The sequence below is a fragment of the Ptychodera flava genome, chromosome 13, assembly GCF_041260155.1.
Source record: "Ptychodera flava strain L36383 chromosome 13, AS_Pfla_20210202, whole genome shotgun sequence".
Taxonomy (NCBI): Eukaryota; Metazoa; Hemichordata; class Enteropneusta; family Ptychoderidae; genus Ptychodera; species Ptychodera flava.
Genome location: NC_091940.1, coordinates 40106878 through 40334327, shown reverse-complemented (window position 1 = coordinate 40334327; position 227450 = coordinate 40106878). Strand labels below are relative to the sequence as shown.

At 37.5% G+C, this 227450-nt stretch overlaps 2 protein-coding genes and 1 long non-coding RNA gene across 7 annotated transcripts; 2 read left to right on the top strand and 1 right to left on the bottom strand.

Annotated features, from left to right (window-relative positions):
* Window positions 1-16833: 16833 nt before the first annotated feature.
* LOC139148443 (uncharacterized) lies at window positions 16834-138829 on the top strand. 2 transcript variants are annotated; one of them, XR_011555937.1, is made up of 4 exons: window positions 16834-16926; window positions 52805-52937; window positions 102621-102725; window positions 137151-138829. It is a non-coding gene; the product is annotated as an uncharacterized lncRNA (long non-coding RNA). The 2 variants fall into 2 exon arrangements; XR_011555936.1 differs by lacking the exon at window positions 16834-16926 and having other exon boundaries at window positions 52614-52937.
* Window positions 138830-194763: 55934 nt separating this feature from the next.
* Window positions 194764-207143, bottom strand: LOC139148442 (uncharacterized). Of its 4 annotated transcripts, none has more exons than XM_070719902.1 (7): window positions 206964-207143; window positions 204914-204988; window positions 202620-204490; window positions 201563-201729; window positions 200632-200816; window positions 198061-198167; window positions 194764-196764 (listed from the first exon to the last, which is right to left on the bottom strand). In XM_070719902.1, the coding sequence occupies exons 3-6, from the start codon at window positions 203341-203343 to the stop codon at window positions 198152-198154; spliced, it is 1092 nt and encodes a 363-aa protein (XP_070576003.1). In that variant the 5' UTR covers window positions 203344-204490; window positions 204914-204988; window positions 206964-207143; the 3' UTR covers window positions 194764-196764; window positions 198061-198151. The 4 variants fall into 4 exon arrangements, with proteins under 4 accessions (XP_070576003.1, XP_070575999.1, XP_070576002.1 ...); XM_070719898.1 differs by having other exon boundaries at window positions 194764-196774; window positions 198065-198167; window positions 206964-207118; XM_070719901.1 differs by having other exon boundaries at window positions 194764-196774; window positions 198065-198167; window positions 206964-207114.
* Window positions 207144-219527: 12384 nt separating this feature from the next.
* On the top strand, window positions 219528-220274 carry LOC139148613 (protein lethal(2)essential for life-like). The gene has a single exon (XM_070720099.1). It carries the CDS (start codon window positions 219528-219530, stop codon window positions 220272-220274), a length of 747 nt encoding a protein of 248 aa, XP_070576200.1.
* Window positions 220275-227450: the final 7176 nt, after the last annotated feature.

Genomic DNA, 227450 nt, shown 5'->3' with positions numbered 1-227450 from the left:
AATCCCATGGAATTTTTCTCTGTTTGACGTCATCGTATACTCGTGTTTTTCGCGGAGCCGCACAACTTCTCACCTTCGGCTCGAAGTTTTACGGCTCCGCGAAAAACACTCGTATACGATGACGTCAAACAGAGAAAAATACCATGGGATTATATATTATACGAAAGTGCAGGTGAACGTTTAGATATCCGTAGACCCGTCTTACGTCATAGAGGTACACTAGGTTACCATATTACAACAAAGACTTATTTAACCATCGATTGAGAATTGAGAATTGAGCACAGGGAGCCCAGAAATCTGGTTGTTGTTGTTGTTGTTGTTGTTGTTGTTGTTGTTGTTGTTTGTATTTTAGTTTATGTTCATATTAGTTGTGTTGTTGTTCTCATTGACTAATAAAATCAGCGGACCTAACTGTTGTGTTTTTGTTGTTTCAACCCTAATGTAGATGTCCTAACAAACACTACAAGGACACTCTCATTATTTGACCCAATGCAACTCTCTCCCAACGAACACACTCTACCTAATAAGTATAGATAAGGAGTGTACGTTGGGGAGAGTTGCATAGGGTCAAATATTGAGAAACTTTTTAGAAATTGATGTGTGCAATCGTGCAGTCGGGTGCAATCTGAGAGGTGTTTTAATTTGTTTGTATTTTTACTAAGTAAAACTGTTAGAATACCCCAAAGGGGAGAGCACGAGAGGGGTGGGTCCCCCTCTAGCAGCGAAAGATTCGAGAAATTGATGTGTGCAATGGTGCAATCTGAGACATGTTTCCTTTTTTGTACCAAAATCTTTAGCAACCCCTTCTTTTTCTCTCCACATTTTGAGCAACCCCTTGTAGCTTTCAATTTTTGAGTGACACCCCTGAGATTCTTCCGACCCCAGGCCATAAATAATGACGGCTCCTTTAAATAGTCAGAGCGTAGAAATATGAGTTTCTTTCCGCTCACGCCTACATGCTCCATTTATGATTTGGTAACTTCCCTTTATTCATCAGAAATCTGCATCCATCCATCCGTAATATGCACCAAATCAATGATTTCCTGATCACTGCTTACAGCAATTACTTTTCTTTGATGTCATCTGAGAAGAAAACAATCTTAAACGCGATCAATGGATGTCTTTGAACAATTCATATAGCTTTCCAACACCGTTTCATAATTGTCTTCGACAAAACAAGATTCATGTTCTTTCTATGGTGATGCTTAAACTGGTGTTTTCTTTGATGTCAGTTGAACGATCGTAAACACGATCACTGTGTAACTAGTATGTGCCGTGTTCAGTTTTTGAAAATGTCCTGACTACTTATTTGTGGCGAGTATGTAAATGTCACGCGTAGCTTCCAGTGAACATTGATGAGAACGCAGTTAGACGAAATACGATAATTTATCATTTATACATTAATTATCAATGTTTTCTACTCGTTACCCGTTCTTCGTCACTACTTTCCACGAGTTGACAGAAGTCAGAAGTTGACATAATTGTTAGTTTAATTTGAAATAAACTGTACAAACTGTACAAAGAATTTTGCAGTTCACAATGTCATTTTAATACAGAGAAGCAATCAGATGTTAGTGTGAGATGTCAGACGTAACCGTGCACGTTCTGAATATCACTTGGGGTTCCAGTTCTTTTACCTGGTGAAGAGGATTTAATGCGAATATCCATCGTTAGGTATATCCTTAAAAGGAGTATGAAAATTCTGTTTGGTTTTCAAGACAAAATGTTTGAGTTGGTACATTTTTGGTAGTGTTTTTGTGGTGTAGAATTCAAATCGAAATGCTTCAATGGAAACGTTAATGTAAGTTTTTTGTAACAAAAATTATCGATAAAGCTCCAGATATATAACTATGAAGAAATATGTAATTACTCTTTTTAGTCCCCACGGACACCGTCCGGGGGGACTTATAGGTTTGGTCATGTCCGTGCGTGCGTCCGTGCGTGCGTGCGTGCGTCCGTCCGTTCACGCAGATATCTCAGAGATGCAAGGAGCGATTTCATTCAAACTTGGTACAAGGATTACTTCATATGTCATACAGATGCACGTCGATTTGTTTTGTGATACGATCCAATATGGCCGCCAGGCGGCCATTTTATTACGATTTTTTCATGTACAAAGCCATAACTCAGACATGTTTCAACCGATTTTATTCAAAGTTGGTACAAGGACATTGACCAATGTCATAGATATGCATGTCGATTTGTTTTGTGATACGATCCAATATGGCTGCCAGGCGGCCATTTTATTACGATTTTTTCATGTACAAAGCCATAACTCAGACATGTTTCAACTGAATTTATTCAAAGTTGGTACAAGGACATTGACCAATGTCATAGATATGCACGTCACTTTGTTTTGTGATACGATCCAATATGGCTGCCGTGCGGCCATTTTGTTACAATTTTTTCATGTACAGAGCCATAACTCAAACATATCTCAACCGATTTTATTCAAAGTTGGTACAAGGACATTGACCTATGTGATGCATATGCACGTCAATTTGTTTTGTGATACGATCCAATATGGCCGCTAGGCAGCCATTTTATTATGATTTTGTCATGTACAGAGCCATAACTCAGACATGTTTCAACCGATTTTTTTCAAAGTTGGTACAAGGATATTGACCAATGTCATAGATATGCATGTCAATTTGTTTTGTGATATGATCCAATATGGCTGCATGGCAGCCATTTTGTTACAATTTGTTCAAGTCCCTTGGACACGTACGATTTATTCACCAATTTTATTCAAACTTAGTGCAAGGACATTGACCTATGTCATACATATGCACATTGATTTGTTTTGTGATACAATCCAATATGGCCGCCGTGTGGCCATTTTTTCCCCGATTTTTTCATGTCCGGAACCATAACTCAGACATGTATCCAGCGAATTTATTCAAAGTTGGTACAAGGACATTGACTTATTTATACATATGTATGTCGATTGGTTTCACAAGGTGGTCAAATATGGCCACATGATGGCAATTTTGTTATGGTTGTTTCATGTCGAGAGCCATAACTCTGGCAAGTCTCAACTGATCCTATTCAAAGTTGGTACATGGACATTGACTTATGTAATACATATGCGGTACATGTTGATTTTTTAAACAGTAAGATCAAATATCGCTGCATGGCGGTGATTTTGTTACAATTTTCTAATGTACAGAGCCATAACTCAGACATATTTCCACCAGTATCATTCAAAGTTGGTACAAGGACATTGACCTATTTCATACATATGCTCGTCAATTTGTTTCACGTCATGTAGCAGTAACATGTCAGTTATTGAAGTTTCGTAAGTAGGCTGATATGTCAAGAAATACTGCACCAAATTTCATGAAACTTTGCACAGATGTTAAGCTCACATTGCTTTAACATTGAAAAAGACATTTATCAGTGTCATTTTAATTAATTTGTAAATCCATATGTAATGAACTTTCCTAATTAGAGTGATATAGCCACAAATTAATACAACGTCAAATTTGATGAAACTTGATACAGATGTTGATCTCATAGTTTGTTGTAAATACTGCATCAAACTTCATGAAATATGGTACCAGTGATAATCTATTAAGTATTAGGATTGTATGCAAAAATTTTTTGCAACACCCTGTTGATTAATTCCTAGTTGACTCATTTTATGAACTTTAGGATGGTGGCCTACATTGGTTTTATGTTTTCATCACCATGGAACTCATTCTTGGCCATTGAGTGCCATCTGTATCAAAGTATTTTTATCACAGACCTAATTAATGAAGAGGACTCTATCCTCTCTGAGGACTTGTAATCAAAGTACCCATTAACAAGTGGGGACTGTGTCATCAACGATGACTTGTTCTTTATATTTTGAATCACATGTAAACTCACTAAAACGAAAAAAACTGACAATTCTTATTTACTTTTTATAAAAATTGAAAACTCAAGTCTTGATATACTTTATGAAATCATTTCAGTTTTCCATTTTGCATCATGGAACAATCAGGGCCCTAGCCTGACTAAATTGCTATGGGGCAGAACGTCGGTTAGCTAGTTTCTGTAATTTATATGAATTGACATATTGAAAGGATAAACAATCCCGGGGCACCTGTCCCCTCTCCCGCGACCTACGGCCCTGACAAACATTAAAGCAGGTTGATTACCTGGGGCCACCAAAGGTCATCAACCTTTACAAACTTGCCACGGTGCACGGTTGGTTTACGTCAGGGATATTATGGCCGGCAAGGGATCTTGACTAATCCCACGTTCGCTATGCAGAGATGTTTCCTCGGGAAGAGAATGTCCCTCGGTTGGGAGACTATAAGTCGAAATATCAAACCGTGCGACCCGGATGATGTGTGAGCATTTAATATTCCAGTTATCTTACCCCAAAGGTGCACTCTACTTTTAAAAATGCTCAAGTCCATACAGCCATAAAGTAACTAAAATAAGAACTTGAGCGACCCTTCATTCCATTCCATTTCTCCTCATAGTAATGATGATGCATTTACGGTGGTACTGGAAGACAGCACAGATCGAACTATCTAAGCCTCTGATAGGTACCGACTCGAGCACTGGTGATTGCTTGCATCTTTGTTAGCCGACTACACTCCCTACGACAGATAATCAAGCTGTGCAGAACTAAATCAGAAACAAAACTGGTATAGAAGCAAAATGTGAAAAGCTGAAAACTAAATTTGACACATATTCTTCGTTTCTTGTCGAAGCATCCCACGACCAGTATACTAAACTACCAGACGCCACTGTTTGGCCCACCGGAGCTCTTTTGAGAAATTTTATCAATCAAAATCTAAATGACACTTTGCATTGCTTCCTACATTAAATCTGCCATTCACAGCTGTTCAAAGCTTTTGTGATGACCATGATATTATTGTCTTACAAGAACATTGGCTGTCTAAGAGGGAACTTCCTCTCTTGTCAAACATTAATGAGCAGTTCTATGCTTCCGGCACGACCGCTCTGAACGATGATATTGGAATAAGCATTGGCAGGCCATGTGGCGGTGTAGGTCTGATGTGGAAAAAAATCTCTGGCACAAATCGCTCGTCCAAAAGTGTGTTTGTATGACAACGACAGGATTATTGGCTTGTCTCTTCGTTACAACGATAAAAACTGTATAGATGTGTTTATATGACCACTGATTGTGCAGACAATTTCCATTTGTATGTGAACTACCTATCCAAAATTGACGACATTATTCAGTCCAGCGAGTGTAATAGCGTATTTGTAATTGGAGATTGGAACGCAGATCCTGAAAAACCGTTCGGCAGAGAGTTAATTTCTTTTTGCTCAGAAAATCAGTATGTCCTCTCAGACTGCGTTCTTCTCAACAACCAATTTACATTCATAAGTGATGCTCACAATTCGACGTCATGGCCAGACACCACTGTGTGTCAACCACAGCTCATGCCAGTATACAGTCAATTGAAGTTTTGTTAGACTATCTTGCTTCGGACCATTTTCCTTTGTCTCTGAATATTGCTGTAGACAATCTCCCTTCTTTGGACGGTTTAGCATCAGGGTCAGTTACAGCTAGCAAGTCATCGGGTAGTCGCATACAATGGGACCAAGTCAACGAAAATGATTGTGTAAAGGAAGCCCATGAACACTCCAGGTATGCTTTCAAGCTATGGCTCGAATACGGAAAACCAAAGCACGGTCCAGTTCATAATATTATGAGCAATGCTCGCGCACGATTTAAACATGCGCTTCGAATTTGTAGGCGAAACGAGAATGTGGCAAGGGCAAACAGCCTAGCATCGTCCTTGAGCAACAATGATTGTCATAGCTTTTGGAAGAAAGTTCGTACTGTCAACAATACCCCTCCCCGTTCATCAACGGTCGGTGGCTGCTCAGGTCAGGAAAATATTGCCAACATGTGGAAAGACCATTATGCGTCTCTGCTGTCTTCCGTGAAAAGTAATTCTCACAAGGAATCGGTTCGATCTTGGATTAGCGCGAATGACATTTCATCCAGTGATTTTACAATTAGCAGTGCGGATGTTTCAAGATATATTGATCGTCTTCCGAATGGTAAAGCTGCCGATGCTGATGACCTCTCTTGTGAACATTACAAGTATGCTAGCCAGAGACTTCATGTTATGCTAGCTCTTGCTCTTTCGGGTATGTCGTCGCATGGTTTTTTTGCCGGACAATTTATGAAAACTATCATTGTGCCACAACTTAAAGACAAAACCGACGATCTGACTAGCAAAGATAATTATCAACCTATCGCTCTAGCTACTGTATCATCGAACATTCTTGAATCCGTCATACTTGAACGTTTTAAGGCATATTTTACGACTGAAGACTTTCAATTCGGTTTCACATACGGTCACTCAACTGACCTTTGTATTTATCTGCTTAAAGAATTGATTAATTATTACCATAACTTAACAGCCCCGTCTATGTTTGCTTTTTAGATGCAACAAAAGCATTCGATCGAGTCATTCATTGGACACTTTTTCGGAAACTTATCGATCGGGGTCTCCCCAGGTATGTTGTTCGCATATTACTGGTTTGGTACCGTACGCAACGCTTTTTTGTTCAATGGGTGGGGCTTGCTCCTCACTTTTTTCTGTTTACAATTATGGTGTTCGCCAAGGTGGCATTTTATCCCCTATCTTTTTACGTGTATATGGACGATTTAAGTGTCCGTTTAAAGTCGTGCTTTAAAGGTTGTAGTATTGGTGGTAAAATAATCAACCACCTTATGTATGCTGACGATTTGGCACTTCTTTGTCCGTCAATTGCAGGTCTACGTTCACTCGTGTCAATTTGCGAGAGTTATGGTGTTGACCATGACATTGTGTGCCATCAAAAAATCGAAGTGTATTTACTGTATGCCACGTAAGTGTTCAATTAGAGTCGATCTTCTACCCCCTATTCGTTTGGGTGAGAGATCTCTAATATATCGTTCACGAACATTTATATTTGGGCTACATTTTCTCTGATTCCTTATGTGACGATAGTGCTATCAGACGTCAGACAAAGAGTTTTTGGTCAAGCAAACACTCTACTGCGGAAATTTTCACAGTGCTATATTGATGTCAAAGCAACTTTGTTTAGAACTTACTGTGTGAATATGTACTGTTCCCAGTTATGGAGTTCTTACACTAAAAAGTGGTTGAACGATCTTAGAGTTGCGTATAAAAACAACTACTTTATTCTTATGGGTTACTCAAGAGATTGTAGTGCAAGTCACATGTTCTTTCTTAACAGTATTCCATCCTTTGTAGACTTGGTTCAAGTCTGTGATTTGTGAATGTTTGAGTGGAGTGAACGCAATGATTTGTATTCTGCTTTCATGTGAAACGCGCGCGATGAGTAGGGTGAACGCGATGAGTGGAGTAAACGCTATACAGCGGAGTTTCACCCGGAATCACGGTGAATCCGGCAGAAACTAACTCACTACTGCGCAGACTCAAACTTGACGCATTCAATCGCTGGGAAAACCTGGCGTGAGCTGCCAAATTCCGGATAGGTTTGTACGAAATAGGAGAGACACAAGATAAACTATTATCAATGATTTTATTGTTTTAAAATTCACCGACTTGAACCAAGTCTACATCCTTTGGGGAGCTCAGGCGAAAGTTCATGTATAACTTTTTGAACGCTTGAAAACAAGTTGCAATGGTCTTATTTTAGCAACTTACTTAACTCAGACGCGTATTTTTTACTCGCCTGCGTTTAAAGTGTACAGCGATCTACTTTATATTTATAGTCCTTTTTCCATTGAGGATTATCTTTTTTGTGATGTGTGCATTCTCTGTCCGGTCTTTTATAATCTTGTTTTGTCCGTGTGTTTTTTCTTGTTTTTAACTGATATGGGATGATGTTTTTTATCCTGAAATAAAGCTAATAATAATAATAACAATAATTATGAAACAGAAGTTTAACCAATCAACCTCGGAAATTTCAAATAGCAAAAACAGGCACACTAAACAAAGGTTAATGACCAGGGATGACTCAAAGTCATCAACCTTTTTCATTTTTTTTTGTATTTCATGAGGTTTTTATTGGATTTTGACTAGAAATTATTAACCAGTGGGTAATTGTCGGAGTAAAAATTGAAAATGTTGTCAACATCAGCGGTACACATCTATTGAAAAATGTCCCTCTATTGAAAATGTTTGGAGTATTACTCTCGTTACCGCTATCCCGTACAGAAGTATCATCGTAAGCAAAGACTTAACTTGGTTTCTTTTCAGTTCAGGACCGTTTTCCGTGTATTTTGTAGACACGTTGAAGCTTTTTAACTCTCGTCTACCATCTCGGTATACGAGGCCCAATGGATGACCTTGAAGCTAAATCAAGTGTTGAAATGGGAGACCCATAATTTTATATTTTTGGAGCCAATGTTTTTTGGTTTACGACCTTAAATGACATAGACCAACCCTGTGTACCTTTAATAAAGACTCCATTGCATTTTTCACAGAAAACGGAAGTTATTTCCTTTCACATCGACCTATGTTTTTAGGTTTTTGTCGGGTAGAAACTCTACCAACATTTGAAGTTTTTATCTTTACTTAATGATAGATTTGATGAATACAAGGCCGGACTTTGTAGGTACATAGTATATGTGAGCTTGACATAAATCTCATCACGAATTCCTGACCAAAGAAAGTTCAAATGACATGTCGACTGGAAGAATAACCTAATGAACGTATGTGAGGTCAAGTGAATCAAAACTGATGAGTTTATCGTGTACCCGAGTGACGATGTTTTCTTCCGAAGTTTTAAGATCCTACACTGTAAATCTATGCGACGTGTGACGCGTTTAGAGATTAAACGCCAGCGTTTGAAAATTAAACACCTGTGTTTATTAAAGTGTCGATGTGTTTAGAAACTAAATGCCTGTGTTTATTAGCATATTCCAACTGTGAGTTCCATGATCACGGGGAACTCTGACATGTTTCCTATTTAAAGTTTACTCGACGAACTTGTGCGTATTATAACATTTTATCATTTAACATACTTATTGTAAATTAAATGTTAAAATATTAACTTTCAAAATATTACATCATTGCCGTTCGTGTAATTTTATTTAATATCGATTCGGTTACATAACATTCTCATTAATTGATTATTTCACATGGAAAAATACACTATATAATATTTTTGAGCTATATTTTTTATGCTAAACATATTTTTCTTAAACGTAATGTACATGGAGCTAATGAATATAAACGCCGGTGTTTAATACGTCCTCTGTTGTAAACACAACCGTAAACACCTTATGTGTTACTCTCCCATGTTGCACTGCGGCTTTGCAGGGGTAGCGCATGCGCGTAAGTCATAAACAGTGGCGCGTCCTACGAAGATGTCTGCTGCGTTTCGGACTCGCCGTTTTGACGTCCGTTTTCGACAGGAAGAGCATAATTCAGGTAATTATATTAATGTTTATCTGTAACACCCAAGCTTATAAAGCGTTTGAATGATTATCGTTTATTTTTGAAGATCTCTTTATGATAATGTTCACGCGCAGTTCTACGGTACAGTGTCAATACGATAGCAATGCAAATTGCCTATGTATACATCATAATATTGCCGTCACATTGAAGGTGTACGATGTAGATTCCGGACATTATTTGGGACATATGATGCATCTTCTTGACTGAAAACTATATTGTAATTCTTACCGACAATAAAAACAATGGGGTTCTGTCATAATATTGGATAATACTGCGCGTGACAAACTGGTATTTTTATCAGTCTATATGCAAATAAGGTAATCGATATGCAAATTTAATAAACAAGGTCTTTGAGGGTACTACTTAACACTATGAGAAATATTTTTGAAAAATGAGATTTGCTGATTTTCACAAATTTTGAAGCAAAATAAATGAAAATCAAAGGAAAACCACTCATTTTCTTGTTTTTTTTGGTGCAAAACTTTGAACTGTGCAGCCAACTCCACATTAATCGGCGTTTTTGATACATAAATATTTACAGTGTAGATTTGTTAACATCAGCTGCACAGTTAGATCTTGATTTTTCTCTCTTGCAAAATTGTGAACTATATGCTCGGTTGGCAATCATTTGTTATTTCCAATGAAAAAGGTCAAGAAAATGATGTTTGCTTGAAAAAGAAAGTATTTCATGCTAAAGTTGTAGTTTCTCTGGTAGAAAAATCAAGTGCTATTCAGACTACCAACTTGCATTGATTTGCTAGGAGAAATTTCTCTAAACTTGTCAGGGTACTAATTCTCTGCTCCAGCTTTACCAGGGGTACTAGTTTTCTGCTCCAGCAAGTTCCAGGGGTACTAATTCTCTGCTCCAGCTTTACCATGGGGTACTAATTCTCTGCCCAGCAAGTGTAGGGGTACTAATTTTCTGCTCAAGCAAGTTCCAGGGGTACTAATTCCCTGCTCCAGCAAGTGTCGGGCACTAATTCTCTGCTTCAACAGTTCCAGTGGTACTAATTCTCTGCCCCTGTAAGTTCCAGGGGTACTAATTCTTTGCTCCAGCAGTTGTAGGGGTACTATTTCTCTGCCCCTGTAAGTTTCAGGGGTACTAATTCTCTTCTCCAGCAAGTGTCGGACACGAAATCCCTGTCCCACTAATTAAGTTTCCAGGGGTACCAATTCTCTGCCTCACCAAGTGTTGGGGATCTAATTCTCTGTCAAACAGGTTCCAGGGGTGCTTATTCTCTGCCCCAGCAATTCAAGTCTACGTATAAATTCTCTCCTTGCAAGTGTACAAATTATCTATAAAAAAAATGGGTAACCTGTGTTCTTTTGCAAACTCTGATTTTCATCAGAGGAAAAGAAATCATTTAGGTTATTTTGGTAGCCTGGGAGATTTTTTAGAAATTATGAGAGGTAAAGATTGAAATTATTTTGACTACCTCTATTTCTTCTGTTTTGTATGGGAAAACATGAAAAATAAGCAAATCTCATTTTTCAAAAATATTTCTCATAGTGTTACTTGTAAATATCTCTTGAGTATAAGACGCTGCAGACCGTTTATATTCATTTTATTCCGACGATTCGGACTTAACTGATTGCTGTTTTCAACATTTTGCCGATTCTAATGTTGGGTACTATTTTTAACCCAATTAAAAACCACATTTCGCTGCAGTTTGTTTTAAATTTACCTATGGTATTTAACAACTTATTTTCTTGTGCAATAACAGTCCTAATAAGTGATAATATGCAAACTCTCATGAATGTGTGGTTGACCTCATTTAGATTTTTTTCAAATGGTGGTGAAATATGTATATTTGTATTTTTAAGGTGATGTTTGTTGTTTTTTGGTTAAAAATATCTCAATATCATCTTAAAATCTACTTGCCAGATAGCTTTGATATTTGAGATTAGGGTGTATTGGGTTTACCTATTTCAGATTTATCAAATTGTGCAGAAATATGCAATTTTGTACTTTTATGCCGAAGGCAAATTTTGTAATTTTGGTCAATGTTTTTTTTTTATAAAACCGCTTGTTTGATAGCTTTGATATTTTGTAAACAGGTTCAGAGTGATGATCGAAATACAATATATGAAATTATGATGAAATCTACTACTTTGTATTTTGGGGCAATTTTTCCCATTTTTGGACAAATAAATTTGTTTCTCAAGATGTAATCATCTGATAGCTTTGATAATTTGGTATGCAGGTTCTTAGGGATTAACGTTAATGTGATATATTAGAATTACAATGAAATTTGCAATTTTGTATTTTCGGAGGAATTTTTGCCAGATTTTTGTAAAACAATTGTTTCTCAAAAACTACTCATCTGATAGCTTTGGTATTTGGTATGCAGGTTCCAAGGGATTAACAGTATGTGATGTATTGATACTGTAATGAAATTTGCAAATTACTTTTTATTGGAGAAATTTTGCCATTTTTGGTCAAAATATTTTTTTCTAAAAAACTACTTGTCTGACAGCTTGGATATTTGGTATGTAGGTTTCTAGGGATAAACTATGTCTGATATATTGGAATTACGATGAAGTCTGTGATTTTGTATTATGGGGGGCTTTTTTGCCATTTTTTGTAAAAAAAATTCTTTCTCTGAAAGTGCACATCTGATAACTGGGACATTTGCTATGCAGGTTCCTCTAGGGATTACTTCAATGTGATATATTGACATTACAATGAAATCTGGAGTTTTGTATTTTTGGGGCAATTTTTGCCTTTTTTCTTTAAAAGCGTTTCTCAAAAGCAACTTGTCTGATTGCTTTAATATTGGGATGTCGGTTGCTCATGTGATAGTTTAATATTAGGTTTACAGGTTCCTAATGATTAACTAAATGTGATCTATTAAAACTATGATAAAATCTGCAAATTTGTTTGTTGGTGCAATTTTTGCCATTTTTGGTCAAAAAAGTTCTTGTCTGATAGCTTTCAAATTTGGTTTGCAGGTTCATAGGGATTATCTTAATGTCATAAATTGAAATTACAATGAAATCTTCATCGCGTATTTTGCAGCTATTTTTGTTATTTTTCGTAATCCCATCCTGAAATGAGCTATCAAACTTTGCCACCTTCATCAACACATGTGTCACAAATAGTTATTCTCTACATAACATAACATAGATCTTACGACCGTTAGGTCGCTTGTTTCACTAAATTCAAAAGGATGAATCAAACTGCCTAACACTTTTAGTGTTGAGGTATGGACTTGGAGACTATTTTTAAAGACGTAAAATCTATTGCGGTAATCTGATGCAACCATTGCGGAAGAATGAATGAAAGCCCATCATGTCTTCAAATTAAATCTTATGAGATACTGACTTTTTAGCTCTGCTATAAGTGACAAATCATTTAGAAATGTGTGTATTTGTATTCGGGGCAATATTTTGTGTTTATGATAAAAAAATCATCAATAAAACCGTTTGTCCAAAATTTGTTATACAGTTTGCTCTCGGTGATCTTAGTCAGTTTGGTTCAAAATTGTAGTAAAATTTGAAATGTACATTATTGGGCAATTTTTACTGATTTTGGTCAAAAAATCTTCTCTAACATCACTTGTTTGATTGCTTTGATACTTAGTGTTAAGGTTCCTTAGATTGTCCTCAGTAAATTTTGTTCAAATCATGCTGCAATTTGCCTATTCTTATTTTTTGACATTTTTTTCCGGTTTTCTGTAAAAAAATCTAAGGTTCCAAGACAAGAAATTTACTTTTTTAATCTAACAATTCTCTGGTGGTTAATAAGCTCAGAACTCCCATAAATTATAATTTTCTAACGGCGTTGATATAGGGAAATGTTTTGGTAACCACTGTATCACCATTGTTACATAACTACCATGTGACAGGTAATTAGGATAACCTTTAAAAAATTGGTTTTCCCAATGTTTTGTCCCAATAGCCTACTTCAAAATATCTGACTCAAACTTTCTGGAATGCAAGCTGTCACAACGCTCTTCTATCGTCCTTAGTTTTTTTTGGAGTACAATTTTAAAGAAATCAACTTGGGTTAAACTCACCACTCTAGAAGTATTTCTGGCATAAAAATTATTTTAGGAGGTTTAAAATTCTGAGACACACTTTGGAAGATCCTTAAGACAGCTTGAGCTCACACATATTTCAGCCACATATCTCAAAGCATTGAAACAAAACACTGGGGAAACCGATTTTTGAAAGCTTATGAAAATTACCTGTCACGTGATAGTTATGTAAACAATGGTAACTATGGTAACCAAAATGTTCTCATATATCTAGGCTTTCTGAAAATATAATTTACAGGGGGTGTGAGCTTATTAAATACTAGAGAATTGTTATCTTAAAAAGGTAAATTTCTTGTTTTGGAATCTTAAATTGCTCATCAGACTACTTTGAAATTTGATGTGAAGGTTGGTGTGGATGATCAATATCAGTTTTTGTACAAATTGTGAAAAATCTGCAAAACTGTATTTATCAAGTAATTTTTGCTGTTTTTGTTTTCAAAAAAATCCAAAAATCATCTAAGTTCTTAGAATCCAATTGTCCGATTGCTTTTGTGTACAGGTTTGTAGGGGTGACCTGATTCAGATTTGTTGAAATTATTTCAAATCTTGACACATATTTTTGAGTATTTTTGCTGGTTTTGGTCATTCAAATGATATGTTTGTCTGGGCAGTTGGCTATACATGCTACATTATTCTTGCACAGATTAGTGATCAATAGTACCACTATGCAATATTACATCCCATAATGTACAGGATAAACTGAATGCAACACATATCACAAGATGTATAAATTATGGCTCAATATCTGGTTTCATGTGCATAGAGTTCATCTGATTTCTTACATGTTTTTGTCTATCACAGCAGACAATTTATCCTGTACATTATGGGATGAAATATTGCATAGTGGTACTATTGATCATTAATCTGTGCAAGAATAATGTAGCATGTAACAATAGCTTGCTTTAGTCATACTTCTAATCACAAGTATATTAATCAATGCATTACACATTCTCTATTTCCAATAGGAGGTTCCAGATGCTGACATTGAAGTTTATTTCAAGAGCAGGGAACTTGAATCGCCGAATCTTGTCGTCTTTCTTGAAGATATGAAACTAAAACGCATTTTGTAAAGGCTGACAGTAAGGTTATTGACTGTTAATGTGAGAGTGTTGAATATGGTAGTTCACAGTGCCAGGTTTATGAACAATGGGACCTTTGATTATGTTTGCTTCTATACAACATGTTTCCTGTGCATTCCATTTTGCGCACTGTATCCAGTCTCTTATTTTGGAAACTACGTCCTATGACATGATTTTAAAGGTAATTGTTAGTGTGATAAACATTTTTGATAAACATGTTTATATGTTTTTTGAATAAACATGTTTAGGTCATAAACACTTGTATGTGTTTAAAAAGTGTAACAACCCAATAAACATGTAAGTCTGTTTAGTTGTTAAACGCGTTGACACGTTTATTAATAAAACACCAGTGTTTAAATCCTAAATATGTGTGTTTATTTATTAAACATTTCAAGTGTTTACTATATCCTAAACACCTTAACGTGTTTAAAAAGTGTAACAGATAAGTGTTTATTTATGTGTTTAGAAGTTAAACACTTGGATTTACAGTGTAGCGATACCTTCGAATTATTATCTCCCTTGAATTTTTCCAACACTTTTAATTTTTCTTCGACATAAGATCTACGTCTTCTTCTGACAGTGCATGTGATCTTGCCTGCAACGGTTTTCTTTGATGTCGTTGAAAGGAACACAGTCTTGAACAAGATCAGTGAGGGCAAATGTGTGGTGTTGAACTTTTGAAAGTGTGCACTCAGGTGTTAATTAATGAGGTGTTAATGAAGTGGTGATAAAAGGTCCAGGCTACTTATTTATGACGATTATGCAAATACATGCGTAGGTGAACGCAACAGAATACGAAAATTTCTTATTTGAACATTAACTATCAACATTTGCTGCTCATTCTCGACCCTTCCTTACTGTTTTCCTCGCACTGACAGAAGTAACATTTCGAGATGCACTTTATTGCGACATTTCATGACAGTTTAATTTGAAAAAATGTACAAAGAGTTTGCAGTTCACAATGTCATGTTAATACAGAGGAGCAATCCCAGTCATAGATTGAGATGTAACCAGGCACGTTCTAAATATCACTGGGGTTCCAGGTTCTTTCGTCTGGCGAAGAGGGTTTGATGCGAATATCCATGGTTAGGTATATACGAATATGATTTTCACAATTGTGTTGGCATTTTTAAGACAAAAAATTCGAGTTGGTTCTTTTTGGATTGTGTTTTCGTGGCACGAATTCAAATTAAAAATGTTCCAATAGAAATGTTCAATGTAGGTTTTTAACAAATATGCTGTAGATATATAATTATTAAAGAAATACGTAATTACTTTCTTATTCTTCAGATTTTGAACCACACATCGATAGCCCGGTGCATCAGAGGGAAGTAACTCAATTTTTCAACAAACTGAGTGAGAGAGCAATAAAGATTTTAAAAGCCTCGAACTCTAACATTCAATTTGTTTGTAGTTAATGGTTCATGGATAAAGGGTAATGTTATAGATATATTAAATGTCATAAATGAATGTTATAATCATGCGCTCATTCTATGAAAATTCAAAAATGTTGAGTTACGTCATCTTTCACTGGCATTTTGAGCAAAAGAATGTAACTCATCATCAGATACGTCCTTTATGCACTGGTCGATTTTCTGTTTCGATGTAATATTCATGAATAGCCTCATCATTCAAGATTTTTTATTTTTTGACGTTTTTACATTTTGCAAGCACAAAACAGACGTAACTATTAAGTTACGTCCTTGGTGCACTGACTTTTAAGTGCAAAAGGACCTTAACTAAAGTTACGTTCCAATTGAAATATCTGTTAAGCTATATTAACTATTTTACTGAACATTTTCACAAAAGATGCAATTCATATTACCGAAGAAAACTATATCAAAAACTCATTTTTGACCAAACATGAGTTACGTCACTCCTGCACTCTGCCATTGACATGTAAAGCTCAGTAAAGGAAAACAACTTTCACAAATCTTATTTACATTTTATATAAATTTGGAAACACAAGTATTGATATAATTTATGAAAACGTTTTAGTTTTTATTTTGTATCGGACAATCAGGGTCGCAGCCTGACCAAATTGCTAGGGGGCGGGGCAGAACGTAGGTTAACTAGTTGGGTAATTTACAAAAAATGACATCTTGATAGTGCGAAAAATTCCAGGGGTACCTGTCCCCTTCCCGCGACCGACGGCCCTGACAAACCTTACAAAAGGTTGATAACCTGGGGCCACCCAAGGTCATCAACCTTTACAAGCTTGTCACCATTAATTTACATCTAGCATATCCTGGCCGCCACGGCATCTTTACAAATTCCAACTAAGGCAGGGGTGTGGTGTTCCTCCGGGAGAGACCCTCCCTCGGTTGGCTAGGAGACACGCCTGGATGCTACATATACGTCCACTTAACCAAGCCATGCAGACCGGACGATCAGGTGTGAACATTCTATATTCCAGTTATCTTACCCTGAAAGCGCACTCTCCATATGGACCTAATACATAGCTGCCAAGTGGGGATTACCACCCGACATTCTGAAATGGAAAATCGTTAACTGTAAGCTATAATGGTAGCTTTTGCCAGGTGAAATTAATGACAGGCTTTGAATGTCGAATCAGCATACAATAGAAATTCCACTGTTCCTGACCTTCATTATCGAAGGAGATGTCTGATCTTTATCAAAATTTGAGTGTAAAATATTAAAATTTACAGGTTTCATGACCTGAAATAACTGATTAGAATGACAACTTGAGCGACTCTTCATTCAATTATGCAACAGAAGTTCAAATCCATCATCATTTGGCAATTCCAAACGGTAAAACAGGCACTGTAAACAGAGGTTGATGACCCTGGGTGAACCAAGGTCATCAGCCTTTTTCAGTTTTTTTTTTTCATTTCGTAAGTTTTTAAATTTGTTTTGACAAGAGATTACGGACTAGCGGATCATCGTCGTATTGGAAAATGTTTTCAACGTCAGCGGTACACATCCATTTGTAAATGTTTGTAGTATTACTCTCCCTTGGGTTTTAGGTTTACTATGATAGTGTGATGTTAGAGCAACTGTTTTAGGGGCCGTCGATAATAAAAGCTGACGCACAAGAAACGTAATTCCTTCGTTTTACTTGAAACCCCCTCCCTCCCCCTCAAAACGATGCGAAATCAATTTCGTATTATGATGCCGTTTCTAACAAACCCACACGCACCTCTCCGATCCACACGCCCATGAAGAAATACCGGAAAAGTGCACATTAATTGATAATCCTCCACTTTACGCGTTTCACTTCTTATGACACAGAACATTTTAATGTATTTCGCATGTAGGAAAATGTTTCACGTCACTTTGAAAAAGCATACAACTTTTTATTTCACATTTATGTCTTTTCGTTTCTTTTCTGTCTCCGTATTTTGTGGTCATTCTGTTCTCGATGAACGCGAAGGTAGTATTGCGTTCTCGCTGCAAAGTCGCACTTTGAAAACAATAGACGAAAATCCTTATGCGATTTTGACGCACACAAAACAAAATGAGCTTTTACCCCCTCCCCCTAAACAATATAATTACGTTTGTCGTGCGTCAGCTTTTATCATCGACGGCCCCTTATGCGATTTCGTACTTATTAACCCAAAAGTTTCTTGAGATTCGTTTACTGCTATACCGTACAGAAACATAATCGCTCGCGTTTAAGACATTTAAGTTGGTTTGTTGTCAGTTCAGGGCCGTTTCACATGTATTTTGTAGACATATATTTAAGATTTTAAATTCTGTTATACCATCCCGGTATACGAGCACCTACGGATGCCCTACTAAATCATGTGCTGAAATGGGGACCCATAATTGTGTTTTTGGCTCCTTGGAGCCAATGTCCGCGATCTTAAATGACCTAGACCAACCCTGTTTACTTTGTAAGACAGTTTTAAAAACTGTGAAAGTAATGTAGTCATATTTGATATCAATTTGTAGTTAAATTTGATGAAGAAATATCCGAGGCTAGTGGACCAACTTTAACAATTATTTCAATGAAGAAACCCAAAAAATTGATAACGGATTTGGATCGACAAGAATGCCAGATACCAAGATGCACCTACCGTGAATGAAAACTCGGAGAATAATACCTATTCGTTTTGGCACCCTCCTTTACACATTCTATTACAGCAGCACTTGTCAGTATAGTTGAACTTAGTCGAGTAATTCCACAGTACGTAGTTAAACTAAAGCAAACGCATCTGTACAATGTGCATGGACAAGAAAGTTCTAACGACTTGAAATAATTCGATCCCATGCAGGATTTATTGAACTAGTACGTTGTTGCGTTCAGAAGACTTATTGAACAAGTAATTTGTCTAACGGCTATATTCAGCCCCTCACACCTTTCGGGCACCCCTAAAAATAATGGTACAGTCTACTAGGTCCTCCAGTTAATAATAATAATAATAATAATAATAATAATAATAATAATAATAATAATAATCTTTATTTCAACTCGATAGCCTTGATAGGTATACGCCTCTTTTCACAAGGGTCGAGCACAAAGAAAGTTAAAATACAAAAACAAACAACAGCACAGCAAAGTTAAAATACATAAAACATACAGCAACACAACAAAATCGACAACAACATAAAATGATCAGAAGGTGACAGCATCAGTAAAACTTTGTAAATAAAATTTATAACAAGCACGTTTAAAAATTGAAAGGCTTGTACAGCCTCTTATTGATGTGGGCAACTCGTTATAAAACCTCGGAGCAGATACTCTAAAAGATTGTTTCAGCAATTCAGTTCTGGCAAATGGTACTTTTAAAGTTTCATTAAAAACAGATCTTAAAGATCTTTGTGCATCGTACAATGTTAACATGTCCCGGATATAAGATGGAGCCATGCCACAAAGAGCTTTGTAGACAGACACAACTAATTTATACTTGTAACGATAGGATAGTGGATACCATTTCAAACGAGTAAACATTTCCACAGAGGGAGTGCCAGAGTCACAATCCAAAATTAATCTCATTGCCCGTTTTAAAAGACCGTTTAAACGATCCATATCCTTCTGACTACAACAACCCCAAATACTAAGACAATAGTCAAAATAGGGTAAAATAAAACAATTGTAAAACTGGCGCCTCGCTGAGGTTGGTAGAAATGGCCTTATTCTGGCCAAGAGATATAGTTTACATTTGATTTTCTTCACAATATTATGGACATGAGATGCCCAAGACAAATCACTCTGAACAGTAACACCAAGAAGTTTCTCACAATCAACATTTTCAATATTATTGCTACCAAGTTTAACGTTTAGTACTGACTAGTCAAGTGTGACCGTTTTTGCCTAGTAGTGACCAACATGCATTTCGTTTTCTCAGTATTAGGACACATTTTGTTATTTAAACACAATTATTAATATGTTCAAGGTCACTATTTAAATTACATTCTAATTCATCAGTGGTCTTAGCCGACGTGTGCATTGTACTATCATCGGCAAACATCTCAACTTCACATTTAGTTGTATGTTGCAGCGTACTTGACAAGAACCGAGGACCCGAGTGCATTTCTCAAGAAAACGGGTTATTTCGTGAAACATCGACCTACGTTTTTAGGTTTTTGTCGGATAGAAACTCTACCAACATTTGAAGTTTTCATCTTTACTATAAATTTGATGAATGCAGGGGCGTACTTTTTAGGTATAGTATTTGTGAGCCTGACAAATCTCATCACTAATTCCTGACCAAAGACAGTTCAAATGATATGTCGAGTGAAAGAATTACCTAATGAACGTATGTCAGGTCAAGTGAATCAAAACTGATGAGTTTATCACGTACCCAGTGACGATGTTTTCTTCCGAAGTTTTAAGATCCTAGCGATACCTTCGAATTATTATCTCCCACGAATTTTTACAACACTTTTAATTTTTCTTCGACATAAGATCTACGTCTTCTTCTGACAGTGCATGTGATCTTGCCTGCAACGGTTTTCTTTGATGTCATTTGAAAGGAAGATGGTCTTGAACAAGATCAGTGAGTGCAAATGTGCCGTGTTGAACTTTTGAAAGTGTGCATTCAAGGTGTTAATCATGAGGTGTTAATAGTGGTGCGAAAAGGTCCAATGTACATATTTATGACGATTATGCAAATATATGCAAAGACCCAGTGAACATTGATGGTGAACGCACCAAAAGTTATACGAAAATTTCTTTTGAACGTAAATCATCAACGGTTTCTACTCGTTTTCCATTCTTCGTTACTATTTTCCAAGAATTGACAGAAGTAGCAGTACGAGATGCAATTAATTGTTACAATTCATGACAGTTGTGTGCAACAAAGACTTTTGCAGTTCACAATGTCATTTTAATACAGAGAAGCACTCGGATCATAGTGTGAGATGCCAGGCGAACCGGGCACGTTCTGAATATCACTGGGGTTCCAGATTTTTTCACCTGGTGAAGAGGGTTTGATGCGAAAATCCGCCGTAAAGTTTATACTGAAAAAAAGATTGTGTTGGCGTTTGCTAGACAAATTTGAGTTCATGACCTTTTTTCGAAATGTTTCGCGATTTCTATTTTTTTTAAAAAGCTCTAATTTTAAAGAAGATAAGTAATACCTAATTACTTTTTTCTTCATATTTTGAATCATACATGTAGAACTGAAATCGAAAACATTCACAATTCTGATTTACGTTTTACATAATGGAAAACTCAAGTCTTGATATAGTTGATGAAAACGTTTGCCTTTTTTATTTTGTCTGGGACAGATAGGGCCGTAACCTTACCAAATCGGCAAAACTTGGAGCAGAACTTGGCAGAAGAACTTCGGATGACCAGTTTGGGTAATTTAGAAAACAATGACAAAGTCCATAGGCAGCTGCACCCTTCCCTGGCAGATTATGGTCTTGACACTGAGAAGCAGAGATAATGGTAGTGGTCACGTGACCTCGGCCTTTCACTCGCAACTATTCCTTATAATGCAAACCTGCTAAGATACACGGAAGATCTAATCAAATGTAACAGCACAAAATTCCACGAGTTATACAAAAAATCAATATCTCCTATCTACCATTCAGCGTCTTTTGAATTCATGTTCTGCAGAATAACTTACCTCATTGCAACACCGGTCCCTTTTTAACAAAAAGGTTGTAACGCCATAGAAGTCTATAAACAGGTCAAGTTTCAATAATTTTGATATGGCGAGTAGATCTGAACAGATACCCAAGAGTGAGTTGATAATTTGGGAAAAAATCCCCTACAATAATTTGAAGGAGGATTATAAATGTGCTGTGGTGAGGAGAGTATCGCCTCAGAGGCTTGACCATAATCTCTGTTAACTTTGTTGAACTCCACGACTTAATAAGTCGTGGAGTTCAACAAAGTTTTTCAATCCTTTCAACTCTTGAAACTAAGTCATCGGCCAATCGTGAGATGCCCGATCGTTCCTCTGTAAGTTCAATAGTCAGAAATGCTGAATTTCTGACGACTGTAACTTTTAACATACAAACCATATAACAAAACCGCAGAAACACGACTTGATATTCCCGACAAAATTAACGTCATTATGATTTGAGCACTGCCAATTAGGCACATCTGGCGGGAGAAAAGTATTCGATAATCCATGTCTACTCTCCCCAAAACACTGATTTTCTTACGATTCAAACTGTATTTAGATACATGACACACTCAGAAAGCACGGACCCGAGATTGTTGCCGTCAATTGCGTTACTACATACAACTCAAAATTATTAGATTGACAACTCCAATTTGTTGTGTTTGGCAGGAAATCTACCATCAATGATACGCATTATCCAACAAAAATAGAGATTTTAATACCGCTTACGTTTAAATGAATCCATGGCATACTCAGCAAATGAAGGTTGGCGTTTTCCACCACTCAAGTAAGTTTTCTTTGGATGCATGGCATATTCAGAAAGCACGGACCCGAGATGGACGGCTAAAAGTTGCCTTACTTTGCACGCAGTTCAAAAATATCAGTTTCACGACTCCAATTTGTTGTGTTTCGCATGAAATCTACAAATCAATCAGATCCGCATTATCCAGCAACAATAGTGCTTAAAATGCCGTCATATAATTCATGATATATTCAGCGCGTGCAGATAGGCATTTGGTAATTAAAACTGCAGAACCACGACTCTATATCCCAATGAAATCAAGCTTCATTATAACCTTGGCACTGCCAAATAAACCACGCCCGCTGGAGAAAAGGATGCAATAATCCATGTCTACTATCCCCCAAACAGTGATTTCCTTACCACTCATACATGGCACACTCAGAAAGCACGGATTGGAGATTGATGGCTGTAACTTGCGTTACTTCACAAAGTTCAAAATTATTAGTTTGGCCACTCAAATGTGTTGCGTCCGGCAGGAAGTCTTCTGACAATGGCCCGTATTATCAAACAAAATAAGTGATTTTAATACCATCTCATTTTTAAAAAATTATGACATAATCTGCGCGTGCAGATAGGCATTTGGTAGCCGTAGACTGTGTTATGTCCAAGAGTTCAGCGAAGGTACAATTGCTATGACCATCCGCTATATGTAAAACATGAAACAACCATGCACTCTTTGCTCGCGCGTGTGAAAGGAGAAATTCAGCCGTGAGTATCGCCCACACTAGCAGCACCACGCGATTGAATAGGTAATTAGCAGTTAGTTACGAACATCAATTTTCGACGAAATTACAACATAAAATGGAGGACAAATGGCAACCAATAGTGTCGAACGTCTTTTCTCAATGCACCAACTACTGCATACGTTTGATCGGTAGTGAACGCTCGAATTTGAACATCATAACCCTTAGCGTAAGACTGAATCGAGCGGTCACGAAATCCTAAACTTAGTTCTCAGCAGAGCTCAATTGCAGTGGTCACGTGACTTCGGGCTTTCAATTCACTTGCCACTACTCTATTTAATGCAAACCTGCTACTGTACACTCTATATCTATCAAAATTAACAGCAGAAAATCCCGACTTATACAAGAAATGAATTTATCCTGTCATCCAGCCCTTTTTATTGTATTTTCTGCAGAATAATTTACCTCATTGCAACTCCGTGTCGTTTTTCGACGTAATCGTTGTCACACTAGTTGAAATTTGCAAAAATGTTGATATGGTGGATAGCTTTGAACAGAAACTCAAGGTGAGTAGACGAATTGATAAACAATCCCGTAAAATAATTAGGAGTAGGATCATACACTTTAGAAAACTATTCTGTGGTGCCTATAGAGTGTCGCTATAGTTGGCCATAGGGTCGGTGTTACGTCGTGGAGTTCTACAGTGTTCTCCAATGCTTTAAACTCTCGAAACTAAGACATCGGTCTATCTTCAAATCTCCGATCATTTCTCCATCCGTTCTACAGTGAAAAATGCAGAATTTCTATACACTGTAGGCTTAACTTTTAATAGACATTTTGATATCGTAGTGATGATGTTTTTCTTCCGAAGTTTTAAGATCCTAGCAATATATTCGAGTTATAATCTCTCTTGAATTTTTCCAACACTTTTAATTTTTTCTTCTCCATAAGATCTACGTCTTTTTTGACAGTGCAAGTGATCTTGCCTGCAACAGTCTTCTTTGATGTCATTTGAAAGGAAGACGGTCTTGAACAAGATCAGTGAGTGCAAATGTGCCGTGTTGAACTTTTGAAAGTGTGCATTCAAGGTGTTAATTAATGAGGTGTTAATAGTGGTGCGAAAAGGTCCAGTGTACTTATTTATGACGATTATGCAAATATATGCAAAGACCCAGTGAACATTGATGGTGAACGCAGCAGAAGTAATGCGAACACTTTTTATTTGAACGTAATCATCAACGGTTTCTACTCGTTTTCCATTCTTCGTAACTATTTTCCAAGAATTGACAGAAGTAGCAGTACGAGATGCAATTTATTGTGACAATTCATGACAGTTGGTTTAATTTGAAACAATCTGTATAAAGAGCTTTGCAGTTCACAGGTCAGTTTGTATACAGAGAAGCAATCAGATGTTAGTGTGAGATGTCAGACGTAACCGTGCACGTTCTGAATATCACTGGGGGTTCCAAGTTCTTTCACCTGGTGAACAGGGTTTAATGCGAAGATTCATCTTTAGGTACATACTGAAAAAGAATTGTGTTGGCGTTTGCTAGACAAAATTTGAGTTAATGACCCTTTTTTTCGAAACGTTTGGTTGGCCACATTTCTAACTTTTTTGAAAAAATCTGTAATTATCATGAAATGAGTAATACGTATTTACCTTTTTCCTTCATATTTCGAATCACACAATGTAGACCTTAATTAAATACAAAACATTCACAATTTTGATTTACGTTTAACAAAAATTTGAAAACTCAAGTCTTGATATACTTGATGAAAACGTTTGCATTTATAATTTTGTCTTGGACAGATAGGGCCGTAACCTGACCTAATTGCAGAACTTGGGGCAGAACTTAGGATGGCCAGTTTGAGTATTTAGAAAACAATGACAAAGTCCATAGGCAGCTGCACCCTTCCCTGGCAGATTATGGTCTTGACACTGAGAAGCAGAGATAATCTAGTGGTCACGTGACCTCGGCCTTTCACTCGCAACTATTCCTTATAATGCAAACCTGCTAAGATACACGGAAGATCTAATCAAATGTAACGGCATAAAATTGCACGAGTTATACAAGAAATCAATATCTCCTGCCTACCATTCAGCGTATTTTGAATTCATGTTCTGCAGAATAACTTACCTCATTGCAACACCGGGTCGTTTTTAACGTAAAGGTTGTAACGCCATAGAAGTCTATAATCAGGTCAAGTTTCAATAATTTTGATATGGCGAGTAGATCTGAACAGATACCCAAGAGTGAGTTGATAAATTGGGAAAAAATCCCGTACAATAATTTGAAGGTGGATTATACATGTGCTGTGGTGAGGAGAGTATCGACTCAGAGGCTTGACCATAATCTCTGTAACGTCGTGGAGTTCAACTCAACAAAGTTTTTCAATCCTTTCAACTCTTGAAACTAAGTCATCGGCAATCTCGAAATGCCCGATCTTTTCTCTGTAAGTTCAATAGTCAGAAATGCTTAATTTCTGACGACTATAATTTTTAACAGACAAACCATATGATAAAACCGCAAAAACACTACTTGATATTCCGACAAAATTAGTAAAAAGTAAATCACAATTGTTACATGGTATTTTGGGTAAAAAATTTCAAAATTGTCAAAAAAATACATTTTAAAGTCGTCCTATTCTATTTACACAAATGTATTTTGCTAAAGTTGGTATTCCTCAGAAAGAGCAATATCTGAGCTTTCCAAAAATATAAAGTGTGTGCTATTTCATGCTAGTTTACGCAATTTAGGGAAGGATATAGTACCCCCTACCCCTACCCATTTTTCGCCATTTTTTGCGGTACATACTACAAAAAAACCAGTGCAGACAGGTAGTGCATCCCAAAATATCCAATGTTAACATCTTTTTTCTAGTTCAGCAGATCCCAAAGAACCAAAAAATACCCATGTAGTACGTTTATTGGGGGGGGGGGGTGCACGGTGGGCCCATCCAGCCCATGGACTAATTTAGATACATGACATACTCAGAAAGCACGGACCCGAGATTGTTGCCGTCAATTGCGTTACTACATACAACTATAAATTATTAGATTGACAACTACAATTTGTTGTGTTTGGCAGGAAATCTACCATCAATGATACGCTTATCCAACAAAAATAGAGATTTTAATACCGCTTACATTTAAATGAATTCATGGCATATTCAGGAAGTGAAGGTTGGCGTTTTTCACCACTCAAGTAAGTTTTCTTTGGATGCATGGCATATTCAGAAAGCACGGACCCGAGATGGACGGCCAAAAGTTGCCTTACTTTGCACGCAGTTCAAAAATATCAGTTTCACGACTCCAATTTGTTATGTTTCGCATGAAATCTACAAATCAATCAGATCCGCATTATCCAGCAACAATAGTGCTTAAAATGCCGTCATATAATTCATGATATATTCAGCGCGTGCAGATAGGCATTTGGTAGTTAAAACTGCAGAATCACGACTCTATATCCCGATGAAATCAAGCTTCATTATAACCTTGGCACTGCCAAATAAGCATCGCCCGCTTCGTTTTTTGACATAATCGTTGTCACACTAGTTGAAATTTGCAAAAATGTTGATATGGTGGATAGATTTGAACAAAACTCAAGGTGAGTAGACGAATTGATAAACAATCCAGTAAAATAATTAGGATTAGGATCATACACTTTAGAAAACTATTCTGTGGTGCCTATAGAGTGTCGCTATAGTTGGCCATAGGGTCGGTGTTACGTCGTGGAGTTCTACAGTGTTCTCCAATGCTTTAAACTCTTGAAACTAAGACATCGGTCTATCTTCAAATCTCCGATCATTTCTCCATCCGTTCTACAGTGAAAAATGCAGAATTTCTGTACACTGTAGGCCTAATTTTTAATAGACGTTTCAATATTGTAGTGACGATGCTTTCTTCCGAAGTTTTAAGATCCTAGCAACACGTTCGAGTTATAATCTCCCTTGAATTTTTCCAACACTTTTAATTTGTTCTTCTACATGAGATCTACGTCTTTTCTGACAGTGCAAGTGATCTTGCCTGCAACAATTTTCTTTGATGTCATTTGACAGGAAGACGGTCTTGAACAAGATCAGTGAGTGCAAATGTGCCGTGTTGAACTTTTGAAAATGTGCATTCAAGGTGTTAATTAATGAGGTGTTAATAGTGGTGCGAAAAAGGTCCAGTGTACTTATTTATGACGATTATGCAAATATATGCAAAGACCAGTGAACACTGAGAGTGAACGCAGCAGAAGTTATACGAAAATTTCGTTTGAACGTAAATCATTAACGGTTTCTACTCGTTTTCCATTCTTCGTTACTATTTTCCAAGAATTGACAGAAGTAACAATACGATATGCAATTTATTGTGACAATTCATGACAGTTGGTTTAATTTGAAACAATCTGTATAAAGAACTTTGCAGTTCACATGGTCATTTTTTTATACAGAGAAGCAATCAGATGTTAGTGTGAGATGTCAGACGTAACTGTGCACGTTCTGAATATCACTGGGGTTCCAAGTTCTCGTAAGGTACTTACTGCAAAAATAATTGTGTTGGCGTTTGCTAGACAAAATTTGAGTTAATGGCCCTTTTTTTCGAAACGTTTGGTCGGCCACATTTCTAACTTTTTTGAAAAAATCTGTAATTATCAAGAAATGAGTAATACGTATTTACCATTTTTCCTTCATATTTCAAATCACACAATGTAAAACTCAATTAAATCGATAACATTCACAATTTTGATTTACGTTTAACAAAATTTGAAAACTCAAGTCTTGATATACTTGATGAAAACGTTTGCATATATAATTTTGTCTGGGACAAATAGGGCCGTAACCTGACCTTATTGGCAGAACTTGGGGCAGAACTTGGCAGCAGAACTTAGGATGGCCAGTTTGGGTTATTTAGAAAACAATGACAAAGTCAATAGGCAGCTGCACCCTTCTCTGGCAGATTATGGTCTTGACACTGAGAAGCAGAGATATTGGTAGTGGTCACGTGACCTCGGCCTTTCACTCGCAACTATTCCTTATAATGCAAACCTGCTAAGATACACGGAAGATCTAATCAAATATAACGGCACAAAATCCCACGAGTTATACAAGAAATCAATATCTCCTACCATTCAGCGTCTTTTGGATTTATGTTTTGCAGAATAACTTACCTCATTGCAACACCGGGTCCTTTATAACGTAAAGGTTGTAACGCCATAGAAGTCTATAATCAGGTCAATTTCAATAATTTTGATATCGCGAGTAGATCTGAAGAGATACCCAAGAGTTGAAGAAGGATTATACATGTGCTGTAGTGAGTAGGGTGTCGCTTTAATTGGTCTTAAACATCTCTGTTACGTCGCGGAGTTCTACAAAGTTTATCAATCCTTTCAACTCTTGAAACTAAGTCATCGGCCAATCTCGAAATCTCCGATCTTTTCTCTGTAAGTTCAATAGTCAGAAATGCTGAATTTCTGACGACTGTAACTTTTAACATACAACCATATAACAAAACCGCAAAAACACTACTTGATATTCCCGACAAAATTAACGTCATTATGATTTGAGCACTGCCAATTAGGCACATCTGGCGGGAGAAAAGTATGCGAAAATCCATGTCTACTCTCCCCAAAACACTGATTTTCTTACGATTCAAACTGTATTTAGATACGTGACACACTCAGAAAGCACGGACCCGAGATTGTTGCCGTCAATTGCGTTACTACATACAACTCAAAATTATTAGATTGACAACTCCAATTTGTTGTCTTTGGCAGGAAATCTACCATCAATTATTCGCATTATCCAACAAAAATAGAGATTTTAATACCGCTTACGTTTAAATGAATCCATGGCATACTCAGCAATGAAGGTTGGCGTTTTTCACCACTCAAGTAAGTTTCTTTTGGATGCATGGCATATTCAGAAAGCACGGACCCGAGATGGACGGCTAAAAGTTGCCTTACTTTGCACGCAGTTCAAAAAATATCAGTTTCACAACTCCAATTTGTTGTGTTTCGCAGGAAATCTACAAATCAATCAGATCCGCATTATCCAGCAACAATAGTGCTTAAAATGCCGTCATATAATTCATGATATATTCAGCGCGTGCAGATAGGCATTTGGTAATTAAAACTGCAGAACCACGACTCTATATCCCGATGAAATCAAGCTTCATTATAACCTTGGCACTGCCAATAAACCACGCCCGCTGGAGAAAAGGATGCAATAATCCATGTCTACTATCCCCCAAACAGTGATTTCCTTACCACTCATACATGGCACACTCAGAAAGCACGGATTGGAGATTGATGGCTGTAACTTGCGTTACTTCACAAAGTTCAAATTATTAGTTTGGCCACTCAAATGTGTTGCGTCCGGCAGGAAGTCTTCTGACAATGGCCCGTATTATCAAACAAAATTAGTGATTTTAATACCATCTCATTTTAAAAAATTATGACATAATCTGCGCGTGCAGATAGGCATTTGGTAGCCGTAGACTGTGTTATGTCCAAGAGTTCAGCGAAGGTACAATTGCTATGACCATCCGCTATATGTAAAACATGAAACAACCATGCACTCTTTGCTCGCGCGTGTGAAAGGAGAAATTCAGCCGTGAGTATCGCCCACACTAGCAGCACCACGCGATTTGAATAGGTAATTAGCAGTTAGTTACGAACATCAATTTTCGACGAAATTACAACATAAAATGGAGGACAAATGGCAACCAATAGTGTCGAACGTCTTTTCTCAATGCACCAACTACTGCATACGTTTGATCGGTAGTGAACGCTCGAATTTGAACATCATAACCCTTAGCGTAAGACTGAATCGAGCGGTCACGAAATCCTAAACTTAGTTCTCAGCAGAGCTCAATTGCAGTGGTCACGTGACTTCGGGCTTTCAATTCACTTGCCACTACTCTATTTAATGCAAACCTGCTACTGTACACTCTATATCTGATCAAAATTAACAGCAGAAAATCCCGACTTATACAAGAAATGAATTTATCCTGTCATCCAGCCCTTTTAGATTGTATTTTCTGCAGAATAATTTACCTCATTGCAACTCCGTGTCGTTTTTCGACGTAATCGTTGTCACACTAGTTGAAATTTGCAAAAATGTTGATATGGTGGATAGCTTTGAACAGAAACTCAAGGTGAGTAGACGAATTGATAAACATCCCGTAAAAAATTAGGAGTAGGATCATACACTTTAGAAAACTATTCTGTGGTGCCTATAGAGTGTCGCTATAGTTGGCCATAGGGTCGGTGTTACGTCGTGGAGTTCTACAGTGTTCTCCAATGCTTTAAACTCTTGAAACTAAGACATCGGTCTATCTCCAAATCTCCGATCATTTCTCCATCCGTTCTACAGTGAAAAATGCAGAATTTCTATACACTGTAGGCTTAACTTTTAATAGACGTTTTGATATCGTAGTGATGATGTTTTCTTCCGAAGTTTTAAGATCCTAGCAATATATTCGAGTTATAATCTCTCTTGAATTTTTCCAACATTTTTAATTTTTTCTTCTCCATAAGATCTACGTCTTTTTTTGACAGTGCAAGTGATCTTGCCTGCAACAGTCTTCTTTGATGTCATTTGAAAGGAAGACGGTCTTGAACAAGATCAGTGAGTGCAAATGTGGTGTGTTGAACTTTTGAAAGTGTGCATTCAAGGTATTAATCAATGAGGTGTTAATAGTGGTGCGAAAAGGTGCAGTGTACTTATTTATGACGATTATGCAAATATATGCAAAGATCCAGTGAACGTTGATGGTGAACGCACCAGAGTAATGCGAACACTTTTTATTTGAACGTAAATCATCAACGGTTTCTACTCGTTTTCCATTCTTCGTTACTATTTTCCAAGAATTGACAGAAGTAACAGTACGAGATACAATTTATTGTGACAATTCATGACAGTTGGTTTAATTTGAAACAATCTGTATAAAGAACTTTGCAGTTCACAAGGTCGTTTTTTATACAGAGAAGCAATCAGATGTTAGTGTGAGATGTCAGACGTAACCGTGCACGTTCTAAATATCACTGGGGGTTCCAAGTTCTTTCACCTGGTGAACAGGGTTTAATGCGAAGATTCATCTTTAGGTACATACTGAAAAAGAATTGTGTTGGCGTTTGCTAGACAAAATTTGATTTAATGGCCCTTTTTTCAAACGTTTCGCTGCCCAGATTTCTAACTTTTTGAAAAAATCTCTAATTATCAAGAAATAAGTAATACGTAATTACCTTTTTTCCTTCATATTTCGAATCACACAATGTAGAACTCTATTAAATCGAAAACATTCACAATTTTGATTTACGTTTAACAAAAATTTGAAAACTCAAGTCTTGATATACTTGATGAAAACGTTTGCATTTATAATTTTGTCTGGCACAGCTAGGGCCGTAACCTGACCTAATTGGCAGAACTTGGGGCAGAACTTCAGATAGCCAGTTTGGGGTAATTTAGAAAATAATGACAAAATCCGTAGGCAGCTACACCCCACCCTGGCAGATTATGGTCTTGACACTGAGAAGCAGAGATAATGGTAGTGGTCACGCGACCTCGGCCTTTCACTTGCATTTACTCTTTAGAATGGAAACCTGCTAAGATACACGTAAGATCTAATCAAATTTAACGGCATAAAATTCCACGAGTTATACAAGAAATCAATATCTCCTGCTTACTATTCAGCGTCTTTTGAATTCATGTTCTGCAGAATAACTAACCTCACTGCAACACCGGGTCGTTTTTCAGGTAAAGGTTGTAACGCCATAGAAGTCTATAAACAGGTCAAGTTTCAATAATTTTGATATGGCGAGTAGATCTGAACAGATACCCAAGAGTGAGTGGATAAATTGGGAAACAATCCCGTACAATAATTTGAAGGAGGATTATACATGTGCTGTGGTGAGGAGAGTATCGCCTCAGAGGCTTGACCATAATCTCTGTTACGTCGTGGAGTTCAACAAAGTTTTTCAATCCTTTCAACTCTTGAAACTAAGTCATCGGCTAATCTCGAAATGCCCGATCTTTTCTCTGTGAGTTCAATAGTCGGAAATGCTGAATTTCTGACGACTGTAATTTTTTAACAGACAAACCATAAATTAAAACCGCAGAAACACGACTTGATATTCCCGACAAAATCAAGCGTCATTATGATTTGAGTACTGCCAATTAGGCACATCTCTGTGGAGAAAAGTATGCAATAATCCATTGTCTTCTCTCCCCAAAACACTGATTTTCTTACGACTCAAATTGATTTTGGATATATGGCACACTCAGAAAGCACGACCCGAGATTGTTGCCGTCGAGTGCGTTACTACATACAACTGAAAATTATTAGATTGACAACTGTAATTTGTTGTGTTTGGCAGGAAATCTACCATCAATAATCCGCATTATCCAACAAAAAATAGAGATTTTAATACCGTCTTACGTTAAATGAATTCTTGGCATGCTCAGCAAGTGCAGGTTGACGTTTTATCACTACTCAAGTAAGTTTTCTTTGGATGCATGGCATATCAGAAAGCACGGACCCGAGATGGACGGCTAAAAGTTGCCTTACTTTGCACGCAGTTCAAAAAATATTAGTTTCACGACTCCAATCTGTTGTGTTTCGCAGGAAATCTACAAATCAATCAAATCCGCATTATCCAATCAAATAATCGCAATCATACCAATCCATAATCCAATAACACTAGGTCAAAATTTGTAAGACAATAGTTGTAAACATAGACACAAAACAGCACAGAACAGACAGTAAATAGACGGTACACAAACAAAGTCAAATTCATGAAAGAAAGATATATGGACCTCTGGCCAAAAGACCAAGAAGTGATGTCAGGTGTTTCGAAAATAGTAAGCGCATCCTGCCCCACATGTGGCACCCGCCATATATCAATCTGTAAGTCAGATAGGTAGTGGTCACTAACTAAGGCCCCATGTCTCCGATGCCATCAGTGATCATTTGTCGAAGAGAGATATCGTATTTATCAACCAGCTTGCGATACCTGCCAAAAAAACGTTTGAATGTAGAGACAAGTCTTGCTCTGGTGTAACCTTGATTTAACGATGCGACTCAGGTTCAAAGGTCAATTTTAGCAATTTTTTTTTTATTTCAAATTTCGAACCACTGACACGTGGTCTTTCTTTTGGGGAAAGGTGTTGGGTCACATCGTACCGGGAAATTCCTGAAATATTACTAAAATGGCAAACTATCAGCTACACCGCGTGCCATTATTTCCCTTTTGTCTTAACGGTCGCGGATTACCGACAACGATATCTTTGATAAACACGCAGAGATTATGTACAGGCTTTGCGGTATAGTGCGCATGCGCTAGCTTCAACGTTAGGCTCAGCGTTTTGAACTCCGCATATGTATCGGTACGGCAAACACGTCGAGCAGACCAAAGCCGGCGCTCGCGCTCCGTACCGTCGAAAAAGCAAGCGAGGTCCACAAAAGCGGACCTGAAAAGATGGCAACGTGCGCAAAGGTCGATTTAAATGTAAAACAGTCCGACTTTGGCTCATACTCCTGCAATAACGATCAAGAATGCAGTGAAGAGTCAGATTTGGCCGAGGACGCAGACGATAACGGAGACATGCTCAGTTCAACAACTATGAAAGTATTTGACACGCTGCTTTTCGAACATATTAGGCTATGCTGATTACATACCCGAGTCCAAAAATTAGCCTGAGCGAGATGAAACTTCTGTTAGTTGCGATAATTTTATTACTCTTGCTGTACATGCTTGGTGTTAGTATCGTGTTCTTTTATATTTTTAAACTCGAGTTTTCTATCGTGCAGTCTTTTCAACAACACTGTACCCGACATCACGCGACATTTATGTCAAGGAGTTTCCCAAGCCAGTGCAGGAGTTCATACACACATAATGTAGATTCACAAGAGCAAGTTCACCGATCTGCTAATTTTTCGAAACGAAATGCAAATATTTTTTTATTTCATGCCTTTTCTTTCTTTAAATATAACCCAAAAATTAAATTTCGTCAAACGTGAATTGCGAGGGTTCACAAATGATTCTTTCGTGCGTGTTGTCTAAACTTATCAATTACCCGCAGACTCCACAGCTGCTAGCTGGACCTCAACACTGAACGTAAAACAAACCCGGCTCAACTTCTAGAAGTGCTGAAACTAGCATTTTTGCTATATGAGGTCAGTCATCGAGAGTTTGACTAAAAGTAAAAATCTCCGAAATAATTATGTGTGCGCTGGTATTGACTCCACTGTAGACTAGTCGATACTCTGTCTCTCGGAACACGCTGTCGATGACAGCCTGCGCTGTTCTACGCTACGGCGTGATTATTATTAGTTTGATATTAAAAATCGGTACAAGAACACATATAAAGTTTGAAAAATAACACGAGTCAATCTCTCCCGTCGTAACGAAGGGCGAAAAGTTTGCAGTGCGGTGCAAAAGCTAAGAAATACGACAGACATTTTATGTTGTCAAGAGTTACGTGTGTTCGTCTCATCATGGTCTCATCTTGAGGTAGGAAAACTAGTAAGTGACGTCCCGTTCGCACAGTGTCGGCGCTACCATGAACTTGACAATCACTTTTCACAAAGAACATGCATAAATTGCCGATCGCGAGACAGGAAGTAGACAACTTGAGTCAAGAACAAGTGAATGTCCGACGCGATCGCGCGACGACAGCACAAAAATAAGTCTCGATCGGATCATGGAGGTAGTACCTCCATGATCGGATAGACTTTTTTACGCAAGTTTCGACGTCTTCGTCTTGACTGTGAACTCTGGTAACTAGATTGTAACCGTTGAGACAACAGTATACAGTTAATCTACTAGTTAAACGTTCCAAAAAATGGATTAAATCGCTAAGTACCCCTCTGTGTTTGTTGTGTAAATACCACCCACTGCTGGCACTAAGCATTTGCCAGTTCAGTGTATAATTTCTTTCTATTTTCACACGATCTGCAATCGTAAACATATTCAAATTTCCAAAACTGACTCTAAATATTCAACTTAGTCCTGGTGTAAGAAAATTCGCAGAAAATAGTGCGCGAGTCGGACTTTTTGGTCACAATGTGTGACGCATAGGTCGTTTACACAAATCGTCGATTTTCTCAGTTCCGTTTTTGGCAGTGCGTACATTATTCAAATAAGTATAAGTCGGCGGCGCCTGGACAGACTAGCCTGATTTTTCACCTGTGGACAGTGAATGAATATATCTGAAAGACCGTGTCTCAGATTTCCGATAAAGGGCCTGGAAGTGAAGATATCCTGACAAACGTGAACAAAGGCCGATAATTTATGCAAAAAACGTCAAGTTGACACTTTGAAGGTGCATTGTGCGAAAACAAAGCGAATTTCAAAAATCCGGGACACGGTTTTTTGCCCAGTATACCCAGCCGTCGATTGCCGTAAACAGATCACCAAGGCCGATTGGAGATTTGTACTTACACTTTTTTGAGTAAAAAAACTAAAAAACACGTGTTTTTGAGTAAAACAGCCGTATGCGCACTGTTTTTAAAAAACTAACAATTTTCTGAACTCTTCGGTGACCGAGCAGATAAAAAAAGTACCACATGTCGGGTGTGTGACCACGTCTTCTTTGTGAAAATGAGGATTGAAAATAAGTGACAATGAACCCGAGTCGCTACCTTAACAGTTTGAAAGAGAGATGGCCATGTCTCTCTACAAAATCACCATATGAACTGCATGCTCTTGCATCGAATAAGCTGGGAAATGTATATCCCATAAGCAGGTGAGAGTGGAATATTACTGATGAGGTGTGGAAAATTAATTATACTAAAGTTGAAATCATCTCTTTTGTCATATAGCCTCGTAGAAAGGTGACCATTAGAGTCAAATTCAAGTAAAATGCCCAGATATGAAGCAGAAGAGGCCGTTTCTGTAGTCTCTTTAATATCTAATTCTGGAGGATAAATCATAGCGAGATATTTACTGAATTCAGAGTTATTCAATGAAATAACATCGTCTATGTATCTAAATGTAAGGTTGAAAGTACGAGCTACAGAGACCTTTTTCTGCTTGATAAGGTTCTGGATAAATTCTGCCTCGTATGAGAACAGAAATAAGTCGGCAAGTAAGGGAGCACAGTTAGTGCCCATGGGAATTCCTATACACTGTTGGAAATGTGTCCTCCAAATTCAACAAATATGTTGTCAATGAGGAAATCAAGCATACTGATAATGTCTTTCTCGGTATAAAACACTTTAGCGTTTGTAATATTTTTAACAAAATGTGTAGAATTATACCCTAATACTACATATTTGTAACGGCGTGAACCGTTTTTGTAGAGAAATGCTTGGTTGATGATGTTTTTCAAGCGTTCTTTCAATTTATCATGTGGTATTGTGGTATACAATGTGGAAAAATCGAAAGTTTTAATAGATGTTATTTTTGAAACAGATCTTGATTTCAAATTTTCCAAGAGTTCCTTCGAATTTTTTAATATCCACATTTGATTTATACCACTCCGAGAAAAGACAACATCACAGTATGCTTGAAGTCCCCGTTTAACAGTACAAAGAACAGAAGTCAGTATCTTCGATAACTCTGTTGTTGAACATTTCGAAGATCCTGCGATAAACCTAGCTTTGTAAGGTGTTTTGTGGAGCTTGGTATCCAGTATAAGCTAGGCAACTTATTATGGTCATCCTTTGTTGTAATATTAAAATTATCCATGAATGACTTATGGTTTGCCAAAATTTCAGATTTGTTGAACATTGATTGTCTGTAAGTGGAGTTGGTGGAGGTCTTAGTTACACCAAGTTCGTCTATAAGACATTCAAAATAATACTTCTTACAGACAAATACAATGTTATTGGCAGCTTTATCAGCAGGGACGACAACATATTTGTCATGGATATCATTCAAACACTTAACGGCATCAGGATCTTTAAATACAGAATAGGGTCTTCTGCAAACATGTGATCTTAGTCGACCAATACGGCTACGCACTATTTTCCTCACAGATTTGACCCATTCTGACAGTGTGTCCAGCTCTACATCCTCCCTTTTAGCCCATTTTCTGGCATATTCTTCAACTGAGTCCATAATGATCTTAAAATTATGGTTCCAGTTGATCCTTCGAGGTTCTCTGAACTTGGGTCCACAAGATAATATCTTACGAAGGTGGTGATGTTCAACCAAGTTCAGATCACCAGTGATGACATGGCCAACTGGAGTATATTTGAAGGGAGATGTAGAGCAGTCACAGGATGCTGGTGTTTGAAGGAATTCATCAATTTTTAAGTGCCGCAATGCCTTATTGTAATTGAATATTTTATTGGAGATTGTCTTGGTGTATTGATATGACAGAATAGGTACAGACTGGTTCTTAAAGTATACAGGTATAGTTGATGTAACCTTTTTGTTGTGTAGTATATTGCTGATATTAATGGCATCAATTCCTTTGTTAGTAAATGGAAGATGTATGAAATGACGATGATCATCAGTCATAGGTTCAGCACGAACAGGCTTGTATAGTCTGTATAGTGCAATGTCAGCAATAATACTGACCAGTCTGTACGGTTGTTTGTTCGGATCTGTCAAAGACAATCCCAATAGTGCTTAAAATAAATTCATGATATAATCAGCGCGTGCAGATAGGCATTTGGTAGCCGTAGACTGTGTTATATCCAAGAGTTCAGCGAAGGTACCATTGCTATCACCATCCGCTATATGTACGACATGGAACAACCATGCACTCTTTGCACGCGCATGTGAAAGGTGAAATTCAGCCGTGAGTATCGCCCATGATAGTAGCACCATTAGGGAGCATTCGTTTTTTAGAGGGGGGGGGTCGATGGAACTTGAGCGACAAATGATATGTAAAAAGCGACCCCCCTCAAAATCAAATTTCTAAAATTCGACCCCCAAAATTCATCAATTCATCAATTGTAAAATGTGACCCCCCCCCCAGTGAGAAATATTCAGATTTGATTCATTAACCCTTCGCACCCTATGATCCTGGGCTGAAAAATTAGGCCCTTCAAAAGTGTTTGCAAGAAAAAGAGTGACCCATCCCAATTTTCATGCACAACAGCGATCCTCCCCAGATGTCACAGTCCGTATATGATATCTTAATTGACTAATAATTTTCAATTTGACCTTTGAACTTTACAAATAATCACTGGGTGAAATTCCAATATCATATTGGTTTTTCAGATCTTCTCTTTCAAATATGATATTCTCGTCACGTACATTTATATCAATTGTCAAACTTTTTTAAAACACAGATTTTAATAGCTAGTTTTGTATTGTAAAAAATATTTAAAGTTTCCTCATATACCACACTGTATAGACAATCAACATTTTTGGTGAAATTCTAAATCAAAATCATAAGTTTTCGATGAAATTACTACGTAAAATGGACGACAAATGGCAACCAATAGTGTCGAACGTCTTTCCTAAATGCACCAACTACTGCATAAGTTTGATCGGTAGTGAACGCTCGAATTTGAACATCATGACCCTTAGCGTAAGACTGAATCGAGCGATGGCGAAACCCTAAACTTAGTTCTGAGCAGCACAGCTTAATTGCAGTGGTCACATGACTTCGGGCTTTCCGTTCACTTGCCACTACTCCACATAATGCCAAACTGCTACGATACACATAATATTTGATCAAAATTAACAGCAGAAAATCCAGACTTATACAAGAAATGAATTTATCCTGTCATCCAGCCCTTTTTAGATTGTATTTTCTGCAGAATAATTTACCTCATTGCAACTCCGTGTCGTTTTTCGACGTAATCGTTGTCACACTAGTTGAAATTGCAATAATTTTGATATGGTGGGTAGATTTGAACAGAAACTCAAGGTGAGTAGAAGAATTGATAAACAATCCAGTAAAATAATTAGGAGTCGTAGGATCATACACGTTAGAAAACTATTCTGTGGTGCCTAGAGTGTCGCTATAGTTGGCCATAGGGTCGGTGTTATGTCGTGGAGTTCTACAGTGTTCTCCAATGCTTTAAACTCTTGAAACTAAGACATCGGTCTATCTCAAATCTCCGATCATTTCTCCATCCGTTCTACAGTGAGAAATGCAGAATTTCTATACACTGTAGGCCTAATTTTTAATAGACGTTTTAATATCGTAGTGAAGATGTTTTCTTTCGAAGTTTTAAGATCCTAGCAATATATTCGAGTTATAATCTCTCTTGAATTTTTCCAACACTTTTAATTTTTTCTTCTACATAAGATCTACGTCTTTTTTTGACAGTGCAAGTGATCTTGCCTGCAACAGTCTTCTTTGATGTCATTTGAAAGGAAGACGGTCTTGAACAAGATCAGTGAGTGCAAATGTGGTGTGTTGAACTTTTGAAAGTGTGCATTCAAGGTGTTAATCAATGAGGTGTTAATAGTGGTGCGAAAAGGTGCAGTGTACTTATTTATGACGATTATGCAAATATATGCAAAGACCCAGTGAACGTTGATGGTGAACGCACCAGAAGTAATGCGAACACTTTTATTTGAACGTAAATCATCAACGGTTTCTACTCGTTTTCCATTCTTCGTTACTATTTTCCAAGAATTGACAGAAGTAACAGTACGAGATGCAATTTATTGTGACAATTCATGACAGTCGGTTTAATTGAAACAATCTGAATAAGAACTTTGCAGTTCACAAGGTCATTTTTTATACTGAGAAGCAATCATATGTTAGTGTGAGATGTCAGGCGTAACCGGGTACGTTCCGAATGTCACTGGGGGTTCCAGGTTCTTTCACCTGGTGAAAAGGGTTTAATGCGAAGTTTCATTGTAAGGTACATACTGAAAAAGGAATTGTCTTGGCGTTTGCTAGACAAAATTTGATTTAATGGCCCTTTTTTCAAACGTTTCGCGGGCCAGATTTCTAATTTTTCTGAAAAAATCTCTAATTATCAAGAAATAAGTAATACGTAATTAACTTTTCCTTCATATTTCGAATCACACAATGTAGAACTCAATTAAATCGAAAACATTCACAATTCGAAAACTAAAGTCTTGATATATTTGATGAAAACGTTTGCATTTATAATTTTGTCTGGGACTGATAGGGCCGTAATCTGACCTAATTGGCAGAACTTGGGGCAGAACTTGGCAGCAGAACTTAGGATGGCCAGTTTGGGTAATTTAGAAAACAATGACAAAGTCCATAGGCAGCTGCACCCCTCCCTGGCAGATTATGGTCTTGACTCTGAGAAGCAGAGATAATGGCAGTGGTCACGCGACCTCGGCCTTTCACTTGCATTTACCCTTTATAATGGAAACCTGCTAAGATGCACGTAAGATCTAATCAAATTTAACGGCACAAATTCCAGGAGTTATACAAGAAATCAATATCTCCTGCCTACCATTCAGCGTCTTTTGAATTCATGTTCTGCAGAATAACTTACCTCATTGCATCACCGGGTCGTTTTTAACAAAAAGGTTGTAACGCCATAGAAGTCTATAATCAGGTCAAATTTCAATAATTTTGATATGGCGAGTAGATCTGAACAGATACCAAGAGTGAGTCGATAAATTGGGAAAGAATCCCGTACAATAATTTGAAGGAGGATTATACATGTGCGGTGGTGAGGAGAGTATCGCCTCAGAGGCTTGACCATAATCTCTGTTACGTCGTGGAGTTCAACAAAGTTTTTCAATCCTTTCAACTCTTGAAACTAAGTCATCGGCTAATCTCGAAATGCCCGATCTTTTCTCTGTGAGTTCAATAGTCAGAAATGCTGAATTTCTGACGACTGTAATTTTTTAACAGAAAACCGTAAATTAAAACCGCAGAAACACGACTTGATATTCCCGACAAAATTAAACGTCACTAGGATTTTAGCACTGCCAATTAGGCACATATCGCTGGATAAAAGTATGCAATAATCCATGTCTACTCTCCCCAAAACACTGATTTTCTTACGACTCAAATTGATTTTGGATATATGGCACACTCAGAAAGCACGGACCCGAGATAGTTGCCGTCAAGTGCGTTACTACATACACTCAAAATTATTAGATTGACAACTCCAATTTGTTGTGTTTTAGCAGGAAATCTATCATCAATAATCCGCATTATCCAACAAAAATAGAGATTTTAATATCGCTTACGTTTAAATGAATTCATGGCATACTCAGCAAGTGCAGGTTGGCGTTTTTCACCACTCAAGTAAGTTTTCTTTGGATGCATGGCATATTCAGAAAGACGGACCAGAGATGGACGGCCGAAAGTTGCATTACTTTCACGCAGTTCAAAAATATTAGTTTCATGACTCCAATTTGTTGTGTTTCGCAGGAAATCCATAAATCAATCAAATCCGCATTATCCAACAAAAATAGTGCTTAAAATAAATTCATGATATAATCAGCGCGTGCAGATAGGGATTTAGTAGCCGTAGACTGTGTTATGTCCAAGAGTTCAGCGAAGGTACCATTGCTATGACCATCCGCCATACGTACAACATGGAACAACCGTGTACTTTTTGCACACGCGCATGTGAAAGGAGAAATTCAGCAGTGAGTATCGCCCATGATAGTACCACCATTAGGTAGCATTCTTTTTTGTTTTTTTTTTTTTTTCTTGAGGGGGGGGGGGGGGGATGGAACTTGAGCGACAAATGAAATGGTGAAATTCTAAATCAAAATCATAAGTTTTCGACGAAACTACTATGTAAAATGGACGACAAATGGCAATCAATAGTGTCGAACGTCTTTTCTAAATGCACCAACTACTGCATACGTTTGATCGGTAGTGAACGCTCGAATTTGAATATCATAACCCCTTAGCGTAAGACTGAATCGAGCGGTGGCGAAACCCTAAACTTTGTTCTGAGCAGCACAGCTTAATTGCAGTGGTCACGTGACTTCGGGCTTTCCATTCACTTGCCACTACTCCATATAATGCCAAACTGCTACGATACACATAATATTTGATCAAAATTAACAGCAGAAAATCCCGACTTACACAAGAAATGAATTTCTCCTGTCATTCGGGGAGACTGAACGCATTTTTAAGGCCAAATTCGGTGAACACAGACGCCCCAGCTTGTCGAGGAGTTCGGAAGTGGCACACCACATTCATAAGACTAGTCCGGATCATTCCATTGACATAAAACATGTTAAGATCCTGGACACAGATCCACGTTGGTTTGAACGAGGTGTCAAGGAGGCTATCTTCATTCGGGCCCTGCAACCGTCCGTTAATAAAGATGGGTCGCTATCATTTACCTTAGATCTATACCAAGATCGTCAGAGCGCACGTCATCCAGCATTAGTCCAGCTGATGAAGGACACAGTGGTTGTTCGAAATTTTCTGGAGGTATAATTTTCCCCTTCAGTGTTGTGAACTAAAGTTTAAGTTTACTTAACTGGTATCTTAGGATATCATATGAATTATCATCGTCTACTAATAATAAATGTAGTTTTCGAACATCTTTTTATATCTTTTCTTCTACAAAACAGATTCGTATTTTCATATACTTGGCGCGCGAAATAAAAGTAGGTATGATACCCGACTTTTAAACCAAAAACGCCACTTTTAGTTTGAGCTCAAAAGTTGAACATTTCAAGTTGAAAAAAATCACTCCCTGCTTCAAATGATAATAAGTCTGAGGAAAGAAACGATCTCGCCGAAATAGATAGCCGTCTAGGGTGCGGCAGCTTTAGCTCTCAAAACTCGAATATCAACGGATATCGACTGAAGTAGGCTATGATGTAAATCGAAAATGTTTGTTATTTGAGTTCTAACTGAGCAATCAGGGCGGGTGTACGTAGGTATCGAAACTCGAAATCAGAACTACTTTTCTGTCGCACTATCTTCTTCAATTTCAAGCGATTTTCATCTCAGAAAGGTTTCTGTTTGTGATGTATGTGTGCGAATAAAGCTGCTGCCTAAAATTGCGAATGGCTTGGCGCTGGCGGGGACGGGGATGGATACTCCAGAGGTTTTCACAGGGTTGAGTTGGGGATTTCTGGTCAAAATCATATACGAAATCCACAGTCGCCTATTTTCTGAAATTCTGCTCTGCGCCAAGGCGCGCCATAGACGTATGTATATACGCGTTTGTCAGACGACAGTGAAGAAATCTTACGAAGTCAGAAAGTCCAAAAGGTTGATGACCTTGGGACGTGTTACTTCGTTAAGTTCAACTGAGTCGAAACTTGAGTTAATGAACTCCTACTTATTACTTAGTTACCTACGCTTTACTAAAACGATTCAATTTTCATGGACTATAAGCGAAATTCTCCATCCACATCAGCCTGGATATAACGAAATGGTGATAGCTCATTTCTCAAGTGGGCGATGACTTAATTTGAGGTCTTCATACCAATAGTTACCTCGTTGAACTCTATAATGTAACATGTCTGCTGCCATCAAACGCCCACCTGCAACTCTCTAGTTTCCCGTCGTCAAAACCATTACAAAACATTCAATCTTTGGCAAATAGAACGGTATGGCTGATTTTCTGACCACTCTCAGGCTATATGATTAATGACCAGATACACTATATACTCAAATTTCAGTGGTGCGAGTTTTGCTGCTATACAGTGTGTTACATCATGGATTTGAAACTTTGGTTAAAATGACTTAAACTTTATAATCTAAACTAATGAATTCTGCGATCATACATCGTAAATGTCTATTAACAATGCTGATTTCCCGACAAACTATATCACCCATCGGATAATACATATCATACCTGAGTGCACGGCCCCGTGATTGACGGCTGTAAGGGACTGGACACAATTACAGGGGGGGGGGGGCCGGTGTTTTTTGGGGGTGGGTCGCCATTTTTCGCGCAAGCATTTTGAAGGGTCATAAAATTTTGTGCAAGCCTATGGGGGAGGGTCACCTTTTTTCATGCATCAAAGCTGAAATTGCATGTGCACGTTATGGAATACTGAAAAAAGAAAAAATACCTCCTGGCACTTTCATTTTCTGCCATTACCATTTTCGGCGCGCCCTTCGGGCGCAAATTTCAGGTATAATAAACAATGTATTGATGATCCAAGCAGCCACATTGATTTAAGTTGTCAGGATTTCTACTTATTCAACACTATTGTGCATAACTGTCCCCTATAATTACTCTTTCAATAACAATTTGGGAGATACCTTATTTGACATCATTCTCCCATTGACAATACATTGGGTATAGGTCGGTGTCAAACGTTCATGTCGCTGTATGTACATTTTTTAATTTTTTGAGGACATTGACAGAATACAAACTGTTCAGAATAGTGCATAGTGTCATCAATAACTACTGGAAGCTTCAGGTCGAACAACTTTTGAATAACAATTTAGGATCAGATAACCTATGAGTTATTTGTAGTTTCCTCATAGCCTACAATGTATAGTGAATCAACATTTTGGTGAAATTCCAAAATCAAATTTCTTGCACAACCATTGACTTGAAACCACTCTAGTCTAATCATGAATATTAATACTAATAATTAGGTGTACATAAATGCACAGGTTTACCAAGTTTTGTATTGGAAAAAATTATTCATAGTTTCATCATAGACTGCCATGTATAGTAAATGGACATTTCAGTGAAATTCCAAAATCAAATTTCTTGCACACCCATTGACTTGAAACTACTCTAGTCTAATCATGAACATTAATACCAATAATCAAGTGTACATAAATGCACAGATTTTCCTATTTTTGTATTGGAAAAAAATTATTCATAGTTTCATCATAGACTGCCATGTATAGTGAATCAACATTTCGGTGAAATTCAAAATCAAATTTCTTGCACACACATGGACTTGTAACCACTCTAGTCTAATCAAGAACATAAATATCAATAATCAAGCATACATAAATACACAGATTTGCCAAGTTTTGTATTTAAAAAAAATTATTCATAGTTTCTTCATAGACTACAATGTATAATGGATCCACATTTCATGCGAAATTCCAAAAACAAAGTTATTGTACACAGATGCACATGTTACCACCCTCTTCTAATCAAGCACAATTATGTCAATTATTCAGGGTCATATATACACAAATAGTGCATATTTTTAATTCTGAAAATTTTTTTTACAGTTTTGTCATAGACTCCCATGTATAGTGGATCAACATTTTATGCGAAATTCCAAAAACAACGTTATTGTACACAGATGCACATTTTACCACCCTCTTCTAATCAAGCACAATTATGTCAATTATTCAGGGTCCATATATGCACAAATAGTGCAAATTTTTAATTCTGAAAATTTTTTGACAGTTTTGTCATAGACTCCCATGTATAGTTTTGTCATAGACTCCCATGTATAGTGGATCAACATTTTGAGAGAAATTCCAAAATCAAATATCTTGTTCATAGGTGCACTTGTAAACAACCCATGCTAATCAAGTATATCTATATCAGTAATTAAACATCTATAGATGAACAGATATTGCTAGTTTTATACTGGAAAATACACGTTCATAGTTTTCTTATAGTCGACTATATGTATAGTGAATCAACATTATCGATAAAATCTAAAAATTACATTTTTTGTACAGGCATGCACTTTTTACCTGCCACTTCAAGCAAAGTACATTTACATGAATTATCACACACATATGATTTGATATTTTTTGGACAACGCGTTGTATCGGCCACATTTTGCCTTCCTTTCGGGAGGGCGACTTAAAAAGTATAGCAAGTCAGAAGGGGGTCTTTAACACATTGCGGGTTTTTTTGGGGGGTATTGAGTAACAGGGGAGGGTCACTTATTTTCATGCACGGATAAGGGGGAGGGTCACTAATTTTTGTGCATGAACTTTTGAAGGGTCACTATTTTTTACGCAGCGGTTTTTCGAAAAACACCGGCCCACCCCCCCCTGTAATTTATGTCCAGTCCCTAAATTGCGTTATTTCACAGAGTTTATTTTGCCAATGCATAATAGATCCGTATTATTCATTAAAATATTGATTTAATTAACGTTATAATTGTAAGCGATTTCACTGTATACCATACAAATGTGTAGGTGGGCGTCAAATTTCTTTTCTGACTTAAAAAACTGTTGTGTGTGTTTCGTCGGTTGAGGCCTCTCCAAGTTAAGCGTTCTTAACTTGACTGTAATACTCTATCGACCTGGGGTAAAACCGAAGACGAAGTTGTGCACAGCGGAAATATATTGCGGTGGTCACGTGACCTCGAGCTTTTCATTCCGTCAGTCCACACTACTCGACGCATGACAAAACTACTAAGACAAACGCAATATCTAAACAAAATCAAGACCACATAATACCGAGTTTGATTTACAAGTCTTTTGCCTGTCATTTGGCGCCTGTCAAATCTATTTTCTGCAAATTGTTCCACCGGTACACTTTTAACTAAGCGGGTCTTCACAACAGGAAATCTGTATTCAATTCATATTTTGATAATTTTCATATTTCGGATAAACTTAAACAGAGATCTGAAATCTTTAGGTTAATTCAAAAACCCTCTTGTACAATAATTTTCAATAGGATGATACATCCATAGAAATCTACAATGAGGTGCGTACAGAGGCGCATGAGATTGCTGTGTTACCAAGTTTTCCGAATCTTTCAATTCTTCAAATATTGTCATCGGCCGATCTCAAAAGCCTGCAATGAATTATTCGTAATATCAGCCTTAAAACGATTTTCTGACCACTGTCTGTTTAACTGGCTAATCATATAGTCAGAGCGTAGTGATATGAGTTCATATCCGCCAACGACAACAAGCTACATTTATGATTTGACAACTTCCTTGTGGTCATCCCCTGTGGCTGAAATCTACACCCTCCATAATCATATCCACCAAAACGCTGATTTTCTGACCACTGCTATCTACTATTACTTTTTTCTTTGATGCCATTTGAAAAAAGATCTTAAACAAGATCAATGCATGTCTGAAAACAATTCTTGTAGCTTTGCTTTTAAACACCTTATATAACGTTTCTTCGAAATAAATAAATAAATAAATAAATAAATAAATAAATAAACATATAAATAAATAAAAAAATAATAAATATAAACACACAGATTCGTATATTCTTCCTGTCATGATCTTGCTAACAACAGTATGTCATTTGAAAAGAACGCGATCTTGAACGCAGTCTGAGTGCATATGCGCCACGTTGAACTTTTGAAAGTGTCCATATAAGGTGTAGTGGTGCGAAACGTTCCTGACTACTTATTTTACTTATTTGACAATGACCCATTGTAGGGGTTAATTTGACAACAATTTGACCATTGTAGGGGTTAATTTGACAACAATTTGACAATGACCCGTTGTAGGGGTTAATTTGATAAAATCAGATCCATAGCTGGGGACTTCTAATACGAGCTGTGTAAAACAATCCTCATGGAAGTTTGATTACCTAAGTTCACCTAAGGTCATCAACCTTTACAAGCTTACCACACTTGATTTGTGTCAGGGATTTCATGGAATAGCAAGGGATATTGATAAATTCTGGATATTTCTTTAACTTTTCAACCGTTATTGCATATAAAGCAAGGTGGTACTATTCTCTCGACTGCGCGAATGCGCAAATTTCGCATTTCGAGCCATTTTCTGCCCTTTAAAGTTACTAACAGCGTAAAAATCACGCAAAAAATACAGCAAGCAAATACGCCATATGATGGTGACCCAAGCGCATAGAGCAGTGACCTGTGAATTTGCTGTTATTTCTGCTACCAAAATGTCAAGTCCGCCCTCTAACTTTGATAAATGGGGCAGAAATTGCCGATTCAGTGAACGTGCAGAAAAACACTGCTTAAATTAAGGTTTTCCTGAAGAATGGAAACGCTTTCTTATAGACCTGTATGCGGGTAGAAACTATCAATATTTAGGGTTGTTATTGTTATCTAATAAGTTTCATGACATGCAGGGGCGAACTCTCTCAGTAAGCCGAATTATAATTTGAGCCGGACGTAATTTACATCACCAATTTTTTTGTGTCCGAAGAAAGTTTAATCAATGAGTCGACCGGAAGGTTAAACATACGATCAGTGTGGTCACCTAAATGGAAAATAAATATGTATTATCGGGTAAAGATGTTGTTTTCTTCTTCAAAGCCAGTTTAACACATGAATGATCATCGTCTCATATTATTAAATGTCCATTTTTGATGACCTTTTCATAATTCAGACTACGTAGAGAGAACGGCTCCCCAAGAGTTCTTCGAAATATACAGTCATCGAGGCCTTTTTCAAGAAACCCCTCTTAAAGTCACTTCGTGAAACCAGCAATTGCAACACACCGTCTCAGCTCTTTCATGAACTCACAAACTGTAAAGGTCTGCATATTGGATACTGAAATATCCAACTTATTACAAACAAAATTGACGAGTTTTGCTTTTTATTAGCTTATTCAAACAGCCTTTTTGATATACTTATTTTTAGTGAAACTTTTCTAGGTGAACTGCACCAAGACTCCGATTACGCAATTTCTGATTATGAACTTTGTAGGAAAGACCTTAGTACTGGACAAGGCGGTCTTCTGGCCTATATAAAGTCAAGCATCTCTTTCACTCGCAGATTTAATCTCGAATCAACAACCGTAGAGATTATTATTTTTGAATTGATAATGAAGAATGCTAGTCCAATATTGATAGCTGGTGTCTATAGACTACCAAATTCCAATGCTGCAGTTGATAGAGAGTTTGAATCTATACTTGAATCTGTGTATCTTGAAAATAAGGAAACAATTGTAATGGGTGACTTCAATATTTATATTCTTTCTGGGAGTAGTGAAAATCATTACTTATGTAAATGTATGAATTCTCTGAATTTTAAGCAGCTTGTCACCACTCCGACCCGTCCTTCTTCTGATACACTTTTGGATCACATTTACGTCAATCATTCTTGTTTGCTTCAAAAGTCTGTGTCCCCAACATTGCCTTGTCAAATCACTACCCTGTATGTATAGTTAGGCGTTATCATGGAAAAGATGTTGGGACTGGCGAGCATATTTATGTCAAAAGTAGAAACTTCCGTAATTTTGTTTCTGAAAGATTTGTCATGGTTTAAACTCTGTATCCTGGCCCAATATAGCTCATGTAACTGATGTAAATGTTATTTGTAAGGAGTGGATTAATTCTTTCAATTTTGTTTGCGATACACATGCTCCCTATTGTACCAGGAGAGTCAAACGGTTACGACAGCCACCATGGTTTTCATCTCATATCTTAGATCTTATGCATATTAGGGACAATCACTTTGCTAAGGCATCACGTTCAAAGTTGCCTAGTGATTGGCTTCTATATAGAAATAGAATCATCTATACTATTGCAACAGAAAAACGTCGCCACTACAGAAATACCTTTATGGAAAATTCTCGCAATTCTTCTATCGTGTGGCTGACTGTAAATGATTTACTGTCTCAAGGTAACTCTCATTTCATATGTCTCTCATATTGTCAACAAGTATCGCCATAGTCTTCATATTGAGCCGATCTTTAGCAAATTTGAAGCATGGTTTGCCACGCAAATGGGCCCATCACCAGTCTGTTACCTCTAGTTTCTTTTTGAAACAGCTTTCTTTATCAGATATTGCTAAATCAGCGGGCTTTGATAATGTCTCCCAAAGCTCCTTAAAACAGGTATAACCAGTGTTGCTGATTCTGTTGCAAGTATTTTCAACTTGTCAATTGTAAATGGCTCCTTTCCCGATTGTTTTAAGTGAACTAGGGTTGTACCGGGTACCTATTTACAGACTAATATCCATTTACCTGCTCTTTCCAAGATTTTCGAAAAGCATGTTTACAATAGTTTTTATCTTCAAATGAGTAATATTTTGATTCGTCCTTATACAGGTTTCAGTAAACTGCATTCATGCCATACAGCTTTGATTAAGCTTATCGATAAACTTTTACAAAACGTTGATCAAGGTCTTTACAGCGGTCTGATGTTTTTAGCTTTGTGTAAAGCTTTGGGTCTCGTTGATCATAATGTTCTTATTAGACAGCTGTCTATTTATGGTGTACAGGGTTCATCACAGACTTGGTTCCGTTCATATGTAGCAAATAGATTTTAATTATCGAGTTATCTTAGGGTAAATTCACATATTTTACCAATTGTACGTGGTGTTCCACAGGGGTCGATCTTAGGCCTCTTAAAATTATTTCTAGTTTTGATAAATTAACTTCCCTTGTGTCTCAATATTGGTAACTTAGATATGTTTGCTGATGATCAAACGTGTTTCTGGGGTTAATACGGATGATGTTGATAAGAAAATTCAAAATGAGGTCATGCCCATTTCTTCTTGGGTCACAAATAATGCAATGTCCCTCAACACAACTAAAACCAAATGCGTGGTCACTTCGCGTCCAAAGATTTATTGTTTGAAGAATTCTAACGTTATTTTAAATGTGCGTATTAATGATTCTGACATTTGTAATGTTTTATCGCATACTCTTCTTGGTGTTGAGATTGACAGTACACTAAGTTGGGACACTCATATTGACACCTTATGTAAGAAATTGTCATCTAGAATTGGCGTCTTGCGAAAGCTGCGTGCTTTGACTCCACTTCACGTTCTTCTTATGGTTTATAACGCCACTTTTCTGTCTGTATTTGATTATTGTTGTACTGTATGGGGCAACACAACAAAGACCAATCTTCTAAGAATTTATAAGCTTCAAAAAGAGCTTTGAATCCGCTTTGAATCCTACGGTATGGCCCTAAGATGTAGGCCTATGCGCCTCAATGAAAGACTTACACTTTTACTCAAACTCTCCTCATGGAATCTCTTAACCATTCTCTTTCAAAATCAAGAATAAAAATCAGGGGTCACCGTACAAATTTTGGTACGAGAGCAAAAAAGTACTCCAAGATTTACCGATATTTGAAATGCAAAATGGCCGCCATCCCTGTATTAACTCTATGGAGAGAAGTAATCTTTCGATTTTCTAAAAACTAAGACCGGGAATTTTTTTTTACATCAAGGATTTCAAAATGAACCCCCACAATTGGTAGATCAGAAAAGAATTATAACAGTTTGAGAGTCCAAATAATTGCAAATTTCTATAGTGGAATATGATTAATTAGCAGTCGTTATATAATGATGAATCTTGATGTTGTTTGAAGATATAAACTCGTATTTCTACGCTTTTACTGTAGCCTATAGTGTGTCTGTTGAAAAATACAGTGGTCAGAATATTCATCATTTTTAGCTGATGAACTTCAAGAGCAATGATCGGATATGTGAGATTGGAGGATGACTTACTTTGAAGAGTTAAAAGCGTTGAAAATTTGTTGAAGTCAACAGGCCCAAGGGCAAACTAAAGCGCATCTGTACGTACCACATCAAACAACTCTAAGGGTATAATCCGAATCCAAATTTCTGTACGTAATTTTTTCTAAAATTAATCTGTCTTGGATTTCATAAAATAAGATAATTGCAATGTTACGCTCTAAGAGCTTCAGAATAAGCCCACGAATGTGATAGATCAGAAAAGTATTGTAAACAGATGTGTCCGGACATCTAGATACCCGAAGCGCATTCTTCTTGTACTTTATAGGAAAGGGTGTCGTCGGGACTGCGCATGTGCGGCTTTCTCGTTTATATACGATGCATTCCATATACAATATCTTGATGCATCAGATCAACAAGCTTTGTCATTTAATTTTTACGACGTACATTGTAACAAAACATGTTTAAACTGTCATTAATCGCCATTTACCTTGGATACAGAGTTTACATTGCAATCCAATGACGAGGACTACAACAACAACAATACAGGTGGTACGGTGTTGTATTTCGAATCGGATAAAGTTTATATAAAAGTAAAGAAATATCATGATCAAAATTTGTTGGACACCGTTTGCTATTGTCGACGCTGTGGTCACGACTGTGAACTATATAGATTGCCCAGTAGCGAGGACGGTGTCACTTAAGATAGTATGCGCCTCGAAATCACCGTGCAAATTTTGGTCTAGAGAAACAACTGATTTACTGATACTTGAAATTCTTTTAACTGTATGGGGAAAAGTAAGATTTTTGATTTTCATAAAAATAAAACGGTGAAAGTTTTCCTTACTCTAGGGTTTCAAAATAAATCTCTACAAGTGGTAGGTCAGAAAAAAATGGAAAAGTTTGAGAGTCCAATATCTGCGCATTCTACCTTAATTAAAAAATTCTACCCTGTGTTTCTTTAGTGCACAAAATATTCTCTGAAATAGAGGTGATGTTGAGGCCTAAGTTCTGATAGTTTATAAGTTCATAGGCACCGCGCCTTCAAATATTGCAAATCCATAAGCTGTCTTGTCATCAGTTGTATCAGCAAAATGAAAACGACGTTTGCCTGGCTCAGGTGGAAATAAACAGGCTGCTTGTGGAAGGTAGATGTTAAATGATGGCCAGGCAATTGTTCTGAAGTGTTGCTATATAAATATCATGCCAAATGTAAACATGGGAATAAAATGAAACTGTATTTAGTCGGTTCCTATTGTCAGTGAATATTAAATTGAAAAGCAGCAAAGAAGGAATATGTGGATATAGACCAAAATTACTCTTTCTTGTTTCATCTTTGCCACCCTCTGGTGTTCTCTAAACAGCATAGGATTTTTGTGTATAGTTTACCGTAGAGGGCGCATTTCATTGACTCAGATCATTCAAGATCAAGGACTAAAACGAGGCTCCGAGACGGACGGTGAACACAAACACGAAAAGTTTTAGTTTCGTCTTAGTTTTACCCACGGAAGTATTTATTTATCCGTGGTGTGTTGTTACCGTGTCTTATCGCATTGAATGATGCACACAGCATTTTAAAATGCATCATAACGTGAACTGCATGTTTGAACAGCCCACAGATGACCTTGGCTGAACCCGGCAAGTCAGAGGAGGCTGAGCAGTGTCGATTTGTTATCAAGGATACGCTCGACGGAATCAGTGACCTTGGAAGGCCCGCCTCCCTCTGAGGAACTGCAAAGGACAAGGTAGGAACCATTAGGTTGCAGTAATAATGATATGTTTCAGGGTATCCTAGCTCTGCATGGCAGGGCTGTGTTAGCGGCGTTATACGGCCTATATATTGCCGGTACACACAGCCCTGCAATGCAGTGCTGGTAAGGATATCCCATCTTGTATGAAAGGGGGAGGGGAAGGGGAAGGGGAGGCGAAGGGGGAAGGGTCATGACATGTCTAAGATTACGTATCATTATTTTCCAAACATATCAGGCAGGTTTGACCTTTGATCAAATCATTAAATTATGTCAGACCAAATTTTTAAATTATTTCATTTTGTCCCTGCCATGATATGATACATACAAGCACATGCATTCGACTCAATACAAGCAAGCCGTCACTCAGATGCAACCTTATATTCTCAGTTACTGGTTGCATCACGGCCGGTTTGCTTGCATTTTCGACTCCTTCCGGTTCCCAGACACTTTGCACCAAAACCAGTTCGCACCACGCCACCTTGTCCCATACCATTTCGCACCAAAACCACCTCGCACCAAAACCACCTTGTACCAAAACCATTTCGTCCCAAGAGTCACTTCGCCCAAAAACCACTTCGCCACCAAAATCACTTCATCCCCATACCATTTCGCCCCAATTACAATCCACTGCTTTCCTTACGCTACTGCAGCGCATCAACCTGTAGAGCTGTATAAATATAGCCGACTAATGCTCACGACTATTTCCCCAATAATTGAGCCAGCGGCCACATTTGAGAAACCTACGTTGTGGCTTCTGGATCTGTTGTGCATTGTGTTGATATCCGAGCCTAGCAAACAAGGTGTCCAGCGAACACACACTAAGAGGACACACAGCCTCTTCTCAGGCATACGTTTCTTACCATTTCCGCAAAATATAGCAATTAAAGATGTGGATAAATGCACCTCAATGCTGTGACCCGTGGTGCACGTGTTCAATGTCCAGCCGTATAGCCACTAGCTGAAGTCAATATTGCGTCGTAAACCTGGCATCACATCTGATTGAGGTATGTACCGTATACATTCACAGCTCGGGCAACAGACTATCGTACAGTTGACATTTCAGCACTTTAATATAACTTAATTTAAACTTTGGATACTGTGCAATAAGTAAATATAAATAACACTCATGGCGTTTGAAAATATTTGTCAATATATTTCAATATGTGCTGCCCTTCGGAGTAGGTTTTTTCAGCAATGTCTTCTGAACCTCAGGCACCACTGTAGTTAATAGCGCTTTTAGTGTTCTTTCTACCACACTACAAACGCTATCAACTACCGGTACGTTGGTAACTGTGTTCTGAACTCGGAGGGGGGGGGGTATAATGAGCGTCACCAAGCTCTGAGATGTCTCTATTACTTTATCCACCTAAATTTAGTGAAAGTCAAGCATATTTTCTTCCACCATTTTTTACCCTATCAATTTCTTCCAGGGCTGGTTTGTAAAATAATAGTTCTGTCAACAGAATCACACTCTATTTTACTGGGGTCATACTATGGGGAAGTGCAGTAAGGTACATTCTCCATGGGTACAATAAACTCTTACAAATAAGTGACATTTTGAACGTGTAACATTTCAAAATTTTTGACCTTACAAGGCAAATGGAGGGCTTTTTATACAAAATGAAATGGATGCAATTAGATTAAGTGTGGACGAAGGTCAAATGTGAAGTATAGAGTCTATAGGTTTATTATTTTCCGGTTTCTTAATTGGGTTTGTTTTGATATATGGACTGAAGGTCATTGTATGGACAAGTTTTGTTGTTACACCATACCTCTTATCTTTGTCGATGGTTGGGTGGCTGGTATTGCAAATTTGTGTCATTCATATATAACAATCTGCTGTACAGCACAAAATTGGTATGTTTTTGTTGTTTAAGTGTGTATACGGTGTTTGATACAGCCACAACAATGTATTTTGGAATAACTGGGAAAGGTCTATTAGTGCTTTATGATTTTGTCAATCTTCATTGCTATCTCTTCACTGTTTTCAGCAATTGCATTACTGGTAACTTAATTCAAATTAAGGATTCTCAATTCATTCCTTGTTTACAGGAAATTGATAATTTCCAATACTTCCTTCTCACTTTGTAAAATGTAAGTTGGTGAGTACTATGATTCTTATTGATTTAAACACGGTCCCTCCCCTGTAAAACACAAATTATTTTGGAATATCTTCATTCTTGACACTAATAAATTCATCTATGAAATTACAGATTTTTATTGTCTTGGTTGTATGCTTACATGGATGTGTGTATACCTTGTGTGTCAGTGTGGTGCTCAAACATCCTGAGGCTTTGATGTTATTTAGAATTATATGTATGGATGTCCATCAAGTCACGTGTCGGTTAGGGACCGTGATTATAAGTAGGGTGGCCAAGACATTTTTTTCTCTTGTTTATACACACAGTTTAAATGGATTTTTAGCAAGAATGGGATAAAAGAAGAAAAATAAAAAAAAAATTATGCAAATAGCTGTATCCAATCAAAAGTTATGAATTTTTAAAGCAATAAAAATGCCATTTTTTCGCGGACAATTTTCGGCAAATTTTAAAATTATTTCAATGAATGCCGATTCCTTCAAGTTTGGCAACCCATAATTTTTTATTTACTTCACATGGAATTATTAAACTATGTGTCTTGTGCACAGATTTACCCAATATTACGGAAAAATCAAGATTTGACTGATGCACAGTCTTTGATTTTGAAACTGTGAGTGTTGAAAATTGAAAATATTTTGTCTGACTTAGTCAAAATTGCGGCGGCACCGTACCATCGAAAAATGGATGGATTTTTATGTTTTTATGAATTTTGAATTCACATAACTTAAAAACTAGAGCTCACAATACAATGAAATTTTGTCACAATGTTATTCAATAACACTCAATTCTAACAAATCAATTTAAACTGCCAATTGTCTTTTAATGCAGTTCATTTTCAGCCATGAAATTGTAAGAAATAGCTGTCCCTAACTTCAGCCTCAGGCAGGCTGTCAATGGTGTGTCAGTGTGACTGCCTTCCGCCGCCATCTTGAGTAACACTGTACTGAGGTCTATGAATGAACACGATTTTGTTTTTATGATTCGTACTTGTGCTCGTGGACAGATTTTCGTCATATTTCACAGAAATGTTGGAATGATGTTTAAAAAGAGCATGCTACAAGTTTTATGGCAAAAATATGTATCTAAATGGGAAAAATCTACACCGAATTTACCGTACTCAGTTTACCTCGTGTTTGCTGGCTAAAATTCCCAGAATTTAACAAAAACTCACCACTACATGTAAATGGGATGGTCTGCCACTTCCTGGCCAAGTTTCACAGTTCTATGACAGCGTGCACAGGGCCCGAAAGCAGTTCCGTTGCGAAATAGGTATTGACTGGATTCAGAAATGCGTGCTATGAGCGGCGACCGCTCGAGCGCTGTGGCCGGTCAGTACAAAGTGGCATTTTTGGAGAGGAAAAACATTATTTTTCTATCGTTTTTTCTTCAGTTTTTTAATGAAACCTGCCTCATACATCGATTTTAATTGGAAATATCCATTTTTTCAGTAACTGAGCTACTTATTTTCAGAAAAAAATGGCGTTTAAAATTTCACGAAAATCAAATTTCACTTTCAGTGTGCGTGAGTTGCGTATAATGTCGCAACATTTTAGCTTAACTTTGGCCACCCTATTTAAAGTGTCTATGCACGGTCCCTCCACAAAGAGGGACCGTGGTCTATGACATGCCCCAAACAACATTCTTGAAAAACTTTCCTCCAGGGGGTATTTTGTACCATTACGCATTGTATCGACGTGAAATGTGAAATGTTTCTGCAGAACACCTGTAGGCACCTGGCGAGAGTGTGCCAGCACAACGATGATGTGATCGTGACAAAACTGAGCGACTCGAGGACAAGATTGTGTTGAAAATTTGCAATATTGGTGATGCTGATAACTTAAAACTCCTGTGCTCAAAACTCTATAGCGTGCCTACCAAATGGTCATAGTACGACAAAGGTGCGTTTCAACAGCAGATTTCCTTTTTCGTATTCATGCAGACTGGAACCGTTACTCGGTTGATCTCCGGCATTGTTTCGCTCTGGTTGATTACCTATATGGGCAGTACTACTGCTAATACTTGTCGCTCAGTCATGATGCCGCTAAAATGGACGTTTAGTTTCCATCAGATGCTTGTAAATCAAGCATCTGTTAATGCTGGCGGCATTGTCACTTCAGAAGATACATTTTTTACATGTATATAAATTCATAAAAGGTGAAACAGCTCTGACAAACGTTGGCCTAATTTAATAAGTAGCCATCCAATCACCATGCTGTGCCCAATGTAAATCTCATTCACACCTCTACCTTCGCAATAGCATTGCCGTCGTGTCAATCACTCAAGCAAAGCAAGCTTTGAAAGTGTGAACATCGACTGTAGCCTATACTCATCAATGCAATGCTATGTTACATTGTTTAGTTCAAAAGACGCTGATTTTACGAATAAAGAAACAATGGCCGACGTGAAAAATTCAAGTTGAATGGAGGTACAGTTTCATAAGATATCGGATAGGTTATCGGGCTGGTTTGATACGATATCGGCAAAAATAAAGTATTCTGAAATCCTCTGGGGCCGGAGAACACTAACTGGTATTGTGTCTCAGGAACAAAATAAAGTTGCAGTTGACTAGATAGATGTCAATATCAGTTTCAGCAAATTTCAAAAACTACTTGAAATTGTGCAAGCTTAGCTGGTCACAAACATCTCTACATTTAATGTCCAATCGCCCTTTTTATTCCCATATTTCCCGCATTCATTTGGCAAAATTGTAAATCTACAGATTCTTCACAAGTTGTTGCATCTGGTGATTGGAACTAAAAGCTGGGGACTGGTCAAATGTTTATGAGGTGACAAACTAAAACTTGACAGTGGAAAAATAGTACCGAGTGAGGTAGTTCAGGGTATGGTACAGAATCCCTCGCAATTCACAGTTATTTTCAGGAGAGCTTTAGAGCTTTAGAGGTGTGAAATACTTAGATATAAACCTTCCTGTGAACTTCAGAAAGGCGAAAAAAGTCGAAGGACTTGGCTTTGGGACACACCCACCTACAACTTTTACTTGCTCAGGGAAAGACACTTATTTTTTTATCCAATAGCCCTTCGGGCAAGTGGGGGGTTAAGTTCACTTGCCCGAATGGGAAACCACTTGCCCAGTAAAATTATGTGGTTCGAAAAGCAAAATCATTGATTTTTATTTCACACACTTTATTTGCAATCTTTATCATGTTATTCATCAAACTTCATGATGACTAGTGAAAAATGTCAGTCACTCTCTCACTATTCTCTCCAGACTTCCAAGAGTGCTGGACAGCTCATTAATATTCATCTTCATTAATATTCATGAAAAAAAATATATTTAAATGCTTGTATGTTTACTTTCTTAGGGCTATAATAATGTACAAATAATAACAGCCACTTCCACTGTACCTTCAAGGTATTTTTTCAGTATTTTTATGAGGTGACAAACTAAAACTTGACAGTGGAAAATAGTACCGAGTGAGGTAGTTCAGGGTATGGTACAGAATCCCTCGCAATTCACAGTTATTTTCAAGGAGAGCTTTAGAGCTTTAGAGGTGTGAAATACTTAGATATAAACCTTCCTGTGAACTTCAGAAAGGCGAAAAAGTCGAAGGACTTGGCTTTGGGGACACACCCACCTACAACTTTTACTTGCTCAGGGAAGACACTTATTTTTTTATCCAATAGCCCTTCGGGCAAGTGGGGGGTTAAGTTCACTTGCCCGAATGGGAAAACCACTTGCCCAGTAAAATTATGTGGTTCGAAAAGCAAAATCATTGATTTTTATTTCACACACTTTATTTGCAACCTTTATCATGTTATTCATCAAACTTCATGATGACTAGTGAAAAATGTCAGTCACTCTCTCACTATTCTCTCCAGACTTCCAAGAGTGCTGGACAGCTCATTAATATTCATCTTCATTAATATTCATGAAAAAAAAATATATTTAAATGCTTGTATGTTTACTTTCTTAGGGCTATAATAATGTACAAATAATAACAGCCACTTCCACTGTACCTTCAAGGTATTTTTTCAGTTTTAACTGAACTATACAGAAAGAAAAAATCTTTAGAAGTTATAAAGCCTGTTTTGAAGCTTCTGAAAAATAATGTACTTCTTTGTCATGTTTTTACACTACCTATATCATCCCTCACCAGCATGGCACCATGAAGTTTTCATTACATTGCACTATACATGTTTTTCTGATGACCTAGGTCATTTTTCTAATGCTCATATGCAGATTAAGTAAACTTTTAATCAACAACTTAGGGTGTCAGCGAGTTTACGATGTGATGCATGCTGAATTTCTCGATGTGAAATTCGGTCCGATTGCTTCTTGACAGTCATTTTAGAATGGGAAAATTCACAAATAGAGAGGTTGGTTGCCACGGACAAGTAACTTTTGGCATATTGACCTGAGAAATACGTCAGTGTCCATTGAAAATTCAAAGATTGGACCCGTTGACACCAAGCTTGCTGCTTGTGACCATGCATGCTGTCATCTTTGCATGCAGTCTTTCCACAATGACCCCAGGAATGCCAGTCACTGAACTGAACATTGCACTGTAGAGTATGTTTTAGTAAAAGTACTATTTTTGTGGTAATTTTCGCTACCTAATTTTATTTTTAGCTCCTCAGTTTTATATACTGAGGAGCTATTAGAATTGAAAACTAGAAATGGCGGCGTCAACTTTTACTTCCTTCTGTCAAGACTTCCTTCTGTCAAGATTTGGCCAACTAGCTTCCTAGATCTGCGATTTTTACAACATTAACACAGCAGGGCTTGATGTGGTCATGTTTACATCTTTAATCAGCTACATGCTCTCAGTTACACAACACACCAGGGCCACTCCATGAATGTCAGACAGAGAAACATAAACAAATCACCACACTTTGCAATGTCATGTATCTTTCATTTTTAGCTCACATTTGGTTTTACCAATGTGAGTTAATCGTATAGGCTGAAGTCGATGGCGTCTGTATGTATGTGTGTATGTATGTATGTATGTATGTATGTACAGTATGTCCGTCAACATCAAAAACACGCAAACCGCTGCACGTTTCAGCTTGGTATTTGGTGTGTGGATGCATCCTGGGCTATAGATGGGATTTTGTTCAAATGAAGTCTGCATTGCCAAAATTATGCAAATGAGCTTACAAAATGTGAAAATGGTTAAGAATTAATAACTCAAGAACCGCTTTTTTGATTGCTTTGAAAATTTGCGTGCAAGTACCTTAGATGAACCTTATACAGTTTTATGAATATTGTGAAGATATCCGCAATTTTGTATTTTTGCTGAATTTTTTTGTGATTTTTCTCATTTTCAGTAAAAATTCTTCTTCTCTGAAACCGCCAGCCCAATCGCTCTCAAATTTGGGTTGTCTCTTTGCAAGGGTATTACTCTTCTAATTTGTTGAAATTATGACAAAATTGGGAAAATTACTATTTTTAAGCAATTTTGTCATTTTTGGTCAAAAAATCTTAGACAGTATTTCCTTTTTAAAACCCTTGGACAGACAGCTGTCATATCTGGTACACAGACGTACAGAGATGACAATAGTTGGATATGTGGAAATTGTCTTGAAATATAAAAAATTGTATTTTTAAGACAATATTGTCATTTTTGGTCAAGAAAACTTTATCTCAAAATTACTTGTTTGATAGCTTTGTAATTTGGTATAAAGTCCCTTGTTTGATAGCTTTGTAATTTGGTATAAAGTCCAAAAGATTTTATTAGATAAATTTCTGCTCAAAGTATTGGGAAACCCAAAATTTGTATATTTAGGTACTTTTCTCAGTTTGTGACCTTAAATGACCTACACCAACCCAGGATATGTTGTGAGACAATTTTGAAGGCTGTGAACATAATTTTGTCATATTTGGTACCAATTTGTAGGAAAATTTGATCCAGAAAACAAAGCTGAGGTGATTTTTTTCATTTTGGACCAATTTTTGCAACTTTTCTATGTAAGACATACAAGAACTGATGAGAAATTTGGATCCAGGATAATTCCAGATGTTGTAATCACCGCCCACAGTGGAAGGCATTTCACTATCTGTAACTAACTTAAGTGCTGTTTATATTAGAATGATAACACTCATGGCATTAATTAAAAATCTCCAAGGTTGTAAATGTACTTCCTGTCATTTGGTCTTATGTAATACCAAGGGGTGGAACATTTGATATTCAGGAGGGGTAGGGTCTAGAAGATCAATGATGCAGCATTACTTTTTTACCAGATCCCTTGTGCATTTTTGCCCACTCCCACCTTTTCTTTTTTTATCAAGCCTTCTCTGTTTTTTGTTGTTGACATTTGCGTATTTATTTACGATCTGCTTCTCCCATTGCTATAGAAGTTGATATGCATGTTCCTAAAGATGACCTCCAGTACCTAAGTTGGAGACCTTATTTGCTTTTGTCATTCTTGTTTTTTCTGGTTTAAATATTTCTTGAATGGACCAATTCAAACCGAATGTGAGCACATAGTGTCCTTGACGGTATTTTTATTTGTGATGAACAAGTGAGCGTGAAAGTTCAGGTGGCTTTGGGAATTGAGAGGCTAGACCAGCATCATATAAACTTACATGTTCAAAATACATTTGTAAATGTATTCGTGGAGTTCCTGATTGGACTCAATGGTGCACTGCAAGAATCTTTTCAACATAACGATTCTAATAAAACGTAAAAAAAGACAGTTTGTTACAAGGTATCCTTTACACTGAAACACTTGCAAACACGATTATGATGTGTTCTATTACTTGTAGCTCATTTCATTTATACCATTTAGACAAATTTTTCACTATTATTTGTATTTAAGCTTTAAGGTATTTTTAAAGTTGTAACAGCTCTAGTACTTTCTCTTTCGTTCTGTTTTTAGCTACTGTAGACTATAGTCTATAGAAGCTATTGGGATGGGTATCCGTCTGGCGTCCGTCGTCAGCCTGTATGTATGTATGTATGTATGTATGTATGTCCGTTTGTGAGGCGTCCGTCCACTCAAATATCTTATTTGACTTACATTGTATGTAATTCTTGTACTGTATAAACCCTATCAATTCACCCAGAAAAAAATAATTAATATGATTGTAAATATTGAATTAATTAGGAAATCATCAAAGCCAAAATAATTTTAGTGTAGAATTATCAGAAAGTTCAACTTTTTTGACAGTTCATAGTGAAATGCTTACCATCTTGGAGGATTAAAACATGTAAAGGCAACTTTCCTGAATCCCAACTTTGACATATTCTGAACCATCATTTATTGTGCCCTGTATGTTATGTAAAAGAAATTGCTTAAATAGTTTGTCATGACAGGGTGGTCAAATAAATAAAGTTCTAATTTCCATTTATGGTTGACATGGTAAGGATAAAGTAAAATTACTTTTTGAGGAAAAAAATAGAGTGGTCAATTAAAAGAGTGGTCAAAGTGATAGGGTTTTTATGGTAAAGCTGGGCTGTAAGATTCCTCATGTGCTATTTATAGCAATTATGCAATCTGTGTAAACAGTGCAATGAAAGTGTTACATGATGCTTTTGATGACCTTGAACTTCTTAAGTTTCAAACATTTGTCTCTTCAGTGTGCTTTCTCTGAGTACGTACAGTCTCAACTTATTCAACAGAACTTACTTACAATGTTAATTTGAAAGTTAAAATGTGCTTGGTTAATAGGATGAAAATACTGATAAAAAGATAACCAGCTTAAGATTCTTTATAACCTGACAGATATGCTGTTTTTTTATGATGAAAATCTTGATTTAAGCAAGTCTTGTTTACTTTAATTAGAATGTAATTAACTCTCGTTTATTAGCTACTATAGACTAATATAGTCTATAGAAGCTATTGGGATGGGTATCTGTCCGGCGTGCACTGTCAGTGTGTATGTATGTATATGTATGTATGTACTGGTATGTCTGTTTGTGGGGGTCCGTCCACTCAAATACTTACTGATTTGATATTTGTTGTGTGGATAAAATATATGATTTTAAGAAACTATTTTTATTAATTTTTTGATATTGTTGAAAATATGCAAATTAGTGCCAAAAAAGGCGTTTTTGGTAAAAAATCTTCTTCTTCATAACCACTGGTCAGACAGCTTTGTTATTTGGTATACAGGTCCCTAGGGATAACCCAACTTAGATTTGTTAAAATTGTGATGAAATATGCAAATCTGTATTTTTACGGAATTTTTTTTTCCATTTTTGGTCAGGCCATCCTGAAATGAGCTATCAAAGATATCCACCTTCTTCATCAATACATGTGTCACAAAAGGTTATTCTCTACATAACACAGCAGAGCTCTGTCAACTGTTGAGTCGCTTGTTTTTTCAAAACCGCTGGTCAGACAGCTTTAATATTTGGTTTACAGGTCCCTAGGATGACCTTAGTGAGATAATTTCATACAGTCAGGAAATACTTAATTTTGTATCCATGTCTATTGTAGCTTCAGGGACTTTGGCCCTATGTTTGAGGTATACTGTGATGAGAATGTTCCCTTACAGTATTTCATGATTCGATTCATCTGTAAGAACTAGGATTGCAATGATTAGACCGTTGTAACCAACAGATAACTTATCATTGTGTCCAATTTTCAGGAATTCCCAAAATTGTTTAATACGGATAGTTTTCAAACGGATTCGAACCCACAACATACGGCATCAGTCACCTAGCTGAGAGGCCACAGACAGAACCGCTCGGCTAAATCTCCACTCCCAAAAAACAGTGGTTCAATAGCCGGCTAAGTTGTTACATTTTTCTTACTGAGATATGTAGATTCACTGAGACTGGACAAGCGAAAATTTCAAAACCTTCCTGAACTTTCAAGCTCATTTGTTCATCACGAATAAAAAAGAAAGATACATGACATTGCAAAGTGTAGTGATTTGTTTATGTTTCTCTGTCTGGTGTACAGTGGAGTGGCCCTGGTGTGATGTGTAACTGAGAGGTGTAGCTGATTAAAGATATAAACAAGACCACATCAAGCCCAGCTGTTAATGTCGTAAAAATCGCTGATACACAATACCTTGGCTAATTAAGTTTTGCAGCTTGATCGGATTTCACTCTAACTGGCTGTCAACTTCAATGTGTTTTTGGTACATAGAGAAAACTATGGAGCAAAGTTTTTCGACAAAATGTCACATGACCAGCCACTTCCTGTGTTAATTATGCACATACCTAATTCTGGGCTTAATAATAGAGCTATAGTTCTGATTTTTGGTATGTAGGGATAACTATGGGATATAATTTTTTGACAAAATATCACGTGACCTTGATGACCTTTGAGCTCGATTTTACAAATACTACTGTTGCCTTTCATCTTTTGTGCAGATTTATTTCTCTATTGCGCCTGTGCAGACAGAAAGATGGTAAACATTTTGCAGAATTACTTAACCGTCTCAGAGTTGGCCAATATACACAAGAAGATATAAACCTACTTCAACAAAAGGCTGATGAATTTTCTGGTCAAGCAGATCAATGTGAAAATGCAATTCACTTGTATACTACAAATTTAAATGTTGAAAAACACAATGAAGCAATTTTCACTAGAGTGCTGACGGTGGCTTTCCTGCATTCCAATGCAGTAAATGGCGCTTACTCACTTTACTAGTCACAAGCAGGGCTCCCGATACCCGATCGCCAATTAGCCAAATGCTACAAAAAATCAAAAATGGCTACAAAAATTCCAGTTTGGCGAACGTAGTGGCGATTGATTTTATAGACAGTGCCCCCTCAACATCATCTTCGCTTGCCAAGGTCTCCGCTACGGGCAGCTGGACGCTTCCCGAAATCAGACCTTGGCCGATAGACCACCTAGATCGTGTTTTTTAAAGCGCCACCACATGACTGTATGTGACCAGTAAATAGCCAATCAGATAATCGGTTACTACGAATGTTTTAGTATAGGTCTTTTCCCACTTTTTTTTGGTGTTACATTTACAAGTATTCGTGGTCACTGTTTACATTTCATGCTACTGAAATCTACTGCTGAAATAACTGATGTGTTCAAAACGTCAAAACAAAGGCCCAGCCGCCAGCGCGTCTTACTGCAAGATATTCCCAGCTGTCGCTCAACTTGTAAGGTGAAAACATCAACCCGCCACACTCAAAAGATCGTGGCGCGAAATAGAAATGTTCTGCCCACCGAAGCAAATCTGTTAAACCACTCCTCCAATTTTGACCTCAAAATTCACGATAAACCATTACTCAGACGTTGTTCAGACATTGTGGTCCTGTCAACTGGCGCGACCGGCAGCTATTCTGTTGTTCATATTTTGGGAAAATTGTAAAAATTGTGAGACGATGAACAGGATTTACCCGAACAGAACATCGACACGCCGCGGAGAAACAAATAGAAGCATGGCTCGAAAACATGGACTAGGACTTTGTGAAATATGCAAGAACTGGAAATCAAAGAACTGGATTTTGTTTGGGTGTTGTTCAGAAAAAAAATCGCTTATTCATCACAGTAAGCAATATACTCATCGGTGAATTTCATAGACTACAAGCGTCAGTTTTTTCAAAGTCATCTTCTGCACTATCGCCATATTCGTCGATTTTTTTTCTTTGAGAGATATCTAACGTTTCACACGATACAAAGCGTTGCCATACATTTCGTAACCCACGATCACTGAAATGGAACTTTTCGCCACCTCTCTGAATGACGAGAAAATCGCCCGTAACTTTATCCCCACCACGCAGTAAGATTTCCATGCATGACAATTGTTACGTGCAGAGAAAACGAACAAAAGGGTGAACTCAGCAGTTAACGTTTAAACAAAATTTATTACGAAAAAAAAACTAATTGCTAAGTCAGGGATAGAGTACAAGCTTTAAAAGTGTACAGACTACTTATCTCAGCTGGGACGGCAAAGCTCCAGTCTCAGAGTTGTAACAGTCAGTTGAATGAATGAACAGTCCTTGCAGGCTTGCAGCTGCACAAAGTCCCAGTAACCACAGTATAAATCCAGCGTTGACAGTGAAGGTCTTGAAAAGTCTTGAGAATGACTACTGCTGGAGTTTATAGTAACACACAAGAGACACGATCCCAAAAGTCTGACTGGAAGCTGTGCACGTCCCTTTTATAAAGGCATATAAGAACAATCTAGAACTTTTATTGACATGCTAATTACTGTTCTAAAATTATCTCCCTTACACAACTAATCAACTTTCCAGAACATTCCAAACATGACTAATTGAATTCAAGGTTGTGAGGTCATCAAGGGCAGTGACCTTGAGAATGTTCTAGACTAATTGAACTCAGGTCATGATGAGTGTGGGGGAAATGACCTACATAACACACCCCCTCTTCAAAAAAGAAAATTTTTCAATGAAAAATCTTTCTTTTACAAATGTAATCTTGAAAAGGATTTAAGTACTCAAATTTTGTTTTACTCTAAAGTAAAATTTCTTGAAAGTGAACAACAATAAACTCTAAATACGAGAGAGACAGTCTGCAATTAAATTGTCTCTGCCTTTGATATGTCTAATGTCAAGATTAAACTCCTGTAACATTAAACTCCATCTTAGCAATCTCTGATTTTGCCTTTAAATTTCTGCAGAAAAACAAGAGGGTTGTGATCAATATAAACCACTATTGGCCGATTTGAAGAAGTAACATAAACTTCAAAATGCTGTAAAGCTAATATCAAAGATAAACACTCTTTTTCAATTGTAGAGTAGTTTCTCTGGGATTTGTTAAATTTGCGTGAAAAATAGCAAACAGGATGATCTACACCATGACTATCCTCTTGCAATAAAACAGCACCAGCAGCCGTATCACTAGCATCCACAGCTAATTTGAATGGCAAAGTGAAATCTGGTGCAGACAACACTGGGGCACTTTGCAGTATGGCTTTAAGTGTATCAAATGCCTGTTGGCATTGCTCTGACCAAACAAACTTTACTTTCTTTTTAAGTAAGTTAGTCAAAGGCTCAGTAATTGTGGAGAAATTTGGACAGAATTTTCTGTAGTAACCAGCCATACCGAGAAAGCGCATCAGTTGTTGTTTGCAGTTTGGTATGGGAAAACTTGAAATGGCACTGATTTTGGCATCAACAGGTTTTACCTCACCCTGTCCTACAGTATGTCCGAGGTAAGTTACCCTTGCCCAACCAAACTCAGATTTGGCAAGGTTGACAGTCAACATTGCTTTGCTCAGTCTCTCAAAGAACTTCCGCATGAGCTTGATGTGTTCCTCCCAGGTGTCACTATACAGGACGACGTCGTCAACGTAGGCTGCACACCCGTCTAGCCCGGATATGACGTCGTTGATCATCCGTTGGAACGTTGCCGGAGAGTTCTTCATTCCGAATGGCATCACCTTGTACTGGAACAATCCGTCTGGTGTAACAAAGGCGGATATTTCACGAGCACGATCCGTCAGAGGGACTTGCCAAAATCCCTTCAGTAGGTCAAATTTCGTCACATACTTGGCTTTTCCCACTCGGTCGATGCAGTCATCAATCCTCGGGATTGGGAAAGTGTCTGTCTTTGTTAAAGTGTTGACCTTCCTAAAGTCCGTGCACATACGATAACTGTGGTCTGATTTGGGAACAAGTATGCACGGCGAACTCCAGTTACTTTTACTGGGTTCAATAAAGTCATTGTCCAGCAGGTATTTGACTTCTTCCTGGAGATATTTTGCTTTTGTTGGATTCAGTCTGTATGGATGTTGTTTTACAGGCTTACTGTCCCCAACATCAACGTCGTGATAGATGACGTTTGTCCTCGTTGGAACATCTTGAAACAGGTGTTTATATTCGTGGAGCAGTTCTTTCACCTGTTGTTGTTGTTCTGGCTGGAGGTGTGCCAACTTTGTAGACTCCAGCTTCTCCAGGATTTCTGAGTTCTGAAGCTTGACCGAGCCAGCTTTGAGTTTAGAGTATTTTCACTCAAGTCAGTTTCAGTATCGCTATCTTCATAATGGCTTGAACTGACTGCACTGACAGGCTGAGTTATAGTAGGATTATCCCTATCCAAATATGGCTTAAGCATATTTATGTGACATAGCTGTTTTTGTTTTCGCCTGTCAGGTGTTGTTATGATGTAATTTAAATCACTCAATTTCTTATCAATTAGATATGGCCCAAAGTAACGAGCATGGAGTGGTTTGCCAGGAACCGGAAGTAGAACAAGAACTTTTTGACCTGGTTCAAACTTCCGTTTTGAGGTGTTTTTATCGTATTTGGTTTTCATTGACTGCTGAGATGACTCAAGATTTTCTCTGGCTAATTCACATGCTTTAGAGAGTTTTGTACGAAAATCTGACACATATTGCAAAATATTCAGACAATCATCATCGTCTGATAGGAATTTCTCTTTAACGAGCTTAAGTGGGCCACGGACTGTATGTCCAAATACAAGCTCAAATGGGCTAAAACGAAGAGACTCTTGAATTGACTCTCTAACAGCAAAGAGCAGAAAATGAATTCCTTCATCCCACTGCTTCTCTGTGTCAAAACAGTAGGTCCTAATCATGTTTTTCAAAGTTTGATGAAATCGCTCAAGAGCACCCTGACTTTCTGGATGATAGGCGGATGACCTATACTGTTTAATGCCTAGCTGATCCATTACTAGTTGAAAATACCAGACATAAAGTTGGAGCCTTGATCGGACTGGACACATTTAGGGAGGCCAAATAAAGTGAAAAAATTTGACTAAAGCTCTCACTATAGTCTTTGTCTTTATTTTTCTCAGTGGTATGGCTTCTGGGAACCGAGTTGATGTACACATAATTGTCAGCATGTACTCATTTCCTGATCTTGTTTTTGGTAGGGGCCCAACACAGTCTATTAGTATCCTACTAAATGGTTCTTGAAATGCAGGAATTGGCTGTAAAGGGGCCTTTGGAATGGTCTGATTTGGCTTTCCTACCATTTGACATGTGTGACAGGTTTTACAGAAATGTGCTACATCCTGCCTGAGATTAGGCCAATAAAAGTGACTGAGAATTTTATGATAAGTTTTCCTTACTCCCAAATGACCAGCCCAGGGGGTTTCATGGGCTAGGCGCAATATTTCAGCACGATAGGGCTTTGGAACAACAATTTGATGTTTTATAGCCCAATCGTCATCAACCAAGACATCTGGAGGTCTCCATTTACGCATGAGAATACCAGATTTTGTATAATAGGAAACAGAGCTATCTGAAGTTTTACCTTCATCATCTACCCTGTCAAACAAAGACAAAATATCTGGGTCTTTGTGTTGTTCTGCAATGAGATTTGATCTAGAAAATGTCTGACTTTGGTCAGCAGAAGTTTTACTGGAAGTTTCAAATCCACGAGGGATAACGGAATGATCCGTGTCAAACACCTGACTGAGAAAGGTGTCATTTAAGTCAACGTCTGTGACATTATTTTTGAGAGTATTTTGATTCTCAGAAGTTTTCTTTGACATGGCTCGAGTAATGGCACATGAAGGAAATAAATCGGGTATCTCTTGTTCAATTGGCTCTGGATCCTGATCTAAACTAGGATTATCAGTCACAAGTGGATTAGTAATGACCTTGTCCCCAGCAAGGTCGTTTCCAAGAAGAAGGTGAATCCCTTCAAAAGGCAAAAAAGGCCTAATACCTAAAGCCACAGGTCCAGAAACAAAGTCCGAAGACAAATAGACATTATGGAGAGGAACAGGAATGTAGTCATTACAATCTACCCCCTTAATAAGAACTTTAGAACCTGAAAATGACTTTTCAGAAAACGGCAGGGTATCTGCCAACAAAAGAGACTGGGAAGCCCCGGTATCTCTTAAAATTTTGACAGGGGTAGCGGAAGAGAAATCACTAGAAAGTGATATAAAACCATTATGAATAAATGGCTCGAAAATACCCATAATGCTATCTTGAGAAGAATTGACCTTGACCTCATTAATTGGGGATGAGAGGGTTTAACCTCAGAAAATGTGTTGCACACATTATTAGACTCTAATTGAGTTGATGAAGAAATAAAGCCGGTGGGCTTAGATCCACTTTGACCACTTTGACCTTCACGTTTTCTTTCAATTTGAAACAATCTGACATTAAATGGCCGTCTTTCTTACAATAATTACAAGAAAGTGTACCAAACTGTTTGTCAGAAGGAGATTGAGACTTGGGATCTGATGATGTGGGAGTGTTACTTGAACTCTGTGAACTGTTGTCATTTGATTTTCTACTGTCCTTTGAAAAATTCTTGGATGAAAAGGAGGAGTTAAATTTACCTGCATTGTTTCTGTATGAAAAGGACTGGGATGGTTTGCTGAGAAATGAAGATTTGTGGGTCAATGAATAATCATCGGCCAAACGTGCAGCAACCTCCAATGTATCTGCCTTTTGTTCATTGATAAACGTCTTGATGTCACTCCGGATGCACCTTTTAAATTCCTCAATCAAAACAAGCTGTCGTAATTTGTCATAATTCTGACTGACCTTTTCAGAAGAACACCAACGATCAAACAGTTGTTCTTTTGTTCGAGCAAATTCAACATAAGTTTGATCCTTCACCTTCTCACAATCCCTAAATTTCGACGGTAAGCTTCAGGCACCAACTCATAGCCCTTGAGAATTAATTCCTTCACAGAATCATAATTTGAAGCCTGCTCTACTGACAACTGAATGTAAATTTCTCTGGCTTTACCCACCAAAGCACTCTGCAAAAGCATAGACCAGGACTCCGTAGGCCAATTCAGGCTCTGAGCAATTTTCTCAAAATGGAGGAAATATTTATCAACATCCTTTTCTTGGAAAGGGGGAACTAACCTGAAATGCTTAGTGATGTCAAACTTGTCTGAAGGAAGAATTTTCCTGATTGTCCAAGCTCTAAACGTCTCATTTCTAACTGTAGTCGATGTTCTTCCAATTCTCTCTCCTTTTCTCTCTGTCTTTCTTCCATTTGTAATTCTTTGTCTTTCATTTGTAATTCTTTGTCTTTCATTTGTAATTTTTCCTGCCTTTCCCTTTCTTCCATTTGCAATTTTTCCTTTTCTAATTCCAATTTCTTAAGCTCCAAATCTGCCTGTATTTCTAATTCTAATTTTTTGAGTTCGAAGGAAGACTCAGGCTCATAATCTTTTAAGGCAGACTCCTCAAAATGGCCAGAATTAACTAAATGTTTTGCAATCTTGAACTGAATTTCTCGCTTGCGCATAGATCTTTTGACATCTACTTTAAGGAAATTTGCCAGTGCTATGAGGTTGTCTTTTCTGAGGGAATTAAATGTGTCCTGATCAAGGTCATCCATAAATTCGTCTGGCTTGAATTCCGCCATGATTGAATTTCGCTGAGTTCACAGTATACAGTAGTTTTGAAAAGGCTGTCAAAATGTTGTCAAACGGCTCAAAATATTCGTATCCCGGACAAGCCCCCAATTTGTTACGTGCAGAGAAAACGAACAAAAGGGTGAACTCAGCAGTTAACGTTTAAACAAAATTTATTACGAAAAAAAAACTAATTGCTAAGTCAGGGATAGAGTACAAGCTTTAAAAGTGTACAGACTACTTATCTCAGCTGGGACGGCAAAGCTCCAGTCTCAGAGTTGTAACAGTCAGTTGAATGAATGAACAGTCCTTGCAGGCTTGCAGCTGCACAAAGTCCACAGTATAAATCCAGCGTTGACAGTGAAGGTCTTGAAAAGTCTTGAGAATGACTACTGCTGGAGTTATAGTAACACACAAGAGACACGATCCCAAAAGTCTGACTGGAAGCTGTGCACGTCCCTTTTATAAAGGCATATAAGAACAATCTAGAACTTTTATTGACATGCTAATTACTGTTCTAAAATTATCTCCCTTACACAACTAATCAACTTTCCAGAACATTCCAAACATGACTAATTGAATTCAAGGTTGTGAGGTCATTAAGGGCAGTGACCTTGAGAATGTTCTAGACTAATTGAACTCAGGTCATGATGAGTGTGGGGGGAAATGACCTACATAACACAATCAAATCCTGTATTAAACTCAGGCAAGATGCCTTCCCACTCCTAAATCTCCGTTTGAGCCATTAGGGTGTCACAGGACGAAGGTAAACCAGAGACTGGGTTCAAGTCGGTGAATTTTCAAAAAAAAATGATTTGTAAAAGTTCCCTCTTGTAAAATTTGGTAGCGATTGAACGCGTTTTTATTTAGCCTGTGCAGCTATAGCAGAAGTGAGTTAGTTTGTGGCAGGTAAAACTTCCCTGTATCGCGTTCACCCCACTCAACGCGTTCACATAATCCTACTCACACATTTCACATGAAAACAGAACACAGATCATTGCATTCCAGACGTTCACCCAACTTACATGTTCACAATCACGCACTTGAACCAAGTCTAGTAAACCAGTAAGTAAATCGAGAGAAAAGCTGTGCACAAACAGTGCGGTGGTCGGCGTTTGGAAGGTAGGCGTGGTTTTATCTTTGAGTGTAACGCGTGCTCTGATTGGTCCGCCTGATTTTCTAATTCCATCAAACTCCTTAACGCAAAATAGTGGGGGTATCCCGCACGGCGTGGTTAGTGGAAGACTCCTGTCTGGCTAACGAGCCGTGCGAGCGGACGATGACTCAACATGCTCAACAGAAAACTACAGCTAACGATCAAAAGTTGTAAGATGTTGAAACAGTTTACCCTCCTTCCTAGAAAGTTGCAATGTATTGAAACAGTTTACTCTCCTTTCTACAAAGTTACAAATTCCCAGGTACATGAAGCATACATTGTTGCTGTTCGATACTAGCGGGTACAGTAGAGGCTTTGCTTTGGCTTGCTTTGTAACTGTACTGTGAGCCCCGGGCCCTGTTCATCCAGGAGTCTATCAAAAGTTTTACCCACTTTGCTTGAATCAACATTTGGCCCGAAACTACTCAGTTTGATAGTAAAAACCATAAATTCAAGGAAACTTTCACAAACGGAGTTATAATACAAAGGAAAAGGAGAAAAACTGAGGTTTTCTGAAAGGTCAAGTCTAAGTCATCTCATCATATGATGTATTGCATGAAGACCCCTTAAGTACACAATTATGGTTCACAAGAAACCACCTAGGGTGGTCCAATAGGTGAAAGGTAATTTCTGTTGCCTTTCAATTTAAATGGCATTCAGCTTGACTGTCGGTTTTCAATTAATTTTTATTAAGAGTCATGGCAAAGGGAAATTGTCAACAGTAATTGCAGTAAGCATATCCATTTTCAAATCATAAACTTTGTGAATTGCAATTTTGCATGTTAACATCAAAGCAACAATTCAAAAGTAGTTCTAACTATTACAATTGTCCATTCGGCCTATTTCAAACTGCTATAACTTATACAAGAAATTGTGTGATTCTGAATTATTTTAATATTTTTGCATATACCACCAGTTTAATGATGTAGAAGTAAACATCACCTGAGACATTTCTTTATCATTGTCACCGAAGCTTTTTAATATCTATATTGATCATTTGAGCTTTATGCTGTCTAATTCCAAAACAGGTTGTAACATTGGAGGACTTTTCGTCAATCATTTAATATATGCTGATGATATTTGTCTGATTAGTCCTTCTGTCAAGGGAACTCAGAAGTTAGTCAATATTTGTAGTGACTATGGTGATACTCATGATATTTTATTTAATAGCAACAAGACCAAATGTTTGTGTGTGAGATGCGATTCTTCTATGATTCGTCACATTCCTTCTGTGTATCTCAATGGAGTTAAATTAGTATTTGTCACAAAGAAGACACATTTGGGTTTTGTTCTCAACGATCACTTTCGTGATGATGACGATATCGAGCGACAGATGAGATGCTTTTATATATCAGCCAATATGCTTATGAGAAAATTTTCTCGATGTACCTTTGAAGTCAAGAGTGTTCTTTTCAAAACATATTGTTATCAATTGTATGGCGGTCCAATTTGGATGAAATATTCTGTTAATATTATGAGGAAATTGAAAGTTGCTTATAATAATGCTGCGTCTTTTATTGGGTTATGATAAACGTAGTAGTGCAAGCTCTATGTTTATATCTAACAGAATCAATAACTTTGATGCCTTGCTGCGAAGGCAAATTTATGGTTTAAAGCAAAGACTTCTAAGAAGCAGTAATGATATTGTACGATGTGTGTATGACTCATTATATTTAAACTCTGAAAGATAAGTTATGGAATAAGCTTCTTTTTGTATAACTTAACCAAGCTGTGTATATTTATCACCAGATTTTCTTTTGTTGTTATATGGACAATGAGTCCGAAATAAAGTTTATAATAATAATAATAATATCAAAATATCAAATGAAAATATATCTGAGCCAAAATTTTATCATAATCATTAAAACAATGAATATTCAAGATGCTAGTCAGCCTGCTTGTTCACAACTATGACATACTAGTAACACTGGGGCTGATCATATCTACTCTCTGCCAGTATGCTACTAAATGTTTTCTTCTGCACCTAATTTTTTTATTTGTGTTGCTCACACATTTTGATTATGGAAGACTGCATAAATTTGCCACATGAGACGCCTGTAGCTTATGAAAAGCTATCATACTGTGAACACTGACTGAATGCCGCAGAAATATTCTGTACCTTTTGTAATATAAACTTCAAATTGCTACCAGATTTTTTAGAATTGAATTGCTATCTAATCGTATTAAAAATTATTTCTATCCCTGAAAAAGCAAAGCATAGATTATTAATGCAATAAAAACTGAACAAATATTTATTTAATGTAAAAACTATCATGAACATCATAACAAAACATCTTGAACATTTTACATTTGTAAAATTAGGAACTCCTGAATGCCGAAAAAGCTGTTGCCACACTTGAGATCATAAACTGACTAAAAGTTGCTCAAAATGGCTAAGAGATTTTTGATTTGGCTAGTGACTTGGCTAATCATTTTGGTGACTTAGGGGGAGCCCTGAAGTCGCCTAATAATAAACCGCCACATACTCCATCAGGATAGATTGGTGTTAATGTATGCAACTTATTTTTATATTAATGCGCCAAATCATGCCGTATATACAATTAAAAATGTATCTAACACAAATCTTATGTATCCCGTATCCCAACCCCATGCCTCCAAGTCAATTACTGCTTACCAACAACCAACTACTTCAACTGGCCTCACACTTGAGGAGCTTCAGTGTCCTTGACGCTATTTTTATAGAGTTCTAAACATTCATCCAAAACAAAAAAAACTTTGTATGTCTTTTTGATCATACAGACATGTGACACCATAACCTTGTCTTGTGAGGGCAAGGAACTTTGTGGACATACGCTAAACCAGCATATGGTAATTAACCGATGGTATTGTTTATTGAAAATGATCATGCAATATTGTGAAAAACTTTATCCTAGTTCTCACAATGAAGTAAAATGATTATTATTTGTTGTTTAAGTCGATGTTCCCATATCAGAAAATCGATCTCATGGATTTGATTTCTAGGTAATTATTTTTTCACTTGTCCCTTCAGGCAAGTGGCATCGCTGTTTCACTTGCCCGAATGCAACTTTCACTTGCCCCAGGCAATCGGGCAACCCTTAGTGTCTTTCCCTGTTGCTAATATTCACTCCAAATATCAGACATTGGTAGAACTTATCTCCAAGGCACAGAGATTGATTTTAAAAGTTGCTGTTTTGGGCATATGGCATAGACACTTTAAATTATTTCCTTTGCAGTCATTCATGCAATCATGAGTGAACAGTCAACAATGCTAAATGCACTAAAACTTTGTTGAATGAAAGCTAACACCAAAATTATACTCTGCAATTTGTAAGTTGTCATACAATAGACACTAAATCCCAGCTTGAAAAGGGCCAGGATGGGGATTAACTGAGGTGTTAAGAAGATTATGAGGTGTTCCTGTCTTTTGTCTTCTTTCAAAATTGCAATCATTATATCAATATGTTGGTAGATTTTTGGATTAAGTCAGCACTGGGTTTAAGGTAGGGGATTGCCAATGGATAGCACAATCACCTTCTTACATTTGTTTGTTGCAATATTGTCATTTTCTTTGAGCTTTCACAAAAGACTTGTAATTTAAAAAATTAGATCTGAAGTGGTGTCACTCTGCTACATTTCAAGATAAAATGCCAGAGATTATGTCCTCTATCCAAAAAAAATCTGCAATCAGAAAAATGGCAATGTTCCCTGACAAATATTTTAAGAAATCATTAAAATATATCAAAAAAGACATACTTGATTATTTGACGAACATTTCTGAATGTGCTGCAGCTAGCGATGCACTCTGGTCATTAGCACACACTGAATATCAGTGCCAGTTGCAGCTACACATTCATAAAATGGCTTAGAATTTGATTCTGTATCCTCACAAGTCAAAAATTCTTTGAAAGGCTGAAATAAATCTACAATTGTGCTTCTCATGTGAGCATTGTTATTGGTTTATTAAACAGCCCATAATTTTTGTTATCCTGAGTTTGTCTCGTGATAACAAACTAGTCATAAAAGACACAAATATGAAATTAATTCATGTTTTTTCAACGAGAGGAATACCTCAGTCATAAATAGACAACTCAGTTTACAACTTCCTGTTATTAAACTAAGAAAAGTTGGAAAAAAGTAAACTATACCAAATGTCTTGAAGTACAACTTTCAATAATATTATATAGGCTCCAAGTTAACCTCAAAAGCCAAGCAACAAAATAACCAACAGTGTATGATTTTCGAATGTGAGGATTTTCTCTTGATCTATAAAGGGCGAAAAAATTACATTTCAAAAAATGATTCAATTGGAAAAAAAAAAACCAACATTTTAAAGGCTGAGCCTCCTTTAAAAAGGGCGTGAAGCTATGGCGTTGTTCATTGTGTGAGTGGACACCAAACAGGAAACGCATGGGCATACGCTCCAGAAAATGCCACTTTTTAGTTTTTTCCGGCTGCAAAGTGCAGTCAGACTGCCAAGTGGTCAGCGTGAAGGTGCTGCCAATCGAACTCTGTGGTTATATCCAAATTCTCATTTGGATATAACGATTTTTTAGGAAATTTGAGCGTTGGTGGTGGGGAATCCATGAGCGTTGGTGATTTGAACTGACTGTCAATCAAACGCTTGTATAAACTCTGTTTGCAGGATTAGCAAAATGTGCCAAAAGGTTGAGACCAGTTTGTGTAATTAATATAGAAATCAAACATCGTACTGGCCAAGTGTATGACTTGGAGGAGAATTCCACTAATGCGAGAACATGGGATTGAAAATTGCGGCTTTAAATTCTCAAATCTAAACTCACAAGGGGCATTTCATTTTTAGCAACCTGTCACCTACACTTGAAAAAGTTGAAATAAATTCAGGTTCCCCAGGCACAAATGGAATATACTTGCTGGGTAAATGTAAAAGGAAAAATGAGAAATATGACCTAGTAAAATTTATGTAATAATTGAATATTATGATATTAAACTCAAGTCTGAATCAAACCCCAAAAGTTGCATCACACATATTAAGTGAGTACCGGTAGTTGCTCTATTAAATATACACAGTAATGTGTTCATCCCCAAAAATGCTAAATTTAAACATATAATTTTACAAATATTTTATCAAAAGTGAAATAATTAATCTTTAGGATCAGGGCTCAAAACAAATTCTAGCCCACTAGCCTGAGGCTAGTAATTTTAAAGGACTAGTATACTGTCTTTGAAGCAAAGTCATGTGGACTAGTGCACTTTTTTCTGTACACTGTAGATGGTTAATGCTAGATTGGTTCAAGAAAGTATCATATATGACAGTAACAAAGCACACAAAGTACACTAAGCATCAACCGACATTGTCTGCACATGTATTTTGGTTTGCTGAAGTTCATAATTTCACCTGAAAACATGAGCAACTCAACAATTTTGTTGAAACACTTTATCCTTGCCTTTTAAAGAAGCATGTTTCCCAAGATTTCTTAAACAGGAACTTCATCTATAAAAGCAGGATTATCTTAAATCTATGCAAATGTGAAAATGTGTTTGGTCCCAGAATCCCTTAATTCTGCCATGTTTCAGGCGTTCATTGTCATTGAATCTTGCATATAATGTCTGTAAATGTATGGTGACTAAACCTGAGTCGAAAATAAACTGAAAAAATATTCCGTTTTTGCCGGAGAATGCATATGTTTCAAAATATGTTCTCTGTACCATTTGACCCCTCTTTGCAAATGTCAGGAAAGTGATTGTTCAAATTTATCTTGCAGTCAAAGCGATGCTACCAGAATTCAAAAACTCCATATGCGTCTTCAGTATTCCCCAATTGTGTGCCCATGGTCCTGTAACTTCCTGCTTTAAGGGCGAGTCCCAAACAATACCTCGAATCGTTCGCAGTAGACAGTTCTAAAATCAAATTCACGTTATCAAGTCATCCAAAATGTTTGGAAAATCCTGTTTCACCCATGCAAAAAACTCATAAAAGGCACAAGCACATGTTAGGTAAAAACTTTTTTATTGTTGAAAATAGTGTCAATGACACACTGCTCCCATACAATGTACAATGTAAGTCAAATTCAGTTAAAATATCATTTATCATAAAATATCAATTCTAGAATTGCATCATTCCTGTAAATAACACCTCAGCCTGGAACAGCACAATCATACATTTCTCATAACAAAGCCATTCACATATGCAGTACTTGAATTCAGATGAACGAGTACATTTCACATGTGTACATTGAAAGCATGGCAAAAAGTACCAAACAATATGCAAATTTCATTCACCAAGTCACATCATGTCACTCTAGGAACCCAATTGAAAGTAATGGCACAGTTTCGAAGAAGATTTTTTGACCAAAAATGGCAAAAATTGCCCACAAGATACAATATCCAAATTTCAGTTATTTTGATGAACCCTATTTTGGTAATCACAACAAAGCCACATATAAAATTTTAAAGCAATCAGACCATTGGTTTCAGAGACAAAGATTTTTTTACTAAAGTCACAAAACAATTGAGAAAAAATTCATTAAAAATAGACAGTACTTAAATTCAGATAAATGACGTACTACATTTTACATGTGTACATTGAAAGCATGGCAAAAAGTACCAAACAATATGCAAATTTCATTCACCAAGTCACTTCATGTCACTCTAGGAACCCAATTTGAAAGTAATGGCACACAGTTTCGAAGAAGATTTTTTGACCACAAATGGCATTAATTGCCCAAATTTCACCACAATTTTGATGAATCCTATTTTGGTAAACACAACAAAGCCGCATTTCAAATTTTAAAGCAATCGGACCGTTGGTTTCAGAGAAGAAGATTTTTTTACTAAAATGACAAAACGATTGAGAATAAATTCATTAAAAATAGACAGTAGTCAATATTGACATCAAAACAATATGGTTGGTGCCTAAAAAACCAAATATGACAATGATCAGAGAAGTATATCCCGAGTTCTTGATTTTTTTACCCTTTTTGCATACTTTTGAGAATGACAGGTTCATTTCGCACTTACTCTTGGAGTATCTGTGGTGCATTTCGGCAGTTATCCCCTGACTTCGAAACTGCTCCCACAAGGTAAACAGGCACCAATGAAGATTCTTGAACAGTCTCTTCTGGTGCTTTCTCAACTTCTTCTCTGAAACCAAGCAGGTTTGCAGCTGTACAAACATGGCTTTAGCCTTCACGGTGAAGAAGATTGATTTAATAGCATGTACAGGCCAAGGTTTCCTTTTATTCTACATTTATTCAGTCATGAATACCAACCCTCTACATCATTTTTCGTACGTATAGACTGATGGTACGTAGCATAACCATGTAGACGGCGGCATTATCATTGAGTCAGTCCATTGTTTTGGACGTAGTTGAACACCTGTTGAGGTAGAATGAATTAATGTCATTTGTCAATTGAAAAACTTAAATCACTCTGGCTACTCCAGGAAAAATCTCTGAACCAGTGTCCACTCATTTAAGTCTGCAAAAGAAGGTGTGAATATACATACCAGAACAACATAACGTGATTAATATCTTTTGAATTTATGTCATTGTGAGAAATCACACAATGATATTGACTCAATATTACAGTAAGAATTTCTTCTTAACTCCCCTTTTAAATTTAATATACTCCATTTAATTAACCCTTTGAGTCCCATAGCCGTCTTTATAAAATACACCCCAGAAAACTTTTTTCAGGTCCACATTTTTTTTTAGATTTTTCCTAAGATGTTGACCAAAAACTTATGAAAAACGCTGTCCGGCCGGTCCAAAATTTTGCAAAGAACTGCAGACAAATTGGTAAAAATCAGTAAAGCGTTGCACTAATATTTTGGTGGGAAAAATTACAGCAGTCAAAGGGCTAAGTTGTCATAAGTGTTGAAAGTGGCACATAAATTCAAATGTTTTACATCATTTAGAGTTTCCACCATTTTCAATAATAATCATATGACAGAAAATAAAGATTACAAGAACAAAATGTTGGCTATCGTGTGATGTGCATTCAAGTAAATGGCATCATGCTTGTTTCTTTTAAGATCATGATGTGTATGTACTTTCTTGTACTTTTCCATGGGGTGCCATTTCAAGATTGCAGCAACTGTTTATTAGTCCCCACGGACACCGTCCGGGGGGACTTATAGGTTTGGTCATGTCCGTGCGTCCGTGCGTCCGTTCACGCAGATATCTCAGAGACGCCTGAAGCGATTTCGTTCAAACTTGGTACAAGGATAGTACCCTACCTCATACAGATGCACGTCGATTTGTTTCACAATGCGATCAAATTTGGCCGTGTTAGAGGACTTTTAGTTTTCACCTCCATAGACTCCCATGTATAAGGCAGTCCATAGACTCCCATGTATAAGGCAGTCCATAGACTCCCATGTATAAGGCAGTCCATAGACTCCCATGTATAATGAAGTCCATAGACTCCATGTATAAGGCCAAGAAAAATAAAAATTTAGTTTCTCATCGTATTCATATTGCAAAAAGGATGCAGTGACACAGTTTTTATAGTCCCCACAGATAAAGTCCAGGGGGCTTGTAGATTGGGTCATGTCGTCCGTGAGTCCATCCATGAGTCCATCCGTTCACGCAGATATCTCAGACACTTTTACAAAACGTCACCTGTCCTCAATGACCTTTGACCTCAAATATACATATTTGTCCATAACTCAGTAACCACAAGTGCTACACCCTTCATATTTGGTATGATTGGACACCTTATGACGCCACATATTGTACCTCATTAACCCTTAAGACGCCATAGACTTTCATGCAATATAGCCTCCCATGCCAAGAACTTTTTGAACCAATAAGCTTGACATGTTACACTTCTTTTAGACAGGTACAGTGTGTTTCCTGTGATTGGAAGCCCAGCCAAACCACTATGAATTTCAAAGATCAGGAAATGGAGAAGCTTCGAGAAGTCTTTCCATGTTTGGTTTAGCAAATGGGGGTGGGAAAATGGGCTTAAAATGCACATTTTTGGTTCAAAATGTATTGAAAATGAATAAAAGACTCTAAAAATAGATCTTATAGTCCAAAAACCTGCAAACTTTTACACATTTTAAATGTCATGAAAAGACACATATTTTGGTGAAAATTTTCAGCAGCGGAACTTATCAAATGTAAATAATAAACAAACAAACAATTGTTGATATTTGTCAATAATACAAATACCACATACCCTTCAACATAGCTACACAAAAGCATATAACACAAGTGAAATATAGCTCAAGACACAATTTTAATCAGCACAATGATTGAATTTCGTAAACAACATCTTATATTCATTTGTCGTTTATTTGTTTGTTTGTTTGTTTGTTTGTTTGTGTATTTCTTTCTGCATCGAACGGTGAAAATGTAACCAGGAAAAATCTTTGTTTTTATTTTTTTATTTGGATTCTGATTGCTATCAGATATAATTCAATTGTTGTTGTTTGGAATGAATGTTGCCATTAAAGTTAGAGAGGATATGTTTGAAAGATTTTGGCATTGCAAGTAAACACAAACAACTAATTTGATTGATATCATGAACAAGCTGCCATCTTACAAGGCAATTCAAATCAAAGCCTGTATTCAGCTACGTTATTAACTACCCTGTGATTGGCAAACGATGAAAAATTTCACCACAAAAACGCACTACCTGAACTTCTGAGAAAATAAATTTGATTCAAGAACTAAATAAAATAAGTTTGAGGTACAATAAGAACGACATTCGCCTCTGAACGCTTTCGATAACCGCACTGCTACTGGCCCTGACGTTTGATCGCGACGTCTCCGTAAATCATGACAGTCAATGTGAACACATATGAAAGTTTGATCACGTATTTGACGAGCACGCAACATAATTCGCCAGTAAATGAACAGAAACCAATAGATATGATATAAATCATTACATATTGGGTATATTTCGACAAAAGAATATGTTATAGACGTAGGAATATGACGCGAGATCAACAGTTCGAAATGCCGTGTTGTACGTTTTGTACACACAAACCCGTGATCGGCAGCCATCTTGGCCGTCTCGATACACGGTGAAGAATGCCGCGATACCAAAGTTTACTTGACATAAACAGACCTGATCGCTCCAAAATCACATATTAAATTAAGATTTCGTGAAAATCCTTCAAATTTCTTCATCATTAGTGTTTTCGGCCTAGAAAACAACCGAACTGACATACTCAAACTTGAGCTTTCAGAGAGGTGGTCAATTCGATGCTCCGTGGTGACGCCATTCAAGCCGCTGTTCAACTTCAAAATCACGTTCGGCCGATCAAAAAAAGTCTTCATTTTCTCAGAGATTATCCTCAAAAAATACCAAAATATGTCATTTCTATAAAGAAATGGCCAATAACTTGTCACAAAACGATCGTCTTTAGGATGTACAGCAGGAAAAAGCGTTCAGAATGTCTCTCACTTTGGCGAAGTCAGCGACCAGATCTGATTAGATATTCACGGTAAAAATAGTTGACCCGATTTCCTCGAAAGGTCGCTCAAATTACTGGAAATTGCCGTAGCTACAACTGATGATGTCATTATTTTAGTCCTTATATGGACCTGAAGTGGGTTCAAAGGGTAAGGAATAGATTTATTTGTCAGGTGACCTGTTAAACGCGGGAAATCAAGTTCCAAACTTTGCCTGAGCGAACCTCAGGCCGTGTACGGATATATCCGTGCATGGCGCTGAGAGTGAGTTGGCGTGTACGGATATATACGGGCATGGCGTTTTAAGGGTTAATTATGCACATATCTAATTTTGAGCGAGCCAATAGAGCTAGAGGTCTGATTTTTGGTATATATGGATAACTTAACGCTTTAATTTTGATAGAATAATAGACCTTAAGATGTCACATCTTGTACCTCATTTAATATGCCCATATGTTTTTCTTGGCTGGCCAATACAGCTAGAGGTCTGATCTTTTTTCCTGATTTAGAATCATAACTTAGACATGCCTCTTGTTGCAAATTGGGAACAATGACATAGACCTATGTGTCCATAGATTTGAACATATACACTCCAGTGATACTTCTTAATGACCACATTTCCCTGCCCCATCAAGACTAATACTCCTATTACAAGTGGGGACTATGTCATTGTCAATGACTTGTATTTCAGTGTGTTAAAATGTGTATAGGCATGGTCCAAGTAAGCAAGCAGTGATACTCCGATACAATTCCTTCAGTTAGCACATTTACACGAACCAAAATCATGAAAATAATGCATAAAATTAGCAGCTATTGGGCTTTAAAGGCATATGGGAAAGAAGTCATCTCAGGATAATGATTCTTCAGCACATTCTGTATAAGTACACAATAGTTGTTGATATACATACCTCCTTGAGTTTATCTGTATCTGCTTTCCGCTTTAATTTCATGAATGTCTCTGCAATGCACTCCTTTGGAAAACACGGTAGGGCTATCAGCCTCCTGAGAAGTTTGAAAACTTCATCCTTCTGCATATAACTCCTTTGCAGGCCTGCATGTTGAATGTGTCTCCTTACACAGCCTGCTTCTAGTGGAAAGCACAGCCTTTGACAACCACTCTGAGGAAAACTTCCTTGAGTGCCAGCCATATTGCTGCCTCAAAGTCGACCATGGATTACACCATCTCTATGGTTGGAGGGAGGAGAGACAACACAGCTCTGAAAACCGCCCTGTAGTCTGCCTTGCTTTTGCCAGACATAATAGCAAAGCAAGGAGGAACCTGTTACAAGTCAGAGGATACAAATATGTTATGAGTATATTGATGACTATAGCTAGGCTATTTGTCTTAAGGAGGTCAGTTAACAAATGACGGTCAATGTATATATGTTTATTTAAAAGTACAAAGCATCTCAGGAACACTTTTTACAGTTATCTCTTCAGCTTACCACTTGTAGGGGCTCATTGGAGCTTTAGGGGAAAGCATGATTACAGCGCTGGTGACTGGAAATTGGACACAAAACCAGTAATCACCAAGCTGTCTTGCCAGTCATATAGTGAATTTACTTGGTAACTAGCGAACAACTTTGTTAACTTGTCAGCGATATCGTTTTAATACTTTTCAGTCTGCTGCAGACACTTCTGGGTTTGAGTAATTCATTATACTGGGGTGGCTGCTTCTTGCTTCAAGGGATTCAGAACTAACAAAGAAAATAGTATATGGCTGGCAATACAGCTGGGTTATTTTCTGATTAGGTGTCCAATTTCCAGTACCATTGCAGAAGGAGTAGGGTGCCTGAAGAGAAAATATTTCATCATCTCCCTCCCCAATAAAACTCGCAACATCTGTGCATTTATGTATCTTTGAAAACATCTTTGCATTTTACGTGTCGTTTAGAACTGATATGGATGTACTTCACTAGAATACAGCAAGCACAAAATGTGAATGAAACGTAGCACTTTCATTTGATAACCTAAGAAAACTTATGAAAGATTATATTTCTTCCCTGTTCTTTGTTATTTATTGGTATGATTTGCACTGAGTGATCATAATCCTCTGGAAATATGAACCCCCCTTTTGCCCATAGAAACACTGGTATGAGCAAAGTAAATTTTGCATGGTGACCTCTAATTGTCATCCATATTCTAGTACTACACTCACATCCATAAGTATCAAGTTTTAATTACCAAGTTATTTTTCCCCAGGTAGTTCCAATATTAATTAAATATACTTTTTAATGCAGACGTAGCTTACATGTACCTGTTTAGTTACACCATCCTTCTTCAGAAAACAGTGGATACTCAGTAGTTGAGTAAACGGTGCCCGAACAAGTTTAAATGAACCATCTATGTACCACCGTTTCCCTTTAGCAAGATATTGCTGTTGTTCACTTGTGGCAAAAATGAAATGTTTTTAGCCAGCTCGCTGTCTCTTTGCTTCTGTGTACAGAAATCCTGTCAAGAGAAATAAAATAGAAGCAAGTAGTACCTCCAGTTGTAACTAATTAGGGGCCCAAGCCGACCGGCTTGGCCCCTATGGTATTGCTCGAGTTCTACTATTTCCATTTCCACTTCTTCCTCTTCTTCTTCTGCCGTTTCTTTGTCCACCTAGATCTCTTAAACGGCTGAACGGAAACTTCTCAAACTTGCAGGGCTAAAGGGTGTCAGTTAGTACTCGTGCACCTGACCCTACAAATTTCGATTGGTCACGTGACCTGGCGGCCATATTGGATTTTCCAAAAACCTAAAAATGGCTTCTCTAGAATACCCAGGGGTCTAGTCGATTTGAAATTTTTTGTATAGCAAGCATGGCCTAAGGTCTTAAGAATTTGCAAATAAAATCGCATGCGGTCACGTGACCTTGGCCGCCATATTGGATTTTTGAAAAATACCAATTTAATCTTTAAAAATCTTCTTCTCCAGAACCAAAACACTGATTCGACTGAAATTTCACATGTAACATCTTAAGTGTGATCTCTTTCAAGTTTGCGAAAGGCGTTTTGATCGGTCACGTGGTTTGGCCGCCATATTGGATTTTGAGAAAATCGTGATTTAATCTTCAAAGATCTTCTTCTCCAGAACTAACACACCGATTCCACTGAAATTTGACATGTAACATCTTAAGTGTGATCTCGTTCAAGTTTGCCAGAGAGAACAATGTATTGAGAATTATGCATCTCGTAAAGACTGCAGTATTCAGTGCCGTTTCATCAACACACTGAGAGTAGATTGGCTGGTGTGGTTAGAGCAGGCATGCCACTTAATGTAATCCCAAAATCTAACAACATATTTACGATTGCAATTTCAAAGGAGAACAAAAGACAGAAACACCTCATAATCTTCTTTACACCATAGTTAATCCCAATCCCGCGCCTTTTCGAGCTGGGGTTTAAAGCACATTTAAAAATGATACTTTATCTTTATTCTGTTGCATACACAAGAAGTATTTTTAATGTTTGGCTCTGGTACCCCTGGCAACATAGGTCAGGTAAGACCATTTGTACAAAATCAATTTTAGTGATGCGGTGTAACCAATTTTACCATAACAATAATATTGAGCATACTGTTATAAAAGCATGAAATTTGGTATGAATGTAGATTATCATAGCATACAGTGTAAATCAATTTGGATATAGAGTCATCACAATTAATTCTTGAAGATTAACAATGATAATTAGATCGGCCAAATATTGGAGATATCTATAAGAAAAAAGTACTTGGGGAATGGCAAGCTAAATTTCTGCTTACTCAGGAACTGCAAGCTAAATTTCTGCTTACTTATGAAGTTTTCAAACTTTCATTTCATTTTAGCGGGTATAACACATGCCATGATTAAGTTAACAAAAAAATGCTCAGCAAAAATTGTAAATTAGATAATCAGATAAGAACTTTTTTAGGAACTGTGTTGATACCCAACAAGTCAGGTTATTTAACCCTTTGAGCGCCAAAGTCAATTTTTGTTGCCTTTACAAAATGTACCCTTAGTAAACTTCTTTCAGATTCTGCCAAAATTTTGATAAGAAACTGTAGCCAATGAAATTTTACATCCATTCGTCAAAAATGACAAAAATATTACAGAAATGTCATAAAAATTGGTAAAATGTAGCACTCAAATTTTGGTGGCAAAAAATTACAGCACTCAAAGGGTTAAAAAAAAAAGCTAGAAGATGATTTCAAACATGACTGTAATAGTTATTGCATCCCTATATTTTTTGTTAAAAAAAATTGCATTTTGTACTCTAGGGATCCAAAGGCTCCTAAAAATATGTTTGTTATCCTGGGGCTGCACGTAGACCCCCTCTAGCCCACGGCCAAATATTTCTTGACTGCTGACATAGTGTCATCCTTTGCTGGGATCTTATACTGTGCATGTTATGCATAAGAATTGTGTTTTTTTTCTGGATTCACCCGTTCAACAAGTCGGGTGGTGAAGAAAAATTTGAAAGACTTTATAATTACTGTTCTCATAGTTTCTAATTGAAAGTATCCTACCCAACCCTCTTGTATCGACTAACTTCATGCTACGCCTTACGGTTGAGCCTTCGATAATCTTGTACTGAATGTCGCTGTTGGTGGAGCTGGAATCCGAGCTTGTTGAGGTGACAGTTGCATCTTGCAAAGAGTCTTCCTGGACCTCTTCAACCTGCTTGATACTGCAGTCTCTGCTGACATCTTGTGACATGTGAACCTGTGAAGATATCTCAGCTCTGTTCTCTCTTGATGCCATGGATACATCATTTGATGGTTCAGAGGGTGGCTGATTTGACAATTGATAAGACTCGGCAATTGGAAACCCCTCCTGAAAATTATGATATGGCTTGTTTTAGTTTACAAATGTGATGTCCTATGACAGTGATATTATGCTATGATGAACATTCTGGGTATCATTATGAAAAGAATTACTGTAACTGGACCTAAAAAGAACAGGTTTTCTTTGTCATCCTTGCATATATTTATCTAAACTTAGTCTAGGTTCATCCTATTTTTGTCCTGTTTGCTTGAAAATAAAATATATGTATATTTGTGTCAAGTTCTATGTTTTTATGTGCCAGCAGAGACTGATATTGCATGCTTTAAAGGAATATTTTCTTATTTTGTGATCCAAGATGGTGACTGCATGGCAATCGCGGGCTTCGAAGGAAATCCATATACAATATTTATGGCATAAAAAGCACAATTAATTACTGTTGAATTGTTTTTTGTGTGAAATATTATGAGCCTGAGACTGTTCTTGAAGGTTTAAAAGGCATATTTTGTGAATTTATTCATCCAAAATGACAATTGTGTGGTGGCCCTTTTCCAATACGGCTTCTACAAGTAAATGCATATATTTTAAGGCATAAAATGCAAAATTCATTATCAATTTAAGTGAATTTTGTGTCAAATTGTATGTATATATTTATGTGCCTGAGACTGTTCTTGCAGGCTTTTATTAAAGGTACATGCATATTTTGTAATACTGTTCATCTCTAAATGGAAAATGTACAAAATTTAACTATGTAATTAGCACTCATAGAACCATAGCCTACTTTCAAAAAGTTATGTTATGTACTTTTACACACCAAATACTAACCTTTATTTTGCAAACATTAACATGATGTTACTACGGTAGTTTAGGTAAAATCAACTTCAAAAAGTACTGTGCACATCAGACCACAGCTATAACAAACACACCTACTAGCATATTCTCTATGACTGTCACATATTGTCAACTCTTGACAACTTTCAGCAATAGGAGATGCAGCTTTCCTATAGATGCGCCATTAGTCACCTTGTTATTTCATCCCCAGTCTCTTAGTGTCGGTCTATTTGGCAAATTTAACTGAATGACATGTATAGGAAAATCACTGCTTGTGTACCTTGGACCGTGCTACGCATTTTAACCGGCTGAAGAATAAGCGGTTGTGCTGCACTCAGGAAATGGCACCCTCACGGAAAAGTACAAAAAATGCAGTATTTCATGCTCATACACATTGTGATCATAAAGGAAACAAGCATGATGCCATGTACTTGAATGCACAAAACGATGGCAAACATTTTGTTGTTGTAACCTTTACTTTCTCTGTCTCATAATTAGTTTTTGAAATTGATGGAAAATCTAAAATAATGTCCAAACATTTGACTTTACATGCAACTTTCGACACTATGACAGTGTTATACACTTTTTCAAAAACTCTGGGAAGTTTTGAGATCGGTTCATTACACATTCACAGCTATTGGGGCTTTAAAGGCGGAGCCTCCCTTTAAAAGGACGCCAAGGTAAGGCGGCATTCATTGTGTAAGTGGACACCAAACAGGCAACAATGGGGCACCAGCTCCAGAAAATGCCACTTTTTAGTTTTCCCTGGCCGCAAAAAAACACAGACAGACTGCCAAGCGGTCAGCGCGAAGTTGCTGCCGATCGAACTCTGTGGTTATATTCAAAGTCTTACGCGACTGGAAGACAATTTTTAGGAAATTCGAGCGTTTGTGGTGGGGAATCAATGACCGTTGGCGATTTGAACCGACCGTCAATCAAAAGCTTGCATAAACTCTGTTTGCAGGATTAGCAAAAGGTGACAAAAGGTTGAGATCAGTTTGTGTAATTAATGTTATAGAAATCAAACATCGTACTGGCCAAGTGTTTGACTGGGAGGAGAACTCCACTAATGCGAGAACCTGGGATTGAAAAGTGCGGCGTTAAGCAGGAATTATTACATTATGATGAAATCTTTAATTATTTTTTTGCAGTTTGTTGCCATTTTTGTCAGGCCATCCTAAAGTGAGCGATCAAAGATTTCCACCTTCATCAACACATATGTCACAAATAGTTAGTCTCTACATAGCACAGCATAGCTCTGTCAGCTTGCTTGTTTATTTTCCAAGAAAATAATCTGAAGTTATTTCTTATAAAATTTTAGGGATGACAAAAAGTACTGCACACATGGTACCTATATGAAGCTTTCTCCGAAGACATCCCAGAGTAATATATTGATCTTATAGAAAACCTTCACATTTTATGGCTACCAAAATACATCTATCAGCTTAACATAATATAATGGTAATGTCTAAAAGATGGGCATCAATTTTTTTTTCTCGCTTTTATCATTCTCAGTGCACCTAGTTATCTTTGTGATTGACTCGTAAAGGACATGCACAACATTTCTTGTGAATTACTGTGTTCCAAAAAGTAATTCAAAAGTAGAATCAAGAAGTTACCCAACCAAGTAAATTAGTCACGCATTTAAAGTGTAAATACCGGTAAAATAAATTATAAAGGTACTACTATGAGTGTTGTCATTTGTGATGGAGAAGATAGGCTCATATAAGATAAATATGTTAAACAGCTTAGCTTTACTATTTTCCACTTCATTAAAACAGTAGCTGCTAAGAGCATGTTCACTGTTGAGAGTGTCAATTTTTAAATGTTGGTCATATCTTTGACATTAACATAAATGTAATTGAATCTGAAATGCTAAGTTTTATCATAACTACATGTATGGGTGTGGTCATGGTTGCTATGGTCACTTTTTACAAAAATCCGTTAGTGTAAGGCGACATATGGTTACTGAACAGTGGGTACAGATGTGAATTTCGAAATCATTTCCTTGTTGCTATGCACACAGTTTATTGTCACTAGGGATGATTGTATAATGTAATATTTTTGGCAAACATCGCTTCAGATAACTGGTCTTTTCACAAATTAAAAAGTTTACTACCTGATGCTCTGTCTAAAATTTTAAAGGATGGTGCACCGGTTTTAAAAGAAGACTTTTGGACCTTGTCAAGTATGGTGCCATGGCAGAAGCTACACCATGGACTGTACCATTATTTTTAGGGATGGCCAACAGGTGTGATGGGCAGAATAAGCGCATTAAAAGATAATTGACAAGGCCCAACTATGGGCATAAAAAAGTTACGTCCTTGGCTGAATAGGCCTGTTAAACTATACTTTACAAGGTTCTACTATGGGTGTAAAAATAGTTGTGTACATGCATGGTCCTACTTTTTAGTCTTGAGAAAATTTATGAAACTGCAACTGTTGATAATTTTTCAATATTTCTATGCAGTATATCAAATACAGCTTCTTGCTGTCTCTCAACAGTATGCTGGAACACACACTTTTCAGTTTGTCGACAAACGCCTGCATATTATCATTATAAATGGAATTATTTTAATTTTTCCAAATTTGTCATTATTACGCCAAAACTTTCAGAGATTAAAACGTTTATGTGATTGAACATTTGAATCTTCCAGTATTGCCAATCTAGTAAAACTTTGTAAAATTTTGTAAAACATCTACTGTGGCCAGGAATTCACTATTTGCATACTCTGTCTTGATCGTCATTTTGTGTGCTCTTCAGCAGTTGCGATTGGCCTGGCCTGATCAAGTTGCAAGGATTAACTTAAGTCGGCTTTGACTGATAAATAAAAAAAGTCCACTGATGTGTAAAAAAATGAATCAATTAATCAACTTGCCTAGGAATATGGCTATACAAACTGCTAATATTATAACGGGTAGTGTTGAACATCTGCAAGCAGAAATGCCCAATACATGTTTATTTTTTTTCTGTATGCATCCCTATAAACATGCGGCTATATGATAATGGTGGGGGGACTTGAAAATTTTGATTATATTGATAAGGGGCTTGAAAATTGTTTTGGGTATCTGGGGGGGGGGTGAAAAAATAATTTCAATCACTATTCCTCCACCCCCTCCCCACCGTTATTTTTGAAAGCAGCCTAAAGGCAGTAATTTGTACCAAATGCCGTCTGTATTATTTCACGATACCCCTTTTCAACAACTATCTCGTATGTCCATAATTTAAAGTCTTTCCCCTAGCATGTCTTGATTGTTGTACTGAGTAGTCCGCACGTAACGGAATTAAATGAATGTGAAGCCATGATGACGCAAAGTAATTTGAAAATCACAGCAAAATAGTTGGAAAAGATTTGCTGCTAAGCATATCGATATTGGGTTCCTCTGCTTTTTTCAATCCACTCAACCAAGAAGATACTCACTTTCGGACCACATGATTGCAAATCTGAATGGTGGTAACAATGGTAACAAAAACTATCTATGATCACATTTAATCCACGCTATCCCTTTGTTTCAGCGTGACCAAGTCCCTGAATCACTTTTGCTTAAAGTCTCTTCTCTTACTCAGTGATTGAGTGGGCAAACTGGTAATACCATGTTGTTTTGCATCAAGGCCATGCAAATGTAACTTGTTTTCACGTTGATATCCAATATTGCTTGAATGCAATGTGAAATTTTTCAAAAAACACGCCAAATTTTTAATCAGAAATTCCTCACGGCACAGTCAAGGCTGGCCACACAAATCAAAAACTATTCGTGCGAAATATGGTTGTACTGAAATCCCAATGCAATATCATAGTGACATCTTAGGAAGTAATTAATTTAGCTATGGATGCCTTAGAGAAATTCACTTCTGGTACAGAAGGCACTGCCTCCGGGCAGAAAGCTGCCGTCTCCGATGCTGAATTTCTTCTGGTGGTCACTCTGGTCACAACGCTTGGTATGCAAGTTGTACAAATGAATTCAAACTTTCCTCCTTGTCGAACGGCCTCTTGTAAAGTGCCTATTTGGGGTTAAGTGGTTTTGGGGGTGAAGTGATATTTGGGCAAAGTGGTTTTGGGACGAGGTGGTATATTTGGGGCAAAGTGGTTTTGGGACAAGTACGTGGTATTTGGGGCGAAGTGGTTTTGGTACGAGATTGGCATGAGGCGAACTGGTTTTGGTGCGAATTAGTGTCTGGACCCAGAGTCGAATGCCTGCAGTGCCTACAAGTGCAAGACAGACAGAGATTAAGTTTCACTGATAATGTGAAGGGCTAAAAGATATTCACAGTGTTATTATAGAGAACACGTTGATATAAATATAGACAAATGCAATTTTGTCCTCACACTTCAGGGAATTATATGTTATTGGCTGAAGGGGAAGGGCATTCACCGTCTACTATGAAGGATACCAAGCAAAAGACTGAAGTGGCAAATAAAAAGGCTTTGAGGGGGATGATGATATTCACAGTATTTATTATCACATTTACAAGCCAAGTTTGTCATCTCTGAACAGAAAAAAAAACATAATTTATACTCAGGCTAACGCTAAGTCACGACAATCTGCATCTATGTCAATTTTCAATTTTGGTGCATTAGAGCTTTTTGTGCGTCAGTGTGCGCATCAATGTTAACAAACAACATGGCAACCAGTATTTCTCCCACGATCAAAATTTGTCTGACGTGAAAATTGTTAAAATGTTTTTAGAGTCTGACAAAAGAGCAAATCCACTGAGCAAATTGTGAGTCCTTCTAGTTTTGTTACCAGTATGGGGGTTTGTATCCGTATAGACCCCACTGCAGCCTGAACTTTGGAAGCACAGCTAGAGTACATTATACATGTACTGTCAGGCGTGACGTTACACAGTGTTCGCACGGTTGAGATTCAATCGATTTTATCCTCAAAAATAGTGTAACTTTGTCCATGTTAAATTTCTAGTTCTATGATAATCTATGAAATAACTTCATGGAAGGTACGTATAATCTGGTGTTTCCTCTTTACACAAACATAAATCATAGACCTTAAAAACGGTCTTTAAGGTCTATGCATAAATGTCGTGTTCCTCACTCATGTGACCGACAACAGATGATTGACAATTAACTTGCCCACAGCGTATTGATATTATTCCAAAAGTAGTTCAGAAGTTTAAATGAGGAATTGTTGTGGAAAACTACTTTTATTTTGCAAAAATTAATGAATTCTTCAATTGCTTGTGCATGCCATAAGTATATTGTTCCCTAATATTTTTCTTCTTTCAGCGAAGGAAAATACTCATGACGATATGACCGTGTCACCACATATCCAAATTCCCTAATATTTTTCTTCGTTCAGCAAAGGAATGACATTATGATAATGACCATGTCACCATTCGTCTTCCTCTCATGGTTACACGGTCATTATGTAATGACTATTTTCTCACCAAACGAAGAACAATATTAGGAAATAATATCTAACTATTAGAGAACACTGTGATATAAAAATGTACAAGTGAGATATTGTTCTCACATTCAGGGAATTATGATATTGGCAGAATTTGGAGAATACAAAATGTATCTGTAAAATACAGAACATACAAGCACCACATTTAAGGCGGCCTATAACTTTATTGATGCCATGATGGGAGCATGATATTCACAGTATTGAAAGAGAACACTTTGAGTAAATATGGAAAAGTAAAATATCATTCTTACACTCAAGGGAATATTGATAGAAGGGGGCTTAGTCTGTCACTGTACAATGTATTATAAACAAGCAAAAGACTGAAGACTCCAATAACGAGATGTTGATGGCGCTGTTGATCGGCTACCCCTTTTATCTGCTCTCTGGTTTTCAGCGAATTTTGTTTTATATTTTGTCGTCCTGGTTTTATGCTAATTTGTTTCATCCTGTGGTTTTAAGTATCCTGTTACCGTTCTGTCCAGAAGAAGACGTATTTCATCGTTTCCAGAGACTATAAATTGTGATTTCTTACACCAGTTGCGACGCAGTTTCCCGGTTCAACATGGCAGCGAGCCGAGCTACACTATTACGTCATAGTCTTTGTTCATCACTACGCAATACTTTCTTACGTCCTTTCAAACCTCGGGGCCGAAAAGCTGGACTGAAACATCCGAAACCAGTACACAATATTCCTACCATCATAACGACTGAGCGAGCCCAACGATGCCTGAAGAAAACTTTTCGACCAAGTGCACTTCTCCAGGTAACTTCTCTTGGAATGCTCGCTCAGTAACTGGAAAAATTGGTGCCATTGCAACAACCCTGATTAACGATGATTTGGACATTTTCGTTCTCACCGAAACATGGCTCAAGAATCAAGCTGACCCTGCAATCGCTGAATTTAACTCGGCCATTAGCGAATATTCTATTCACCACCAGTTTCGCTCTAAACGTAGAGGAGGCGGCATCGCTGTAATTGCCCATTCTAATCTACGTGTTACAGAGAAACGAGCCGGTTCATACCAATCTTTTGAGTGTTTGGACGTCATGTTTAAATAATCTAGCCAGTCTTTACGTGTTATTACCATCTACTGCCCACCAAAATCGCAGAAGAATAATTCAACCGTCAACGAGTTTCTTGCTGAATTTTCCACTACTTGAGTCCGCTGTACCGTCGCCCGGCCATCTTGTCATCGCTTGCGATTTTAACATTCACCCTGATGAGCTGAACTCGTCTGACACAGTCAAGTTTATGAACCTGTTGCACTCGATGGGAGTACATCAACATATTCTCACACCGACGCATAACAAGGGCCATGTTCTAGATCTCCTGATTACACGTTTGACAGATGGGCTTACTTGTTCAATCGGTGGATGTCTCGAACTTTATGAACTCTGATCATAGTCTCATATGGTTTGATCTTAATCTTCGACGCCCTGCACCCAAAAAAGTGAGTATTTCGCGTCGCGATTTCCGAACTGTTAACATTGACGTCTTTCAAGATGAAATCTCTACCAAGTTGTCCACTTATCCACGAGATTTTGACGTTGAAGCCATATCTACACTTTATTGCGACACCGTCACAGAGATATTAGACACTGTGGCGCCCTGAAGAAGAAATTGGTGATTGAAAAGGTACGTGCTCCATGGTACTGCGAAGAGCTACTGATGTTAAGAAAGAATGTGAGAAGGCTGGAGTCAAATTTACTATCGCTCGACAAAGCTTGAGATTGATCGGCAGATTTTCTGATAAAGCGAATCGAATATTTTCGCCGCTGTGACGAATTAAAGGCTGACTACCATCGCGCTCGCATCCAAGAGGCAAATAACAAGAAGTTGTTTAAGATCGTCTCTGAGTTATCTGATACAAAGTAATCAACGCTAAAGCTCTACTCAGTGAGATTCCATTGAAGGAACTACCATCTAGATTCCTGAGCTATTTCAACTCCAAAGTTCGCCAAACTTCGTGAAGGCCTCATTAGTTACAGTACCGACACCGGCAACACCTTACCATCTCATAATTTACCAACTTTCAGTGAGGTGTCCGTGCATCAGGTATGTATCTTATTGAGCAGGCAGCTCCAAAATCATGCAATCTGGACATTCTCCCAACAAACTATATCAAGAAATTTGCCTATGTTCTCGCACGTTCATTATGCATCTTTTTAATGCATCACTAACATTTGGTGTCATTCCCAGTCATTTCAAATCTGCGATCATTCGACCATTGCAAACTCTTATGTGAGAACATGGAAGATGTCTTTTTTTATGTCCATGCTTTGATCAATCAGCAAAATTTGTAGCTTTGGCTGGCGACTGAAATTTCACATCAAAATGTGATGATTATTTATTAACGTCATAGGGATATGTTTCCTAATCTAAATAGATGCCATAGCACTGATTGTGCCAGTTCATTCTGCTTACTGTGAAAGGGGATTTAGTGTGCAAAACAACATAACTTATGACAGAAATCAACTTGGTGCTGAACACTCTAGCAACTATTATGGTTAGAGGGCCCCAAAATGGAAAAGTTCAACTTTATCAGTGCACTTTCACACTGGAAAGAACAAAAGTCCCATAGAACAAGTCATCGTTGATGACACAGTCCCCACTTGTTAATGGGTATTTTGATTACAGGTCCTCAGTAGAGTCCTCTTCATTAGGTCTGTGATAAAAATACTTTTGAATAAATTCGCTTGATACATGTCTGAGTTATGGTTCAGGACATGAAAAAAATCGTAACAAAATGGTCGCACAGTGGCCATATTGGATCGCATCACAAAACAAATTGATGTGCATAGCTATGACATTGGTCGATGTCCTTGTACCAACTTTGAATAAAATTGGTCGAAACATGCGGATATGCCTGAGAAATGGCTCTGTACATGAAAAAATCGTAATAAAATGGCCGTCTGGTGGCCATATTGGATCGTATCACAAAACAGATTGACGTGCATATGTATGACATAGGTCAATGTCCTTGTACCAACTTTGAATAAAATCGGTTGAGATATGCCTGAGTTATATGGCTCTGTACATGAAAAAATCGTAATAAAATGGCCACCTGGCGGCCATATTGGATCGTATCACAAAACAAATTGATGTGCATATCTATGACATTGGTCAATGTCCTTGTACCAACTCTGAATAAAATCGGTCGAAACATGCCTGAGTAATGGCTCTGTACATGAAAAAATCGTAATAAAATGGCCGTCTGGTGGCCATATTGGATCGTATCACAAAACAAATTGATGTGCATATCTATGACATTGGTCAATGTCCTTGTACCAACTTTGAATGAAATCGGTCGAAACATGCCTGAGTAATGGCTCTGTACATGAAAAAATCGTAATAAAATGGCCGCCTGGGTGGCCATATTGGATCGTATCACAAAACAAATTGATGTGCATATCTATGACATTGGTCAATGTCCTTGTACCAACTTTGAATAAAATCGGTCGAAACATGCCTGAGTAATGGCTCTGTACATGAAAAAATCGTAATAAAATGGCCGCCTGGTGGCCATATTGGATTGTATCACAAAACAAATTGATGTGCATATCTATGACATTGGTCAATGTCCTTGTACCAACTTTGAATAAAATTGGTTGAAACGTACCTGAGTAATGGCTCTGTACATGAAAAATCGTAATAAAATGGCCACCTGGCGTCCATATTGGATCGTATCACAAAACAAATTGACGTGCATATCTATGACATTGGTCAATGTCCTTGTACCAACTTTGAATAAAATCGGTTGAAACATGCCTGAGTAATGGCTCTGTACATGAAAAAATCGTAATAAAATGGCCGCCTGGTGGCCATATTGGATCGTATCACAAAACAAATTGATGTGCATATCTATGACATTGGTCAATGTCCTTGTACCAACTTTGAATAAAATTGGTTGAAACGTGCCTGAGTAATGGCTCTGTACATGAAAAAATCGTAATAAAATGGCCGCCTGGCGGCCATATTGGATCGTATCACAAAACAAATTGACGTGCATCTGTATGACATATGAAGTAATCCTTGTACCAAGTTTGAATGAAATCGCTCCAGGCATCTCTGAGATATCTGCGTGAACGGACGGACGCACGCACGCACGCACGGACGGACGCACGCACGCACGGACATGACCAAACCTATAAGTCCCCCCGGACGGTGTCCGTGGGGACTAATTAAAAGGCACTGATATTCAATATCTGTTGATGTGTTTACTGAGTGTTTATAAAAAGTTGTTAGGATTAATGATTCGTTGAGTCCTTTATTTTTTCCAAGCATAGAAAAGGTTCGTATTTGCGGTTTGACTGTTTAACATATTTATCTTGTCTCACAAAAATCATCTGTTGTCCCGCTGTTTTAGGTCAGTAGGACAAAATCTCCCACAATATTTTTTTCTGGTGAGAACACTGTTAGAGTAATAACATAAGGCTGCATTCGCAAATAATGGTGAGGGGGCCTGGAGGAATCACAATTGAAATCGCCTCATACCCATGAAATATTTCAAGTCTCTCGTCCATATGATCAAAATTTTTAAGTCCCCTTAGTTATAATATAGCCGCATAATTGTTAAGGATTATTTGCAAAATTGTGAAAAACTGAGCACAGTAACCGAGCAAAATTGTTTTTTAAAGTACAAGATATATGACTTAATAGATGATACTCAAAATGACAATACTTGAAGCTACGGTAGGTTAAAATATTCCATAAAATGAATGTTTTAATATATGGAATGTTTCGTGTAATAATGGCAAATTTGTTAAACAATGAATTTTTTCACTCCAAATCTCCACATTTTTGCATTTAAATTAGTTCTACTGTTCAAAGTTTTACTGTTGCATTATTTTACAATGAGAATGAAAATTTGAAAAGTTATCAGAATCATGTGACCCCATCTTTTTCTCTGCCAGAATTAAAAAATCTCTGATAACTTTCAAGTCTCTGTTACCCTGTTTTGACTTTGGTGATTTGGGGGGGGGGGGGGGGGGGGGGTTATTGTGTTTTTTGAATTTTGACATGGGTTCATTTTGCCTAAGATATGCCAGCCACGAATTTCATCATTCAACTGTGTTTTTGGCACACCCTTTTGGCGCATAACTTTAATAATCAGACATATTTTCAGTACACCCTTCGGGTGTGTGACTTTAATATATCAGACATTTTTCAGCATGCCCTGCGGTTGCATGACTTTTATATATCAGGCATACATCAGAGATATCTGGATGATTAATATTTTTTGGCGCACCTTTCAGGTGCGGTTACTTTATATGTCAGAGATATCTTGATGTTTGCAAATTGAAATTGAAAGTCTGTTTTGCAAAGTATAGTATTACTAATCATTATGAAATCTGCAGTTCATTAGAAAAGCATGACAAATTCCTGATACTTTTCTGTTTCTCTATCATCAGGCTATGAGAATTCAGTATAAGAAAGCAACATACACTAATACCGGTATATCACAATATATTTGATACAGTGAAATAGTTTACAAAGAGAAAAATGACAAGATATTTGTCATTCTGCATTGATGTAACTATTTTCCTTTGTGCCACAGGTTTACCATAAAAGGTGCTTTGTTCAAGACTAAAATAATAGTTAACAAAAGGCAGTTTTTGTCATCATTACCTGTTTACCTATTACATCAAGAAAGCTCCTCTCAGACACTGCCCTGCAACTTATAAAACAACTCCCTATGGCTTGGAGATGTAATTGGATGGCTGGCAAGTCTGAACACCCATCAGAGTTTTTGATTTACCGCTCTTCTCTCTTTGATATTAAACCCTTTGAGTGCTGAAATTTTTTCCCACCAAAATTCTAGTGCAACATTTCACAATTTTATGAATTCGTCTGTAAATTTTCGTGATAATTTTGGACCCAATAACCATCATATTTCATTTGCTACAGTTTCTTATCAAAATTGTGGCAAAAATCTGAAAAAAATTGACTTTGGTACATTTTATACAGGTGGCAAAAAATTGACTTTGGTGCTCAAAGGGTAACGATTGACATCAATTTATGTACAACAGTTCTGGACATCTGGTTTATAATATGCATAGAAAGTGTTCACAGCTCATTCAAATATTGACACTTTGAAATTCCTATCTTACAACTGACATGACATCAATTTCATTAAAACAAAGAATGTTTGAATGTTTAAAATTTGGAATAGGGGTTAATGTTTTCTAAAGTTGGAATAGGGAGGGTCAGCCATTTTTTTTTGATGTCGGCAAAATATTATCCACCCCCTGCAAAAAACGTGACAAGTCCCTAACTTTGATAATTTTTACAATATTTTTGTTCAGTTTATACAACTGTGTTCTTGTTCTACTCCCTAATCATGTTGAACTGTCCAGTATTCAGCTTTTCAACACAGTCTGTGTTATGTGTACTGTGCATTGCATCATTGACAAAATTGACTTTAGTCTTTACTCTAATTCAATTATCACTCATACAGGCTATACTGTTTTTTCAGCATGCTGTATTGAGACTACAAGAAATTGTAGTTGATACATTGCAAATGAATATGGAAAAAATTATCAACAGGTGCAGCTTCTGCCCCCGTTAGGGACCGTTCAGTTTTTACGGCCGGGGGAGGGGGGGGGGTCGGGGGCAAAATCCAGGAGGTGTCATTCTAATTTTGGAATCCGCAAAGGGGGGGGGGGGTCATCGCTTTTTCACTGGTAGGAAAAGGGGGGGTCACCACATTTTCAAAAACATAATACCTACAATAAAGTTCACTTTATGCCATGGCCATGATCAACCCTTTTTACTGGCCAGCCGTCTTCGGCGGCCCACTACAATAAATTGATTTTATGTAATGGCCATGACCCTCTTAACGGGTGGATATGCCTTTGGTGGCCCACTCCAATTAGGTTTACTTCATGCAATGGCCATGATCGACCCTCTTACCGGCGGGCCACCTTCGGCGGCCAACTACAATAAATAGGTTTACTTCATGCAATGGTCATGATCGACGTGTGACCCATGACTCTCTTTACCGACAGGCCCGGACTTTGCCAACCCACTACAATAAGCAGTGGGCTGCCTTCGGCGGCCAATTCATATAAATTAGTAGATGGTTAAGTGCCTATCTCATCTTTGAAAGACCATTTACATGCTCGCAACCCACAATGGTAGCACTGAGACAAAAAGGGGAATTTGCATAACAGTGTGATGGATATAAGTTGTCTATGGAAATGAAGTTAAACATTGCCTTACAGTTGTCCTAATTAACAGACGTTTGCATGGTTGTGGCTGAGAAGTTTGTGCACTGGCATCTCTGCTACATGGATAAAGTGCATAGCGTACCGGAGTTCAAATCCAAACCGTGCCAAACCAAATTTGACATGTGGGTTTTGGTTATTTTTCAGCAGGGGGGGGGGGGTGTCATCAAATTTTTTTGTCTGACAAAAGGAGGGGGGGTCGTCTTTTTTTCACGTTAAATGCAGGGGGGTCTATATTTTTTTGACACCGGCGACAAGATTTTGCCGCGCCCCCCCCCCCCCCAGGCCGTAACAACTGAACGGTCCTACTAATGCCCATTGTTTCTTTATGAAAAATCATACATATTTGGATTTTTTGAGATAAAGTCATGAAATGTGACAAAATGGTTCTAGATTTCTTTTCATTATTACTAACATAAAAACAATTTGATGACCTTTAAATGTTATTCAGTTTTCATTAAATTACCAAAGCTTGGAATTGGAAAATAAAAAAGTAAAAGGGAATTAAAAAATTTGTGGGTCCCCCTACATGTATAGGCAACGCAAAGCTTTCAAGTCCCCCTTCTACCGCCCCAAAACTTTCAAGTCCCCCTGAATTCCTCCAGCCCTCCCTCACCTTTTTAGTGAACATAGCCTAAGTCCCTGATGTGTTAGGACAATATTTCATTTTTGTATATTGTTATCTCAGTGTTCTCTACTTAAACTGTGAATATCATGCCCCTTCAGGTCATCGGTGAAAGTTATGTGTCCTTTCAATGACATGCTTGTATAATTGTACAGAAAGCTTAGTACTTGGACAAAGCTGTAATATTGTTTGTGGAGAGAGACACAGATTTTGTTCTTGATCAAGAAACTCTTAGTTCTCTTTGCTTGTCTTCTCTGTTTTACTCAGGATATATACTCAGGATTTATAGGTCTGTGTCATCCCTTGGCCATTTTGATTTCAACATGGCCCGAACACTCCGGCCATTTCATTTCATGGCCATACATTTTTGATTTCTACATGGCCGTAGACTGAGATCTGGCCATTTTGATTTCTACATGGCTGTAGACTCAGGCCTTTTGATTACATGGCCATGGACTCTGGACATGTTGATTTCTACATGGCCGTAGACTCTGGCCATTCGATTTCATGGCAGTAGACTCGGGCCATTTTGATTTCTACGTGCCATATAGACTCTGGCAATTCTCAGTAAAACAAAAATTCAAGACGCCTGGTCGCTAAGGGTACTGGTAGAATTTTTTTTTAATTCAGAGACTTACAAGAAGTGAGCCCAATTGCCAATTTAGAGAAAAAAACAATATTTAATATTCCATTCAGATTTTGAAATGATATTTATTGACACATCTTGAGAATCTTAATAAAGCTTATTCTCCTTCTTCATTTTAGCTCACGTGTTCACACAAGTGAGCTTATATGTCGCAGCGTCGATTATGATTTTCTGACTTTACAATCATAAATGTTCATGTTTCTTCAGACTTCCAATTAGCTACCACTATAATTGTTAATATCTTTTTTCAATTGAATATAAAATCTCTTATGATTTTCTGACTTTACAATCATAAATTTTCATGTTTCTTCAGACTTCTAATTAGCTACCACTATCATTGTTTTCACAGATGTCAAAAATGTTTTGTACAAGCACCACCAACTCAGTGTATTACTCAGGCTTCACCAACTTTGTAAACAGCTGTGACATCTTCCCATGATCCATTGGTTCTTTGGTATGTATACCTTTGACACATCACTGTGTTAATTTCTTTTGTTTCAATTGAGAAAGTTTATGTCTTGTCTGTAACCACTTTCTTATTTGTAAATAAGTGATATTGATGTATTTCACAACCTCATATTGTCTCATCAGGTTTGGCACAGTTTCTCATCTCCCTTGAGTAGTACTAGAGAAACCATCATTGGGGGAATTTGTATAGTATCCTCAGATAAGCATGTTTTTGATTAATATGGGTCTTGGTTTATTCCCATCCACTCCCAAGGAAATTGAAGACTACACAGCACACTAGAATATCTAATATCCACAATTTGGATCAGTCAACAATTACTATTCTTGCCAAACCACCATCAAATGTTTTAAATGCCATCCCTGATTTCTTGTACTCCCTAAGGCATATTGATGTACGGCAGTACTTAGCTTTTTCAGCTCAGCCTGTACATGTGCAAAACTGCCTTGTTTGACAAGTGAATTCTTGCCTGACTAAAATTCATATGTAGACAATAACAGTGCATTTCACTCATGTATGGCCGTTGACAAGCTACGGTATATAGTGAGTGTTGAAACAATCCTTGTGGAGTTGAACAAGAAATTATGGTTGACATTTAAAACAACCAGATGTGAACTGAATGTGCACACGTGGTTTACAACAGGTTCATGACAGGGGTAGTAGTATGCTAATGGGTAGAAAAAGTGAATCTTTGTAATTGTTAATTTTGTAGCAATTCTACAAGTGTTAAATATGAACTTATTAAGGATTGTTGGCATACATTGATTTGGACATTTTTTTTGATTTGTCACTCTGAAAGAGTGAATGATGGCGGTTATTTAAATGGTAGAGGAAAACACAGTTGATGATGCTGTGAGATGGAAATGTGTCTGTTTAGTTTACTTCAGCTATTAATTTGGCCAATGTACAACAAATGTTGATGATGATGAAGACTTACTTTTGCAACTTGTTGGAATTTGTGATGGTTAATAATAATAATAATAACAAGGCAGTATTGCTGAAGGCAATGAGTACTTGGCCGTGATAGAGTAATTTTGAGGACAATATATACTACTATTCAAATATGGTCTTGAATTTCCTCCTGTCAATTAGGCATTTGATTAACTGGTTATTAAACGAAGCAATGGCATGACAACGGCAAAATATGTCTAGCAACTTTTGTGGAGTTTGAGGCAGGGGTTCTTTATTTATAGTGGAAATTGCTTAAACTTCTTAAATATTCAAATTACAGCAAATTTCTTTTGTTCTCGATGGTAGATGTCTAACATTTAGATGGGCATATTTAGATTTCTACCTATAGTTATCCCTATATACCAAAAATCGGACATCCAGCTCTATTGGCATGCTCAGAATTAGATATGCGCATAATTAATGAGGTACACTATGTGGTGTCATAAGGTGTCCCATCATACCAAATATGAAGGGTGTAGCACTTGTGGTTACTGAGTTGTGGACAAATATATATATTTGAGGTCAAAGGTCATTGAGGTCACGTGACATTTTGTCAAAATAATTGTATTGCTAAGTTATTCCTATATACCAAAAATCAGACCTCTAGCTCTATTGGCTCGCTCAAAATTAGATATGCGCATAATTAATGAGGTACAATATGTGGTGTCATAAGGTGTCTTATCATACCAAATATGAAGGATGTAGCACTTGTGGTTACTGAGTTGTGGACAAATATGTATATTTGAGGTCAAAGGTCATTGAGGTCACGTGACGTTTTGTCAAACAAATTATATTGTTAACTTATCCCTATATACTAAAAATCAGACCTCTAGCTCTATTGGCTCGCTCAAAATTAGATATGCACATAATTAGTGGTAGAATATGTGGCGTCATAAGGTGTCCCATCATACCAAATATGAAAGGTTTAGCACTTGCGGTTACTGAGTTATGGACAAATATGTATATTTGAGGTCAAAGGTCACCAAGGTCACATGATATTTTGTCAAAATGTCTGAGATATCTGCGTGAACCTATGGACTCACTGATGGACTCACGGACAGATATGACCCAATCTGTAAGCCCCCTGGACTTTATCCGTGGGGACAAAAAACTGTGTCACTGCATCCTTTAGGCAACATGAATACGAATGAGAAACTAAATTTTTATTTTTCTTGGCCTTATACATGGGAGTCAATGGAGAACTGCCTTCTACATGGGAGTCTATGGATTGCCTATACATGGGAGTCTATGGATTGCCTTATACATGGGAGTCTATGGACTGCCTTATACATGGGAGTCGATGGAGGTGAAAACTAAAAGTCCTCTAACATGGCCAAATTTGGTCGCATTGTGAAACAAATCGATGTGCATCTGTATGGGGTTGGGTACTATTCTTGTGCAAAGTTTGAAAGAAATTGACCAGGGCATGTCTGAGATATCTGCGTGAACGGACGGACGGACGGACTGACATGACCAAACCTATAACTCCCCAGGACTTCGTCCGTGGGCACTAAAAACAACGCAACAGTTATTACAGCTACACCGCCGTAAGTTCATATCCAGAGCCCCGTACGGTCTGCCGCCGTCGCTTGAAAACAATCTCACACACCTGGCCATATGGGCAACTGTGTATGGGCAGCTGGATGCTTGACTTCCCAGAGAAGGCGAGCTGTCACGTTCAAGCTCAGGATTATTTGTCGATCAAATTTCAGTAAATTTACCTTACCTAGATGAAATTTTGTCTATAGGCTGAAATTTCGCCGAAGTTTGAACACAACGTGTTGAGAGGTCTCAGTCAGAAAAATTGTAACAACTTAGCCGGCTATTGAACCACTCTTTTTTGGGAGTGGAGATTTAGCCGACTGGTTCTGTCTAAGGTCTCTCAGCTAGGCGACTGATGCCGTATGTTGTGGGTTCGAATCCGATTGAAAACTATCCGTATTTGACAACATTGCATCGATTTTTCAGGTTCGTATCGACATTTTTGAGTTTTGAGTGCAGACAGAAATAAGTTTTGAGGCAACATGGCTGCGACCCATGTTGTCAATTGTTGACCCCTAGCCCTGCGTACGATGCTATGTGCTACAGCTAACACACAGCATCGTACGCAGGGCTAGCGAGAGAGTTGCCGACATTGACGGTTATTTACGAGAAGTGAATAAAAGACTGTCATTTTTGGAAGCGATCGAGTAGCTTAGGTAGGCTGGGATACGACTTGGGCCCAAGAACGCTGTATTTCGGCAGTAATTTGGCTTTTTACGTCAAGTCCCAAAATGGATTTGAAGTCACCGACCCTACGTACGGGTCTTTGCACTGCAGGGCTGTGGTGAGCGGGGCGATTAGCTGTAGCGGAACACACAGCATCGTACGCAGGGCTAGTTGACCCCAAGTGAAAATGTGTTCGCGATCAAATCTTCCTATATTTTTTCAGAATTTTCGACAAAATCATTGCTTCTTAAATCTTTGTAAAATACAAAATACTAAAATAAAAATGCGATGTGCCATGTCTCCAGATTTTTAAAATATCGTTCGTTGACCGTTCGACGGAATACTCATTTCGCAAACTTGTGACGCAGTTGAAATTCAATACTGACCGCCAAATAATCTTAATGAGACGAGATCATTCTAGACATCCTCCAAATTATCCAACCATTCGCGTTAGAGTTCAGCTCGCTTAGAGTATCATAACATTCTTCGGCCTTCGTTTAGAAATAAATACACAAGCTACCTTGACAAAACTTCGTGCACCATCCAGGACCAAACGTACAAATCTGTCTTGACGTCATCATCTCCTTATATGGTAATCGGCATACCGTATTTTTTAGCAAAGGAGACACAGAATACGTCGGAGTATTCAGTTTCAAAACGTATTACATTGTGTGATGTTGTCAAAAAAAGGTAATGTTACTGCAGTGGTATAAATTACAAAACACAAAAGTTCAAATCAGTTTATTTTGGACTGGCTTTACCCAACATTTCATATTGTTTCTTATGCCAGATTTGACCACGTGCTTACTGGCGACCCCTTTACATGCAAATTTTGTGTCAAATGGTGTGTTCTCCTGGAAAAACAAACGTACGATTTCTATATGAAGGAGGCGAAATTTGCTCTCAAAACTCGAAACCACCCCTTTATGGGGTGTACCTAGCTATTTTGAACGAGCTTCTCGAATCTGCAGCTCTATTTCGAAATGATGGTCTGGTTTTCTCAGCTCAAGGATAAGTGTTCTCCATCGCTGTGGGCATTACTATTCTCAACTGGGGGTAAAGTTTCCAGTCGTAATGTTTTTCATTGTGTCCGGGATATAAAACCTTTCCTGTTCACATTTTTACTTTGATTAACACTCGTCCACATCTTGTCAGCGATTAAACATGTTTCAAGTTTAAATGTTAAATTCTGGTCTCGAGCCCTCTTGTTCGACCAAACTGAAATTACCCCTCCCACTTTGGCTCGTCCAGTGGGTGTAGCAAGGGTCGTGCCATCGCCTAGGAAACGGAGGGTGCATTAATTGTTGCATTTCGATGCACATTTTGATTATATTCAGAAGATTTTGTGGCAAAAACTCAGATAGAGAAGCATTAATATTCACATCTCACTTATTCAAGACTGGCTGAGAGCAGCACTTCCATTCAGTTAACATCATTACGCCATTTATTATGCCAAGAAAGATGAGGCCAAGACATTTTGCCCTCCCTGGTCTCAGCCAGAAATGGTTATACCTTACAGAGTTTTTTCCCACGGAATGAAAACAAATGTACTTGGGCTGAGGCCCAAGTACAATAATAATATATTTATTGCTTGCTTGTAAATATAGGATTTACATCACATTTGTGGCAATAAAAGTGTGATACAAAAATAAGTTCAAATTTTTCTTCAATAAAGATAAAGTACCGGTAATACAGTACCGGTATAATAATAGTAGCTAATAATAAATATAACTAGGTATTTTCTGTGTTTATATAAAGTAAAAATATAATCTGCAAGTTGTTCATTAAAAGATAACTCTTTGTTTTGTTAGTAGAGAAATAAGCTGATTTTCAGTTGTATCGTTCGGGACGCAATTTTACTAAAAAAAGTTCTTTCTTTGGACTTTGTATTTTATTTTATTTTATTTTTTTATTTTATTAATAATGACTTCCACAGCCGAGGCCATTTATGGAAGACTGTTAGTAAAAATACAGATACGGAGTTAAAGCATGAAGACAAGACGAACAAACTTTAACAAATACTGAGAAAACAATGTTTTAAAACATTTTTAAAACCATTTAAATTTACAGAAAAAGGATCAATGTCATTGTATTCGTTTAAAAGCAAATTAAATTGTCTCGGAATTCTACTAAAAAGAGAGTCACGAACACAATTAACTCTACCAAATGGCACATGAAACAAAGTAGTACGCCGAGTTGAAAACCTTGGTACATGAAGACTAAAAAATGAAGCTAAAAGCATTAACATTAAACTTTGCATTTATGCATTTGTATAAAAATATATAATCAAATATAGTCCTCCTTGATTTTAATGACTGTAAATTGTAAATATTGCACAACGAGTCAATGTCATCACTGTAAAAACCAGTAATTCTTTTATGAAGAAATGTTAAAAATTTATGCTGTACTCTTTCAATTCTATCAGACTGGTGTTTACTAATACTGTTCCAAATAACAGAAGCATATTCAAGCTTAGACCTTACCAAGGTAAAGTACAATAATTTTAAAACGTGCACACTGTTAATACAATGGCTATTCCTCATAATAAAACCGAGAGCTTTCTAGCACCTTGAATCATGTTATTTACATGGTCACAAAAATTTAATCTTTGGTCAATAATAACACCGAGATCTCTCATGCTACTGACTCTACTCAATGCATGAGTGTCGAGTTTGTAAGGAAAATATGAACATTTCTTTTCAATGAAACAGTAAGAACTTTACATTTAGTAGGATTAAGATTCAATAACCAAGTGTCGGACCAGCTGACAATTCTATCGATATCAGATTGCAGCAATAAAGAGTCATTATCCGAATCAATGATACGATAAATCTTCATGTCATCGGCAAAAAGTAACGAACCGACACAAGATTATCAGAGATGTCATTAATGAAAAGAATAAATAAAAGTGGACCAAGGTGAGAACCCTGAGGAACGCCCGAAAGGACGGGAGTCCACTCAGAAAAAGCATTTTTTATAATCACTCTGTGTAGCCTGTTATCAAGATATGAATTAAACCATTTCAGATAAGTGCCCTGGACACCAAAGAAGTCAACTTATGAAGTAAAAGTTTATGATTTATACTATCGAATGCTTTAGCAAAATCGGTATAAATGATATCACATTGTGATTTGCTGTTAACTGCTAGAGGAGATCTTTCATAAGAATAGATAAATTGGTGATACAAGATCTACCTGAAACAAAGCCATGCTGATTAGTAGATATGGAATTGGAAACATGATGTAAGAGTTGTCTGTGAACTATCTTTTCAAAGATTTTAGACAGACTTGGTAAAATAGAAATTGGCCGGTAATGTTCAACTTTTGAACGACTTCCTAATTTGAAAATAGGGATAATGTTTGCACGTTTCCAGATATCAGGAAAAATCCCCTCTTTAATAGACTTATTGAATAAGATGGTAATTGGTATAGCAAGTTCATTTGCACATTCCCTCAAAAACATATTGGGAATGCCATCACTTCCTATAGCTTTGCTGGTGCTAATGCAAAGCAACTCTTTCCTGACACTATCGACATCAATATCAATAGAAAATTGGTCGTCAATTATAGTAGCAACATCGGGAATATCAGCAGCAATATTGTTATTGAAAACTGAATTGAAAAATTTACAAAACAAATTGGCCTTTTCAAAATCAGAGCTCGCCTTTAAATCATTATTGTACGTAAGAACAGATGGAAAACCTTTTATACGCTTACGTGACTGCAGCAATGTCCAAAAACGCTTAGGATTGGTTGGTATATCATCTGCAATTGAGTTAATGTAAAGAGCATAGTTGTCTTTGACCCTCTTTTAAAGGAGGACCTAATTTGATTATACCTTTCACGGTTGTGCAAGGATGGATTTTTCTTTAAAGATCTCCAATATGCTTCCTTTGTTTCAAAAGGTCAAAAACCTCGTCATCAAACCATGGTGGAACTGGTTTTTTCGCATGGATAAGAGGAACATGATCTTTTAAAGCAGAAAAACAAATGTCATAGAATATATCACACGCGCTATTTAGAGAGTCAGACAACAAAGAACTCCATGGAATGGCATGGAGGTCGGCTTTGATGTCATCCCAGTTAGCCCTCTTGAAATTATAGAATTTACGGTGTGTCGGAAAGCCAATGGTAGAATGGTTATACGTGGGAATACTCAATGTAAGAGAAGAATGATCAGAATCAAGCAAGTTCTCACCAATATAAATTGGAATGCACTCAAATGAAGACAAAACCAGGTCAAGGATATTGTTACCCCTTGTTGGTTCAGAAACATGTTGATTTAAAGAAAAATTATTAGAATACTGTCAATGAAATACACCTCAATGTTATTAGATGAAGTAGGTGCTGAAGGGAACGACCAGTTAATAGATGGCAAATTAAGTCACCCAACAGCATAATGTCCTTATCATCACTGTAGACCGAAGACAGCGAGTGTTCCAATTGGATAAGCGATGATACGTCATCACTAGGAGGGCGGTAGAAAACTCCAAGGTGAAGATACGTGTATTCATGTCGCTTTTCTGAATTTGAACCCACAGAACTTCACAGTCTGTTTCAAAATCAGGACGACGTCTTGACGAAATCGACGGTTTCACAGCAATGAGAACTCCTCCTCCTTTCCTGTCAACACGATCTCGACGGTAAACAGTGTGGTCAGGAAAAAGTTCTTGATTCTCAATATTGTGATGTAACCATGTTTCAGTGAGAACAATAATGTCGAATTTCAAGAGATGTGGAGCCAAACTATGAATATCCATAAATTTGTTCTTGATACTCCTGGCATTCTGGTAGTATACTGATAGATTACATTTGCTCTCAGGACCAGGGTTAGGCTGTATATCACCATCAATAAGCAGTGATCTGTATGTAGCCACATGATTACTATAATACAAAACAGGAGCACCAAGCTTTACCTTGAAATGACAGAACTTGAACTGAGGAAGATCAGCAGCTTTGTCAGCACTGTGTATCTTGTTGTTGTAAAGCAGTAAAAAGAAACACACCAAGACTGTGAATACCATGTTACTCAATACAACATCTGGCGAACACAGCTGTTACTCCTGAAGTTAATATTTGCATATGAATTGACCTTAGGAATTGGATGGTTCACAAGCAAAAACTGAGCTGTTCTTTGTAGATGCTAGTTGTTGAAAAAACAGCCATGAGTACAGCTTTAACGGAGGTGCTCGGTGCAAACAGTCAGCATTCACAGGATCCTTGAGTATTTAAAGATCCACGGAGAAGTTTTCATCAAAAAGTGCCACTTGAAAGCTGGTAAAAAGTCTTTAAAATCAGGAGCAGGTCCGCCTGTTACCACCATGCACTATACCAGGTGCATAACTCTAATGGAATGGTATTTCTGACAGACTAATAAAAAGTGTGTTTCATCTTCAATACTGTTGGTGTTACACTGATTGCAGTATCTTTCAGTAATTGGGGTTTTTGGAACAGTGTGTCTCCCTTTTTCAATCGCTAGATCATGATTGCTAATGTTAAGTTTGGTGAGTAATTTTCTTTTCTCACCTTGTAACTGTGTTAAGGTACGGTTCTAATCTAAAATTATGTTTTATTTTCGCTTACATTCTTCGTTTACCATTTTACATCAGTGATCAATTTTTTCCAAAAGACTTCATAATTGTTTGTTAAATTTGTTTTCATAAGTCCAGTTATAACTTTGTGGTGTTTAAGTGATGGAGCTTATCAAGGAGAAAGTCATTCCATTGTCTCTAATTAAAGCACTTAAACAGTTAAACCAGGATCTATTGTTAGTGTGTTTACCATTTGCTCCAGAAAAGCTTCTTCAGCAAGATTACAATGTGGAAGTTGTACAATATGAAGCCAGTATTGAACAATATTAAGTTTGATCTCAAGTAGAAGTGGGAATTGTCCTAGTTCACCCCTCAGAGTGGCATTACAAGGCTTTTCTGTTACACTGTACAATGTTCTTACAAAATTTGAGGTGAGTTTTTTCAATTGCTGATTCCTCCCACTTCTTGTAATCTATGAAATCTTGTCCCCAAAGCTCTGAGCCATACAGTAAACAGGTTTAATGAAAACATTGAATAAATTTACGGGAAATTTTATCTTTCTGTTGTGCAATAAAACCCTTTTTAAACTATACAAAGATTTTGCTACTTTATCAGCCAAATTTTAATTGTGTCACTGAAAGTACCATTTGATTTAATTGTCAGTCCGAAGTATGTATAGCTTTAACAGATTTGATGCATGTACTATCCTACTTAAATAAGTGTTTATCTATTTTTTAAAAGCCATGTGACCTCGCTGACCTTTGACCTTGATTATACAAATATATGCATAACTCAGTAACCACAAGTTCTATACCCTTCAATTTTGATAGGATATTGGACCTTAAGATGTCACATCTTGTACCTCATTTATTATGTGCATATGTATTTCTTGGCTGGCCAATACAGCTAGAGGTCTGATCTTTTTTCCAGATTTAGAACCATAACTTAGACATGCCTCATGTGTTTCAAATTGGGAACAACAACATAGACCTATGTGCCCATAGATCTCAACATATACACTCCAGTGATACTCTTAATGACCACATTTCCCTGCCCCATCAAGACTAATACTCCTGTTACAAGTGGGGACTATGTCATTGTCAATGACTTGTTAAACTTTCAGGCTGGACGAGACAAAATTATTTGTTTTGATGTGTATTTTGTGTTGTGTACATGTGTTTATAAGTCTGTATAATTTGCCATAAAATAACATTAAATGTTATTTTTGAGGAGTTTATGAAAAAGACCAACTCTCCATACCGAGTCGAAAGCCTTGGCAAAGTCAACAAAACAAACATAAATATTCTGCTTATTCAAGTTTTTGTTAATATATTTGTGTATTATTGTCTTCAGGGTAAATGTGTGATCTATTGTGTGTTTGTGAAATCCAGCTTGATTATAATAGTATGATTGTCATCTAAAAAACTATTTAGTCTTTCATTTGGAATGTAAGAAAGAACTTTTCCTACACAGTTCCGACAGAAATGCCCCAGTAATTTTCGAGTCATATTTATCTCCCTTTTTAAATAAGTGTGTCATATGCTTGTATTCCAGATGTCTGGAAAGTTGGATGTATCTAAACTGCATTAAATAATTTAGCTAAGGGTTTACAGAGAAAGGAGGAACCATGTTTTAACAACTCTATACAAAACCCATCAATCCTGCTGCTTTTTTACTTTTTAAATTTCTAATTGCTGATAACACTTCTTTAGTTGTTATTGACTTATCCAGCTGCTGATTAGCCTGATTCTTAGTTTCTTCAGATGTTAAACTATTGATGGTTTCTTCAGATGTTAAACTATCAATAATTTGCTGTTGAAAATCATTATACCTGTCATTTTCAAGTGAGCAAGAATTTTTGTAAAATTCCGTCGATGTTGCTGCTGAGATACAATCTCCAGTATTATTATCTTTATCATTATTTTTTAAGTACTGATCAATTTCCACATATCATGTGAATTGTTAGCATATAGACGGTTTAGTTTGTGTAAGTCGTTTGCTAGAATTTCAATTTCTTATTTCTTATTTTTAACAAGTTTTTTAAACTTCTTTTTAGTCCCCGTGGAGGAAGTCCGGCGGGGACTTATAGATTGGGTCCTGTCCTTCCGTCCGTCCGACCGTCCGGAGCCGTTTCTCAGACACTGATGAACCAATTTTGTTCAAACTTGGCACAAAGGCATAACACTATGACCTACAGATGCACATCGATTTATTTTGCGATACAATCCAATATGGCCGCAAGGTGGCCATATTTTTGCAATTTTTCATGTCTTTGAACCATAGCTCAAACATCCTTGAACCGATTCTGTTCAAACTTGGCACAAAAAGCATAACATTATGGCCTACATATGCTTGTCGAATTATATTGCGATACGATCCAATATGGGCTTGAGGCTGCCATTTTGTTTGCGATTTTTCGTGTCTTTGAACCATTGAACAGATTCTGTTCAAACTTGGCACAAAGGCATAACACTATAGCCTACACATATGCACAAATTATTTCACGATACGATCCAATATGGACGTGAGACAGCCATTTTGTTTGCGATTTTCTGTCTTGTCTTTGAACCATTAACTCAAACATCCTTGAACCAATTTAGTTCAAACATGGCACAAAGGCAAAGCACTATGGCATACATATGCATGTATCAATTAACCTTGCAGTAGGAACCAATATGGCTGCAGACCTGCCATTTTGTTGGAATTTTGCATGTCTTTGAAGCTTAATTCAAAGGTCATTACACCGATTTTGTCCAAACTTGGCACAAAGATCATGCACTATGGCATACATATACATGTCAATGTACTTCGTGACATGTTCCAATATGGTTGCCAGATTGTCGTTTTCCCCAATATCGCTGCCAGATGGTCATTTTTGGATTTCTTCATGTCTTTGAGGCTTAATCATATGCAAATATTCCTTATCCAATGTTGTTGAGACTTGGTACAAAGATAAAGTACTATGGCATACATATGCATGTCTAAATTTTGTGCTATGATCCATATGGTCAATAGACAGCCATTTGATTTCAATTTTGGTGTGATTTTTTTATGTCTTTGAAACATAAACATAGGTCACTGTCCTTCTATGGACTGATTTTGTTTAAACGTGATATGGCTGCATTCTTGTGCACATTAATTTGTTTCATTATATGATCTGAAATGGCTGATTACAACAACATACCTGTTCCATATCATTTCTAAAATTCCACCAAACCATGTGTATAGTATGTGCCATCATGACACTAGAGGCAGTGAGGGCATCGTTATGTGTGATGTAATCAAAAGTTCCTTCAGTGGTCATTACCGGCAGAGATGAGTCATTTATTGAACGTTCCTCAGATTACTTTATTATGCAAGTCACAGGCCTGATGCACACGTTGCATCAATGTCATTCCACAGCTACCTAGACCACAGCTACCTAGACACCAAAGATTATAACAAAATGGACAAGCGGGGACTGTGTCATCAACGATGACTTGTTCTTTGTGTAATAGATAATTTTTAACTGACTGTCATATAGAGCTTTATTTAATAGTTTAGCTGTTGCTATTAGGTCCCTTTTTGCTGCATCACAGCTTTTGTCGAACCATTTTGATTTCTTTCTCTTTAAATTTATTTTTCTCTGCAGGCTTTATCTAAGATGTCATTAAAATGCTTAGTGGCTGAGTTAATGTCAGATTGTTATTACCAATATTAGTATTCAAAAATTCTGCAAAATGTTTTGTAGCTCATCTGATGCTACTCTATCCATGTAATTGAAAACAGATAACTTATCCCATTTCCATTTTGGGGGCATTTGCAATAAATTCACAGTATCTTTAACACTGCTTGGATTAAAATTTGTTAGTTTGAGAAGAGTAGAAATTTGCAGTGATCTGAGAAAATTGTGAAATTGTGTATTTTAAAATACTCAAAGTTATCGATGATGTCTGTTGTTGCAAGACCATAATCTACTACACTGTTTCCATTCCAGTGGTAACATGTAAATTTCCACAAATATCTCCAGGTAGTCTGCCGTTCATAATTCTTGTATTGTTGGTTTTACATAAAGCTATAAGGTTTCTACCATACTTATTTTCAATCTTATCCATATTGCAGCGATTAAGATGTGTATCAACAGAATATCCTGGTGGAACTGGTATATGATTTGAGAAATCATTGTCAATAAAATCTGGCAGTAATCCTACTCTGGCGTTAAAATCCCCTAAAATCATGACAGATCCAGAACAGCTACATTTTGTGATCAACTGTTCTAAACATTCGAAAATGATTCAGACTTATATTTAGAAGTTTCTGGTGCATTGTAAACAAAGCAAATAAATATATCCTGTTGTAATCGGAAAAATGCTTTTGAAAGTTTGCACCACACCATATCTTCCCATCTGAATGAACCATTTTTACACCCGTCTTTATAGTAATTTTTATCAAAAGTGAAAGACCACCCCTCTGCTTTTTCTTTTTTCTGACAACAGAATAGTATCCAGGAATGTGAAAAGTATGTTTCAATTGCTCTGTGAGCCAAGTTTCTCCAATACCAATAATGTCATGTTGAGTAATATTATTTATAAAGTCACTGTCTTGAAACTTTCTCTTGGTAACCATGTATGTTCCAGTAGGATATTGACAGTGAACTTTGTATATTGCTGTTTTTCTGAAATGCAAAGTTACACATATCTATTGTTTGATATTATTTGCCTATGGCTTTGAGGTGTATTAACATATTTGGCAAAATGGGGTGATTTCTAGACCTATGAAATCCTTGTGTTGCATCCCCGTATTGCTGTACCACCTGATTAACAGGATGTTGAAAATACTGTCTTCTCCTGAAAAGGTTTTGGCTCACACCAAAGTTTGGAGCGAGCACATTCTTAATATTCCTCACCAACACAAGCTGTACCCTGGTCATTTCAATGAACATTGTCATGCAAATGTGTTGCTGCATTGATATTGTTGTGATTGATAAACACTAAATTATTACGCATATTGCACATTTTATGCAGTTGTGTGTTTAAAGCATGGAATAATGAATTATTTTGTCTTGGAATGACTGATGAGATAAAAACTGTTGACTTTGAGAATTTATCTAATGTTACCTGAACCAACTCGGAATATTTGTTTACACATTCCTCTACAGGGATACCACTATCAATATCATTAGTACCAGCATGAATGACAATATTATTTATGTTGGAAGCTGACACAGATTGAATATAACTTGTGATTTGAGGAATATTACTTCCTCTAAGAGTTCTCACATGAGTATTTCTGTACACCCTGGAAGGATTGATATCCTTCAGCATAGAGTCACCAACAATGAGTGTCTGAGTCTTTCTTACAAACTTTACCCTGGGTGTTTTCCATTGTTTTTCTTGAGATGATTCATCTTCCCTTGCAAACGAGTTCCCATGGACAGGCTCTTTGTATTCATGAGTGGTGCGAATGGGTTGGTTGATAGTTCCTGATATTACCCTTTGCTGTTCTGAGGCTTCTCCTCTTTTTCCTTTATCAGCACTTTCATTCTGGCTTCTGTTCATTTTGAGCCTTGAGCAGTGAGTCATTCATTTTTGCATCTCTACAATGGTGTCCTGGAAATGTCACTGTTGTTGCTGCTGGTTGATAGGATGGTATCCACCTTGGTTTGAGATTGTTGCATCATTTCCTGTAATCCTTGGAGAGACTTAATTTCTTATCCAGTTGCTTGATGTCATCTCTGCAGTCAGCACACTCACTTAATTGCTTTCTGTGATGATTGCATCTGTTTTATCTCTGTGTACATTTGGTGATGTTTTTCTGTCATCTTCAGAAGTTGTTGTATATGAGTGTTTTGCTGATTTAGATTTGATTCAAACGATCTTAACTTATTTGCAATGTCAGTGATGTTATGCCCATTTCTGATGAGTTCATAATACTTATGGTCAATTTGCTGGACAGTTTGAACATGCCTGATAAGGTAGTTGCCAGATCCTGAGTGCTTCTATTGTAGTTGGATCCTGATTTTACTGACGAGTATGTGTTTTCGTTATTTGTTTCCGCTTCGGAATCTTGGATGGTGTACTTTCTTTGTTCGACTTCTTTGGCGTAGAATTTTGCAGCTGTTTTGTTTTCTTCATTGCTGCTGTCTTGTAGGTTGAGGGCGCTGTTGATGGCACTGGGATCAATTGTTAGGTACATGTATGGTGCTGTGCCTGGTGTAGTGTCACTAATGATGATTAGATTTTTGTGTGTTTTTGTGGACAGGTAGTAGCTGGATGTGTATCATGGTTGTGTATTCCAGTGTGGATGATTTCTGGTAACCTTGGCACAATTAACAGTAAAACCTGATAAACAGAACCTTCAAGGGACTGAGAAAAATTGTTCATTTGGAGAGGTGTTGGTTTAAAGAGGTCCTTTTAAAATAGCTTGTATTGGCATGTATAGTGCGCCCTCGATGGGGAATGTGATCATATGTAAATACAACCTTTAGTTCCGTGACCTCAAGCCAATTCCTCTGGCCATGCCTACTGGCCATGCGTACAGACGTCGCTGTGTTTAGGGCAGGGCAGGAAGTAGGCATGGCTGGAGGTCACGGAACTAAAGGTCACATTTACGAGGACGCACTATACATGCCAATACAAGCTACACAAAAGACAGCTACACAAGTGTTGTGCTCTTCAGCTGGTTTATTTGTAACATTGAAAAAGAAAGAAATACGCTGTAATATTGACTTAAATAGCCACTTATGAGCCCCTGTGGTGAAATACAGGTTTGTCAATAGTCTAGGGTATGTGTAACTTTTTGGTATTTTCAAATTATTTTCAAATTTGTTCTTTTTATCAACTGAAATTTCGCGTTCAAAAACCTGAAGGAGAATTGGCTGTCCATGTACCGGGTATTTCGTTTCTACAGGTATATGGTATGTGAAAAATTGACAAAAATTTAGATGTGAATAGTATTAAACAATCGCTATAAACAATCTCAATTCATAGCACACATCCATACTGTTTATTATGAACAAGATATGAATCTCTGGGGTACTGAATGTGGATATGTAGTTACCTGCAGAGAACTAAATTATTGGGAAAAATGGCAAAAAAGTTACATGCACTGTTCGTTCAAGTTGATGAAGGTTAAAGCTCCATTGGCTGTGACTTTTGGCTTTTTTCAGTTTTTTTTTTCAATATTTTTTTATTATGATAGTGACACAAAAACGATACAACAGTCAACACAAAAAGACAAGACAAATTCAAGGTCAGTAAAAATCATATCGTACAATAACAGAAAAACGCCTGGTTACAACTCACAATGCAAAAGTATGGCCCATCTTATTTCATATTTGTTTATAGTTTTCCTGTATTTTGCAATTTTACCTTCAACAGAACGGACTTCTGCCATCTTATCTATAAATAAACAAAAGTTCAGAGGATGAGAATTAAATCTAGCTTTATAAATGAAGTATTTTCCCAATAAAGGTAAACGATTCAAAAGAAAAAGATCTTCTGAATTGCCCAAATCTGAGCCAAGGACTACTGTTTGACAATCCAAATGAAGTGTCTGTTTTGAATTGTTTGACCAAAATATCTCGAATTCCTTCCAAAATTTGTTCACTTTTGTACACTCCCAGAGTAAGTGCTCCAGCGTTTCAATATTCTTACATCAATCACACAGATCATCATATGAAATCATCGCGAAAATGAATTAATGGAGGAATTACTGTTGAAATAATTCTGTGCAAAATTTTATACTGAAAATTACGCAGTTTCTTTTCTATTGTTGTGGTATTAATCATACTCCCAATTACTTTCCAGTAAGGAGAAACCTTTTACAACCTTTCATTGTAAAGCTGACTTCTGGGAGGTACAAATTTGTTTCCTTCTAGCTTCTCATAAATTCGCTGAACAGATCCATCACCAAACGGACAAGTTTGGTCGTGCACAGACCCACGTTTGGTTCTATAGTAATTTTTACATGATTCTGGTATAGCATTGATGAGACTATGGTATTTAAGAAACTGACTCTTGTCAATGTCATATTTTGTCGCAAAGGTATCCCAAGTGAGATACTTTCCATCCTGAGAAAGTAGATCTGAAATGTACATAACACTTTTATCATACCAATTAAAAATACAGAATGTCCATCGATTAAAATATTCTGATGATTCCAAATAATTTCATTTTCATAACAGCTAATATCATAAACATATCGCTGTAATATTCAGGCATAGTGAAAGGGAAAAACGTCAATGTCATAATTACACTCTAACTTACCAGTAGTCTAACCTCCAATTTTCCCAAAGTACCGGTAGTATTTCAGAATCTATGTCCATTGACGATTACAATTTTCAAAGGTGAAAGCAATTGACAATTTTAATGCTTTATCAAGTAGCTCACATTCAACCATTCTCAATTAAGCCACCCCATCAGGCTTTCCAATCAAAATATTGCATTTTATCTTACGGGTTTTCTTTTCCAAATGAACTCAACCAAAAATATATTGGCTTGTAATAAAACAGAAACAGAAACTGCATCCATTATGTAAGTAAGCTTTGAGGCTGTTTGATATTTGCCAACAGAGCTTTCCTCTCAGAGTGAGGTTACAAGAATTCCAAACATTCAAATTGCTCTTCATTTTCCGAAGCTTTTGCAATTTGATGGAAGTTTAATTCTTCCAAATCGTTTTTGTTGTGGCATATAAAAGAGACCCATAAAAGTCTGATAGGAAAGCTTGTTGGCCTGACAACATAGCCCTGGAAAGAATCTGACTTATATTTTCCAGGTAACATCATTTCTGTCTTATCACGGTTCACACTCAAACATGAACAATTTTTAATTTATTTACTACCATAGTTGCACAGCGTTATCAAGTGAGTTTCTGTCATCTATAAAAGAGTGGTGTCATCTGCGAACTGTGAGATACGCTTTTCACTCCCGTCAGGGAGGATTAAACCAGAAATATTATTATCCTTACGTATTGCAGAAGCTAACAACTCAATAGCAATTATGAAAGGCCATTGACAAGGAGCGTCCCTGTCTTACTCCCAGTGAAACATTAAACAAACCAGTTGAATAACCATTGTTTAGTACACAGCTGTTTATATTGTTATAGGCAATTTTTACCCGTTTTTTCAAATCTGGTCCAAAATTGTACAGGTCGAGAGCTTTGTCAATCAGTGGCCATTCCAAAGAATCAAAAGCCCTCTCAAATGTGAGAAAAGAAATATACCCTTCCTATTAATCTCTAAAAATAGCCAAAGTCACACCAATCTTTAAAAAAGGCACAAAAGATGATCCAGGAAATTATAGACCTATATCAGTATTGCCCCTGTTAAGTAAGATTCTAGAAAAAATTGTCAATGCACGCTTAATTCAGTACATAGAAAAAAACAATATTTTATATGAGCATCAATATGGATTTCGTCATAAATACAGCACAAAACTTTCAATTGTAAATCTAATCAATTATCTTATCAAACAACTTGATAATGGCAAAGTAACACTGGTATTTTCCTTGACTTCTCTAAAGCTTTTGATACAATCAATCATGAAATTCTTCTTTCTAAGCTTTCTCACTATGGTATTCGAGGTCTTCCTTTACTTTGGTTCAGAAATTACTTACACAATAGATCCCAACTAGTCTCTGTCAATAATAATGCCTCATCATACCTTAATGTTACATGTGGAGTACCACAAGGATCTGTCCTTGGACCTACCCTATTCTTACTATTTATCAATGACATTGCCCGTTCCTCCACATACTTCAATTTTAGATTGTTTGCTGACGATACCAATCTATTTCATACGTTCCCTGCTAACCAAGTTAATATAAATTTAAATACTGTCGACATTCACCTCAATACTGTAGTGGACTGGTGCAGGGCTAACAAACTTACTGTAAACTACCTCAAAACAAATTACATTGTCTTCAGAAATCATAACAAACATATTTTCTTGAATGGTACTCTACACATCAATAATAGAGTTATCAATGAGGTTGAAGTGACATCATTTGTAGGTATTCACATGGACAGACATCTTAAATGGTCAAAGCACATTAAAATGATTAATTCTACTATCAGAAAAAAGGTTGGCATCCTTTTCAAATTGAGACAGTTTTTACCACGCAATATCCTTATTCTTCTATACAAAACTTTCATCCTACCACACATCACTTATGGTCTTGAAGTTTGGGGTTCAACATATCCCTCACATCTCAATAGTATCTTTCTTTCGCAAAAAATGGCAGTCAGAGCTATAACTTTCAGTGACTTCCACAGCAAACTCAGCTACTCTTTTCAAACAACTTAATATTCTCGATATATACAAATTACATAAATTACAGATCAGTACATTCATGTATGATCTTATAAATAATAACTTGCCACACAGTCTTACAACATACTGTCAGTTGCCTTCTCATTGCTACAGTACACGCCATAAAATGGTAACCTTTATGTCCCAAGTGTCAACACTTCCTTGGGTAAATTCTCGATATCATATACAGGCTGCATCTGTTGGAATACATTACCTAATCAAATTAAAACAAAAACCACTAGAAGTTCGTTCAGACACTCCCTTTCAAGTCTCCTCATACACGGTTAGTGTTTTACATGACGAAGAGTTATATTCAACTTTACAAATATGTAATTCATAATATATAAATATATATATTTCACTATACATTTTGTTTTTTGTTTTTGTTTTATTTTATTTTACATATTTTCTACTTACTCGTAATGTATTTATTTAGTTATATATTTATTTATTTATGTAGATGTTCTTATTCACTTAGTTTTTTTTTTGTTTTGTTTTTGTTTTTAAGTGATGAAGAGTTATATTCAACTTTACATATATGTATATCATATTTAAATATATATATATTTTATATACGTTTTTTTTTTTTTTTTCTCTTATCGTTTTCTTTTTTACGCATTTCTACTTACTCGTAACGTATCTATTTAGTTATATATTTATTTATGTAGTTGTTCTTCTATTCACTTAGTTACTTTGTTACAATTAGGTTACTTTGCAATCCCACTACTTTCATGTACACTACCCTCGATATACTTCAGTTTTCTTTTTTCTTCTTCGTTTTCTTGCTTTAACATCAAATGGCTTTGGGAACGGACTAGACTAGCATTTGCTATTTTCCGTTTCCATTTACCCTTTATCACAGCACAACTCAGATGTACATTCATTATTGAATTGTAATGTTATTATGATTAAGGGTAATAAAGATTATTATTATTATTATATTATTATTATTTTTGGCATTAAAATAATGAATATCGGAAATAAGATGTACTGTATGTTATTCTGTGATTTTGCAACCCTTGATGAAAGCTGTTTGATTTTTGTGAATTATAGAAGGTAAAACCTTTTCTAAGTGCTTACATTTGGCTGCTGCCTTGTAGTCCCAAAAAGCAATATAAAATTCCGATGAGAGTACATCACTACTAGGTGTTTTATTCTTAGGTGGCGACTTCAACACCTCAAGAACTTCATATTTTGTTAAAAGGTCTTCAAGAGAATCACACGTTTTATCAGACAATTTTTTGACATCCGAATTGTTGAAGAATGGGCCATTTCTGAATCAAAAGTGGAGTTAAGTGAAGTTTTAAGGTTTTCCTAGTAGCTCTTGATTTCTTTGAGTATTTCTTTGTCATCCATTATAGACACCTCATCATCAGTTTTTAAAATTGAAATTAATTTTTTATCATGGTTCCTCTTCTCTAAGTTCAAAATATACTTAGGACCTTTTTCGCTTTCAGATTACCATTTGATTCTTGATCTTACCATAACCCCTTTCGCTTTATTTTCCAACAATTGTTTTAATTTAGTTTTGACCCTTTCATATTCAAGGACGATTTCGCCAATCAAATCGTTGTCTATATATTTTCCCAAATCATAAAGTGACTTCCATAAGTTCTCTTCAAGTATTTTGTTCTTTCTCTGTTTTTCTTTTGAACTCTCTTTTATTTTGTATTTTAGATATTCCCGTATAGTTTGCACCGAAACTCCCCTGATGTATTGATATTACAATGGATAATTTCTTTGATCACTTGAATGTACTTTTCATCTTGTAATAGACTTAAATTCAGTTTCCAAAATCCTGGGGCCTTGTTCAGCATGTTGTTCATACTTGTATGTCAGAGTAACACAACTGTGGTCGGTATTCACTGAAGAGATTATTTTGCAGTCCTTAACATTTCTTTCCAAATTTCTGGAAACTAGAAAATAATCCAAGTGTGACGCAGAATTGCCACGTCTCCAGGTATATCTATATGTTAAGGACTACAAGGATGCAGTTTGCGATAAATATCAACAACAGCTAAATTTTTCATCAGTTGAAAACTTCAGCTGTCGCCAAATTATGGATGTCAGTGCCTGGAGCTCCCTTTTCTGTCAATGGAAGGATCAAACACAGCATTAGAATCATCTCCAATAATGGTTGGAAGGAAAGAAACTTATGCTGTAGGAGTTGTAAAATACTTTCAAAAAAGGCAATTTGCTCCATATCTTTGTTCGGTGCATAAATATTAACAAGAACTAAACGTTGACCATTGATATCAACTTCAGCCATTATATAAACGACCTTTACTGTCACCGTAGACACTCGAGAAAGTTAATTCTCGACTGTCTATGCTGTCACTGAGAACTTTGCATAACTTGTAGGATACAGTCTTTTGAATGAGAATTGCTGCTCCACAGCTGTGATGTGAGCCATGTGATAAAAGTACATTGCCACCCAATTTCTTGTTTCCAGATGAACTCATCATTTGCATGACTATATATACATGCACCGGTTTCTTGCAAACTGCAACATGCACTTTCTGGCGCCTTACATTACAATAACTGATTTTTCTTTCGTTCGGTTTCTGATACCCCGCACATTGAAAGAGACAAATTTCAACAACATGCGCAAATAGACAAACGAACAAGGAAAAATCAGAAAAAATTCCCTCAAGTGTATGGGAAAAAAGCATGTTCAGTTGACTTATTAAACAAAGCCATCCAAAAAGCTCTAATTAGTTCGTACGGGGGACTTATAGATTGGGTCATGTCCGTTCCGTGTGTCCGTGCATCAGTCCGTCCGTTCACGCAGATATCTCAGACATGCCCTGGACAATTTCTTTCAAACTTTGCACAAGGATTATTACCCTACACCATACAGATGCATCTTGATTTGTTTTACAATGCGATCAAATTTTTTTGCACAAGCATTAATAAGGGTCATGAAATTTTATGCTTGCAATTGATATAAATGAAAATTGATATAATTTTCATTGTGTAGTGTGGTTACAAGTACAAGTGCATATGTGTACAGAAATTTGATTTTGGAATTTCGCCAAAAATGTTGACTCACTAGACATTGGAGCCTATAAGAAAACCAGATATTAACTGAACATGCTCACGTGTTTCATTATATATTGCAGTTATGTATAAATTTTAACCTTTGCCACATGTTTGCAACTTCATTGAAAGTGTTATGATCAACATAATGAATAATATTCACCACAGATTGATTCTAAAGCCATGTGTATATCCCAAATCAGGAAAGTTCATTAAATATGCAAATTAGGAATTGGCTGAAGTAAAAAAGTTAATTACTTTCACTAGTGTTGTTTTATAGTATCTTCAATATATGTAGAAAGATTCATCAACCTCAGTCGAGTCAATTCAGATTTAGATCCCTAATTAGTGAAGTTCATTAAATATGTAAATAGGGTATGGCTGAAGTAAAACTGCTTAATGATTTTCAATAATGTTATATCACAATGTACATAGCAAGTTTCATCAACTTTGTTCTCAATTCAGATATATATATCTAATTAGGAAAGTTTATTAAATATGCAAATAAGTATTTGGCTGAAGTAAAAATGCTTAATGACTTTCAAAAATATTAGATCATAGTATCTTTAATGTACATAGCAAGTTTCATCAATTTGGTCAAGTCAATTCAAATAAATATCCCTAATTTCAAAAGTTCATTAAATATGCAAATTAGAGTTTGATGAAGTAAAAATGCGTAATGACTTTCAATAATGTTAAATCATAGTATCTTCAATATACATACCAAGTTTTGTCAATTTTGATCAAGTCAAATCAGATATATATCCCTAATGAGGAAAGTTCATTAAATATGCAAATTATCCATTATCTTTTATGTCACCCCTTCATACCTTTCACAGCTGATATATCTTGGTGTGATCAACATTTGTAGCGAGTCTCATCAAATTGTGTGCAGTCGTTGTCAATATATCTGTTTTTTTCTAAAATCATTAATTATGCAAATGAGCAAAAAGTAAGCAAGCCACACCCACCAAAAACTAATCAGTTCTTGCCATTTGCATACTGAATCTATGTACCAGATTTGATTCTGATCTGATGAGCCGTTTTTGAGATATTGAGTACACAGACAGACAGACACACAGACAGACAGACAGACAGACAGACAGACAGACAGACGGACAGACACACAGACACACAGACAGACAGACATCGCTGCGACATATGCTCACGTGTGTCAACACGTGAGCAAACTAGGAATAATTTTTTTTTACAATGCTAAACTAACTAAATCTGTGCTTTTATACGTGTTTAACAATTGATACAAATGTACTTGATTGAATAAGGGGGTTTGACAGTACAGAAGTGGAAAACATATAATATTAGAATTTCATGCAAAATTATCATCTCACTTCCTCATGGTAGTCTATAGTGAACATTTTCCCTGACAAAACTTATTATATCTGTAAGATGTAAGTATATAGCTTTCTTAAACATTGACTTTTAGGATGTAATAAGTTTCTTGATAAACAATAATAATGATCTCTGTACAAGCCAACTACAAATGAAGGTAAACAATATTACAGCTAATTGTCCCTTTTGCAATATCACATAAGAAATGTTTGAAAACAGGATGACTTTCCTCACCTTTCAGGAAAACTGGACTCAAGTAAGATATTTGTATAAAAGAGACATTAGGTGTACCTTTTGGCCAATCAAGTATGTTTTGTTCTGTGTATCGACTGCAGTTTCTTGTTCTACTCCCAACAGCATGCTAGAATAACAAAATTCTGTTTGGCAAATACTCTGTATATGCATGTGTAAAGACCGTAATCATTTTTATTGATGACAAATGAATTCTAGTCTGGACTTGAATTCAATTTTAAACGATAACAATGCTGACTGTACACATATGGCTGTGCTGGACTTTTCATCACGCTTCAGGGAGTAGAACAAGAAACTGCAGTGGATACACAAAACAAAACCATCCCAAAATTAGCCAAACGTTATAGCTTAAAATTGACAACTCAACAGATATTTCATATCAATCAGAGACAGTTTTGTTTTTAAGGCTCCAAATCCTTTTAAGTGCCCTGCCATAGTCCTTGATATTTTCAATCCCCCCCATGCCCACCAGTCAATTCTCCTGACCCCTCCCCCTTCAGTGGTGTTTGTGAATGCAGCCTAACTACAAATCTTCATTTACAAATTTTGTAAAATGTGCTTGAAACACCTGCATGCTTGTAGTTTCTCAAATTGAATTATGGAGTTTGAAAAAATAAAGTTTCTGTGTTGGTTTTTGAGTGAGTATTTGCATTAGTGAAAATAATAAAATGAATCTAAGATATGTTTATTAAATTTTCTGTGTTTTTGAACCGCTCTTACTTGCTCATCTAAAATTTTGATTGAATGTAAAAAAAATAATTGAACTACTCTGGCCACTTATAACTAGGGACACGTAAAGATTTTAAGTGCCTGTTCTCACAACCATCTTAAGATTTAAGCAAATAACAATATCAAAAATTGTGGATGAGGTGATGTGTATGAGTTTCTGACATGTTGTATTTGATTGATTTGTGCGTAATTTACATTTCCAGTATTTTACATTTAATACTGTAGGAAGTGTTAACAAACCACAAAATGGTTAAGAAACTAGTAAATATGATATGGAAATGTTCTTTGACTAGTTTCAAGTTTGCTTTAAAAAGAGATCAGTTTATGAATACTGCAAATTATATATTATCTCTAAGTTAAAAAGTTTTAATTCCACACAGCTGTGTCACGTCCTATGTAGGAGTTGAACCAAAGTTAATTTAAAGATTTTTCAGCTAAATGTTTAAACTAATAGTAGTGTTATGGATGTTAGATATAAGAGTATTGAGTTCATAAGCACTCATAAAAATGTTTACTGTTTCTGAACATTGTTCTTGTTATAGCATGAAGTGTTTCGCAAATTGCCAATCTTTCACTGACCCGTGAAATGTAGAAATGACTGGCAAATGCCAGAATTGCAGAAGAAAATAGTAATTGACTGTTAAAACCATCAACTTGATTGTGACAACCTTGTTGAGTAACATAGTTCATTGTAAATAAAAATAATTCTGTTTTTATCCAACATTGCAATGGTTTGGAATCAGTTGATGATTATCACACGTCCTATGTAGCAGTTTTGCATGCTATAAATAGACTGGCTGTAATTCAGTTATCTTTTCTCATATACAGAAATACACATTAGGTCTCCATCTTTACAACAAAGGAGGAAAATAAGATCAACCCAGAGATTTTATTTTTGGCCAATTTGACCCCAAAAGTTGTACCGTAATCTTGCTCGCGCTGCAGTGCAAAAGGAAGCTCTCCAACAAGTCAGAACTAACTTCAAATAAGTTCTTTACTGTTTTCTAATACTACTAATTTTTTGGACACCTTTTTCCGTCTATAAGTAAATATCCATTATTTTTAAAAAGTACTTTTTCCTTGTCTTCGTACGCTGCTTGCATCACAGGTTAGACTTTCGCTTATATGCAAGGTCGCGGCTTGGCTGAGATCTTAAGTGACAAAATCCCCGTTTTTCAAGGCTGTGCGTGCTTTCGAGAATATTATGTGTCTTTGTGGTCGACATAACAATTTTAAAAGGATATGGCGATGTTTTCCAGTCTTCTTCAGTCCTGTACAATGAGCATTCTCTAGTAAGGGGTTTCCTATTCCAAACAATTGTATCATGATGAATTTTTTATTTCATCACACTCTTCACCTTCCTGTTCTGCAATACCTCCAAATCGAACACTGAAAGACCTACTGTACCACTGCAGTTTTATATTTTCTTCTCTAAAGCTTGAAAGTGTGGCTGTGTTGCATTTTAGGATTTCTTGTAGTGCCTCTATTTTCTTTTTACTGCAGTTTACCTCTGATTTTACGTCTTCTACTTCACCATGGAGGAATTGGCTTGACCTTTCTAAATCTCCACATTTTTCTTCTGCACATTGCACACAGCCAAGAAGTGTTTGTTGGTCAATATACATGTTATCAATTTTTTTCTCCAGTCTAGAAGTTGCGCCTCACATGAATACTTGAAGTCAGTGGACGCATCAGTGTCTTCTGTAGTTTTATCAGTTTCGGTAGACTCTTCTCCATCAGATTGACTTTGAACAGACTCTTGCGTGTTATGTAACGTGCCATGCCTACTACTTTCTCACCTCTCCTGCCTTTGCCACTTGTTGATTTCTTTGACGATGTTTCTGTCCATTTTTTCATGAGTAATACGAATGAAAGTTCCACAGTGACTAGAAAATAACTTTTTGTCCAATAGCGGCAATTATAGTCACTGTTGGAGGTTTCCTTGTCGGCAAATTTCTTGAGTTTTTAATGTACAGATGCCCAGGGATGACAATAGTTGAATATGTGGAAATTGTCATGAAATATGCAAATTTGTATTTTCAAGACAATTTTGTCATTTTTGGTCGAGAAAACTTGTATTTGTAAGACAGTTTTGTCATTTTTGGTTAAGACAAATTGTTCTCAAAAGCTACTTGTCTGATAGCTGTGTAATTTGGTATATTAAAGTGATTAGGGCTAGTTAGGGGCCCAAGCCGACCGGCTGGGACCCTATTGTTATTGCTCAAGTTCTACTACTTCCTCTTTAGGGGCCCAAGCCGACCGGCTGGGACCCTATTGTTATTGCTCAAGTTCTACTACTTCCTCTTCTTCCTCTTTTTCTTCTTCTTCTTCTGCCGATTCTTTGTCGACCTAGATCTCTTAAACGGCTGAATGAAAACTTCTCAAATTTGCAGAGCTAGTAGGTGTTAATTAGTACTCGTGCACCTGACCCTTGAAATTTTGATTGGTCACGTGACCTGGCGACCATATTGGATTTTCCAAAAACCTAAAGATGGCTTCTCCAGAAGACCTAGGGGTCTAGTCGATTTGAATTTTTTTGTATAGCAAGCATGACCTAAGGTCTTCATAATTTGCACATAAAATCGCATGCGGTCACGTGACCTTGGCCGCCATATTGAATTTTCTAAAATACTCATTTAATCTTTAAAAATCTTCTTCTCCAGAACCAAAACACCGATTAAGCTCAAATTTTACTCATGTAATCCTTTGAACGATCTCTTTCAAGTTTGCAAAAATCATTTTGATCGGTCACGTGGTTTGGTCGCCATATTTGATTTTGTGAAATCACAATTTAATCTCTAAAAATCTTCTTCTCCAGAACAAATTCACCGATTCAACTAAAATTCCACATATATCATCTTAAGTGTGATCTCTTTCAAGTTTGCAAAAGGCGTTTGGATCGGTCACATGGTTTGGCCGCCATATTGGATTTTGCAAAAATCGTAATTTAATTTTAAAATCTTCTTCTCTAGAACCAAAACACCGATTAAGCTCAAATTTTACTCAAGTCATCCTTAGGGTGATCTCTTTCAAGTTTGCAAAAAACATTTCGATCGGTCACGTGGTTTGGCCGCCATATTGGATTTTGTGAAATCGTAATGCAATTCTTAAAAATCTTCTCCTCCAGAACAAATACACCAATTGAACTAAAATTTCACACTTATTTTCCTTAGTGGTAGTCCTTTTAAGTTTCAGAAAAACATTTTGATCAGTCACGTAATTTGGCCGCCATATTGGATTTTATGTACATCGCAGTTTAATCCTTAGCAATCTTCTTCTCCAGAACCAATGTACAGATTGAATTAAAATTTTACACTCATTATCCCTAGTGGCAGTTCTTTTACATTTTCGAAAGGCATTTGGATCGGTCATGTGCTTTGGCCGCTATATTGGATTTTGTGAAAAATTGCAATTTCATCTTTAAAACTATTCTTTCCAGAACCAACGCACCGATCCAACTGAAATTTTACTTCTGTCACCCTTAGTGTGAGCACTTTCAAGTTTGTGAAAGGCGTTGGGGTCAGTCAAGTGGTTTGTTTGCCATATTGGATATAGGCTAGCGACAATAGCAATTTCATCATTAAAACTCTTCTTCTCAAAAACCAACACACAGATTCACCTGAAATTTTACTCATATCTTTCTTAGTGCGAGCACTTTCAAGTTTGCGAAAGGCATTTGGATCGGTTAAGTCGCCACAATGTGCATAAGGCTGCAGTGTAAAACCTCGTCAGTCAGAAGATCGATCAGTGATGTATGTTATATTGTACACTTGAAAGTCAAAGACGGCACAACAGACTGCAATGCCCGCTGTCAAATTCAGCTAGCAGTCACACGAACCCTAATATCGGCGCCTTGTTTAAGGCAACTTTGGCGACCAGCTTTTGTACGCCGGGTGACTTTGTCGAGTATACTGCCACGGAAGTACTTAGAAGAGTGTGCCACTAGCTTTAAGGGGTGGCCGACTGCTGTGATTGACTGAATAAGAGACAAGGTCCCGCCAGGGCACAATTACTGGGGTCTACGCACAGCTGATATGTGAGTGTCAAGGATCATAAATGAAGCTATTTGGGTAATTTTATATGTAGGTGTCTCAATACACGCTCACTTGTTCATCACTAATAAAAAAGAAAGATACATGACATTGCAAGGTGTGGTGATTTGTTTATGTTTCTCTATCTGACATGCATGGAGTGGCCCTGGTGTGTTGTGTAACTGAGAGCATGTACCTGATTAAAAATGTAAACAAGACCACATCAAGCCCAGCTGTAAATGTCATAAAAATCGCTGATACACATCTATTAAAACAACACCTTGTTTAATGAAGTTCTGCAGCTTGATCTAACTTCACTGTAATTGCTGTGTGCCATTGCACGCCCGGTCTGTGACCGCCGAAATGTACCCTTTATTTATCAGCGATTCGGGGACTCTAATATCGATACTAGACAATAGTAGAATGACTTGCCCTATGCATCGGTACGCCAGATCTGTGAAATCGTCGATATATTTACTGCATGTTTATCGGGAATTTGGGGACTCTAATATAATAGCACACCATACTAGAATGACTTGCCCTGTGCCTCGGCACACAAGGTCTGTGAAATTGCCGATATTTACCAGATATTTATCAGCGATTTGGGGACTCCAATATTGATACTAGACGATACTAGATTGTGTCAAATCCCGGGTAAATATCCGATATATATTGAAGAATACACCACCTTGCAGTTCTGGTCAAACCCGACTTCCAAGGACTGACTGTAAATTCGATACTGAACGATACTGGATTCTGTCAAATCGAGGGTAAATATCCGATATCGGAGATTTCACTACCTTACAGTTTTGGTCAAACCCGACTTTCAATGACTGACTCTAGCTTCGACACTAGACTATATACTTTCTGTTAAATCGCGGGTAAATATCCGGTATATATCGGAGATTTCACCACATTACAGGTTTTGCCAAACCCGACTTCAAAGGACTGACTCTAGCTTCTATAATAGACGATACTAGATTTTCTCAAATCGCGGGTAAATGTCCGATATATATCGAAGAATACACCACCTTACATGCAGTTCTGGTCGAACCGACTTCCAAGGACTGACTCTAGCTTCGTTACTAGACGATACTAGATTTTCTCAAATCGCCAGTAAATGTTCGATATATATCGGAGATTTCACCACCTTACACTTCTTGTCAAACCCGACTTCCAAGGACTGACTCTAGCTTCGATACTTAACGATACCAGATTCTGTCATAACGCAGGTAAATATCCGATATGTATATCGGACATTTCACCACCTTACACTTCTTGTCAAACCCGACTTCCCAGGACTGACTCTAGCTTCCATACTAGACGATACCAGATTCTGTCAAATCGCGGGTAAATATCCGACATATATATCGGAGATTTCACCACCTTACAGGTTTTCACAAATCCGACTTCCAAGGACTGACTCTAACTTCGATACTAAGCGATACTAGATTCTGTCAAATCGCGGGTATATATATATATATATATATATATATATATATATATATATATATATATATATATATATATATATATATATATATATATATATATATATATATATATATATCGGACATTTCATCACCTTACCTTACAAACCCGACTGCGAAGGACCGACTGTAACTTCGATACCAGCGATACTAGATTCTGTCAAATCGAGGGTGAATATCCGATATAGATTGGAGATTTCACCATCTTATAGATCTAGTCGAGCCAATCTAACTTCGGTATTGTATAGTCTAATAGCCGTAAATATCGGATATCATATCAAAGTGCAATGTCGCAGTGTCCTCGGGATTCCGGGATATTATATGGCACTCACCCCGCCTATCGCGTTCACCACACTCAGGTGTCTCACATCGCCTTCACCCCACTAAAATATTCACAAATCACAGTCTACGATGCGGCTAGCAGGCGGCCGCAATTACCAACTACAAATAGTTTATTGATTGTTGTCAGTTGGGAAGGAAACTAGGTTTAAAATGGCTGCTGTTACTCACAGCCTGTCGGTAAAATTGCTATTCAAAGCTGGACGCTCTTGCCATAGTTCTGGGTCTAAATAGGTGTGACCATTTCAGTTGATGGTGTAGCTGTTCAGAAGAATTGTTTGCACAACTTATTACAGTGGGAACACTCAGTAAACATGTACTTCCTTAATTTGTGAAGTTTATTAGTGCAAAAGTAGCCCTGCGTTCAGGTGTGTTTGTTCCCGGCAACGGTCTGTGGTTAACTTGAGTCTCTGCGGCGAGATTCACAATGGCGATCTCCATGGGTAAATTTAAACGGCCAAAGCATACGGCTTTTTTAACAAGGTAGAGCACTCCTGAACGGCGAAAATGTTGATGGTGTATAGCTGCCAATAAGCAAATATCCTTACTGATGTTAGAAACTTGTGTGAATTGGCTTCCTTGAAGATGAATTCGCAAGATTTTTCAGCTATTGTGACGTTATATCGGAAACAGATTTTCAGAGAAGGCGCCCGCTCGTCCGCCGAGTACAGTCGACGTACTTCCGCATTCATATTGTGCAAATCCGCAAGTCTTGTCGCGATATTTGAGCATTTAACTGATCGTCAGTGAAACAAAAAGATGTTTCTCCATATCAAAAAATTATGTGTTTTATATTTTAGGGTTCTGTTTAAGTAATAGACATGAACATTTGGATTTATGATCCGTGATTTCGATCCGCGATCCGTGGCATGATTCAACCTGGCCGTGGATACGCACTGACTTTTTTGGTGATGACCCCTGACCCAAGTGTCATCGATACGCTGTGCGCTGTCCGAGCATCGCTTGCTAAATTCATGGAGCTACCAAAGCTCCATGCTAAATTCAAGCGTAAAGCAAATGTATCGAAAGTCTAACATGCACAAATTTGTCAAGTCTTTGAGTATTTTACTTTTGAACTGCTATGAAAATGGATATCTACATATAATTCGTTTGAAAAACTGGTATGCTGAAACAGGTTTCGTGCCGTTATAGTGCGATATGTACAGTACAGCAGTGATAGCGATTGCAGGTTTTTTACAAAGGCTGCGTTCACAAAAAAGGTGGGGGGGGGGGGGCTGGAGGTATTCATTCAGGAAGGGGAAATCGAAAATTTTGGGGGTAGAAGGGGGGGACTTGAAAATTTTGCTCTACCTGCAGGGGGCACTTGAAAATTTATAAGTTCCCTTTTATGTTTTACATTTTCCGATTCCAAGTTTTTTTGTAGGTAGGCCTAATCTAATGAAGTGAATACCATTTTTATGTCATTCAATGTTGTTATGTTAGTAATAATTTAATAGAATCTAGAACCATTTTGTCACATTCCATGACTTATATCTCGAAAAAATCTAAACATGTGTGATTGTCGTAAAAAAATCTAACTTGAGCCTAGTAACAGGGCAGAAGCTGCAACCGTTGATGATTTTTGCAATCTATCTAATATATCAACTATAGTTTCCCGCTGTCTCCCTACAGCATGCTCAAACACACAATGTTCAGTTTGTCGACAAAACCTGTATATATAAATATGTTAGGTGATAGTTTGATTAGAGTCCAGACTGACAGTCAGTTGTCAGCAATGATACGTGGTACACATACACAGGCTGTGCTAGCAAGCTGAATACTGGACAGTTCAACATGCTGTAGAGAGTAGAACAAGAACGCAGTTGTATGATAAACTGAACAAAAATAGTGTCAAAATTATCAAAGTTAATACAACTTCTTCCTATGGGCAACTGTCACTATCAGATACCGCCCTGCTACTGTAGTATATACGTGAGCAGTGACAGAGATAGTTCTGACTCCGATATACATTGTAGTTGAAGAAGAGTTTGTGTCTCATGACAGTAAAACATTACCTAAACAAGATCAGGCCAGAAAGCAACACAAGGAAGAACACATGAAAATTTTTGCATTCTAGCATATGAGAATAATCAAATATTAAAGAAAAAAGAGGGGATCACCGTGCTTGATTTTCTAAATTTTCACAGTTTTGTCAAAACATTATACAAAAGTCAAACTTTAAACAGTAAAGATGAAATGAAAAAATATATGACTAATTATTATTTTTTAACCAAATTTGCAATTATTACGCCAAAAATTTCAGAGATGAATACATTTATTTGATGGAATATTTTAACCTTCCCGTATTGTAAATTTTGAGTAGTATCTAAATCATATATGTCTTGTACTTTTGAAACAAATTTTTGGTAGGTCACCGTGCTCAGTTTAAGACGCCATATTTGATTTCTTGAAAATCGCAATTTATTTCTACAAATCTTCTCCTGAACCAAAACACTGATGGAAGTGAAATTCCACTTTTGTCATTCGTAGTGAGAGCTCTTTCAGGTTTGTGAAAGGCAATTAGATCGCTCACATGTTTTTGCCGCCATATTGTATTTTGCATGGAACAGATAATGTGAGATGATGTTCAAAATTCTTCTTTACAAGAACTTGACTGTTTTCAAGCTAAAATTTTGCACATAATATAACAGTGGAAGATTTGAAACCAGGTTAATCGCTTGGGCCCCGCCAACGCTGCTTGCAGCTTTAATTTTATACTTGTCGATGTCTGATGATGGAAAGGAACACAAAAAATAACTAACTTAATCAATCATTATAAAAAACTACGAATAAACCTCAATAGCAACAAAATTCCAAGCAAAACATTACACTATGGTTCAGAGTGTTAATTTACAAAGTTCACTCAAAATGTACTTTGAAAACGATAGTATTTTGACAGCCGTACCGGCAGCTACTCACTAACATACTGTAAAGTCTGTTGAAAAAGAGTCTAAATACGTTGTTTTTCAGGTTAAAAAGTGACTGAATCAAAAAAATGTGTCATGAAACGGTAAAACAACAACTGATAAATAAGTAATTTTTCTCAAGAGTGACTTGAAATGCCTCGCCTGAAAGAAAATTTCATCCCGTTTCACAGAACTGACTGTGTTTTCGAGCCCCGCAGCTATGAACAAGAGGTCTGGGGAATCCCTGCGAATATCACTCACACTCGTCCAAAACATTGATCGTTCGCTTTTGAGGTGCATGATTCAGCTTGTCAAAAATATTTTTATTTTGTAGATAATTAATTAAATTTGTTATTTTTTCTTTCTTTTGTTAATTCAAAGTCTTTTTAATGTTTTTAGATGCTTTAAAAAAATTCAAAACCTGCTAAAAAAGCGATTATTTGGCCAAAATTCAAACGAAAAACACGAAAATAAAGCTTGAATCATTGGGCTATTTATGTATGAATACTTTCAGTCTCTTTACGCTTATGCTCAAATGCGATAGAATGCTGTGTATACACAGGCTCAGTGGGCTAAAAATAGCGAGTTGAAAACATGGCGGCCACTCTCGCCAATGCATGATTTTTGCATCAAAATTTTTCACTCATTTTTGTTCGTATGACTCTGAAGCTCCAGGAAACGATTGAGAAGAAAGGGTTACCTTGAAGTATTGAGGTATTTGCTGATAATTTGCCAAATTAAATGAGAAAAAATGCTTCGAAAATTCCCAAATGCTTACACACTGAGCGCTTTCAGAAGCCGTAACATGTTCATGTGGTATACCTATTTAAGTAAACACTTGGTTAGTAGTGTTTGTAAGTGAGACAACTAAATCTGCTTCTTCATTTATATTTCTATGAGTTAGTTTTTGAACACAAAGTTGTTTATGTATTAGAGAGACATTCCAAATGTTGGTGATACGCTTGGTATCTTGGATATATCTGATTTTTCAACATTATTTTCTTTATTTGAAAGCAACATTCTTTATTCCCTAACTGGTTTTGATCATTGAATAATTTTGAATTTTAAAGGAATATTCATCAATTGTGGTTTAACTTTTCTCTTGATAAGTGTAAATGTCCAACACTTCAATGGTCATGTTTTGCTGATATATATTTCTTTTGATGTTTTTCCATAATTTTTCACTGTTGTACATTTATAGATGTAATGTTTATATGATGATTAGTGTAATTTTAAACTTTCGTTGTTGCATGCTTATTGATTTGTAAGCTTAATAAGTTTTTTCTTATTTCTCTACAGGATAGTGCGCAAACTACAAAGTTTGCTACATCAAAAGACCATGAATGGACCTTGTGCAATGAAACCAATGAAAATACAAGTATAATTGTGGCTCAACATATTACTCATAATATGACAAATAAAAATACAGTCAAGATAAGTAAACATAGTATCATGTAAATCAAAGTAACCTATGTCATGATTTAAATGTAACCAAAGAAAGTACACTTGAAAGTAACACCAGTAACAACCAACAAAGTAATAGTACCAACAAACATGCAACTGATGTAACCAACAAGGGTGACCAAGTAACTTGTACCATGTAAACCAAAAAGTAATTTGTGTCCAGATAAAAATGGAGACAACAGAAGTACGGTACATATGTTAGCAGTACTAAGTATATACAATAGCAAAGTATAGTTGATAGCAGCAACAAACATTTTAAAGTAATTCTGGTACCTGGTAGTACACATCAAGGAAGTACACAATTTAGTATAGAATCCAGAGGCAAACATTTGCTCATGCAATGCATTAATTTCCCTTTGTATGTCATTACAAAGGCACTTTATGACAAGAGCAGATTTAGATAAAACTCTGCACCTGGGAGATGAACTATATATTTCCATCATTACAGATTTTAAACTGAATGATAAATTTGTTATGACCTGCTCATGTTCGTTGACCTACCACTCACTGTCTTCATAAATCCATGGCATTATGGCATCAAAAGGGTGAAATATATACCTTTGTGATCATTCACCTCGTAAAAGCTATTTTGCCATTTATACTCACGCAAGTTTTTACAAAACCAATAAATAATACAGTAACTTCGATAGGGCTTCATGAACTCTATGTAATTGAATCATGGCAAAAAGCTCCAGGCTTGGAGCTTCCATCACATAATATGGAAGAGCCATCTTCCAATTGGTATGGCATTGTCCACTCACCCAGGCTGTGCATATTTACATAACTATTGTTGAGACTAAAGTATCCTTGTACAAACAATGAATCACTTATGATGAACTCTCCACTGTCAGATTTTGTGCTGCTGTTTACTACTAACAAGAGAGAAATTTGACAGTGGACATGTTATTACTCATGATTCATCGTTTATGCAAGGATACTTGGTATCAACAATAGTTATGTAAATACGCACAGCAACACACAGCCTGGTTTGAGCCTGGGTGACTGGACAATGCCATACACACCAGAAAATGGCCTTTTCCATATCACATGTTGCAAGCTCCAAGCTTAGAGTTTTTTCCATGATTCAAATTACATGGACTTGATGAATGAAATGAAACTTCCTGAACATATGTAAAATCATTCTTGGTGAACTTCCCCTTTCAATTTATCTATAGTTGGTAACTTTATTATCATTTGCATATCCTTACATTTGCCGCAAGTTTGCTTAGTGTGATAATGACCTTAGCCTCTTAGCCCTTAGATTACTCTACAATTTTTGTAATCATTTTCCATTACAATCAGAGTACATTTGCATTTTTGTTAGTATTTTATTTAGCTTGATATTTTCCTTACACTTGCTACCATACAGTATATTTTATTTACTCATTACATTACTCTTTGGATTTACTTCTTACATTTCTGCCATCAACAACCATTAACAATTTCTTGCCTGCTTGATTGTTTAATACTGTTCAGTGTTTATTTTTGAATAAAATTTGTTACAGTTAAAATCCATACTTGTCCCATGTCACTTTTTCCCCAGCTGTCAGCTACAAACACCAGGTGGCTATTCTTTAATACTTAGTCAAGGGTTTGCGCGCCTAGATGCTGTCTTACGCTTTGGCTTATAATGCTAAAACTGCAGCATTTACAATCGCTAAAACACACACGTGAATTGCTCTATTTAGAAAAGACGTTCGATATTATTACTTGTCATTTTGTGTCAATTTAGGGTATTCAATCCTTCCAAAGCTACGCTGCTAATTAGTTATTCACTCGCATTTTACTATAACGGTGCTACTATCGTCGTCGACAGTCGCAGCTGAAGTTCTCCATTCACACGCGCCTGGATGTAACGGAATGATATTGGCACTTTTGGCAGATGTTCGATTAATAAAATTGGAGTCGATATAGCAAGGCATATGACCTGGTTGACCTCTATGACGTAACACGCTCTGGTTCCGTCAAATACAAAGCTCTGCGTAAACCATGAATCCAATACAAATATAACGGTAATAAAAATCATGATTTTGCAGGACAATTGAATACGGATGGTATATAGTAGGGTTTTCTGCAAAACACAACAGCTTAGATTTCGGCAAGCTAAGTCTTTTATTGAGAATCATACTACCTTAAATTTACTTGCCTCTGAAGCTGCACTTTGAATCAATGACAATATCGGCAAATATTGGGCAATTTGTAATTTCTCTAGCAGAGAAATCAGCTCAGTGACCCCAATTTTATTCTTGATTTTCAAAGAGTAGAGTTGAGATATTGCTTCATAAAAGTTGAGCAAAAATTTAAGACTTTTAAGGCGCATACTACCTAAAACTTTACCTGCCACTGGAGCTGTAGTTTGAATAGCAAATATCGGCAAATCTTGAGCAATTTGTAATTTCTCTTGCCCAAAAATTTGCACGGTGACCCCCAATTTTTATTCTTGATTTTCAAAGAGTGGGGTGCAAATATTGCTGGAGAAATTTTTGAGCAAAAAAATTTGAGACTTTTATGAAGGCGCGTACTACCTAAAACATTACTTGCCTTGGAGCTGTAGTTTGAATAGCAAATATCGGCAAATCTTGGGCAATTTGTAAGTTCTCTACCACAAAATTTTGCACGGTGACCCCCAATTTTTAGGGGCCCAAGCCTACCGGCTGGGCCCTATTGGTTTTGTAGGAGTTCAACTTTCTTCTTCTTCTACTGCTTCTTCTTCCGCTCTTTTTTTGTCGACCTGGAACTTGAACACCGCTTACCGCAAACTTCTGAAACTTGCAGAGCTAATAGGTACCTATGAGATCTCGTGCACCTGGGTATACAAATTTCGATTGGTCACGTGACCTGGCGGCCATATTGGATTTTCCAAAAACCTAAAAATGGCTTCTCCAGAAGACCCAGGGGTCTAGTCGATTTGAAATTTTTTGTATAGCAAGCATGGCCTAAGGTCTTAAGAATGTGCCAATAAAATCGCATGCGGTCACGTGACCTTGGCCGCCATATTGGATTTTGCAAAAATCGTGATTTAATCTTTAAAAATCTTCTTCTCCAGAACCAAAACACCGATTTGACTGAAATTTCACATGTAACATCTTAAGTGTGATCTCTTTCAAGTTTGCGAAAGGCGTTTTGATCGGTCACGTGGTTTGGCCACCATATTGGATTTTGCAAAAATCGTGATTTAATCTTCAAAAATCTTCTTCTCCAGAACCAACACACCGATTCGACTGAAATTTGACATGTAGCATCTTAAGTGTGATCTCTTTCAAGTTTGCGAAAGGCGTTTTGATTGGTCACGTGGTCTGGCCGCCATATTGGATTTTGCAAAAATCGTGATTTAATCTTTAAAATCTTCTTCTCCAGAACCAACACACAGATTCGCCTGAAATTTGACATATAACATCTTAAGTGTGATCTCTTTCAAGTTTGCGAAAGGCGTTTTGATTGGTCACTTGGTCTGGCCGCCATGTTGGATTTTGCGAAAAATGTGATTTAATAATTGAAAATCTTCTTCTCCAGAACCAACACACCGATTCGACTGAAATTGACATGTAACATCTTAAGTGTGATCTCTTTCGAGTTTGCGAAATGCGTTTTGATCGGTCACATGGTTTGGCCGCCATATTGGATTTTGCAAAAATCTTGATTTAATCTTTAAAAATCTTCTTCTCCAGAACCAATACACAGATTCGATTGAAATTGGACATGTAACATCTTAAGTGTGATCTCTTTCAAGTTTGCGAAAGGCCTTTGGATCGGTCACGTGGTTTGGCTGCCATATTGGATTTTTCGAAAATCGTGATTTAATCTTTAAAATCTTCTTCTCCCGAACAAACATCGAATTGACTGAAATTTGCATATACCATCTTTAAAGTGATGTGTTTCAAGTTTGTGAAATAGGTTTTGATCGGCCTCGTGGTTTGGCCGCCATATTGGATTTTTTCCGTAAATATTAAATTCAAGTGAAACGTACAGTAACTATTAGATGATGTTCAAAATCCTACTTTTTCAACCTCGAATTTTGCACATAATATTATTAGTGCAAGATTTTTCAACCATGTTCACCGCTTGGGCCCCGCAAACGCTGCTTGCAGCTTTAATTACTCTTGATTTTCAAAGAGTGGGGTGCAAATATTGCTGGAGAAAAGCTTGAACGAAAGTCAGAGCCTTCATTGAGGCGCATACAACCTTAATGTTTACCTGCCTTTGGTGCTGTGCTTAGAATTGAAAATAACGCATAACGTGGGTAATGTCTGATTTCTACAGTAAAATAATTAGCACGGTGACCCCCAATTTTCATTCTCGATTTTCAAAGAGTATGGTTCAAATATTTCTGGGAAAGGCTTGAGCAAAAGTTGAAGTGTTTCTTTGAGACGCATGCTAACTTAAAGTTTAGCTGCCTCCGAAGGATTTTTACCCAATAATTGACCTGCTAGGTGGCTTTATGTTGAGAAAAGGTCAATTACATGCTTGAGTTACAGCTTGAACTTCAAAACGAGTTCATTTATGTGAATGTGAAGAGAGAAAACAGCAAAATTCGGCCGATTTTGGAAACTTTAGACCGCTAACGTAACGTATGGGAAACTGTTTATCTGAACCAAGTAATACGGATTCTACTACAGCAACTGCGACCACACAGTGCAGCCTGCACCACAGCATAAATTTCTCCGCTTGTATTATCGGACTCCAAATTCGTGTAAGGGATTGTTCCTTAATTAATCTTTACACCCTTTGGCATTTGCTCAAATCTATCCGTCATATGTACGTCACCACGACTTGAACTGATCGTACAAATTTGTGGTGTGACTCCAGTACGTTGAAGTTCAAAGTGACCCGCTATGACAGTGAGGTAAATCCGCAAGATATGAGTTAGAAAGGCGCTAAATGACAGGAGACAGTCTTGAAAAAAAACTATGGTATATTTTCTGCCGTTAAGATTGATTTTCATGTGATTTGCATCTCAGCAATTTTGCAATACATTGAGGAACGGTAAGTGAATGGAAAGCCCGAGGTCACGTGACCGCTGCAATTTATCCCTGCTCTTCATAACTTAGTCAAGGGTTTTGCGCGCCTAGATGCTGTCTTACGCTTTGGCTTATAATGCTAAAACTGCAGCATTTACGATCGCTAAAACACACACGTGAATTGCTCTATTTAGAAAAGACGTTCGATATTATTACTTGTCATTTTGTGTCAATTTTAGGGTATTCAATCCTTCCAAAGCTACGCTGCTAATTAGTTATTCACTCGCATTTTACTATAACGGTGCTACTATCGTCGTCGACAGTCGCAGCTGAAGTTCTCCATTCACACGCGCCTGGATGTAACGGAATGATATTGGCACTTTTGGCAGATGTTCGATTAATAAAATTGGAGTCGATATAGCAAGGCATATGACCTGGTTGACCTCTATGACGTAACACGCTCTGGTTCCGTCAAATACAAAGCTCTGCGTAAACCATGAATCCAATACAAATATAACGGTAATAAAAATCATGATATTTGCAGGACAATTGAATACGGATGGTATATAGTATAGGGTTTTCTGCAAAACACAACAGCTTAGATTTCGGCAAGCTAAGTCTTTTATTGAGAATCATACTACCTTAAATTTACTTGCCTCTGAAGCTGCACTTTGAATCAATGACAATATCGGCAAATATTGGGCAATTTGTAATTTCTCTAGCATAGAAATCAGCTCAGTGACCCCCAATTTTTATTCTTGATTTTCAAAGAGTAGAGTTGAGATATTGCTTCATAAAAGTTTGAGCAAAAATTTAAGACTTTTAAGGCGCATACTACCTAAAGTTTACCTGCCTCTGGAGCTGTAGTTTGAATAGCAAATATCGGCAAATCTTGAGCAATTTGTAATTTCTCTAGCCCAAAAATTTACACGGTGACCCCAAATTTTTATTCTTGATTTTCAAAGAGTGGGGTTGAAATATTGCTGGAGAAATGTTTGAGCAAAAGTTTAAGCCTTTTATGAAGGCGCATACTACCTTAAAGTTTACCTGCCTCTGGAGCTGTAGTTTGAATAGCAAATATCGGCAAATGTAGGGCAATTTGTCAGTTCTCTACCACAAAATTTTGCACGGTGACCCCCAATTTTACTCTTGATTTTCAAAGAGTGGGGTGCAAATATTGCTGGAGAAAAGCTTGAACGAAAGTCAGAGCCTTTCATTGAGGCGCATACAACCTTAATGTTTACCTGCCTTTGGTGCTGTGCTTAGAATTGAAAATAACGCATAACGTGGGTAATGTCTGATTTCTACAGTAAAATAATTAGCACGGTGACCCCCAATTTTCATTCTCGATTTTCAAAGAGTATGGTTCAATATTTCTGGGAAAGGCTTGAGCAAAAGTTGAAGTGTTTCTTTGAGACGCATGCTAACTTAAGTTTAGCTGCCTCCGAAGGATTTTTACCCAATAATTGACCTGCTGGGTGGCTTTATGTTGAGAAAAGGTCAATTACATGCTTGAGTTACAGCTTGAACTTCAAAACGAGTTCATTTATGTGAATGTGAAGAGAGGAAAACAGCAAAATTCGGCCGATTTTGGAAACTTTAGACCGCTAACGTAACGTATGGGAAACTGTTTATCTGAACCAAGTAATACGGATTCTACTACAGCAACTGCGACCACACAGTGCAGCCTGCACCACAGCATAAATTTCTCCGCTTGTATTATCGGACTCCAAATTCGTGTAAGGGATTGTTCCTTAATTAATCTTTACACCCTTTGGCATTTGCTCAAATCTATCCGTCATATGTACGTCACCACGACTTGAACTGATTGTACAAATTTGTGGTGTGACTCCAGTACGTTGAAGTTAAAAGTGACCCTCTATAACAATTGAGGTAAATTCGCAAGATATGAGTTAGAATGGCGATAAATGACAGGAGATAGTCTTGAAAAAAACTATGTATTTTCTGCCGTTAAGATTGATTTTGATGTGATTTGCATCTTAGCAATTTTGCAATACATTGAGGAGCGGTAAGTGAATGGAAAGCCCGAGGTCACGTGACCGCTGCAATTTATCCCTGCTCTTCATAACTTAGTCAAGGGTTTTGCGCGCCTAGATGCTGTCTTACGCTTTGGCTTATAATGCTAAAACTGCAGCATTTACGATCGCTAAAACACACACGTGAATTGCTCTATTTAGAAAAGACGTTCGATATTATTACTTGTCATTTTGTGTCAATTTTAGGGTATTCAATCCTTCCAAAGCTACGCTGCTAATTAGTTATTCACTCGCATTTTACTATAACGGTGCTACTATCGTCGTCGACAGTCGCAGCTGAAGTTCTCCATTCACACGCGCCTGGATGTAACGGAATGATATTGGCACTTTTGGCAGATGTTCGATTAATAAAATTGGAGTCGATATAGCAAGGCATATGACCTGGTTGACCTCTATGACGTAACACGCTCTGGTTCCGTCAAATACTCCGTCAAAAAGCTCTGCGTAAACCATGAATCCAATACAAATATAACGGTAATAAAAATCATGATTTTTGCAGGACAATTGAATACGGATGGTATATAGTAGGGTTTTCTGCAAAACACAACAGCTTAGATTTCGGCAAGCTAAGTCTTTTATTGAGAATCATACTACCTTAAATTTATTTGCCTCTGAAGCTGCAATTGAATCAATGACAATATCGGCAAATATTGGGCAATTTGTAATTTCACTAGCATAGAAATCAGCTCAGTGACCCCCAATTTTTATTCTTGATTTTCAAAGAGTAGAGTTGAGATATTGCTTCATAAAAGTTTGAGCACAAATTTAAGACTTTTAAGGCGCATACTACCTTAAAGTTTACCTGCCTCTGGAGCTGTAGTTTGAATAGCAAATATCGGCAAATCTTGAGCAATTTGTAATTTCTCTAGCACAAAAATTTGCACGGTGACCCCCAATTTTTATTCTTGATTTTCAAAGAGTGGGGTTGAAATATTGCTGGAGAAATGTTTGAGCAAAAAAATTTGAGACTTTTATGAAGGCGCGTACTACCTAAACATTACTTGCCTTCGGAGCTGTAGTTTGAATAGCAAATATCGGCAAATCTTGGGCAATTTGTAAGTTCTCTACCACAAAATTTTGCACGGTGACCCCCAATTTTTATTCTTGATTTTCAAAGAGTGGGGTATAAATATTGCTGGAGAAAAGCTTGAACGAAAGTCAGAGCCTTTCATTGAGGCGCATACAACCTTAATGTTTACCTGCCTTTGGTGCTGTGCTTAGAATTGAAAATAACGCATAACGTGGGTAATGTCTGATTTCTACAGTAAAATAATTAGCACGGTGACCCCCAATTTTCATTCTCGATTTTCAAAGAGTATGGTTCAAATATTTCTGGGAAAGGCTTGAGAAAAAGTTGAAGTGTTTCTTTGAGACGCATGCTAACTTAAAGTTTAGCTGCCTCCGAAGGATTTTTACCCAATAATTGACCTGCTGGGTGGCTTTATGTTGAGAAAAGGTCAATTACATGCTTGAGTTACAGCTTGAACTTCAAAACGAGTTCATTATGTGAATGTGAAGAGAGAAAAACAGCAAAATTCGGCCGATTTTGGAAACCTTATCCCGCTAACGTAACGTATGGGAAACTGTTTATCTGAACCAAGTAATACGGAGTCTACTACAGCAACTGCGACCACACAGTGCAGCCTGCACCACAGCATAAATTTCTCCTCTTGTATTATCGGACTCCAAATTCGTGTAAGGGATTGTTCCTTAATTAATCTTTACACCCTTTGGCATTTGCTCAAATCTATCCGTCATATGTACGTCACCACGACTTGAACTGATTGTACAAATTTGTGTGTGACTCCAGTACGTTGAAGTTAAAAGTGACCCGCTATGACAGTGAGGTAAATCCGCAAGATATGAGTTAGAAAGGCGCTAAATGACAGGAGATAGTCTTGAAAAAAAAACTATGGTATATTTCTGCCGTTAAGATTGATTTTCATGTGATTTGCATCTCAGCAATTTTGCAATACATTGAGGAACGGTAAGTGAATGGAAAGCCCGAGGTCACGTGACCGCTGCAATTTATCCCTGCTCTTCATAACTTAGTCAAGGGTTTTGCGCGCCTAGATGCTGTCTTACGCTTTGGCTTATAATGCTAAAACTGCAGCATTTACGATCGCTAAAACACACACGTGAATTGCTCTATTTAGAAAAGACGTTCGATATTATCACTTGTCATTTTGTGTCAATTTTAGGGTATTCAATCCTTCCAAAGCTATGCTGCTAATTAGTTATTCACTCGCATTTTACTATAACGGTGCTACTATCGTCGTCGACAGTCGCAGCTGAAGTTCTCCATTCACACGCGCCTGGATGTAACGGAATGATATTGGCACTTTTGGCAGATGTTCGATTAATAAAATTGGAGTCGATATAGCAAGGCATATGACCTGGTTGACCTCTATGACGTAACACGCTCTGGTTCCGTCAAATACAAAGCTCTGCGTAAACCATGAATCCAATACAAATATAACGGTAATAAAAATCATGATTTTTGCAGGACAATTGAATACGGATGGTATATAGTAGGGTTTTCTGCAAAACACAACAGCTTAGATTCGGCAAGCTAAGTCTTTTATTGAGAATCATACTACCTTAAATTTACTTGCCTCTGAAGCTGCACTTTGAATCAATGACAATATCGGCAAATATTGGGCAATTTGTAATTTCTCTAGCATAGAAATCAGCTCAGTGACCCCAATTTTTATTCTTGATTTTCAAAGAGTAGAGTTGAGATATTGCTTGAGAAAAGTTTGAGCAAAAATTTAAGACTTTTAAGGCGCATACTACCTAAAACTTTACCTGCCTCTGGAGCTGTAGTTTGAATAGCAAATATCGGCAAATCTTGAGCAATTTGTAATTTCTCTAGCCCAAAAATTTGCACGGTGACCCCCAATTTTTATTCTTGATTTTTAAAGAGTGGGGTGCAAATATTGCTGGAGAAATGTTTGAGCAAAAAAATTTGAGACTTTTATGAAGGCGCGTACTACCTTAAACATTACTTGCCTTCGCAGCTGTAGTTTGAATAGCAAATATCGGCAAATCTTGGGCAATTTGTAAGTTCTCTACCACAAAATTTTGCACGGTGACCCCCAATTTTACTCTTGATTTTCAAAGAGTGGGGTGCAAATATTGCTGGAGAAAAGCTTGAACGAAAGTCAGAGCCTTTCATTGAGGCGCATACAACCTTAATGTTTACCTGCCTTTGGTGCTGTGCTTAGAATTGAAAATAACGCATAACGTGGGTAATGTCTGATTTCTACAGTCAAATAATTAGCACGGTGACCCCCAATTTTCATTCTCGATTTTCAAAGAGTATGGTTCAAATATTTCTGGGAAAGGCTTGAGCAAAAGTTGAAGTGTTTCTTTGAGACGCATGCTAACTTAAAGTTTAGCTGCCTCCGAAGGATTTTTACCCAATAATTGACCTGCTGGGTGGCTTTATGTTGAGAAAAGGTCAATTACATGCTTGAGTTACAGCTTGAACTTCAAAACGAGTTCATTTATGTGAATGTGAAGAGAGAAAACAGCAAAATTCGGCCGATTTTGAAACCTTATCCCGCTAACGTAACGTATGGGAAACTGTTTATCTGAACCAAGTAATACGGAGTCTACTACAGCAACTGCGACCACACAGTGCAGCCTGCACCACAGCATAAATTTTTCCTCTTGTATTATCGGACTCCAAATTCGTGTAAGGGATTGTTCCTTAATTAATCTTTACACCCTTTGGCATTTGCTCAAATCTATCCGTCATATGTACGTCACCACGACTTGAACTGATTGTACAAATTTGTGGTGTGACTCCAGTACGTTGAAGTTAAAAGTGACCCGCTATGACAGTGAGGTAAATCCGCAAGATATGAGTTAGAAAGGCGCTAAATGACAGGAGATAGTCTTGAAAAAAAACTATGGTATATTTTCTGCCGTTAAGATTGATTTCATGTGATTTGCATCTCAGCAATTTTGCAATACATTGAGGAACGGTAAGTGAATGGAAAGCCCGAGGTCACGTGACCGCTGCAATTTATCCCTGCTCTTCATAACTTAGTCAAGGGTTTTGCGCGCCTAGATGCTGTCTTACGCTTTGGCTTATAATGCTAAAACTGCAGCATTTACGATCGCTAAAACACACACGTGAATTGCTCTATTTAGAAAAGACGTTCGATATTATTACTTGTCATTTTGTGTCAATTTTAGGGTATTCAATCCTTCCAAAGCTACGCTGCTAATTAGTTATTCACTCGCATTTTACTATAACGGTGCTACTATCGTCGTCGACAGTCGCAGCTGAAGTTCTCCATTCACACGCGCCTGGATGTAACGGAATGATATTGGCACTTTTGGCAGATGTTCGATTAATAAAATTGGAGTCGATATAGCAAGGCATATGACCTGGTTGACCTCTATGACGTAACACGCTCTGGTTCCGTCAAATACAAGCTCTGCGTAAACCATGAATCCAATACAAATATAACGGTAATAAAAATCATGATTTTTGCAGGACAATTGAATACGGATGGTATATAGTAGGTTTTCTGCAAAACACAACAGCTTAGATTTCGGCAAGCTAAGTCTTTTATTGAGAATCATACTACCTTAAATTTACTTGCCTCTGAAGCTGCACTTTGAATCAATGACAATATCGGCAAATATTGGGCAATTTGTAATTTCTCTAGCATAGAAATCAGCTCAGTGACCCCCAATTTTTATTCTTGATTTTCAAAGAGTAGAGTTGAGATATTGCTTCATAAAAGTTTGAGCAAAAATTTAAGACTTTTAAGGCGCATACTACCTAAAGCTTTACCTGCCACTGGAGCTGTAGTTTGAATAGCAAATATCGGCAAATCTTGAGCGATTTGTAATTTCTCTTGCCCAAAAAATTGAAAGGTGACCCCCAATTTTTATTCTTGATTTTCAAAGAGTGGGGTGCAAATATTGCTGGAGAAATGTTTGAGCAAAAAAATTTGAGACTTTTATGAAGGCGCGTACTACCTAAAACATTACTTGCCTTTGGAGCTGTAGTTTGAATAGCAAATATCGGCAAATCTTGGGCAATTTGTAAGTTCTCTACCACAAAATTTTGCACGGTGACCCCCAATTTTACTCTTGATTTTCAAAGAGTGGGGTGCAAATATTGCTGGAGAAATGTTTGAGCAAAAAAATTGAGACTTTTATGAAGGCGCATGCTACCTTAAACTTTACCTGCCTCTGGAGCTGTACTTTGAATAGCAAATATCGGCAAATCTTGGGCAATTTGTAATTTCTCTAGCACAAAAATTTGCACGGTGACCCCCAATTTTTACTCTTGATTTTTAAAGAGTGGGGTGCAAATATTGCTGGAGAAAAGCTTGAACGAAAGTCAGAGCCTTTCATTGAGGCGCATACAACCTTAATGTTTACCTGCCTTTGGTGCTGTGCTTAGAATTGAAAATAACGCATAACGTGGGTAATGTCTGATTTCTACAGTAAAATAATTAGCACGGTGACCCCAATTTTCATTCTCGATTTTCAAAGAGTATGGTTCAAATATTTCTGGGAAAGGCTTGAGCAAAAGTTGAAGTGTTTCTTTGAGACGCATGCTAACTTAAAGTTTAGCTGCCTCCGAAGGATTTTTACCCAATAATTGACCTGCTGGGTGGCTTTATGTTGAGAAAAGGTCAATTACATGCTTGAGTTACAGCTTGAACTCAAAACGAGTTCATTTATGTGAATGTGAAGAGAGAAAACAGCAAAATTCGGCCGATTTTGGAAACCTTATCCCGCTAACGTAACGTATGGGAAACTGTTTATCTGAACCAAGTAATACGGAGTCTACTACAGCAACTGCGACCACACAGTGCAGCCTGCACCACAGCATAAATTCTCCTCTTGTATTATCGGACTCCAAATTCGTGTAAGGGATTGTTCCTTAATTAATCTTTACACCCTTTGGCATTTGCTCAAATCTATCCGTCATATGTACGTCACCACGACTTGAACTGATTGTACAAATTGTAGTGTGACTCCAGTACGTTGAAGTTAAAAGTGACCCGCTATGACAGTGAGGTAAATCCGCAAGATATGAGTTAGAAAGGCGCTAAATGACAGGAGATAGTCTTGAAAAAAAACTATGGTATATTTTCTGCCGTTAAGATTGATTTTCATGTGATTTGCATCTCAGCAATTTTGCAATACATTGAGGAACGGTAAGTGAATGGAAAGCCCGAGGTCACGTGACCGCTGCAATTTATCCCTGCTCTTCATAACTTAGTCAAGGGTTTTGCGCGCCTAGATGCTGTCTTACGCTTTGGCTTATAAGGCTAAAACTGCAGCATTTCGATCGCTAAAACACACACGTGAATTGCTCTATTTAGAAAAGACGTTCGATATTATTACTTGTCATTTTGTGTCAATTTTAGGGTATTCAATCCTTCCAAAGCTACGCTGCTAATTAGTTATTCACTCGCATTTTACTATAACGGTGCTACTATCGTCGTCGACAGTCGCAGCTGAAGTTCTCCATTCACACGCGCCTGGATGTAACGGAATGATATTGGCACTTTTGGCAGATGTTCGATTAATAAAATTGGAGTCGATATAGCAAGGCATATGACCTGGTTGACCTCTATGACGTAACACGCTCTGGTTCCGTCAAATACAAAGCTCTGCGTAAACCATGAATCCAATACAAATATAACGGTAATAAAAATCATGATTTTTGCAGGACAATTGAATACGGATGGTATATAGTAGGGTTTTCTGCAAAACACAACAGCTTAGATTTCGGCAAGCTATGTCTTTTATTGAGAATCATACTACCTTAAATTTTCTTGCCTCTGAAGCTGCACTTTGAATCAATGACAATATCGGCAAATATTGGGCAATTTGTAATTTCTCTAGCATAGAAATCAGCTCAGTGACCCCCAATTTTTATTCTTGATTTTCAAAGAGAAGAGTTGAGATATTGCTTCATAAAAGTTTGAGCAAAAATTTAAGACTTTTAAGGCGCATACTACCTAAAGCTTTACCTGCCACTGGAGCTGTAGTTTGAAAAGCAAATATCGGCAAATCTTGAGCAATTTGTAATTTCTCTTGCCCAAAAATTTGCACGGTGACCCCCAATTTTATTCTTGATTTTCAAAGAGTGGGGTGCAAATATTGCTGGAGAAATGTTTGAGCAAAAAAATTGAGACTTTTGTAAAGGCGCGTACTACCTAAAACATTACTTGCCTTTGGAGCTGTAGTTTGAATAGCAAATATCGGCAAATCTTGGGCAATTTGTAAGTTCTCTACCACAAATTTTGCACGGTGACCCCCAATTTTTACTCTTGATTTTCAAAGAGTGGGGTGCAAATATTGCTGGAGAAATGTTTGAGCAAAAAAATTTGAGACTTTTATGAAGGCGCGTACTACCTAAAACATTACTTGCCTTTGGAGCTGTAGTTTGAATAGCAAATATCGGCAAATCTTGGGCAATTTGTAAGTTCTCTACCACAAAATTTTGCACGGTGACCCCCAATTTTTACTCTTGATTTTCAAAGAGTGGGGTGCAAATATTGCTGGAGAAAAGCTTGAACGAAAGTCAGAGCCTTTCATTGAGGCGCATACAACCTTAATGTTTACCTGCCTTTGGTGCTGTGCTTAGAATTGAAAATAACGCATAACGTGGGTAATGTCTGATTTCTACAGTGAAATAATTAGCACGGTGACCCCCAATTTTCATTCTCGATTTTCAAAGAGTATGGTTCAAATATTTCTGGGAAAGGCTTGAGAAAAAGTTGAAGTGTTCTTTGAGACGCATGCTAACTTAAAGTTTAGCTGCCTCCGAAGGATTTTACCCAATAATTGACCTGCTGGGTGGCTTTATGTTGAGAAAAGGTCAATTACATGCTTGAGTTACAGCTTGAACTTCAAAACGAGTTCATTTATGTGAATGTGAAGAGAGAAAAACAGCAAAATTCGGCCGATTTTGGAAACCTTATCCCGCTAACGTAACGTATGGGAAACTGTTTATCTGAACCAAGTAATACGGAGTCTACTACAGCAACTGCGACCACACAGTGCAGCCTGCACCACAGCATAAATTTCTCCTCTTGTATTATCGGACTCCAAATTCGTGTAAGGGATTGTTCCTTAATTAATCTTTACACCCTTTGGCATTTGCTCAAATCTATCCGTCATATGTACGTCACCACGACTTGAACTGATTGTACAAATTTGTAGTGTGACTCCAGTACGTTGAAGTTAAAAGTGACCCGCTATGACAGTGAGGTAAATCCGCAAGATATGAGTTAGAAAGGCGCTAAATGACAGGAGACAGTCTTGAAAAAAAACTATGGTATATTTTCTGCCGTTAAGATTGATTTTCATGTGATTTACATCTCAGCAATTTTGCAATACATTGAGGAACGGTAAGTGAATGGAAAGCCCGAGGTCACGTGACCGCTGCAATTTATCCCTGCTCTTCATAACTTAGTCAAGGGTTTTGCGCGCCTAGATGCTGTCTTACGCTTTGGCTTATAATGCTAAAACTGCAGCATTTACGATCGCTAAAACACACACGTGAATTGCTCTATTTAGAAAAGACGTTCGATATTATTACTTGTCATTTTGTGTCAATTTTAGGGTATTCAATCCTTCCAAAGCTACGCTGCTAATTAGTTATTCACTCGCATTTTACTATAACGGTGCTACTATCGTCGTCGACAGTCGCAGCTGAAGTTCTCCATTCACACGCGCCTGGATGTAACGGAATGATATTGGCACTTTTGGCAGATGTTCGATTAATAAAATTGGAGTCGATATAGCAAGGCATATGACCTGGTTGACCTCTATGACGTAACACGCTCTGGTTCCGTCAAATACAAAGCTCTGCGTAAACCATGAATCCAATACAAATATAACGGTAATAAAATCATGATTTTTGCAGGACAATTGAATACGGATGGTATATAGTAGGGTTTTCTGCAAAGCACAACAGCTTAGATTTCGGCAAGCTAAGTCTTTTATTGAGAATCATACTACCTTAAATTTACTTGCCTCTGAAGCTGCACTTTGAATCAATTAATGACAATATCGGCAAATATTGGGCAATTTGTAATTTCTCTAGCATAGAAATCAGCTCAGTGACCCCCAATTTTTATTCTGATTTTCAAAGAGTAGAGTTGAGATATTGCTTCATAAAAGTTTGAGCAAAAATTTAAGACTTTTAAGGCGCATACTACCTAAAACTTTACCTGCTACTGGAGCTGTAGTTTGAATATCGGCAAATCTTGAGCAAATTGCAATTTCCCTAGCACAAAAAGCATCACGGTGACCCCAAAATTTTATTCTTGATTTTCTAAGATTGGGGTTGAAATATTGCTGGAGAAATGTTTGAGCAAAAGTTGTCTTTCTTTGAGGCGCATGCTACCTTACAGTTTACCTGCCTCTGAAGCTGCACTTTGAATCGCAAATATTGACAAATCTTGGGCAATTTGTAATTTCTCTAGCACCAAAATCTGCACGATGACCCTCAATTTTAATTCTGGATATTGAAAGAGTGTGGTTGAAATTTCGCTGGAGAAAAGCTTGAACGAAAGTCAGAGCCTTTCATTGAGGCGCATACAACCTTAATGTTTACCTGCCTTTGGTGCTGTGCTTAGAATTGAAAATAACGCATAACGTGGGTAATGTCTGATTTCTACAGTAAAATAATTAGCACGGTGACCCCAATTTTCATTCTCGATTTTCAAAGAGTATGGTTCAAATATTTCTGGGAAAGGCTTGAGCAAAAGTTGAAGTGTTTCTTTGAGACGCATGCTAACTTAAAGTTTAGCTGCCTCCGAAGGATTTTTACCCAATAATTGACCTGCTGGGTGGCTTTATGTTGAGAAAAGGTCAATTACATGCTTGAGTTACAGCTTGAACTTCAAAACGAGTTCATTATGTGAATGTGAAGAGAGAAAACAGCAAAATTCGGCCGATTTTGGAAACCTTATCCCGCTAACGTAACGTATGGGAACTGTTTATCTGAACCAAGTAATACGGAGTCTACTACAGCAACTGCGACCACACAGTGCAGCCTGCATCACAGCATAAATTTTTCCTCTTGTATTATCGGACTCCAAATTCGTGTAAGGGATTGTTCCTTAATTAATCTTTACACCCTTTGGCATTTGCTCAAATCTATCCGTCATATGTACGTCACCACGACTTGAACTGATTGTACAAATTTGTGGTGTGACTCCAGTACGTTGAAGTTAAAAGTGACCCGCTATGACAGTGAGGTAAATCCGCAAGATATGAGTTAGAAAGGCGCTAAATGACAGGAGATAGTCTTGAAAAAAAACTATGGTATATTTTCTGCCGTTAAGATTGATTTTCATGTGATTTGCATCTCAGCAATTTTGCAATACATTGAGGAACGGTAAGTGAATGGAAAGCCCGAGGTCACGTGACCGCTGCAATTTATCCCTGCTCTTCATAACTTAGTCAAGGGTTTTGCGCGCCTAGATGCTGTCTTACGCTTTGGCTTATAATGCTAAAACTGCAGCATTTACGATCGCTAAAACACACACGTGAATTGCTCTATTTAGTAAAGACGTTTGATATTATTACTTGTCATTTTGTGTCAATTTTAGGGTATTCAATCCTTCCAAAGCTACGCTGCTAATTAGTTATTCACTCGCATTTTACTATAACGGTGCTACTATCGTCGTCGACAGTCGCAGCTGAAGTTCTCCATTCACACGCGCCTGGATGTAACGGAATGATATTGGCACTTTTGGCAGATGTTCGATTAATAAAATTGGAGTCGATATCGCAAGGCATATGACCTGGTTGACCTCTATGACGTAACACGCTCTGGTTCCGTCAAATACAAGCTCTGCGTAAACCATGAATCCAATACAAATATAACGGTAATAAAAATCATGATATTTGCAGGACAATTGAATACGGATGGTATATAGTATAGGGTTTTCTGCAAAACACAACAGCTTAGATTTCGGCAAGCTAAGTCTTTTATTGAGAATCATACTACCTTAAATTTACTTGCCTCTGAAGCTGCACTTTGAATCAATGACAATATCGGCAAATATTGGGCAATTTGTAATTTCTCTAGCATAGAAATCAGCTCAGTGACCCCAATTTTTATTCTTGATTTTCAAAGAGTAGAGTTGAGATATTGCTTCATAAAAGTTTGAGCAAAATTTTAAGACTTTTAAGGCGCATACTACCTAAAACTTTACCTGCCACTGGAGCTGTAGTTTGAATAGCAAATATCGGCAAATCTTGAGCAATTTGTAATTTCTCTTGCCCAAAAATTTGCACGGGTGACCCCCAATTTTTATTCTTGATTTTCAAAGAGTGGGGTGCAAATAATGCTGGAGAAATGTTTGAGCAAAAAAATTTGAGACTTTTATGAAGGCGCGTACTACCTAAAAACATTACTTGCCTTTGGAGCTGTAGTTTGAATAGCAAATATCGGCAAATCTTGGGCAATTTGTAAGTTCTCTACCACAAAATTTTGCACGGTGACCCCCAATTTTTACTCTTGATTTTCAAAGAGTGGGGTGCAAATATTGCTGGAGAAATGTTTGAGCAAAAAAATTTGAGACTTTTATGAAGGCGCGTACTACCTTAAACATTACATGCCTTTGGCTTTGGTGTATTTGTGCAAATATCGGCAAATCTTGGGCAATTTGTAAGTTCTCTACCACAAAATTTTGCACGGTGACCCCCAATTTTTACTCTTGATTTTTAAAGAGTGGGGTGCAAATATTGCTGGAGAAAAGCTTGAACGAAAGTCAGAGCCTTTCATTGAGGCGCATACAACCTTAATGTTTACCTGCCTTTGGTGCTGTGCTTAGAATTGAAAATAACGCATAACGTGGGTAATGTCTGATTTCTACAGTAAAATAATTAGCACGGTGACCCCCAATTTTCATTCTCGATTTTCAAAGAGTATGGTTCAAATATTTCTGGGAAAGGCTTGAGCAAAAGTTGAAGTGTTTCTTTGAGACGCATGCTAACTTAAAGTTTAGCTGCCTCCGAAGGATTTTTACCCAATAATTGACCTGCTGGGTGGCTTATGTTGAGAAAAGGTCAATTACATGCTTGAGTTACAGCTTGAACTTCAAAACGAGTTCATTTATGTGAATGTGAAGAGAGAAAACAGCAAAATTCGGCCGATTTTGGAAACCTTATCCCGCTAACGTAACGTATGGGAAACTGTTTATCTGAACCAAGTAATACGGAGTCTACTACAGCAACTGCGACCACACAGTGCAGCCTGCACCACAGCATAAATTTCTCCTCTTGTATTATCGGACTCCAAATTCGTGTAAGGGATTGTTCCTTAATTAATCTTTACACCCTTTGGCATTTGCTCAAATCTATCCGTCATATGTACGTCACCACGACTTGAACTGATTGTACAAATTTGTAGTGTGACTCCAGTACGTTGAAGTTAAAAGTGACCCGCTATGACAGTGAGGTAAATCCGCAAGATATGAGTTAGAAAGGCGCTAAATGACAGGAGATAGTCTTGAAAAAAAACTATGGTATATTTTCTGCCGTTAAGATTGATTTTCATGTGATTTGCATCTCAGCAATTTTGCAATACATTGAGGAACGGTAAGTGAATGGAAAGCCCGAGGTCACGTGACCGCTGCAATTTATCCCTGCTCTTCATAACTTAGTCAAGGGTTTTGCGCGCCTAGATGCTGTCTTACGCTTTGGCTTATAAGGCTAAAACTGCAGCATTTACGATCGCTAAAACACACACGTGAATTGCTCTATTTAGAAAAGACGTTCGATATTATTACTTGTCATTTTGTGTCAATTTTAGGGTATTCAATCCTTCCAAAGCTACGCTGCTAATTAGTTATTCACTCGCATTTTACTATAACGGTGCTACTATCGTCGTCGACAGTCGCAGCTGAAGTTCTCCATTCACACGCGCCTGGATGTAACGGAATGATATTGGCACTTTTGGCAGATGTTCGATTAATAAAATTGGGGTCGATATAGCAAGGCATATGACCTGGTTGACCTCTATGACGTAACACGCTCTGGTTCCGTCAAATACAAAGCTCTGCGTAAACCATGAATCCAATACAAATATAACGGTAATAAAAATCATGATTTTTGCAGGACAATTGAATACGGATGGTATATAGTAGGGTTTTCTGCAAAACACAACAGCTTAGATTTCGGCAAGCTATGTCTTTTATTGAGAATCATACTACCTTAAATTTTCTTGCCTCTGAAGCTGCACTTGAATCAATGACAATATCGGCAAATATTGGGCAATTTGTAATTTCTCTAGCATAGAAATCAGCTCAGTGACCCCCAATTTTTATTCTTGATTTTCAAAGAGAAGAGTTGAGATATTGCTTCATAAAAGTTTGAGCAAAAATTTAAGACTTTTAAGGCGCATACTACCTAAAGCTTTACCTGCCACTGGAGCTGTAGTTGAAAAGCAAATATCGGCAAATCTTGAGCAATTTGTAATTTCTCTTGCCCAAAAATTTGCACGGTGACCCCCAATTTTATTCTTGATTTTCAAAGAGTGGGGTGCAAATATTGCTGGAGAAATGTTTGAGCAAAAAAAATTGAGACTTTTGTAAAGGCGCGTACTACCTAAAACATTACTTGCCTTTGGAGCTGTAGTTTGAATAGCAAATATCGGCAAATCTTGGGCAATTTGTAAGTTCTCTACCACAAATTTTGCACGGTGACCCCCAATTTTTACTCTTGATTTTCAAAGAGTGGGGTGCAAATATTGCTGGAGAAATGTTTGAGCAAAAAAATTTGAGACTTTTATGAAGGCGCGTACTACCTAAAACATTACTTGCCTTTGGAGCTGTAGTTTGAATAGCAAATATCGGCAAATCTTGGGCAATTTGTAAGTTCTCTACCACAAAATTTTGCACGGTGACCCCCAATTTTTACTCTTGATTTTCAAAGAGTGGGGTGCAAATATTGCTGGAGAAAAGCTTGAACGAAAGTCAGAGCCTTTCATTGAGGCGCATACAACCTTAATGTTTACCTGCCTTTGGTGCTGTGCTTAGAATTGAAAATAACGCATAAGTGGGTAATGTCTGATTTCTACAGTGAAATAATTAGCACGGTGACCCCCAATTTTCATTCTCGATTTTCAAAGAGTATGGTTCAAATATTTCTGGGAAAGGCTTGAGAAAAAGTTGAAGTGTTTCTTTGAGACGCATGCTAACTTAAAGTTTAGCTGCCTCCGAAGGATTTTTACCCAATAATTGACCTGCTGGGTGGCTTTATGTTGAGAAAAGGTCAATTACATGCTTGAGTTACAGCTTGAACTTCAAAACGAGTTCATTTATGTGAATGTGAAGAGAGGAAAACAGCAAAATTCGGCCGATTTTGGAAACCTTATCCCGCTAACGTAACGTATGGGAAACTGTTTATCTGAACCAAGTAATACGGAGTCTACTACAGCAACTGCGACCACACAGTGCAGCCTGCACCACAGCATAAATTTCTCCTCTTGTATTATCGGACTCCAAATTCGTGTAAGGGATTGTTCCTTAATTAATCTTTACACCCTTTGGCATTTGCTCAAATCTATCCGTCATATGTACGTCACCACGACTTGAACTGATTGTACAAATTTGTAGTGTGACTCCAGTACGTTGAAGTTAAAAGTGACCGCTATGACAGTGAGGTAAATCCGCAAGATATGAGTTAGAAAGGCGCTAAATGACAGGAGATAGTCTTGAAAAAAAACTATGGTATATTTCTGCCGTTAAGATTGATTTTCATGTGATTTACATCTCAGCAATTTTGCAATACATTGAGGAACGGTAAGTGAATGGAAAGCCCGAGGTCACGTGACCGCTGCAATTTATCCCTGCTCTTCATAACTTAGTCAAGGGTTTTGCGCGCCTAGATGCTGTCTTACGCTTTGGCTTATAATGCTAAAACTGCAGCATTTACGATCGCTAAAACACACACGTGAATTGCTCTATTTAGAAAAGACGTTCGATATTATCACTTGTCATTTTGTGTCAATTTTAGGGTATTCAATCCTTCCAAAGCTATGCTGCTAATTAGTTATTCACTCGCATTTTACTATAACGGTGCTACTATCGTCGTCGACAGTCGCAGCTGAAGTTCTCCATTCACACGCGCCTGGATGTAACGGAATGATATTGGCACTTTTGGCAGATGTTCGATTAATAAAATTGGGGTCGATATAGCAAGGCATATGACCTGGTTGACCTCTATGACGTAAAACGGTCTGCTTCCGTCAAATACAAAGCTCTGCGTAAACCATGAATCCAATACAAATATAACGGTAATAAAAATCATGATTTTTGCAGGACAATTGAATACGGATGGTATATAGTAGGGTTTTCTGCAAAGCACAACAGCTTAGATTTCGGCAAGCTAAGTCTTTTATTGAGAATCATACTACCTTAAATTTACTTGCCTCTGAAGCTGCACTTTGAATCAATTAATGACAATATCGGCAAATATTGGGCAATTTGTAATTTCTCTAGCATAGAAATCAGCTCAGTGACCCCCAATTTTTATTCTGATTTTCAAAGAGTAGAGTTGAGATATTGCTTCATAAAAGTTTGAGCAAAAATTTAAGACTTTTAAGGCGCATACTACCTAAAACTTTACCTGCTACTGGAGCTGTAGTTTGAATATCGGCAAATCTTGAGCAATTTGTAATTTCTCTTGCCCAAAAATTTGCACGGTGACCCCAATTTTTATTCTTGATTTTCAAAGAGTGGGGTGCAAATATTGCTGGAGAAATGTTTGAGCAAAAAAATTTGAGACTTTTATGAAGGCGCGTACTACCTAAAACATTACTTGCCTTTGGAGCTGTAGTTTGAATAGCAAATATCGGCAAATCTTGGGCAATTTGTAAGTTCTCTACCACAAAATTTTGCACGGTGACCCTCAATTTGTACTCTTGATTTTCAAAGAGTGGGGTGCAAATATTGCTGGAGAAAAGCTTGAACGAAAGTCAGAGCCTTTCATTGAGGCGCATACAACCTTAATGTTTACCTGCCTTTGGTGCTGTGCTTAGAATTGAAAATAACGCATAACGTGGGTAATGTCTGATTTCTAGAGTAAAATGAATAGCACGGTGACCCCCAATTTTCATTCTCGATTTTCAAAGAGTATGGTTCAAATATTTCTGGGAAAGGCTTGAGCAAAAGTTGAAGTGTTTCTTTGAGACGCATGCTACCTTAAAGTTTACCTGCCTCCGAAGGATTTTTACCCAATAATTGACCTGCTGGGTGGCTCTATGTTGAGAAAAGGCCAATTACATGCTTGAGTTACAGCTTGAACTTCAAAACGAGTTCATTTATGTGAATGTGAAGAGAGAAAACAGCAAAATTCGGCCGATTTTGGAAACCTTATCCCGCTAACGTAACGTATGGGAAACTGTTTATCTGAACCAAGTAATACGGAGTCTACTACAGCAACTGCGACCACACAGTGCAGCCTGCATCACAGCATAAATTTTTCCTCTTGTATTATCGGACTCCAAATTCGTGTAAGGGATTGTTCCTTAATTAATCTTTACACCCTTTGGCATTTGCTCAAATCTATCCGTCATATGTACGTCACCACGACTTGAACTGATTGTACAAATTTGTGGTGTGACTCCAGTACGTTGAAGTTAAAAGTGACCGCTATGACAGTGAGGTAAATCCGCAAGATATGAGTTAGAAAGGCGCTAAATGACAGGAGATAGTCTTGAAAAAAAACTATGGTATATTTTCTGCCGTTAAGATTGATTTTCATGTGATTTGCATCTCAGCAATTTGCAATACATTGAGGAACGGTAAGTGAATGGAAAGCCCGAGGTCACGTGACCGCTGCAATTTATCCTGCTCTTCATAACTTAGTCAAGGGTTTTGCGCGCCTAGATGCTGTCTTACGCTTTGGCTTATAATGCTAAAACTGCAGCATTTACGATCGCTAAAAACACACACGTGAATTGCTCTATTTAGTAAAGACGTTTGATATTATTACTTGTCATTTTGTGTCAATTTTAGGGTATTCAATCCTTCCAAAGCTACGCTGCTAATTAGTTATTCACTCGCATTTTACTATAACGGTGCTACTATCGTCGTCGACAGTCGCAGCTGAAGTTCTCCATTCACACGCGCCTGGATGTAACGGAATGATATTGGCACTTTTGGCAGATGTTCGATTAATAAAATTGGAGTCGATATAGCAAGGCATATGACCTGGTTGACCTCTATGACGTAACACGCTCTGGTTCCGTCAAATACAAGCTCTGCGTAAACCATGAATCCAATACAAATATAACGGTAATAAAAATCATGATATTTGCAGGACAATTGAATACGGATGGTATATAGTATAGGGTTTTCTGCAAAACACAACAGCTTAGATTTCGGCAAGCTAAGTCTTTTATTGAGAATCATACTACCTTAAATTTACTTGCCTCTGAAGCTGCACTTTGAATCAATGACAATATCGGCAAATATTGGGCAATTTGTAATTTCTCTAGCATAGAAATCAGCTCAGTGACCCCCAATTTTATTCTTGATTTTCAAAGAGTAGAGTTGAGATATTGCTTCATAAAAGTTTGAGCAAAATTTTAAGACTTTTAAGGCGCATACTACCTTAAAGTTTACCTGCCTCTGGAGCTGTAGTTTGAATAGCAAATATCGGCAAATCTTGAGCAATTTGTAATTTCTCTAGCACAAAAATTTGCACGGTGACCCCCAATTTTTATTCTTGATTTTCAAAGAGTGGGGTGCAAAATGGCTGGAGAAAATGTTTGAGTAAAAAAATTTGAGACTTTTATGAAGGCGCGTACTACCTAAAACATTACTTGCCTTTGGAGCTGTAGTTTGAATAGCAAATATCGGCAAATCTTGGGCAATTTGTAAGTTCTCTACCACAAAATTTTGCACGGTGACCCCCAATTTTTACTCTTGATTTTCAAAGAGTGGGGTGCAAATATTGCTGGAGAAATGTTTGAGCAAAAAAATTTGAGACTTTTATGAAGGCGCGTACTACCTAAAACATTACTTGCCTTTGGAGCTGTAGTTTGAATAGCAAATATCGGCAAATCTTGGGCAATTTGTAAGTTCTCTACCACAAAATTTGCACGGTGACCCCCAATTTTACTCTTGATTTTTAAAGAGTGGGGTGCAAATATTGCTGGAGAAAAGCTTGAACGAAAGTCAGAGCCTTTCATTGAGGCGCATACAACCTTAATGTTTACCTGCCTTTGGTGCTGTGCTTAGAATTGAAAATAACGCATAACGTGGGTAATGTCTGATTTCTACAGTAAAATAATTAGCACGGTGACCCCCAATTTCATTCTCGATTTTCAAAGAGTATGGTTCAAATATTTCTGGGAAAGGCTTGAGCAAAAGTTGAAGTGTTTCTTTGAGACGCATGCTAACTTAAAGTTTAGCTGCCTCCGAAGGATTTTACCCAATAATTGACCTGCTGGGTGGCTTTATGTTGAGAAAAGGTCAATTACATGCTTGAGTTACAGCTTGAACTTCAAAACGAGTTCATTTATGTGAATGTGAAGAGAGAGAAAACAGCAAAATTCGGCCGATTTGGAAACTTTAGACCGCTAACGTAACGTATGGGAAAACTGTTTATCTGAACCAAGTAATACGGAGTCTACTACAGCAACTGCGACCACACAGTGCAGCCTGCACCACAGCATAAATTTCTCCTCTTGTATTATCGGACTCCAAAATCGTGTAAGGGATTGTTCCTTAATTAATCTTTACACCCGTTTGCATTTGCTCAAATCTATCCGTCATATGTACGACACCACGACTTGAACTGATTGTACAAATTTGTGGTGTGACTCCAGTACGTTGAAGTTAAAAGTGACCCGCTATGACAGTGAGGTAAATCCGCAAGATATGAGTTAGAAAGGCGTTAAATGACAGGAGATAGTCTTGAAAAAAACTATGGTATATTTTCTGCCGTTAAGATTGATTTTCATGTGATTTGCATCTCAGCAATTTTGCAATACATTGAGGAACGGTAAGTGAATGGAAAGCCCGAGGTCACGTGACCGCTGCAATTATCCCTGCTCTTCATAACTTAGTCAAGGGTTTTGCGCGCCTAGATGCTGTCTTACGCTTTGGCTTATAATGCTAAACTGCAGCATTTACGATCGCTAAAACACACACGTGAATTGCTCTATTTAGAAAAGACGTTCGATATTATTACTTGTCATTTTGTGTCAATTTTAGGGTATTCAATCCTTCCAAAGCTACGCTGCTAATTAGTTATTCCCTCGCATTTTACTATAACGGTGCTACTATCGACGTCGACAGTCGCAGCTGAAGTTCTCCATTCACACGCGCCTGGATGTAACGGAATGATATTGGCACTTTTGGCAGATGTTCGATTGATAAAATTGGAGTCGATATAGCAAGGCATATGACCTGGTTGACCTCTATGACGTAACACGCTCTGGTTGCGTCAAATACAAAGCTCTGCGTAAACCATGAATCCAATACAAATATAACGGTAATAAAAATCATGATTTTTGCAGGACAATTGAATACGGATGGTATATAGTAGGGTTTTCTGCAAAACACAACAGCTTAGATTTCGGCAAGCTATGTCTTTTATTGAGAATCATACTACCTTAAATTTACTTGCCTCTGAAGCTGCACTTTGAATCAATGACAATATCGGCAAATATTGGGCAATTTGTAATTTCTCTAGCATAGAAATCAGCTCAGTGACCCCCAATTTTTATTCTTGATTTTCAAAGAGTAGAGTTGAGATATTGCTTCATAAAAGTTTGAGCAAAAATTTAAGACTTTTAAGGCGCATACTACCTAAAGCTTTACCTGCCACTGGAGCTGTAGTTTGAATAGCAAATATCGGCAAATCTTAAGCAATTTGTAATTTCTCTTGCCCAAAACTTTGCACGGTGACCCCCGATTTTATTCTTGATTTTCAAAGAGTGGGGTGCAAATATTGCTGGAGAAATGTTTGAGCAAAAACATTTGAGACTTTTATGAAGGCGCGTACTAACTAAAACATTACTTGCCTTTGGAGCTGTAGTTTGAATAGCAAATATCGGCAAATCTTGGGCAATTTGTAAGTTCTCTACCACAAAATTTTGCACGGTGACCCCCATTTTTACTCTTGATTTTCAAAGAGTGGGGTGCAAATATTGCTGGAGAAAAGCTTGAACGAAAGTCAGAGCCTTTCATTGAGGCGCATACAACCTTAATGTTTACCTGCCTTTGGTGCTGTGCTTAGAATTGAAAATAACGCATAACGTGGGTAATGTCTGATTTCTACAGTAAAATAATTAGCACGGTGACCCCAATTTTCATTCTCGATTTTCAAAGAGTATGGTTCAAATATTTCTGGGAAAGGCTTGAGCAAAAGTTGAAGTGTTTCTTTGAGACGCATGCTAACTTAAAGTTTAGCTGCCTCCGAAGGATTTTACCCAATAATTGACCTGCTGGGTGGCTTTTTGTTGAGGAAAAGGTCAATTACATGCTTGAGTTACAGCTTGAACTTCAAAACGAGTTCATTTATGTGAATGTGAAGAGAGGAAAACAGCAAAATTCGGCCGATTTTGGAAACTTTAGACCGCTAACGTACGTATGGGAAACTGTTTATCTGAACCAAGTAATACGGAGTCTACTACAGCAACTGCGACCACACAGTGCAGCCTGCACCACAGCATAAATTTCTCCGCTTGTATTATCGGACTCCAAATTCGTGTAAGGGATTGTTCCTTAATTAATCTTTACACCCTTTGGCATTTGCTCAAACCTATCCGTCATATGTACGTCACCACGACTTGAACTGATTGTACAAATTTGTGGTGTGACTCCAGTACGTTGAAGTTAAAAGTGACCCGCTATGACAGTGAGGTAAATCCGCAAGATATGAGTTAGAAATGCGCTAAATGACAGGAGATAGTCTTGAAAAAACTATGATGTATTTTCTGCCGTTAAGATTGATTTTCATGTGATTTGCATCTTAGCAATTTTGCAATACATTGAGGAACGGTAAGTGAATGGAAAGCCCGAGGTCACGTGACCACTGCAATTTATCCCTGCTCTTCATAACTCAGTCAAGGGTTTTGCCGCGCCTAGATGCTGTCTTACGCTTTGGCTTATAATGCTAAAACTGCAGCATTACGATCGCTAAAACACACACGTGAATTGCTCTATTTAGAAAAGACGTTCGATATTATTACTTGTCATTTTGTGTCAATTTTAGGGTATTCAATCCTTCCAAAGCTATGCTGCTAATTAGTTATTCACTCGCATTTTACTATAACGGTGCTACTATCGTCGTCGACAGTCGCAGCTGAAGTTCTCCATTCACACGCGCCTGGATGTAACGGAATGATATTGGCACTTTTGGCAGATGTTCGATTGATAAAATTGGAGTCGATATAGCAAGGCATATGACCTGGTTGACCTCTATGACGTAACACGCTCTGGTTGCGTCAAATACAAAGCTCTGCGTAAACCATGAATCCAATACAAATATAACGGTAATAAAAATCATGATTTTTGCAGGACAATTGAATACGGATGGTATATAGTAGGGTTTTCTGCAAAACACAACAGCTTAGATTTCGGCAAGCTATGTCTTTTATTGAGAATCATACTACCTTAAATTTACTTGCCTCTGAAGCTGCACTTTGAATCAATGACAATATCGGCAAATATTGGGCAATTTGTAATTTCTCTAGCATAGAAATCAGCTCAGTGACCCCCAATTTTTATTCTTGATTTTCAAAGAGTAGAGTTGAGATATTGCTTGAGGAAAGTTTGAGCACAAATTTAAGACTTTAAAGGCGCATACTACCTTAAAGTTTACCTCCCTCTGGAGCTGTAGTTTGAATAGCAAATATCGGCAAATCTTAAGCAATTTGTAATTTCTCTTGCCCAAACTTTGCACGGTGACCCCCGATTTTTATTCTTGATTTTCAAAGAGTGGGGTGCAAATATTGCTGGAGAAATGTTTGAGCAAAAACATTTGAGACTTTTATGAAGGCGCGTACTAACTAAAACATTACTTGCCTTTGGAGCTGTAGTTTGAATAGCAAATATCGGCAAATCTTGGGCAATTTGTAAGTTCTCTACCACAAAATTTTGCACGGTGACCCCCAATTTTACTCTTGATTTTCAAAGAGTGGGGTATAAATATTGCTGGAGAAAAGCTGAAACTAAAGTCTGAGCCTTTCATTGAGGCGCATACAACCTTAATGTTTACCTGCCTTTGGAGCTGTGCTTAGAATTGAAAATAACGCATAACGTGGGTAATGTCTGATTTCTACAGTAAAATAAATAGCACGGTGACCCCCAATTTTCATTCTCGATTTTCAAAGAGTATGGTTCAAATATTTCTGGGAAAGGCTTGAGCAAAAGTTGAAGTGTTTCTTTGAGACGCATGCTAACTTAAAGTTTAGCTGCCTCCGAAGGATTTTTACCCAATAATTGACCTGCTGGGTGGCTTTTTGTTGAGAAAAGGTCAATTACATGCTTGAGTTACAGCTTGAACTTCAAAACGAGTTCATTTATGTGAATGTGAAGAGAGAAAACAGCAAAATTCGGCCGATTTTGGAAACTTTAGACCGCTAACGTAACGTATGGGAAACTGTTTATCTGAACCAAGTAATACGGATTCTACTACAGCAACTGCGACCACACAGTGCAGCCTGCACCACAGCATAAATTTCTCCTCTTGTATTATCGGACTCCAAATTCGTGTAAGGGATTGTTCCTTAATTAATCTTTACACCTTTGGCATTTGCTCAAATCTATCCGTCATATGTACGTCACCACGACTTGAACTGATTGTACAAATTTGTGGTGTGACTCCAGTACGTTGAAGTTAAAAGTGACCCGCTATGACAGTGAGGTAAATCCGCAAGATATGAGTTAGAAATGCGCTAAATGACAGGAGATAGTCTTGAAAAAAACTATGGTATATTTTCTGCCGTTAAGATTGATTTTCATGTGATTTGCATCTCAGCAATTTTGCAATACATTGAGGAACGGTAAGTGAATGGAAAGCCCGAGGTCACGTGACCGCTGCAATTTATCCCTGCTCTTCATAACTTAGTCAAGGTTTTGCGCGCCTAGATGCTGTCTTACGCTTTGGCTTATAATGCTAAAACTGCAGCATTTACGATCGCTAAAACACACACGTGAATTGCTCTATTTAGAAAAGACGTTCGATATTTTTACTTGTCATTTTGTGTCAATTTTAGGGTATTCAATCCTTCCAAGCTACGCTGCTAATTAGTTATTCACTCGCATTTTACTATAACGGTGCTACTATCGACGTCGACAGTCGCAGCTGAAGTTCTCCATTCACACGCGCCTGGATGTAACGGAATGATATTGGCACTTTTGGCAGATGTTCGATTAATAAAATTGGAGTCGATATAGCAAGGCATATGACCTGGTTGACCTCTATGACGTAACACGCTCTGGTTCCGTCAAATACAAAGCTCTGCGTAAACCATGAATCCAATACAAATATAACGGTAATAAAAATCATGATTTTTGCAGGACAATTGAATACGGATGGTATATAGTAGGGTTTTCTGCAAAACACAACAGCTTAGATTTCGGCAAGCTAAGTCTTTTATTGAGAATCATACTACCTTAAATTTACTTGCCTCTGAAGCTGCACTTTGAATCAATGACAATATCGGCAAATATTGGGCAATTTGTAATTTCTCTAGCATAGAAATCAGCTCAGTGATCCCCAATTTTTATTCTTGATTTTCAAAGAGTAGGGTTGAGATATTGCTTGAGAAAAGTTTGAGCAAAAAATTTAAGACTTTCATTGAGGCGCATACTACCTTAAAGTTTACCTGCCTCTGGAGCTGTAGTTTGAATAGCAAATATCGGCAAATCTTGAGCAATTTGTAATTTCTCTAGCCCAAAAATTTGCACGGTGACCCCCAATTTTTATTCTTGATTTTCAAAGAGTGGGGTTGAAATATTGCTTGAGAAATGTTTGAGCAAAAAAATTTGAGACTTTTATGAAGGCGCGTACTACCTAAAACATTACCTGCCTATGGAGCTGTAGCTTGAATGGCAAATATCGGCAAATCTTGGGCAATTTGTAATTTCTCTACCATAAATATTTGCACAGTGACCCCCATGGCCCCAATTTTCATTCTTGATTTTCAAAGAGTAGGGTTAAGATTTTGCTTGAGAAAAGTTTGAACGAAAGTATGAGCCTTTCATTGAGGCGCATACGACCTTAATGTTTCCCTGACCTTGGAGCTGTGCTATGAATTGAAAATAACGCATAACGTGGGTAATTTCTAATTTCTACAGTAAAATAAATAGCACGGTGACCCCCAATTTTTATTCTTGATTTTCAAAGACTTTGGTTCAAATATTTCTGGGAAAGGCTTGAGCAAAAGTTGAAGTGTTTCTTTGAGACGCATGCTAACTTAAAGTTTAGCTGCCTCCGAAGGATTTTTACCCAATAATTGACCTGCTGGGTGGCTTTTTGTTGAGAAAAGGTCAATTACATGCTTGAGTTACAGCTTGAACTTCAAAACGAGTTCATTTATGAATGTGAAGAGAGAGAAACAGCAAAATTCGGCCGATTTTGGAAACTTTAGACCGCTAACGTAACGTATGGGAAACTGTTTATCTGAACCAAGTAATACGGAGTCTACTACAGCAACTGCGACCACACAGTGCAGCCTGCACCACAGCATAAATTTCTCCTCTTGTATTATCGGACTCCAAATTCGTGTAAGGGATTGTTCCTTATTAATCTTTACACCCTTTGGCATTTGCTCAAATCTATCCGTCATATGTACGTCACCACGACTTGAACTGATTGTACAAATTTGTGTTGTGACTCCAGTACGTCGAAGTTAAAAGTGACCCGCTATGACAGTGAGGTAAATCCGCAAGATATGAGTTAGAAAGGCGCTAAATGACAGGAGATAGTCTTGAAAAAAACTATGGTATATTTTCTGCCGTTAAGATTGATTTTCATGTGATTTGCATCTCAGCAATTTTGCAATACATTGAGGAACGGTAAGTGAATGGAAAGCCCGAGGTCACGTGACCGCTGCAATTTATCCCTGCTCTTCATAACTTAGTCAAGGGTTTTGCGCGCCTAGATCTGTCTTACGCTTTGGCTTATAATGCTAAAACTGCAGCATTTACGATCGCTAAAACACACACGTGAATTGCTCTATTTAGAAAAGACGTTCGATATTATTACTTGTCATTTTGTGTCAATTTTAGGGTATTCAATCCTTCCAAAGCTACGCTGCTAATTAGTTATTCACTCGCATTTTACTATAACGGTGCTACTATCGTCGTCGACAGTCGCAGCTGAAGTTCTCCATTCACACGCGCCTGGATGTAACGGAATGATATTGGCACTTTTGGCAGATGTTCGATTAATAAAATTGGAGTCGATATAGCAAGGCATATGACCTGGTTGACCTCTATGACGTAACACGCTCTGGTTCCGTCAAATACAAAGCTCTGCGTAAACCATGAATCCAATACAAATATAACGGTAATAAAAATCATGATTTTTGCAGGACAATTGAATACGGATGGTATATAGTAGGGTTTTCTGCAAAACACAACAGCTTAGATTTCGGCAAGCTAAGTCTTTTATTGAGAATCATACTACCTTAAATTTACTTGCCTCTGAAGCTGCACTTTGAATCAATGACAATATCGGCAAATATTGGGCAATTTGTAATTTCTCTAGCATAGAAATCAGCTCAGTGACCCCCAATTTTTATTCTTGATTTTCAAAGAGTAGAGTTGAGATATTGCTTCATAAAAGCTTGAGCAAAAATTTAAGACTTTTAAGGCGCATACTACCTAAAGCTTTACCTGCCACTGGAGCTGTAGTTTGAATAGAAAATATCGGCAAATCTTGAGCAAATTGCAATTTCCCTAGCACAAAAAGCATCACGGTGACCCCAAAATTTTATTCTTGATTTTCTAAGATTGGGGTTGAAATATTGCTGGAGAAATGTTTGAGCAAAAAAATTTGAGACTTTTATGAAGGCGCGTACTACCTAAAAACATTACTTGCCTTTGGAGGTGTAGTTTGAATAGCAAATATCGGCAAATCTTGGGCAATTTGTAATTTCTCCACCACAAAATTTTGCACGGTGACCCCCAATTTTTATTCTTGATTTTCAAAGAGTGGGGTGCAAATATTGCTGGAGAAAAGCTTGAACGAAAGTCAGAGCCTTTCATTGAGGCGCATACAACCTTAATGTTTACCTGCCTTTGGTGCTGTGCTTAGAATTGAAAATAACGCATAACGTGGGTAATGTCTGATTTCTACAGTAAAATAAATAGCACGGTGACCCCCAATTTTCATTCTCGATTTTCAAAGAGTATGGTTCAAATATTTCTGGGAAAGGCTTGAGCAAAAGTTGAAGTGTTTCTTTGAGACGCATGCTAACTTAAAGTTTAGCTGCCTCCGAAGGATTTTTACCCAATAATTGACCTGCTGGGTGGCTTTTTGTTGAGAAAAGGTCAATTACATGCTTGAGTTACAGCTTGAACTTCAAAACGAGTTCATTTATGAATGTGAAGAGAGAAAACAGCAAAATTCGGCCGATTTTGGAAACTTTAGACCGCTAACGTAACGTATGGGAAACTGTTTATCTGAACCAAGTAATACGGAGTCTACTACAGCAACTGCGACCACACAGTGCAGCCTGCACCACAGCATAAATTTCTCCTCTTGTATTATCGGACTCCAAATTCGTGTAAGGGATTGTTCCTTAATTAATCTTTACACCCTTTGGCATTTGCTCAAATCTATCCGTCATATGTACGTCACCACGACTTGAACTGATTGTACAAATTTGTGTTGTGACTCCAGTACGTCGAAGTTAAAGTGACCCGCTATGACAGTGAGGTAAATCCGCAAGATATGAGTTAGAAAGGCGCTAAATGACAGGAGATAGTCTTGAAAAAAACTATGGTATATTTTCTGCCGTTAAGATTGATTTTCATGTGATTTGCATCTCAGCAATTTTGCAATACATTGAGGAACGGTAAGTGAATGGAAAGCCCGAGGTCACGTGACCGCTGCAATTTATCCCTGCTCTTCATAACTTAGTCAAGGGTTTTGCGCGCCTAGATGCTGTCTTACGCTTTGGCTTATAATGCTAAAACTGCAGCATTTACGATCGCTAAAACACACACGTGAATTGCTCTATTTAGAAAAGACGTTCGATATTATTACTTGTCATTTTGTGTCAATTTTAGGGTATTCAATCCTTCCAAAGCTACGCTGCTAATTAGTTATTCACTCGCATTTTACTATAACGGTGCTACTATCGTCGTCGACAGTCGCAGCTGAAGTTCTCCATTCACACGCGCCTGGATGTAACGGAATGATATTGGCACTTTTGGCAGATGTTCGATTAATAAAATTGGAGTCGATATAGCAAGGCATATGACCTGGTTGACCTCTATGACGTAAAACGGTCTGCTTCCGTCAAATACAAAGCTCTGCGTAAACCATGTATCTAATACAAATATAACGGTAATAAAAATCATGATTTTTGCAGGACAATTGAATACGGATGGTATATAGTAGGGTTTTCTGCAAAACACAACAGCTTAGATTTCGGCAAGCTAAGTCTTTTATTGAGAATCATACTACCTTAAATTTACTTGCCTCTGAAGCTGCACTTTGAATCAATGACAATATCGGCAAATATTGGGCAATTTGTAATTTCTCTAGCATAGAAATCAGCTCAGTGACCCCAATTTTTATTCTTGATTTTAAAGAGTAGGGTTGAGATATTGCTTCAGGAAAGTTTGAGCAAAAATTTAAGACTTTTAAGGCGCATACTACCTAAAACTTTACCTGCCTCTGGAGCTGTAGTTTGAATAGCAAATATCGGCAAATCTTGAGCAATTTGTAATTTCTCTTGCCCAAAAACTTGCACGGTGACCCCCGATTTTTATTCTTGATTTTCAAAGAGTGGGGTGCAAATATTGCTGGAGAAATGTTTGAGCAAAAAAATTTGAGACTTTTATGAAGGCGCGTACTACCTAAAACTTTACCTGCCTTTGGAGCTGTAGTTTGAATAGCAAATATCGACAAATCTTGGGCAATTTGTAAATTCTCTAGCACAAAACTTTGCACGGTGAGTCCCAATTTTTATTCTTGATTTTCAAATAGTGGGGTGGAAATATTGCTGAAGAAAAGCTTGAACGAAAGTCTGAGCCTTTCATTGAGGCGCATACAACTTTAATGTTTACCTGCCTTTGGAGCTGTGCTTTGAATTGAAAATAACGCAAAACGTGGGTAATTTCTAATTTCTACAGTAAAATAAATAGCACGGTGACCCCCAATTTTCATTCTCGATTTTCAAAGAGTATGGTTCAAATATTTCTGGGAAAGGCTTGAGCAAAAGTTGAAGTGTTTCTTTGAGACGCATGCTACCTTAAAGTTTACCTGCCTCCGAAGGATTTTTACCCAATAATTGACCTGCTGGGTGGCTCTATGTTGAGAAAAGGCCAATTACATGCTTGAGTTACAGCTTGAACTTCAAAACGAGTTCATTTATGTGAATGTGAAGAGAGAAAACAGCAAAATTCGGCCGATTTTGGAAACTTTAGACCGCTAACGTAACGTATGGGAAACTGTTTATCTGAACCAAGTAATACGGATTCTACTACAGCAACTGCGACCACACAGTGCAGCCTGCACCACAGCATAAATTTCTCCGCTTGTATTATCGGACTCCAAATTCGTGTAAGGGATTGTTCCTTAATTAATCTTTACACCCTTTGGCATTTGCTCAAACCTATCCGTCATATGTACGTCACCACGACTTGAACTGATTGTACAAATTTGTGGTGTGACTCCAGTACGTCGAAGTTAAAAGTCACCCGCTATGACAGTGAGGTAAATCCGCAAGATATGAGTTAGAAATGCGCTAAATGACAGGAGATAGTCTTGAAAAAACTATGATGTATTTTCTGCCGTTAAGATTGATTTTCATGTGATTTGCATCTTAGCAATTTTGCAATACATTGAGGAACGGTAAGTGAATGGAAAGCCCGAGGTCACGTGACCACTGCAATTTATCCCTGCTCTTCATAACTCAGTCAAGGGTTTTGCCGCGCCTAGATGCTGTCTTACGCTTTGGCTTATAATGCAAAAACTGGAGCATTTACGATCGCTAAAACACACACGTGAATTGCTCTATTTAGAAAAGACGTTCGATATTATCACTTGTCATTTTGTGTCAATTTTAGGGTATTCAATCCTTCCAAAGCTATGCTGCTAATTAGTTATTCACTCGCATTTTACTCTAATGGTGCTACTATCGTCGTCGACAGTCGCAGCTGAAGTTCTCCATTCACACGCGCCTGGATGTAACGGAATGATATTGGCACTTTGGCAGATGTTCGATTAATAAAATTGGAGTCGATATAGCAAGGCATATGACCTGGTTGACCTCTATGACGTAACACGCTCTGGTTCCGTCAAATACAAAGCTCTGCGTAAACCATGAATCCAATACAAATATAACGGTAATAAAAATCATGATTTTTGCAGGACAATTGAATACGGATGGTATATAGTAGGGTTTTCTGCAAAACACAACAGCTTAGATTTCGGCAAGCTAAGTCTTTTATTGAGAATCATACTACCTTAAATTTACTTGCCTCTGAAGCTGCACTTTGAATCAATGACAATCTCGGCAAATATTGGGCAATTTGTAATTTCTCTAGCATAGAAATCAGCTCAGTGACCCCCATTTTTATTCTTGATTTTCAAAGAGTAGAGTTGAGATATTGCTTCATAAAAGTTTGAGCAAAAATTTAAGACTTTTAAGGCGCATACTACCTAAAACTTTACCTGCCACTGGAGCTGTAGTTTGAATAGCAAATATCGGCAAATCTTGAGCAATTTGTAATTTCTCTTGCCCAAAAATTGCACGGTGACCCCCAATTTTTATTCTTGATTTTCAAAGAGTGGGGTGCAAATATTGCCGATTTGAGCAAATGCCAAAGGGTGTAAAGATTAATTAAGGAACAATCCCTTACACGAATTTGGAGTCCGATAATACAAGAGGAGAAATTTATGCTGTGGTGCAGGCTGCACTGTGTGGTCGCAGTTGCTGTAGTAGACTCCGTATTACTTGGTTCAGATAAACAGTTTCCCAAACGTTACGTTAGCGGTCTAAAGTTTCCAAAATCGGCCGAATTTTGCTGTTTTCTCTCTTCACATTCACATAAATGAACTCGTTTTGAAGTTCAAGCTGTAACTCAAGCATGTAATTGACCTTTTCTCAACATAGAGCCACCAGCAGGTCAATTATTGGGTAAAAATCCTTCGGAGGCAGCTAAACTTTAAGTTAGCATGCGTCTCAAAGAAACACTTCAACTTTTGCTCAAGCCTTACCCAGAAATATTCGAACCATACTCTTTGAAAATCGAGAATGAAAATTGGGGGTCACCGTGCTAATTATTTTACTGTAGAAATCAGACATTACCCACGTTATGCGTTATTTTCAATTCTAAGCACAGCACCAAAGGCAGGTAAACATTAAGGTTGTATGCGCCTCAATGAAAGGCTCTGACTTTCGTTCAAGCTTTTCTACAGCAATATTTGCACGCCACTCTTTGAAAATGAAGAGTAAAAATTGGGGGGTCACCGTGCAAAATTATGTGGTAGAGAACTTACAAATTGCCCAAGATTTGCCGATATTTGCTATTCAAACTACAGCTCCAAAGGCAAGTAATGTTTTAGGTAGTACGCGCCTTCATAAAAGTCTCAAATTTTTTTGCTCAAGCATTTCTCCAGCAATATTTGCACCCCACTCTTTGAAAATCAAGAATAAAAATTGGGGGTCACCGTGCAAATTTTTGGGCTAGAGAAATTACAAATTGCCCAAGATTTGCCGATATTTGCTATTCAAACTACAGCTCCAGAGGCAGGTAAAGTTTTAGGTAGTATGCGCCTTAAAAGTCTTAAATTTTTGCTCAAACTTTTCTGAAGCAATATCTCAACCCTACTCTTTGAAAATCAAGAATAAAAATTGGGGGTCACCGTGCATATTTTTGTGCTAGAAAAATTACAAATTACCCAAGATTTTCCGATATTGTCATTGATTCAAAGTGCAGCTTCAGAGGCAAGAAAATTTAAGGTAGTGTGCGCCTCAATAAAATACTAAGCTTGCTGAAATCTAAGCTGTTGTGTTTTGAAGAATCAGAAAACCCTACTATATACCATCCGTATTGTCCTGCAAAAATCATGATTTTTATTACCTTAATATTTGTATTAGATACATGGTTTACGCAGAGCTTTGTATTTGACGGAAGCAGACCGTTTTACGTCATAGAGGTCAACCAGGTCATATGCCTTGCTATATCGACCCCAATTTTATTAATCGAACATCTGCCAAAAGTGCCAATATCATTCCGTTACATCCAGGCGCGTGTGAATGGAGAACTTCAGCTGCGACTGTCGACGACGATAGTAGCACCGTTATAGTAAAATGCGAGTGAATAACTAATTAGCAGCATAGCTTTGGAAGGATTGAATACCCTAAAATTGACACAAAATGACAAGTAATAATATCGAACGTTCTTTCTAAATAGAGCAATTCACGTGTGTGTTTTAGCGATCGTAAATGCTGCAGTTTTAGCTTTATAAGCCAAAGCGTAAGACAGCATCTAGGCGCGGCAAAACCCTGACTAAGTTATGAAGAGCAGGGATAAATTGCAGCGGTCACGTGACCTCGGGCTTTCCATTCACTTACCGTTCCTCAATGTATTGCAAAATTGCTGAGATGCAAGTCACATGAAAATCCATCTTAACGGCAGAAAAATATACCATAGTTTTTTTCAAGACTATCTCCTGTCATTTAGCGCCTTTCTAAACTCATATCTTGCGGATTTACCTCACTGTCATAGCGGGTCACTTTGAACTTCAACGTACTGGAGTCACACCACAAATTTATACAATCAGTTCAAGTCGTGGTGACGTACATATGACGGATAGATTTGAGCAAATGCCAAAGGGTGTAAAGATTAATTAAGGAACAATCCCTTACACGAATTTGGAGTCCGATAATACAAGAGGAGAAATTTATGCTGTGGTGCAGGCTGCACTGTGTGGTCGCAGTTGCTGTTGTAGACTCCGTAATCGTCAACACGATTGGAACTAAATTGGGATAATTGGATTGGCAGAATTTCTCAAGAATTTTAGAAATTTCTCTAATTTTACACCATATTTGCTTACCATCTTTAAAATTTTATACACAATTTACGATGCTGTTGAAATCTTATGAGTAAGAATCAGTGCATGATAGTATCTAATGCAATATTGTTCAAAACATATGAACAATATTCACATTTGAATGAAAATATGAGAGTTTGTCTGTAGTTTCTTCATTACTGAAACATCAGTTTGTCATTTTTCCTCGACCAAAATGAAGCTTTTCGATTGATTTACAGTTAAGTCAGTCAGGGTCTTTTAAAATGTGCCCTGACTCAATTTTATGTTTATGAAGCCTTAAATTCATGAAAAAGTCAGGGGCATTTCAAAAGTGCTCTGACTCAAAATTCGTCAATTAGAGAAATTTTAAGCATTTTGTCTCGTTTCTTCAGTACATTTACACAAAAATGAACTTATTTTCATAAAAATGAATCCGATGAAAGAGGTATGCAATAATCATTGTGTTTTCGTTGTTTTGTCCGATGAGAACAATATTTCAAATTTTACACTATTCTATCATTTTGTAAAATTTCAGCTGTAAAGATTTCGATTTCGTTACATTTGCCTAATTATTACTCTCATCCAATTTTCCCAAATTAGTTCCAATCGTGTTCGTATTACTTGGTTCAGATAAACAGTTTCCCAAACGTTACGTTAGCGGTCTAAAGTTTCCAAAATCGGCCGAATTTTGCTGTTTTCTCTCTTCACATTCACATAAATGAACTCGTTTTGAAGTTCAAGCTGTAACTCAAGCATGTACTTCACCTTTTCTCAACATAGAGCCACCCAGCAGGTCAATTATTGGGTAAAAATCCTTCGGAGGCAGCTAAACTTTAAGTTAGCATGCGTCTCAAAGAAACACTTCAACTTTTGCTCAAGCCTTTCCCAGAAATATTTGAACCATACACTTTGAAAATCGAGAATGAAAATTGGGGGTCACCGTGCTAATTATTTGACTGTAGAAATCAGACATTACCCACGTTATGCGTTATTTTCAATTCTAAGCACAGCACCAAAGGCAGGTAAACATTAAGGTTGTATGCGCCTCAATGAAAGGCTCTGACTTTCGTTCAAGCTTTTCTCCAGCAATATTTGCACGCCACTCTTTGCAAATCAAGAGTAAAAATTGGGGGTCACTGTGCAAAATTTTGTGGTAGAGAACTTACAAATTGCCCAAGATTTGCCGATATTTGCTATTCAAACTACAGCTCCAAAGGCAAGTAATGGTTTAGGTAGTACGCGCCTTCATAAGGTCTCAAATTTTTTTGCTCAAGCTTTTCTCCAGCAATATTTCCACCCCACTCTTTGAAAATCAAGAATAAAAATTGGGGGTCACCGTGCAAAATTTTGGGCTAGAGAAATTACAAATTGCTCAAGATTTGCCGATATTTGCTATTCAAACTACAGCTCCAGAGGCAGGTAAAGTTTTAGGTAGTATGCGCCTTAAAAGTCTTAAATTTTTGCTCAAACTTTTTTGAAGCAATATCTCAACTCTACTCTTTGAAAATCAAGAATAAAAATTAGGGGGTCACTGAGCTGATTTCTATGCTAGAGAAATTACAGATTGCCCAATATTTGCCGATATTGTCATTGATTCAAAGTGCAGCTTCAGAGGCAAGTAAATTTAAGGTAGTATGATTCTCAATAAAAGACTTAGCTTGCCGAAATCTAAGCTGTTGTGTTTTGCAGAAAACCCTACTATATACCCTCCGTATTCAATTGTCCTGCAAATATCATGATTTTTATTACCGTTATATTTGTATTGGATTCATGGTTTACGCAGAGCTTTGTATTTGACGGAACCAGAGCGTGTTACGTCATAGAGGTCAACCAGGTCATATGCCTTGCTATATCGACTCCAATTTATTAATCGAACATCTGCCAAAAGTGCCAATATCATTCCGTTACATCCAGGCGCGTGTGAATGGAGAACTTCAGCTGCGACTGTCGACGACGATAGTAGCACCGTTATAGTAAAATGCGAGTGAATAACTAATTAGCAGCGTAGCTTTGAAGGATTGAATACCCTAAAATTGACACAAAATGACAAGTAATATTATCGAACGTCTTTTCTAAATAGAGCAATTCACGTGTGTGTTTTAGCGATCGTAAATGCTGCAGTTTTAGCATTATAAGCCAAAGCGTAAGACAGCATCTATAGGCGCGGCAAAACCCTTGACTAAGTTATGAAGAGCAGGAATAAATTGCAGAGGTCACGTGACCTCGGGCTTTCCATTCACTTACCGTTCCTCAATGTATTGCAACATTGCTGAGATGCAAATCACATGAAAATCCATCTTAACGGCAGAAAATATACCATAGTTTTTTTCAAGACTATCTCCTGTCATTTAGCGCATTTCTAACTCATATCTTGCGGATTTACCTCACTGTCATAGCGGGTCACTTTTAACTTCAACGTACTGGAGTCACACCACAAATTTGTACAATCAGTTCAAGTCGTGGTGACGTACATATGACGGATAGGTTTGAGCAAATGCCAAAGGGTGTAAAGATTAATTAAGGAACAATCCCTTACACGAATTTGGAGTCCGATAATACAAGCGGAGAAATTTATGCTGTGGTGCAGGCTGCACTGTGTGGTCGCAGTTGCTGTAGTAGAATCCGTATTACTTGGTTCAGATAAACAGTTTCCCATACGTTACGTTAGCGGTCTAAAGTTTCCAAAATCGGCCGAATTTTGCTGTTTTCTCTCTTAATATTCACATAAATGAACTCGTTTTGAAGTTCAAGCTGTAACTCAAGCATGTAATTGGCCTTTTCTCAACATAGAGCCACCCAGCAGGTCAATTATTGGGTAAAAATCCTTCGGAGGCAGCTAAACTTTAAGTTAGCATGCGTCTCAAAGAAACACTTCAACTTTTGCTCAAGCCTTACCCAGAATTTTCGAACCATACTCTTTGAAAATCGAGAATGAAAATTTGTGGTCACCGTGCTAATTATTTTACTGTAGAAATCAGACATTACCCACGTTATGCGTTATTTTCAATTCTAAGCACAGCACCAAAGGCAGGTAAACATTAAGGTTGTATGCGCCTCAATGAAAGGCTCTGACTTTCGTTCAAGCTTTTCTACAGCAATATTTGCACCATACTCTTTGAAAATCAAGAGTAAAAATTGGGGGTCACCGTGCAAAATTATGTGGTACAGAACTTACAAATTGCCCAAGATTTGCCGATATTTGCTATTCAAACTACAGCTCCAAAGCAAGTAATGTTTTAGGTAGTACGCGCCTTCATAAAAGTCTCAAATTTTTTTGCTCAAACATTTCTCCAGCAATATTTGCACCCCACTCTTTGAAAATCAACAATAAAAATTGGGGGTCACCGTGCAAGTTTTTGGGCAAGAGAAGTTACAGATTGCTCAAGATCTGCCGATATTTGCTATTCAAACTACAGCTCCAGTGGCAGGTAAACTGTAAGGTAGCATGCGCCTCAAAAGTCTTAAATTTTTGCTAAAACTTTTATGAAGCAATATCTCAACTCTACTCTTTGAAAATCAAGAATAAACATTGGGTGTCACTGAGCTGATTTCTATGCTAGAGAAATTACAAATTGCCCAATATTTGCCGATATTGTCATTGATTCAAAGTGCAGCTTCAGAGGCAAGTAAATTTAAGGTAGTATGATTCTCAATAAAAGACTTAGCTTGCCGAAATCTAAGCTGTTGTGTTTTGCAGAAAACCCTACTATATACCATCCGTATTCAATTGTCCTGCAAAAAACATGATTTTTATTACCGTTATATTTGTATTGGATTCATGGTTTCCGCAGAGCTTTGTCTTTAACGTAACCAGACCGTGTTACGTCATAGAGGTCAACCAGGTCATATGCCTTGCTATATCGACCCCAATTTTATTAATCGAACATCTGCCAAAAGTGCCAATATCATTCCGTTACATCCAGGCGCGTGTGAATGGAGAACTTCAGCTGCGACTGTCGACGACGATAGTAGCACCGTTATAGTAAAATGCGAGTGAATAACTAATTAGCAGCATAGCTTTGGAAGGATTGAATACCCTAAAATTGACACAAAATGACAAGTGATAATATCGAACGTCTTTTCTAAATAGAGCAATTCACGTGTGTGTTTTAGCGATCGTAAATGCTCCAGTTTTTGCATTATAAGCCAAAGCGTAAGACAGCATCTAGGCGCGGCAAAACCCTTGACTGAGTTATGAAGGGCAGGGATAAATTGCAGTGGTCACGTGACCTCGGGCTTTCCATTCGCTTTAATACCGTTCCTCAATGTTTTGCAAAATTGCTGAGATGCAAATCACATGAAAATCCATCTTAACGACAGAAAATATACCATAGTTTTTTTCAAGACTATCTCCTGTCATTTAGCGCATTTCTAACTCATATCTTGCGGATTTACCTCACTGTCATAGCGGGTCACTTTTAACTTCAACGTACTGGAGTCACACCACAAATTTGTACAATCAGTTCAAGTCGTGGTGACGTACATATGACGGATAGATTTGAGCAAATGCCAAAGGGTGTAAAGATTAATTAAGGAACAATCCCTTACACGAATTTGGAGTCCGATAATACAAGCGGAGAAATTTATGCTGTGGTGCAGGCTGCACTGTGTGGTCGCAGTTGCTGTAGTAGACTCCGTATTACTTGGTTCAGATAAATAGTTTCCCATACGTTAGTTAGCGGTCTAAAGTTTCCAAAATCGGCCGAATTTTGCTGTTTTCTCTCTTAATATTCACATAAATGAACTCGTTTTGAAGTTCAAGCTGTAACTCAAGCATGTAATTTACCTATTCTCAACATAGAGCCACCCAGCAGGTCAATTATTGGGTAAAAATCCTTCGGAGGCAGGTAAACTTTAAGGTAGCATGCGTCTCAAAGAAACACTTCAACTTTTGCTCAAGCCTTTCCCAGAAATATTTGAACCATACTCTTTGAAAACGAGAATGAAAATTGGCGGTCACCTTGCTATTTATTTTACTGTAGAAATCAGACATTATCCACGTTACGCGTTATATTTAATTCTGAGCACAGCACCAAAGGCAGGTAAACATTAAGGTTGTATGCGCCTCAATGAAAGGCTCTGACTTTCGTTCAAGCTTTTCTCCAGCAATATTTGCACCCCACTCTTTGAAAATCAAGAATAAAAATTGGGGGTCACCGTGCAAAATTTTGTGGTGGAGAAATTACAAATTGCCCAAGATTTGCCGATATTTGCTATTCAAACTACAGCTCCAAAGGCAGGTAAAGTTTTAAGTAGTACGCGCCTTAAAAGTCTCAAATTTTTGCTCAAACATTTCTCCAGCAATATTTCAACCCCACTCTTAGAAAATCAAGAATAAAAATTGGGGGTCAAAGTGCAAATTTTTGGGCAAGAGAAATTACAAATTGCTCAAGATTTGCCGATATTTGCTATTCAAACTACAGCTCCAGTGGCAGGTAAAGTTTTAGGTAGTATGCGCCTTAGAAGTCTTAAATTTTTGCTCAAACTTTTCTGAAACAATATCTCAACTCTACTCTTTGAAAATCAAGAATAAAAAGTGGGGGTCACGTTGCTGTTTATTTTACTGTAAAAATTAGAAAATACCCACGTTAATTATCCGTTGTTATCCATGTCAACCAGATTTGTAAAAAAGCCAGTCACAGCTTATACAACCTCCGACGTATTCGTCATTATTTGAATCAAGACACTACTGAAATTCTTGTTCACGCTTTCATTGGCTCCCACCTCGACTACGCCAATTCAATCTTATATGGCATGCCAAATCAGCATTTTAATAAATTACAGCGTGTCCAAAATGATGCAGCAAGAGTGGTAATGCATCTGAGAAAGTATGATGGTGTGACTGACTCACTGATCCAACTACACTGGCTTCCAGTAAAGGCCAGGGTTAATTTCAAAATTATCTTGCAGGTCTTTAAGGCTCTAAATGGTATGGCACCACAGTATATTTGTGACTTGGTAGAAAAAGTCAGCGTTAATAGGTATAATCTGCGGATAAATTCCGGTATGAATCTTGTAGTACCAAGATCTTTCAACAAGTATAATAATCGTGCATTTGCAGTCTGTGGTCCAAGGTTATGGAACTCACTCCCACTTGAATTAAAGTGCATAACAGAAATTCAACTTTTTAAATCAAAATTAAAAACTTTTCTTTTTAAACAATTTTATCAACTGCACTGATTAATTTTTAATATTATTATTATTATTGGACATTTTATGAGATTTTTGTTTAATTGTTGTTTTGTATTTTTATTGAATGCAATACTTTTTATTGTTTTACTTGATGTAAAGCGCTTTTGAATATTTTATTGTAGAAAAAGCGCTATAGAAATATATTAAACATTAAACATTAAACATTATATTCAATAATCAAAGTGCAGCTTAAAAGGCAGGAAAAGATTAATATTGTAAGCGCCTCAATGAAAGGCTCACAATTTCGTTCAAACATTTCTCAAGCAATATCTCAACCCTATTCTTGAAAATCAAGAATAAAAAGTGGGGGTCACCTTGCAAATGATTATGCTACAGAAATTACAAAATACGCAAGATTTGCCGACATTTTCAATTCAAAGTGCAGCTCCAGAGGCATGTAAACTTTAAGATTGTACTCGCCTCAATGAAAGGCTCACACTTTCGTTCAAACTTTTCTCAAGCAATATCTCAACCCTATTCTTGAAAATCAAGAATAAAAATTAGGGGTCACCGTGCAAATTTTTATGCCGAAATTACAAAATGTGCAAGATTTGCCGACATTTTCAATTCAAAGTGCAGCTCCAGAGGCATTTAAACTTTAAGGTTATATGGGCCTCATGAAAGACTTACACTTTCGTTCAAGCTTTTCTCCAGCAATATTTCAAGAAATACTCTTTGAATATAAGAATAAAAATTGGGGTCACCGTGCCAATTACTATGCTACAAGAATTACAAAATGCGCAAGATTTGCCGATCGGACATTTTCAATTCAAAGTGCAGCTCCAGATTCATGTAAACTTTAAGTTTGTATATACGCGCCTCAATGAAAGACTTAGACTTTTGTTCACGCTTTTCTCCAGCAATATTTCAAGAATTACTCTTTGAATATCAAGAATCAAAATTGGGGGTCACCGATCTAATTTCTATGCTAGAGAAATTACAAATTGCCCAATATTTGCCGATATTTTCAATTCAAAGTGCAGCTTCAGAGGCAAGTAAATTTAAGGTAGTATGCGCCTCAATAAAAGACTTAGCTTGGCGAAATCTAAGCTGTTGTGTTTTGCAGAAAACCCTACTATATACCATCCGTATTGTCCTGCAAAAATCATGATTTTTATTACCGTAATATTTGTATGAGATACATGGTTTACGCAGAGCTTTGTATTTGACGGAAGCAGACCGTTTTACGTCATAGAGGTCAACCAGGTCATATGCCTTGCTATATCGACCCCAATTTTATTAATCGAACATCTGCCAAAAGTGCCAATATCATTCCGTTACATCCAGGCGCGTGTGAATGGAGAACTTCAGCTGCGACTGTCGACGACGATAGTAGCACCGTTATAGTAAAATGCGAGTGAATAACTAATTAGCAGCATAGCTTTGGAAGGATTGAATACCTTAAAATTGACACAAAATGACAAGTAATAATATCGAACGTCTTTTCTAAATAGAGCAATTCACGTGTGTGTATTAGCGATCGTAAATGCTGCAGTTTTAGCATTATAAGCCAAAGCGTAGGACAGCATCTTGGCGCGGCAGAACCCTTGACTAAGTTATGAAGAGCAGGGATATATTGCAGTGGTCACGTGACCTCGGGCTTTCCATTCACTTACCGTTCCTCAATGTATTGCAAAATTGCTAAGATGCAAATCACATAAAAATCCATCTTAATGGCAGAAAATATACCATAGTTTTTTCAGGACTATCTCCTGTCATTTAGCCCCTTTCTAACTCTATATCTTGCGGATTTACCTCACTGTCATAGCGGGTCACTTTGAACTTCAACGTACTGGATTCACACCACAAATTTGTACAATCAGTTCAAGTCGTGGTGACGTACATATGACGGATAGATTTGAGCAAATGCCAAAGGGTGTAAAGATTAATTAAGGAACAATCCCTTACACGAATTTGGAGTCCGATAATACAAGAGGAGAAATTTATGCTGTGGTGCAGGCTGCACTGTGTGGTCGCAGTTGCTGTAGTAGACTCCGTATTACTTGGTTCAGATAAACAGTTTCCCATACGTTACGTTAGCGGTCTAAAGTTTCCAAAATCGGCCGAATTTTGCTGTTTTCTCTCTTAATATTCACATAAATGAACTCGTTTTGAAGTTCAAGCTGTAACTCAAGCATGTAATTGACCTATTCTCAACATAGAGCCACCCAGCAGGTCAATTATTGGGTAAAAGTCCTTCGGAGGCAGCTAAACTTTAAGTTAGCATGCGTCTCAAAGAAACACTTCAACTTTTGCTCAAGCCTTTCCCAGAAATATTGAACCATACTCTTTGGAAACCGAGAATGAAAATTGGCGGTCACCGTGCTATTTATTTTACTGTAGAAATCAGACATTACCCACGTTATGCGTTATTTTCAATTCTAAGCACAGCACCAAAGGCAGGTAAACATTAAGGTTGTATGCGCCTCAATGAAAGGCTCTGACTTTCGTGCAAGCTTTTCTCCAGCAATATTTGCACCCCATCTCTTTGAAAATCAAGAATAAAAATTGGGGGTCACCGTGCAAAATTTTGTGGTGGAGAAATTACAAATTGCCCAAGATTTGCCGATATTTGCTATTCAAACTACAGCTACAAAGGCAGGTAAAGTTTTAGGTAGTATGCGCCTTTATAAAAGTCTCAAATTTTTTGCTCAAACATTTCTCCAGCAATATTTGCACCCCATTCTTTGAAAATCAAGAATAAAAATTGGGGGTCACCGTGCAAATTTTTGGGCAAGAGAAACTACAAATTGCTCAAGATTTGCCGATATTTGCTAATTCAAACTACAGCTCCAGTGGCAGGTAAAGTTTTAGGTAGTATGCGCCTTAAAAGTCTTAAATTTTTGCTCAAACTTTTCTGAAGCAATATCTCAACTCTACTCTTTGAATATCAAGAATAAAAATTGGGGGTCACCGTGCTGTTTATTTTACTGTAGAAATTAGAAATTACCCACGTTCATTATGCGTTATTTTCAATTCAAAGTGCAGCTTAAAAGGCAGGAAAAGATTAAGATTGTAAGCGCCTCAATGAAAGGCTCACAATTTCGTTCAAACATTTCTCAAGCAATATCTCAACCCTATTCTTGAAAATCAAGAATAAAAAGTGGGGGTCACCTTGCAAATGATTATGCTACAGAAATTACAAAATACGCAAGATTTGCCGACATTTTCAATTCAAAGTGCAGCTCCAGAGGCATGTAAACTTTAAGATTGTACGCGCCTCAACGAAAGGCTCACAATTTCGTTCAAACGTATCTCAAGCAATATCTCAACCCTATTCTTGAAAATCAAGAATAAAAATTGAGGGGTTACCGTGCAAATTATTATTCTACAGAAATTACAAAATGCGCAAGATTTGCCGACATTTTCAATTCAAAGTGCAGCTCCAGAGGCATGTAAACTTTAAGGTTGTATGCGCCTCATGAAAGACTTACACTTTCGTTCAAGCTTTTCTCCAGCAATATTTCAAGAAATACTCTTTGAAAATCAAGAATCAAAATTGGGGGTCATCGTGCCAATTATTATGCTGCAGGAATTACAAAATGCGCAAGATTTGCCGACATTTTCAATTCAAAGTGCAGCTCCAGAGGCATGTAAACTTTAAGATTGTATGCGCCTCATGAAAGACTTACACTTTCGTTCAAGCTTTTCTCCAGCAATATTTCAAGAATTACTCTTTGAATATCAAGAATCAAAATTGGGGGTCATCGTGCTAATTTCTATGCTAGAGAAATTACAAATTGCCCAAGATTTGCCGATATTTTCAATTCAAAGTGCAGCTTCAGAGGCAAGTAAATTTAAGGTAGTATGCGCCTCAATAAAAGACTTAGCTTGCCGAAATCTAAGCTGTTGTGTTTTGCAGAAAACCCTACTATATACCATCCGTATTGTCCTGCAAAAATCATGATTTTTATTACCGTAATATTTGTATTAGATACATGGTTTACGCAGAGCTTTGTATTTGACGGAAGCAGACCGTTTTACGTCATAGAGGTCAACCAGGTCATATGCCTTGCTATATCGACCCCAATTGTATTAATCGAACATCTGCCAAAAGTGCCGATATCATTCCGTTACATCCAGGCGCGTGTGAATGGAGAACTTCAGCTGCGACTGTCGACGACGATAGTAGCACCGTTATGTAAAATGCGAGTGAATAACTAATTAGCAGCGTAGCTTTGGAAGGATTGAATACCCTTAAATTGACACAAAATGACAAGTAATAATATCGAACGTCTTTTCTAAATAGAGTAATTCACGTGTGTGTTTTAGCAGTCGTAAAGGCTGCAGTTTTTGCATTATAAGCCAAAGCGTAAGACAGCATCTAGGAGCGGCAAAACCCTTGACTAAGTTATGAAGAGCAGGGATAAATTGCAGTGGTCACGTGACCTCGGGCTTTCCATTCACTTACCGTTCCTCAATGTATTGCAAAATTGCTAGGATAAAAATCACATCAAAATCAATCTTAACGGCAAAAAATATACCATAGTTTTTTCAAGACTATCTCCTGTCATTGAGCGCCTCTCTAACTCATATCTTGCGGATTTACCTCACTGTCATAGCGGGCCACTTTTAACTTCAACGTACTGGAGTCACACCACAAATTTGTACAATCAGTTCAAGTCGTGGTGACGTACATATGACGGATAGATTTGAGCAAATGCCAAAGGGTGTAAAGATTAATTAAGGAACAATCCCTTACACGAATTTGGAGTCCGATAATACAAGCGGAGACATTTATGCTGTGGTGCAGGCTGCACTGTGTGGTCGCAGTTGCTGTAGTAGACTCCGTATTACTTGGTTCAGATAAACAGTTTCCCGTACGTTACGTTAGCGGTTAAGGTTTCCGAAATCGGCCGAACTTTGCTGTTTTCTCTCTTCACATTCACATAAATGAACTCGTTTTGAAGTTCAAGCTGTAACTCAAGCATGTAATTGACCTATTCTCAACATAGAGCATCCCAGCATGAATAAAGAGTCATGCTTTATCCAGCATGAATAAAGAGTCAGTACGGTGGTTCAAGTCATATCTGTCTGGTAGAACTCAGGCCGTGAACGTGAACGGTACTCTTTCTAATAATAACTCAGTTGATTGTGGAGTACCGCAAGGCTCTATACTGGGGCCTTTACTTTTTTCAATATATGTAAACGATATGCAATCAGCAGTGTCATGCAAACTGCTCTTATATGCTGATGATTCAGCTCTTCTTGTGTCTGGCAGAGATGTTGAACATATTCAAACAAAACTTAGTAAGGAATTGGGTTATCTCAATGAATGGCTAATTGATAATAAATTGTCTCTTCATGTCGGTAAAACAGAATCTGTTCTGTTTGGTTCTAGTCGAAAATTAAAACAGTGTACGGAAATGCAGGTTCTGTGTGGGGATGTCAACATTGCTGCAAAAACAGTGTGTGCAATATCTTGGTACTGACTTGGATCAATCCTTGTCTGGTGAAACAGTAGCATCAAAGGTTATTAAAAAGACATGCTCTCGTCTCAAATCTTTATATCGTAATAAGAAATTTTTAGATTTTCATACGAGAGAAAAACTGTTGGCTAACTGTTTGATACAATGCCATTTTGATTATGCAAGCTCTTACTGGTATAGTGCCTTGACCAAAATAAAGTTATACGGTTTGCCCTGGTATGTCAGCAAGAGCACACCTTGAATCTGTTCACTTCAAACAAATGGGATGGCTACCTGTTAGCCACAGAGTCGCATATATAAAACTCAATCATGTTCATAGAGTTACATTAGGATTAGCACCGAAATATTTGTCTGATAATTTTGTTTTTAACAGTCATGTCCATAGAACGAGATCCGGACCCTATTCTATTTTTATTCAAGGTGGGGCTCGGTTTTATCAGAATAGTTTTGTATATACAGCTAGTGTTGAATGGAACAAAGTTCCAAGAAATATACAGAGTATTGCTTCAAATTCTCTGTTAAAAGAAAGTTAAAGGAGTATTTTTATGAAGCAATGAATCAACGTGAGCAAAATGATTTTGTTTTTATTAGTTGTCGTCGTGTCGATTTGCTTGTGATTTTATTTTTCGTGGGACCACAGTGGAAATAAGTTTTTAACTTTTCTGTGTTATCCCAGCACTTCTGTCTTTGTCTTTTTTTATTGTTTGTACTGTATGGTTACTTCTTAAGTGCTAAATAAATCAAATCAAATTAAATCAAAGCAGGTCAATTATTGGGTAAAAATCCTTCGGAGGCAGATAAACGTAAGGTAGTATGCGTCTCAAAGAAAACACTTCAACTTTTGCTCAAGCCTTTCCCAGAAATATTTGAACCATACTTTTGAAAATCGAGAATGAAAATTAGGGGTCACCGTGCTATTAATTTGAATTTCGAGTGTGAAAAACAGGAGAATTCTGCAATTTGGGAACTTTATGTCCGCTTCGGTGGACTTTATTTTGTTGGAGTGCCCATAAACGCCCACACACGGCAGAGTACTCGCCTCTGTTCCCTTGAGAGGGACAACATTTTCTGAGGCTAACTCCTCACCTCATTTTACACATCCGTAGGAGTATAAAACGGTTTGATCACTTACCTTTCACGTAATTATTTTACGATTCAGGTTAAAGTGCTCAACTTGGAGCGTCCACGACCGATAAAACACACACAGTACTCGACAGTAATTCGACATTAAGCTTATCAAAACTGCTCTTGTTAAACGACTGCTGAAGAAACAATCTCTTGACCCAAATAAACTTAAAAACTACCGACCCGTCTCAAACCTCCCTTTTTGTCTAAAATACTTGAAAGAATTATTCTATCACAATTAAGTGTTCATCTTACTTCCCACAACCTTTTGAATCCTCTTCAGTCTGCATACAAACCACACCACAGTACTGAAACTGCTCTATTGAAAATAGTCAATGACATTCTGACCTCCTTTGATTCTGGTAAAATTACCATTCTCACTCTCTTAGATCTATCTGCTGCATTCGATACTGTCGATCATGCATGGCATCCTCCTCCACCGTCTTGAACATACTTTTGGCATCTCCGGAACTGCTCTATCCTGGTTTCAATCTTACCTCTCAGGCAGAACTCAAACTGTAACTATCAATGGCATACGATCAACAACATCATCTATCTCTTTTGGTGTCCCGCAAGGCTCAGTTCTTGGCCCCGTCCTATTTGTTTTGTACACTGACCCTCTTTTAGCCTCGTCAGAAAATACCCATTAAATCGCCACGCCTTTGCCTATGACAATCAATTATACAAGGAAACCACAATCGATCAAATGAAATCAACTGTTGATCTGTGCAAAGTTGTATCAATGCCATCAAGCAGTGGATGACATCGAATAAACTCCAGTTGAATGACAGTAAAACAGATGCAATACTTATATCTTCACCCAGACAAGCTGCCAAATCATCTCTTCTTCATCCATAATTCTTGGCGATTTTGATATAATTTTCGCCCCCAGTGTCAAAAACTTTGGAGTCACACTCGACTCTAACATGAATATGTGTGAACATGTGCAGAATATTTGCAAAGCTGCATACATTCAAATTAGACAAATAAGTTCTATTCGTCACTTTCTCACCTTACAGGCTACTCAAACGTTGGTCTCTGCACTTGTTCTGTCTCGTTTAGATTATTGCAATTGTCTCCTTTCTGGTTGCCCTAAACAGCCTATAGACAAGTTGCAAAGAGTGCAAAATGCTGCCGCTCGTCTCGTCTGTAATGCTAAAAAGTACGATCATGTCCAAACCCTTTTGCAAAAAATACACTGGCTGCCTATTAGTTCTCGTATCCACTACAAAGTTGTATCTACTTGCTTCAATTCAGTTACGGGTACAGGACTGCAATATCTCTCTGAGCTTCTACATCAATACACTCCAAAAAGACAACTCCGCTCTTCCTCAGATTCTCGACTTCTCAGTATTCCAAGAGTTTCCAAGAGTTTGGCGAGAGATCTTTCTCTTACATTGGCCCTGCATTATGGAACAAACTTCCTTTTGACCTTCGCCACTCCAACTCTACCCTTTCTTTCCGTCGTTCCCTCAAGACTTTTCCTTTAAACAGTAGTTTAACCTTTTTCGTTTTCCTAGTCTCCAGTCCGGTGGTTCATTCATTTCCCCTGTTATTTTTTATATTTGTTACTATTGCGCCTAGAGCTCTGTTCAGAGATTAGGCGCATTACTTTTAATGTACTTTATTATTATTATTATTATTATTATTATTGGTTGTCATTTTCTCAATTTTTCGGTTGTCAATCCGTTTAAAAGTGATCTTTGTGTTTTATCGAATGACCAAAATTTTTGGAATAATTGACATTTTCAACCTCTGCACGTTTTCCGTCACTTTCAATAGGTAACGTTGAATATAATTTCAAAATCAACACGCTCAGAAAATAATCTGAAGGTTCGTGATAGAAATATTATACAATAAATCATATGTGAAGGTATAAATTGCAAAGCAACTTTCATAGTTTCTGGCCAATCTCAATTATGGAACACTGAGGTTGTCATTTTTGTGGTCACCGAAATTTCATTGTATTGTCCAGAAAGCGGAAACACATAAGGGAGCGATCGGGACATGCCACTTGAAAATGAGCTGCACTTGAACAAAGGAGAGTTTCCAATCTGCGAACGAGATCATGGCGTTGCCATGCCAAACTGCAACCCGCCAGTGTCGAAACTGCGACTTGCATGTTTCCCAACTGCGTTATTTCACAGACTGCTCCGCATACTAAAACTATTTTGTGTTAGTAGGAATTCTCGGAAGTGTTCATTTCGGATTGAATCTTTGATGTCGTGTAATGTTGAACGTGTGTGGCAACATTTTGTCGGATGATCTGTCGAGACGCCTTGAAGCTGCAGTATGAGTTTGAGTTTCGTAACCTGACCAACACTTGCTTAATTTGAGCTTCAGGTGTGAAAGATTCGTGAGAAATAAATTTTAGTTCCAAATATACTTTCCAGTGTTGGTGGAAACTTCGTAGAGATCAGTTCACTGTCAAGTGGAGTGCTTTGGTTACCCACGAAGATAGTCTGCACAGAAACTATTACCTGAGTCTGAGTTTTCCGACATGTAGACATTCTTGTTTATTCAGAGATTAAAATGTGAACGATACGTGATAAAAACCGTTTTATACTCCTACGGAAAAAAGTGAGGTGACGTGTTAGCATTAAAGGGATGTTAGAAGTAGCATATTTGGATCTATTTCAATTTGTTTGATAATAAATACCTTGTATTCGATTCTAGCTATTTATTTATTTTCCACTTCTGTTTTGCGATTTCTGTTGTTTCATTGTGTTCATTTTGTGTTCATTCATATATCATTGGAATTATTGATTATCCTTCCTGATGTACGTCTTATAGTATATTTGTTCCTTGTAGGACAATTCTGAAACAACTTTTTCACTCTCTTGCTTGTTACAGAATTGTCATTTTATATGGTTTAATTTTTGTCTGACAGTTGATGTAGACTGATGAGTTAAAGATTGAAATGAATGGATAATACATTCAACAGCAGTGTGGATAAGAGAAGTGACTGGTGCTATTCGCTGATATAGTGCAGACAGATCTATTCGTCCCGTAGTGTTGTGGATAATGGATCGACTGGATTAATCCTAATCCTAAACGTAGTGTTTACTTCATTAATAACAAGCTTTTTAACATAGAAATATCCGACAGTATGGTAGCATGATCGTTTTAAGACATTTATGTCGGCTTGCTTCAATTCAGGGCCGTTGTCCGTGTATGTGTGTCTACAGTCATGTATATTTCTAAAAATACTCTAAATCTCACCTCTTATCTGAATTTTCTTTTGCTTCCTCGACCGTAAGAAATATTTGTCATGAAACTTGAGTAAACCAAAATGTTGATACCAGAACAAATATTTTAATATTTTTATGTCCGTTAATGGCGCGCATAAGCCTTAAGCAAGGCATAGAATGTAAAAACCATATACTTAGTCGTGAGATCTTGAAAACACCACACATCTCCACTTACACTACGGAGTGTTGCTATAATTTGAAAACTACAATGGGAAAATGATTACATTATGCAGATATATGCAGAGGTTCAAGGTTAATCTTGAACGCTGCAGAAGTAAGATAGACGGATATCTCATACCATCATTATCAACGTTTTCTGGACCTTCACCGTTTTTTCTTTTGTTTTAGATGTACATAGACTGAAGGGACATTGCAGTAAACAATTTCTTTCGACGTTTTATCAGAGTCTTTTCAGTTTGAATCAAACTCAACGGAGAATTTAGCTTTCCGCATAGAGAGGGGCTATGAAGCGTAGTTATGCGATAGTTAGGAGTAACCCAGGCACTATCAGAATATCACGCTAGGGATTCCAGGTCGTATGAATTCATATTTTTCCGTTTCACTAAAACACGAACCAGTTTTTTATTTTTCATTTTCAAAAACACCCACTTGGATTACTCTTCTTGATAGAGTTTTCGTGACCATTCAATTCTGAAAAATGTTTTAAAAAGCTTTTGGTTAGAGAAAGTATCATTTAAATGGTCTAAAATAGGATTCGCCTTTCTACTTGAGGATGTTTTGGGCAACAGTGAAGAATTGCTACAAGGCTGGCCAGAGAGATATGAGCAGTACAGTTCTCAATTAATTTTACATCAGGATAATTGTTCACCTGCTGTATTATTCTATACATTGTGGTACCCTATACCCACTTGTAAGATATAGGTTTCCAACATCATAACCATTCACTGAATACATTGTAGTACCTAATACCTACCTGTCACATATAGGATACTATAGTTGATAAATAATGTGGAGACCCTCGAACAATCTGTGAGGTCTATAAAGTAACACCACTCATACATTTTGGTACCCAATACGTACCAGTATGGGATATGTACATACCAACATTCATTACCATCCTATACACCATGGTACCCTACACCTACCTATGAGGCTATAGGGTCCTACCATTCATTCCATTGTCGTACCTTATACCTTTAAGGTATAGGGTACCACCATTCATTTTATACATTGTGGTACCCTATACCTATCCTGTGTGGTAGGGTACTACAATAGGTCAAACCCGGAATTCGGATTGACCACATAGAGTACAAACCAACCCATGTGTGCAAACACAGAATTACTGTATTTCCTTCCGCATTTGTGCACATAGGTTTGTTTATACCGCCATCACAAGGTCTTTGGGGAGTACAGAGTCTGGAGAACACATAGCGTCCTCTTTATTCAGGACTGGAACCATTAGTTGTGTTCATTGTGGTAACATATACCTACCTTGCAAAAGTTGTCTCAGGTCATCTCTAGGAATCAAAGTTATGTTTTTGAAAACTATCAGAGAAGTAATTATATAAGAAAATTTCATAATATTTGAACAAATCTGAAATTTTATACAGGAACCAACAAACCAAATTTAATAACTGGGATAGAAGGGGGGATTTCACAGAAGACTATTTTAATTTGTTTTTGGTTTTGACAAAAAAAAAAACCAAGTAAATTTATATTTGCAAGTTTTACGGCAAATTCAATAAGCCTGGATATATGTAAGAAATATTTTAGCAATTGCATCAGTACTTCCTGGTTTTGATTTTTGCCCATTTTCACATTCTCAGATTAATTTGCATATGCTAGGAGTAATGTCATTTGAACAAAGTCCAATCTTCAACCCATGACAAATCAATTATCATACTAAATATTTGAAGGTGATAATTCGTTTCTGTGGTCAGATGCACATATAATACATACGATATATACATAAACGCATGCACATACAAACACTGAGGCATACATACATACATACACACACACAGAGATATATATATATATATATATATATATATATATATATATATATATATATATATATATATATACACACACACACACACACACACATACACATACATACATACCGGTAGATACATACAATCCTAAGAGCTCCCCATGCACATACATACAGCAAATCTGAGCTGATAAGACAGTCTGTCCATCAGAGAACTAGGCCCATTGCAGGAATATTGGCTCAATGTGACATTTATTGTAAAATACAATGGAAAATATTAACAACATATAAATAGAATGTTAAGTATAAACTTGACTGGAATGTAAAACAATATGAAACATGAGAATGCAAAGGATATATTATAAAGGTTACAGACACTGTCAAGTAACATTGTAGGGAAAACTCAAGCCGATTAAAGGGCTGATATCAGTATCACATCACACTTGGAATGTTTGAAATGATGGTAAATTGGTAAACAATGGCACATTAACTCTCTGTCTTGCAATTCCTTGTAAGGATTTCACTGATACAAAACAATGGTTGGAAATTACTAATTTGTATTTAGATGTGTTATCTTCATGACAGGGGTTGTGACTGTTGGAGAGAAAATCTGTTGAGATAAGGGATCGTGGATAATTAAAACATGCGCACAGTAAACGCAAGTAATTGCATTCGGCCTCAACCCCCTGTTAACGAAAGTTCGAAAGTACGAAAAATCCAACCAAGTCTAACTCCAAACAGCATATCAGCATACCTACAATCCGTCAATATGAAATCACACATACGCTACCACCCCTTTAAAATCAATCTTTGTACCCCCTCTAAAATCAATCTATCAATCTTTGTTTAGCGCCAACTCTACAACGATGCAACTAATAGAACGAAATATAATGGATTGAAAAAGTATAAAAAATGATTGTTATGTTATTTTACATGTGCACTGAACCACATGTAAGTCTAAAGAATGCTGATGTAGCACTGGTGCCGCATGTCACTGGCTGGCCTGGCACATGCCAAACAACTTAGCGCAATATATTTTGCGATACATAAAAATGTGTGGCGAGATACTGTGATATAAAAACATGTAGTTTGATTTTTGGGCACAGTAATCGAAATACAGCCAAACCCCCTCCCTCCCTAGTGCAGATGTTGCATTTACAGTGCGTGTGTTTTAATGATCCATGGCCCCTAAGGCCAGAGCAAGTAAATCCTGTGTTTTGCATTCACTCAAAATTCCAAAAAAGGTAGGCGAGTAAGTGGTTGAACACACACAAACTTAACTCAAAAATCAATTTACCATTTTTGACATTTTCTCAAACAACATTCTCATTTGTGTCAACTTTATGCATCTGGAGGATACAATGTTTCATCACACTATGGTCTAATGATAGTCATAGGACTGCAGTGAGAAAGTATTTTGTCGTTATATAAAGTCACGGCTTTAATTTGTGATGGAATATCATTAACAATGGAACATTCTACCAGAAAAGTTTTTTTTTCTGGAAAACTCTGAAACCTCAGCAAGTACAGATGAAAACAAAGAATTTACTTACTCCAGCCAGAGTGGATTTTGTAGGCCTAGCACAACATGAAGTACTTTGCTAACACAACATGCCACAGAACTCATTGCTAGAGAATTTTATTGCAGTGGTATCTTTAAAACCTTTGTACGACCTATCTAACATGATGTACGGTAGTGACCTGGTTTCAGTGGACAGTTGCATATATCTTGACATAAAATACAGAGTCATATCTCATATACAGGCTCTTGGCAAGTTGTTAATGTTGGCTGCACAGAGAAAGGGAATCACGGCTTATGGTGTCTTAACAATGTTGCAATTATACACAATAATATATTATTTACATTGAAAAGTTGAGTACTGCTGTACACATTTCATTACATTGCATTAATTGGCCACTGATCATCTAGATGCACTTTCCCTGTCACAAACACTCACATTATCAGGTTATGTTAAAGTATGTAGATGTAAAAGTAAGTACTGCTAAACAAAGAACACTAAACGTTGGGTTGAAGATCTTGCCACTTTTCAAAGCTAAAATTCAAATTGTCCAAATATCCATTGCAGGTCAAGTGACAGTTATTTACTGAAGTGTTTTCCTCACGACTTCTGCACTCTCCATTCACTGATCAACTTCTGTCCAACACAGCATTTGATGAATATTCTATTGTCAACCCATTGGTAACATCAATTGAAAAACGTTGCAAATTAGAGTACTGGTAGTATCTAAATATGAAAGAAACAAACAAAAGCACATTATTATAGGCTTTGAAATCAAATTCACTACTTTATCAATGAGTTTTGCATTTTCTGATGAAGGCTTTAAGATTTCTATGAGTCATGTATTCATATCTTTTTTCATTTGTTCTCCTATTTATGAGTGTGTATGTATGTAAGTCTGTCTTTCTGCACACACACACACTCATACACAAAGCATGTGACATTTGTAATATCTGTTACATATATATATATATATATATATATATATATATATATATATATATATATATATATGATATATATGCCTATGTGTGTGTGTGTGTGTGTGTGTGTGTGTGAATTAAATTGTACATACATACATACATACATACATACATACATATATGGATATGTAATGCACAGGTCTGTACACAACTTATCATACGGTAATTTCTTTAATGCCTTCTCCTTGAAAGCATACAAACACATACAACAGAAATAAATTACAGTTTGCCAATTTGATATCTCTGATGTTTTAAAATTTCTTGATATTACAGACAGTTTACTGAAGATTGGTACTATTATCAGTGACTTCAAACTGGGCACAAACTGGGAGCCTCTATAAAAACAGTATATTCCTTCACAGCAATGCATTACTTTCTACACAGCCTTTCGAATCATAAGTACTTGAAGGAAATTAAAATTCGCTTAACATATTTCAAGGACTTTCAAGAACTTTTCAGCAATTTCAAAGGAGTTTTTCAAGGTCTAAAGACCATTTTCCAGGAGTAAATTTAAAAACATTTTATAAATTATTTATATGTCATTTTGATAATATTATGACAGATTATTTCATGATTTTTGAAAATCAAGGGTGGCCTGTTCAATTTATCAGGACTTTCTACGCCCAAATTTCATTCATTGTCAGCGACTTCTCAAGGACTTTCCCAATGGCTGTAAAATTCAATGACTTTCAAGGATATTCAAGAATCATAAGGACCCTGATTTAAATGACAGTGGGTAAGCTTTTACTTAACAGCTGTATGAGAGCAGATGTTGAATGTACACATGATTTGATGTTTTAAAATCTGATCCCTCAATATCTATGCACCAAAATGTGAGTTAAACAGTGTTATGGTGTCCATCAGTCTCAGCAAAGCTTGATGTCACTGATAATTCTTGTAATTTCATGCAAATTGCCACCAATTTCAGGTAACTTTGAATAGCTCTGGCTATCTGTATGGAGATCTGCTGTCATTAGTATTGCATTGAATTGAAAAGTGAAAATACAGTGAAAGAGCTTGAGAATTTACTTACCTGTAACCTTTATAATGAAGATCAAAATACTGCTTTTAACTTGATACATGTATGTACAAAGTCAGTCAAAAGATAACTAGGAAACTCCTATACTTCAGTAGCCCTTGAAACAAAAAATAAGAACAATAAATTACAAATGTGTGGGATGAAATATCACAGAACAACATAATAAGCTGTGGGTCTCTGCATGACTGTCTTTGTGTCTGAGGTAACAATTGATGTTTTACTGATTTTGATCTCTTCGCTGGCATTTTTGTATGTTGTGTATTCTGTTTGGAAGTGTGCACATGCGATAAATATGAGCAATTGTTATCAGTGATGTCATCATTATCTCTCTTAGTCTTGAGTACCGTAGACACACTTGTCTGGGTCATATCAGGTGCTTTACTTACATACCCCTGTACATGCAAACTATTCACCCTAATTCCCTGTAAAGAGATTCACACTTACAATTGATACCAATGGTTTTGGGCCAAACCAAGGTTATGAAAGGGTTAAGCAGCTTAAACATTAAAAAGAACAGAAAAAGTTGAGGCCTGAGCTAGCACCTCTAATTAAAATTATGCCGTTGAGGGCGCACTATGGGAATAAAATTCAGAGACAGATGGTGAGGGCATGTCATGTTCTGATGTCATTCCCCGGACAATAATAGTCCTATGTGATAGCACAAAATGGCAGGTCTTCAAATATGGGGCAAAAAAACATCAAGGTTTTTAGAAAGGGACAAATGAGTGGAAATTTAAGGTTTTCATCTCACTGTCAACAATACTATCAACACAATCACGTCACCAAATCGTTTTGATACTAGTGTGTGACACCCACTACACCGATGAAGAGGGTGTGAAAACTTACAACTTCAAAACTGTCAAGATTTCATGATGTACAACAGGGCAAGGTCATTTAGATATTTCGGATACAAAATGTACACAATATATTCCTTTTCCCATAAATTCATTATCAAAGTGGCCAGCACTGGAATTTTCTGGCAGACTTCAACAGTCATGTGAAGTGGTAAATTTACACCTGAAAATGTAACTTATACTTTAAAATCTCCTTCTGCCACCGGTTTAGGTTTAAGACTTGACCAAGAACTCAGCTGGTCCAACCATGTTGCCTTCTTCCATCGAGCATGTGGCTATTGTCTGACGAATTGGCCCGTGTCAGACGATGTATTCCAGAAAAGGTTCACAAGAATGTTATCTCAGCCACAGTTTCTCCCTTTAGACTACTGTGACACTGTCTCTTCCAACTGTAATATTACTCTCAAATTAAGCAATCTACATCGCATAATTAATTTTGCTGTTGGCATTCAGTGTGGACTCAAAAAGTCAGACCATGTTACATCTTACAGAAATTCACTCAACTGGCCAATTATCCAGGAAAGGCACGACCAACACTGGAAAAATCTAGTTCACAAATGTATCAACAATAAACTTGTCTGACCTTCTCACAAAAAATTCAACAATTCACCAGTATAACACCAGAAGTAAATATCATGTTTCTAAAGCCCACAGTCGCTCATTCAAATATCGTTCATCCACCATTGCCAATACTATAATTTAAACTACTTTACTGTGCCTGCTTATTCTTTTCTGAGCCATTCTTGACCGATCCGCATGTCAACTTCCTGCTTGTTTTAATTGAATATACGGTGCTCACCAACTTTTTATGCTTATCCTTTTGATGTGTAGTTTTAAAACTCTGTATTGAGTTATTTATTTATTTTTATTCTGTATATTTGCATGTATTTTATTCAATGCATTAAAATCCATTTATGGATGCACTGACTTGGAGTAATAAAATTACAAATTACAAATTACAAAAACCAATGGTCTGGTTGCTCAAACATAACGTACATCCTGGAGTAGAATTTCAAAGTCACTTTGAAATTGTTGGCTGTCATATTAAATGTGCCAAAATTCTTAAGTAGTGTGAACAGCATCACCATGAAAAAATACTGCCTTTTGAATCACTTGACTCTCTCAGAATGCTTGAAAAAAGCAGATGACAACACTTTTCATATTCCTAGCTATTTCAGATGTAGAACTTTACTGTTGTAGTTGTGTCTGTCTTCGTTATCATCACTGATTGTGATTTTAGGTTTGTTACTAAATATAGCATATCATGAATGACAATGGTTGCTGTCAATTATAGCATTACAGCAAATTTATCTCTTTGCACCTTTGTGTATCAATACAGTTTTTACTCAGGTTTGTAACAATATCATTTTGAGGTTTCAGTGATAATATCAGTAGTAATAGAGAGCCGCTTTCCCCTTTCCTGTTAATGAATTTCTTGAAGTTTTGTCAAAAATTTAAAATAATATTTGATTTTGCATAATAATTTCGGAGTGCTTATGTCATAAATAATAAGCCATCTCTGCTTTTCCTTACATGTAATCAGAAGATATCCCCCAGTCCCCCTGGAAAAACATTGTGTAATTCTGTTCAAAATTGGACATACTATTCTATGATCTTCCTATAGGTTTTATCAGAAGTAAGTTTACCAGTTAAGCTAAATGATAAAGTCTAGGTGATAGCATTATCATTCATTCTGAGATGGCTTACCTGATTAAATGGGTCACTGACACATGGTGTCTGAGACTGGACGTATCTTCACATGATACCTTACACTGTGGGCACCGAAAACCCCCATGATCCTCTGCATAATGATGCATTGTGGTCATTTCATCAATACACTGGTACTTGCAGTCAGGGCACTTGTACGGTGGTGTCAAGTCTGACAGAATGGTCTGAAAAAATGGAGTTAACAAGGGAGGCATTATTGTTAGGGTTTAGAAAGTCCTGGGCTATGAAGACAACTAATGTTATGAAAACACAGCATCAGAACAAGACCTATGATAAAGGCAAATCAAGTTCCAATCATATTAAAATAAGATGTATGAATGTCAACATGTCCACCTTTGCCATTCTTCACAGCCATTGGTTGTCTCTCTACTGGTATACTGAGAGAAAGAGGTTATGCCATGTGCACATCTTATTTGGTCAGATTGGTTTTGTCTATACTGACATGTTTTCACTGGGTAATGTGAGAAAACTTTGCTTCAAAGACACTGTATTTGCATGAGTTCAATTGTCTCTTTGTCTTGCTCTGCTGTAAAAGGTACACACGGGAACAGCGGCCTTTGTGACTGCTGCCTGAAAACTTGGATTCCTGCCAGAATGAAATTTTGGCTGCATTTAACAGTATTTTATTATATTCTGTCAGTGTCTTATGTACAAAGATGTGAACTGTGAGGACTCGGTTTTCACATGACGCTACAATATTTTCAAAATACAAACCATATAACTGAAAATCTCATATAGACTTCATCTCTGACTTTAGATTGGTAAAGGAATTCAGTTTGTAATGCTGAGTACGGTACTAGGCTTTATCTTTTTACTGCAAAGATACAATACTCTATTCATCCTTCCATGATAAAACTAAAACTCACAAAAATGACCGTGTTTTGTTTTATAAACTCTGCCTGTAACCTACTTTATGGACGTTTTTGATGTCTGGGTATTGTTGATACAGGAAGGGAAACAAAGTTTCACATCCCTTGCATCTAGGCTGGTCAACGATGACGGAGACTAAAGGGTCATCAACTTTCTCTGTACATGAAGTATCCGCTTTCAGCTCAGGAGACTGCCATGGGTTGCTACCTATGAAGAGAAATTAAATCACTATGCATTAATCTGTACTTCAACACAGAAACTGCAAGACTTATCACAAATATACTTAATGTGGTTTTATCCCACTTTGCATTTGAAAAATTGAGAACCATCACAATGATGTTTAAAAATTGCCATATTTGATAAAGAATGCATAATCTCTCAAAAAGAACATTTAAATCCCAACTGTGGCCATATTTGTTTACATAGAGCAGTAAAAATGTTAATATTAAGGTAGAATGCGCCTATTGGATAGATATTTGGACTAAAACTTTTACAATCCTTTTCTGATCTACCTCTCGAGGGGGCTCATTTTAAAGCTCTACGTGTAAGAAAACTTTTAATCAGCTTAGTTTTTCGAAATTTGAAATTCTTTTTTTTCTTCATAGAGTTAACACAGGTATGGTGGCAACTTTGAATTTTAAATATCGGTTAATCTTGGGTTATTTGTTTCTCTCATACCAAAATTTGCACGGTGACCCCCAATTTTCATTCTTGATTTTGAAAGAGAATGGTTGAAAGATTCCTCAAGGAAAGTTTGAGCAAATGTTTAAGTATTTCACTTTTGAGGCGCATGCTACCTTAATGTGATGACAAGTAATGTAAAAACTGAAAAAAGAACTTGTCATGATTGCATACCAAGGAACTCAACACACTGGAAGTGTAAATGAAAAGTTCAATTTCTGAGTTCAATTGCTGATCTATTCTGCATATTCCTGTTATCTGTCAGGTTGTGTTCAGTGAATTTCTCGCAACACATAAACAATTTGTGTGTTGCACTACAGACAATGCCTTAGCTTACCATAGCTATGTACCGGTATGTAAGTATAGAGTTTACCAACAGAAATAGTGTTAACACAAGGCATAATTTATGTATATACCTTGGCATGTTGTACCATTTTCCATTCCATTAGCTTTGACATTACCATCTATGTCTTTTAAAATGCCATTGGATGTCACTTCTTCATTGCTGCTCTGTAGATGACTTTTCTGAATCAAAGACTCATTCTGCTTTGTAGACATTGACACTGTATCTTCCTCCAATGGTAAGTCAGCAGCTGTGATGTTCAATTTCTGTTTAACACCGTCATTACTTTCTGTCTCAAGTTTCAGCTGTTTATTTGTGGTACAATCTGTGGTTTCACTATCTGCTTTTCTCTTCTTTGTTGATAAATCTTCAACAAGATTTTCAATCCTTACTAATTGATCTTCAAATGAAACATTGCCTGAGGATTTCCCATGTGGTGTTGGAATCTTCCCTGCTCCATCATGTTTCCCAGGGCTACTTGGAATGGTAGAATTAGCATGTTCTGGGGTCAGAGGTCGCTGGGGACTTGATGATGGGAATGTAGTGGTATTGTTGGAGGACTTTGACATGTTGATTGGATCTTCTACTCTTGCTTGTTGATTGTCAGCAACAGCTCCACAAGAATTACCAGATGCTGGCCTATGTTGTGAAGGTTGAACACTATGTGATTGGGTGTTTATAGCTAATTGACCCCCAGGTTTATATGATGTAAAAGCTGTTGGAATTGTCTGCCCGGTTGTAGTGACTTTGATGGTATTTGGCACAAATAGCAACTGTGGTGATGATGTTTGATTCATTTGGTTTTGTACAGAACTGGCAGCAAGGATGATGGTTTGGTTCCACTGGTCATCTGACTAGCAGCGACAGCCACACTACCATGGTGGCTTTTGGAAGGAACGCTGGCTGGTCTTGGAAGAGACTGTACAAATCCAGGTAACCTTACCAATGGTATTCCATGTTGAAGCATTCCAGGCACTGGATCTTGACACTTCACCATCATCATTCCTGGAGGCAAATGGAATGGAGATGCAACACCGGCAACTTTTTGGCTTGACAGTTCAGTCAGCCCTGTCTTTTCACTGTATTTCAGTATTGTAGACACCTTCTGAGGATGTTGAGGAATGGGCTGTGATGTGTCAATGCACCTCTGTACTTTTTGCTGAACTGGCAGCCTCATTTTATGAACGATGTCTGTCTGTTTTGGCTTAGCAATTATTTCCATGGTACCGTTGATTACAACAGTCAGTGATGTACAAGCATAGCAAGACTCTCCTTTCCCAGAATTTCTCCCATTTTTGATCATCTCCTTTAAACCTTTTTCCAGCATCACATACAAATGATGTAATTGTTCTATTGCATCCTGGATTGTTCTATCTTCTGCTGTTTTCTTGTCCTTGATCTTGACAGTCAGATTGTCCTTCAGGAGAGGGTTTAAAGCAGATGCCACATTCTTCAAGACCCCAATAATCCGTGTTGTTTCAGGGTTAGTTTCAGTCTTCCCACATGTTAAGTCTGTGATTGGTTGCAGGGCTGCAGCTACACCGTGCAGGGCTCCGACAATATCAAGATTTGCATCCAAGCCTGGCTTAATGATTGCATTTTCAATACTTTTATTTTCTATTGAGGTTGGTGGTTCAGCTGTTAGTCTTTTAGCTGTACTTGCCTTACTACTGTCTGAATCCGTCTGAGTTTGTATCTGTTTCAGTGTAGTGTTGATTGAGTCACTTTGCCTTGCATATGGTTTGGTCTTGCCAAGTGTTTCCGAAGGTACCAAGGTGGATTGTACTTTTGGAGTATTGCTGCTTGTGCTAAACCGATGCGGGCCATCTTTCTGACTCCTTGGCAAAATATTATGCCAGCATTGATAATGAACCTCCAGTTCTATCTTGGAGTTGATAGATTTGTCACAAAGGTCACAGTTTTGAGGATACTTTCCACAGGTACCTAAAGCAACAAAATAAAAATAACTAAATGAAGACTACAATAATATAGAAATAACATGAACTCTATTATTCATTAACCATTTCCTGTAGCCTTCAAAATGCACCATGCTTTACATAATCTTCTACAATATTCTTTAATCATGATTCTCAAGTTTAGATCAGATAGACACATTCTTTAATATGTAAGTGATTAAAATGACACTTTGAACCCAATGTTTTGTTTCAAAATCATACAAAATGTTTGCATCGGTAACCTCTTTAGGGACAATTATTATAGTTATTAAACAATTACTTGACAGTGCAAATAAAAGCATAAGATTTTTTTCAGTGCAATTAACTTTTTCGTGTCAAGTTGTCACATTTGTAAAATTACATAACATTGTACAATGCAGACAGAGATGGATTGGTCATCATGGGCACTTACATTTATGAAACAGGAATTCCCTCACGGTTTGGCAAGATCTCAGACAGGTTTTACATAACAAAAGATCAGCTGGCTCTAAAAGAGTAAAAACACAACAAAAATGTCAGATAAGTCAGAGATATATTTACTACTCCATGGGAGAGACAAACACAATTTTCAACTCAACATAAAATGCACTGCTGCACTTGCATAAGAAGAAAAACATTTTCAGCAAACTTGGATCCTATTCTGATTTCAAAACCACAGCGAACTTTGCCCAAAAGACCAAAAAACTGCATTTCTTCATTTCATTTGTGTTTTTTGCAGATTTTTCCCCTATGGACATATCTATCTACCATTATTTCATGCTATTGTGCAACAAGACCAACATAGATTACATATTTTAAACTTGGAGTTTGCAAAGAACTTTTTAGGGGTGACCTCTGTAATATATAGATGTTAAACATCATGCCCTATAATCTGATAAAAATCGCGAGAACTACTGAATAGAAAGTTAGTATTTTGTGATATATTTCTCAGAGTGAATTTTAACTCCTTCGCGTGATTAGAATAACAAACATTGGTTCCACCTTTATTTTGTGCTGGTAAAAGTCATGCGCGTCCATTTGGATTTCAATCTTTATTATACTCAACTCACACTAGCAGAGAGTGTGGTATGGTACATTAAAAAATTGGACAAAGCACAAATTTTTTAACTGAACACTTTCAAGAGGACAACAAAGTATCCAAGTTGTACAGTAGTACGCAACCTGTTTCACAGTGGGAAGGTAGCCCTGCGTACGATGCTGTGTGTTCCGCTACAGCTAAGCGGGGCGATTAGCTGTAGCGGAACACACAGCATCGTACGCAGGGCTAAGTGGGAAGGCTACTTAACTTTAACCTTGCGTTTAACTTCATCGTTCGTTAACGTAATGCAAAAAAAAATATGTTTGAGCTGAAAACTCAGTATGAAACACGTCACCACCTATGGGAAACTAATGCATTCGATAGTCTTTCCCACTACAGCCCGGTACGTGGCACTCTCAGGGAAAATGGGTATCTCTGCGTGTTCCTAATATCACGGAAAAGGGGAAATTTTTGTTCATCATCTAGGTCCATGAAAAAAACAAAAAGGCTGGGGTACTTTTTTGCCAAAGCTGCTGCGTGAAAGCACCCTCTGAAATCTGGTAAATAACGTTCTTAGATGTACAGCAATGTAAATGCCCAATTGAAAATGAATTTTTTTACAAAAGCGTCATCATGGTACATTCTTGTCATCATGTCGCCCCAGACTGACTTACTGGTAAATGGAGGTACGATGGTGCAGACAACAACACTAGACTACATTGATGCGTCAAGAGAATCTCAATGTTCTAGTCTACTAGGGCTGTTTTCTGGTTTATTTTTCTCGTGTATTTCTGAAGATCAAGGGTGGATTTTTGTTGAAAAATTCCAGGTATGGGATGTTCAGAAATTTTGACGATCAAGCATGCAGCATTGAACTGTAGAATTTATACACTTCGTCGATGTGGTTGTGATGGCTCAGGATTGCAAATGCTTCAGAATTTGTGTGCAGCTGATTTGATCGGTAAATTTGGGACATAATTTTGAAGGCAATAATAAACTAGCTCCATGAGTTAGTGTAGTGTTTTATAAACAGTTCTTCAAGGACCTCATGCCGTCATCCCAGGAGACGGGATGATGTGAGTCTGGCCACCCCTTTCACACTTTGGTTTCAACCAACGTCTTTGGTAACTGCGCGAATTTCAACATCTCCATGTTTTGCTGCGTGAAGACTGAAATAATTGAGAGGAAACGTATCCAATCAATGATATTAAAGGCTGTTTCACGCGAGGTGCTAGGTGCACGATGGTGTACAAGTAACAATTCTGCCCGCAAAAAATCGACTCATCAGTGAAAGCGAATGAACCAGCAGGCAACTTGCGACCCGGGCTGCAAGCTTGCGACACACGTGAATTTCGTCGGCAAGCGCGAGCGTGGCCAGGCCAGCTCCTGATCGCGAACGCTCATTCTTTGACAGCCCATCTTCTATAAAAGTATAAAAACTTACTCTTTTGGAGCTGTCCGGTTTCCATACCGATGGCGAGAAGGCATCGAGCATCGAATAAACACAGTAGAACAAGACGCTGCCCCAAAATTTACCTAATATTTCTAACGAAAAAAGAGAATCTCATGCGTGCATTGGGAATGGAAATTCGTGAGAGCTGAAACTGCATACTAATCAGATGGGCTGATGCAGTACTGTTATCTGATTGGCCAATCTTGTTCATGACGTATTTATCATGCGTTTATCACATGATAAAATTCCCAAGTCACTTGACCGGTACAACTTTGACCTCCAGTCACCTGAATTATTTATAACATTTGTAAACTTTGTAGGTCAGTTACGAGAAAAGCGCATGTAGTGAAAACAAACCTCTGAAAATACGAAAACAGGCAAAGTCCAAAAGCAAAGGATATTATTTCTTTTCTGTGGCGATTTGGACCATGGTTCCAGGGGTTTTATGGCAAAATGCTTCAAACATATGGCGGCGACCTGTTAAATGATAACTAAGGTGTATACATAGTGTACTCAGCGTTATCTCGTCCGTGATATATTAGGTTGGACTTTGTTCCAACTTTATCTTCGTCCGTATCTGACACCCCTCCTGTGATATAATGGATGTATGTCAGCTGATAAGTTAAAAATCAGGTGAGCAGTCACGTGACTCCGGTCACTTCGCCTATCTTCGTTTTTGATGTGCTGTGTGAAAAACACGATTCGAGGTGGGAACACGAGTGATTATCCAATCAATGGGCTATAGAAATGGATCTCGGGCACCTCGCTCGTCACTATACGAGGCCGACATGGATGCCCCGAGACGTTGCACACGCGATTATGTCTTCGAGCAGTAGTTTCTAGCATCTGGCGGGGATAGCTGCATTGCTTAGGCCAAGACAAATAAAAAGTTTGTTTCTCCTCCTAGACACACTGCAAAAATGATGTGGTGACGCGCTTTTTTTTCTCACAATTTTTTAATTCTTCAACCAACAAGAACGCGCAAAAACACGAAAACATCATAGGAATGAACGCTGAGATAAATGCTCAGCATCGTATTTTTGTATACACCTGAAGTAAAAAATTCTGTGGTTTGGCTTTAAGTGCAGCAATGCACAGTTTTGAGAGATTAGGCTAATATAACAGTGACATACATGTACAGTTCTGAATGGAATGTTAGTGTTAGTTATTTTGTTTACAGTTCTGTTTTATACAGCACTGTGTTATGCACTATCGTCGCACATTTTTGCGTTTATATTGTTTTTATTTTCTCATGAGCAGAAAAAAAGGTTGACGCGGCGGGTCTGAATTGACGCGCACGAGGATGAGAAACAATCTTTTTATTTTTCTTGGCCGTACCTTCGTATCGGAGCTGAGCTTTGGCCCCGCGAGCTTTAGAGTAGGCGCTCCATTGTGTAATTACTACAAAAACAGAGCCAGCGTAATACAGACTAGGCAAACAAAGTACAACCATCTTTTAGTAGCTCCAAGATAAAAACAGTAATACGTATATGAGACCGGGAAGGACTGAGTTATTTGAAAATCTGTATTTAAACTCCAAACACAGACTAGTCTAATTGGTAGCGGGAATTGTTACCGCACTACTGTAATCCCCGACCAGAGTAGAAGCTCATATCGTGGAGGTAGAAAGAGATATATCAACAACCAGATATGAACTGAAAATGCTGACGTCTTTCATTATATATTGCAGTTATGTGTAAACTTTAACCTTTGCCACATGTTTGCAACTTCATTGAAAGTGATATGATCGACATAATGAACAATATTTACTACATATCAATTCTAAAAGGTCATTAAGTACAAATATGCAATTAGCTGAAATAAAAATACTAAATTTCTTTGACTGATGTCATTGTATCTACACTTTATATAGCAAGTGTAATTTGCCTTTGCCTGGTCGACCTGTATATGCCAAACTGTGAAAGTTCATTAAATATACAAATTACAAATTATAAATTAGCTGACATGAAAATGCAATATCCTGCGTATTTCACGCATAATTACTTTGAAGTACGCAAAGTAAGTGGACGTCTGCCTAATCCGATACGCACTGAAAAAAACGCAGTCTCCGTAACAAAGACATGAGCAAAAGTGGCAACGTGCACTACTCTGTATGTTCCTTCGAGGAATATTTTAGTCGTCACAACGCTCCTGTCGACCATATGATTTGTGAAAAAGGATGAAGTAAACTCCTTGGCTTTTCGGCTGTTATGATTATTTGCTTAATATATCATCAACAATACAGTCGTAGGCGGATTTCCAACGAAGTAGAAATGTCGACCGTACCTAAGTGTGATTTTCTCAGTAAAATATATCCTTGTTAAGAATTAAATGCATCGAGTCTTTTGGTCTCGCCATTTTAAATCTAGTAACTCCACATCTTCAATTAGAATAACGAAGTGTTACTTTAAAGGGCGGTGGTCATGGAACGGCGCATGTGCAACTTTCTTGTTTACAAACATTGTATTTCATGCACTATATATTGATGTATCATGTCAAAATAGCTGCAACATTTTACAATGTATATATACATTAAGACAAACATGTTTTAACTTTCATCAATCGCCAACGTAGCTTGGATACAGTGTTTATATCTGTCGTAGGGGTCGCTACTAGAGCGACCTTTGAGCGCCGTTCCGACTACCACCGCCCTTTTAGTCAGGGTGGCAACAGTCTGAATTAAAGCGCTATTACTTTGATGGACTGGCGGATTAACAATGCGATTGGTAATTTCAACTTCGAAACACCTTAGACACGACCGTCGGATATCATTAAAATTATTATGTAGTGTGGAATGTACACTTTTCTTGATCAGAGTGGGCCCGGTAGGTTTTTTTTCTAATTGCTGTTTACGGTTTAGTCAGTACTTCCAAAGTATGTCAAAACGTAAGACCATCGACAGTTTCTTTTCACCATCAAAAGAAGTGGAAGTAGAAAAGATGCCAAGCAAGCAAACCATCGACGGTACCCAGCCATCGAGCAGCAGTGAGTTTCCATGTTTCCATCACGACAAATTGGCCATAATTCCAGCCGTGATTCCAGTCTCATCTATCCCACTTGAACGTGGGTTCAGTACCCAAACACAAATGGTTTTATGAACACAAAAATTCTTTATATGAACATAAATATAAAATTCACGAATTTTGCAACACTTGGCTTGCAATAGCCTGGATCATTCCGGTGCTTGCGTGAATACTAGTAGTATATCTTTTTTCATCTTCAAGATCGATCCAAAACTCATTCACATATTTACAAGAAATCAATCTTTATCGAAAAACATAGAAAATTTAGAAAGAAATTCAATAATTGGCTGAATTACTTCTACATCTGTTTATTAATTGTGTAGAAACTCCTACAGAAGAAGTCCACTAGTTGGTAATGTGATTCTCCAAACCTGTTTTCTGACATTGTCATTGTGCAGTGTCAGTCGATACAAACTTTAAAAGAAGCTAAGAGAAGCTCCCTCAACGGCAAAAAATGCAAAAGTATCTTCACCAACTGTACAGATCACCTTCGTCGTTTATAACTTTGAATTCTTGACTCAAAACATTGTGGTTTACCTGGATAATTTAGAAGGTCATCAACGACTTTATGCGGCCTCTATGGTACCTTTATGGTACCTTTCAAAGTGCACCTAACCGCAAGTCACGTCGTAGTGTACAAGTTGGGGGTATTGATGCCAGGCCGCATGCTTATGACTTTCTCCGTAATTTATTAACGAGTTTATTAACGTTATCATTTACATCATATTGTGTATCACTCAGTTGTACAGGTTAAAAGTAAAAGTCTTAATCAGTAAAAATTGGTTTGCATACATCGACATGAACTTGGCGGTCTTCGAGGCAGAAGTTAAATAATCCCAAACTCGCGCAGTTTTGAACTTGTGTTTATTGATATAGTTATATTTTGGTTTATCTATATTCATACTAAACAATAAAAAGAATCTAAAGGGGATTTGGTGTCTGAAAATGTGCAATTAGACTATAAAACTGATATGAAAATGTACAGCAGTTGAAAGCAAACACAGACTACAATACAAGTAACACAGAAAATCTATAAAAAATGCATTTACTGCCAATGGTCTGGGTTATTCAGTGACACGTACAAATATTTTGTGGATCAAATCAACAATAGAATTTGTCCCATACCATTTTGTTTTGAATATAGCATTCATAGCTTGTAATATCCCAGGTAACTTGGAGTGTACGTAGCTATATTTTGTTTAAAAAAAGAGATGGCGGTAAGAAGTGGTGTTAAAGCGCCTTATTCTCAGTGCATTTATATCAGCACCGAGCTGTATGTGAATGTTTGAAGATGAAAGCTTAATGAGTTCAATGATTATGGAATATAGACCAGAAACATTTATGAAAGAATATGGTCAATCACGTCCCTCTGTTATGGCACGGGTATTGGGGTTATAACAGGCCAATTTATGTTTCTAACCAACGGGACACATGAACCTTGTTGCTGTTTTCCGAATTCTTTCTCATTTGTCTAGATTTAGAAGTGCCGCCCCAGCAACTCTCCCGTGCCCCGAGTGGCTACCAATTCATGAACAATGGAGCGCTTCTGCTGATTGGTTTGTGTTACGTACACTTACAGCCGCAAATACGCCTGATACCAAGTTATCCGTTGGACGTCATGGAAATACGACATTCAGATCATTTTCCAAATAAAGACTGGCTGAAAGCGAGTTTAACAAGAAATCTGAGTGAATACTGCCATACAATATCATTGTTGTAACTTGACAGAGTCGTCCAAATTTTGCCTCACCATTTGCTATTTGACTTCGACATTGGAGAAAATAGTTGAGCAATACATCCTTGAAAATAAAGCATGCATATATTCTCCGCTCTCGCTGCAACGTATCTGTCACTCTTGCCACCGCTATGCATGTAACTGAGATGCCTACAGCTTGTTGCTTAAGGTACTACGCGCCTCAAAAGTGAAAGCCTTAAACATTTGCTCTAACTTTCCTGAATGAAACCTTCAACCATTCTCTTACCAAACCAATAACAAAAATCGAGGGTCACCGTGCAAAGTTTGGAACTAGCGCTAACAAATTACCCAACATTTTGCGATATTTGAAATTCAAAATGGCCGCCATTCACATGTTGACTCTAGTAAAAGTTTTCCTCTCTCCAAGAGCTTTAAAATGAGAACCCGCAAATGGTAGATCAGAAAAGAATTGAAGAAATTTGAGAATCCGACGAGCCGTCCCCGATTCGCATTCTACGTCAATTTGTTTGAAGTTGCCGCGCAAGTGACTTCGTGCTCAAGCACAGGCGACCCAAGTATTACTGAGTTTTTCATACTGTTTTCTCTATCATTTTCTCTTCTTTCTTCATGGCCTGAATGATCGGAGTAAATAAAATAAATGGTTATATAACCTAACCTAGCCTCTGTGACTCTTTATTTATTTTACACTCCATTACAAGGACGTATATCTCTCATACACACATGTTGTGATTAATTAGTCAACACAACTAATTATGCTAATCCGTGGACTTATCAGAGGTTAGTCAACATCGGAAAGATAGTGATGTTTTAGTAACCATTCCTATCTTTCGCGATGTTGACTAACCCGTAAAATCCCTGATAAGTCCACGGATTAGCATAATTAGTTGTGTTGACTAATTAATCACAACATGTGTGTATGAGAGATATACGTCCTTGTAATGGAGTGTAAAATAAATAAAGAGTCACAGAGGCTAGGTTAGGTTATATAACCATTTATTTTATTTACTCCGATCATTCAGAGCATGAAGAAAGAAGAGAAAATGATAGAGAAAACAGTATGAAAAACTCAGTAATACTTGGGTCGCCTGTGATCATGGTGACCGGGTATACACCAGCACGCCTATGCCTAATAAAAGAGCTTTAAGTCAAAGCTGTGTTGATGTCCAAACTGGAGGACATTGCATTATAGCATTCCTGTCATGGCACACACCTCTCATTGTAGTTTCTAATAATACAAGTTGTACAGACCCGATAGTCAACAATTGGCCATACTTCGATGGAAAAACAGACCTATTATCGGCGGGGGATACGTGTACTCGTATATTATTGTTCATTTTCTGAAGAAGCTTGACAGTGCCGGACGTTGTCCTGAAGAAAGGTCGTGTTTTAAATAAATGTTTCGATGGAGATTGTCAGGGTAAACGTTTGGAGGTCAGTCATTGAAGGCTTGGCTTTTATAAGTTAACAAATAAAATACAATAGAATAGGTTAGACAGGGACGACAAGGTTTTTGCAGAAATACTTTCAAGTTTCCACTGTGGATATCAATCAATTTGCGGCGAAAAGCATATTGGCGAATCCGCCCGTGACGACAGAATAATTAGGAGAGTTCAGTATTTATAAAAGTGAGGCGGTGGAACAAGGAAAGTTAGAGGAACTTCGAATAGGAGTTATCCTTCTTCGTCATGCATATATTTAAAGCGCAGTGGTCGTCGCGCTGCGCGTGCGTGATTTTTTTTGTTGATAAACATAAATTTTTGTAAACATAAGTCTTCTCAACTTCAATAGGAGTGAGATGGGAGCAGTCTCCCACTTTGTTAGGGCCTTTGTAAGACTCAACATCATGCAATAGTAAAATATTAAGATCGGAAACGAACTTCAGTGGTGTATTTCTATCTATAAACTCGTGTAGAGCTACGAACATTGGGACACTACACTCAGCACAATTATGTCGCTGAGTTTACTGCACGCAGACACAGTGAACAAAAAGCTTTGATCGCGCGCGATCACGCTGGTTGTACACAATGCTATGTACAGTACAGTGAAAAATACATAACTAAAATGATCAACATTGCCTATATATGTAGACCAGCAACAAGCACAATGCCTAACACAAAAATTACACTCAAGACCATGATCGGCAAGCCAGAGCAGAACACGGTGAGATGTTGTTGGGAGACGGTCACCGCGTTGACGTACACGGATATAGAGAATCCGGTCCCACAACGTACCGGCCCGCTACGACTTGGCCCACAACCAACTGTTGATCACCATGTCTTACTTCTCCTAGTATTACGTGGTAAGAAATAGTAAAAGACAGGAAACAATAAACAAAACGAGCGGGTTTTCGCGGCATTTGGCAGGAAAATTGCACGGCTACACCGTGAATAATCGTATCAAGAGATCCTGTGCCCCGGTCCTGTGCACGGTCATGGCAGTGATCCAACCGCTAGCTGGTGTAGGCCTACCGGTGCTGGGCAAACTTCGTTGTTGTGTACCTCCTGATTGCCGGGTAGGTCTGAATCCTCTTTCAAGTGAGATAACCCCCACATAACAAGAAGACCTATGAAAGGTCCTTCGCTTGACTTGATACCTGTACTCGGAATTCTCGTTTGCACCCCAAAACGGGGTAAACTTTGTAGTTGAGTTGGATTCTCCACAGCCGAGTGTAGCGCGTCATATACCCGGTTTGACACGGACGTTCATACAGACCACGGAACGGAACAGATGCAGAGATGCTTCTTGCTGCAGCGGGCATTGCTCTGCGAGCTGTAGATTCTGTAGTTTGGGTTGTTGTCTTTGTACTCCTGTCGGGCCTCTTGAAATGAAAGCTCTCGTACTTGCTAGCGATGTCGAAAACTAGAGCCGGTCGTTGATAGTCTGTTGGCGTATACACATGATACATGCGTACGTCTAGCTCTATGGCTCGAGCGATACAGTAGCCGAGCCCCATTCAACTGATTCAAGAAAATCATGAGCAAATGTGATCTCAATCCAGCGTGCAATCATTGTTCAATATTCAGCAGATATTTAACTTAGATTAATTGACCTTTTATTGCCTGTTACATTTGGATAGTTGGTATGCTTGTGACAGATCAGCCGCCATTTTAACAAGCGGCAATATCGCAAACATTACAGTCAACCCGTAACATGTGCGGCGTTCTTGGATTTGTTTACAACAGAGGGGGACCCCCTCAGGAGGATGCGCAGCGCGACGACCACTGCGCTTTAAATAAATCACTGTCAGATTATAGAACTGGCTATCGTTGGAACAGATCAAAGAGATCGAGTTCAAAGGTCTACACACGATTACAAACATAAACATATAAAACGTACCTTTCACTGTAATTGAATTGAAAGTTAATTGACTTGAACCTTCAGTAACTAGTTATCACTGCTGATATCTTTCTTGAGTGTCATTATTAGTCACGTGTCCCTTGCATTGTATGTCATCTAACATTCTCAAATTTATATGCAAGCGGCATGATTATTTCAATCTTTCTCAAATATAAATTCAATGTTGACGGTTCCATACAAACAATTAAATAGATCTAGAAAGCAGTGTCTATATGTATCAGTAATACCACAGGGAAGTAAACATAGACAGACAAACAAACAAACAAACAAACATACAAATAAATATACAAGTAATTAAATAAATATACGAAAAAATTATTGAATAATAAGAATTGAAATACTTGACTGAACAACTCATTGAACTCATTGAGGTAAATACAAAATCCTGGGAGGCAAAGGTGATGAGGTTCTGTATAGTGTTGCAGTGTGTGTTGGTTATCTAGAACGTAGTGGAGCCTTGCATATGTGCGCTTGACAGATTTGACTTGCGTCACTTGTTAGAAAGTTTGCACGATTGTGTTTTTTTTTTTGCTTTGTTTTGTTTTGTTTTCAGAAGTCTAAAGAATGAACTACCGTATGAAAATGCTTTCATTAGCTAAATACCAATAGTCCATCGTATGTGCAGACTATTTCGGTTTTTTTTTTTGCTTGTTGAGTTCAGTCATTAAAGCTCTTGCTGAAAGAGAAACATTTTACTCCATGCTTGCAAAACAATAATACTACTTGCCGGTCCGCAACCAGCCGTAATCATAATAATCATAATCTTTATTTCTTAATAGCGCATTATGTATTTAAATATCTCAATGCGCTTTACATTAGAAAGTGAAAAAAACCAGCAATCTTCAATAAAAGTAACAACTTATAAAAATCATGAAATGGTTAAAATAGATCAGAATAAAAAACTCATGTGTGAAATGACTTTAAAAGGTAAGTTTTTAACCCTACTTTAAAATGATCAAATGACTGAAGTGTACGGTGTGACAATAAAGAATTCCACAAATTAGGGGCACAAATTCAGATGAAAAGCTCTATCCCCATAATAAGCTGTGCGACCAATGGGTCGATGTAACTTAATTTACATATCAGAGAGTGACTGGTACAACGTCTTATCAAGAGTTCATCAAGATGGGATGGTACTACAAAGAACTTCGAAAGTAATACAAACAAATTTAAATTAGATTCGTTGTTCAACAGGCAGCCAATGTAGGTCACAAAGAATGGAAGTTATGTGATCACTTTTCCTCTTCCTCGTAACAAGTCGAGCTGCCGAATTTTGAATTGTCGGCACTTTGCGTATTTCAAATGAAGGGCGGTCGAAATGTTAAATTATTGCAATGATCCAAGCGAGATGTAATAAAAGCATGTACGTTTCTCAGTTGAGGGCTGATCTAATACATTACGGATTTCCTATCTTCCAAAGAGCATGAGAGGTCACAAACATTAGGCCTAACAACATGTGCTGAAATGCTGCCCCTGCAACTAATCATGACAGTGTCAGATTGGTGAACAATGACATCACCTATCTGAATATCACAACGAGGAACCAGGCCAACTCCTGTAAATTTAGAAGAAAATTAATGACTTCGGTTTTTACCACCATTGAGAGAGGGCATGCTGTCTCGCATCCATTGCCCAGATAACATTAACACATAGCTCAATTGAAGTTGTCGTAACTCGATCTGCCTCGCAAGTGATATACCGAATTGGACAACAAATATTGTTCCAGGGATTTTTCTGGTAAGGCTGCGTTCACAAATAACGATTGGAGGGCGGGGGAGGAATCGCGATTGAAATCTTATTTTTTTCAGATCCCCCTCAATACCCTAAAGATTTTCAAATGCCCCCCTCTATATGATCAAAATTTTCAAGTCCCCCAAACTATCACAGGCCCGCATATTTTTAAAGGATGTGAGCGCAGAAAAAACATAAACATGATGATGTATTGCGCCGTTCCGCTCACAGGTGTTCAACACTACCTGTTATTAGCACTTTTGTATAGTCATATTCCCAAGGCAAGTTCTTTAAACTCATCAGTGATTTTTTTGGATTTATTGGTCTAAGCCAACTTGAGTTAATCCAACTTTGGCCAGGTCAATTGCTCCTGCCGAAGACCACACAAAATGACGATCATGAGAGAGTAGGCAAATTGTGAATTCTGGCAAATTGCCATATTGTAAAAAACTGAGCACAGTGACCTACCAAAAATTTGTTTCAAAAGTACAAGACATATATGAATTAGATGCTACTCAAAATTGATAATACTGGAAGGTTAAAATATTCCATCAAATAAATGTTTTAATCTCTGAAATTTTGGGTGTAATAATTGCAAATTTTGTTAAAAAATAATTAACCATTTAGTGACATATTTTTTTCATTTAGTCCGAGCTTTACTGTTTTTAGTCTTACTTCTGTATTATTTTATGACAAGAATGTGAAAATTTAGAAAATCAAGCATGGTGATCCCATCTTTTTTCTTTAATATTTGATTATTCTCATATGCCAGAATTCAAAAATTTCCATGTGTTCTTCCATGTGTTGCTCTCTGGCCCGATCTTGTTTACAAGTAGTTTCACTGTCATGTGCGTCATTTAACCCGAACTCTTCTTCAACTACCACGTACATCGACAGAGTCAGAGCTATCTCTGTCACTGTTCAGGTATGCAGTAACAGTGGCACTACAGCAGGGCAGTATCTGATAGTGACACTGCCCGTAGGCAGTAGCTGACAATATGTTTGTTCAGTTTATACTTGTGACACTGTGTTCTTGTTCTACTCCCTACAGCATGTTGAATTGTCCAGTATCCAGCTTGCTAACACAGCCTATGTATGTGTATCATGCATTTGTATCACTGACAACTGACTGTCAGTCTGGACTCCAATTAAATTATCAAATAAGACATATTAATATATACAGGATTTGTCGACAAACTGAATATTGTGTGTTTTAGCATGTTGTAGGGAGACAGCAAGAAACTGTAGTTGTTATATTGCATAGAAATATTGCAAAATCATTTACAGTTGCAGCTTCTGCCCTGTTATTTGGGCTCAAGTTTGTTTTTTTTTTGACAAATCACACATGTTTAGATTTTTTCGAGATAAAAGTCTTCAAATGTGACAAAATGGTTCTAGATTTTGTTAAATTATTACTAAAACATTACAACATTTGGAGACATAAAAATGGTATTCATTTTTAATTGAACTACCTACAAACTTGGAGTTGGAAAATGTAAAATATAACAAGGAACCAAAAATCTTCAAGTGCCCCCCCCCCTTGCAGGTAGAGCAAAATTTTCAGGCCCCCCTCTACTACCCCCAAATTTTTCGAATCCCCCTGAATTCCTCCAGCGCCCCCAAACCTTTTTCGTAACGCAGCCTAAAGCAACAGAAACGGTGAGCGATTTTACGAATCGATTCCAGAAGAAGTTGTGGCAAGGAATTCTGATATCACTGGATTTAATAATATATATCGCTTCTCATTGATTTACAGTTACTGAAGAAGTGTTTGGTTCACTAGTAGCTGACACTTAATCAATATTTTTTCCGTATCTCAGGAGACTGTAATGTATTATGAATTCGTTTCAGTACCGTACCTGTTAAACTCGAGCAAGTCACAGCTTGTCGCGTATTTATATGAAATTTCAGGGTTGCTCTGCCGGTAAAAAGGCTTAATAAAATAACGAAATGAAGTAAAAAATGCGAAATCATTTTTAAGGCTATTTCAAGGGATTAAAAAAACATCCGCAAATGTAGTTTATTGATTTTGTTCGGTCTACAAATGATCAATCGCTTTGAGTCCTTGAGTTCGCAATGAATAGTGTTCAACATGCGAATACGATGTTTGAAGAGATTATGTAAGTTAAATAAGCTTTCCTTAGTGATATAGCAATTTTCATAAGTTACGTTTTATTTTGGGTAACATCAAACAGACGAATACGTGTTATTGCTGGAAACATTGTGTACAATGGCCATTAAACTCTCGGGCACACGGCCGAGGTCGAGCCGATGGGCCATGCTGGAATGTTTACAGGTAACATGTTGGACTGAACTACATCAGTCCATTTCACGGGGAGGGCAGGGTCACAATCATCACTTATAAAGAAGCATTTTTGTCGGCTTTAGGGAGCGCGCCCCCTTTTATTCAGGTGAATTATAAAGGATGTCTAACAATTGTTTCTGCCCATTGTACATCGAAGCCGTGACAGCTTGGGTCACATTGTCTCTGTCTAACCAGACGCTGCTGCTACCCATCTATTCTAGCGTCCGATCGGACATTCTATTAAATCGTCTGTCTACTTCTACTGTCTACACTAATCTTATGACGGGACACCGGAACAGCATAGGTAATACACGCCGCCAAGAGCCGTTGTTTGTTGACACGACCTGGGCTGCATGATCGTATTTGTGTTTCAAACAACAGATGTGACTCGATCGACGTATTAAAGTGTCCATGTGGCCAACATGTCGGGCAACGAGAAGAAGAAAAACGTTCCCAATCAATTTAAAGTGGACGATTTCTCCACGTTCTCCAGTTCGAGTCTCGGTCAGCCGCAGCGATCGCCCTTCAATCAGCAACGCTCGCCATTTGACCAGAACTTGCGAAATGGCTTCACCGTGTGGGATTTTTCGCCGTCCGCGTCGCCGAGCGATCCGCTGGGGCGACACATGTCACTTAGCAGCGAAGGCTCCCAGTTGTTAAGGACACCGTCAGTGACCTCGGTTAGCAGCAGTAATCAGTCTGAAAATGATGACCAATATTGGGAAGTGCTTTTGGACGTAAGTCTTTATGAACTGGACGAAATTGTTGTACGTGGCGTTGAAAACCGTGTCATCGTGCATGCCAAACATGAAGAGAGAGAATGTGGACTTGATTACGTTTCCCGCGAATTCAGTCGCCAATATGTACTGCCGTCAAATGTCGAACCTGAAACAGTGACGGCATCACTGTTACCAGACGGTGTCCTGTCCTTAAAAGCCCCCAAAATAACAGTCAAGCCTCCACCAAAGGAAAGGATTATACCAATACACAAAGTTGCGCCTGAACCACCTGATAGGGGAAACAGCCATGTCGACGAAAACGACGACGATACGGAATCAGAACTCGATTATACAACGGCAACAGAAAGCGACTCGTCTGTGTCGACGGACGGTGAAACCGGGCATAAATATGACGTGGACGACATCGTTAGGCATAATGGCAACTCGTAATCTGGAAAATTATTTTGTTATCAGGTTTATTTAACAGTACAACGAATCGCACGACCCCCAAGATAAACCACGGGAATGGGTAATGGGGGATAGTGTAATACTTTTCCGATAAGATAGGGTCATGGCCTACTGAATGTTGGACCAAAGATAACCACACCTAGGCTAATGTACTACTGCGGATTTTACCACACAATTTACATTGAAAGGGTTCGTACAAACGGACTTGCTTGACGAACAGAAATTGACAATTTCTGTGCATTGATTATGCTTTGAATGGCACTTTTGAATGAAGCAACTCCATGCAGGTAGTGGTTGTGTGTCAGTATTATGGAAAGGCTAAACATATTTGACAAAGGGCTAGTGGTTTCCACGGAATGCAAAGAAAGACCGCTTGTCTCTATTTGGAGTCTAAAACAGACTCGCTTACTGGTGTACCAGTGTCAAAATATAGTTTGAGAGAAAGCAATAGTTAATTTCGACACGATAATTACATTTACCGTCCGTCAGAGAGATATATTGCATAAATCAGAACGTTATACCGCAAGCGACATATTTTAGTTTAATGTGGCCATGCTTCAACATGTTACTGCCAGTAGCATAGTTTGTCGTGTACCGTCTGGTAAGCTTAGAGTCTCAGGAATTTCACTGCACTCTCTGTTGTCAAGGCTCTCAAGTGACGGGTAACAGCAACGCAGCATAATATTTGGCGGGTTTCGAAAGGGAAAACTGGCATGACGCCTCAATCGTCGAGTAGATACTCGACGATATTGAGACGCTATGCCACTGTCCCGCCGGCCGCCGTCCATTTTAGTCTTATCAGGATTTAGATAACAGAAGATATTTCGAGTTGTGTTTCGAGTTGTGTAACGAATATTTTCCATGATTACATATTCTTCGGCAGGGAACTATTAATATAATTAATAATTTTGAAGATACTCCTATGACCTCTCTCTCTCTCTCTCTCTCTCTCTCTCTCTCTCTCTCTCTCTCTCTCTCTGAATTGCCAACTACGGCGAAACGAGATTCTTATCAAACATTGCATGCCAGGTCTAGACATGATTCTCAATGAGATGCCATAGTCACCGCAGATCACGGCTTTTTCTATGCATTCACAATGCTTGAAAAGATTTTATGACTTTTTATGCAGTAGTATCGTAAAACAAAACTATGTAGTAACTACGAAAAAAATGCTTAAATACCGGATCATGCCAAAACAAATAAATGTCTTCGAAAACCAGACATAAACATTGTCATTAACATTTATCATTTCGTAACAAAGGTGAGTGTTGGTTTTAATATGAGTGATATCACAGTCCCTTGTGACGTGAGATGTTATGTATGTATGTATGTTAGCCCTGCGTACAGGTCTGTGTGTTCCCGGCGTTATACGGCATAACGCCGGGAACACACAGACGTGTACGCAGGGCAATGTGTATGTATGTATGTATGTATGTATGTATGTATGTATGTATGTATGTATGTATGTATGTATGAACTTAGAGACATTTTTCCAGAAGGGACTTAGGAGCTCTGTTTATGGTTCTCACCTTGAACATGTTTTGCATGTATGTTCACTGTTTAACAGGTGGTTTATTGTTGTACAGACCTTTGTCGGATTTATGCAGGCTCTAATATAAACTGTGCAGCCTTGAACTATCTACCTCTTAACTTCAGCAATCATGCATTCACTGCAGGTGTCCATAGGAACTTATCACAAAGTTACAGGGCATCGAAGAGGGCTGGCAAATGAACCATACAATTTTAATTCTATATCCGACAGCAGAGCTATGTGTTAATTAATTTTCATTTCGGGTGTGAAGAATAATGCGACATTTTCCAACGAAGGACCAGCTAGCGACGATAGCTACGGTCGAGTACTAACAAAAACTGACACGATTTTCAGTTATCAATTAAGTCTTGGACGAACTACTGCCTCCCAGCCTGAACCGTCGAAATACTTATAAATTCAAAGATTCAGTGATTTTAGTAGGTAGTTATTACGCGTTGGTATGGCGAAACAACATTCAAGAAATACTCGCGATTCTCTGGTATGTAGGCTATACTAAATTTGTACGCTTCAGCACTGTTACCCCGGCACTCATTTTGCGTACCTCCAATCATTCGAAAATAGCCTGAAGCTCTGTGATATGTGTGTGAATAAAGTTGAATCAACCGTCCGTATGATCTTTTGGTTCAAAAATGAATTATTTACATACTTTATTGCGTGATCTTTTTACCCCTGTAAATTCAGTGTCACATGAAATATTGGGCCATTAAAGTCGATGTCACACATTATTATATCATGCAATGCCTGGCTATGCGACTGTAACCGTTCGTCAGTGGTGTGGTCGTTTAATACGTCATGGAAGACGTCACTTTAATGGTTACTTACACAATTATTTGAGCGTGTTTGTGATGATGCTAAAATGTTTGTGGTAGTTAAATTTACGCCATGGCATTAATGAGTGCTGGGTACACAGAAACCCTCATAAAAATCCACTTTTACGGGCGGGCTCCAGTAAATGATTGCCGGAACGGTTGATCAGAGGTATGACACAAGTTCCAGAACTGGTTTCGTCGCCATACAGAGTTCACGCAGTTCACCATAACACATTTTGTTATACTTTGCTGCACGGTAGTTTATCTGAATTAAAATATCAAAGATGTTTAACTATTGACTTTATGGCAAACATACAGTAATGTGACATGAGTTAACTTTTAGCACTAATAAGCTTAATAAGTCTTCACCGCTTTCTACGCAGAATATTGTACCTTTAGGCTAATCACATCGACAGGCCCGGAGTTGGTATACAACATCAGTTGAACACGTACTTTTTACTAATCCCATCACTTTCGGAAACTTCAAGTATATTTCCATGACAATCATACAGTGGGTGCCTGTGACAAAATTATGTACGCTTTCAATGTCCTTTTCATTTTAGCGCTTCTTGCCGATGCCTCACCTTTCCAACACAAATATCAGCATGTGGGGTTGAATTGTATTATCGAGGCCAAATGGTGTGTTAGATAAATTACATTTTGGATATCAAAGAATACCTTTGTCGTCAACAACAAAGGTGAACAATCCCCTCTGTGCTATCTCTCACGGCTCATAATGTGGTGTTCAAAAAGAGCTCCAATAGGTTTACTCACACTGACAGAGTGACTATTGCCCTGTTCGACCTTGGGGCCTCTTCAATTTTAGAAAAACAATAATGCACAGCGCCCTCTATTACTTTGTAAATGACCGCAGGGCTCAGAGAACTCAAATAAATTATGGCGTGACTTTTCAGCTTTACGAGCTGTGTATTGTTGATCAACACAGGACAAAATACCTGTATCCACGATGCATTGTTGAAGACGTGAAAGGAACAATTTGGTTCTGTTTACCCGGGCGCACACGCATAAAATACAAATCAGCCTTAGGAAGCCATGCTAGTTAAGGGACACACTTTCTTGTGACATCAGTCTGTTTAAAGACCAGCGACTCGTTTCATTCTCCTTGAAACAGGCTTTGAAATCAATACAAGAACTTTTCTGTAATAATGCTTGCTGCCGCGGGACGTAAACTACGGTGGCCCAAAACTACCTGTTCTCCGCATTCAAAGTCTGCGTCGCATTCAATTGTTTTTCTCTCACATATGTCTCCGCATTCAAAGTCTGCGTCGCATTCAATTGTTTTTCTCTCACATATGTCTCCGCATTCAAAGTCTGCGTCGCAATCAAATGTTTTTCTCTCACATAAGCTTATGTCTCCGCATTCAAAGTCTGCGTCGCAATCAAATGTTTTTCTCTCACATATGTCTCCGCATTCAAAGTCTGCGTCGCATTCAATTGTTTTTCTCTCACATATGTCTCCGCATTCAAAGTCTGCGTCGCAATCAAATGTTTTTCTCTCACATAAGCTTATGTCTCCGCATTCAAAGTCTGCGTCGCAATCAAATGTTTTTCTCTCACATATGTCTCCGCATTCAAAGTCTGCGTCGCAATCAAATGTTTTTCTCTCACATGTCTCCGCATTCAAAGTCTGCGTCGCATTCAATTGTTTTTCTCTCACATATGTCTCCGCATTCAAAGTCTGCGTCGCATTCAATTGTTTTTCTCTCACATATGTCTCCGCATTCAAAGTCTGCGTCGCAATCAAATGTTTTTCTCTCACATGTCTCCGCATTCAAAGTCTGCGTCGCATTCAATTGTTTTTCTCTCACATATGTCTCCGCATTCAAAGTCTGCGTCGCATTCAATTGTTTCTCTCTCACATATGTGTCCCTGCGTCGCAGTTAATTGTTCCTCTCCTAGATGGGCCATAGGCGGCCCAAACACTATTAATAAGCTTATTATTGAGTTTTTCTCAGTTTTCTCTATCAGTTCTTCTCCCTTCTTCACGCTCTGACTGATCGTAGGAAATAAAAAGAAATTATTTTATAGCCTAACCTAGCCTCTTGACTCTTTATTTATTTTACACCCCATTACAAGGACGTTTATCTCTCATATACACACATCTTGTAATTAATTAGTCAACATGACTAATTATGCTAATCCGTGGACTTATCAGGGATTTTATAGTAGTCAACATCGCAAAAGATAGGAAAGGTTACTAAAACTCCTTTTTCATTTACATCTTTATCTTTCCAATGTTGACCAACCCTTGATAAGTCCACGGATTAGCATAATTAGTTGTGTTGACTAATTAATTACAAGATGTGTATATGAGAGATAAACATCCTTGTAATGGGGTGTAAAATAAATGAAGAGTCAAGAGGCTAGGTTAGGCTATATAGTCATTTATTTTATTTACTACGATCAGTCAGAGCATGAAGAAAAGGAGAGGGACTGATAGTGACAGAGAAAACTGAGAAAAACTCAATAATAAGCTTTATTAATAGTGATTGGGCCGCCTGTGGATGGTCGTCGCAGTCAATGATTTTGTCACCAACACATGAAGGCGTTGGCAAGTTTTGGTGAGCGTGACCCTCGCTCCATGACCCATGATTGCATCCGGAAAAAGTATCTTTCCTTTAGTGTTCGTGATCGCGAAAAGCTCATTTTTGAAGGTAAGTGACAAAGTAATTTATTGTATTGTTAAAGCTTTGATGGGGTTAATGATCTAGCCAAGGGGGTACGCTGCTCACCAGTATAGGCGCATCATAATGGGTCCCACATGAGCGTCCGAATGTAAAACGGCAGCCCGTCCCACAACTGCCAATACATCCAGGGCTAGACGGTGGCTAGATCATTAACCCCATAAGCTTACAATACAAGAATAACTTTGTCACTTACCTTCGAAATCAATGAGCTTTTAGCGATCACGAACACTGAAAGAGTGATACTTTTTCCGGATGCAATCATGGGTCATGGAGCGAGGGTCACGCTCACAAAACTTGCCAGCGCCCTCATGTGTTGGTGACAAAATCACTGACTGCGACGCCCATCTAGGAGAGAAACAATTGAATGCGACGCAGGACTTTGAATGCGGAGACATATGTGAGAGAGAAACAATTGAATGCGACGCAGACTTTGAATGCGGAGAACAGGTAGTTTTGGGCCACCGTAGTAAACAGTTCAACGACATATACTTTCCTAGTTATTTCATATAATTACCTTTTATGTCATCCATATGAATAAAATTTCATAAGCAACACAATGTTGTCAGGCGTTGACTTCCTTGGTTACTGACGTAAAACCTGGTGATTGTATTAGAATGAATACTACCCAAGGGTGAGAGGTGGGAATTATTAGTGGCACATTAAGCCTTATTATGAATGCTAAAACGCATAATAGAGAAAAAAACTCGACTTGTTTGAAGAAATGAAACAAATATAGAACTTTTGTTGACAAAACAAGATTCAGAGGGCAGCTCAGTGTTCGCCCAGGCCATTTTAGCGTAGCGGTCCCGCTACGCTTTCGCCTCTCCCCGCTACGCTTTGATTCTCCCCGCATACGCTTTAAAATATTCCCGCCATCCTTTAGTTCACACGCTAGCACTCTGCGTAGCTACCAGCTGTTGCATGCATTGTCTACACATTAGCGCTCACTGCAACTCTCAACCTGGTGAAAGAGTGGAAGGTGTGAAGTACGGTATGCGTCCGATAAGTTGTCCGTAAGTGTTGAGAGGAACGTTAAAACATTAGAAGAATCGGCTGGGTTGTTGACAAGTTTCATTCTACAACGACTATTACGACCAACAAAGACCTTTATCGAGGACAAGTATTCACAGAGTTAGGCGGTGTAGCACTAGCGGGGCCTTTGATCACATTCCCATGCTTTGATCAACGAAATGGACCGCAAAAGAAACAAAAGAAGCAGTTGACTAGTGAGGTTGATTATGATTTTACAACGATGGTCTTTTTTTTTGTCCGAGTACGATCACGATCGCGATCGAGTTCACATTGCATAAATTCCAATATGGCGGCGGCCATGTTGGCCGACGTGTTTATAACGTGTTGACATCGATCCTGGCGTCGCGTGTGGTTCCACTCTGACACGTTCTCAGAAAGATTTTACACCTGATTTTCGAGTGATTCTAGTCGTACTTAGTTCATGTCTTATGATCATCTTGGTGGTATTTTTAAAATCAAGAATCGAACGACGATGTTCGGTGGCAGTGGTAGTTACGCGGGGGGGGGGGGGGGGGGTGCTGTTTGAAATTGATCCCCGTGATGAAACATTATTCGCGGTGTTTGTCGTTCAAAAATGATATAAAACTCAATTACATTTGAATTGTGTAAAGCTTAAACTTATGAATTTTCCTCTTTGTTGGCAATTTTTGACAATTTTTATTAGCAATATATGTATTAATGAAACTCCAATCAGACGAACCATTTCTTGCTTTCAATCTGAACTTGCTGTTACTGTTTGAATCTTCTATTTTCATTGCTATTGTACTATAATTTGATGATTTATTTAAGTGTAATAAAGAGTTTCCATGATGTTCAAATTGCATACTTGTGTGTTACCATTGCATTTTGTTGTGAGTGTACATGAATGCATGGGTGCATGTGCACGCTTATATCCATATGCAAATATAAATTAATGATATGCATATGATTATATGCAAATTAGCCGCTATGCTATTGCTTGATCCTGGGAGAACACTGACTCCTAAAAATTGAAACTTGAAACTCTTTCTTTCATTTATGACCCATCAGAACCATCAACATTCAGTGTGCCTATTCA

Coding starts and splice junctions, on each gene's coding strand:
- LOC139148442 (XM_070719898.1), bottom strand. CDS start 206,988: ATGGAAACCGGACAGCTCCAAAAGA. Junction 204,989..206,963: donor AACCGGACAGCTCCAAAAGA/GTAAGTTTTTAT, acceptor TTACTCTTTTAG/AGCCAGCTGATCTTTTGTTA. Junction 204,491..204,913: donor GGAATTCCTGTTTCATAAAT/GTAAGTGCCCAT, acceptor TTGTTGCTTTAG/GTACCTGTGGAAAGTATCCT.
- LOC139148613 (XM_070720099.1), top strand. CDS start 219,528: ATGTCGGGCAACGAGAAGAAGAAAAACGTTCCCAATCAATTTAAAGTG.